This window comes from Megalobrama amblycephala, linkage group LG19, assembly GCF_018812025.1.
Source record: "Megalobrama amblycephala isolate DHTTF-2021 linkage group LG19, ASM1881202v1, whole genome shotgun sequence".
NCBI lineage: Eukaryota > Metazoa > Chordata > Actinopteri > Cypriniformes > Xenocyprididae > Megalobrama > Megalobrama amblycephala.
This window is the reverse complement of record NC_063062.1, coordinates 10,477,326-10,765,683: the sequence shown is the minus strand read 5'-3', so window position 1 is coordinate 10,765,683 and position 288,358 is coordinate 10,477,326. Positions and strand designations below refer to the sequence as shown.

Here is a 288,358-nt window from a genome sequence, read left to right as displayed (position 1 = left end):
TGACCATTAGTGATGAACACCTGCTGTTAACAAGCAGAATCACTAAAGGACAGAGAAATAACAAGAACATAAAAAGAGAAACACAAGAACTACAACTGACTTCCAGCCACAGCCATGGATGAAGGAAAAAATAAGAAAAAAGAAGACATTTAATCTCTCAAGATCTCAGCAGAGGATGATTAAACAACTCCACAAACCACATTACCAGCTTCGCTTATTGCAAACCAGCTTGACTTTATTTCTGTCATACGTTTACAGAAGTTCTTATTGAGAATTAACAGAGGTTTAGATGTTTTGATGAGTTTTGAACACTTTTGATCAGTACATAGTCTTTGGGTTACTTTATGATGACGTCACCATAAAATATAGCCAACAATACCTGATCACCTTGCAACAAATAATGTGTTTTTCTTAAACACACAGTTACAGCAGCCAGAGAAAATAAATGTTATAAAGTCAAGGGTCAAAAGCCCAACAAAAGCAAACACTGATTACCGTGATGGAATGTCAAACAAAACATTTTCAATAAAACATCATCTAAACCTCTGTTAATTCTCAATAAGAAATTTTGCAGACATATGACAGAAATAATGAGGTTTTTACCTCATTTTTACCCAAGACTTCCTACTTCATTCTTCAAATGTAAAATTTTACAATGTATGAGAGGTTGTCCTAGTTGGTTAATGAAAGTAGCAGCAGTATGAGCAGGAGAACATTTGACAAATCAGAAAAGGATGCTAAACTAGAGCAGACAGACACAAGTCCCTGGTGACTGGAGATGTTATGTTGTGTTCACTCAATATTGCACTTAAGTGGACATTAACTGATCATGAGTGTTGGTGTTAAGAGCTACCTTTTGGTGAGTGCTTTGTGCTGTGCATTATTTAGTGACTAAATTAATGTGCTTTGACATGATGCGTTCTTGTGTTTGAAATGTAAGCTTGAGTTAAACCTGGATCAGACAACCCAATAGACACAAATCTGCCTTCTGTCATTTGAAGAAAATACTTTGTTTGTCCAGAGCTTTATACAGAGCAGGTTTGAATCTCAAATGATGGAGCAATTAGAGGCACAGAGTTGCTATATTTGTCGGATCACAGAGCCCTAATCTCACATCCGAAGAATAGGTGATTGCTAATCATAAATATGGCTAAACTTTGCCCTCAGAGTTCATGGATATACAAACTAATAAGGATAAACAGAATATGCAAAATTCTTGTCAAATTAGGGCTGTTCCTATAGCCAATAAGCATGTATATCTGGTGTGAGACTTTGACAGTGCTGGCCTTTTCTGCTTAAATGCACAGCTCTTTCAAACCTAAGATTTTTACATGTATTCATTTAGCAGATGCTTTTATAGACAGCAATAAATGAAAAAAAAAAAAAAAACACAAGCCGTCCTTGCAAATTGTATTTCATTTGCTGTTTTTCTCAAATTTTATCAGGCTAATTTTATTTTTATCTATCATATTCCAATGGTTTTTTATGCCACTAAAAATTATGATCACCTTTCATGAGAACCCTTCTTCAAATATAAAAGGCAGTTATGAATAAAAACCCAATTTATACTGTTTTTTTAAAGTATTAAGAAAATAGTTTTTATTTATTTATTCCTTAGACTATTTGATTACACTTAAAGGATTAGTTCACTTTTAAATAAACTTTTGCTAATAATTTACTCACCCCCATGTCATCCAATGATGACATGGGGGTGAATAAATTATGCTTCGCGTCTGGTGTGCGACCCCCTTTAAAGGTGTTTTTGTTCTGATGGAGAAGGGTATGACAGTCTGATGGCACTGACAATACAGGATGGAAGAACCTGTAGTGAATGTGACAGACATAATTCACCTTTGTTATTAAGTGTAGTTCTGTACACCTTGTTTCAGCAAAGTTTGTGTGGCACAGCCTCAAGAAGGACGTTAGGGACTGGGCTAACACCTGTGTTGAGTGCCAACGGGACAAAGTACACTGCCACACTAAAGCCCCGTTAGAACCGTTCCCGGTTCCTGAGAGGCGTTTTGACCACGTAGACGTGGACCTGGTTGATCCTCTGCCCTCCTCTCAAGGTTTCACATATCTGTTAACCATGGTTGACAGGACCACTCGCTGGCCTGAGGCTGTGCCACTGACATCGGCGGCGTCTGTCGAGATGACACGGGCATTTATTGGCACCTGGATTGCCCGTTTCGGCACCCCTTCGGACAGTTCCTCTGACCGAGGTGTGCAGTTCACGTCTGAGCTTTGGGACGCTGTCGCACAGAGACTCGGATTGAGACTCCACCGCACGACTGCATATCACCCGCAGGCTAATGGACTCTGTGAACGTTTTCATAGATCGATGAAGGCTGCCCTGTGTGCCAGCCTCAAAGACAGCAACTGGGTCGACAAGCTCCCGTGGGTGATGCTGGGTATCAGGACTGCACCAAAGGAGGACCTTCAGTCCTCGTCCACGGAGCTTGTTTACAGACAGCCGCTGCGAGTACCAGGGGATTTTGTCCCTACCACCACGATTCCCTGGTCTGCTACTCTCCAGCGGTCTACTCTACTGGATAATGCGAGGCTTTTTGCACCTGTCCCTACTTCCTGTCATGGCCTCCCTCAGTCGCACATCCCCGCTGGACTTCAAACAGCCGACTATGTTTTCATTCGCCACGATGCCCACAGGGGACCGCTACGGCCGCCCTACGAAGGCCCATTCTGGGTTCTGGAGACAGGGGACAAACACTTTGTGGTGGACAGGGGTGGTAAACCGGAGCGACTCTCCATTGACCGCCTAAACCGGCTCATTTGGACGTGGCCAGGCCCATTGACGCGGGCGGCCTCCTGCTCTGCCCCCATCCGTGCTCTCATCCCACCCAAGCCTCCCACACCCCATGCCCCTCACCCGTGTATGACGGTACACCGGCTCAGTGGGTCTCCTCGACCTCCGTACAGCGCAGTCACTGTGGCTGGTTGATACGCCCACCTCCCCATTGACTGTTGGGTTTTTCTGATATGGTGAATTCTGGGGGGACGTGTGTAGTGAATGTGACAGACATAATTCACCTTTGTTATTAAGTGTAGTTCTGTACACATGTTTCTGCAAACTGTCATCGCGGCCCTTTAAATTTTCGGACGTGATGACTAAAACGCTGAACTGTTTGTTTTTCCTTGTGCCCATTGAAGTCCATTATAATTTCCACAAACCATTAGGAGAAAAATTCTGGAATGTTTTCATCAAAAACCTTAACAGAGCAAGGCGAGCATTTCTTTTCTTTTTTATTATTTTTTTAAAATGACTGAAGAAAGAAAGACATGGACATCTTGGATGACATGGGGGTGAGTAAATGATCAGCAAAAGTTTATTTAAAAGTGAACTAATCCTTTAAGTAAACAGAGAGGCTTTTTGAGGTAATTGATACAGAGTTCTGCACTGCTAATTTGCTATAATGTATGTATAATATATGCAGATTTGCCTGTTCCTTCCAAAACCTATGACGGATGGCCGGATGATTTTTGAAAGGTTAACTAATTATTCACACTTCTTATTCTTTTCCTTCATGAATATCATTAGTGATTAATTATTGCACATAAATTGTCATGGCAGCAGCTCCAGTGAGAGCTAGCAGAGTGACTGTTATTGACAGATGTCTGTAAAGGCTGAAAAAACTGTCTTTCATTGCATTTTCTAAAAAATATTGTTAAACAAATTGTTTAAATGTGTTTATAATGTTGTAGAAGGAAGAAAAACATGTTTAAAGCAATTAGAGTAGTGTTGGTTGTTAAATGTCTCCATAGAAACGTGGGAAAATGAGGGACAAGATAGAAAAAACTCTGAACTATTGTTATAGCCTGAGCCAAATCGGGTTGAGAGCTACAGTAGATGATTTACTTTGAACTGCTTGATTGGAAAATTATCAGCCTTAAGCAAGACCCACTGAGTTCCCTGGGCTCTGAAGACCTCGGGGTCTTCACGTTACATGAGAGCGTCTTTCAGCGAGGAAGTCTCTTCTTCAGAGTGAGAAGCAGGGTCAAATGTGAACTCACAGGCTGGAGAGACTCTGACAGTGTTGCCACTTAAATACTGGCTGTGACTGAAAATGAACGATCAATTAACTCACATGAACAATGCAATTAACTCTCTTTTATCTTATATTCTTGCTTTATATTACATCTGCTGATGATGCTTTATTCAGTAACAGATTAGTTAAAAGGATGATTATGATTACAGTCTTTGAATTCTTTGTTCAGTCTTCACTTAGAAATGCAAATGATCTATCTATCTGTCCGTCTGTCTGTCTTAAGCATTTAAAACCCTGATTCAGGATTCTTTGATGGAAGAACATAATTGATTTGAATTAGATTTTTGTTACAATTTAACATTCCTGTATGGTAAGAATAAACCGTGCCTGCTATGTAAAAAATGTAAATGTTAATGCTAAAACTGAAGCATTCTAAGATATTCCAAACTATGTGCATAAACGAACAGATGCCCACTTTTCAGAGAACACTATTTATTTGGAGGACTTTCAAAAAGTGCTTTAGCCATATTACTGGAGTTTGATATGATCATTTAATTTATTTCAACGTGAATTCAGCTCTCATGTACGTTCCCAGACAGCCGTGACTCATAATCATGGGTTGTCTCATTGTGTGTACAGCTATAAACCATCACTCCTACACAGGGCACCTGCAGTTATTACCTGGTTTGTGTGTTTTCATTAACCAGTACCTGTTTTAATCTCTTCACTGCTGAAATTGATGAAATCATCAGCGGTAATGTCAGTAAGTTGCCCTTTTCTCATACAGACCCCCCCCCCATCTCTCTCTTTCCTATGTGGTTGCCATGGCAGTGAGTCACACCAGCACTGTAAAAAATGGCCAAATTCTGACAGTAACATACTCTTTTACAAAACTACAGTTAATGTACTGTAGAAAAAAGTGCATTTTAGGCAATAATTTGTATTATATTAACTTCTGTTAGTATTATATTAACTGCTGTTAATTTATAGCCCATTTTCAACACTTATCAACTGTATTTATGTATTATTTTGTACTGTAGTACGCAATGCATTGTGGGCATTTGAAGCAATAGCACTATTGTGCTGAACAGGTGTTTTACACAATCTGAGCGGGTTGCACAAATCGTCTGGCTTGAGTACAAGTAAGTCTTTGCCTATCCGTGTTCGTGGCCCTCATAACAATATGTGCAGTGTTGCCAAGTCTGTGGGTTTCCTGCGGAATTGGGCTACTTTAAAGCTGCTGTAGGGAGTTTTTAGAAAACATTGACTTAGCCTGAAAATTTGAACAAGCACAACTCACAGGTCACTCCCCCTTGCTCTATGCTGCGCTACAGCCCTCCCTCCACAGCTCCTCCCCCATCACAACGAAGCCTGCCGTGAACACGCAGGCTAGTAAGGCGGATAAACACAGTTATAGCACATTCACTGGTACAGACGAAACATCAACAATATGATTTACACTGACTATGGCCTGCCCATACTTTGACTACAAACTTGGTCCTCAAAACATTACGAATTTTGCAATACATGTAATGTAAATATATGACGTTGCACTATTTATATAAGTAATAAATAGCTAGTATGATAATATAACGGTAACTAACGTTACAGTATGCAAATAATTATTCTATCGATATGTAATGCTAAATAAGGTTTGCTAGTACATTATTTCAGCAACATGACAAGCCAGTGAATTAGTAGGTTTCAATAGTTGCTTTGCACAGTGCGTGACATTTTATCTGTATGTTATGCGGCTAACGTAGAGTTTTGACACCGAGTCAATGGGCTCTGACGAGGAATTCACACCCACAGCGACTTCGAGGAGTCAACGGGCGGGGAGAAGAGGAAGCATCAGGCAGGGGACGGGCAGGCCTGTTTTGAAATGATCTTAGTTGTGTAGTTCTTAAAAAATGAAACAAATCAAGCAGGGATACTTACTTGTCAAGCAGAAATGTGGCTAACTCTGCATCGGTTTTTAATCCTTTCAGGACACGTAGCTCCCTCCACCTCGGAAAAGCCGCTCCGATATTTACCCTCGTTTTATTTCAGGCTCTATCTAATTCTTTCTTTCTGGCTTTTTTATCATCGTCATCTGTCTTTTTCCGTTTACCCGTCGTTATTTTATGAGCAGGTGCCACTCGAGGAATTGGCAGTTTGGATTGTTTGTCCGCCCTAAGCAAAGCTGCGGCACACCGGTAATCTTGAATTTGACGCCTGTACGCGCTGGCGCTGTGCATGAGAGGAGTGTGATCAGCGCGCACGCGAGCTTGATTGACACTGCTAAGACACTCCTCCTGGCTCTGATTGGTTGTTTCTTACCGGGAGCGGTGTATTTCTGCAAATGGCAATAGGACCACTTGGAGGAGCCAGAGGAGTTAGATTTTTTCACAGATTATCTGTCTCATATTTTACTGTCAGGACATAATGACAGGTTTAACAAATATGTAAAAAATACATTTTTACAAAAGTTACCTACTGCAGCTTTAACACTGTTGCTGCAAGTTGTTTTATATGTCTGCAGGATGAAGCAACCCCAAATAACATAATATTTAGCCCCTGGAATGCGAATTTTACCAGGGGAACCCCACCAAAAACGCTGATTTCACCGGGGGACCCGCCCTGAAACGCAGTTGGTCTAGTTTTGGGCCAGTTTTGAGTAGCAATTGGGCAGGTTTTGTTGTGAAAATCTGGCAACCCTGAATATGTGTGGAAAATAGAAGAAAATTAATCGAAGCGTTATAACTATTCTTCTAACTATTGCTAGCTGTGGATGATATGAATTTACAGAAACCAAACCAATGCAGTTTTTTTACCATGCTGTCACACCAGTCAAATCCATCAGATTAAACCAGTGACCTTTGATTTAGGTCAAAGTCCCTTTCAAGGAATGTTTGTTCACTCTGCGGCCATATTTGCAATGACTCTGGGCAGCTATTTTGGGCATCCAAGACCAAGTCCTATCCATTTGAATGAGGGAATCCTGAAATCTCAAAAACTGCTTACCAAACTCTCAATTAAAGGTGCCCAAGAACGTTCTTTCACAAGATGTAATATAAGTCTAAGGTGTCTCCTGAATGTGTCTGTGAAGTTTCAGCTCAAAATACCCCATAGATTTTTTTAAATGCCAATTTTGGGGCATCATTAACAATTTACACTCGGCGCCGCCCCCTTAAATCGCGTGCTCCCTGCCACACCAGCTGTCGACTATATTACAGCGCATTTACAAAGTTCACACAGCTAATATAACCCTCAAATGGATCTTTACAAGATGTTTGTCATGCATGCTGCATGCATGCTTCGAATTATGTGAGTAAAGTATTTATTTGGATGTTAAAGTTTTATTCTGAGTGAATTTGAGGCTGTCCTCTGTGGCTAACGGCTATTGCTACACTGTTGGAGAAATTTATAAAGAATGAAGTTGTGTTTATGCATTATACAGACTGTAAGTGTTTAAAAAATGAAAATAGCGACGGCTCTTGTCTCCGTGAATACAGTAAGATACGATGGTAACTTTAACCTCATTTAACAGTACATTAGCAACATGCTAACGAAACTTTTAGAAAGACAATTTACAAATATCAGTAAAAATATCATGCTATCATAGATTATGTCAGTTATTATTGCTCCATCTGCCATTTTTCGCTGTTGTTCTTGCTTACGTAGTCTGATGATTCGGCTGTGTGCAGCTGCAGCTCCTGGCTGCCCTTGTCTAATGCCTTTTATAAGGTTGGGAACATGGGCTGGCATATGCAAATATTGGGGCGTACACCCCGACTGTTACGTAACAGTCGGTGTTATGTTGAGATTCGCCTGTTCTTCGGAGGTCGTTTAAACAAATGAGATTTATATAAGAAGGAGGAAACAATGGAGTTTGAGAATCACTGTATGTCTTTTCCATGTACTGAACTCTTGTTATTTAACTATGCCAAGGTAAATTAAATTTTTGAATCAAGGGCACCTTTAAATAACAGATTTCAAATCAGCAACAAAATCTGACATAAACTACCCAATAAATGTTGTTTCTTATGCTCAAATAGCGTTAAAAAAGCACATATTTTCCAGCTAAACCAGCCAATGCACATGTGCAGTCCTAAGCGCAAGTCTCAGGTTTCTATAACTAGAGCCTCTAACAGTAGCTGCAGTGAAGCAATGACTTTACCAATCAGTGATTGGCTCTTTTACTTAGAAGGCGGGATTTATTCAGCCACATTGCGTGTTGCAGTTTCTCCCCTTCATACAGTGTTGCCACTTGGCACTTGCCAATAACACTGTTGCCACGGGTTGTTTTTCATGTCCGCGGGTTTAAGCGACCCCAAATAACATATTATTTAGCCCCTGGAATGTGAATTTTACCATGCAGGGGAACCCCACCAAAATGCTGATTTCACACCCTGGAACGGGATTTTTATCGGAGGACCCACGGGTTTTGTTTTGAAAATCTGGCAACCCTTCATTCACAAGTAATAGGAGTGAACTGTCTTTCTATGTCTCTAGTCTTTGTTTAGGTGAAATTATTTTCCATATATCCACTTAACTATGTTTTTATGATTCAGGCATGAAGTGGGCTACCTAAAACAAAGTCTTTTAAGATTTCTAAATGGCCATTGCCCTTTTTGGGCATCAAAACACTATAAAACTCTCATCCACTTGCTGACTCGATTTTGCCCGCTTTATTCTGGATCTAAATTATGTGCACCAGTTGAAAAATGCTGAATGCAATGTGAATTTGACATAAATCACTACTAAATTTTACCATGAGGGCTCTTACTGCCTGGAATTGGCTTAAAGAGATGAGAGTAGATGTGTGAAGATTGATTGAGGGGAGATGAGTCAGCCATGAACCACAAATATGAGAATCATCAGCACTTCAACTGTAGATTCAGCTGAAGGTAAACTGCATTGGCCTTCAAGGATGATGACGCTATAAAACGATGTGCTTTCACTTCTAGGCGAGTGAGCAATTCAACAGGAATCCTGAGAACTCAGTTTTGAATTAAAAGAAATTCTTGGCTAAAGACATGACAGATGCTTCCTCTCTCTTTCTTGCATGCTTTCTTTCATTTCCCCCTCCTCCCTATCACTCTCTCTCGCCCCCTCCAAGTTATATTTGTTCAGAGACCCGAGGTCACATGCAGAAGCTGTATGCTGGCAGGCATGTTTTCAACATGCTGTTCCTTGGCTCTGTTTGTATGATAGAGAACAGATCAGTTGTAGTAGCTGTGACAGATACAAAATAAATAGATTATGAGTATTTGTAATTGTACAGCAATACTGCTAAATATTGTACTCAATCACTACATTTTTTCATCTACAATTTTCAGTTCCACTCTTTGAATCTGAATCCTGTCTGTCCATTAGTGCTGGGATTTTTTTAGTCACTCTTTCTGTAGGCTACATTGGTAGCCAGTTGGTGGCAGCAAGTGACTGTCTTTATGAGCGAGTCATTGAATCATTCATTCAACTGATTCCTTCCAAAACACTGAATAGCTGTCTCATTTTGAAGACTATACACCGTCATCTGCACACGTCATTGAGGATGTCTCGTTTCAGAAAAGACCATTATGAAATTGTGAGGTGTGAATTACTTTACATTTCTGTCTTACTTTGAAAAGTAATGGTTACTTTTCTGAAATGAGACAACCTCAATGATGTATGCGTCCGACAAATGCGAACTCTGGAGGACGCATCCCTTCGAAATGAGACGTAACATGTCATGAATGATACAAGTGACAGTCTGTGACAGACAGTTGAGTCATTCACTCAAATGATTTGTTTAAATATATTATTTTACATAAATTGAACACATTATTAATCTATACACATATATTATTTTGTTACATTATATGCTACCATTCAAAAGTTTGAATCAGTTTTTGAAAGAAGTCTCTTACAGTGCTTGAAATGGGCCAGGTACACACCAGTATACAGTACCAGCACTTCTCTATTTTTCCTTTATAGCATACCGCCAGTTTTCCTTGCATACCAGAACTTCCAACATGTTGCATGTATGGAAGCCTGCTGCATCGTCCCTTCTTCAGGAACGCGTTTTGAACTGAGCATCAGGAGTACAGGTGCGGTGCCGAATTTGATTTTTGAACTCGATTGGTTGATTTTTGATTGACTTTATCACATCTCATAGCCAAGTCATGTCGCTGGAATCTTATCGCATTGTGTCTGGTTAGGACTCAACAAGCCTGCATTTATTAGGTCAAAAGTACAGTAAAACCAGTAATACTGTGAAATATTATTACAATTTTAAATGTAAAATGATTTCTATTTGAATATATTTTAAAATGTAAATTTATCCCTGATTGCAAAGTATATATTATTTTTTTTTGCATTTTTTTCAGGATTCTTGGATGAATAGAAAGTTTAAAAGAACAGCATTTATTTATTTATTTATTAGGAATTTATTAATTAGAAATTCTTTGTAAAATTATAAATGTCTTTACTGTCACTTTTGGTCAGTTTAAACTAAAGCATCATGTAAAACAATATTATGTATTGAATAATGTTAACAAAATACACTGTATGTGTATACATTACATTATATTAACGTGTATATATTAATAATGTATTGAAATGTAGGCTATATAAAATATGCAGTGCAAATAATGCTTTTCTTACTTAGATTTTTTGTCTTGTTTCTAGTCCAAATATCTTTAAAAAAAAAAATGTCTGAAATCAAGAAGCATTTCTAGATTATTAAAAATTATTGTCTTGTTTTCAGAAAAAAATTTAAAAATTAAAAAAAAAGTTTTTTCTTTAAAACAAGCAAAATAATCTGCCAATGGGGTAAGCACAACAATCTTATTTCAAACCGAAAACAAGATTATTTTGCTTGTTTTACGGAAAAACTTGAAAAGACAGTAATTCTTCTTGATTTAAGAATTTTTAGATATTTGGAACTAGAAACAAGACAAAACTCTAAGTAAGAAATGCATTTTTTGCAGTGTGTATATTCCAAAATAATATACTTTATTTTAAAATACAGAATTTATTACTCACTGACAACCCAGCAGGTCAGATAATACATTTTATCAGTGGCTGTGATTTTCACTGAAAGACTCATATCATAATTAATGTTTTTCTGTCTAATTCTGCAGCCTTACAGTTGCGATATATTGAGTCACAATCATGACCAATATCTCGCCAGCATGTTACGCGGGGCGTTAGGAATGACATCTCTGCAGTCTGTCGGTGGAATATCTAATTAACAACATAAAGGAGAAAAGAAAAAAGAGGCCATGACGACAAGGCTCTTACAGATAAAAACTCATTTTCATTAGGCGCAGAGTGACACGCAATCTGGGAACGGCCTTGTGTGAAAAGTTCACTGATAGTCGCTTCGTTTCATCCCTGTTTCAATCTCTGGAATTTCTCCATCAGTTTTCTGCCCATTTGCAGCTCATCAACGGTCCCTCACGAGACATTATTAAAGACGATTTGAGAATATCACACAGGTTATTATCTGGCTAGTAATTACGGAAGCCCGCTCCTCAAAGGCTCAAAAGATTCGCCACAACATTCTCCTGATTTCTCTTGATAAAAAATAATTTAGACCAAATAAAGTCTGTGCATTTTGTGTATACTTCCTTTTATTGAAATTACTTGTCTCTCTCCGTGGACCTGCTTGTCCATCAGTGAGCCTTTGCCTGCCTCTGTTTTGCCTTTGTATTCTTGATCTGTGTGTTTAGTTGTCATCTGGACACGTGTCAGATTCTGTTATTATATTTTGAAATGATATTTTCCATCCGCTATTTCCCCAGCGACTCAGCATGTGGTAACGGCTCAATGGCCCTGCAGGCAGCTGCCTCTGACTGGTCATTTTGTCTGTCACACTTCACTACCTCTGCAACCACTATCTGAACTCTAAAGGTCACTATAAGTTTATGTGTTATACATGTAGTCAGGCATTTGTAAGTGTCTTTTTTCTGACTGTCAGTCTAAAAGTGTGTGCATGAATCTAAAGGGACCAAAGGCACTCAGATCTTGTCATCCTCAGACAACTGAGCAGTTATGAATGTATTTTTGCTGGTCTCTTGCTGTTGCTGATAGGAGGCTTAAAGGGATAGTTCACCCAAAAATGAAAATTCTGTCATCATTTACTCTCCCTCAAGTTGTACCAAAACTGTATGAATTTCTTTCTTCTGCTGAACACAGAAGATATTTTGAAGAATGTTGGTAACCAAACAATTGATGGACCCTGCTGACTTCCATAGTATTTTTTTTCCATACTATGGAAGGCAGTGGGGCCCATCAACTGTTCAAAATATTATATTCTTCAAAATATATTCTTTTGTGTTCAGTAGAAGAAAGAAATGTTTGGAACAACATGAGGGTGAATGAATTTTCATTTTTGGGTGATGGACCAAAATGGCCAAAAAATATCTTGCCACACAGTGGTCAACATTTTTAAATTTGGGGGCCATTTAAAGGCTTTTCAGACTCCCAACAGGCCAATGTGTTGGAAACTATTGCCCATTCATGTGCTCCACAGTGAATCCATTGTCTGATTCTATTAAATTTCTTCTGCTGTTTCCTTTTTCTCCTCAAATATGTTTCCAAATGCCTTATACAACATCAGTGCAATCAAAAATGTAAATTCTATCATTTACCTTCATGTTGACTCAAATTAGTATGATTTTCAAACAAAATCAGATGTTCATTTGGATTTTGATGCTACTCTTTTACATTCAGTGAAAGTCAATCAGGGTAGCGTTTCCCAAAAGCATCGTAAGCCTAAGTTGATCGTAGCTCCATTTGTTTCAATGGAGCTACGATCAACTTAAGCTTACAATGCTTTTGGGAAACGCTGCCCAGAGCCTGCGAATCTAAAAAATGACAAATAGACAACATGAAAGTATGCTATATTCATATATGGTGTACTGTGATCAATTACAGGACAAACTTAATTTGGATCAGAATTATCTACATTTGGAAATCCATTGTTTTGCTATCCAGGACCAGGTAATCCATTTTTTGTACAGGTTTTTCAAAGCAAAATAGCATTAGATCACCCTGATCCAGATACACACTTTTTCATTTTACCAAATCTGGATTACCAGTGCTCCAAATGGGGTTTACATTTCACAATGTAGGCTAAAGGACAACAGAAGGGGAGTCAATGTGTAAAAAGAAAACAACATAAACAAACAAACATCCCCTTCCATTTTTAATTTTCTTTAAACAATCAGACCCCTACAGAGGTAGGGACATGGTGATAAAAGAAAAAAATAAATGGGAGAAAAATATATATTTGAATGCTTTTGCATTCTCTCGCAAAAGTTTTGTGTTCCATCAAGAAATTTGCGTTCATTTGCAAAGAACTAGAAAGTTTTGTGAATACAGTTTCTCAGGGGAAGGCAAAACTTTTGCAAGAGACCACAAAAGTATTAAAATTAATTTTTCTTCCCATTGCCGTGTCCCTTTAAGGGCTCTGTAACCCTCATGTGACTCAGAACAAAAACAAATTCAATAAAACATTCAATAAAGGATGCTGTTGTTAGAAACTACTTCCGACTGGCTCATCTCTGATGATTGTGCCAATGTAGTTGATAAAAAAACACATACATTTTTTGTTTAAATAATTTTTGTTTAATATTGACCGCTATACTGAAAGGCTTAATTGGTAGCCTCTACTTCTAATTTATTACTTTAACAGTTAAACTATACAAGAGCAAAATAAAAATATAAATGTGTGTATATATTACACGATTTTAATTTTGTATTTTTTTGACCAGTTTTAGAGTATGACATTTTTGTTTCTGAAATCTACCCTTCTGCTGGGACCTGGATAATCCTGATTTTTTTTTTTTTTTTTTTTTTTTTTGTATCCCAATCTTACCAAAGGATTGGATTTTGTGATCTAATCTGATATCAGAATCTTATTTTTTCTTTTGAACAACACATTTTCAAGATTTGATACAATCCAGTAGTTGAAATCTGATCATATTACTTTTGAACAACTGGGCTCTGCATGGTCACTATTCAGTTTTATTGTATGGAAAAGAGTCAGCTGGTTGGAAAAGAGTCAGCTGCTTTGGTATGAATGAGAGAGAAACTTGTAACAAAACCCATGTCAGTGAATTCATATAAATGACAATAAATGTATTGGTACAGCATTTCACATCCTGAAAGTGACAGTGAAAGAGGAGGGTTCAGATTTTCAGAAGTGGATAAGTATTAATAGACGTTTTTTTTTTTCTGCAATACTTTGTGCAAAGCGCCAGAGAGGTCAAGGATTTCCTCTTGGAGCGAGCTCTTCAAGTTTGCTTGTGTTCGCTCTGACATTTTCAAGTTTCAAGAACATCCTTAATATACCGAGTTTGACTTCTGATCCCTTGGGAGTCTTGGCCCCGTTATTCTGTCAGTGAGGATTTTTCAGGGAGTCTTTATATCTGCAGGGATGATGTTGTACTAATTCATGCTAGCAAAGTGTTAAAACATGCTAGCAACAGGCTAATTAATGCTATCAAAATGTTAAAACATGCTAATTCATGCTTGCAATGTGCTAAATCATGTTAGCAACATGCTAATCCATACTACCAACCTGCTAAATCATTCTAGCAACATGTTAATTCATGCTAGCAATGTGTTAAAACATGCTAGCAACATGCTAATTAATGCTATCAAAATGTTAAAACATGCTAATTCATGCTTGCAATGTGCTAAATCATGTTAGCAACATGCTAATCCATACCAACCTGCTGAATCATTCTAGCAACAAGTTAATTCATGCTAGCAATGTGTTAAAACATGTTAGCAACATGTTAATTCATGCTAGTAACATGTTAAGCATGTTAACAATCTGCTAATTCATGATTTTTTTAAATTATTCTGAGTAAAACCTTGAAACTTCAAGCTGTGCAAAGTTCAGAAAAGGCTTTGTCAAGCCAACATCAAAGTTTGTCATCAAACTTAAACTCATCTAGTTCAGCTTTACTCTAACCTGTATATAGCTGAGCTAAGGAAACACATCAGATGTAAATACTGTTATGCCGTATTTACGTACTGTATATTACCATTCAAAAGTTTAGGGGCAGAAAGATTTCTTAAAGAAATTAATAATTGATCAAAAGGCGACAGTGGAAAGGAACCCAAACTCCATCAGTTGACAGAAATGGAGAAATAAAAATCTTGGGAGAAAGTAGGCTCAGTCGGGGAGCCATTTCTCCATGGCTAGATGAATGAACATGGTGTGGTTATGATTACAGGCTGCATCACAAGTCAGATTGTGGATCAATATCATTCAGAATATTTCATCCAATTACTTCTGCTTGAAGATTGGGATGCATTATGCCAGTATTTGGTGGGAGGAGGAGTTAAAGATGGCCATAGGGTCTGTGCCGAGGACTTGTCTGGTTCCTGCGGTCTTTGCTGAGGGTCTGTGCCGATGGCTGTCTAGTCAATGAGGTCTTTACAGGCGGTCTGTCTCTAGGGCTCGTCTAGTTGTCATGTTCTCCGCTGACATTCAGGGCTGCTGTGGTCGTCTCTAGGTGCAGGTTCACCATCTGGTCTGGATCTGGACCAGATCCAGATAGACTAATATCAGCATATAGATGCCATTCCTAATTTGATGTAACAAGTACATTGGATGTCATGGGAAGTGTTCCCGGTTATGGTTGACCTAATTTATGCAGCCTAACAATCCTTTAAGGGGGTTTAAATTATTGAAATGTGATAGTGTATTTTGTGTATGCCAAGTTAAAGAAATGGGTGTTAAATCTAGATTTAAACTGACAGAGTGTATCTGCCTTCTGAACAAAGCCTTACTGACAGTAAAGGTTTTTACACTGTAACAAAATAAAATCTATTTCAAATAAATGCTTAATTTTAATTTGCATGTTAGACTGATTTCTGAAAATTCAGCAATTTGCCATCACAGGAGTAAATTGCATTTTAAAATATATTAAAATAGAAATGATTCCGAATTTTAATAATATTTCACAATAGTACAGTTTTTTACTGTATTTTTCAAACAAATGCAGCCTTGGTGAGCATAAGAGAGTTCTTTCAAGAACATTGAAAAAAATCTTACTCAACCTCACACTTTTGAACAGTAGTGTATTTTAAGACATTCACTATGCAGACTGCAGAGTACAAGCTGACTAGAGCTCTGAGTTATTGTTGAGAATATTTAATGTCACCCTGTTAGAGAGTAAATTTCAGTAGGCAAGTTTGGGAATGCAGCAATGAAAAACATGAGACATTGCAGATTGACATTGTGTGTTGTGGACTTCTGCCATGTGTGTACTGGTAAATCCAAGCATTCCTGCCTGGCGTACCAATATGAGCTGCTTTTTTTTTCCATTTATGGAGTCATATCAGAAAAATTTCCTAGTTGCACAAAAATTTTGTTGTCAAATATTGTTTATCTGATGGTGTAGATAGTCAAATGCCAGAACAGGGAGGGATAATCTGGCCAATCACAACATGATCAGTTTACTTTACGTAATTCAACAATTTTTTTCAGCCTGTCTCCTCCACCCAAACTACGGGAAAGCGGGGCACAAAGTAACACTTTTGGACTTTCTCAGTTTGTGTAAATTCACTTGGGGTTCAGAGTATTTATTTTGTCCCACATTAATTTCACACCTGTCCAGTACAATTATGTGGTTTTGATTCATTAATACAGTGTATACTTTTTTCTTGATTTACCCCGAAAGAATGGAAGTGAAATGTGACAACATGCCCCATAGGTGGGGTACATTGTAACATGTGAGGGGCACATTATAACATGACCATACAACAGCTTAAAATGTTATCTGATCTAATAAAAAATATATATATACAAGACAAACTAATATATTTTGTCAATAAAATACAATTATTAACTTTTAATTAAGAAATAAACTATTTTTTTGTGTTTGACAACAAACACGGCAAAACACAGCTATACAGCATAGTTCATAACATAATAATAATTAATAATTTCTGAACATTGACTCTCAGTCTTTATTCACCTTTTTCTCATGGTTTCTCAATAGATTTCATAAAAGTATAGAATAGAATAGCATAGTTCTAATAGGGGCACATTGTAACGCAGTGTTACGATGTGCCCCACCGCCGTAAATGGGACTTAAACCCGGCTTGTGTCTTCTGCTGGTTAGATCAGCATTAAAGAACTATCTCAACTGTTAAATAACAGATATAAGATTAAAATAATATCAGATTTGTCTCATTTTAAATAAACACAAAAAATAGAGATGAAAAATTAACTTTTGCAATGGTTAAATAAATGTCCGGTGATATCTTCCAAAGATTTTTTAATTTTGGCGCAATTTTTTTCTCGATATAGTGTTGATATGGCAACAAGTAAATACACTAAGTTTCGTCATGCTGGCATGTGTGGAAAGTTTTAAACTATGTGTGTTACAACTAACCCCACGTTACTTTGTGCCCCGCGCTCCCCTACCCCATTGTCTCTTATTACGGACAGAAATGTCACAACTTTTTACCTTTTTGCATCTTTTGTGTGCATGATATGGACATATGAAAGATCAGGTTTTGTCAAATTGTGCTAGCAGTGTGCTAAAACATGGTAGCAACATGCTAATTCATGTTAACAATGTGGTAAAACATGATAATTCATGTTAGCAAATGTGCTAAAACATGCTAGCAACTTGTTAAATCATGCTAGCAACCTGCTAAATCATTCGCAACATGTTAATTCATGCTAGCAATGTGTTAAAACATGTTGACAACATGTTAATTGATGCTAGTAACATGTTAATCATGCTAACAACCTGTTAATTCATGCTAGCAACATGCTAACATGTTAGTAACATTTTTTTTACTTTCTCTGAGTAAAACCTTCAAACTTCAAGCTGTTCAAAATTATTTAAACTTTCAGACCAGGCTTTGTCAAGCCAACATCAAAGTTTGTCATCAAACTTAAACTTTATCTAGTTCAGCTTTACTCTAACCTGTATATAGCTGAGCTAAGGAAACACATCAGATGTAAATACTGTTATGCTGTATTTATGTACTGTATATTACCATTCAAAAGTTTGGGGTCAGAGCATTTTTTAAAAGAAATTAATAATTGATCAAAAGGCGGCAGTGGAAAGGAACCCAAACTCCATCAGTTGACAGAAATGGAGAAATAAAAACCTTGGGAGAAACTAGGCTCAGTCGGGGAGCCATTTCTCCATGGCTAGATGAATGAACATGGTGTGGTTATGATTACAGGCTGCATCACAAGTCAGATTGTGGATCGATATCATTCAGAATATTTTATGCAGTTCCTTGCTTGAAGATTGGGATACATTAAAGTCACAGAAAAGTCACAACTTTTTACCTTTTCGCATCTTTTGTGTGTGCGATATGAACATGTGAAAGGTCTTGTTTTGTCTTCATTCTAAACTGAAAATGAGAAGCACATTTGAAACATGTGATCATCAGTTACAGTAGTAAAATATGTGATATACAATGTGGTCTAAATGCTGAAGTGAAAATGCTTCTATTTAGCATTTTTGTAATTTAATGAACCTTTTCATTATATATGATGATGAAAAAGTGTCTTAACGCTGCCTTCACTTGCTCCCTGAACTATCGTAAATACGAGTTTGCTAGGTAAAAAATTGCACATGAACACCCTCCCGTAATCACGACTTCAGAAGTGGGAATTATCAAATTTCCGATAGCACGTGTTGTGAAGGCAGCATAATATACACTACCATTCAAAGGTTTAGGGACATTATGTTTTTATAAAGAATCGAATATTATATATATATATATATATATATGCAGTATATATATATATATATATATATATATACAGTATATATATATATATATATATATTCCAAATAAATGCTGTTCTTTTGAACTTTCTATTCATCAAAGAATCCTGAAAAAATGATCACGTTTTCCACAAAGACATGCAGCACAACTTTTTTCAACATTGATAACAATAATAAATGTTTCTCGATCACCAAATCAGCATATTAAATTGATTTCTGAAGGATCAGAAAAAAATTCAGCTTTGCCATCACAGGATATTAAATTATTAAAACAAAAAATAATATATTTATAATTCAAATAACATATTACATATATTATATTAATAATATATTAAAATATGAAAACAGCTCATTTAAATTTTATAACACTTTCTATTTGTATATTTCTCCTTTTCCCTCTTTAATCAGCTCCACCCGATGCTCGTGTTCTCAGAATGGTTCACAAATGATCCAAAGAGCATCATGTGTTTCAGACAGTGGAAGCGAGCACACACTTTTGTACAAAGTAGCTCGATGTTTCAAATTGCTTAGACTAGTGACCTAAAAATAGAGTAGAATATTAAACATTTCTCATTCACTTTCCATCACAATGTTTCTTTGTATAAAATTGCTTAAAATCCTAAAATTGTGTTTATTTTGACATTTAAATTAGATTTGGAACCCCAGATTTTCAGCGTGGATTTCACTGTATATTTCTACAAAGCTCTAAAAACAGCAATTTTCTCAGAGTATAAGCTGCAGTCTTTATGTCAGGCAGACTTTGGCAGACATGTCAAACGAATGAAAATTGAGACATGTTCTCAAGTGCTAACAGCTATGTTTTCTGTCTATAATAGTGCTATGAGAAAGTCTTTTCCAATATATGGAGAAAGGGGAACAGTTCTTAGTGTTGGAGGTCCCAATGAGGCTTATTTCTCAGGAATGATTTGGTTTATATTGCCTCTTTCACCTCACCATTCTAGGCGACAGTACGTGTGCATTTGTGCAGTTATTTTTTAAATCCACCATGACCCTGACACACATACAGTAACTAAAGAATGGCACCCCTTCTACCTGCTGTTTTCCCCCGAATCACAGGCACTTACTCTCTCTGTCTCTTTTTCTTTCTTTCTCCCATCCATCGATCAGCATGCTGTCTCTGTCCCCAATTTCCCTCCATCTTTTCAGTTACTCATAGTCAATGCACATGCTTTGTCTCTCCTCTTTTCAGTTGAAGCAGCTCAATCCCCAAATCAATGTCCTCTCCATTCTTTCAAATGCAGGGAATTTGTTTTTCATGCATCTCTTTGAGCCATTTGATGGAGCCAGAAAGGGGTGTTGGATGTTGAGGGCAGAAAACGAAAACCGAGTGAGAGAGTCATCTTCTGTGGAGAGCGAAAAACATAATTGGAGTCCAATTCAAAAATAGAGCACTCAGAAAACTGCTGGTTTTATCACTCTTATTGCTGTTTTCTTGTCTGCGCTATTTGAGAGAGTGGTGTGACACACGTTTTAAACTCTGAATAGTGGCCTATCGTGCTACAAAGGAAGATATTGCATGGACATAAATGTAGATAAATCAGAAGTTATTTCGTACAGATCAGAAAGCATAAAGCCATTATGAACAAATGCAACAGTGCACACAAACAAGAGTTCTGAAAGCACGATATCACAGGAAATGGGAATGTTGTGTTGTGGTTCCTTCCGTATGCTGTGTTGAAAACCAACACCTTTGATGTTCCCGGTCAATGAGGCCTACAGGTCAGTCAGTTTCAAAAATAAATACAAAGCCTGTCCTAACTGAAAGAAAACAAGTTGGCAAAAAGATTGAATCCATCCAATATTTGGCGATAATATAGCATAACGAGAGATTTATAAGCTATTTTATTGTAGGCCGGTCATTTTTGTCCAGGAACACCACAAGTGTGACTTTGTGCCATTTTGTACAAAATAAAAGCATTTCAAAACAAACTTCCTGGTTAAACATTAAAGCACACTAGTGTGATAAACAGTGCATTTCTTTCATATTTTATTGAATATTGACAACATTTTCCACAAATACTGCTTTTTCACTCAAGAAGCGGAGGTGCATAAGCTCAGATCAATAAGGCCTATGATCAATCAGTTCCAAAAAGAAATACAAAACCTTTCTTAATTGAAAGAAAACAAGTTTGAATCCAGTATTTGGTGATAATATAGCATAACAAGATATTTATAAGCTAATTTTTTATTCCAGTCATTTATGACTGGGAACACCATGTCACCATTATGTTCAGTTTAGTTTTGTTCATAGACTTTTAGTTTGCATTTCTTCAGTTCCTGTGTTCCTTTGTTTAGGCAGGAACACACCAAGCTGATGCTGACGAACTAGTGGCGACGAAAGCAGACTGTGGGGTTGGCTCACGTCGGCAGCGTCTGGGTCCAAAGTTGGCCTGACACACCAAACCGATGCTCGACAGCTGACGGCCAAGTAGCACGTCCATTCTGCGCCTGCGCAAGATGAAATGCCTTTCCGTACCAGCAGGTGGCAGTAGCTGAACAGCCAATCAGAATGATCAGATGGCCTGATGAGCTCTGACACTGATTCAACATGTCGAATCGGCCGAAAAAAAGCCGATGAGGACCAACTTCAGCCAACGGTGCGGAACACACTGAGAAAACTTAGTCGGCCGATGAACAAAAACTGCCGATGGCCAAACTGTTGGCTTGGTGTGTTCCTGCCTTTTGATTTTCCCACCTCTCATCTGTTACCATGGACACTAACTATCATCACAGCTGTTCATCATTTAGTTCCTCCCCATTGTGTACTTAAGTTCCTCCTGTTCACTTAGTGTTTGTCTGGTCTTGTTTATGTTATGGTGTGTTTCTTTGCCTTTGTTGGATTACTTTGCATGTTTGGATTAAACTTCATATTGGATTTTTTTTTTTATCCGTCTGACTCTTCGTCTGTTTGTTTGCTATACACACACATGAAAATGTGACATCACAAGTATAAGAAGGGGAAAAAATCCCCAAAAGTACAAAAATTATCAATAAAATGTTGGTAAGTATTAGTTAAGTATGTGAGCTATGTGTGAGCGAAGTCATTAAGGCCACATTCAGCAGCAGAATACGGTTGTCAGTCCTGTATTTGAGTTCTTAAAAGAACACTCCACTTTTTTTGAAAATAGGCTCATTTTCCAACTTTCCTAGAGTTAAACAGTTGAGTTTTTCCGTTTTCGAATCCATTCAGCCAATCTCTGGGTCTGGCGGTACCACTTTTAGCATAGCTTAACATAGTTCATTGAATCTGATTAGACCGTAAGCATCTCGTTAAAAAATGACCAAAGAGTTTCGATATTTTTCGTATTTAAAACTTGACTCTTCTGTAGTTACATCGTGTACTAAGACCGACGGAAAATGAAAACTTGCTATTTTCTAGACCCGATGTGGCTAGGGACTATACATATATATGCGTAATATCATTGCGCCTGCTGCACCCATGGTATGGCAGCAAAGTTCCTTGCTTATTATGCCGGAATGAGAGTATAGTTCCTAGCCATATCAGCCTAGAAAATCGCAACTTTTCATTTTCCGTCGGTCTTAGTACACAATGTAACTACAGAAGAGTCAAGTTTTAAATAGGAAAAATATCAAAACTGTTTGGTCCTTTTTGAGAGAGATGCTATTGGTCTTATCAGATTCAATGAACTATGCTAAGCTATGCTAAAAATGGTACCGCAAGACCCGGAGATCGGCTGAATGGATTCGAAAACGGTAAAACTCAACTGTTTAACTCTAGGGGAGTTCCTGTAATACGGTTACGTTCACAGTATGGTTATTTACGGGAGTGACAACTGCATTCTATAACCGAACTCTCACCCGTAAATTGTCAGGACTCACAACCGCATTCTCGAAATATTTGCGCTGTGTGAACGAAACCGTACTGGACAACTAGTTGTCTGTCACGTCATTCAGTGCGAGAGAGCCGATCTGCTAAGGTGTTTTGTGTGTGGTTTCGCTTTCGATAACTTACAGCGACAGAGATATGAGCTTAAGGTGTTAGATCCAGTCACTGTTCTCCACCGGAGCGGCTTCCCTCAGTTTTGTTTTTCTTTTCCAAATTCAAATGCCGTGCCGTGCGCTAGACGTCGCAAAGGACGTGAAATGCGTGTGCAGCGGTTAAAGACTCCGGCTAGTGCGTGTTTACATGCTGCTGTTGTTTAATGAAGTTTTGATGGATGAACTCGCGGTTCAATTAGTCTCTTGTCATGTCAAAAGTGATAATACTTGTCAGTTCTATGGACCTCGCCATCTTTAATATTATGTTGGTCACTGTCATTATGTTAGCTGCATGTTCATACAGGCAGTGTTCCAGACGCTACTGTAAGCTGCTGTGTGAACGGGACATTTCAAGACTCACACCTGTAAGTAAATGTGGTTGTCAGTCCCAAAAACTGACAGTGTGAACATGGCCTAAGTTTTATTCCAATGCTATAACATTAAAGGGTTAGTTCACCAAAAAATGAAAATAATGTCATTTATTACTCACCCTAATGCCGTTCCACACCCTTCGTTAATCTTCGGAACGCAAATTAAGATATTTTTTGTTGAAATCCTATGGCTCAGTGAGGCCTGCATAACCAGCAATGACATTTCCTCTCTCAAGATCCATAAAGGTACTAAAAACATATTTAAATTAGTTCATGTGAGTACAGTGGTTCAATATTAATATTATAAAGTGACAAGAATATTTTTTGTGCACCAAAAAAAACAACAAAATAACGACTTATATTGTGATGGCCATTTTCAAAACAGAGCGTTATGAATCTTTTGTGTAAAATCAGCAGTTCGGAGCGCCAAAGTCACATGATTTCAGCAGTTTTGCGGTTTGACGTGATCCGAATCAAGATTCGACACAAAAGATTCATAACACTCCGAAGCTTAATGAAGCAGTGTTTTGAAATCAGCCATCAGTATATAAGTCATTATTTTGTTGTTTTTTGGCACACCAAAAAAATATTCTCTGAGCATTTTTGGGAAAAAGAAAATGACACAAACACAACATAAGTGTAGAGGTCTACGAGAGAGACCCTTCTGGAACAGAAATCTGATGGCAAAGGTCACTTTAACAGCCATTTCTGTTCCCCAGGCAGGAGCACAGATGCAACAAGAACCAAGTTCTTTCAGAAACCTCAGGAGTGCAATCGTGAACTAACATGCAGTGATGCATATGTGCATCACACACTTCATCTGTAACAGTTTTGTTGCTCACAATGGTGAACACTATAGGACACTACTTAAAACAATGTAATAAACTGCTTATACGTACCATGTATAATTTCTGCACCAAAGGCATCTGTAAAAATAACTGGATTTTTATACTTTTGGATAAAACCATGTTAGGGTGTTGCAGTGGTGTTCTGGGTGGTTACTAGAGCATTGATAGGGGTTTGCTAGGGTGTACTGAGTCATTGTTATGTGGTTGCTTTCTAGTCCACCCCCGAGTTTACATAATATTTCCTAGATATGGCTCTTAAAGGGATAGTTCACCCAAAAATGAAAATTCTGTCATCAATTACTGACCCTCATGTTGTTCCAAACCCATAAGACCTTCATTCATCTTCAAAACATAAATGAAGATATTTTTAATAAAATTTTTAATAAAATTTTAATAAATCCATTTACAGCTGCACAACTACCATGTTGATGCTTCAAAAAAGTTCATAAAGAGATCCTAAAACGAATCCATATGAATCAAGTGGTTTAGTCCAAATTTTCTGAAGAGACACGATCACTTTATATGACGAACAGATTGAATTTAGGCTTTTATTCACATATAAACATTGATCAGCGAACATAAACAGAAGCTCAACCAATGCATGAGAACAAACCTTTTGGGAAGAATGAACCTCATTGGTTCTCACACGTCAAGCAAACATGCTTGAGCTTCCGTTTACCACAACTGATGTGTGTGTTGATGAATGTTTACATGTAAATAAAAGCCTAAATTAAAATTGGTTCAGCATATAAAGTGATTGTGTCACTTCAGAAAATTTGGACTAAACCGTGCAATTCATATATGGATTAGTTTTATGATCTCTTTATGAACTTTTTGAAGCTTCAAAGTGGTAGCTGTCAATGGAGGGACAGAAATCACTCAGATTTCAGTACAAATATCTTAATTTGCGTTCCGAAGATGAATAAAAGTCTTACAGGTTTGGAACGACATGAGGGTGAGTAATTGATGACAGAATTTTAATTTTTAGGTGAACCATCCCTTTAAGGTAACAAACTGTAAAAAATTTATATCTGTACCATATATTTGATATATTTATACGCTCTTTCTCTTTCTTCCAGCCATGTCTTACTATTTTATTCATTGCCCCACTTTAACCCAGGCTGGTTGAGTCCATAAAAAGCAGGTGTTGTAGACACAGGACATCCTGCTCACGTGGAAGGGGTTGTCATCATATTCCTTCACACTCGAGTGCTCAGTGGAGCCAATTGCACACAGCAAAAGAGATGAGGAAAATTGCACATGACCCAGATAATCTGGGTAGACTCTCTGACAGGGCTTAATTTAATTACAGGGCAATTAAAGATCAGTATTAAGCAGCGAGAGGTTGGCCCCACCACAGAGTTGATGATCTCCCACAAGGCATCTACCTGCTGGCATGACAACCACTCACAGGCACGATGCATTACACGCTGCTAGGGGGAGAGTTAACTCGAGAAGTAGTTGATGTTTTGAGGTTACATGGCAGGCAATTTAGCATTTTTGTATAATGCCATTACATTTTCATTTTCAAATTGTTGAATACATGATATGTTATGTTTAAAGTCATAGAGGCAAACGAAAAATGAATGTTAGCTCCCTATACACATTAAGCAGGGAGGGTAGAGACGTGTCTCTAAATGTTCAAACGAAACCTGCACCACCAGATTGACCTCTCGATACACACATAAAAACAACCAGAGCGCATAAACGATGGTAATAACATCAGACTCTAGCACTGAGCCATCATTTTATCACACCAGCTCCTGGTACACACAAATAAAATGCAACAGAGCCCAGCAGATGTGTTTTCTGCCCCTCACAACTGTCAGCAGATGTTAACAACTTAATTTATGGCAACTTAGTAGTTTTCCATTTCTGAGACATTTCTGACACTTCCATCTGCTTGGCCCTCCAGGTTTTTATTATTATTTTCCTAACTAAACAGAGGCAGAGAAAAGCCCCGAATTAGGCTTACTGACAGTAGGTGTCATTGATCTACGATTACTTATAGTTGAATTGAGGTGGCCTGAGCTAGCCCCAACAGCCGTCAATCACTCCTCTCACCTCAGCATCTCCTGGGGGCCAGAAGGAGTATTTCCTCCAGAGCAGAGCTGAACCGTGAGATTAAGTGTGACAATTTCCCTGCCGCCACAGCGCAAGGGCTAATCCATTTCCCATCAGGAATCGCCGGGAGTGTGCAACATTTGTTTCAGAAGAACGCAAAACTACTGTACACCTGTGCTACCCACAGATGTGAGTCATATAGATCTTATAGATGAATTTATTTTGATTCACAACAGTGAGTCATACCTCATATCTCTCTCTCTTTTCTGTGTATATGTGTTTCAAAAGTGCTCCCTACTCAAAAACTGCCAGGCGCAGGTTTTAGTGTCTCAGGAGAAAGCATGACGCAAACAAATGTTTTGAAAGTCAAGCCAGGCGAACAGTATCACAACAACACATCTTTAGAAGTAAAAGTTAGTGGAGATTAAAAAGCATTTTGAGTCTTTGCCACAGTGCACTGCATGTCAACGATTCTTTATCACTTTGTGCAGATGTACAGTAAGATTATCAAGTAACTTGGATTATCACAATATAATCTATACAGTGCTCAGTGTAAATGAGTACACCCCCTTTGAAAAGTAACATTTTAAACAATATCTTAATGAACACAAAAACAATTTCCAAAATGTTGACAAGACTAAGTTTTATATAAAATCTGTTTAACTGAAAGTAAGGTTAATAATATAAACTATAATGTATATATTAAAAATGTAAACTTAGAGAACAAAATTTTCAGTTTTATTCAAATTAGGGTGATGCAAAAATGAGTACACCCCACAACAAAAACTACTACATCTAGTACTTTGTATGGCCTCCATGATTTTTAATGACAGCACCAAGTCTTCTAGGCATGGAATGAACAAGTTGGCGACATTTTGCATCTATCATTTTCCATTTTTCAAGAATGACCTCTTTTAGAGAATGAATGCTGGATGGAGAATGATGCTCAACTTGTCTCTTCAGAATTCCCCAAAGGTGTTCGACTGGGTTCAGATCAGGAGACATACTTAGCCACTGAATCACTTTCACCCTGTTGTTCTTCAGAAATCCAACAGTGAACTTAGATGTGTGTTTAGGATCATTGTCATGTTGGAAAAGTGCACGACGACCAAGGGCACAGAGTGATGGTAGCATCTTCTCTTTCAGTAGAGAGCAGTACATCTGTGAATTCATGATGCCATCAATGAAATGCAGCTCCCTGACACCAGCAGCACTCATGCAGCCCCACATAAAGACACTGCCAACACCATGTTTCACTGTAGGCACCATGCATTTTTGCATTTTTACCTTTGCGACACCATACAGTTTTGAAGTCATCAGTTCCAAAAACATTTATCTTGGTCTCATCACTCCAGAGTATAGACTCCCAGTTTTCATCTTTGTCAGGATGGGCCCTGGCAAAGTCAAGGAGGGCTTTTTTGTGCCTGGGCTTTAGGAGAGGCTTCTTTCATGGACGGAACCCATGCATGCCATTCTTCTGCAGTGTACGCCGTATTGTGTCATGGGAAATAGTCACCCCAGTTTGGCTTTCTACTTCTTTAGATAACTGCAGTGAACTTGCATGCTGATTTTCTTCAACCCTTCTCATCAGAAGATGCTCCTGTCGAGGTGTTAACTTCCATGGATGACCTGGACGTCTATGTGAGATGGTTGCAGTTCCATCTTTTTAAAATTTTTGTATCACTTTTGCTACAGTATTCTGACTGATAAGTAAAGCTTTGCTGATCTTCTTGTAGCCTTCACCTTTCTGGTGTAAAGAAATTATTTTCTTTCTCAGGTCTTGTGCCATTTCTCTTCCATGTGGTGCCATTGCTGACAGCATGAAATGGGAAGGGGTTTTAACACCCTTTTATAGTCAACTGTCTGCTGGACACCTGTGTAATGAATAATTAGACTCACCTGTGGTTAGGGTGTAGCCTGACTACTCGCTTCCTACTTCCGCTCATTTCTTTCGTTCTGTACTCAGTCTGATACAGCGTCAGAGCTTTGTGTTTGCCACCGGTTGGAAACAGCCGGGCCAATCAACGAACAGAGGGCGGGCTGAGAGCCGGACGTAGATGCTAAGCGCCGAGTTTTACATTGTAGGTTAGAGAAATCGAAAACCGAAACGACCGCGGAAATGGGAAACGAGACACGGGATGCAAACTTCGGGATGCATTAACTTCGCATAATCTGCAAAAGTCGTTTACAGCCATGTTCACTCCGGTATTTCGCTCACATCATCATGTGTTTACAACGGGTTTACAGTGGAAGTTCAATCATAGATTTGAGTTCGATGCATGATGTCTGTGCTTCGATGCGGCTGTACAGGCGGATAACATACGTCATAACTAAACGTATCTGATTGGCTTACGGGTAACCAATGATTTTAAACTTCAGACAAGCGTCCCCTAGCGAGAGAGAAAACACTTCTCTATTATGCCATTCCAGACTCTGTCTACGAAGCAAAGTTAAGTAGCAGAGTCTGGTATTACCAGGCTAGTTAGGGTGAGCACCTGGCTATTGAGCTGTTGCGGGACAGTAGTTTTGATTTTGCGGGACAATGCGGGACACGTGTGAGACAGATACATTTACAACTATTACGCTATGTAAATATTGATTTACATTTGTTGGCAAACTTGTTTCTGGCGCTAAAAAAAAAAAAAAAAAAATGAAATGTTGCGCTTCTGGCAACATTAAATCCTGGTAAGGAGACAATTCTAGATTCATGGCTGCACATGTAGGAGAACAACGCACATGTAATATCTGAGCAAGAGCGCGCGCGCGTCCAGTTTTGTGTGAGAAGGTAATCCGTCTGTGAGCGGAGAGATTCCTGCTCGCTCATTTGATGTGCTCGTGTTACAATAATGCGCTTTCGACATTTTTCATTATAACAACGCTATAGAACCCGCAGTAAATTAACTATTAACGTGAGAAGAAAGTCGTGTCTGAAAGACGCAATAAATTTTTTATTGGTTAAAACAAATGGAGAATATCTAATGTTTTTCCGTAGGTGCTCGACCATTTCCCTGGGTGGCGGTTTGAGCATCCACGGGATCGGCGCATGTTCGTTGGAAATATTTAACATCAGGATGGATGATTACATGTTTTAAATCATCAGTTTGGGCAGCTATGAGCAGCTTTGAGGTTCTTATCCAGTATGTGAGATGAAATTCCTACTGGTGAGCTGTGTTTACCGACTTTGATGAGGCCCGCACTTAGCTATTCCTTTGCGCTGTCCACTCAGTTGACATCGGCGGGAAAACCTCTCTCTATGATTAAAATCAATTGAGAACAAACATATATTTAAGTTGATAAGAGTGGTTGCTAAGACTGACGCTGCAACATACACACTTAAGTGGTGCATCATCGACATACCTATGTGGTCAGCTGTATGTTTTCAGGAATTTTACAACGGCTTCGAAATGCGGCTCAACCAATCAGAATCCGGAACTATCCATTTTATAATGACCAATCAATGTCAAGTATTCCAGAAAGCCACATAACAAATCACCATATAAAATTATCTATTTAAAAAATTTACTCGTCATATCAAATAAAATATTTTTTAAAAGTAATCGACTGACATACGTAATTATAAAAAATAAACATAATTGATCATGTTTGTAGTTTGAGTATTGAAAATTATATTTTATAATAGTAAGTATTATATCATTATGATTTATTTTTCTATAGGCTAATTCTCAATAGAATTGTAGCTAGCTACACCTTAATAGATTCGGTCAGAAGGAAAATGCTCAACAGGAGCTGCTAATGTGCTGTCATGAAGCCTTCCTGCAATCTTCCATCCTCTGATGGATGTTTTTCTCCGTCTGGCTCTGCTAAAGGGCTCTGGAGGTCATTCTCCTACTCAAGACGTGGTTATCACCACTCCACGGGCATGCAGCTGTCTTTGTGCCAGTGTTTCTGCCATGTTTAATTCATAGAGCCAGTCTGGCATGTGACTGCCTTTGAATAGTTACACACAACGCTAAACCCTGAAGCTCTCCAGCAAGCCTCCACAATACACCACTACTCTCACTCGACTTGTTTTGATATTTTCATCATCTCTCACAGGGGTGCCCTCATTCACTAAACCCTTTTTTTTCCCACAATGCTTCGCAAGATTCATTTTCTTTGCTGATTAAAAATTAATTGTGGCATATGAATATATTAGCCTAAGTATGAATATTATAATAAGTGCATTGTTTTTTATAATTTAATAATTAACAGTAGTAATGATTTAAGTGAGTGATTTTATTTACTCATCTTTCATTTATCACACAGACACACACACACACACACACACACAAAAATACTTCTCTTGAAAAGGAATTTGAATGATTTCCTTTCGTCAGGCGCAGCAAAATGTTCCAATTTAAAAATATAAAATGTGAAAAGCTATACGCAAGCGGAAATAGGGTTAGACTTGTTTCCATGGCTACTTGTTCATTACTTTTCACAAGGTCCCATGCACTATGCAGGTTCAACAGTTTAGTGTATGTGTATTTTTCACTTCTGATCTGTTGGTAGTGGCTGAAATTGTTTATTTTTTATCACTCAAATATCTTCAGAATAGAATGTCTCACAGGATCAATTCACTAGAAGTCTTCTTACACCTGCTGTCATTCACAAAACGCAATTCCCTCTTACAGTACGTCTGACATTCAAGTCACTCCATGTAGGAGAATGTAACATGGGGAATTTCTTAACCTGCACACAATCCGTGACTAAAGTAACCTTGTCTATCGCCATGACGATAAACACCCCCACAACCTGTCCGCCCCTTGCATTCGTCAACTTGTGGCTAAACCAGTGTGGAACAGAAGGTCGACAGAAATCACATCCAACTTACTTTGACAAAAACAAGCTAATGAATAAATCATGCAGCTTTCCACACAATAGCTCAGTGCTGTTTAGAAAATGACCGGTTTATAATTTTTTTTTTTTTTTTTTACATTATGAATATGACTTTTTTCATATTACTTTCAAATAACTACAAATTATTTTATCATTTGTGTGCAAATCACTTGGTTGGTTTGTTTGAAGCATTGATTTTCCTGCTTGTTTGTCTGTCAGCAGTTTAATATTTAATGACACTTCCTTGTTTTTTAGTTTACGAGAGTTGATCTCATATTTTAAATATTTATCTGCTACACGCAGTCTTCTAAGTTTTATTCCTTCTAGAAGGCCTATTCAAATTCATCCAGATTTTTTTCTCCTTCATTTTGCTCTAATAGTATTTCTGTGAAGCTGAAAGGCAGCATATTTTTAACCTTTAAAGCTTTTGCTATATTACATGGGCTCTCAGTACGTCTGCTGGAGATAGGTATATACTTCATTGTTATTTAATTGCTATATACTTAATAATTCCTTTCAATCCCTTACATTTTTTGTATCGCAAATGTACCAAGAACATGTCTGTAATCAGACAGTATGAGATCATACGACTGATGTGAGCATGTGAAGTGCTCTTTTTGTTTGTCTGTACTGGATTTGTGTGTGTACGCCTTCCCTAAAGCGCAGCACCCATATGTTTGAAGTGCCATCCTCTGTCTGTTGTCTAACAAAGCACATGTATCCCCCAAGCTTGTGTCCTCCACATTTAAAAACACAGGCTCTCAGCTCACCCTCATAGTCCTTTATTCTTCCTACACTTTATTTAAAATAACCATACAACTCATTGTCTTGCCATCAACATTGTTATTGTGATCCATGCAGCATAATCAGCATGGTAATCCAAAACAGATCATTCAAGTGTGGACATCAAAAGAGTGGACCTTGAGCTCAAGAACAGTTGAGCAGCTTTAACAATTGCTATTTCATTACTGTTACTGCCTTGTGAGAGACGAGCAAGTGCACTTGTGTTTGCCATGAAAGGAGAGGTCATGTTATTATTCTGATCTCTGTACAAGTGCACAAGACAAGTACACACGGTACAAGACGTTCACCACTTTGAAATTTGGTTTCTTTTTTCTAAAAATGGCCATGGGAGCAGCTGTGATTTGGCTGTGGCCTTATAGCGGAGCATCCAACTAAACAGACTAAGCTTTGAAACACTGTTGTTCAAAAGTTTGGGGTCAGTGAGAAAGAAGAGTAATACTTTTATTCAGCATGGATACATTAAAAGATAGTTCATCCAAAAATAAAGATTCTGTCAGCATTTTCTCACCCTCAAGTTGTTCCAAACCTGTATATATTTATTTGTTCTGCAGCACATAATGGAAGATATTTGCAAGAATGTTTGTAACCAAGCAGATCTCGTAGGTTTCTCACCTGAGGGTGAGTAAATGAAGACAAAATTTTCATTTTTGGGTGAACTATCCCTTTAAAGGTGTAGTGGAAGACCTTTTTTTTTTTTTTTTTTGCAGTGGAAGACCTGGGAAATGCTAACATTAGCCTGCTAGCATTGAAAGCATACGATCCCACCCTCCCTGCAAATCGCCGTCCAAAGCCACGCCTACTCAAAAAAACATAAACGTGCACCGCACACACACAGCTGCTCTCTGCAAAGCTTCATGAGACACAGCATTAAACTACCTCATGTCTCAAAGCACATAACATTACAATAAAAATGAACGTAAACAACTTACTTGTACCTGACTGCTGCAGATTAATTTCGGTGTTGATACTGTTGACATGGAAACGCATAATTCCGAGTCTGAAGACACGAACTGCTCCGGTTAGAACGCCACGGGTTGCCATCTCTTAATTACGGTATGGCACGAACGTAAGCTCGTTGTTTTGATTCGGTAGGAACTGTAAAAGGTGACTGCTGTTTGTTTGCAGTGCTCCATGACTGAGGTCTGTCTGTATAAACTCTGCATAGCATGAAACGCTCATTTTGGACCGAATATAATAATTGGATGAGCGTTTTATGGTCCTGTGCCTTCCACAGACGATATTTATTTATAAAAATACATTTAGGCACAATATGTAGGATTTTTGGATTAAAATATCCAAAAACCATAACAGTGTTGTATATTTTGTTGACTGGTGTATGTACATTATCCCAAATGTTTCCAAGAATGTTTAAATCCACAGAAATAAGCAAATTTTTACCAGGACATGGACGTGTCCGACGATCCGTGCGTTGTCTATCAATGACGTCATACCCGCATTACCCTCGATTTCCGATTTTATTTTGTAGAAACCATGGAAACACCAAAGACGCTTTAATATTTTACATGTTTTATTATTGTCTGGCTATCACCAGATCAAGCTCAATTTAAAATTGAACATTGGTCTGGGGAGTTTGCTATGTATTTTCTACTGCACAAGAGGCATGATCAACGAGCATTATTCACGCAATTGGATAGTCCTTCAACCAATCAGATCAACGATCCGGGTGACGTACTTTGCAGAGCGACGCGAAAACTCCAGACAGGTTTAGTTTGTATTGGTTTGTAGCATTGATCAGCGGTTTGCAGAAGCAGCAATGGCATCGAGCGATTTTTGCAGGTTGTGCAAAAAAACATGAAAGTGAGTATTTACACCCACTCGAGTGATTTGTTTGCTAAACTAAAGAAGTCATTCAGCATTGTCGAGAGGTTAAAAGGAATTGGATTGACGGTCGTGCTTGCCGTCACTGCTCTGTCGTCATCGTGTTATACCCGCCAATAGCGAGCAAGGTGGATAAAGCCAGTCTGTGATTGGTTCCCGCAAAAGTGTAACAGAAGCAGTAGAAATGAATGTACTGGTTTCCAGACTGAGTTGCCGGGCGAAATCAAATCGCCGGCAGATCAGGCTGGGTTTACCCAGTCTAGTTTTATTAGACAAGGGAACAACTGTTTGGTTATATTTATAGACAGAAAATGAATTATTGTTATATAGCTGAACATGTTTAGTCTTACTGTTTAAATCTAGTTTTAAATCTTGATTTTCTGCGAGTACCATGCTTAAACCATGCCTCAGGAAAAAATAAACACTATTTTGTTAAGTAGCTAACATAGCATAAACAGATACAGCTAATACAGCATTTTCTCCATCATACAATACGTTTGTATTTAATCTAATATGATAAAACAGTGCTGCGTTACCTCATACGCTTGACCGGAAGAAGCGGCGCTGGCGACTGTGGCATAATAAAAGCTGTGTCGAGCCATGTGTCGCACTCGTCTCTCATTAGCAATCGCTCCAGCAGCCGCGTTCAGCTCCCACAGCACTCGGCACCCGCTTTGCTTCATACTACAGTAATGTTAATAATCTCATCCATGAACAATCATCCCGCTTCTTTTCCACCAGCTGTGAGGTGAAGACGACATATCCCAAGATTCCACACTCAAACTCACTGTCATCAACCTCTAGCGGCGAAAAATCTACATACTGTGCCTTTAAAGCAGAACTAAGTAACTTTTTTTACCTTCATAAATTGTTTTCTAAATCCTTAATTGACTTGTTAATTGACTTGTAGTGGTGTGTTTGAGGCATGCACTAACCCCCTCTGGCACGTCTACGCCAAAAAACAGCACTTGCAAGTTGAGCTTCACCGACCCGACACAATCTCGCCTCATGTTCATGTTCACGCAAGAGTGACAAAATGCTTTGTGGTAATTCAAAAACATGTATATATTATGACTTTAGAAGACAATTTCGAAAATTACACACCTCCATCGAGATTTCTTGTACTGTATTTGCAAAACTACTGCGCTGGTGAGCATTGTAGTCGTTGTAGTCCAGAACTGCGCTTGGAGTATTTACGACAGTGTGATTCACTGAAGGAACCTGTAGAGGGAGCTTCGCAAATCTTACTGAGTTCCACTTTAACATAGTGATTGCTATTAGGATATGAGGAGACTTTCAACCATAGGACCTATAGCCTAACAAAAAATGTTTCTGTAGAGAATCACCTTTTGCACCTTTAAATTGATTGAAACATTAGATAGTAGATACATTTACATTGTTAAGAATATACTGTTCTTTTGAACTTTCTATTTATAAAAGAATTCTGAAAAACGTATCACAGGTTACACAAAAATATTAAGCAGCACAGCTGTTTTCAACATTGACAATAATAAGAAATGTTTCTTCAACGCTAAATCATATTAAAACGATTTCTGAAGGATCATGTGACACTGAAGACTGGAGTAATGATGCTAAAAATTCAGCTTTGCCATCACAGGAATAAATTACATTATAAAATATATTAAAATAGAAAACAATTGTTTTAAACTGTAATAATACTTCACAATATTATATATTATATGCGATTACAGAATATTTGCAGCCTTGGTGAGCAAAAATCTTTCTGACCCCAAACTTTTGAACGGTCGAGTGTAGTCTGTTATTTGGGAATCTGAATGTCATAAACAATTCCAAGGCCATTTTCCTCTTTGCAGTAAAGATTGTATTGTTTCTGCGGCTTTACATTCAACACGGAAAGGTCCTACTTAGAAAAGTGCAATCGAACGGCAACCTGTGAAATCCACATGTCCGATTTCAAGAGATGCGGGGGTTTGATATCACACAAGCACTGTGGCACCCAGGGAGATAATTATAATGATGCACAACTAATGATACACAGCTAACGATAAACATTCACTTTCTTTGCGAATGAAATGCATCAATTAGCCAAAGTTTCCACATAAGAAAATCTGTAAATACTGTAAAAGAGCTTTTTTCTTTGAGAATTGTATGCAAAATGTGAATACTGCTGTTAGCATTACTTACCCTCTGCAATCTGAGGGGGCGTCTTTATTAACAATGAACAATTCCTAAGCAAATGCTAGCACTGCAATTTGTTTCTTTGAATGTATGAATCATTTTGAGCCTTAGGGAATGGAACACCTTTATGGTCAGAAGTTAGATAAAGTACTTGTGTCCACATGCTAAAAAGGCAAGCTTTACCCCCTGACCAGGCCATAATTGTAACTGATCAATATTACTGATTAGACAAGATTGACCAGCACTTCTTTTATTAAATTAGTTTCGCCCTGCCTCGAGGACTAAACAACAGGAGAGGTAATCACCCTCCACATTCACTGTCGAACATCACACATCACGCCAAACTCCTCGGCTGGGTTAAATTATCAATGTCTAAAAGGTCGTAGACGTTTTCTCGCAGAAGAAGGAACATATGTTTAAACACAACAACACACCCACACGCCTCCACACACACCGGATATAGAGGAAACACAGGCACTGTGTGATCGGTGTAGTATCATGGCCAAGCAGCTCTGGCTTTCGGCACCCTGCGGAGGCTGGAAAAGACAAATTAAGCAGCGGCGTGTAGAGCCTGTTCACACTGACATACATGAAACACAGTGTTAACGGAGGGCAGGAATGCCTTCGGAGCTAATGAGAACAGTGGGAGAAATATTCACAACATAAAGCTCCTTAGAATCCTACAGACATCATCACTGCTGTAATTGGTATAAGAATCTCACATATATGGGGTCCAAAATGAAAAGGGGGGATTTTTTTCCAAGTTTAACCTGGACATAAAAGTTTTAGGATTTTGAAATATAAAAACAAACAATAAATGGTATTTTTCTGTACAATAAGGTCCCATTAGTTAACTAACAATTTGGAAATATTAAAACAGAGAAAAAATGGTAACGCTTTACAATAAGGTCCAATTAATGTAAGTGAATGCATTAACTTACAACGAACTATATATTTGTTATACACTGTAAAAATTAATTGTTGGTTTAACTTAAAAAAAAAAAGTTACCTGGTTGACTTAAAATTTTGAGTTCATTGAAATTAAAAATTTGAGTTAATACAATGAAGACGACTGTATGGAAGCCCGTTTCCGCCACTAAAAAAAAAAAAAAAACCCTCAACTAAAAAAAAAAAAAAAAAAAAAGATGAATTGCGACTTTTTATCTCAGAATTCTGACTTTTTAACTCGCAATTGCGAGTTATAAAGTCAGAATTCTGAGATATAAAGTCGCAATTGCGTGATAAAAAGTCAGAATTCTGAGATATAAAGTCGCAATTGCGAGTTATAAAGTCAGAATTCTGAGATAAAAACTCGCAATTACGTGATAAAAAGTCAGAATTCTGAGATATAAAGTCTCAATTGCGAGTTATAAAGTCAGAATTCTGAGATAAAAACTCGCAATTACGTGATAAAAAGTCAGAATTCTGAGATATAAAGTCGCAATTGCGAGTTATAAAGTCAGAATTCTGAGATATAAAGTCGCAATTGCGAGTTATAAAGTCAGAATTCTGAGATATAAAGTCGCAATTGCGTGATATAAAGTCAGAATTGCGAGATATAAAGTCGCAATTGCGAGTTATAAAGTCAGAATTCTGAGATATAAAGTCGCAATTGCGAGTTAAAAAGTCAGAATTCTGAGATAAAAAGTCGCAATTCATCTTTTTTTTTTTTTTAGTGGCTTTTTTTTTTTTTTTTTTTTGGGGTTTTTTTTTTTTTTTTAGTGGCCTTTTTTTTTTTTTTTTTTTTTTTAGTGGCGGAAACGGGCTTCCATACGACTGCTTTAATCAACAGAAACTTGAAATATTATGTTATCTGAACCACATTAATTGTCCAAGTTGACAAAAGAAAAAATGTTGTGATAACAAATCATGAAAATATTTTTACGGTGTAGTATTTATTCATATTTGTTAAAATTAGTTAATAAAAATACTACTATTCACTGTTAGTTAGCTTCTTCACTATATCATATTGGTATATTCAGTATAAGTTCATGAAATAATAATAACAGATACAACTTTTGATTGTAATATGTATTGGTAAATATTGAAGTGAACAATAAGTAAGATTGAAAAAAAGCTTTAGAAGTTTTTTTCATTGTTCATGTTGATGCAGTTAACTAATATTAACAATTTGAAACGTATTGTTAAGTGTTACTGCAAAAATTATATAAAAATGAACATTAAACAATTAAGAATATTTAAGGCACTCTGAAAAATGACAAGCATTTTCACTATAGGACAAAGACAACTTGTGACATAAAATGAATAAGAAATATTTAAGAATATTTAAATCAAAACTTTTTTTCTAAGTATATATATATATATATATATATATATATATATATATATATATATATTTTTTTTTTTTTTTTTTTTTTTTTCATTTGCTATGAATTAGTAAATTGGTAAAATTCTAAATAGAAGCAGTGGTCCTATACTTTTGAACTCTACTTATTAATATTAATTGAATACAGTATGTTTCTGAAAGGAAAATGTTAATTATAAAGTACTCAAACTGTAATGACAACATGATTTTTTTCTGAGCTCGAAGTTGAACAGTGGCTTTCAGATGTTTAAATCACTGGACATTTGGAAGGTAAAAAGAAAGTAAAGGTTATGTTTGCCATTTGTTAGATGAAGTCACGACAGTTCATCGTAGTAATTGAACCTTTTTAGACTGAGATCGAATTCTTTTATTGCGTGATGTCTCTGTGTGTGACACTTTTAGCTCAACAATTCTCAGAGCTACTGTGTCTCTTTCACTCCTTTATCCCTTTGCTAAGATTTGATCATTTCATCTGTGTCATGGTTAGCAGAGAGCTTATCCTCACAGTCTGATCTTCCACCAAATCCTGAGCTTTTCTACCGAAAGATACGAGCAATCTGACAGGGCAAAGACTTTAGTGAGAGCAAGAACATGTGATACTCCAGTCTGCAGATATGGTTTCTTTGAAAGAGCACCATCAAAACAAAATCATAGACTTCATTTTCTTGGGTTCTTTCCTTATGTTTATGACTGTTAGACAAAAAAAAAATATATATATATATATATAGGTTATCAGTCTTGCTGTGATGTAAAACTGTGAGTCATTTTTGAAAAGGGCAGCAATTATTCATACTTTAGAAAAGGGCTGCAAATGTCACTTTTATTTCTCATGAATATATAAATCTCTTTTAGTTCTGATCAGTCTAATGTCTTGTTATGATTCTTCGGAGAGTATCATAACAATGCGTATTAGATTTTATACAACAGTTAATGCTGTTCGGTTAGCATTGTTAATCGGTCTATGTAATAGTGGTGAACCGATTAATTCAAAAACACTGATTCAAGGACGACATATTGTGACTTTGTTTGGATCTACTTTTATTGGTTTGGTAGAAATTGACAACATAGTGCTAAAGGATTAGTTCACAAGGATTAGGACTCACCCCCATGTCATTCAAGATGTCTTTCTTTCTTCAGTCGAAAAGAAATTAAGGTTTTTGAGGAAAACATTCCAGGATTTTTCTCCATATAGTGGACTTTAAAGTCCTGGTAGTGGGTATACTTCGTTTTTTTACGCGCATACTAGTGTAAGTGCACAGTCGAAAGCACAGCCTTGTAAAGTATACTTCAATTGACTTGTATGCGTACACAGGCGTTCGACGCATGCACAGTTTTGAACAATCACTCGCCACGAGTTACAACCCATGTAAACATCTTTGTATGCTTTCATGCTAGAGTTGTATAAATGAAGGTACAAACCCGATTCCAAAAAAAGTTGGGACACTGTACAAATTGTGAATAAAAACAGAATGCAATAATGTGGAAGTTTCAAATTTCAATATTTTATTCAGAATACAACATAGATGACATATCAAATGTTTAAACTGAGAAAATGTATAATTTTAAGGGAAAAATAAGTTGATTTTAAATTTCACGGCATCAACACATTTAAAAAAAAGTTGGGACAAGGCCGTGTTTACCACTGTGTGGCATCCGCTCTTCTTTTTATAACAGTCTGCAAACGTCTGGGGACTGAGGAGACAAGTTGCTCAAGTTTAGGAATAGGAATGTTGTCCCATTCTTATCTAATACAGGCTTCTAGTTGCTCAACTGTCTTAGGTCTTCTTTGTTGTATCTTCCTCTTTATGATGCGCCAAATGTTTTCTATGGGTGAAAGATCTGGACTGCAGGCTGGCCATTTCAGTACCCGGATCCTTCTTCTACTCAGCCATGATGTTGTAATTGATGCAGTATGTGGTCTGGCATTGTCATGTTGGAAAATGCAAGGTCTTTCCTGAAAGAGACGACGTCTGGATGGGAGCATATGTTGTTCTAGAGTTTGGATATACCTTTCAGCATTGATGGTGCCTTTCCAGATGTGTAAGCCGCCCATGCCATACACACTCATGCAATCCCATACCATCAGAGAAGCAGGCTTCTGAACTGAGGGCTGATAACAACTTGGGTTGTCCTTGTCTGGTTTTCCAGTATGGTTTTCCGGCCTTGACCCTTACGCACAGAGATTGTTCCAGATTCTCTGAATCTTTGGATGATATTATGCACTGTAGATGATGATAACTTCAAACTCTTTGCAATTTTTCTCTGAGAAACTCCTTTCTGATATTGCTCCACTATTTTTCACCACAGCATTGAGGGAATTGGTGATCCTCTGCCCATCTTGACTTCTGAAAGACACTGACACTCTGAGAGGCTCTTTTTATACCCAATCATGTTGCCAATTGACCTAATAAGGTACAAATTGGTCCTCCAGCTGTTCCTTATATGTACATTTAACTTTTCCGGCCTCTTATTGCTACCTGTCCCAACTTTTTTGGAATGTGTAGCTCTCATGAAATCCAAAATGAGCCAATATTTGGCATTACATTTCAAAATGTCTCACTTTCAACATTTGATATGTTATCTATATTCTATTGTGAATAAAATATAAGTTTGAGATTTGTAAATTATTGCATTCCTTTTTTTATTCACAATTTGTACAGTGTCCCAATTTTTTTGGAATCGGGTTTGTACTTTCTAACCTCTTTGCACAATCTTTTGTCTTTGCAGGCTTCCCTCGTCGCTGTAGCTTGCATGTGTTCCGGTCTGTTCTGTTTATGCATGTTTTTCTTTGACTACCATGTGAATCGACGCCCCCAGGACATGGTTGCCACCTTGTGGATAAACTAATTACTGCAAAAAAAATTAAATGCGCATGTGCAACCTGCACGTACAAGTATGCGCAGTTACAAAAATCAGGCAGTGCATGACACGTACGCGCGTACTCTTCTGATGACAAAATTCGCATCACGTGTATGTGTAAAAAGTGAACTATACTTTGGGCTTAACAGGGTTCAATGGGTAGAAGGTCCAAATTGCAGCTTCAAAGGACTCTACAAGATCCCTACAAGATCCCAGCCGAGGAATAAGGGTCTTATCTAGCGAAACGATCAGTCATGTTCTTAAAAAAATATATATATATATATACATAAATATACTTTTTAACCACAAATGCTCATCTTGCACTAGCTCTGCGATGCACATCCACAACTTCATGCATTATATGTAGAGCCCTTTGAAACTTCAACCCACTGGTCCCCACTGAAGTCCACTATATGGAGAAAAATCCTGGAATGTTTCTCAAAAACCTTAATTACTTTTCCACTGAAGAAAGAAAGACCAACATCTTGGATGAGACACAGGTAAAATTTACGATGTTTATTGAGACAACTAGAGCGGAGTGCAGGTGAGTAAAAGCAGACGAAGTTTCCAGACAGATTATATATCAAGACAGTAATACTTGACTTGATCTTCACACCAGGTTTAATGAAGGCTGAGAGACGCCAGCAGACGAGGATTCCAGGCAGCGCAGATATCAAGACAGGAATACTTGACTTGATCTTCACACCAGATTCGATGAGAACTGAGAGACATGGAGCAGGAGCAACACAGAGACACTCACAGAGGACTGGAGAACACAGAGGATCTAGGAGACAGGTAAGTAGTCCAAAAGGTAAGCATTCAGGTTAGTATGCATTAACAAGACCAGACAATGACTGAGTGACTGTGAGTGTCTTTTATAGTGCTGCTGATTGGGCTGGTGATGAGTGTCAGGTGCGTGTGATCAGTACTCTGGTGAGAGAGTGTGACGTGATTGGCTGGGTACAGAGCCTGGCATGTCTGTGACAATGGGAGTGAGTAAATTATCAGGATATTTTAATTCTGGAGTTAACTAATCCTTTAACTTCTTGTTTATTGAACTATACTGTATAAAAGCAAGCACACTATCATTAGGCCACTATAAGACATTACTTTCACGTTCCTCGTTATATAATGATATTTCAGCACAGTGGGCAGCCCAAATTATCATATTTAATTATTTAAAAGACACGATTATTAAAAAACATGATTCATCTGTATTAGACTGGCAGTGAATATCAAGTTCTTAATTTGCAGTAAGTAAGTGATAAGTGTTTTGCAAGATGAGAAGGTTTTTCATGTAGGTAGGTGTCCTTTAAGATTGTGAAAATTGTTTTAATTAAAAATATTTATAGAATATGACTCTACTGTGCTGCTTTAAAAGTCAGTCCAAAAAAATTCTTTTTTGTAATTATTATATATTTTTTTAAATGACAGGCTTTTTTCCTCACCTCCTTAGTACAATTGAACAGACAAATGGTCCATTTCAAACTGACTGCCTTTCAGTATTGTCTTACTGAAAAAAACTTTCCACTTACCACTTTAAAGCTTTTCTTATCTTTTTAGTTTATCTTTTCTTTAAAATAACACATTTTTGTATTAAAATATAACAACATGTAGTAAGAATTAATGGTATAGACTGAACTCAGTCATATATATTTTCTGATGCGTAGTTCACAAAAACTGAACAGGCTATACTTTGATATGACTATTTTATCTTGAAAGCAATATAACACTCTCTAACAAGACTCAAAAACAAAAATGTAATATAATGGGCAGTGGGCAGTCAAGATCATAGCCTTCTCCTCTTCCAAGAGAAAGTGTTTGTCTTCAACGGTGGCTTTCAGTGATGAAAGGATTCGTTCACGGGCGTCTGACATCATCAGCTGGATCTGTGAACTAATGCCATCGGAGAGAGAGAGAAAAGAAGAGAGCTGAAATGAGAGGAAGATGGTGATAAGCAAATCTGATGAAGTGTTTCTGCTTCCCGTTCTGAGGAACTCATCTAATTTTATCTGTCCATCTTCTCCGTCAAGGCACAACACTTCGGCTCGCCTGCCCGCCACTCTCTCTTAGAGAGAAAATCTGTTTTCAGCTCTCTATGGAAATGACTTTTGACAGTTACTCATAAGTGGGTGATTCACGCACCGAATGAACAAAAGATGGCACAAAAAAAGAAAAAACGATTTAGATCTAACCCTCATAATGGATATGTGTTATTAACTTTTTAATATTGAGCATTTGGAAGGCCAAGGGCACATGGTGGAAACGCGAGGGCCGCTGATGAACACGACTCTGTCTGCAGCCTCATCTTGTTGAATGACACCTCAGTTTTGAAAAGATGGCTTATCAACACCAGGATTGGCACCACTGCACCTGGCCGGAAATCCATTCTCAGGGGCGTCTTATCTTCCCCGGCTACAATCCTCCAATCTAATCAGGCAAAAGTGAAGTGAAAAAGAATGTAACCTTAGCAACCAGCTGCCAAGCTACCTGCAATGCTTTCCATGTTGAGCCAAACATTATCATAAGGTTGTTATTTTTACCTTCTAGAAATGTTAGAATATGTGCCTCTTTTGCATATCGATTGGACAAAGAAGAGTGTGAAGCATTTCGAGAGCATGTGTGGCTATGCATGCTGACCTTTAAGAGGAAACTCACATCCCGCAAGGATAAACACCACGCTTAAAGTGCACCAATTGCTGTGCAATCCACTGACAGAGAATACAAGAAAACTTTACAAATGTTTTGTAATAAATAATAAAAAAATGTCTCTGTGGTTCTATATGGGTCAGTCATAATATTTTGTTCAAAAAGACATAAAAATTCATACAAAAATGCACCTATCGAATGATGAACGTGTTTTGAATATCCTTTTCAACTTCAATTTCAAAAACGTCTTGGTGACGTAAGCCTGAAATACTTAAAAACAAAAAATTTGGCTTTTCTTTGAAATGCCATTTATATCTGAAAATCTTGTAGATTGTAGTATAGTGTTATTTTGTGATAAATATAAAATTAACCATAAAATTAGACTCCTGAGTTTCAAGGTCATTACGCTTTTTTTCTTCAAAATATCACAGATTTTTACTATTTTATGAAAAGAAACATTTTGATATTTTCATCAAGTAATGAAGTTAAAAAATTTAGTAAATGTTTTTTTTTTTAGTTTTTTTCAGATATTTCTCAATATTAATTTCTCATTTTAATCATCAATATTTGTCATTGACCAATATGTAAATTATTACACCTATAAGCTGATTTTATTGGCTCATTTCCTTCATAGTGCAGTGCTGCTATTGACTGCTCAAGATCTCATGCAATGTGAAATTATCATTACTCGACTTTCTGCAGCCAGTAATTTTTTTCCCTTCAGGACATGTGGCAGCATCAACAGGAATAAATCAACAACTCATTAAAATTCTGCACTTGTAGCCAGCTTTAATTTTCACATATATGCCAAATGAAACCAGAAAGGAGTAGGATTTCATATGTACTGTATGTTTTTTAAATAAGCAGAAAACTGAACATGCTCACAGATCACTTGCACATTACTCTGATATTAACTCGCAGTCACAGTCTGAGCAAACACAGAAATCAAAAGCAAATAGAAGCTTCATATCACAATACTAACACAATATCAACCATGGGTTTCAAAATAGATTATTTATAAATAGAAGCTAGCCTAATAATAAGCTTTATAGGCTCACAAAATGTAAATAACTTCTTCGGCAACACCAAGCGAAGCATCAAGGTGCGTTCACGCCATGTCGTAATTACTGTAATATATTCTGACTTGTAAAAAGCATTCACATGATTGTAGAACTCGTAATTACAATTTTAGACTTGTCTGAGAGCTACGACTTGTACCACGCAACCAATGCAGATTTATGTTGGAGTTAGTAGTGCAAGAGAAACATGTAAGTCCGAATCCGAGGACATGAACCACATGAACAGCTCCAAGTACAGTGTCGCGTGTTGTCATCTCTTATTTACGGTAATTACGACATGGCGTGAACGCAGCATCAGTCTGCAGAGGAAATCCACTCCTGGCACAGAAACAAGACTGCAGCAATCAACAATTGCGAAACATTATGGGAAAGAGACAAGAGTAGCCAAAAAACTCAGAGGCTAAGCATTATACGTTTGTTCTTTCAAATGTCTATTTACACTGATGATATAAAGAAATGCAAACCCCATAACATACGCAGAATATGTAGTCTGCACGGCTCATATTCATGGTCCAAAAATGTCATATTCAAATGATATTGAAAACGGCGCTTCAGTGAGGAGCTGCATTCTTCTCCAGAGCAACAACAAAACACATAAGAGAGCAGTAGGACTTAATGGCGTACTAAAATAACAGCACATTTCAACTAAAATGACTTACAAAGTCATGACAGAGTCAGAAAATTATGAATTATAACAGATAATCACACCAATGTTGAGTATTAAATGTCTCCGCATAAATATGAGGCATAAAATAGCGCTTGCTAAACAACAAAGTGCTTTGAGAAAACACTTCAGCTCCACGGCTCTCCAACAGGAAGGATGTGTTCTGTTTATAGATGATTTATGGTTACAAATGTCTGCTTGCTTCAACAGAAAACATCGGCTCTGTTCTGTGTGAAAGGTGTTCCTTGCGCTCCACATAAAAAAATGAATAACTGCACCTGACAAATGGATGTCTGACTCTGCTCGTCTTCCACGAGGTTGTAAATGGGGTCTAAAAAGCTCAGACGTACCGCTGGGCACACAAATCCGTCTCTGTTTACTTGGGCTGGAACAAATGTTGAGGCATTACATCTCCACATACTATGGAATTCATCCAGCGATGGCAAATGTCTTGTGTTAGCTGTGGGAAAACACAAATGTGTCATCATGCTTTGGGCCTTATTGTTGGACGAAAGCATTTTAAATGGATCTTATGCCCCATAGCATCCTGATTTTTTTTATGGGAAAACTTAGTCTATTTGCTTTAAAAGCAGGATGGGGTTTGTTTGTTTCTAATTCTGCTGTGCTTGAAGACATAAAAGTGGGAAAAAAAGTTTTGTGTTGAGAGAAGACACATCCTAGAGCTAAGACTGCACAATTAATTAAATTCAAGTCGAAATTGCGATTATGGCCTTGTGCGATTATTAAAAGGCTGCGATTTAATTAAATGTGTAGTTTAGTTTCAAAGTGAAGGAGCCTCAATGTTTTGTGTGCATTTTTTTTTTACTCAGTTCACTTTTGGGTCAACTGAAAGAATTTGGTTCTTTTAAAGAGGACTCAAGTGTGAACACCGAAGTAGTGACATTTCATTTCTTCCGTATTGTGACATACATCCAAGTTAAACAGATTATCGAAAAAGAGAAAAATGTTGGTTGTTGATTGGATGAAGGCAGATCTGAATGCGATCTTGCAGTCAATTGTAAGAAAGGGGTGGGGTTTAAGCAGATTAAATGATTGGAGAAGTCTGGTGTTGTGCCGAATTTCGACCCCCTGCCAGATCATTACCCCCCTAGTATTGGTAGGTTAGGGCCAAGCAATAATAAAAAAATAAAACCATCTTGAGATTAAAGGTGCCCTCGATTAAAAAATTGAATTTACCTTGGCATAGTTAAATAACAAGAGTTCAGTACATGGAAAAGACATACAGTGAGTCTCAAACCCCATTGTTTCCTCCTTCTTATATAAATCTCATTTGTTTAAACGACCTCCGAAGAACAGGCGAATCTCAACATAACACCGACTGTTACGTAACAGTCGGGGTGTACGCCTCAATATTTGCATAATGCCAGCCCATGATGTTCCCAACATTATAAAAGGCATTACACAAGGGCAGCCAGTAAACGTCTGGAGCTGCACACAGCCGAATCATCAGACTAGGTAAGCAAGAACAACAGTGAAAATGGCAGATGGAGCAATAATAACTGACATAATCCATGATAGCATGATATTTTTAGTGATATTTGTAAATTGTCTTTCTAAATGTTTCGTTAGCATGTTGCTAATGTACTGTTAAATGAGGTTAAAGTTACCATCGTTTCTTACTACATTCACGGAGACAAGAGCCGTCGCTATTTTCATTTTTTAAACACTTGCAGTCTGTATAATGCATAAACACAACTTCATTCTTTATAAATCTCTCCAACAGTGTAGCAATAGCCGTTAGCCACGGGAGGACAGCCTCAAATTCACTCAGAATAAAACTTTAACATCCAAATAAATACTTTACTCACATAATTCAAAGCATGCATACAGCATGCATGACGAACATCTTGTAAAGATCCATTTGAGGGTTATATTAGCTGTGTGAACTTTGTAAATGCGCTGTAATATAGTCGACAGCTGGTGTGGCAGGGAGCACGCGATTTAAGGGGGCGGCGCCGAGTGTAAATCAGTGCATTGTTAATGATGCCCCAAAATAGGCAGTTAAAAAAATTAATTAAAAAAAATCTATGGGGTATTTTGAGCTGAAACTTCACAGACACATTCAGGAGACACCTTAGACTTATATTACATCTTGTGAAAGAACGTTCTTGGGCACCTTTAAAGTTGTTAAATTACAAGAAAAAACTCGTTAAATTTCGAGAAACAGGTCGAGATAAAATGCTGAGAATAAACTCATTAAATTACGAGAAAAAAACTCGTTAAATTTCGAGAAAAAAGTCGAGATAAAATGTTGAGAATAAAGTCATTAAATTACGAGAAAAAAGTCGTTAAGTTACGAGAACAAATTCGTTAAATTATGAGAAAAATGTCGTTAAATTTCGAGAAAAAGGTCGAGATAAAATGTTGAGAATGAAGTCATTAAATTATGAGAAAAAAGTCGTTAAATTACGAGAACAAATTCGTTATTCGTTTCTCGGAATTTAACGACTTTTTTCTCATAATTTAATGAGTTTATTCTCAACATTTTATCTCGACTTTTTTCTCATAATTTAACGACTTTTTTCTCAATTTAATGAGTTTATTCTCAACATTTTATCCTGACTTTTTTCTCGAAATTTAACGACTTTTTTCTCATAATTTAACGAATTTGTTCTCATAATCTAACGAGTTTTTTCTCGTAATTTAATGACTTTACTCTCAACATTTTATCTCAACTTTTTTCGCGAAATTTAACGAGTTTTTTCTCGTAATTTAACGAGTTTATTCTCAACATTTTATCTCAACTTTTTTCTTGAAATTTAACAATTTTTTTCTCGTAATTTAATGAGTTTATTCTCAACATTTTATTTCGACTTTTTTCTCGAAATTTAATGTGTTTTTTCTCGAAATTTAACAACTTTAATCTCGAGATGGTTTTATTTTTTTATTATTGCTTGGCCCTAATCCTCTTCCGTATTCATTGTATGAACTAAAACTGAATAAAACATTCTTCAAAATATCTTCTTTTGTGTTCCACAGAAGAAAGAACATGGTTTGGAACAACATGCGGGTGAGTAAATAATTTTCATTATTGAGTAAACTATCCCTTTAATCAAAATTCCCAATTTTAATTTGCATTTTACTGCTTTCTAGGAGCAACAGTTCAATTCTGGAATACACTACACAACTTTTGCCCATATTTTTTGCTCTGATTTGCAGTCTGGCAGAGTTAAAACTTGCTGAAAGTCATAGCCAGTCTGCAGAAAATTGGGCAGTTTGATATCCCAGATTTCACATAAAATCACTTAGTATATGATAGACTCAGGCTCTGATTTTTTTTAGCTTCAGATTATGATTCTATCCAGTCCATTGGAAGATAAAGCACATTTTGTTTTCATCTGTCACGTGTCTCCTAGCAATGAGTAGCAATGAGTGCATGAGTGAGTGCATGTTTCCACAAGTCTGGTAGTGTGTGATCCTCAGTTGTTTAGTGTTTGACGGTCAGGTTTTCCACTGTAACCATTTACAAAGACGGCAAGTGTATAATGCATAATGTTTAAAAATCTGTTCAGATTTTAAAAGTCGTGTAGCACATTCCAGCCTTTTATTTTTGATGAGTGCTGTTTCTATGTAATTCTATATCTACATTTCTAAGAAGCAGCAATATGAGATCAAAATAAGTTAAATGTTTTGTCAAAATAATCACAATATGATTTTTTTTATATATCAAGTAGCCCTAGCTGGAGCTTTAGCAGTAGGAGGCATGTGATGCTGGTGCTGACAGCCAAATGTTTTCACTTGTAAATTATGAGGAGTGAGTGGCTACAGTCTTGCCACCTCCACTGGAGAGAGAGAATGACGCCTGTTAGTACATACAATCAAGGTCCCAATTTGAAGATATAGTTTTATATATAGTATACTGATCTATACAATGCTGTGATTTAGCTCTGTGTCATTCTGTCTAGCTTCCCCCAGAGTGGATTTGAATTCACCGCAGGCTAGCTGTGTCTGCTCTGTGTTGCTCATGTCAGCGATAATATCCTGAGTAGTATTAGCGCTTTCCTCCATTATTTTCCCATTATCATTAATCTTGCTCATGTCCACGTTCTCTACTGTAGGCATCTCCTTGTCTACTGAGGTTTTCAATTCCTCTATGTTGCAGTTTTCAACTGCATTTTTGTTGATGCTTGGATCAATCTCATTTTTTACGCCATCGCTAATCAGCTTGTCCATATTTATCTTGTTCTCCACGCCTTTGTTTTGTTTCTGCTCAGGAGTGACTGAACCGATTTTCTTAGGTGTGTCTCTGGTGCCGTTGGTGTTGCTGCAAATTCGGGGGTCTCTTCCTAGGCTGTATCCGCTCTGGAGCATGGAGAGTGTCCGCTGGTGCAAGTCTTCCCTATGGCAGCGGTACAGCCCACGGAAGGCCGAGCGAAACTTCTGGGACATCAGGTTGTAAACGACGGGGTTGATTGCACTGTTGGCGTAAATGCAGGTCCTGCAGAAGAGCAGGAACCAGGCGTCCAGGTATGGCGTGCTCACAAAGGAGTTAATGAGAACCAGGGTCCTGTATGGCATCCACAGCAGGGCGAAGAGCACAACCACCACTGCCAGCATCTTAGTGACCTGCAGAGGCAAGAAATGATAAAAGTGGTTCTTTGAAGTTTCTATATATTATCGCATATACAGCAAATGTAATAAAGTTCAAATGTGAGCTCAAAGCTTATGAATTCAGAAGACTCCCTTTCCAGTATTTCTAACAATAATGGCAAACATGTTCCTCATGGTCACATATTGCACTATTTTTTAACAAGCTGTTTCTCATGCCATTGACAGGAAGATGTTAATAGTGTGAACAGATGTTCATGTGCTAATTTAACCTTACTCTTTTGAATAGTTTATTTTAATGATATGAATCTTGAATATTTTTTTTTGTAGCAAGTTACAGTGTTTGTATAACAAGATAAAAATCCTGACATTTGACTTTTTAAACTGCGACGGACAAAATGCAGAAAGAGAAGGATGAATAGCAATGTTTCAGCCATTTCTATTCTGTTCTGTTTACTTTTATTCAATTATTTTACACTACTGTTTTGAAAATAATAATAAATGTTTCTTGAGCACCAAATCAGCATATTAGAATGATTTCTGAAGGATCACCTGACACTGAATACTGACTAAAATTTCATTACATTTAAAATATATATTTCACATCATTACTGTTTTCCTTTATTTAATCAAATAAATGCTGATTTAGAAGCATAAGAGACTTTAAAATACAACGTATAACATAAAGATACTATTTATTTTAGCAACATTTTTTTTTGTTTAATAAATGTTAAGATTTTAAGACAGAAAAACAAGGTACAACAAATAGTTAAGCTTAAATTAGCTGATTTATAATCATATCTACTGGAAAAAAGAGGCCTACTGTAATCTATTAATAAATTTCAACTCTTTAACAGGGACCTATTATGCCCCTTTTTACAAGATGTAATGTAAGTCTCAGGTGTCCCCAGAATGTGTCTGTGAAGTTTCAGCTCAAAATATCACACAGATAATTTATTATACCATGTTGTAAATGCTTATTTTTGAGTGCTAGCAAAAACATGCTGTTTTCGTGCATGTGTCTTTAAATACAAATGAGCTGCTGCTCCCCACCCCCTATCCAGAATTGTGCTTCCTTCAATCACAGCTCCCGCATGCATGCATCGGATACTCTGTCAAATACTAACAAGACATCTGCTTGGTTTTGATTATCATCTCTATCATGATCACGCTCAGGGACACTGCAGTTCTTCTTCATCATGAAAGTTTATTATCTGCATGCATTTTGAAGCTATATCAGTTTAAACTTCAAATGTATGGTTTTCTGAGCGCACATATCTGAAGCACACGCACAGAAAGCTGGCTGTCAGACGGTGCATCTCGTGAGTATTAACTAACTTCTCTTTTATTGTGCTTAAACTGCAAAATACACACAATCAGTTATGTCTGTGAGTGTAAACAGCAGGGACAGAAATCGCATGCATATATTAGATCCGTGGTACATTCCCTTTAAAAATAAAACTACTCCAGGCTTAGATGTCAGGAGTAAATGAAGACTATGTTCATTTTTACATCCAACAACAAAACACCTCAATCGCTTTCTTGTCGCTACAGCTGAGACACAATGGCAGACTGTGTACAACTTGCTCAGGGCGGGGTCTATGCTAATATGGCAGTGTCTGTCAACAGTCATGGGCGGGGCCTGTACAAAGTGACATCACTTTGTACAGAATCTGCAAGTGGCTTGTTCTGAGAAATTATGAATTATAGGGATTTTAAAAAAGGAGTGGATGGATTTTTATCATTATAGGGTGGTTGTGTACACACACTGCCACACACATTTATGTTCAAACACCATGTAAAAGTGAATTTTGCATAATAGGTCCCCTTTAAAACTTATACGCCCTAAACTGTCATAAGTCATGTTCACAATTTCTACAACATATCAATGTTAACTAGCTAGATAATGTTACCATGGTAACCCAGGTGAAAAAAAGGACATTTCTATAATGTACTTAAAGTGCTCCATTTTCACAGTTTTTAATTTTGTACTTAATATACTAAAAATTCTTCTTTAGTACTTCTTAAGATAATCTTAAGAACATCTAAACTGTGCTATTTTGAGACACCATGAAATATGAACTAAAATGTGTTTTTAATATTCTATCTCTGTATTAAAAATGTATTAAAATTTATTTAGATATCACTTATAGTACATTTGAACCCATAGTGTACTATGGGTACTACCACTTGTAGTACACTATGGGTTCAAATGTACTATAAGTGATATCTAAATACATTTTTCATACATTTTTAATACAGAGATAGTATATTAGAAGCACATTTTAGTTCATATTTCATGGTGTCTCAAAATAGCACAGTTGAGTACACTTAGATGTTCTTAAGATTATTTTAAGTTGTACTAAAGAAATTTTTTTAGTATATTGAGTACAAAATTAGTGCGCAAACATTTTTTCACCTGGGAATGTTATAACAGAATTCACAGCAACAATGTTCAATAGATCAAAAGAAAACATATATTTGCGCTTTCAAGGTAGGAAAAGACATGTACATGATCGATGAAAATAACGCAATTTTCCATGTCTTCTTGTTAGTGTGTACAGTATATATTTAGAGGTATTTTTAACAGAAAATGTACAAACAGGCTTAGACAAAGTGCTTTGAGTTACATTAAAAAAATAATTCATCCTTATCTAGATCTCAAAAAGACACAATTACATATTACATTTTTGTTCATGGCATGAAAACTGTGGGATTGGTAGAGAGAATGAGAGAGAGAGAGACAACAAGATGGAGACGCACAGTCAAACATCAGTTAAACATCATCTTTGTGTCGGTGATGGTTAACAGGCAAACTGTTGAACCCCTGTGTGAAGGGATATAAGGAATATATCCACACCAAGTTTTGACTGTCAAAGAAGGAATATATTTTGAAGGAATATATCCACACCATGTTTTGACTGTCAAAGAAGGAATATATTTTGAAGGAATATATCCACACCATGTTTTGACTGTCAAAGAAAACAAAGAAGTCCTCCCTAATGTCTCCTCACTTAGTTCAAGCGACAAATAAATGCAAAAATTCCTCCCATTAACATTCACAGGGACTCCTCTGGGGTTTGAGCGCACTCATTGTCTCACGCTGGAGATAGACAACCGGTGACGGAGACCTTCAATAATAATGACAAAATTGTCTGCACAACAAAGCATCTAATTGAAGCTGTGTGGGGCTGGGAGGAGCTCCTTTAATTAACAAAGCAGGAGATAATGACTGCATGACTGGCAGTGACAATTTGAATATATATTTGGAATATCTGGTTATTGTGATTGCTTATCAATGGAAAACAAGGTCTTAACACAGCACAAACAAAGCCGGCTGCTACTCATGATTAGGTTAAATAAAGGGGAGCCTCTACTGTAGTGATGACTTTATCAGATTCCTAGGAGAGATAACTTCACTCAACCACTGCGGTGGCACAGGCATCTTGAATCGTATTGAACTTTATGAAATTTGCAGATGAAGTGATCAAAGCGCTGGAGGTGCGGCGTAACCGAGGTACAAAAGCGAAAGAAAGTGAGCCGCTCTTTTAACCTCAAAGAGCATAATCTCTAGGAGTATTAAGCATACTTGAGTGAACATCACAAATCATATTATGCAAATGTTCCGCTCAAGTGGGGCCCTCTTGAATCTTCAAGATTTTGATCTGAGACTCACAAGAGTCTCCACATAAGTGCACATTTGAGGTAAACACAGTTGCAGGTACATGTGCGCGTAGGTCACCGCATGGTCTGAATTTCATGACATTATCTGTAGTTGTGGTTAGAATGGTTGGCACCCTTGGTAAATATGAACAAAGAAGCCTGTAAAAAACAGATCTGCATTGTTAATTCTTTTGATCTTTTATTATAAAATTCACAAAAAAAATCTAACCTTTCATTGAAGTAAAAGAATTGAAAATGTGGGAAAATCTCTTTAGGAAATAAATGACTTTCTCCAAAAGACGTTGGCATCATTGGCACCCTTTTATTCAATACTTTTTTCAACCTCCTTTTGCCAAGATAATGGCTCTAAGTCTTCACCTATAATGACTAATGAGTTTGGAGAACACCTGAGAAGAGATCAGACACCTTTCCTTCATACAGAATCTCTCCAGATCCTTCAGATTCCCGGCTCCATGTGTTACATGTATAGTCGGTGTCTCCCTCTTTCATTGTGTTTTTGGTTTAGTCCGTGACCTAGTTTCTCCCCAGTCTGTCTAATCAGTAATGTCATTCACCTGTGCCGTGTTAATCACTCCTCACGTGTTCTAGTATCTCCCTCTGTCTTTCAGTTCTTTGTCCAATCTCGTCAATGTATACGTGTGTTATGGTGTTTGTTAAGAATTTCCTGAGATTCGTCATTAAAGATCCTGTTTCCTGTTATTCCTCATCTTTGTGAGCTTCATTATATACGTTACAGTGACAGAAGATCGGACCAAACCGAAGACGGTATGAACACACCTGCTGTTTTACTGCTATACCTGGAGCAGGAGCAGAAAAGCCTCGAGGCCCACACCGGTGTGTTTCTCTATCTGGCGGGCCTTACGGACTTTCCCGATTATTCCCTGTGCGCATTCTACCTGGCCAGCTTGAACGAAACGCACAAAGGCTCGCCTGCCCAGTGTGGGTCCTCGGGGATCTTTCGCCGAGTTCGTTGAGTGGGTGCTGGTGAGCAACATGTCATCGTTCACCGTCTGCTCCGCCGAAGGATGAACTCACCAGCCCTGCTCCGACTCCAGCTCCACCAGAGACCAGTCAACCACCACCAGTGAGTGAACTGAACGAAGATGTTTTATGAGCCCACTGCAGACCGAGGAGGCATGCCCGCCACGATGGATGAGCCAGGACCGAGGACAAGGTCAGATGGTAACATTGCCCCGGAGCCCATTCCATCGCAAGGTTCTGACCATATGCGTGAGCCGGTAACGTCATTCATCAACGAGGGAGTGCTCATGGAGCTTGAGGGCTGGGAGGAAAGCCCCACCCACAACTCCACCACGGTGGATAAGACTTGTTTTTATGGCAAATATTATGAGGATTTAAAGGACATTTTTGATGAGGACCTTATTGATTTTTGTGGAGAGGTTTTTCCTAGTCCCCAGGTGTCTCCAGCGTCTTCTTATTCTCCAGTGTCCCAAGTATCTCCAGAATTCCCTCCCAGCCTCCCTCTCCCACCACCTCAGTCAGCCAGTTCCTCAGCCCCATCACCGCTGATGTCTTTCAGCCCCTCAACATCTCCTACATGGCATGTAGAGCTTCCTAGTGTCTTAAGGTCATCATCTCCATCTTGCACAGAGAATCCCCTGTCTCTGCCTCCAGCCTCTGTGCCCCCTGCTCCGCCACAGCCTGGAGACATATCAGATCCACCTTGGCTCCTCCCTCCCTCGGCTCCACCGGAATCCATTGGTCATCCGGGCACCCTCGTCTTTCCGGCTCCACCTTGGTCAGCCGTCGACCTGCCTGCACCTTCGTCTCCATCTAGCTCTGCCTTCCCCCCCGCTCCGCCTCCGTCCTTAGTCCCACCGGCTCAGCCTCTGCCCTCTGGACTTCCGCCTCCACCTCGGATGCTCGTTGCCATGGCTCCTCCTCGGTCTCCTGGACCAACAGCTACGCATGGGCTCATTGGCTTCATCTGGGTCTCCATCTTCGGCTGCATCTCCGTTGGTCATCCCCAGAGTGTCGTCTTCCATCAAGTCGACTCCACCAAGGCTCCTCCCACCTTAGACTCCGCCCTGGGGCCTCGTCCTGGCTGGTCTCTGAACCACCTCCTGGCTTCTCCTGCTCCTGGCTCCTCTTTGGCTTCTCCCACCTTCCACACCACCATGGACATTTTCTTATTCCCTGGACTCTGTTTTATTTTCTTTTGTCTCATGCCCTCCTCCAGAACCCCCACCCTCCCTCCTCAGTCGGACTTGGAAGAAGCTTCATTTTGTGCTCAGTGAGCATTCTTGTGTATTTTATGTTTGTTTTGAAACATTGTCCTGATGGATGATCCAACCATGGCCCATTATAAGATTTCTAGCATAGGCAGTCAGGTTTTGACTTTTTATCTGTTATTTGATAGAATCCATGATGCCATGTATATAAAAAAGATGTCCAGGACCTCCAGCAGAAAAATAGGCCCACAACATTAAAGATCCAGCATGTATTTAACAGTGCGCATGGGGTACTTTTTATCCCTGTGTGCACCAAACCCATCTGGTGGGTTTGCTGCCAAAAAACTATTTTTTTAGTTTCATGTGACCATAGAAGCCAGTCTCAGTCTGATATGCTGGAGATTGTTTATGGATGAGCGAGAAGGATTATTCTTGAAACACTTACCGAACAACCTGCGGTGATGAAGGTGCAGTTTGATATTTTTTTAAAAGGATAGTTCACACAAAAATGAAAATTATCACATGATTTACTCACCCTCACGGCATCCTGGGTGTATAAGACTATCTTCTTTTCAGATGAACCCAATAGGAGATATATTTAAAAATATCCTTAGTCCTCCAAGGTTTATAATGGTTGTGAATGGGGAGCCACGTTTTAAAACAACAACAAAAAAATGCATCTTTCCATAATCAAAGTAATCCATATGGCTCCAGAGGGTTAATAAAAGGCCTTTTGAAGTGAAGGGATGTGTTTTTGTAAGAAAATTCAAATAACTAGCTTCCGGCGGATGACCGTACACATACTGCGCAAGTCAATTTTTCATTTTAGGGTGAACTATCCCTTTAAGGCTTTTCTGACCCAGAGACTTCAGATTCTGCAGCTGTGATCCTTGGAGAGTCTTTGGCCACTCAAACTCTCATCCTCACCGTGCAATAGGACAATTTATACACATCCTCTTCCAGGCAGATTTGTAACATCTTTAGTTGATTGGAAATTATAGAGATACAAGCCAGGTTTCTGACAATATTTTCATTAACTGTGTAGCTTTTATTTTATTTATTTATTTTTTGGCATTTGGTAATTATCCACAGAACATTTGACAACCTGTCATGGGAACACTAGTGCTTTTGTACGTTTGACTTATCTGTACTTCCTACTGTCATTTATAATAGCTATTGTTGTTTTTTTTTTGTTTTTTTTTTTTTTTTTTGATGTTCAATAAATAGTGCGTAATATGGATTGAGTTAAAGTTCCATTAAAACGTCATTAGATGAAGGCAAAACTTTACGAGTGAATGAGACTCATTCAAGTCAGTCGCAAGAGACTTTTAAAGGTGCCCAAGAACGTTCTTTCACAAGATGTAATATAAGTCTAAGGTGTCTCCTGAATGTGTCTGTGAAGTTTCAGCTCAAAATACCCCATAGATTTTTTTAAATTAATTTTTTTAACTGCCTATTTTGGGGCATCATTAACAATGCACTGATTTACACTCGGCGCCGGCCCCTTAAATCGCATGCTCCCTGCCACACCAGCTGTCGACTATATTACAGCGCATTTACAAAGTTCACACAGCTAATATAACCCTCAAATGGATCTTTACAAGATGTTCGTCATGCATGCTGCATGCATGCTTCGAATTATGTGAGTAAAGTATTTATTTTGATGTTTACGTTTGATTCTGTATGAGTTTGAGGCTATATGCTCTGTGGCTAACGGCTAATGCTACACTGTTGGAGAGATTTATAAAGAATGAAGTTGTGTTTATGCATTATACAGACTGCAAGTGTTTAAAAAATGAAAATAGCGACGGCTCTTGTCTCTGTGAATACAGTAAGAAACGATGGTAACTTTAACCTCATTTAACAGTACATTAGCAACATGCTAACGAAACTTTTAGAAAGACAATTTACAAATATCAGTAAAAATATCATGCTATCATGGATTATGTCAGTTATTATTGCTCCATCTGCCATTTTTCGCTGTTGTTCTTGCTTACCTAGTCTGATGATTCGGCTGTGTGCAGCTCCAGACATTAACTGGCTGCCCTTGTCTAATGCCTTTTATAATGCTGGGAACATCATGGGCTGGCATTATGCAAATATTGGGGCGTACACCCCGACTGTTACGTAACAGTCGGTGTTATGTTGAGATTCGCCTGTTCTTCGGAGGTCGTTTAAACAAATGAGATTTATATAAGAAGGAGGAAACGATGGGGTTTGAGACTCACTGTATGTCTTTGCCATGTACTGAACTCTTGTTATTTAACTATGCCAAGGTAAATTCAATTTTTGAATCAAGGGCACCTTTAAATTGAAAGGAACTTTTGCAAAGGAAGTTGTTTGCTGTATGCTATGGAAAATTCTCTTAGCTGTAAAAAGGACAAATAAGTTAAAAAGATTGCTTTTCTCAGCGGACATTCAAACAGACTTTTATAATGGATATAATATTATGGACATCAACCTAAAGAATGAATGTTATTTCAGACACAGGTAATGCTGCATACTGGACAAAATACAATGAGTTTCAATGGAGGGACTCAACTTGGTCCAACTGTCAACTTTTTTTTTTACTTTTTTTTTTTTTTTTTTTTAACAGGGGCAATGCACATTAATAAGCATAACTGTAAATATGCCAGAATTACCCCAAAAGGATATTTTTCATCTGTAGACCCTTGACAGAATGTTAAAAAGTCACCCTAAAACAAAGACAGAGTATCATTACCCATATACACATAAAAAAAAAAAAAAACACACACACACAAATGCACAGTAAAAAGCGCTACTACAATACAAAATATAAGTAAATTATCTAGACAAAATAAAAATATAAGGGAAGGAAGAGAAAGAGATTGAATGAGAGAGAGAGAGAGAGAGAGAGAGAGAGAGAGAGAGAGATGGCAACAGGAGAAGGCAACATAGCCAAGAGCAATTTGTACAATTTGTAAGTCTATTTTGTCAAGAATACAATACTAATGTTGACAATGCTGAGTTGTCAGTAACCATTAAATTACTGTCAGTAACTTGAGATTTGAAGGGCGGAAGTAGTGTTGCACAAAAGAGGGTTTTAAAGACACTCTGTTGTTATTTCTTATTTATTTACACACTCGTGCCGTCGAACTGTTGTATAAACGCAATATCACACTTGTAGCTGTGCGATATGGCTGTATATCAGCACGCTGTGATTACTTATGGCCGAATCACAACCGTGCTGATATACAGCCATATCACATGGCTACGAGTGTGATATTGCACACATACACATATATATATATATATATATATATATATATATATATATATATTAGTTTCATATTTAGTTTATATATATATATATATATATATATATATATATATATACACACATATATATAAACACAGGGACACGTACACGTAAGGTCATAGAATGCCCTGAATTTCACGATAATATCCGTTCTCCCCTGTTTGACACTCCAATGAAGTCTAAACTGAGCAGCAGATCATTAAAATCTCAGGACTACAATAAGTATATCTGTATATCTTTATTTTAAATTGTAATAATATTTCACAATATTACTGGTATTTTTAATTAAATAAATGTAGCCTTGGTGAGCAGACGAAACTTATAGTGAAACCATTAAAAAAAAACATTTTCATTACTTGAAATTAAATAAAAGTTAACTGAAGTAAAATAAAATCTAAAACACTTAAAAAAAAAAAAAAACTTATATTATTTTAGCCAGTGCAACATCTCATTTTCATTTAGTTTAACCTGATGTAATAAAAAACTAAAATAAACTGAATTAAAAAACGGAATAAAAACTGTAGAGGCATATTTAAAAAAAAAATTTAATTGTGTAAGTTCATCTTCATTCAGAGCCTTTAAACAATAAATACATCGAAGATCTTCTGAAATTCTTGGCCTTTGCATGTCTTTCATGGTCTCACTGCATGCATAGATCATATCTCTAATATCTATGATCTATCACAGAGCCCATCATTCCAGTGTCACAACATAGCTGTGGCTGATGCAGTGATGGTAATCTAGACCCAGACTGTACCCTGATGGCCCCTAATGCCTCTCTTCTGATGAGATAGATCCTAATGATCTGCTTTATGATGATATTCGGCCATTATGTACCCTTTCACACAATAAAAAAAAGAGCTCAGATGTTTGGTCTGCATCCATATATGACTTTCTTTGCACAAAGTAGGTGTGCAAATATATTATTGTGCTGTATACAGCATTTCAGACAACAAAAAAACATTTAGCATAAATTCCACTTTGATGCTATCAGTAAAATGTGTTGGCAATGGTTCCATACATAATAGTATCAACCAAACAGACCTTTTCTTACACTCAGTTCACATGTACAATTGGACCTTATTCACTGCACCTTAAAATATGCATTGTCATTTAAACAACAAGTCAATAAATAGACTGGTGTAAGTCTTGTAAAGAATATACATCACTGGTTCATGAAAAATGACTCAGTTGTGAACTCAATAACGGCTCCTAAAGATTCACTGAATCTGGTTCAAACCTCTGATTCGTGAGTGAATTCGAAGCTGTGAATTATTTTGAATGAATCATCACAAATAATTGGTACCTAGGAATCATTTGTTTGTGACACAAAGGCTCACGCTGTGTTTGTTGTTGGGTGCAGGAAACACTGCCGTGCACTTTATGTGATGATATTTTAAATTTAAAACAGCCACCAGTGGCAACTAGGTTTTAAATGATTGTCTCTTTTTTATTATCACGCCAAATTAGGCACTTAGCTTGTACGAATTAAAATGCAATCAAATAAAAAAATTGAAATCTCGACTTGATTATCTAAATTTTGCCAATTAAATTTGTTACTTTTAAACACTATTTTAAACTGCATCAGGAAAATATCAACACACTCTTCTTCTCACAAATTGACATTTAGTAGAGTGAAACATTCTTCTCAGAAAAAAGAACTGACCTTTCAAAAAACAAATATGAGATAATAATCATAAGGCACGGTACAGGAGAGGAGAACTGCCCCTCGTTTGCCCTGTATTGCAATCTCAGTGGATATCAAAATGCAGAATTGTCTAAAAACAAACTTATGCAGAAACACACATACACACACCTACCTGTTTCCGGGAAGAAAGCGCGCTCTTTGGCCGTCCCTGGCGACCTCCTTTTCCAGCGTCCGCCGGTTCTTTGCAGCTCCTCCTGAGAGTGGGGGCGGTTATGGTGCCCGAGTCTGGTGGGTGGGGCAGAGGATTCAGGTAAAGGATTCGGGCGATGAGACCGTAAAGAGCAATGGCCAGAAGCAGCGGGATAACGTAGAAGATGGCGAAGTCGATAAGGTAAATGGGCAGATAGAGGTCTCGAGAGACACGGTAGCCACACTGAACACGACCGTCAGGGTTCACCTGGATGTCCACCAGGAAAAGCCAGAGCATACAGTAGACACAGGTGAAAACCCACACCCCGGCAATGATGCGTTTGGCTCGGGAAACCGTACAGACGGTTTGTGCCCTCATTGGGTGACATATCGCGATGTATCTGTGGAACAAAGAGATATTAGTAATGAGTATTATTTAATTAAAAATATTTAACCCTCTGGTAAGCCTATTCCTCTTTTAGGGTTCACACTTGTGATCCTCTTTGGTCAAAAAAACAAACAAAACATAAGACCAGCAGCCATACCACACTGTAACCATATCACCAGCAGCCATATCACTCTGTAGCCCAAGACTGGTTGCCCACTGAAGCTAAGCAGGGCTGAGCCTGGTTAGTACCTGGATGGGAGGCCTCCTGGGAACACTAGGTTGCTGCTGGAAGAGGTGTTAGTGAGGCCAGCAGGGGGTGCTCACCCTGTGGTCTGTGTGGGTCCTAACGCCCCAGTATAGTGATGGGGACACTATACTGTCAAAAAGCACCATCCTTCGGATGAGATGTTAAACCGAGGTCCTGACTCTCTGTGGTCGTTAAAAATCCCAGGATGTCCTTCGAAAACAGTAGGGGTGTAACCCCGACATCTTGGACAAAATTTGCCCATTGGCCTCCATCCATCATGGCCTTCTAATCATCCCCATACACTGATTGGCTTCATCACTCTGTCTCCTCTCCACCAATAAGCTGTTTTGTGGTGGCCGTTCTGGCGCAATATGGCTGCCGTCGCATCATCCAGGTGGATGCTGCACATTGGTGGTGGCTGAGCAGATTCCCCCTTCCATATGTAAAGCGCTTTGAGTACCCAGAAAAGTGCTATATAAATAACGAATAATAATAATAATAGAAGACAATAAGTAATGTACTATATTTTGATTCAGTAATACTTATTCTTTAATATTTTGTATTTGATGGGGTTTAATGGTACTAGATAATATTGACCTCTAAATTATGCATTATTTACTGATAGAATTACATACTATTTTCAATTAACAGTGTTTAAGTTTAAAATGGAGCAAGGATATTTAAAATCCAATGTATAGATTAGAAGGTATGGAGGTAAGGTATCTGATGGAAAAAACAAAGAAAATAATTTGTAATACCATAGTCTAACCACTAGATGCCTGTATATATAAAGAGGTTGTGTATTCCTTAGTTGCTATGTGTATTTTCAGACATTTTTTTTTTTTTTTAGGTTTTACATTTGGATTTATATTTAGAGACATAATCAAAGACTACTTAATTGTGGCTGATTGTAGATTGTACCTAATAAAAAAGCTTTGTGTTTTTCCTCTGTAATTTCCCATTAATTTCCTATGGTGGTCAAAGATCACAAGTGTGACTTTTATATAAGATTTATTTAGCTTTTTTGTAATCTTTTGTAATCTAATCGTTTTCTAATTTTTTTGTGTTTATATAACAATTGCCGCAAAAGTCACCAAGTTTCATACAATTTTGATGAAGTAAAAAAAAAATTGTAAAAAAACATGACTGAAGACCACCAGAAGGTTAAATATTGATATTTAAAATGCTGAAATCCTTCATGGCAAAAAGACAAAAGAAATTAACTTGTCAGTTTGTTTGTATACCCAACGCATAAGTAATAAGCCACAAAGTCTATCAATATTCATTAGACTTCTTGGGGCATTTCATATTATCTTCATATTATTTCACTTATTTTGACTTAAAGGATTAGTTCACTTCAGAATCAAAATTTCCTGATAATTTACTCACCCCCATGTCATCCAAGATGTTTATGTCTTTCTTTCTTCAGTGGAAAAGAAATTAAGGTTTTTGAGGAAAACATTCCAGGATTTTTCTCCATATAGTGGACTTCACTGGGTACAAAGGGTTGAAGGTCCAAATTGACGTTTCATTGCAGCTTCAAAAAGCTCTACATGATCCCAGCTGAGGAATAAGGGTCTTATCTAGCGAAACATTTTCTAAAATATGTGTGTGTATATATATATATACAGTACAGTCCAAAAGTTTGGAACCACTAAGATTTTTAATGTTTTTAAAAGAAGTTTCGTCTGCTCACCAAGGCTACATTTATTTAATTAAAAATACAGTAAAAACAGTAATATTGTGAAATATTATTACAATTTAAAATAACTGTGTACTATTTAAATATATTTGACAAAGTAATTTATTCCTGTGATGCAAAGCTGAATTTTCAGCATCGTTACTCCAGTCTTCAGTGTCACATGATCCTTCAGAAATCATTCTAATATGCTGATCTGCTGCTCAAGAAACATTTATGATTATTTTCAATGTTGAAAACAGTTGTGTACTTTTTTTTTCAGGATTCCTTGATGAATAGAAAGTTCAAAAGAACAGCATTTATCTGAAATACAAAGCTTCTGTAGCATTATACACTACCGTTCAAAAGTTTGGGGTTAGTAAGAATTTTTATTTTTATTTTTTTTGAAAAGAAATTAAAGAAATGAATACTTTTATTCAGCAAGGATGCATTAAATCAATCAAAAGTGGCAGTAAAGACATTTATAATGTTACAAAAGATTAGATTTCAGATAAACACTGTTCTTTTGAACTTTCTATTCATCAAATAATCCTGAAAAAAAATATTGTACACAAATATTTTGTACAGTTGTACACATTAAATGTTTCTTGAGCAGCAGATCAGCATATTAGAATGATTTCTGAAGGATCATGTGACACTGAAGACTGGAGTAACGATGCTGAAAATTCAGCTTTGCCATCACAGGAATAAATTACTTTGTGAAATATATTCAAATAGAAAACAGTTATTTTAAATTGTAATAATATTTCACAATATTACTGTTTTTACTGTATTTTTAATTAAATAAATGTAGCCTTGGTGAGCAGACGAAACTTCTTTTAAAAACATTAAAAATCTTAGTGGTTCCAAACTTTTGGACTGTACTGTATATATACTTTTTAACGACAAATGCTTGTCTTGCACTGCTCTGCGGTGCGTCATGCATTACGTAATTACGTTGGAAAGGTCAAGTGTGACGTAGGCGGAAGTACCGCGGCAGGGTGAAAAACTCCATCTCATTTTCTCCTCCAACTTCAAAATCGTCCAACATTGTTGTTTTACCTTTTTTTATAAGGTCTTTTTTTTTTTACCTCTTTTTTTTTTTTACTTAGTCTTTGCACGTTCACTTTGCAGACACTGGATCGGTACTTCCGCCTACGTCACACGTGACTTTTCCAACGTTATTATGTAATGCGTGGTGCATCGCAGAGCTACTGCAAAACGAACATTTGTGGTTAAAAAATATATACTTTTTTTGTTTTTAGATAATGACCAATCGTTTCGCTAGTTAAGACTCTTATTCTTCAGCTGGAATCGTGTAGAGCCTTTTGAAGCTGCACTGAAACTGCAATTTGGACCTTCAACATGTTGGTCCCCATTGAAGTCCACTATATGGAGAAAAATCCTGGAATGTTTTCCTCAAACCTTAATTTCTTTTCGACTGAAGAAAGAAAGACAAACATCTTGGATGACATGGGCATGAGTAAATTATCAGGACATTTTAATTCTGAAGTGAACTAATCCTTTAATTACATTCAGTTTTATGTTACTTCCTAACAAGTCTTACCTCTCCACAGTAAAAGCTGTGATTGAACAGGAGGACGCGTTAATGCCAAGGTACTGGAAGTAGGTGATGCCCAGGCACCCAGCATGCCCATACACCCAGGTGGCCATCAGGCTCTCAGAGATGTTCGGCAGACCCGCAGCCACCAGAACCATCAGGTCCGCCACTGCCAGGCTCACCAGATAGCAGTTGGTGGGTGTACGCATGTGGCGTGTGGTAAGAACCACCAGCACGACCATGATGTTTCCCACTATTCCCACGCCACACACCAGCAGCACAAGGAACACAGATACGGTCTTATACTCCAGGGACTCGGACACAGCGTCCCCAGGTCCCACCAGGGAGATGTTAGTGGGAGTGTCCATTCTGGAGCTCACATTTTCTGGCATGATTAGTCCTCTTGATGTAAATACATATAAGATGTGAAGGAACAGGCAGAAATCAAATTGGTGGAGGATAAAGAAAGCAGAATAAAATCTGTTTAATGTTCAAAACATTAAAGAAGGCATAAAACTATCTATTCAGTTCCAGCTTTTATTGATGGTCTTTTCTCTTATTAAGTATCTATCTATCTAATTTTCTTGGCTTCAACCGCATAATGATGTTCCTCTGCTGACTGCAACCCATTATTTCTTCAGTGTTAATCTGTAACAGTATCCTTCCATTAAAAGTGGAATCCAGAGTCAATTTTTTTCTCACGTTAATGCAATCGTTCATCCAATTGATCAACCTGGAATAAAGTCAGCAGGGGAAAAAGCAAGTCTCAATCACTGTTAAAAGGATTTCATAGCCGTCCGTTAATTGCTAAATAACAGTCCATTTCATCTGGCACAAAATGATAAGCCTGAATGCATAAGTACTAGAGTTGGGAGCATCACATATTAAAATAACATGATGCAGACTAACATAGACTTCCTATTTGTTCTCTTTACAAATATTCCCATAACACTTGCTCTAGTAAGGATTTTAGGAGACTTCCTCTGAACATTATTGAGACAGGATGAGAAGCTTTTAATTATTCAAATGAGACATTTTAAGTGGTGCACGGCGATAAGTAGGGAAAATCACAGAAAGACTTAAAGCCACGCAGCTGCTGTGGCAAATGGCATGTTTAATAACCAAGAATCTTTAAATCAAATCCAACCTCTGTAATGTTTTTATTCTGCGCATTGAATGATCTTACAAATTGAATGATCTTCATTCAAATGACCTCAGTAGCTGTTTTTCAGTGTGTATAATGCATAAAAGACTGAAAATCTCTGCTGTATGTTCATCATAATGCAAGAACACAATGTTTACCAAAAATACTCTTTTGATAACATATTTGAACATTAATTCTAGTCTGAAAATAGTGTTTTGAAATTCATTAAAGCCACTAAATGGGGCCAAAACGTGCTACACAGAAGCTTGAAAAATCCAGACATCTGTTGCTCTTTTCAGCTGTCTCTTTGCCTTGTAAATAAGACTGCACTGCCTCTCGGGGCTTCCCTAATAAATTGAGGTGGACACGATGTGAAAAGTAATTTAACTCAATCCCGACTTCCCAACCCTGCTCGGACTTCACCTTACTCTATTTCATATTCCATTATTACTGCTCTGGCAATGCAAATATGGACAAGAGCTCTGCGGTTTCCAATCGTGTAAACTGAAGAGGGAAACAAATGTGTGTGTCCCTAGTATGCCGTCTTTGCATGAATTTAAAAAATTGCATTATTTTCATATGAGGGTCATGTTTCAAAAGAAATCTTAAGATTATTAAGTTAAATGCAATTAATAATTATATGTAAATAATAAAGTTTTTCAATAGAAGCACTATAATATCCTACTGTCACATAGGCTATATAAAGGAGAGCTCTTCCTTCTTCTTTTTTTCTTCTCTGAGCTTGATTCAGAGATTTCCATTAATGGTGAAAGTCAGCGTGCTGCTATGAAATGGGCTGTCATTCACATTTGTTTAGCTCTCCTAATTGACTGTATCACTACCAGAATCATAAATCAGTAGAATGCGCTCTAAGGAAAACAGCACGGCTGTGTCTTACAACCTAATGAGCTAGACAGCATTTTGGGGCGCCACAGGTTTTTCCAGACACGCTGTCTAGGTAGGGAGCTCACTATTTAGGTAGACAGCCTAGTGTTGTTGTAAAGAATCACCGTCTTTCTTATATTTGTGCCTGAACAGGAAAGCAGATGTTTCATTAATACTCTGGAAATAATTATAGTTCTCGACTGACCACCTAAAAACGAATAATTCAGAGTTTTGCACATTTTTAAAGTAGTAACATTAATTTTGCAAAACAGTTTGGAGGCTCGAAGAGTATGTGAACTTGAGAATTATTTTCAAAAATATGTATGCTCTGCTTGTAATGTTTATATCGCAATATATGAAAGATTCAGTTGTATATTTGATCTAATTTTATAAACATTAGTAATCATTAGCACCGAGGTGTTCTATCTGAAGCGTTGGCTATTACACAGACTTGAACGAAACAAAAATTCAGTATTGTAAAACATCTCATGAGCCATTTGTCTTAGAAAATGCTTACAATATAAGCTAAAAGCTCATATTATATAAATACACATTTGTCTTTAAAAATACTTTTAGGAACGGAGTTATGCAAAAGAAGAAAATCGATTAAATTTTCGTATTATGGAGACTGACATCGATAACTTCTCAAGATAGAGAATAAAGCGTCTCTTACCAGACATCATTCTTGTATGTGTGGAACCAAAACAGCTCTCATGCAGTGTCGGCTGTAAACCCCTGATGAAAAAACAAAATGCACTGATATGAAGTATTTGACATGACGAGCAAATAATCTGATCTTGTACAGAAGCGCTAGTAAATGCACTCTTTTAACTGTAAGTCTTCTGAACTGTAGATACCGTCATTACAATAGCGTCCCCTAGTGGAAGAGCTCGCTGGTAATTCGTGTCTCTTGAGTTATTTGAGGCACACTGAAGTAGGCAATAATTAAAGATGCACACAAAGTTCTACGCCTAAAGAAATGCATGGTACTTTTGAAAAATGTACACTCACATGATAACTTTGTTGTGACTTATTTTCTACTTTGTCCAAGGCCTATTATTATTATGAAATGGAAGTTGTGATAGTCTTTTTTTCCTATCCGCTTGATGTAAGGAATCCGGATTCAAGCCTTCACTCATTTCAAGTGAAAATACTATGTCAGCAGCCATTTATGAGCCTATTTAGTATTTATGTTACACATTTATGGTAAGCTTAAAGAGTTAGTTCACCCAAAAATGAAAATTCTGTCATGAATTACTCAACCTCATGTCGTTCCAAACCTGTAAGACTTTCGTTCATCTTCAGAACACAAATGAAGATATTTTTAATGAAATCTGAGCGATTTCTGTCCCTCCACTGACAGCTATGCAACTACTTTGACGCTTCAAAACGTTCATAAAGAGATCATAAAACTAATCGGTTTAGTCCAAATTTTCTGAAGAGACACTATTGCTTTAGAGGCTGAACAGATTTAAAGGGTTCACCCAAAAATGAAAATAATGTCATTTATTACTTACCCTCATGGCATTCCACACCCGTAAGACCTTCGTTCATCTTCGTAACACAAATTAAGATATTTTTGTTGAAATCCGATGGCTCAGTGAGGCCTCCATAGCCAGCAATGGCATTTCCTCTCTCAAGATCCATAAATGTACTAAAAACATATTTAAATCAGTTAATGTGAGTACAGTGGTTCAATATTAATATTATAAAGAACAAAAAAACAAAATAACGACTTATATAGTGATGGCAGATTTCAAAACACTGCTTCAGGAAGATTCGGAGCGTTATTAATGTCTGCTTTAATTAATCATTAGCTAATGATTTGCAAATGCATCATTATGTTATGACTTTACTTGTTGAGGCACATGACTGTTAACTAATTGTTAAGTAGTATGTCATTATGGTTTTGACATCTACACTAAGCCATGGAATTAACTACAACTGTGATTCCATTATACCAGATGAACTGCTGCATCCAGAACTTTGTTGTTCATGGCACAGGAATATGTCAGGTTAAGTTTGAGGTCTAGGATTCAAAGGCAGAACACTGAGAACATACGGCCAGGTACTGCTATTTCATAACACTGTGTCAAGACGGACAAAGAGAGTAGAACCCATTATAATCAGTGATAGTGATACTACATTGGATGCAGCATGATTTGTAATGGTCGGTCATGTCCAGTGTAAACAGCTGTTGCGGCATGACTCGATAATGGTCGCATCCAGTTTTGACACAGTGCATCATCAAACTGTAGTTCAGATTCTGGTGTGCTGATATTTGTGTGCAGCCCAACTTACCCATCCTTCAAACACATTCTCTGACATTGCACTCACTGCATGTGCAACTGTCAAAACCCATTACATATTACTTAACAATTAGTTAATAGTCATGTGCCTCAGAAAGCAAAGTCATAACATAATGATACATTTTCAAATCATTAGTTGATGATTAATTAAAGCAGACATCTGGAAGTTGAAGTACATGGCTTCAACCCATAGTGGTAATTAACACATTAACTTACACTATTAGTTAATAAAATATGTTATTAAGGAATTAATACATTATGACACATTTAATTAATAACAATTCATATATTACTTAATCTATTAATCATATAGAAACTTTATTAGTTGCTGATGCAGTAAAAATTAATTAATGGTTTAGTTCTTCATGAGTCATACATTAAAACATGATTATCTGTGCATTAGTTAACCATGAATTAATGCATATTAGTGCACCAGTATTGTAAAGTGTTACCGATAAATGTTAGGATCATGATTTTTCAGTAGTTTTACAGCACACCATGACTGTACATTACTACCATTTGTTGTTTGCTTTTGGCATCTGATAGAGCATTTGGACCCAGAAACAGTGACGTCAGACTTAAAGGTGATAGAGAGGATTTTTTCGTCGACTGAGAATCCAAAGACTGTTAGTGAGTTTTTGAAATGAGCGCATGCGTAAGAACAGCCCCCCTCCTTCACAGCTCACTTCAAAGGAACTCCTCGAGTTCACGAGTTTTGGAACACGAGTGTTTACCACCGGCATTCGCTGTGTCGTGTTTTTTGGATTCATTATGTCGGACTCACCGCAGGTAACTCATAATCTGCAGTTGTTATTCCTGTCTCTGACAAAAACATTGCATGCAGGCACCTGTGGAGTGTGGAAAGTTACTGGAGCAGCGCAGCCACGCTCGTCTCTCACAAGGAACGTCACGGCAGTGATTGACAAGCCAGAGGGCCAATCGTTTACGCGATGATCGCGTAAACGATTGGCTGATGTTTTTAAGGCCCTACCTTGTGCACAGATGATGTATATTAATATTATTACTTTCAGTGCACCTAATAAATAGTCTTTTATCAGTTAGTAAAGACAGTTTCAAGTAATATTGCAAAAATGTATAAAACAAAACATCCTCTTTAGCACCTTTAATGAGCTGATTCTCAAACAAGGAAAAATGTAGTTGTGCCTGTAAACACGTCATCAGAGAAGAGAAAAGATGATGCTGCATGTGAGAAGGAAAGTTATTTTGATTAAAGACTACAAGGGCATATCATTAAAAACAAACAAAACAATATGGATAAATCATTTGTAGCTAGTAAATACTGCAATATCTCATAAAAATAAGAATAGTAAATTTTGCTTTCATGGTGACTTTAAATATGAATTGTTTGTGAAAAAAATAATGATGTAAATTAATTAACAATTTACAGTAAATAATGCAATATTCCATAAAAAATAAGAATTGTCAATTTTGATTTCATGGTGATTTTAAACCTCATTTTCTGTTTTTATATAATTTATTTTATAACTTTTTATGTAACTTTTGTTCATGTGTGTGTGATATTATGCCTCAGTATATTTATTTATGTATTGTATACTTTATATGGTTCTTTTTTTATTGTTTCCTAGAAATAATTTCATAATATCTTCCTTTCTGTTACTTGTTTGCGAATAGTGTTATATTCAATGAAGGGGAAAAAAAGAAAAAAGAAAACACATTTTGTCGAGCTTTGATGACGTCTGTGTAATGGCCGCTCTCACTGTGTCGTGCAGGGTTTATGAATTTCTCCGTTAGAGAAAAATAAGAACCCCAGACAGATCGTTCACTGTTTGAACACAGTCACCCCAAGGAAAGAGACCGGGTGACTCCCTACACTGAGACCCTGTCTCTCGAGACTCTGTGGTTTGAAAGGTGACCGAATGTGTTTTAATACGCGATGTCCGTGTGTTGTGCAGGAGGGAACGCTTTATTGTTGCATGAGATTTTAGCCAGTGTGCATCGAAGAAACATCGTGCAACGCCGTAACTCGCGAATTTAGATTTAGAAAGTAACGTATGTGTTATTTAAACGTTTAGGCGGCGCGGTGGTTCGGAAAATGTCGGAAATGGTGTCGTTTTCTAGTGTGCGGGCAGGATTCGGGCCTGTTAGCCGCATCGCCATCAACGAGCTCTCCCGTTAAAGATAAAGCGGCTAGTAACACATGTGTCGGTCTCCCTCTCACGAATCCATTGCCTTAAATCTGAGAAGGTAAACAAGTTCCAGATGATTCAATGATTGGCCTTTGTGTGGTATGGAAAGTTGGTTTTTAAAGTTTGAATGCGGTTAAGCTATTTTACGTTAGCAGGCTAATATGGAGATGTTATTATGGAAGAACTAGTAAGGTAATTTATTCGTTTAATAAGAGCTATATTTATGCAGAACTACCCTTATAAAAAATTATCATGGTAACTATGTTTTTCACCTAAATAACACTGATATTAAAGTGATTGTTACTGTTGTGTTAGCCACTACTGTCATTCAAAAATATTCATACGTTAGTGACAAAAGTATTGTAAGCCAGTTTAGTATATAAGATATCTACCGCAGTAACGCTTTTTATTTTACAAATAATAGCTCGTTTTTAAAAAAAATACCTTTAAGTTTCTTGATATGTTGACAATAGAAATATTTATAATGGTTTCATTTAGTATAAAGTCAACCGTCAGATAGCCAAAACATTAACACTGACGTTATTTTAGTTTGTTTGTAGGTTGTTTTAGAAGCTTTTTTTAGTTAATTTAAGAGTTGTTTTCAATAAATATATTTATTTTTAAATATAATGGTGATATTTATTTAAAAGTAGATGCCAGATATGTATTTACTAAATTTGTAATAAGTGTTTTCAGTTGTGTCAGTAAGCAGAGCCCCTTTTGTGTTCTTGTCAAAACTGTTTCTGTGTGTTTTGTTTAGATTTTACCTGTATATACCCACAAATGTGTTATTATGGTATTATTTTAGCAAGTGTTGTAATTCTGCTGTGGAGGGTTTTTTAGGGTTGAAGGTAAATCATCTGTTAACATAGGAAGACTTGTTTTGAATGTGTCTGATATTGTTGAATTGACTCTTTGGCTTCCACTGAATTTCTGCTTCAGAGTTCTTGCTCATGGATACACCTGAGAGCCCCACCCAGTCCCCACAATCTCCTGAGGAGGAGGAGAAGGGTCTCTCCGACAACGAGCTGCTGGAGTCGCCTGAGTCCCCAGCAGAAGCAGACAAGGGAGTGTCAGACAGTGAGCTCTTGAATGATGATGAAAATGAAGCACAGGAGGGAGGAGGAGACTCAGATTTTGAGGATGGAGACAGGGTAGTAGCTGGCGGAGAAGATCCAGAGGAGGTTTCAGACCTGGAAGACTTCAAGATGGACAGGGAGGAGAGAGAAGACATCCACCAACAAGACCTTGGTTTGACTGTCCGAGGAAGCAGGCAGAATGCTAGCCAGGAAGAGGAGGAGGAGGAGGAGGAGGAGAGAAATCCTTGAGACGCCGAGATCACCGGATCCTGACTCACCGGGCCCAGAGCACGAGCGACCTTTTACCCCAGCGGAGGAGGAACGAGACGAGGAGGATGAGGCAAGCACTAAGCCTGGCCTTGGCTGTGCTGAGCTTGAGGAAGAGGAAGATGAGGAAGAAGAGAGGAGGAGGCGGCGGTTGAGGGCCGCTGCGGTGGTAGTGAGTGATTTGAAGGACGAATCTTCTGTGTCCAGAGATCTGGATGAGCATGAGCTGGATTATGATGAGGAGGTTCCAGAAGAGATGAGCGCTGCTGCTCCTGAGGAGGACGATGCAGAGAAGGGTCCCGCTGGAGAGGATGGAGAAGATGAGGAAGAGGAGGATGAAGAGGAGGAGAAGAGACGAAAGAGAAAGGAAAGAAAACCAATTCTGCCTCCAGATAGAGACACACCGCTGAGAAAATCTGATGACTCAAGGGAAGGAGGCAGGAGAGATTCATTCCGTGATAAAAAGAAAGAGGAAGATGATGGAGAGATTGATGAGGGAGAAATAGATGTAAGTATTTTGAAATCATTTGTTGATTAACATATGATTATAGGAGCTGTTCAGTTTACCACTGCAGAGTCAGTTATGACAGTTTTAATGTTTCTGATGATGAATCTTTTGTATTCTTTCTTAGTGACGTTTTTTAGTTTTTATGCAACATTTGTGAAAATTTGTTTTGCATAATGCACAGATTTTTTTTTGTCTGTTGTTTGACCAGGGCATAACAGTAGAGGGAGCCATTGAATGCAAGATTTTTTTTTTTTTCTAGAATCAAAAGAAATGACATGCTTCTGCTAAAGCAGATAATGCTTAAACTCTCAATATGAAGTGATCACATAATAGACTAATTATATAATATGTAATTAAAATATATTTACTCTACCATTCAAAAATTTGGGGCAGTCATTTTAAAAAAAGTCTCCAAGGCTCTGTTCATTTATTATACATTCAAAACATCAATACTGTGAACTATTATTTTAATTTAAAATAACTTTCTATTTTAATATATTTTAAAATGTAATTTATTCCTGTTATGGCAAAGCTGAATTAGCTTAACCATCTTCAGTGTCACATGATCCTTCAGAAATCACTCTAATATGTTGACTTGTCACTCAAGAAACATTTCTAATTATTGATCAATGTTGTAACAGTTGTGCTGCTTAATACATTTTTGAAAATCTTTTGTAACTTTTTAAACTCTTTACTGTCACTTTTGATCAATTTAATGCTTCCTTGCTGAAGTAATAATTTCTCATTAAAACATCTTAATGACCCCAAACTTTTGAATGGAAGAGTAAATCACTTGCCCTTGATTTGGATTAAAACAAAAACATCAATAACCTGTCATTAAAAATTGCTACTGTAAGAGGTGTTTTTTCCTGTTCATTTCAGGATGATGACCTTGAAGAAGGGGAGGTAAAGGACCCCATGGACAGAAAGATCAGACCCAGACCAATCTGCAGATTTTTCATGAAAGGTAGTACTTCATTCTTGTGATTTCCTGAATGGTAATAAATCTGCTGATACTGTGTTTCTAAATGTCATGCTTCAGCTGATATCAGAGCTAACTCTGATGTACTTTCTTGTTTTGTTTTTATGTAGCCTGAGGAAATAATAGAAATCCTGTTATCATCAAGTAAAGTTGTTCAAATTTCATATGCATGTCATTTGCTTTTATTTTGTTGTTCTGTGTATGCCCAAACTACAACAGTAGGGGGAGCAATTGAATACAGTATCTTTCCCATGAGTAAATTTATCTTCAGAGCAAATCCGGCAAAACAGCAGATGGTTTTGATGTTAATGCGTTAAATTATTTTAATTATTTAAAATGTATAAAACTATATAGATACACACATTCTTACTCACTGGCCACTTTATTAGCTACACCTTGCTAGTACTTGGCTGGACCCTCTTTTGCTTTCAGAACTACCTTAATTCTTTGTGGAATCGATTTTAAAAGTTGCCGGAAACATTCCTCAGACATTTGGCTCCAGATTTGTCTGCTGCACATGATACGAATCTCTGAACCATCGATACAAGGCAGGATGGATCCATGCTATCATGTTGTTTGTCAAATTCTGACCCTAGCATCTGAATGTTGCAGCAGAAATTGAGCCTCGTAAAACCAGGCAACATTTTTCCAATCTTCTATTGTTCAATTTTGTGGAGCCAGTGCAAATTGTAGCCTCTGTTTCCTGTTCTTAGCTGACAAGAGTGGCATTCGGTATGGGCTCCTGCTGTTGTAGCCCATTTGCTTCAAGGTTTGACGTGTTGTGCGTTCAGAGATGCTCTTCTGCAGACCTCAGTTGTAACGAGTGGTTATTTGAGTTACTGTTGCGCCTCTATCAGCTCAAACCATTCTGGCCATTCTCCTCTGACCTCTGGCATCAACAAGGTATTTTCGCCCACAGAACTGCCGCTCACTGGATATTCTCTGTTTTAGCCCATTCTCTGTAAACCCTAGAGGTGGCTTGTGTAATCCCAGTAGATCAACAGTTTCTAAAATATTAAGACCAGCCTGTCTGGCACCAACAACCATGCCAGTTTCAAAGTCACTTAAACCACCTTTCTTCCCTATTCTTCAGCAGATCGTCTTGACCATGTCTAAATGCATAAACGCATTGAGTTTCTGCCATGTGATTAGTTAATTAGATATTTGCATTCATTTTGTATTAGGGCTGTCCAATAGATTAAAAAAATATTTAATCAAGATTAATCACACCAATTTGTAGGATTAATCACATACTTGTCGTGAAATTAAGCATACATCATTTATCTTGTTCATTCTGTAATCATTTTTGCTATATCCAGCAAAGTAAACTATCAGATTGAAGAACGATTCTCACAAAAGTGTATTTTCTGCAAGCTGTCCAAGAAAGGACACCAAATAACCATATGATAGGAGTAAATATAATTCATACATTTATGCACATCAATGCATACACGAAAAAGTGTTTCAGTGTACAGTATGTGTACAGTGCAACAGCAAAAAGCTTGTTTACGTTTTAGACCTGTCAAGTTGCAATACTGAAGAGGACCACATGGAGAGAAAAAGACCCTAATCCAAACGCCTTAACCTGACTGCATTATATGCCTACTACAGTACACGGATCACTTCAGATTTACTAAAACAGTGTAAATGTACTGAAATGTGTCTGTGCATAAATACAATGTGCGATCAGTGTGTCGAGAGCGCACAGACACAGTTTGTTTGCACATCATTAAAATTGACTCACCCGTGCTTACTGTACAACTCCTGTACGTCACTGCAATTGTCTTTACCTTGATTACAATCCGCATCCATCAACTTTACTAGCGAGACTCTAGTTTACTTTTTTTCCAGCTGAGAAACCTAGTTTGCATAAAATCTGGCCATACAGTGGTGGGATGTTTGATGTTTCGTTGTCTGTATTTCATACAGCGTGATGCGTGAGGTCTCGCGCTATTCAGAAACAAATACAGAATATGAGAGAGCTCGTTTTTAAAACCTAAACAGACACTGGAATGAGTCACTGCAAGTCACTGTTCTCTCTGCCATCTCTGGTTTTCTTTACATTAGCGCTGTATTGGACTGATTGTTTGAATGCATTTGCTTACTGGATAATTGGACTGAAAACTTTCCTGGAGTTTAGTGGCTTAAAATGATCAGGTTGCAAACAGAGTAGCGAAATCTGGTTAAAAGGTTAGAAGTAATTTCAGCCTACCAGGGTTACAGGTGCTTGCGCCATTATAGAAGCTCGGTTTGATGAACTCCCGACTCCCAAGATCATCTAACTGTGCTGGGTAGTAACTGATTACATGTAATCTGGATTACATGATCAGATTCCAAAAATTGTTATTGTAATTAGATTATATAACATTTTAAAAGACTCTTAATCAGACTAGTTACTTTTTTATTGATTACATGATTACATGTTATTCTCACAATGGAAGTAAATTATTCATAAATCATTGATTCTCCCTACTACATTTTTATATTTAAATTTTTTTTTTAAAAGCCTACTGCTTACAGTATATATGTACAGAAGGTCTTTTCTAGGTTTGTGGAATTGCACACACAGAGATCAGACATTAGTTATCTGCCTGTCACTTAAAAAAAGTGACCAACAGCATTTCATCACTGGATTTACAGAAATAATTTCACTTTTAGGAAGTGTTCTCAACATTGCAACATATCTAGTAAGCACCTGACACATTAAATATGATTTGATCACTCAGTGAGTCATTTAACTAATTTTTTTTTTCGTCTTTCAAACACTTTAAAATGTACAAATTTACATTATATCATATTTACATGCAATGCTGGGATTCCCCAACTTTTTTGTCAGCTAAACCTCTATGACCTAATATATTAACATAAAGTAGTCCCTAAGATTTTAAGTTTAAGTTAGGTTAATAATAAAATTATCAATAATAATAACAATAATAAATAATAGAATTGAGTTCATGGTTCTCTGATGTAGGTTAATAGTTAAATGACATCCAGGTAAACAACATTTTACTTTTTTTAGTAAGTGTTTTATTTTGATTTTAAAATTATTTTAATTTTATTTTTTAAAGGGATAGTTCACCCAAAAATGAAAATTCTATCATCATTTACTCACCCTCAGGTTGATCCAAACCTGTATGAATTTCTTTGTTTTGTTGAACACAAAGGAAGATATTTTGAAGAATGTGAGGAACTGAACAGTTTTGGGGCACCATTGACTTCCATAGTATTTTTTTTTTTCCCTACTATGGAAGTCAATGGTGCCCCAAAGTGGCCTGGTTACAAACTTTCTTCAAAATATCTTCCTTTGTGTTCAACAGAACATAGAAATTCATACATGTGAATTTGACTTGAGGGTTAGTAAATGATGACAGAATTTTAATTTTTGGGTGAACTATCCCTTTAATGTTTTCATTAAACTCGCAAACCCCTGCATTTCCATCATGAACACCAGTCTGGGAAACCCTAACCCATTTTCTTACTCTTTGTAATTTTATATCCTAGTACAAGATTATCCTATTCAAATCGATGTAAAAAAAGTTAGTTCCAAAGTAATCAAAAAGTAGTCCGATTATATTATCTTAAATGTGTAATGTACTGGATTACGTACTATTTTTGTCATGTAATTTGGAATCGGTAATGACTACAATTTGTAAGTAGTCATACAGGTTTGAAACTATATGAGGGTGAGTAAATGTAAATAAAATTTTCAATCACGCAGCGAGTTGTTTCCCTGCTTCAGGTTTGTCACCAATCAACGAGTCCACTTTTTTTGTACAATTTAGTTTTTGCTCAATATATTTAAATATCATAATTTCTTCTTTCTGGTCTTTGACAGGTAATTGCACATGGGGCATGATCTGTAGGTTCATCCATCCAGGAGTCAATGATAAAGGCAATTATTCCCTCATCTCCAAGCCAGATCCCTTCTCTCCTAATGGAGCTCCTCCTGGGGGAGGAGGACCTCACCCCCTCATGCCTGCTAACCCCTGGGTATACATCCTTTTTAACTAATTTTCTACTATTTTGTTTCTTCCTGAATTAAATTTAAGTTTAAATTTCAACTCAACATTTGAATCTTCTTTTCTTTCAGGGAACCCCTGCCGTAGAAGAGCTGCCTCCCCCTCCACCTCCTCTAGATCCTCCGGTGGAGAGCGCCTGGGAAAGAGGCCTTAGACATGCCAAAGAGGTACAGTCTTCACCACCTTACTTTTTTTCCCCAACAATTTCTAGGTAATTACTAGTAATATTATACTGGCTTTGTTTTCGGGGCAGAACTCCTCCATTCAAATGAGTCTTTACTGTATTCTGCAGTGGTTTTGTGATCACAATGTGTCAGCTTTATAACTGAGATAGCATATAATATATGTATTTTGATACTCGGGCTGTGCTAAGTATGATACTTTCATCAAGTATGATGAACATGTTAAGTTTCCAGTTGGATCAAACTGTTCCAACTCATAAAACTCTGTTTTCCCTTTAGGTGTTGAAGAAAGCCACCATCCGTAAAGAGCAGGAACCAGATTTCGAGGAAAAACGATTTACCGTAACCATAGGTGAAGATGATCGAGACTTTGACAAAGAAAACGACTTCTTCAGGGAACGTGGTTATCGTATAACCAGAGAGATCCGAGATGCTGGGTAAGAAGCCATAACTTAGAGTGTGATCCATTTGTTATCTTTGGTCATTGATAGGTTTCTGCTGGTTCATTAAAGAGTTGGTTCACCCAAAAATTACAATTCTGTCATCATTTAATCACCTTGTGTCATTCTCGCATACCAAGTACGATTGAGCTTCTGTATATGTTCACTGATCAATTCCCTGAAAATTCTAGTTGATTTAAAAAAAAAAGCTCATGGACATGTACTGTATTTACCCATACTCTAATTTTGACCCCTTTTCTCTCTCTGCATTGCAGTGATATTGAGTTCAGAGATCCAGGTTATGGGTAAGTACTATAAATGTAATGCTTCCCTTCAATACAAAGTGTAACTGACTAATATGTATATATATAACTTGTACCCCCATACTATTCGTTAAAATCCCAATTTATCACTATTCCCAACTGTATATTTAACAACTGTTTCTGTTGTAGTGATCCATATGGTGACCCATACTATGATTATGAGATGGAAGCTTTTTGGCGAGGAGGCCAGTATGAGAATTTCCGAGTGCAGTACACAGAGACCCCACTGCCGTACTACCCTGTAAGTACATACTGATGTAGCGTTAATCCGTTGTCCTTGTTTATTGTTATTTCTTCCAAAGGGCTTTTAGCATAAAACTAAAATGCAAAGTTACAAAGTAAATATGTACTATAAATATGCACTAAAATATGTGTATTATACAAAAATGTGTTTGTATTACTGAACAACTGAGAATTTTTTTTCTTTTGTGCATCAGGACCGAGAGCGGGATCCACGCGAGCGCCACCGTGAGAGGGAACGAGAGCACGAAAGAGACCACCGTGAGAGGGAGCGCAGGCAGAGAGAGCGGGAAAGGGAGAGAGAGCGGGAAAGGGAGAAAGAGAGCCGGCGAAGGAAGGACGAATGGGAGAGGGATCGTCTGAAACGTGACGAAAAGGAGGGAAGGCCGAGAGAGCGGCCTCCCAGAGAGCCGCGGGAGAAAAAGGATGAGAAGGAGAAGCCACTCAAACCACGTTCGCCCACAAACATGCCACCCAGGTCAGTTTCAAACTTCCTACAGTCTTAGATGGAACAAAGTCTTATAAAGAAGAGGTCACAAACGGTCCAATGCATATAGTGCAAAACTGATAAAATCTGCCCATTCCAGTTTGATTGCCTGGATCCCGCTTTTGGGGATACAGGTTTTTAGTCGTTTTTGAAGTCTGTTGCAATGAGTGCACCTGAATTAGTAGTAATAGCTGTATTTTGTAAAAGTGTGAAACGTTTAAGTTCATGTGGTACTTCTTTTTGGATGGATGGAAATTCTGGCCACAAGTTCTACATGCATTTCTGCTTATTTCTTTGGTGTTTTCTATAGAATCATTCACAGAAACTGCTGCATTTTAAATTCAGGGAGCGTCCCCTTTTTGTATATTGATCTGTTATTGTGGTATCAAATTCAGATTTAATTGTGACAAACTGTGGTTATTGTTTTGCATGTTGGTCATACTGCCTCTTCTCTTTCTTAGTGAGAAGTTTCTTTTCAGATAAGCTACAATGTGTACTAGACTCCATGTTGATAGGGTTGTCAAAAGTACTGGTACTTTGATACCAAATTGATACTTAAACTTTAAAATCATAACTGTTCCAGCTTTTCTGCAATACCGGTAGTACCGAGTACCTGGCCAATCCGTACCTGCTGATAGCTGGCTGCTTTCAAATGCTCCCATGCGTAAGCATCAAAGGTTTTTATTTACACTATGTTTTTGCAGTGTTGAACTTTGTAGACAATTACAGAGATGTTTGTTGAGCATGTGACAATATAAAGACAATGTAAATAAGAGATTCATTGTATATAGACAAACGGGAGTTTTCACTGAGTCAGTGAGCTTCCGCTGCGGCTGAACTGAAGTGACATGAGCTTCATTAGCTATGTTTCCATCCACCTATTTTGGGATATTGCATTAAAAAATTGCTGGATGGAAACGCCAAGATGCTTATATAAAAATATGTGCTCAATTGAGGTGGATACTTTTTTTTTTTTTTTTTTTTTTTTTTTTTTTTTAATACGATAAGTTTAATTTACTGAAATTCCTTGATGCACATCAAGTCATGTGACTTTGCATGATGGGAGGACATAACTTGACTAACCAGCGGACCAATCCCATTGCACAGCATCTGAAATGTTGTTTTGGTCATTCTGAAATGCCTTAGCCAAAGTTTGTCTGTATAATTGTACAAAGTGGTTCGGTATAATTACCTTTCAAAAATACTAATTATAGTATTTATTTAAAAAGTGAAAGGTATGGATGGTATGCGCGGAGGTATGGAAATACATATGTTGACAGGAAGGTAGAACATCATGTTATTGCATTCAGACTGAACATTTTTTGGTCCTGGGACTTCCACAGAAGGTATATGTACATGTTTTAATATTTAGACACTTCTATTATTGATTGCTATCAGGATGTGAAGAGAGTTTCAACCAGTATAACAAAAAAGTGTTTATAAAACAAATTGACTATCCTACCTTTTAATGAACTTAAAATTGATTAAAAACACAGCTTTGGCCAGCTTTGGCCTGAATTCACTTTTATGTTAATTATTTTAACTCCTTGTGGAAAGCCCTGCAGGGTGACTTTTCTTAGATCACTTGCACTGTAAGTTGCAATTGTAAGTTGAACACGCATTCTAGGTCTTCTGGCATTCTGGTAATTCCTGACATTATCACAATAGTCTTTTCAAGTTGGGTTTATTTCCCCTCACTGTAATTTCTTTATCACTATATTCACTTAACCACAGATCAGATTGCATATTTGATTATGGTCACTCTATGGGAAATTTCCTGGCCACACCAGTGCTGCTCTTTGGCCCTCTACGTCATGTCAGCTCTCATTTTTCCTGGATAAAAAAAAAAAGAGAGATTCATATTTCATTAATTAAGTCAAGATCCCACACAACAAATTTCCGTCTCACTTGAGTAAATCACTTGGGTTCTCAGAATTCTGCAAAGGGAGCCTGTGAAATGCATGAATCTGTCCCATGATAGTTGCACAAGTCATTTACCGGGCAGGTTAGGGAGAAATTCACACCTAGTTTGTCTGACTTCAAAGAATGCTGTTGTCTCAAATTTCTAAACTTCATGTAACTGATGTAACTCTTCCCATTTCGTGTGAATTTAACAATTTGGTCAGCTTGAAAAATGAGCGATCATACTTTCTGCCCCATGTCTTTGATCTATAAACATGGAGTTTCAGTTCTACTGAGCTTATTTGATGTAGAGTGACAGTAAAGTGGCTGATGTTTCATTGTCAGTGTTGGCTATTGAATACAGTATTTTCATTTGTGTAGGAAATAAGGCTGCTTATGGACAACAAAACTGCCTATTGTTCATTAAACTGATATTATGCAGCGCCTCTCACAATTGTCTCCATGGTTGCAAGGCACGCTCCCCATGCAAACGGGTTCACAGGCGCTGCGTAATATCATTGCGCCTGCTGCACCCATGGTACGGCAGCAAAGTTCCTTGATTATTACGCCTAAATGAGAGTATAGTTCCTAGCCATATCGGCCTAGAAAATTGCAACTTTTAATTTTCCGTCGGTCTTAGTACACGACGTAACTACAGAAGAGTCAAGTTTTAAATAGGAAAAATATTGAAACTCTTTGGTCATTTTTGAGCGAAATGCTAACGGTCTTATCAGACGAAAAAGTAATAACACTACAATACAAATGTTTTTGTGAATTAAAAAGGGGGGGGTGGGGGCAATATTGATTCGGAGAGGAGGGGGCCTTGGTGTAAAAAAAGGTTGGTAACCACTGCTGTAAACTATACAGGGAACCCTGTCATTTGGTACATTACTATAATATTTGGGGTGGGAATCTTTAATAGGCATCGCACGATCCGATTCCAAAATGATTCTTGATATACTTTTCTTTCTTATTAATTAGTTTACCGACTTCAAATCTTAAAATGGTGGTGACGCAACTGGAGAAAGAGAGAACATGCGTTTGCCTTTTGATAAAACTAGTAGTGAATATAGCACTGAAATGTCATTACCACAAACGATCCTGTGTGCTTGTAATCATGCCGTGATTAAGATATTTTTTTTTTTGCGGATGGGTTGCGGGGGCTGGGGGAGGTGGGGAATCACGTTGCTGGCTCAACATCTCGATGGACAATGACATTGTCTATCGGCCCAGCCCTAGTGTGTGTGTGGAGGACTGTGTTTGTCCACCATGACCAAAGGCCATTTTTGACCCAGGAAAAAACCCCAGGGGAAGTGTACAGAAAACCTGTTTGAAAAATCATTATTTTTGCAGTTTATCTTCAGTGGCACCGATTAGCAGTTATTTCATGTGTGTAATTGTGCAACATTTGCTCTATATGATGCAAGTCTTTCAAGGTAGGATTTTTTCATTTAATATCCTCATGAAACTTGCCAATGCAGTGTGTAAATGAAGCCTCTGCAACTAGCAAATGTTGCATGAATTTGGAATTACTACATAGCTTGGTACTACCTGCAACACAGGTGAAAGTTTGATCTGTTACGTCTTAAAAGGAGCTGACGTAAAATGAATGACATAAACATTCATTATAGTAGCAAGCACGTGATCATGAAACAAGGGAATTTTTGGCTTGGCAAATGAATGAAGGAAGGAAATCATTAAACCTGGATGTTCACCGTGTGAACCATTTCCCAGGCGTGGTGAAGACAGGAGTGTGTTCTTAGATATTGCCTATGTTTGCTCGCAAAAAGCAACTCCCTGTGACGTTGAAAGGTGTGCATGATCACCATTTCAGGCTTTACCTGAATGAGTCAAGCCAAGGGGTTTTTTTTTTTTTTTTTTTTTTTTTTTGTGCGTGTGTGTGTCTTCATAATGTTGGGTCATCGGTACTCAATGTTTTGAGGTTTAAGGTACAGACTGATTTGTTTAAGGAAATTGACACTTAAAATGGCAATAATGGAAATGCAATGCCATTTCATAACTGATACTGTACCTCAATACTGCATTTGATTAACTGATGATGGTGACTATGATCAAAATATCACAGTATGAAAAACTTTAATGATATAGATCATGATATTTATTTTTTGTTAAATAAGAATAACAATAGGACAAATACAATAAAGCAAAAAGATACAAATATACAATACAAAACATTTTCAGGTTGGTGTCTAACAGAAGAAATATTATTGAAATTGAACAATCAAATATGTATTAAATATGCGTTTCAGTCAAATATGTTATTCAGTCAAAATTTCTCTTGTTATATATTGGGCTCAGGTATATTAGGCTTCTGTCACTTTAAGACCGAATGCATGGATACAATATGTTGACGCACTTCACTTTCTCCATTTTGTTTACATTAATTTAAAACGTATCAACTGTTTATATGAATACAAGCTAGGGCTGCACGATTATGACAAAAATCATAATTGTCGATTATTCCCTTGAAATTGTAATTGCGATTATTAATGACGATTATCACAATTTACATTGAATGATGTTTTGAATAGCTTTATATCATTGTTTGAAAGAATAATCATGTTTTGCTTGGTCTGTTCAAAGTCGCGCTGGATTTTCTCCTCAGCGTAAGGTTGAGGTGTCCATCTATCACTCTTTTCCATGTTTGTAGAGTTCGTTTGTGGAGTAAATATATATGCTGGTGTTGTCACGATACTGGAATTATTATTTTTATTTATTATTAGTCAAAAATTTATTTTGAAGAGATCACTTTATATGATAAAGCTTTTAAGCTTTTCTCATATAAACGTTGATCAGTTACCATTACAATTATCTCACAAATATTTGCTAACTCAATGTATTTGTTTTTACAATGGGGTAATTTTGTTGCAATATATTACACACAGCACAAGGAAGCTTGGTAATGGTAAATTGAATTTAAAAAAGACAAGTAAACAGTGATAAAATAGGAACAAATGAACAAATTATAGCACAAATACAATAGAATAAAGACAGAAATTAAATAGACTGCTTTCTATTTTCAGGTAGGTCTAACTGTAGTAATCAGGTAAGAAACTGAATTTAAAAAAGTAGGCTAATCAAATGTAAAATAACATTGGATAATCTTCATTATAGGGCTCGGCGATATATCGCATGCGATTCTCACGCGCATTTCGTCAGTAAAGCCGGTTCCCTGATTACCGTTAAATCGCTATCACCTGCTTTCAAATGGAGCACCATTTAACAGACAGAGCCGTAGTTCACTGATAAGCCACGCAATATCACGTTCATATCGCAGATGAATCGCCTTCGATAATGAACGCGATATTTGCGTGGCAATATATCGCCCAGCCCTACTTCATTATAAAAATTAAATACAGATTAATCAATTAAAGTTACAGAAATTAATCAGTCAAGAGCAGTAAGTGATTTTCTCTTTGTCTGTTGATTAACAAAACAACATAGAGAGCGGCACGTTTATTCGGCTACTGTCCCTTTAAGACCTGACGAACGCACGGACACATCCTTCCTGAACTGTTTTACATTAATACTCACCAAGATGGGCATTTTGATATTGCTTCTGAGTGTATTTGACCATTAATAAACCGCGAAAAGGTGGTTATTTTGGCACTTGCATGTCAAAGGCGGCTTCATTATGTGTCTGCAGTATCGGTGTATATCGGTGTATCGATATTGCAGAAAGGAGTATTGGTATCGTTTCAGATATTTCAGTATCGATACATATCGAAATATCAATATTTTTGACAACACTAGGCTGTGTACACGCTTTTTAAAAATGGCGGGTCCTGGTGTTTCCCATCAGCGTACACCTACGTCACTGGTAGCTTCTTTTATGCTGGGTTAACTTAGACCTTTTACATTCTGAAGTAGTCGTGATTCGCCTCTCACAACGTAACATGTTCAAAACACGCAGAATAATGTAAGTGGATATTTTTTTTCTTGTAATCACGCCTTTGAACGATTACGAAATCGTTAACGAAATCGCGATTAGAAATTCGATTAATTGTGCAGCCCAAATACAAGCCACAATATGCATTTTTGACACAATTATAAGTGTATTTGAGCATTCAAGTGCAATAGACTGGGGAAAAAAGAACTCTATTCTCTACTCTGCTTTCTGTGCATGTTTCTGTCTGTCTGTAAGTGCGAATACACATTGTTTTTTTCCTTCCAAAAATGGTTGCACTTAGAAACACTTTAACATCAATCATATTCTGCACTTTTTCTCATTCATGCATGTGTCTTTACCAATGTGCCAATAACTTTAAGTACTATGGTGGGCAATTATTAGGGCTGCATGATATATTATGGCTGGACGATTATGGCCTAAAATCAAAACCTCGATTAATTGAACATTTTACCATGATTACGATTAATGAACGATTATTTTGTTTCAGTTTTGTTTTTGTTTTTTTGCCCTCATAGTTCACTTAAAATGTTTGTACTGTAAATATGCTTGACTATTAAAGGTGGGATATTTTTTCCTATTGAAAAAGTGATTGACATAACGGCGCAGTTATTTATCTATGGTTCGTAATATTTCTTACAGATTTCTGCTCGTTGTAAATCATATAAAGATAAATTAGCACAGTAGCATTACGTAATGAGAGCGATTGCATGTGTGAATTAGTCAAAACCATCTCTCTGTTAAATGAGAAGCTGTGGGTTGTAAATAGATACTTCAAAAGTAGAAAAATATATGCTATAATAAGTTTTGAGTTTCTAAGCTACTTTACTGATAAATCACAGGACAACGCTGACAAATAGTTTCTGCGTTCCTCTCTATGCGCACAATCTTCACGTTTTGTGCAGCTACTGTCTGTATGAGTGCTCGCGCCACAATGCATCTTCGCAAGCACGGTAGCTCAATAGAATAATACACATTTGATCGCTTGAATGTCCAAACTGGCAAACCATAAAACACATACAACTCCAGTGAAGGAGCAAGGCTCACCGCTCGCGCGCCATCTCTGTATTGACTCGGCGTTCACCTGCGTATTGACTGGACTGGGCGGAGTCACGTTGCTACACATGTGGTAATATGTTTTTAAGGGGGAAGTATTAACAGGATTAAAAAACCGAAATAACCAAGATGGGAAAATTACGCTCTGAATTTCGGTTTCGATTACTTTTCGATTAATCGTCCAGCCCTATGATATATTGTTTCAGCGTCGCAATGTGTGCATCCACGATAGCCACATCACAGGATGTGTGATGTCAAGTAGTGATCAAGTAGGGACCTGTGAACCATACAGACCTGGCCCGCATGTGATTTGCAGATTAATTGAAAGTTGAAAGTGAAATAAAAGTGAAAGTTTATCGTTCGCATATGATTTAAGTCCTGTCAGTTTAAACATTCAAGTGAGTTTAAAGCATGTGCTTGAATGGACGCATACATGCAAATTTGTCAAAATGCCTGTATCCTCGTAAAGTCACTTAATGTTTTAAGTGAACATAAATAATTGAAAAAGAAAACGGATGCGTATCATTATCGTATCTGTACATTTGGTCTTAAAGTGACAACAGCCTAATATACCTGCTGCCTTCTGTGTCATTAATTTTATTCAAACAACAAGACAAAATCACTTTTGTAGCTTTAACAAAGATTAATTAGATTTATTTTTTACTGTGAAGACTTTGCAGTGTTATTTTACATTCAGGGTCCCCGCGGATCCTTAAAAAGTCTTAAAAAGTCTTAAATACAAATTTCAGTTTTTAAGGCCTAAAAAAGTCTTAAATTGTATGGAATGTCTTGAATTTTCGCAAGGGAGGTATTAAATTCCGTATGGGACCGAGCGAGTGAAATGTCTCCGTCCGGTTTCGTGTATTTTTTAGACGCAATTTTATAACTGACAAGCGTACCTTGGGGTCTTAAATATTTTTCATTGCATTACCGCAAAACTTTCTATAGTCTGACAGACCCAATGACTGACTGATGATTGGACGGAAGATTTTTTTTTTCTTTCGTGGTAGTTATTGCGTCATCAGAGAGAATTGAGGTAGCAGCCTTATTGGGTAAGCGCAAATGTAATGATTTATGGCTCGAGAAAGATGAATTCTCTTGGTGGTTAAGGCCGTTGCCGGTAAATGTCTACGAGGCAAACTGCGCCGTTTGTAGAAAATGTTTTAAACTGGGTACAATGGGCATTAAAGCGGTACGCACACGCCGAGCATCTGAATGGATCTTTTGCGGTAATGCGACGGAATATATCCAGAATTCCGTTTTTTAGGTCTAAAATCATGACGCATGTGAATCATGCAGATCAGTAAGATGTATGTTATGTTTTATGTTTTCTAATATGTCAACGACGGAATGGTCCAGCGCCTCGCGGCGCCATCTGCAGGGTCAGCAAAGATGTAGGAATATCTGATCAGAGCTGTACACGGATACACATTTTTAAATAAATCTGCTGTGGCAAAGCTACTGCAAGTGATTTTCGGTGCTGGAAATCCATATAGCCTATATTAAAAAAATAATACTTTAATTCGTCATACTTTAAAGTGATAAAGTGAGTGAAGAGTGAAGACATTAAAAATGTTACAGAATATTTGTATTTAATAAATGCTTTAATAAATAATATATTTGATAAATACATGTAGTAATTTCAAATAAATGCTGTTCATTGAACTTTCTATTTTCCAAAGAAAACAAATATCACAATTTCCACAAAAATATGAAGCAGCACAACTGTTTTTAACATTGATAATAATTAGAAATGTTTCTTGAGCATCAAATCAAATTGTAATGATTTCTGAAGGATCATGTGAAACTGAAGACTGGAGTGATGATGCTGAAAATGATCACAGGAATAAATTGCATTTTATAAAATATTTTTTTATATAAAATAAACTTTTTTTCATTTGTAAGAATATTTCACAATGTTGCTGTTTGTACTGTATTTTTGATCAAATAAATGCAGCCTTGGTGAGCAGAAGGGACTTTTTGATTTTAAAATTTTTGATTTTAAAATCAATAATTGTTTCCAAACTTTTCGCAGGTACTTTAATAATAACATTTTTATTAATACATTTAATACATTATATTATATTAATTATTATCATGATTATTAAATGCTGCTTTTTAATTTTACAGAACAATAATATGCATTATTACAATATATGACATATCTTTTAATGTGATAAATATATATTATTTAGAAAAAAAGGTGCCGGGGCATGGGTTGGGTGCAGGGTCAGACTTTCCTGCTTTTTTTATCTCTAGCTGATCACATGCCTGATATATTTGTGTGTGTGTGTCCATCGCAGGTTTGGTCTTAAATTTCATGTAAAGTGGTATTAAAAAGGTCTTAAGTCTTAAATTTAACTTGTTCATATCTGCAGATACCCTGTACATTTGATTATTCAATTTCTGTACCTGAATACTGTTAGACTTACTTAAAAAAACAAAAAGCACTGTTTAATTCCTTTATCTTTTTTGCCATTGTATTTATTTATACTTGTAATTTGTTTAGTATTTTCTATGCAGATGCACTCCATTACAAGTTCATTCTCTAATGATTATTTCCAAATTGAGCCAAGTCATTTGGTGAAATTGTTTCCATATCGTAATATATATCGCAGAAAAACAAAATGTAATTTTTTTTTCTAATATAATGTATCCATAGCAGTTATATTTACATATCATGTTGTATGCAATATAGTAGAATCTCTATCGATAGACATTTCATATCGTCATACCACCCAGCCCTAACAGATTCTGTATTAAATATGTAAATATTTGTGGATTTATTTAACAAGCGTTTTTAAAATCATTTAAAACAATTTTTATTACATGAAATGCAATGTAAACCAATATTTGCCAACAAACCCCCCAAATGAAGATAATTTAAAGACATTGTTTTTGCATTCAATAGACGTTAGCAGGGCTTAAAGTTTTCCGGCACCGTGCCGGATCTCTGGCGTGCGGCATTTGACTGCGGGAAAAAAATATAGTCCTACATTTGTCTTGACTTGCTATCGCTCTTCATTTCATTCATACAGTTTTCACTCATTCATTTATCATATTGTACAATATTTTAAACATTTAAGTAGACATCAAATAGTAGAAAGTGTGTATTATGTAGTGTTTTAGTTGATAGCAGCCTACTTTTGACAAAGCTGATTTCTGAGAGACGCAAGAGAAACGCGGCTATTTGATTTATGAACACTCTGCTCATTAAAGTTTTCACCCATTTGTGGTTCATATCGTCTATCATCTCACAAATTAAACATTTAAATACATATCAAATAGTAGAAAATGTTTGCAGTATTTTATTGATGTATTAGAATCATTTTGACAAAGCTGATTTCTGAGAAACACAAACAGCATGGCTATTTGATTTGCACTGTGCTCAGTTTACACTCATTTACTTCACACACATTAGCCTATTGCGTAATAATTTTAGAGATGTATGTAATTTTGTGCTATTCCCCCGGCTCACCTATTATTCATCAAACACGAGGAGTGTCTGACTACTTTCCCATACACTGGAGTGAGGCCATGGACGTCTCTCTCGAGCTGTCGCGATCTTTCTTGGTGCTCTGTGGAGTGACGGATCCTATTTGTGCCCTCAACCTGGCATCCTACAACCAAGCTGTTGTTATCTGCGCAGTCGACGCGAGAAGTTGAATCAAGGAACGAAAATCATTTTCAAATAATTTTTTTATATTTAGCTTACTAATCGATTAATTTGAACCTTTTAATAATATAATGTACCAACTGTTGCTCCCGTTTACAGCATTAGTTGATATTTTTTTTCTTTGAGGAAATTTGCCATTTACTTGACCTTATAGACCCCAAATAATCAAATCAAAATCAAATGTTCTCATAAGGGAGGATGCCCCCATTCCCCCACAATTTAGTTTGTACGCATCACCTTTTTAACCTCTTTTGAGTTTGCAGGTAGGCCTATGTTTGAAGGAAAATAATTTTTAAATAATGTTATTGTTTTTTTTGCTTTAACCCCTGTATTAGAAAAATGGCATTAGAAGTTTGTTTTTCCATGTCATTCAACACTGGCCTACAGTTTATAGCAATCCATTTTGCAATTAAAAAAAGTGTTAAATGCTTTTAAATTGACTTTTAAAGTCATAATCAAAATATATGTTGTTGTTTTTGTTTTTTCAAATGGAAATGTATTTTTATGGAATCAGGATTGTCCAAAGATGTGGAGAGGCCAGAAGAGGAATTGATCCTGGTTCTCTTTTCCATTGTGTTTCTGTCTGGTATATTCCTCTGTGTCGCCCCCTTCATTGTTATGTATAGATCTTTTGTTCTGCTTCTCCTTAATTTGTATCATTTGGCTGTATGTGATATTCCAGACTTCATCATAATGTCAGGGCATTTTGAAATACTAATTGAACTGTTGAATGGTGTGCCCTGAGTGTGATCGTTGACTTAACAAGTTACTCTGTGGTTTTCACCACTTTACACGTAGATGTACTCTACGCTGTCTTTCACTGTCACGTTTTCTTGTGTACTTAAACATGTTTCACCGGTGGAGAAAAAAAGAGAAATGCGAAAGGAACTGGAACTGCCAAGTCAAGAATAAAATAAATGGAGGTGAAAAATCAAAACAAAACCTTTTTTGTTGTCCTATTTATAGCACAGAATGGTTAAGTATGCAACAAAACGGGTTATATTGTTTGCCTGTTTTTGCTAGACAGCTCTTGCAATACTGGAATTGTGCTTCTTGTGCGTCATTTTTCATGTTGCTATTGTAGGTTTCATCATTGTACGTCACAATGGTGATAAATCGGTGATGAAATGTTATTTTCATTCAGATTTGTTCTTTGTAAACATGAGTAATGTCACAGAGTTTGTATGTAGAACTTGTCGATGCAGTTAGTTCACTGTCCAATTTTATACACGTGGATGGAACTTTTGTTGTTTACGTTTTTCATATTCCAAAATATCCTGTTCACCTTCTTAATGTATGTTCCCCACCTCATTAGGAACCATTTATCTGTGCCATAAATGAGGCAGAATGAATCAGTGTAAAATTAATAAGAATGTACTCTCATTATGTGCATGCACATAATGTCCAGATTAAGCCACAGGCTACTGCAAGTACCCAAAAACTGGTTTCTCTACTAGCATTCAAAATTTTGGTGTCACTAAGTTTTTAATCTAAAAATACTTTTGTTTTGTGAGGGTTGCATTAAATTGATCAAAGTGACAGACAGTAAAGACTTTAATATTTATATAAATAAAATCTATTTAAAATAAATGCTTTTCTTTGAACTTTGAGGTTTCAGAACTTTCTATTCATTAAAGAATTCTGAAAAAATACATTTTGGTTTTTATAAAAATATTAAGCAGCACAACTGTTTACAAATTTAATAATAAAAGTTTTTTTTTTTTTTTTTTTTTCAAATCAACATATTAGAATGATATCTGGAGTATCATGTGAGAGTGCAGTAATGACTGCTGAAACTTCCCCTTTAAAGTGACTATTTTAAATTGTAATATATTTCACAATATTTCTGTTTTTACTGTTTTTCAATGTTAAATTGGTAGTGTATATTGTAGTTGGAATAGTAGGTTATTTATTCACATAAGTTTTTTTTTTTGTAGCTTCAGTAGTAATCAACACCGCATATTCAAAGCTTCGGAGGGAGGGGCTGAACATATTCTTCTCTAATAAAGGCAGAGTAACGAGTAGAAATGTGGTATGGCCCCTTTTTAGAACTGGGCACTCCCAGTTGAACTGTCTGCATTGTATGTGCAACCCGAGCACCGCGTGCATGCAGGTTATTTTTGTTTTTCTTTTGCTCATTTAAAGTTATTTTAAGTAATGATGTGGACGGCATAATATTTGCGACGGACAGTTACATGAGTTTCATAGGGAATAAACCACAACTTGTGAAATGTCAATCGCCTCCGTGAAGTCTGTCTGGTATTAATTAACTCAGGCTAAGTGAGCTATCCCTATTTGCTCCATACACAACGCGTTACAGCAGGAATCTCTGTGTGTCTTTTTGTTTGCATTTTGATTGTCGAGAACTATTCATCCAGTCGACTTCACACACAGTGGGTGTGTTGCTGCGGACCCAAGGGAGTGCAGTGTCGCATTTGGTGCAATATGGACACGCGACACGTTCAGAATGAATAAACTTTTAATAAACTGCAGAACGGCGAAATAAACTAGCTAAAAGTGGCGTGCCTTACACGGGCAGGGCTTATATGCTCCGAGAACGGACACTGCGCTAGTGATATAAAACACACAGGTCAGTTAACAGCAATACTTTTAATAAGGTAGCCTAACATTTTTCTGACAAACAAATCACTCCCAAATCAGAAATTAGCAGCACAGCAATTACTGACACAGTAACGGGTAACTTAGGCTATTTAAATGAACTAAAAATAAATGAATGAACTGTAATAAATAAAGACCACGTCGTCCCGGTAAAATCTCATGTTTGAGTTTTAATAAGCTATATTTCGCAGTAGATTCATTTAGATTGATAATGACGGGTAAAAATGCTAATACATTTTGTTTCTATTATTCTATTTTCCACAATGTCAAAGAAACGCAGCTTAACCCAAAATACAAGCTCATGCAGTTGTGCGCTTCAGACAGAGAATACTCCAGTTGCAGGGAACACATTAGTAGGCTAAGAAGAAGCAAATGTATTCAAATATAACAAGGTTGGGTTCCTTCAACTGTCCATCCTATTAAAAACGGCTAGACTATATGAGATAATTGTAAAAAAGATTATTGTATATCAAAATTGAAAATCGAATACCAACCCACCAAACGAATATTCAAATAATCGAATATTCTGGTTCTGCCCTAGTTACAGCCTGTTTTTAATTAAGGCTTTCTTCCTGTGAGTCTTATTTTAGTACAGCACACCTTTATAACTTGCTCAAAGAGGCGTGACTGTGAAAGTTTCATCATCTGCTGAAGATTGTTTTGCCTTGTTTTTAGAGCAAATTGGTTCCTGTGATAAGGAAAACAATGCAGTGACTTCATTTAACAAATTCTCAACTGTTTACTGCAGGGATCAATTTCATGAGGGTCTAATTTTGTCTTCACGCATGAGGCAATACATCAAAATATTTTTCCAGAATAGCACAAGTGCGTGGGGTGGGGAAGTATATGTTTTAGGTGCAGTTGATCTGCCTGATCAGAGGAATGCAATACCAAAAACTTTTTTTTTTTTTCTCATTTTTTTCTCATGATTAAATATTTTAACTGATTGACAAGCCTACAAAAATAAAAAAATGTAAATAAATGCTGTTCTTTGAACTTTGAAGTTTCAGAACTTTCTATTCATCAAAGAATTCAGAAAAAATACATATCTTGGTTTTCATAAAAAATATTAATCAGCACAACGGTTTACAACTTTAATAATGAAAGGTGTTTTTTTTTTTTTTTTTTTTTTTTTTTTTGAGCACCAAATCATCATTAGAATGTTATCTGGATGATCATGTGAGACTGCAGTAATGACTACTGAAAATTCCCCTTTAAAGTGACTATTTTAAATTGTAATAATATTTCACAGTATTTCCATTTTTACTGTATTTTCAATAAATTAAATTGTAGTGTAGTGTATATTGTAGTTGGAATTGCCGAGCTGCATTGTTACAGCCTGTTTTTCCTTAAGGCGTTCTTCCTGTGAGTCTGATTTTAGTACAGCACACCTTTATAACTTTAATCTCCTGAAGATTGTTCATATTCCAAAATATCCTTTTCACCTTCTTAATGTATGTTCCCCGCCTTATTAGGAACCATTTTTCTGTGCCAATAATGATGCAGAATTAATCAGAATGTATTCTACCTCCTTTTTGTCTATGCACGCACATAATATCCATAATAAACCACAAGCTACTAGCATTCAAAAGTTTGGTGTCACTAAGTTAATTTTTTGTTGAGAGAAATTAATATTTCTGAGAGGGTTGACATTTTTAAATTGATCAAAGGGACAGTAAAGACTTTACACTACAAAATCTTACCAACCCGACTTTTGATTGGTAGTGTATATTGTAGTTGGAATTGTAGGTTATTTTATTTACATAAGCCATGTGTGATCTGCTGAGCTGCATTGTTACAGCCTGTTTTTCCTTAAGGTGTTCTTCCTGTGAGTCTGATTTTAGTACAGCACACCTTTATAACTTTCTCAAAGAGGCGTGACTGAAAGTTTCATCATCTGCAGAAGATTGTGTTACACCTTGTTTTTAGAGCAAGTTGGTTCCTGTGATAAGGAAAACAATGCAATGACTTCAGTCCTAAACATTTAACACATTGTACACTGTTCTCTGCAGGGATCAATTTCATGGGGGTTTTATTTTGTCTGCAAGCAATACATCAAAATATTTTTTCCAGAATAGCTCAAGTGTGTGGGGGGGAGAAAAAGTAGTATATTTTTAGGTGCCTGATCAGATGAATGCAATACCAAAAAACTTTCTTCTTCTTCTTTTTTTTTATACAAAGGAAGTGAATGTACATCTGTGGAAAAACATCTTGGATTAATCATGATTTAAATATTTTAACTGATTGACAAGCCTACAAAAATAACGTATTTTTCTGCAATGATGTGCAAAACTACCTTAGCTGCTTTTTGAGCTTTATGCATGCATTTTGCCAGGCCTATGACATCAAGAACAATACTATCACAAGAACAAGGTTAGAAGTCAGGTATCACCCTGTTGACAGCATGCTGGTTTTGATGAGATAAACACACCTGGGGCCATTTGACATATGCCCTCATGGAGAGGTGACGAAATATTGTGGAAATCCTTATACATGTGCTCACGTTTGGAAACATTCCAGATAATATTTTGGAGATGTCATTGTTCTCCTCATAATGCATTGACAAAATGTATTGTTTGTGCTTGTGTAGTAGTAATAAATTAATAATAGTTTAAAATGAGAGAAACTAAACTATTGTTCAAAACTTTGGAATCGTTAAGATGCTTCTTTTTTTTTTCGTGTGCAGTCATTTAACACATTGCTATATAAACCTTGTCATTTGAATTATAAATGCATGTTTTTCCTTATTGTCAGTTGGAAGTCTTCATGAATAGCATTCACTGTCCATTTTACTTCAGACTTATTACAAAGTGAAAAAGGATATTCAAAAAATTATGACTTTGAACTATTAAATTAATATATATATTTGTATATATTAATATATTATTTTGTTACTTAATTGGACTTTTTGAATTGGGGAATTGCCATGTTACTGCACTGCAATGAAATATTTCTTCACGGAACGATGTTCTTCCTTTTTTCCGTACAAACAGGAAATTAAAGGTGAGCTCGGATTCCACATCTAAAAATAGCTCAGGATGTCTGTTCTATTTTTAGGTACACTGCAATACTTGGTCTACTTCAGGTTTGTTTAATTTGACGTCACCCAGAAGAACATTCCAGGTCCTAGGCTGAATCTTGTTAGTCATTTTAAGACATACTTTTGAGTGCACATGATGTGGAATGCCCTTAGTTTAACTAATGCTGTAATGTAATGATCTATAATTAACCAGAGAATTAATGAGCAACTTTTTCAAAAATTCCCATTCTTAAACTTTTGCCCGAACTGCTCTCGTGAAAATAAAACAGGAATATTCAGAGAAATGAAACTTGTATATGGGATTACTGGAGGGCCAGCTGGTCAGGCGATATGACCGCTAAGGTCTACTTGCTGCATTTTATGGACTGAAACTCAGTGAACTTTTCTGACTGAGTCTGATTTAGCACAGCTCAAAATTGAACATCCACATGGGATTATTGGAGAGCCAACAATAACCAAAAATATAAAGGCATAATTTAGAAATATTGTTAATGGTTCTCATTTCTTTCAGCCGAGGCACAGGGGAAATCTTGGGCTCTTCTGCAGGAAGTAAAGACACTTGAGATTGTAAACTAGATATCAAGTTAGCAGAAAAAAAATGTTTACTTGGTGTGTTGAGCAGGAAATGTGTAGGAAATATGAGGTAGTATCTCTATTTCATTGATGTCATCTCCATTTTCTGGTATGGCGTTTGAATGGTAGCCAAGCAAAACTCAGGCATGTTACACCTTGCTTCAGTATTATCCATAGAAATGAATGGTGCTCTTATTGGTCAATAATAGCTTTATATAGTTTGATTGGTGATCGCTATAAAGGCCGATCAGATGACGCAAAACTTGCAAACTTAGCGCAGCTAAAATTGCTTCACTACATTAACTGGAGTTCTGTCGATTTGTCCTACTTTGTCAGATTTTGCTACCTCCCATTAAAACAATAGGTAGCACAATTTGACAATTCAACAGAGAAAAATGCTACCGTATGCTTTTGTTCCTCCCTGAAAGCTAAAACTTAATGTCCAAATCAGCTAGATCAGTGAGTGATTGTCATAAAATGGTCAACTAGGGCTGGGTAAAAAAATATTGATTTCTCAACTTTGGGAGTAGAAACATGATTGTCATTCTAAACTTTGTATTATATAAAAAAATAAAAAAAAAACATAATTGAGTGTAATTTAAGTGTTTGTATACAAGTTAATTTTAACCTTTAATACTATAGTAATGTAGTACCAACTACAGATTTTTTTTTTTTTCCCCCCTAGAAAATTTGCCATGTACTGTATCTGATATACTTCATCCAAAATAATCTATATCGAATCGGAATCAAATCGCAAGCATGTGAATGGAAATCGAATCATGAAAATTGTGTCAGTGCCCAGCCCTACAGTCTACTGTTGCTAAACGTACAGGATGTTATTAAAACTGCATTAAGTGCACACTTTGGAAACATGGACAAGCAAAGTGAACTTTGGGCTTTGGGTTTGTAAATACACACAGAAATATGTCAAAATGCCTGGTTTGAGTATTCGCTTAAACACAGTGGGTTATGTCTTAACTGAACATAAACATTTGGGAAATAAATTGCATCTGTAAGAGTATATTGGATCCGTGCATTAGGTCTTAAAGTGACAGCAGCCCAATAAATCATTCAGCTCTTTTTGTAGATTTAGTAGGATTCATCTATATTTAATTGATAGTGTGAAGACATCAATGATGCTACATTATAGAGCTGATACATTTTTGAATAGCAGCTGACTAAATTAGGTTTTTAAGTCCAATTTGTGGGAATGAAGGGGAAAGTCTTGCATGTACTTTTGATTACAAAGACTTATATAAACCAATACAAATGAAGAGACATTTGACACTTCTGAGAAGTGTGTTGGCAGCTCTAGCTTCCTGATGATCACTTGGGTGGCTTCCAAAGTCAGTGAAGAGAATATAGTCTGCTGCATTCTTGTAAAATTACTTTGATAAACTGTCATTTGATAAACTTTCACGACGGTTTAGAGTCGTTTTACAATATATAATTCAATGTGAAAATGTCTTATCACTGTTGCAACTCCACCTCGCTGTGAAGTCACTGCGAATTTGCATATGCCATCTGATTATATCATTACTTAATATTGTTTCCATAATGGTATTATTTGATGATAACAATTGGCATTCATATTTTTGGGGGGTTTTATAATGTTTTTCAGGAAATGAACAGATACTTACTTAAGGAAGAGTTTCAGTGAGTTGATGACAAATCTGTGCCTACTTTATCATGTCAATGACAGCTTCATTCTTTGACAGAGAATGTGGAAATTCAGCCTTGTTTTCATTAAGATAATTGCAAGTGTTTGTTAAAACTCATTGAGATGTATGTCAAGATAAAGAAACTATAGGAGTATTCTATCTAAATTCACTTTTTCTGCTATTTTTTTCAGGGGGCCATTGGAGCCACCAACTAAGAAGGAGATGGTCCCTCTGCCCAAGAGGCCAGATGAATGGAAGGACCCCTGGCGTAGGTCTAAATCCCCTAGGAGAAGACCAGGTCTCATGGGCTCCCCTCCGCGTGGCCGTAGGCGACACAGGCCCTCTGGATCTTCAGTTTCTCTCTCTAATTCATCTAGGTAAGATAATGAGCTGCTAACTAAAGGGATAGTTTGCCAAAAAAAAAAAAATTATTTACATTTACCCTCATGTCATTCCAAACCTTCTGGCTTTCTTTCTTTTGGAACATAGAAGATGATATTTAGAGAGATATTTGGGAGATATTTGGACCCCAAAGACTCTTTGGGGTCCAAAGTTGTTTTAGACCCCACTGACTTTTATTTTATGGATTATTTGTGTTCCACAAAACAAAATAAGTCATACAGATTTGGAAAAACGAGAGTGAGTAAATAAATGAATTTTCACCTACCCCTTTAAGCTATGGGGAGGTGCTTTTATTCATCCATTTCTCCAATTTTCCAGGTCTTCATCCCGGTCCTCCTCATTCACGGGTTCTGGTTCTTCCCGTTCCCGATCTCGTTCACGGTCGTCTTCAATGAGTTCCTACTCGAGTCACTCCTCTCAGCATAGCTCTTTCAGCGGAAGCCGCTCTAGGCAAGATATAATTTTCCATGCTAATTTAGTATAATGACTTTCAGAACATTCAGTATACCACATTTATAAATGGCTGGTTTTGACTGTGAATATTTGCTTTTATTAATCACTTTATTTTCCATTGTCTAGATCGCGGTCCTTCTCTTCCTCACCCTCACCAACCCCCTCTGCACAAAGAAACACTAATAAAAACAAACCTGAGCAGCCTCCTGTTGCAGTGAAAGGGTAAATGCACACACTCATGCTCTCAAAACCCATTTGGTATATACACTCATTCAAAAGTTTAGGGTTAGTAAGATTTTTTTCTTTATGTAAGAAATGAATACTTTGAGTCAGCATGGATGCATTAATTTGATCAAATGTGACCGTAAAGACTGTGTTACAAAAGATTTATATTTTACATACGTGCTGTACTTTTGAACTTTCTATTCATCAAAGAATCCTGAGAAAATGTATCATGGTTCCCAGAAAAATATAAAACAGCACAACTGTTTCTTGAGCACCAAATCAGCATATTAGAATGATTTCTGAAAATCAGCTTTGCATCACAGAAATAAATTACATTTTAAATTATATTAAAATAGAAAACAGTTATTTTAAATTGTAATAATATGTCACAATATTACAATATGATTTGTTAAAAAAAAAAACTTAAATAAATTGAGCCTTGGTGAGTGTAAGAGACATCTTTCAGAAACTTAAAAAAATAAAAAAAAAAAAATCCCCAAACTTTTGAACAGCAGTGTATTTCTAGTCTATATCAACACAGCCAGTTAAATCGATAACACTGAGGCTTAGCGTTTTGGCTGTTTCTAGCTATAATTGTCAGAACTAGTCCTCTTGTTCACTCATTGCATGCACGTGAAAATACATATTTTCATTCAGCCACCCGTTGAAGCCTGGTGCACTGCCCCCTCCTCGCAGGGAGAAAGGACCTCCCAAAATGATGCCCAGCCCCTCATTGCCTGAACAGCCGGGGAAACCACCTAAGCCAATCACAGAGGCGGGAAAGCCCCCCAACCCCCGTCCAGCTGGAAGACCACCTGGACCCAGAGAACCGAGAGAACCCCCCAACGTGAGAGAAGGGCGTAAGAAAGAACGTCAACAGCACAACCCACCTCGCAGGTACAGCACACATTTCTACAGCTCTTTGCAAAGTTGCAAGGAACGTTCACCCAAAAATGAAAATTCTGTAATTATTGTTCCAAACTTTTACTCAATTCCTTCTTTTGTTAAACACAAAAGGTGACACACATGAGGTGATGAGGACTGGGATTGTCAAGTTCCAAAATAACAAAAAAAGCACCATAAAATTAAGTGGTTATTTTGACCAAGTGTTTTTGATGCCCGTTTAAAATAATTTACATATTATTATTTATTATTATTATTATTATTATTTTCATTTTGGAACTTTCTGCAAGACCCTAATCACGTTTATTAATAATTTATTTGTTTGGTTTTTATTTTATTTCAATTTACATGACGGTTAGTAATAATATATAGTGGAATTTTTTCTTTAAGGTTCTTTAAAGATTGCATCATCATAAGAGCTGGAGATTTTGTTTCTATCCTGATAGTGTGCTTGTGGTTTTGTTTTGTTTTTTGACATTTGTCTTTTGAGTGTATTTGCATATGAACCGTTACCCAATGACCAGTGTTCTAGCCTGAACACGGCATGTCTTGTTTCTTTTGTGTGTGTGTGAGCGAGCGAGACGCGAGTATCTAGAAAGGGCGCTTTTCAGTATAGGGAAGCAGCATGTGACAGTTTTGTGATCTGTAGCAGTGAGAGTGAAGTTTCACTGTGGATGTGGAATACCCTGTGTGGGTGTTCAGGAAAATCTCCTGTCCCGCTTGTTCTAATGCCTCGGCACAAAGAAGCTTTTGTGGACATGTCATAATCATCAAAACTGTCATTATGTCATTGGCATTTGGCCAGATGCAGTTGGCATTTTGGACACAATTGATACATATATCGTGCTTGCCCATGCAAAACTTGTAGGTTCTTACTCTGCATTTGGGTATTGTGAGTGGTTGTTTAATCGTTTAATCGACCATGTGTACAATATATTTTTTTCTTATTTTGCTTATTCTCCACCACACTAAAATAGTGAAAAAATTATTGCTCACAAAAGAAATAGCACACCTCTTCCTAAACAATCTGCACTATTATGAAGTATCATACATGTCTGTTAGGGAAATGTTATGTTGTGAAATTACTTGCTACCTCACTGAATTATTGTGTACATTTACAGGTTGCACATCAGTGAAAACAACAATAGCACTCATTATGTTTATTATTAAAGGGTTAGTTCACCCAAAAATGAAATTTCTGTCATTAAGTACTCACCCTTATGGTGTTCCAAACCCATAAGACCTTCTTCAGAACACAAATTAAGATATTTTTGATGAAATCTGAGGTTGTTTTTTTCTATCTCCCATAGAAAGCAACGAAATAACTAGGGCTGTCAAACGATTAATCACGATTAATCGCATACAAAATAAAAGTTTGAGTTTGCCTAATATATGTGGGTGTACTGTATGTAATTATTATGTATATATAAATACAAACACATCCATGTATATATTTGAGAAATATTTACAAGTATATGTATTTATTTATATTTTTATATAATTTATATTATATATAAATAAATTTTTTGTACATAAATAACATATTTCTCTTAAATATATACATTAATTTGTGTGTATTTATATATACATATTATTTACACACATTACTCGCACATATTATGCAAACTCAAACTTTTATTTTGTATGCGATTAATCGCGATTAATCGTTTGACACCCCTAGAAATAACCACATTCAGGGTCCAGAACGGTAGTAAAAGAAATGGTCAACATGACTACAGGTTCAACCTTAATGCTATGAATCGACGAGAATACGTTTTGTGCGCAAAAACAAAACGCAAATAACAACTTTATTTAACAATTTGAACTGTTGTCATTCGCAGTTGATGCAGTGAACTCAGTATTGGCCAAGGCTGTTCATGTGAGCAGCGCGACACATGCGTGTGATGCTGATTCAGGAGCCGTCCAATACTGAGTTATAGGACATGAGGACATAGAACTCGGAAGCCTGCACTGCGTTCACTATGTCAACTGTGTATGACAGCTCAAATCGTAAAATAAAGTCGTTACTTTTGGGGTTTTTTTGCCCACAAGAAGTATTATCGCTTCATAACATTAAGGTTGAACCACTGTAGTCACATTGACTATATTTTTTTTTTATGATGTCTTTACTACATCTCTTGGCCTGTGAATGTGAATATTTCATTGCCTTATATGGGAAATAAAAAAACTTCTCTGATTTAATCAAAAATATCTTAATTTGTGTTCCAAAAATGAACTAAGGTCTTGCGGGTTTGGAACGACGAGGGTGAGTAATTAATAACAGAATTTTTTACGCATCTACGTCATCAGTTTCTGAGCTTTTCTCAGCATTGTTCATAAGAATGAATTCTTAATCCAATTGCTGCTCTGTATTATGCATGAGATCGCATTACGTTGGAGAAATCAAATGTCACAAATTATCGCTTCAGCGCTGTTCAATCTCCTGCCTGTTCAGATTTGCGTTCGGACAAACATGTCATAAGTTTGTGTTTCCTCAATACAGTAACAGAAGAGGTGTTTGCATTTTCCTCACGATGCAGTCAGAGCTGGAGTTTAACTACAACACATGGAAAATATGACTGTAACTATTTAAAGGGGACCTATTATGCAAAATTCACTTTTATAAGGTGTTTGAACACAGATGTGTTTCCACAGTGTGTGTAAATAATCAGCCTATAATGGTGTAAATCCACCCACTGCTTTTTAAATAATCCCCATAAATCATAAACACCCTCTCCAAATGGTAATTTGAATTTATTGTTAGGATAGCCCCTTGAGATGTAACATCTACCCTTTTAGCTTAGCTCCTCCCCTATGTGAGCTGTACACAGTCCACCATGTTTATCTACTCGCCAGAGCATTTAACAGCAGCATTCAAGTAAGAAATGTGTTGTTGTTAAAGCAACTAAAGTTGTTTTTCTTTTGGTTTATTTTAACAGCATATACAGCAGTAGGTACTCTATATTATGCTGCTTTCAATTTATTACACAGATTTCATACTCTAGTTCTCCCAACATGAATAAGCACATATTTCATCATGTCTTCAGATGATATACATGTGCAAATAAAGACACTGATACAGCGGTAGGTCTGATCATGAACACGATGACACTATGAATTATTCTGATAGACAGAAGACAATGATGTAGCCTGAAAATTCAAAGCTGGACAAAAAGTTACTATGCCTTTATTCTTTATTTAAACTGATGGGTGTCAGTTGTAGTGCTCGTAAATGTGATAAATATTATATCTTTTAAATGTTCTATCTCATTTTTATATAGATCAATAGCTCTGAAAAGTTATAATGCTATATTTCTAAGAATAATTTATTAAAATGTATTTGATTTGTTCATGATAGTTGTTAGCAGTCCCTAATGATAAGATTTTTGTGAGTTTGTTGTCATAGGGATACATTTTAAAATACATCAAGTTGCCCCCAACTCTTTTTGATTTAATGTGAGCTGAAATGGTGTTTTATTTTAAGGAAGTCTGTAGTGTCTGTTACCACTTTGTTGCCATACCCATTTTAATTATGAGAACTGGCTTCCATTTTTAAAAAAATTGTACTATCCATAGTTATTGTCAAAGAGGAACATTCTCGGGTGTCACGCAGCAGAACGTCAAATGTGACACGGATGCTTTGTGTGTTCTTCCCTTTGCTTTGGATTTTTCACCTGCAGATCTGTAATGACTACGGAAATGCTCTGTGGTCTGAATGAACCTTAACCTTTACTGTCACCACCCTTTTTGAGAATAGATCGGAACTTGAATGGTTGTAATTCATGAATCCTTTGGAATACAGACCGAGGCTTTTTAAAAACAAGACACTCAGCAGTTTCTTGCAGAAGTGAAAGTCAAAAAAATGAAAGTGTAAAAAGTTTGTTTACTGTAAAGCAGAGCTAAAAATTTATTTTATACAAAATGTGTATTTTACAAAATAATTTGGATTTCAAAGTCATATCTAACCAAGTTGTTCTCACACAAATTGAACCTGCTAAAAGGTTTTAAAGTACTGTTTCCATGGTAAAGTAATATCCAAATTCAATTTGTTTTTTTGAGTGTTTAAGCTTTTGAATTATATATAATTTAAGTTGATTACTAAAATATGTCAAAAAAATAAAAAAAAGCATGACAAATGTCCCTCTGCCGGGACACTGACCAGTAACAGACATATAATATAAGTCATGTACAGTATATAAGAGCTCTTAAATCATTTTGAAGCTTCATTATCAGATAGTTTGTAGTTTCAGTAACTTTTCTGACAGATTCAGAAATTAATCATCATTCATTAAACTGAACCAGATCTGTAACCTGTGATAACCTGTTCATTCCAACATTTCATTGTGTCTCCGTCTCTCGCTTCCTGTCTGTTTCACCCGCAGGCGAACAGTGAGCGGCAGTATAAGTGGCAGCAGTTATTCTGGCTCCAGCTCAAAATCCCGTTCCTCCTCCGCCTCACTCTCCCGGTCCCGTTCCGGATCCCACAAGTCTAGGTATGTGGTGCACAGAGACAGTTGAGTCCCCCCCCCCCCCCCCCACCCGAAAAAAAAAAATCTCTTCATTGAAAAGGGCAAATGTAAATATTATGGTATCACAGAATTCCTGTGCTGTTTCGCAGGTCTCTGTCGGTCAGTAGCGTGTCATCTGTCTCCTCCGCCTCCTCCAGCAGTAGCTCGGTCAGGAGCGCTGACTCGGATGACATGTACGCTGACCTGGCCAGCCCTGTGTCCTCTGCCAGCTCCCGATCACCCACTCCAGGCCATGCTCGCAAGGAAAGGGGCCCTCCACGGGACAGGGGCCCCAACAAAGAGAGAGGTACTGTGGCTCAGTGACTATCGTACGACTCCAACAGGCCATAAATATAATTTTATTGTAAATTAAAACCCTTTTTTCATTAGTTGAATTAAAGCTTAAATAAAACATTAGATTAAAAATTAAAAAATGTTGCCTTGACAACTAACTGAATTAAAATCGGTTTTAAGTTGAAGTACTGGCAACACTTTACAATGAGGTTTTATTTGTTAACATTAGTTAGCTACATTAGTTAGCATGCGCAATGAACAATATTTCTACAGCATTTCAGTTAATGCACTGTGAATTAACATGAACAATGAACAACTCTTTTTAACTAATATTAACAAAGGTTAATAAATGCTGTTAAAATGGTTATTTCGTGTTAACTAATGAATTAACTAATGAAAACTTATTGTAAAGTGTTACTGAAGTACTAAAACGACTAAAACTGAAATAAAAATGAAGTAGAAATATTAAAAACTAATAGAAATGAGACAAGCACATTAAAACAAACGTACAATGAAAACTGAAAATATAAAAATAATTATTTAAAATAGTAATAACTGCTATAATAGTATATAAATAATACTAAATTAACACTGGTGTTTTGTGTGGTGTCCTTTCAAGGAAAACCACCAAAGAAAGACGAGCCTTTCAAAGATGAGCGAAAACGAGTGGACCCCTCTGGTCTCCCCCCTAAAACCAGCTCCAGCATGCCTAGATCTGGGAACAGAGGTCACCCCATGCACCCGCCGCCTATGGGTCCTCCAGGAGGATACGGCTCTCACAAGGACATTAAACTTACCCTGCTCAACAAGGTAAATGTGGAAGGCACTTTCACGGTCAGGCAGCTATGTAGAAGTGCATGATGGATGAACGACTTCTTTATTCCTCTTTGGCCAGCAGCAAACTGACAGGGGCAATAGGAAAAGGTACTTTCCTGCCGATAAAGAGCGACCCCCTTCGCCTCTCAGCAAGAGGATAGCAATGTCACCTGACAGAGGTAAACAACACAACACAACACAGCACCTTTACTGTCCACTAGAAAACCCCTCCAGAAATCTGATATCAGAGCAGATACAGTTGTTCTTAAGCTCTTTGTTCAAAGAATGTCCAGAAATCTCATTGCAATCTGCTCTCTCGGTTCCTCAAGCATCACACTCTGATCTCTTCATAGGTCGAGACAGGAGAATGCCCGGGCGACCCCCGCTGTCTCCCAGAATGGATCGGCCCAAAGGCCAGGGTCCTCGGCCCATGCCACCACAAGGAGAAAGGTAACCACTGCCACTTTTTTTTTTTTCAGTCACATTCTTCTGAATATCCCTTCAGATATGTGGTGATTTCCATCAATAAAGTTCTTGTCAAGTATTTGCATATATATATACATATGATTTGTTTGATAAATACGATTGCCTTTTGATATGGTCTGTTTGTATAGATAACATGCATAAGTCTCATATTTCTTCCGTTGAGCAGTGACTTTGAGTTATTATTTTAGTTTTTATAAAAATAAAAAAAAATCCCCATGTTTGGTCAGGTTTAGTTCCCTTTTTATGTGCATGTGGATCAAGGTATTTTATAAACAAAAGCTTTATCATTGAGTGACTAAGACTAAAGATTTAAAAATATCCCATATTCATGATTCTTAGTCAATTCTCTTTTTATTTCCCCTCTCTAGGAAGCGTCCTCTATCTCCTCCACCCAAGTCTTCTGGGAAAGGCCCTGCTGCAGTGTCTGCAGGTAAACCTCCTGCGCCCGGAGCTGGATCCGGTTCCGGCTCCGCTTCTAGTTCTGGCTCGGGCAAGCCGAGCAGCACCCTTTCTCGCCGCGAGGAGCTGCTAAAACAGCTAAAGGCTGTCGAGGACGCCATAGCCCGCAAAAGGGCAAAAATCCCTGGGAAGTAATCGACCTGGCGTCATCCAGCTTCTGGGACATCCAGTTTTGCCCAGTGTTTGCCAGAAACGGGGAAATGCTTGCCGTTCTGAACTCCAAGGATGTCTCACATAAATGTCCTCTGGAAAAGAGACCGCAGTTACATTTCTGCTTGTTTTGCCCTCAGAGAGAGGTTGTCTAGATTTTATATCAATGTGATAAAGTTGAGAAGTGGCGCTGTTCACTTGTTTTCGCAGGATGGAATCTTTACTGTAGTGTCTCAAAGATTAAAAAAACTGTACATTCAGTGCACATTTTTGCTCTTCATCCTGCCACAATCCCTTCTCTCATATATTCTAGTTGCTTTTTCCTCACTCCTGTTATTTGATGGGGCGAGTTACGGTGGACAGTGTTTGGACCATCCTGGACGCATCTGCGCATTCAACGTCGGTCCTGCTCAAAGAATCTAGAACTGCCTTTTCCACCTTAACCAATGAATCTGTCTATCCGCCGCCATGTGTTTAGCCATTACTGTTTTTCACCATGTACAACTACAAAGCCAGATGACACAATACCTGTTGCTTAAAGTGTATGATTCTAGAGAACCAATGACAGTGATGTGAAGTATTGTTTTTTAAGATTCTGCATTGTTCCCCCCTCCCCTAGCTTTTCAAGTGAAAACCTGCATTTTATTTGTCCCTCATTTTTAGTTGAAAGTGTGAGAGGCTGCGATGGGGACACCTGAAAATAAGGAATAATTCCGTCTTGCTTTTTGTGACAGAAAAAAGCTTCTAAATAAACTATTTTGATAAAGAGAATAAACCTGAAATGATTCCTCTTTTATGGATCTAATGGAAGACTTTCCCCGTCTGTGCACACTGATTGCCCTGCTTTGTTTCTGCAGAGCATGTACACATCTCCATCATCGGTTTGTGTGGTTTTTTATTTGATTACTTGGCTCTGTTTGTTGTTCCACTGTCCTCCTTCTGAGCTTGAGTATCAACACCTAAAGCAAATTAGTGAGATCATTTATTGACAGGGTTGGAACATTATTCATCTTCCTGTTTGTACATTTTTACATCACAAGTTGTAAGAGTTAAATAATCTTTAATACTCCTGTGATGCACCCACATTCTTTCATTAGTCATTTCAAATGATTACAGCTTTGTGCAATTACGGTGGTGCATTTAGTGTCATTGCAGCTGAATACAATATAAAATGCTGTTGGGAGCTTGAAAATTGCCCAAATCTACCTTCAGACATCAAACCTATTATAAATGCTTCTTATATCCTCAAAAAAAATAAAAAAAATGGCAAGCTGAATGACTTGATGAAAAACTTTACAAAATCAATCATGTGGTTGGTGGACAACATTATCTACACTCCAGGCCAATCTAAACCAATACGTTTTTTTAATGGGTGAAGATCCTCCTTTATGACCCTCTTGCTTGAGTCCTTTTATTGCTGAAGCATATTTTGATGGATTGTGATATAGGATATGTGATATAGATTTTTAATTGTGAAACCAGATTTAGAATTTTTATCAAAGATAAGCTTTCTTATAAAAGTTTCTTACCTTTTTATTTTTATTAAATAAATATATATTACGTTTTTATTTTTTACTTTTTATATCTTTCACTTTTTTCTTGCCATGAATGTAGGTGTGGCGTTAAATTAAAAACAAAACGTCATTGTATAAATCGGAAGCAGTAAAAAGTTTACGATAAAAACATTTAAAAATAATTGGTTAATAAATATTCGAATATTTAATACATATTAGACAGTGTAAATGTGCAATCTGAGTCCTACAGGTATTTCAAACTAATTTTCTAAATGTTGATGTCAAATTAAAGGTCACAGTGTGATTGAATGGTCAGTTTCACATTCTCCTTAGAATGTATATAATTTATGCATGAAGCTTAGGGGACTCCTGGGGAGATGTTTTTCTGAGCGGCTGATAATGATGATGTTGGGAAATTCACTTGGTCTTGTCCCGTGATGGCAACCCCACAGAGTCAAAACTGCTATCAATGCTCATTTTAGTTAATGAATGACCTGTTATTGAGGGCTCTTTTGTCATGTCCAAAACATCCAGGGGGCTCCCACAATTTATCTCCACATTCACTGTTCCAAGGATTTGAAAAGGTCACAAAATGCTCAGAAAAAGGGAAATTTTCTCCATCTGAATATTTGGTGATACCTCTCCATGTTGAAGTTAGATTTCATTAAAAATGCAGGGTAAGTTTGGAAAATGTTTTATGTGACATGTCTTGGGCTTGTCTTGCAACACTTCTTTTTAATAATATTAATGGGTCTAATAATTACAGGGTGTTTTAATAAAAGTTATAAGACTTACATCTACCTTTTCCCATCAAAGAACATAGAATGAACAACTATTAATGCCTGAAGTACTGCGTTTAATGAGGGAAATCGTTTTCTTATCACTTCAGGATCTGGAAAAAATACTGGTGATATGAGAGCAGAAACACTCCCACTTTCTCTCATATTATTCATATTTAAAAGTTCAAAAAGCGAAGGCTTTTGAGTTCATAACTGAAATCATTTTACAGCATAATTGCTAATGAATAGGCTTTAAAAAGTGAAGGTCTGAAGGATTTTTCTTTTTCTTTTTTTTCAAGATGCTTGTGTACATGCGCTTCATATGAAAGAGGAAGCACGGAAGTAAATATTTATTACTATTTCCTCATAGACTCGGATTTTCCCTGGTGATGGACAACAGGTGAGTAGTATTTAAAAGCGTAAGCACGGCAGGAAAGCTAAGTACAGTCCTGAGGCCAACCTGAGCATTGAACTCATTGAGCATCACTCTGAGTTTTGATAAAGTCTAAACAAATTATGTTGGTAAGTAGAAAAATTTTTTAAGTAGATCTATATTTTACAAAGTAATACATTTCATATTGAATATATTATTTTTCTTCATTAATAAATTGACGTTGCACCTGCTTATTTTATTTATTTATTCTTTACCTTGCAGTTTCCACTGTTTTTTGGAATATTTTTCTTCTTGCTGTCGGAGCACATCGTGGAAGGAAAGCATGTGGGATGTTTCAAAGATTCTGAACATGCCTTCGGCAAGACACACAAAAAGCTACTTCAGGCTTTTCTTACACCCGCCAGACACCCGCATCCACGGCCTGCCCGTCATTCGGCGGACTCCTGTGATGATTTCGTTCGGTCTTCGTCAGACCTCAGTAAACGCTCACTGTCCCCCTGGCGGACGAAGGTAAATATAGCTCTCCTATTTGATATTACCAGAGAAATCAGAACCCTGTTCAGCAGTGAAGCATTGCTAATGACATAATCGAACCAGACTCCCATAATGTCATTATTTCTTTCATGTTTGACTATTTTGACGTAAAAAAGAGAATATATATGCATACTTTAATATTTCATGCTTATAAATAGTTTGACACATTAGCAGTGTCGTTTTTATTCAATGATGTCATTTGCAATGCCTCATGCGCTGCATAGTTGCCTCAGTTGAATAGTTTTTTTCACTCATTCTCAAAACCTTTTAACAAAGTTTGTAATTTTGCTATTAATTAACCCCGAAGCTATGTGGTTCTGTTCATGGCTTATTTATTTGTTTGTTTAATCCCTATAACGAAAGTTAGGAGTTGTTATGAGGCCTATTTTGTAGTGTTCAAAGAACAACATAAAATCATGAAGTAAAACAGCTGTATTTATGTAATATCTATTGAATTTAACCAAATTTTGTGACCTGCTACAAAACTCATGCCATTGTGTCTGTTGTATTTTCAGAACTGTGCAAAAGCCAGATATGTACCCCTCATCATATGAGGAAGCAGAGTGTTTGTGTGATGGATGCATCATTAACGGGGTTGAAAATATGACCTACAACTCTGTGCCTGTGTCGAGATCCCATTTATTCCTGAAGAAGGTCCCTTGCCCGTCTGACTCCAGCAAATACGCTTTAGAGTATGAATTTGTGTCAGTAACTGTGGCCTGTACCTGTGCCGTCCCTGACCAGACGACAATATAGACCAAACCCGTAGAGACGTGTCTCATGTACCATGTCGTGTTTGTTTTAAAATACAATTTTTGATAAGGTACTTAAATTGTTTGATATGCTTATATGAATAAGCTAAAAGGTTGCATGTGTCACATGTTTTTGTTTTTAATTTATTATAAACCAACATAGTCTTTCTTGAAAGGAAGATATATTTGTATTATTTAAAACACTACATTATTTAGGCATTATTTATTTACATATTCATAACTTATTTAATATTTATTTAACTTTTATGTAACTTATGGAAATATGCGAACTTTTGATTTTGTGCTAAGCTGTCCTTTAATAACTCTGTCAATGACAGGAAGAGTTATATTACCTTTGTTTCAGTGATAACAATAAAATGTATTGGAATGTTTTGTTTTCTTGAACCTTGTAATTTGTTAAAATGGTATTATGTTGAATAAAATCTATGCTGATCTTCACTCATTCGTTGTTTCTTCATATTTCACCCCAAATATATTAAAAGAAAACAGTTTTGTTACTATAGTAGATAGATTAAAGTATATATAAATTATTGTACCATTTGTTTTAGTGCCTTTACTCAGAGGTAAATAGACAGATGTTTACTTTACAGTACAAACCATTCACCATTAAGATTATGAAAATGTAAAATGTAGATTATTGTCATAATAAATGATTTTCATTGCAATATTTTGCCTTTCTTTTTTGGGTTTCGTGCGAGTCTAGTCTAGCTTTTATTTTGTGGTACTAAGTGTGACTTTTATTTTGAAAATCTTTCTCATCAGTTTCAACAACAGTTACGTTAAAGCTTTGCGACAAAGTTCTGTAGACACATTGCAGTGTGGCGAAAAATGACCACAGCATTAATAAAGTCTCTTAGTATATTAACGAAACCTATTCGAGGTAAGGAAATATATATACTCAGGGTCATAAAGGGATGTTTTATTACATTAGTATTAATAATCATCATTTACACACCCTTATGTTCTTCTAAAACTGCATGACTTTCTTTGTTTATTTCGTGAAACACAAAATATTTTTGGTACTAACAGCCTTGACTTACACTTTTAGTGTATCCATACAATAGTTTCCATACAATAAAAAGTGAATATTGACTGTCATTCTGTCAAACATCACAGGATAAAAAGTCATGCAGTTTTGAGTATTGTTTATTATTTGCAAATTTGTTAAAGAGTGATGGACGCACACTCTTTTTCCAGAGGCTCAGTTGAGCGATGGGCAAAGCCCACAAACAGCACTTGTGTCGGCTCTCCAGAGGAACCTGTCAGAGCTTCGGGAGCGCATGTCTGGAGACGAAGAGATGGAGGAAGCCCGACATCTTCTGGAGGAGGTCAGGAGAGACATCACATGGTTTTGCAGTGATACTAACGACCTAACCTGGAGCTTTGTCCAGGAATGTCTTCTCTTACTTCTCTGCCTGGCGCGTCACTTCAACCGCCTCCTAGAAGCCTTTAACCAGATTCCTGCTGCACCAAATCCTGCGACCCCCGAAGCAGCTCCACCACTTCCCCCAGATGTTCTGAGTGTGGCCCAACAGAAGACACTGGGCACTGTGCTGCAGTTTGTGGTCACACTGGGTCTCTGCCCATATTTAGCTCCTGGTGTAGGGGTGGCACTGGGGCTGAGGTCAGTCTTTGGGGCAGCAGTGGAGGGGGCAGTCCGACACGATGTGGCCCCTGTAGGGGAACGCCGTCTACTTATCACCACTAATGTGCTCCTGGAGGTGTCTGCACTGTCATCACTAGCAACTCCTGTGTTTACACGCCACCTGGGGGACATCATGGCAGCTCTGTGTCAGTTAGCTTATCGACCCCAGAGGCCTGAAGGAGATGGTACAAAGGGCAAGGTAAAAATACACTAATATCAAAGCAATATTTAAAGGGTTATTTCAACCAAAAATGAAAATTCTGTCATTAATTACTCACCCTCATGTCGTTCCAAACCCGTAAGACCTTTGTTCATCTTCAGGACACAAATTTTTTTGATGAAATCCGATGGCTCAGTGAGGCCTCCATTGCCAGCAAGATAATTAACACTTGCAATGCCCAGAAAGGCACTAAAGACATATATAAATCAGTTCATGTGACTACAGTGGTTCAACCTTAATATTATGACGTGACAAGAATATTTTTTGTGCACCAAAAAGAACAAAATAACAACTTTATTCAACAATATCTAGTAATGGGCGATTTCAAAACACTGCTTCATGAAGCTTTGAAGCTTTACGAATCTTTTGTTTGGAATCAGTGGTTCGGAGCACGTATGAAACTGCCAAAGTCATGTGAACCGTTGAAATTTCGAAACAAATATGACGTAACGAAGCCTCATTTACTGAAATCATGTGACTTTGGCAGTTTGATACGTGCTCCGAACCACTGAATCGAAACAAAAGATTCATAAAGCATTGAAGCTTCATGAAGCAGTGTTTTTGAAATCGCCCATCAGTGGTTCGGAGCGTGTATCAAACTAACAGCTTTGAACCATTGCACATGCACCTTTGGAACAGTCCTTAGGACAGTAGACAGGTGCTAGTAGACAATTAAGGTCACAGTTTTAATAACTAATAATATATATAATTAATTTAATTAATCAATCATTATTTATATATATATATATATATATATATATATATATATATATATATATATATATAAATATTCTCATCTACCACAGGGACTGACGGTAGAAGAGCGCAAGACCTGCAAAGAAGCACTCCACAGTCTTCTTGGGAAAGTGTATCAGCCAATCGTCATCAAAGAGCTGCTTGTTCTGCAGGGGGGTCCGAAACAGGTGTGTGTTGCCCACTATCTTTCTGAATACCTCTCTGATGTGTTAGTATTTGTGTGACTCCTCAGAGACATGTCCTGTGTATTTTATGTGCTCTGTCACGCTGCTGTAGGCATCTTCAGGTTCCAGAGGCGGATGTGCTGGAGGGGGAGGTAAGGCTCTAGCCCAAGCTCCCCCATGGCTGAGGCGCCTGTGTGGACAGTTACTGTCTGACAGGTTAATCCAACCACAAGGAGTCCAGGCAGTGGTGAGGGCCATCTTAGAGGGCACCGGAGGTAAGGCTGAATTTAGCAAAGAGTAAAGGAGCTGGTTACATAAATCACTAAGACTAGTCTTACAAGTTAGTCATCAAATTGTTTTCTTTAAGACTGTTCATAAATTTTTTTTAAGTCAGTTACATAAAACGTAGATTGTCCTAATTTGATACTAAATAGTAAGATTGAATGCCCCTTGACTAACTGCTAGTGGGTCATACTAGATCTTAAAGGGATAGTTCACCCAAAAATTAAAGTTCTGTTATTTATTCCCCCTCAAGCTGTTCCAAACCTGTATACATTTCTTTGTTCTGCTGTACACAAAGAAAGATATTTGGAAGAATTTTTGTAATCAAGCACATTTCGCCCCCATGGACTACCATTGTAGGAAAAAAAAGTATTCTCGTCACTTCATAACGTTTAAGGTTGAACCACTGTAGTCACATTGACTATTCCAACTTTTAACTTAGTACCTTTCTGGACCTCAAAATGTACAATGACGTTGTTGCCTATTTGTGCTTCAGAAACCCTCGGATTTCATCAAAAATATCTTTCATTTTTTAGTTATATTTAGGCTTTTTGTGCCTTTATTTGGAGAGGACAGTAGAGAGCAGACAGGAAAGCATTGGGCAGAGAGAGGGGGGCAGGATTGGCAAAAGACCTCGAGACCCATGAACGGATTTGCGCCATATGTCGGCGCACCAACCACTAGGCTTTCGGCACCAACATCAAAAATATCTTAATTTGTGTTCTGAAGATGAACAAAGGTTATAAAGGTGCAATATGTAAGTAAAATATCCAAAAACCACTAGGCCAGTGTTATATATTTTGTTCACTTGAGTACTTACAATATCACAAATGTTTGCAACTATTTGTAAATCGTGAGAAAATTGCAATTTTAACCAAGGCTCCGGGACGTGTGAGGAGTCGTCTGTCAATTGCGTCATACTCACGATACCCTTGGTTTCCTGTTTTATTTTGTAGAAACCATGGAAACACCAAAGACGCTTTAATATAGTACGTGTTTTAATAGGCAAGGGAACAACTGATTTGTACCATGCTTTTACCATGCCTCAGAGAAAAACACTTTTTTGTGAAGTAGCTAACATAGCATAATCAGATGCAGCTTTATTTTTAGTAACAGTAATACAGCATTTTCTGAATCATACAATACGTTTTAAAATGAATTGCATGCCATTTATCAACACAAGCCATCCAGCATTTAATATGATATTCTAAAATCGATCTAGCTTTCTGCAGTGTGTAACAAGTGTCTCACAGCAGCCGCCGAGCGAACGCACAGAGTAACGTTATCACATCATTTTCAACACGCTCAAATGTATCTAATATGATAAACAGAGCTGCGTTACCTCATACTCATGACCGGAAAAGCGGAAGTGGCGCTGGCGACTGTGTCATAATAAAAGTTCCACTGCTCGTGAATCGTGTGTTGCTCAATCGCTCCAGCGGCCTCGTTCAGCTCCCACAACTCTCAATCCTGCTCTGCTTCATACTACAGTAACGTTAATAATCGCATCCATGAACATGATTTCTTCCCGAGTCCTATCTCGATTATTTTCCACAGGCTGTGAGGTGAAGACCACATGTCCCAAGATTCTGCGCTTAAACTTGGCGTCATCAAGCTACCCCTTTGTTTTAAATAGGCCTCTAGCGACCTCTAGCGGACAGAAAATCTTACATACTGCACCTTTAAGGGTTTGAGACGACATGAGTGTGAGTACTCAATGACAGAAATTTCATTTTTGGGTGAACTAACCCTTTAATATTATACAAATGAGCATTATACCAAAATATATTCATTTTGTTACTAACCTCAAAACCTATTTTAAAATTCTTTCAGTAATGCAACCCTAAACTAGTATATTTACTAGTAAACAGGTTAAAAGAATACATTTTTAAAACATTTCAAATTTATGCAATTCTTTTGTCATTTCTCACTGATACTTTATGCACCATTTTTTTAGTATGTGGATACAAATACATGTATAAATACATTGCAACCTGTGTTCATGCTTTTGTTTTGTTTTGTTTTGTTGTCCACAAACTTATAAATTAAATGCAACATCCTGGAACTGTGTGCTATTGCCTGGAACATTACAATTAATTAACCCCAAAAAGCTGCAGACTGTGAAGGAGACAAACATGTTACGTCTCGGTTAAAACGGCTAGATGAAAACTGATAAATATTGGACTGATGGATATGTCAATGAGTGGGAAGTTTTGCATTTTCTATAAACAGCACATTGTCAGTGGGTTTGGCCAAGTTATATAATCTTCATTTTTTGAATGGTGGTGGGAAAAATGTGTATTTTCATCCAGTACATAACAATTCCAATAGGTTTATCATTCCATGGGAAGTCATTCTCATTTTTTTATTTTTTTTTATGATGGCTATGAATGTTTAGCATGTGCTTTCAGTTATGTTTACCTGTGTTTCACATTTCTGACCAGCAGGTGGCGACTCTGACTGGAGGAAATGTGATGCTGTGGCAAAGATTCTTGCTGCCTGTCCTCAGCAGTCCCTTTCTGCTGAGAGCTATTACAGTCAAGTGTGTCCACAGGTGAAGTAATGTTGTTTCATTACAGTCAAAATAGTGAGATTATCGCTGTAATTGTTATTTAGAGTTTTATTTGGTTTGCAAAAGATAACGGTTGTCATATAAAAACAAAAGTAAGAGTTCATTGCCATCTGTTTCCTAAAAACCTATACAGAATGTTTAAAATTTACTGTAATCATAGAATGTAATATCACTGGATTTAGGTTCTGGAGCTTCTGCATTTCAAAGACAAGCTGACTGCACAGCAGTTCCAGAGAGTGGCCACCAGGGCGGCGCTCATCATGGTGCAAGATCGGCCTGAGTTTGCACGGCAGTTCCTGCTCTTTCCTCTTCTCTCCCCACTTCGCCGCTGTGCACAGGGAACTGGTTAGTATTTGTTAGGTGACCGCAGTTTAGCATTTTTATAGTGGCTGATTTAATTTAGGTTGTGTGATAAAGCTGCATCAAGTTGCATGCTAATGTTTGTCCCAAGATGCAAAGGATATATTCTTTTGAGCATTACAAAATTAACTGATAAGCTTTTGTAGGAGATGATCTATCCCAGGATGCAGTGGAGGAGTGGGAGCTGACCCGCTGTATTGAGGATGTATATAAAGTAAGCCAAGCATTCTTTATTGTTTAATGCTCCATATCATCAATTATATGAAACTACTATATAATCATTTACATAAGAATGCTATTTTATTCTATTTAGATTTGTGTGGTGGGTAATAATCCATCAGAAGTGCTGCTGAAAGCTCTAGCAGATGTCATCTCAGCACTGTTCAATCTCTTTTGCTTCACCAAACAGAATGTCTCTCATTTACGGTCAGTCTGCATTTCCAATATGGAGCATTTGTAATAGATGTTTGGAAAAGACTAAAAGTGGTTGTTTCCAACAGTACATCCTGTCAGGAGATCCTGATATGGTGCCTGTCTCACTCAGAGCGCTCAGTAGCTCTTTTGCTGCTGAAACGCTTGTGTGGACTGCTGGGAGAAGTGAGTGGAGTCAGACACGGCTTTCAGTTCTCACCTGGCAGTGAAGGAGGGGCCAGACTTACTGTGAGGGAGCTTATCAGGTATTAATAAATGAGAACCATACAATAATTATACAGTGTTTTGTGGAAAGTAGTGATATATTAGGCAGTATGATTTACCAGCCAGTATTTTGCCAATTTGAGCTTATAGGTTCATGGTCTAATTGGCAAAATAGCAGAATTTTAAAATAAACCGAGAACCTTAAAATGGACAATGCATGTTTTTAAGTGTTTAGTGATGAATTTAAAAGTTGATATTGTGTAAAATATAGATTTTTATTGATTAATTTTGTGTGCATCTTATTTGCTTTTATGAAATTAAGCATTACTTATATTTACATTATTTGTATTTATATTTATAATGACATTTATAATGCTACAAAAGATATCTATTTTAAATATATTTCTATTCATCAGTGAATCCTGAAAAAAAATTCACAGTTTCCACAAAAAAAAAAAAAATAATTAAGCCGCACAACTGTTCAAAAATTTATTTTGTTTTGCATATGTTGTTTTGTGGTTTTCGTAGCTCCAAAAAAAAAAAAAATAAATTTACTAATAAATATTGTTAACATTAGTTAATGCACTGTGAAATAACATGAACAAACAATGAACAAATGTATTTTCTTTAACTAACATTAACAAAGATTAGTAAATACAGTAACAAGTGTATTGTTCATGGTTAGTTCATGTTAGTTAATACATTAACTAATGTTTAACTAATAAACCTTATTGTAAAGTGTTACCGACTTTTGAATGGTATAGTTATGTTGCAAAGCATACAGAATAATTAACTGCCTTTTTTTTCTGTGTTTTAACAGTGATGAAGATGATGCTCTGTATGAGAAGGTCTCAGGTGAGCAGTGGAGAGTCCAGTGTCTGGTGGAGTTATTAGGAGAGATGAAGGACAGTGACCTGCCTGGAGAGTATTTCCTACTGCTGCTGCAGGTGCTGACCTCTGCCAGTTCTGTTTGAGCCTGACCGTTTCTAATGTAGCTCAACAATGTCTAAACTACAGCACATAAGATAAACGAATGCCCATAAGTTGTTTTTAAGACTCTAAAGCAAGGATTGAAGACCCAAGAATGCTTCAGAATGTAGAGTAAAGGATTAAAAAGAACAATCTTAAAGGGTTAGTTCACACAAAAATGAAATTTCTGTCAAGTGCTGACCCTTGTGTCATTCCAAACCTGTAAGACCTTCTTTCATTTTCGGAACACAAATGAAGATATTTTTGATGAAATCCAAGGGTTTTTTTTTATCCCCCATAGAACGCAATGTAATTACCATCATTCAAGGTCCAGAAAGGTATTAAAGACATTGTTAAAAAAGACATCATCCATGTGACTACAGTGGTTCAACCTTAATTTTATGAAGCAAGGAGAATACCTTTTGTGAACAGTGTCGGCCAATACTGAGCCAGCATTTGGACATAAACACAGAAATGTTGCACTGCGTCAACTGCGTAGGAGAAAGACAGAGTATAGAAGTCGTAATTTTTGGGGGGGTTTTGCGCACAAAAAGTATTCTTGTCACTTCATAAAATTAAGGTTAAACAACTGTAGTCACGTTGACTATTTTAATGATGTCTTTCCTACTTTTCTGGATCTTGAATGATGGTAATTACATTGCATTCTATGGGGGATAAAAAAAAAACATTGGATTTCATCAAAAATATCTTCATTTGTGTTCCGAAAATGAAAGAAGGTCTTACGGGTTTGAAACAACATGAGGGTGTGTACTTAATGACAGAAATTTAATTTTTGGGTGAACTAACCATTTAAAGATTTGGAAATTTCTTTCCCAGAATTCCCTAGTAAATTGACTTTCGAATACTGTGAAAGTGGCATGAAATTGAAAGTAGATGCTGAGATCACCAGATTTTCTTTTATTTTTCATTGTGTGTCTGTTTTGTGTTGTTTCCAGGATTTAACAGCTGTGGCTGCTGAGCAGGACGAGGTTGAGCAGGAAGTGGACACCTCATCTATGACCCTGCTGGAGTTAGAGCAGCACCTGCTGGGGTGTGCAGGTGGACACGGACAGAGACTTGCTCTGCTGCAGGCACTGGCCATCATGTGTGAGGGTCTTCCACACACTCTGTTGCTCTCCAAGCCCACTCAGGTGTGATATAGAAGAAGTCATTCACTTGACATTACTTAAACATATTAAGTGGTTCTCTCTTTTCCTGAGTGAATTGTTACATTTGAGTTTTAATTTTAAACTATTTTAAACTTTCTTATCATTTTTTCTTTTCTGCTTTCATTCAACTGAGGTTTTAATAAGAGAAACATGGGCCATCTAAAAATAGAGCACATCATCCCCTGGCCAGATCTGTTCCATTTAACTCGCAACAAAGAATACCTTTACTCTGACTGTTATTTAGGGCACATGTATGAGCCTCTTATGGCTGATTTAGCACAGTTGTGTTATATCAGCAGTTGTACTACTTTATGTCGTGATAAGGTAAGAAGGTGTGATCTCTCAAGCCATTTACATAAGAGCAATACATCTCTCTCTCTCTCCTCTCTGTGTGCAGGTGGTTGGGTTCATAGCGTCCATGCTGCAGAGAGCATGTGTTAGTCTGGAGCGTGGCACTGACAGCCCAGTGGAGAGTCAGACTCTCAGTATGGGAATGGGGCTTGTGGCCACTCTACTCTCTGGAGCTGCTGAGGTAGTGTATTATTATACATTTTGCTGCTGTCCTTTGCTCACTCTAAGAGGAATTGCTCACTGTAAGAATTCTCCTAGTGAAAAGCTGTTTGCCGTGTTTATGAGTAGTTACAATATATTTAATACATAATAATACACAGTATTATTTAAAAGAACTGCATAGAAGTTGTCCCCACTTACAACACACAAAATATGCACTAATATACATTTATTGTTGGTGTGATATTAATTAAAACAATGCAAAAAGGGCAAAATAATAAAATAAGTAAATTGAGTTTTAATATATATTTTTTGTGTGTAATATATTCATTTTGGGAAGTTCTTAGCAATATTGATATGCAATTAATTGTTATTGATTAATTAGCATATTATGTAATTAGTATGATTAAAAGTTTTAATCAATTGACAGCCATCATTTATAGACAAAGTCTGACCTAAAATCTTGATGTTAGGAAAAAATGTTCATGGACATATTATTTATGTACCTATGTATACCTTCTTTTAGCTCACTGCAGATGATTATTCATCGATGGCTGCACTGCTGCCCCACCTGGAACAGATTTCCCAGCAGCACCAAGAGCCAGTCATCCAGGAGCTGGCGTCCGATCTGAGGGCCACTATTGCCACACATGGGGCATATTGCCCTACAACTGTCCCCAGAACAGCCACCCAGCACAGTACTGCCCACAGTCCTGCTCAACCTGCAGGCCACAGTTCAAACTCCCTCCCAGCCAGAGCCCAGGTCCCCTCACAATCAGTCACACATCCCAAACGTACAACAGATCCTAGTGTAACACCCAAAGTTAAAGACTTTCAGACAGCTGGAAGAATACCCAATCCTGGGATTTCTGAGGCCTCATCCAGTAAAGCTTTCTCTGAGTGCCTGCTGGAAGCCTGTGACCCAGATGTGCCCACACGAGCCGTAGCACTGCGTTCACTGACCCGCTCTGTTAGAGATGGAGACAAGGAGGCATTGCAGAACAAGGAGAAACTACTAACAGTGAGTGTATTGATGTGTATCTATCTATATATGCAAGTTAAAACAGATAAAACTGGCCTGGCATGAATTTTAAAATTTTTATTATGTATGATATGAAAGTGGTCACATTTATGATTGCTCTGTGGAAATTTGCAGGTGGAATTTAGTAATTTTACTAGAAATCTGCATAATCGGGAGATTTTGCTTGTGTTCATGTTGGTCATGCAAATTTTGCTGTTTTGACTAACAGAAAGCTGCTTGGTTTTTAATGAAGTTTGTGATTTATGCATCACGACACTATTGACAATGGATGATCTTTATAATGTGAACACATCTTCCCATAGATATATAATATTTCCAGGGAACACATAAATATGCACTTTTAATAATTAGAAAAGCATCTGCCAAATGCATTGTAAATATAAATACAGTAAATATTATAATTATAAAATATTTTTATTATTGTTAAAGGCAAAATATTTTAACAATTTTTTGTATAATTAATTATTATTTTTATATCATATTTTTGTATCACACTAATTTCTGCGTATTATTTCCAGTTAAATTATTACTGTTTATTCTTAATGGCTGATTTAGGATATGTTTACATGACAACGATGTACTAAAAATTTTCACGAACACACAACAACGTTGTCAAAACAATCCCTGTCGCATTTACAGTTCTAGAATTGCGCTTTGATGCAGGCGATCATTATATTATCTGATAAACACTTATTCTCCCAGTATTCATTATTCTCTCTGATGCTAAAAGTCTAGTGTCACGTACACGTCTCTCCTGGGAACTGCGTAGACTCTTCTTCCCTGGGTGACATTGTTTATATGGGCCAGTGACTTTCAGTGTTCCTCTTTCTCCTGTGTGCTAGTGTTGAAGGGTGGGTGAGGGTCTAGACCATGTTTTATAAATGAGGAGGGATGTTTGGTGTGTAAAACCTCTTGCTTGAGGGCGTCTGAAGACTCTTGTGGGATCTAGTTATGATGAGTGGCTTTCTTCTATGTCTCATCTAATATTCTCTGTAATAAGAGCCTCTTCTGTGTCCGACGCTTCATAAATACAACTAATTCACACATAAACACAGACACAGAGCATCACGCTAACAGTGACATAACACCCAGTAATCCATTAGCATATATGAATCTCAAAAAAGTGACTTTTTTTTTTCCTTTTGATTCACTCAGTATGTTTTAAATATTTATTTGTGTCAGTGTCTGTCAGAGTTCTTAATACACATAAACGTCTTATCTGTTGTATTAATTTTTGCTTACTCTTTCATTCTCTCTCAAAGTCATACCACTTCACCTCATGTGAACTCATTTAAATCTTTTAAAACCGCAGGCCATAGACATGTTTTAATTTGCATTACTGTAAACTCGCTGAGAACTGAAAAACTGTCAGCGATAATTAGACTAAGGAATTAATTAACTCTGCCCTAATTCTTTGCTCAGCTTTCAGTGAATTATTTCAATGTGTTACAGCTCTTTCTGGAAAACCTGGAACATGAAGACTCCTTTGTGTATCTGTCTGCCATTCAAGGTAATTCCTTCATTAGTTTGAAAAAAGAAAACAGCCTAAACTCCTTAGAAATACAACAAAATATGACAATCACACCTGCTTTTGATTCATTTCTTTTTTTTTTTTAAAGACTATTGAAGGATTTAAGAAATGAATATCAAATTTTGATTTATTTGTAGTTGTAATGATACATAATAGAACTATTTGTTTTTGACCAGTTGAATGACTTTGTTTTGTTGTAAATACAAAGCACAGACATTGCATTGACCTGATTTACTTTGCCAGCAGAACTCACTGTCAGCTTTACCTCAAGGCATTACAATATGTGTTCAGCCCCCATGTTACTCATTCTTAAAGAATACAGACGTTTGATTAAACCTTTCATTTGTTAAATGACCAGGCTTTGCTGTAATGAATAGACAAACCATCTGATTCCTGTGCTCATTAAAGTAGTCAATATTAAAGGGATAGTTCACCCAAAAATGAAAAGTTGATGTTTATCTGCTTACCCCCAGTGCATCCAAGATGTAGGTGACTTTGTTTCTTCAGTAGAACACAGATGATGATTTTTAACTCCAACCGTTGCCGTCTGTCAGTCAAATAATGCTAGTGGATGGGAACTTCTACTATAAGAGTAAATAAAACTTGCATAGACAAGTCCATATTAAACCCATTGATGTCCTAAACGATCGGTTTGTGCGAGAAACCGAACACACCACTATGTCCAACTGCGTTCAGCATTCGCTTAGTGAGGTCTGATTGCGCTCTGACAACGGCAGTAATGTCTCGCGCATATACTTCAATGAGTGCTAGACATCACTTCCGCTGTCAGAGCGAGATCAGACCTCACTAAGCGAATGCTGAACGCAGTTGGACATAGTGGTGTATTAGAGTTAAAAAATGATATAAATAATGTTCGGTTTCTCGCACAAACCGATCGTTTAGTGTCTTGGGACATCAATGTGTCGTCACGAGCAGGCAGGGTTTAATTTGGACTTGTCTATGCAAGTTTTATTTACTGTTATTGTAGAAGTTCCCATCCACTAGCATTATTTGACTGACAGACGGCAACGGTTGTAGTTAAAAATCATCATTTGTGTTCTACTGAAGGAACAAAGTCACCTATATCTTGGATGCCCTGGGGGTAAGCAGATAAACATCAAATTTTCATTTTTGGGTGAACTATCCCTTTAAACAGCACAACTGTTTTCAACATTGATAATAATAATAAATGTTTCTTGAACACCAAATCAGCAAATTAGAATGATTTCTGAAGGATCATGTGACACTAAAGACTGGATTTATCATGCTGAAAATTAATCTTTGCCATCACAGGAATAAATTACATTTTAAAATATATTAAAATAGAAAAAAAAATTTTTTAAATTGTTAAAATATTTCACAATATTACTGTTTTTAATATATTTTTGATCAGATAAATGCAGCCTTTCAAAAAACATTTAAAAAAAAAAAAATCTTCCCAACCCCAAACTTTTGAACGTTGGGGTATATTATGGAAGCTGGTTTCTGCCATTAAATGAAAACAATAAAAAAGGTACTTAAAGGGTTAGTTCACCCAAAAATGAAAATTCTGTCATTACTCACCCTCATGCTGTTCCACACCCGTAAGACCTTCGTTAATCTTCAGAACACAAATTAAGATATTTTAGTTGAAATTCGATGGCTCCGTGAGGCCTCCATAGGGAGTAATGGACACTTCCTCTCTCAACATCCATAAAGGTACTAAAAACATATTTAAATCGGTTCATGTGAGTACAGTGGTTTAATATTAACTAACCCTTTAAGACTTTTTCTCACAATTCTGACTTTTTGTCTTGCAATTGTGAGTTTTTGCAGAATTCGCAATTGTGTGATATAAAGTCAGAATTGCGTTATATAAACTCGCAATTGCCTGATATAAAGTCAGAATTGCATGTTATAAAGTCAGAATTGCGTTATATAAACTCGCAATTGCGTGATATAAAGTCAGAATTGCATGTTATAAAGTCAGAATTGTGAGATTTAAACTTGCAATTGCAAGTAATAAAGTCAGAATTACATGATATAAAGCCTGAATTGCATGTTATAAAGTCAGAATACAAATTGTGATTTATATCTGGCAACTCTGACTTTATAATGCACAACTGCGAGTTTATATCTCACAATTCTGAGAAAAAAAGTCTGAATTGCGATGAAAAAAAGTCAGAATTGGGAGATATAAAGTCTCAATTGCGTGTTATAATGTCGAACTGATATTTTTTCTCAGAATTGTGAGTTTATATCTCACAGTTCTGACTTCATAACTTGCAATTCTGACTTTATAACTCACAATTGTGAGTTTATATCTTGCAATTCTGAGAAAAAAGTCAGAATTGTGAGAATTAAACTCACAATTGCAAGAAAAAAAGATAAAAAGTCGGAATTAACTTTTTTAATTTTTTTATTTCATGGCGGAAACAAGCTTCCATAGGATATTGATCGTCAGTTGTGGAGGATTTTCTTTTGTATATGTGTGTCTGGTTATTTTAAGAACAGCTTTGGGATCTACAAGGACGCTGTTTCTGGGCCAATAAACAGATTTGGGGTGATCTATTTTAGGTTGATTAGCTAAACCAGCTCTATTTGCAACCAATGTTATCTCACCTTTTGTCCATAAATGGTCAAAACCATCTCAACCATCCCTTTTTTGCCCTATTGAGGAATAGCTAAGTTAAGATTTTAATGCTCTGGCAGCCTGCTGTGCTTTTTATTCATCCTGTCTTAAAGAGGGTCTGTCAGAGTTTTAGTCTTTATTCAAAGCTGCTGTTTCTTTTTTTTTTTGTTTCAGGGTTGGCTGTGTTGGCTGACTCTTTTCCTGAGCAGATTCTGCAGAGACTGCTGGGAGAGTATCAGACCGGGGCAACTGTCTGTCCCCCCAAAAGAGAGCGCTCCCTAGAGACACGCCTCAAAGTGGGCGAGGTTTTAATGAGAGCCTGCAGGGCCATGGGTGAGCACAGTCACTTGTCTGTAGTCTTTTTCATATTTCTTTCTGTATTTCTTTCCTTCCTTTAAAATACTTTCTTTTAATAAACATGCTCCATTTCAGGACCTGTTTGTCAGATCTGTGCAGTGTCGTATCCCCAGCACAAGTGTGCGGTTATTCATTGTGTCTCGAGATCATTCAGTCTGAGTCTGAAGGCATGTCCTCTTGGCCCGGCTCCTTAACGCTAACAGACCGAGCTCTGAAAAAGCCCAACAGCTGCTACAGTCCGCTGAAACCGCACAATGAGTCTCACAGCTCTCTGTCACATTCATAGCGCCTTCACACACAGCAGGGGGCATCACACACTTCACCCGCACACTTGAGCTCAATTTACATTTTCAATCCTTGAGTATTATCTAATGAGACACTTATTTCAATCCTTAAATCCTTGATTTTGTAATAAATAACTAAACGTCTAACCACAACATGCTGTAATCCGATGCGTAATTAAATAAATCCTATTCCTGCATAAGTGTGCCACTGGTTTCCAATTAATAAGGTGCTTGGACAGATGGCCACAGTTAACAAGAACCATGGCATCAAAGAAGTGTTACACTTTTTCTTGCCCCTTTCTTTTTTCCTCCCATCAGACACCCATTTTTTTCTCGTAGATCTAGTCAACAATAGCCGTTAAAGCTCTTTTGATCCTTCTGAAGGATTGGTCAGCTGAACAAGTGGACATTGATGTCTGAATAGGTCCCGGCACATTGATTCTTGAAGGTTTTATACAGTTTGAATAATATTTCAAACAGGGCCTGAAAAAAAAAAAATCAGCTGTGGGCAGCAAGTCCCTCCAGACCCACCTGGCAGCCATTTTAATTGCTTTTGTCTAGTTTTATCCTTATTTATTTCCTATAAAGAATGTAAATTCCTCTTACACTAATACCTAGTCCTCATGAGCCAAAAAATCCCAGTTTAGTGACTTTGCTCATGCTTTAGGTACGTGCTTTGGACTTTCTCAGACTTTCACACTGAGATGGAGAGATTGGAAGAGGAGTGGCGACTTGAGCTTTGTGTGTGTGTGTGTGTGTGTGTGTGTGTGTGTGTGTGTGTGTGTGTGTGTGTGTGTGTTTTCATAAGAAAATGATATTAAATAAACTTGGATTGTTTTTGTGAATCCAAGTTTATTTTTATTATTTTAAGTCTGTATATCTATTTATACACTACAGGTCAAAAGTTTGGAATATTGAGAGAAGTCTCTTATTCTCACCAAAGGTTATATTTATTTGATCAAAAATACAGTAAAATATTAATATTGTGAAATAATATTACAATTTAAAAGAACTGTTTTTCTATTTTAATATGTTTTATAATGTAGTTTATTCCTGTGATGGCAAAGCTGAATTTACAAGTTACCATTACTTCAGTCTTCAGTGTCACATGATCCTTCAGAAATCATTCTAATATGCTGATTTTGGTGTATTATTACCAATATTGAAAACATTTGTGCTGCTTAGTATTTTTGTGGAGTCAGTAATACACTACCATTCAAAAGTTTGGGGTGAATTAAGAAAAAAGAAAGTACTACTTTTATTCAGCAAGGATGTATTAAATTGAACAAAAGTGACAGTAAAGTCATTAATAATAAATCTCAAATAAATGCTGTTCTTCTGAATTTTCTATTCTTCAGAGAATCCTAAAAAACTTATATCCACAAAAATATTACGCAGCAAATACTATTTTCAACATTGATAATATAAGAACCATTACTAGTAATTGAGTACCAATAGTAATTTAGCACCAAATCAGCATATTAGAATGATTCTGAAGGATCATGTGACACTGACACAAAATTCAAAACAAAACAAAATTGCCATCACAAGAATAAATTACACTTTAAAATATATTAAAATAGGAAACAGTTATTTTGAATTGTAATGTTTCACAATATTACTGTTTTTTTTTCTGTATTTTTAATCAAATAAATGGAGCCTTGGAAAGCATAAGATACTTGCTTGAAAAATGTAAAAAAAAAAAAAAAAAAAAAAAAAACGTAATAATTCCAAACTTTTGAACGATATTGTATGTGTCTTAAAAAAAACATCTAAATATCTGTACAAATAAAAACAAATCTTGGACATTCTGTCTTTTAGGTGACCTTGCTCCACACTATGGTCGCCCTCTGATTGGTGTGTTCCTGAGCGGTACACGAGATGAGGACAGTAGTGTGCGTGCCAGCAGCCTCTCTAATTTGGGTGAACTCTGCCAACGTCTCAACTTTTCCCTCGGACCACTGGCACAAGAGGTAGTACTACTCTAGTATTCAAAACCTTCAAGTCAAGAAAACCAGACAAGCTGATGAAAAGCCGAATCTGTGCGTCGTTTAGTCTGTAATTAGTTCTTTTTAAGTAGATCCCCGAGGCTGATGTCATCGTTCTCTTTACTCGGCACAGCTGTGTATGTGTGTACACAATGCACATCTCTCTACACAAGATCACTACTAGTAGTGCTGAGATCAGGGTTTCTGCTAGTGCAGATGGGTGATAGATGAATGAACCTGAACTGCATCAATTTCATTGATTTGCTCATTAAAATCAGCCAATGTCTTGACCACAAATCTTTATGTAGCAGTTGATTGTGTATGTTAAAATTTATTTAAATGCTAGTAAAATAGATCTGTAAATGAAAATGTTCCATTTTAGAATGTTAGCAGATGCTGGTAACACCATAAGATTTGCATACTGAATTGCTTTTGTTTTTTTTTCTTGATTCAATTTGTGTATTGAATGCATATTGTGATTAGCCTATTTTGTAGTACCAAAGACTATAGAATAACACAAGACGTGTCACTCGTATTGTTTTGAATGGGAGAAAGTGAAACGCGCAATATGGCGGAATAAGTCCCGCCTTCTAAATAAGAGCCAATCGCCGACTGGTAAAGTCATCGCGTCATTGCAGCCGTTAGTAGCACCGGTTTCTATATAAATAGAGACGCGCATTTAGGTCTGCGCATGCGCTTTAGCTTGATCCAGCCTGAAAAATACAGTTTTTTTTTTTTTTTTTTTTTTTGTCTTGATTCGAGCGTTTGGAAAAAAATTATATGACAGTTGTCAGATTTCATTGGTGATTACAAATATGAAATTTAATCGAAAGCTTGGCAAACAGCTTTGGAGAATTTGATGTTTCCCCATTCAAAGTGATAGGAGCTGCATGATGCCCAGGATGCCCAAGAGGCGTTTCAAAGATGGCCGCCGAGTGAAATGACTTTGGTAGTACTTACTTAACAATTTATAGCTACCTGTGAAAGTGGCATAGAATACGTTGGTTTTGCGTTATGTTGATTCTCGAGGGTATGCACGTCACGTCACCGTCAACCATTATGACTACGGCTACGCCCACTGAGTGGCAAAACACTTAGTGGCAGCATTGGTTTTCAGCGTGAATGCCACGAAAAACACACAAAACACTTCAAAAATGGGAAAGAGCTTTGCGATTGACTGTACAAATAGCTTTGATGCAAAATCTGAGGTATAGTTTTACAGACTGCCAAAAGCTACAGAAAAAAGAAGCAAATGGATCGCTACAATTCACAGAAACGGCTAGAAACGTGGATTTGCAGTTATCATTTTGTGTCGAAATCATACTTTATATATTGTATTGTTATATATTATGTTGACAACTCATCAATTAAATATTTACCATCTTATATTCTGCATAATTCGGTGTTTTTAAATAAACACTGACAAAAACTATACAAGTTTTAGGGCTGGGCAATATGACGATATATATAACATTGATATAAGTGATTATTCGGATTTAGACCTACCTATATTGTAGTTATATAAAGCATTCACAGGCAGATTTGCTTTATGTATTTCCCCGGCGTCGAAATCAGGCACATATAAATGTCAGGAAACGCGATTCCTGGCTGCATGCCAGTATCCATGGATTAGGTTTCTTTGGCATGTTATAAGGAACACTTTCGAGCCCAACCTTTAAGTGTAATCGTTTGTTTTACTCGCATTTTCGCAGTTTCCCCTATTAAATCCAGTCATTCAGCAGGCTCTTTTGCCACTCAGTCCAGCTGAGGGAGCGTGTTCTGGCAGGGAAGTGACGTCAATGCATACCCTCTATAGAAAACAAGAAGTGTCCTAAGGGTTGGGGAAAGTATTGCTTTTTGTTCAGTTGAGCACTCCCCATATTAATTCTTAAAATCCTGAGATCAGTCTTTTACTCTAAGCCTAATTTCAGTGACTAATGCAAGTGTATTTGTACAGCCCAATTTACAATACAAATGACTTTTGTGAGCTGGTTATTTTATTGATTAGTTCTTTTTTTCCATATGTAAGTGAAATGGACATTCATAACTAAAATATACCCAGATGAATCATAATTAAATCAAATCGATTTTAGAGCCTGTGCCTCAGAATCACATCAATCATCAAGTCATGTCAACAGAATTTTATGCAGAATCAAAGCCTAAAACCTTATGAGACTTTAGCATTATACTTTTGCTGCCTTGCAAGCATTGATGTTTCCTTCAGGAAATACAAATCTAGTATTCTTTGATACTTGTGCCAATATGTGAAATGTGTGACGCCTTGCAGTTGGAAAGCAGTTTGTTTATTTTTCAGCGCTTGTGCATACGGTCGTTGAGAATATCTACTGTAAGTGGCTGAACTGCGGCAGTGGTCTAGAGATCTTCATGAATAAGCATCTCTGTCAGTGTGACTAACTGGGCTGCTTATTCATGAAAGAGCCTTCTGCAACAGGCTGTTCTAGACCATCTTGACCATCAGCCTACTGCAAACCCTTGTGCATGTGTTTAGACATCAATCGACCCACTACATTGACATAAAGATCAACTAGTGCAGCATTGCAGATCTCTGCAGCCTGCGTGCGTCCTTTGTATTTGACCTCTGTTTGTATGGTCCCTGCAGCTGAGCACGTGTCTCACCGCCCTGATAAAGACGGACAGAGAAGCAGAGGTTCGAAGGGCTGCGGTCCATGTCATTGCCCTCGTTCTTAGGGGCCTCAGTGATAAAACAACTCAGGTGAGTATTTTTAAATGTGTGTTCAATTAAACATGATACTTGTGATTATGCAGTAGCTGGTATTAGGCCCTGTTTACACCTGGTATCTGATCACAAGTAGATGATGGTGTTTTATTCTGTCTCTTTTGTCCATTTTCAACCACTTCTGACCTGATGTCTTCGAGGGGAGGGTGGGTAAGTGTGTGGGATTTTTCAAATATTGCAATTTTCATATGAACGTGATAGGAGACGATGGAAAAATATACAGAGAGCAGCAGCTTTCGTTTCTGATCTGATAGCCGCAAGACCACACTGAACACTGTGAATCAGGAATGGTGAGAGAACATTGTGCTTGGTACATTTTTCATCTTCAAACCAAACTTGGGTCTTTAGCCGACAAAGTTTAAATCCCATCTGGCTAGTGCACTTCCCATAATGTTTACGCATTAAGTCAGTAGGCGAAGAGTAGGTGGTCTTTTGTGGCTGTTCGAACACATTCGACCACATGAGCATTTATACTACGAAAGCAATCCGGTCATTTTTCGATGCGACTACCTCTGGAAATGGTCGAAAGTGGACAAGCTCAAAGCATTTTAGACACTGTTTACACATGTATTTAGCATCATCCACTTGTGATCCGATCGACCTAAACACATCTTATGTGAACAGGCCCTTAAATTAATATGAAAAGCTTTTTTAAAGGACTTAAATGTTTTTTTTTTAATTAGTCAGTATTTTAATTTAATCTTTAAAGGTGCCCTAGATTCAAAATTTGAATTTACCTTGGCATAGTTGAATAACAAGAGTTCAGTACATGGAAAAGACATACATTGAGTTTCAAACTCCATTGCTTTCTCTTTCTTATGTAAATCTCATTTGTTTAAAAGACTTCCGGAAAACACGTGGATCTCAACATAACACCGACTGTTACGTAACAGTCGGGGTGTACGCCCCAATATTTGCATATGCCAGCCCATGTTCCCAACATTATGAAAGGCATTAGACAAGGGCAGCCAGTAACGTCTGGATCTGCACAGGTGAATCAACAGGCTAGGTAAGCAAGAACAACAGCGAAAATGGCAGATGGAGCAATAATAACTGACATGATCCATGATAGCATGATATTTTTAGTGATATTTGTAAATTGTCTATCTAAATGTTTCGTTAGCATGTTGCTAATGTACTGTTAAATGTGGTTAAAGTTACCATCGTTTCTTACTGAATTAACGGAGACAAGAGCCGTCGCTATTTTCATTTTTAAACACTTGCAGTCTGTATAATTCATAAACACAACTTCATTCTTTATAAATCTCTCCAACAGTGTAGCATTAGCCGTTAGCCACGGAGCACAGCCTTAAACTCATAAAGAATCAAATATAAACATCAAAATAAATACTTTACTCACATAATTCGAAGCATGCATACAGCATGCATGACGAACATCTTGTAAAGATCCATTTGAGGGTTATATTAGCTGTGTGAACTTTGTAAATGTGCTGTAATATAATCGAGAGCTCGTGTGGCAGGGAGCACGCGAATTAAAGGGGCGGCGCGCTGAAAAAATCAGTGCATAGTTAATGATGCCCCAAAATAGGCAGTTAAACAAATTTATTTAAAAAAATCTATGGGGTATTTTGAGCTGAAACTTCACAGACACATTCAGGGGACACCTTATATCAACTTATATTACATCTTGTGAAAAAGCATTCTTGGGCACCTTTAAATTAAATTATTTTATATTTCTATTTTATTAAATTTTAAAATGTAATATTTTCCTGTAATGGCAAAGCTGAATTTTCAGCATCATTACTCCAGAGTCACATGATTCATCAGAAATCATTCTAATATGCTGATTTGGTGCTCAAGTGACACTTCTTTTTATTATCCCTGTTGAAAACGGCTCTTCCGCTTAATATTTTTGTGTAAACCGTGATGCATATTTTCAGGATTCTTTGATGAATAGAAAGTTCAAAAGAACAGCATTTATTTGAAATAGAAATCTTTTGTAATATTATAAATGTCTTTACGGTTACTTTCATTGGTCAGTTGATCAGTTTTTAAAAAACAAAACAAAATTGTGATATTCAACAGCATGCCACAGATGCTATCCATTTACAGCATGTTTTTAACACAAAATCATCACTGAGTTTATTCATTTGAAAAGGCATCCACTTTAAGTTTTTTTTTTTTTTGGGTAAATTCTGAAAACAGAAGGACATTCTCTGAGGTTATGTCTGTGTTTTGTGTGTGAGTATAATGAAGTAGGTTGTTAGGTCTTCCGATCTGGTGTCTTCAGATCAACGCACATGTTTAGTGGGAGGAATTCTTCCAGCATCTGGACTGATGAGCAGCAGCTGTAATTTTCTGCTCTCTTATTTAGAGGTCATCTGCAGTGTAAGATAACCAATGCTCTGTCTAATCATCACTCTCAGCAGACACTCTTGTTCCCACGGCTCTCATCACTTTCCCAGCAATTCCTTTAATTTCCGATATAGCTCCTACAGGTCATTTGGTGCTTGATGGATAAAATTAATAGATCTAAATCATACGATAACCTTTTTTCATATTTTCAGAAGAAAAGTTAGTCCTTGCTCATGCAAAAATTGTCCCTGCAGTGTTATAGTGTTGTAAGGTGTTGCCAAGAAAAGTACTATGGTACTTTTTTACCTGGTAAAAAAAAAAAAAAAAAAAAGTCCATCAAGTCAAATTAATAATCATTGATGTCCATAACGTGTGCAGGCTGAGTTAATAAAGTTTAATGTCTAGGGTTAGGTGTTTTTTGAGAAACTCTATGTAGTTTTATGCATCACAAGTTTAGAGTTATAGCTGTAATTACATTAACCAATCAGAGGTGTGTAACAGCTTGGATAGATGTAAGAACATTGAGTCTCTGATCCACCAGACTATTGGCATCCAAATTCATATTCAACAGATGTTTACCCTGTTGTGAGGTCATATGAACCACACCACTGACCACATTTGTACATTTTATTGATTAAATTTTTTTTTTTTTTATGTTGTCAGCAAACTGGCAGCCGTTTGACATTCCAGCCTCACAGACTTCAGATCTGTTCCCCTATATTGCAGTGTGATGATAATATTCCAGTTAAATATAATAGGGAATGAATCACAAGACTGTCTCACATTCCATGAAAACGAGATACTTGATCACTGTTACCGCTTATTTCCTTCATCAAAAGTATTTCTTCAATGTAATAATCTTTAAACCTTGATAATGTCTTCATCTTATTTGCCAGATTTGCCAGTGTGATTATAGTTAGTATAATTTTCTATAGAAAATAAAAAATAAATGAGCCTAAATAAATATAATCAAATAACAAATATTTTTAAATAATTAAAACAATAATAAAATTTAAATTTAAAAATTACTTTTCTTCAAAATATTTTATTTACATTAGTTTAATATTTGCACAATATTTTTTTTGTAATAAGATGATATATTTAATTTTGCAGAGAGGTTGACAAAATGTCAGGATGCTAAATCTTCTGCTTTGTCCTTTTACTACTTCACTTTGCAACACTTGGAATTTTTTGGAGTTTGTCCTCATACAACACATCTTAAATTCCCTCCATAAACGCACATGAACTGATCCCATGACCTCAGAGCAGACTGAACTGGCCACTGCTGCTGCAATTGACCTTTTATACTTTTGACCCTCTGATTTACAGCACCAGTGTCCACCCTAGTCAGTACCCTGATCTTTGAAATATTTGCACATGCACTTTATAGGACAGGTTTTACTAGACTCCGCTTCAGACAGTGCTGTTTCTGGCCTGCGCTTTGGCATTGGCCCGGGTGCGAAGTCATGTCTGTCACCGCCGTCTGTTGAGTTTCCCAGGATGGAGCTTGACAGAGGTCCTTCTGTTATGAAGAACGGTTGTTACTCTGTACAGCTGTTGCAGTGAGTAATGAGATGGCTCGTTCAGGTAAACCATAAGTCTCAGTGCCTGGTGTCCTCTTAGTGTGAGCCTAAAACAGCTGACTGCTTACAAAAGCACTCTCCTGCTGTAAGGGAGAAGGTCAAGAGACCGTCTGCCTCAAGAGACATATACTGTACTCATTATTTTCTCCTCCTTGTTTGTCCTTTTTCTCGCTTTAAGTTGTACAGTGAAACATCTGCTCACTAAGTGCTTTCTGTCTCCCCTTCTGCTTTTTCAGGTTCTTGGGGATGTTTTGTTGGAGCTGTATCGGGCTTTGAAGTGGGTGGTGCGGTCGGACCCAGATGACGTGGCTGTACTCCATGCTCAGCTCGCTCTGGAGGAGCTGGATGATGTTATGAGGAGGTTCATCTTCCCTCAGCAAAAACTTGAGAAAAAGATTGTGGTACTTCCTTGAAAAGCGCTCCAGGAGTTACATAACATTTTTGTAGACAGAGGATTACCATCTGTAATTTATAAAAAAAAAAATTCTGACCCATATTTTCATTCTCAAACCAACAAAAACCTGTCTTTCCATTGATAAACTAGCATTGTACCTTTTGTTATCTGGTACACTGAGGTTAGAGGGCACCAGAAGCACAATATATATTTGTGTAAAGAGCCCTGCAATAGCTGGTTTCCACTCTGTTCTGCACTGGTGATAAAATGCCTGTTTGCTTTTTATCGAATGTTTGTGGTACATATAAAGACGGCTAGGTCATGACATCATTGTAAGATACGACAGGGCAATTAGTCATTCTCTTAAAATTCCTCCCACTGCACAATACTAAAACTTCCCATTCATGTTAACCGTCTCTATGGCATCCTGACCTCTCGGGTCTGCCCTGAAGCAGAGCTGGTTAAATACCATATAAATACAAATGTTAGCATTCATGCTAACTCATAAAATGGTAGTGTCTCTAAAATAAAATAAAGAGAGCTTATTTTTCCAAAGCTGGTCTAATGTGTTTATATTATGCTGTTGTTAACAGTTTCTTTTTCCCTTTGCTAGGACTGTTTTAAAGACAATGTAAGTGTAAGCACATGTCTGAACATCTGGGTTAGTTTGCAGTGCCACAAGTTGCTGTCTGCCTCATGTGCTGTAAGGTAATGGAGGTGAACCAAATAATAATCTGGTAAAAACAATTCACATTGTATAACACACAAGCATTTGTGTGGGTTTAGTATTTATATAGATATATAGAAGATATTTTGAGAAATGTCTTGTTTTTTGTACAAATGGAAGTCAGTGGTTACCAAAACTGTTTGGTTACCAACATTCTTCAAAATATCTTCACTGACAAAGAAATTCGGCACAGATTTGGAAGGGGTGGGGTGAGAAAATGTTTTGGGTAAACTGCCCTTTTAAGTATTTCTGAGTAAAGCAGAAAAAATGTAGGACAGGAATTGGGGGCATTTAATACCAGATTGGAGCCAGACTGAATGAGACTTTGCTAAAATAATATTTAAATTGTGCCCAAATGTACTTAAACTGTGTAAATGTAATTACACTTTGATTAAAGATTACAAAGACAGACAGGTTTTACTTTGGAATAACATGCACAAATGAAACATTCTCAATAAGATCAGTAGAAAAATAAGTGAATATGACCAATTTAGATTTCATATTGACCACATTTTCATCTCAACAATGCATTTTCTGTGTTCAGAAACTTTGAGAAAAGAGAAACCAGGATAAATATAATTTCTATAACTCTTGAATAACAAACAAGAAGACAAAAAATCTGAAATAGTTTGTTAAACTTTGTGCTGTTTTTTTTTTTTTTTTTTTTTTACTGTTTAGCACCAACAACTTTTTAACATTTTAGTGTGGATTATGGTGATTCACACTTAAACATCAGTTTATGTCGGCACCGATAGCCTAGTGGTTAGTGCGCCGACATGTGATGCAAATGTCTCGAGGTCCGATGCCGATCCTGCCCCCCTCTATCTGCCCAATGCTCTCTACTGTCCTCTCAGAATAAAGGCACAAAAAGCCCATAAATACTTTTTAAAAAAATCTGTTTATTACGTTTTTATTGATCACAAATGTGAAAAAGACAAACGTTTCAGCTCTCAAACTTCAGTGTGAATTCCATTATTTTGTGATACTGTCAAAGACTTTGCAAAGAGATTATTACTGATGGATGGAGCAGTTACTCTGTATATTAGTATCAGTATTACACCTGACAGAAAACGTCCAGCCATGTGCAAAACAGCGATGCTTATTTTAACTGAAATTTTTAATGCTTGTGTAGTAGCCTTAAAGGGAAACTTCACCCAAAAATAAATGTTGTCATTTACTCACCCTCAAGTTGTTCCAAACCTATATTAATTTCTTTCTTCTGCTGAACACAAACGAAGATATTTTGAAGAATATGATTAAACAGTTAATGAATCCTATGGCTTTCCATAGTATTGAAAAAAAAAATACTATGGAAGTCAATGGTGTCCATCAACTGTTTGGTACGGAAGAGGATTAGGGCCAAGCAATAATAAAAAAATAAAATCCATCTCGAGATTAAAGTTGTTAAATTTCAAGAAAAAAGTCGAGATAAAATGTTGAGAATAAACTCGTTAAAATTACGAGAAAAAACTCATTAAATTTCGAGAAAAAAGTCGAGATAAAATGTTGAGAATAAAGTCATTAAATTACGAGAAAAAGTCATTAAATTACGAGAAAAAAAGTTCGTTAAATTATGAGAACAAATTCGTAATTTAACGACTTTTTTCTCATAACTTAATGACTTTATTCTCAACATTTTATCTCGACTTTTTTCTCATAATTTAACGACTTTTTTCTCAATTTAATGAGTTTATTCTCAACATTTTATCTCGACTTTTTTCTCGAAATTTAACGACATTTTTCTTATAATTTAACAAATTTTTCTCGTAATTTAACAACTTTTTTCTCGTAATTTAATGACTTTATTCTCAACATTTTATCTCGACTTTTTTCTCGAAATTTAACGACTTTTTTCTCGTAATTTAATGACTTTATTCACAACATTTTATCTCGACTTTTTTCTCAAAATTTAATGAGTTTATTCTCAACATCTTATCTCGACTTTTCTCGAAATTTAACAACTTTTTTGTCGTAATTTAATGACTTTATTCACAACATTTTATTTCAACTTTTTTCTCGAAATTTAACGACTTTTTTCTCGTAATTTAATGACTTTATTCTCAACATTTTATCTCGACTTTTTTCTCGAAATTTAACGACTTTTTTCTCGTAATTTAATGACTTTATTCACAACATTTTATCTCGACTTTTTTCTCAAAATTTAATGAGTTTATTCTCAACATCTTATCTCGACTTTTTCTCGAAATTTAACGACTTTTTTCTCGTAATTTAATGACTTTATTCACAACATTTTATCTCAACTTTTTTCTCGAAATTTAACGACTTTTTTCTCGAAATTTAACAACTTTAATCTCGAGATGGTTTTATTTTTTTATTATTGCTTGGCCCTAATCCTCTTCCGTAAGTTTGGTTTCAGACATTCTTCCAAATATCTTCTTTTGTGTCCAGCGGAAGAAAGAAATTCATACAGGTTTGGAACAACTTGAGGGTGAGTAAATGACAACATTTATTTTTGGGTGAACTATCCCTTTAAAGGCACACAATGTTTAAGTCTAAGAGTCAGAGAGAGAATAGATTTTGACATCCATGTTTTGAAAAGTCAGCTATTGTTCATTGCACCTGTATTTAAACCCATATTCAGGAAGTGTAATACAACTAATACAACTGCCATGTAGTGGCCAGCTGCCCGGTTGGAAGTCATAAACTTTGTGTCAGTGTTTCTGCAGAGGAACCTCACAAGGCTCTTGAGGTGTCTCTGATAATTGCTTCTCTGGTTAAGATCCAAGGACGTTCCCACAGTAAGGGGTAAATCAGTGACACCACTGCACAGCACTGAAGCCAGGCCGATGGAGCTATCTAGTGGAGAGTCACACTTTCGCCTTCCTTCCCCGCAAACCCTATAATGACCTTCCCACGTCTGCTACTCAGCCATGAAAGAGCCATTACGCTAATTACTCTTCCTGCCATGCAGCAGAGTTGGAAAGAGAAAGGGCGTAAGCGTGTTTTACCTGGCTGGTGAATTTCGGAAGGGTCGTTCCGAAAACAGTTCAAGTTTTCATTGGGTGCTGCGGGAAGATGAAACTGAGATCGGAATGTTTGGAGATGCCGTGGATATTGATTAAGTCCGAGCCTGCTGCAGTCGATCTTTCTCTTCCTTCTCTCGCAGATCTCTTCATCAGCCGGTGTTGGACCTGCAGGCTGCCAGCAGGAGGGGTGCAGGGAGGGGTGATAGATAAATAAATAACCCAATAAAGGATGCATTGAGAGGGTGTGTGTGTAGCCAAGAGGAGAGGGTGCCTGCTCAAACAGTCCAGAGTCTTGTTGAAGGCTGGCTGCACTGCAGAGCAGGGGGAAAAGCTCAGAGAAGGGACCTTGAAGGATTTCGGCTGCACTGCAGAACGATGCCACTGCAGTACAGGACTGACACAGAGGCATGAGGTCCACCGGCGGACCCCCGTCCTCCTCCTCGCGCCAGGTGAGAACTTAATTCAGAGCTGATATCGGAGGTCTTCATGCCTCGGGACTCTCTGATAGGAGAGGGAGGGAAGAGACACAAAAAGAAGGGGAGGGAAGCAGAGGAGGAGGAGGGTGATGGTGCTGTATTTTTGGATAAGGGATCTCCTGAATTAAGTGTGGCTGGAATAAAGATGTAGTGTGAGCTGGAGGCTGAACAAGGACGGTGCTGTGCTCCACTGTGGTGGAGAGGAGCGGAGCAGACGCCTGGCAGACACACACTCGCACACACTGACTCCACCAGAGAAGAGAGAGAGAGAGAGAGAGACCACCGTCACAGCTGCGGGGCTGGGAAGGTAAGAGACATTTATTTCAACTTGAGTTTTGTCTTTTGTCAGTGTTTATTGTGGGAAGTGGATGAAATATGAAAGCATGCTGCATAAGAACTCTGTCATATGTTCATTGTGTGGTTATTTGTGTGTGTGATACAAAATTGAGAGAGAGAGAGTCAAAGCATGGAATTTTAGGTTGGGTAGGTGTTTTTTGCACAAATAGGCTACTGTAAGCTTGTGTTTGTGCAAGGCTTTAAACTCCTGCATTTAGCAACTTAAAAAAAAATATATTTGTAGAAATTGAGGGAATCTGTGAATTGATAAGACTTTTAAGATTCTCATATGTGTGTTTTTAGTTATTACAATATTAGTCCTAGTGGACTAAGATTGGCCTCGGTTTCTTGGCACCCTTGCTAGTGCCCTGAGGCTGAGTAACTAAGTGGGCAGCAGGACGGAATAAAACGGGAAGGTTTCAGAATGGCTCGATTAAGGAAAATGACGTCTGTTTAGCTTTCCATTTCATCATACATTGACAACACAAGGGTCGAGTGAAAGTTTCAAAAGTGTTTGTACAGTTTGCTAGAGACCAAAATAGTATTCAACCCAACACAGGACTCTAGCCTGCAGCAAGTACTGTGTGTGTGTTTTCTTCTTTTCCCTTTATTTCTACAAATCTAATGCGTTTTATTAAGTTTCTTTAACAGGATTAAGATTCAGGTTATTATTTTGAATATAATCCTAGTGCCTTTACTATTGTTAAATCAGTTCTATATAAATGAATGTGAGCATTTAATTATTAAAAAACATAAGAAATACCTGGTTTTGGGCCATTTGAATTTACAAATTCACAATTTTAATTTACAAATTCACAAATTCTTGGAATTAATGTAATCTTTGTGTTGGTTGATATTCATTTAATGTGACAAAACTTAACAAATATCAATAATATTTTAAATGAAATATTTTACTGTTTTACCTTATAAATATTACCTGTAATGATATTTTAAAATTAAATAAAATATTTTATTAGTTTTGTTAATATTTTGCAGTATTTTCCAAGAATATCAGCATTTTTATTTTATTTTATTTTATTTTATTTTATTTTCCATAAAGTTACTCTACCTAGACATTTTTGATTTTAAATTCAGAAACTGACAAGATGTATTTAAGTTATTTACATTTTTGTATAAATTTAATTTTTAATGTATTTTTGAAACACTTGAGATCCAGACCAAAAAAAATAAATTATCACATCATTGGCCCATTAACAATGTAAAAAAACAGTGCATAAACCAGGACTTTTAGTTGAAGAGCTGTGACCAATCACATCTATGGAGAGTGCGGTTTATAAGTTTAAAAGTGATTTATATCTGGGAGTCTCAATTGATCATTACTTCAGTTGATCATTATATTTATAATGCATATTAGTATAGTGTACTAGTGTACATTCTTAATTCACCCAAACTCATCATGCTCTGCCTTCCAGCCATTCATCTCACTTCCTCTCACCTGCTGCCCTCCCTCTTCAGTCCTGGTGATTCCCAGCCCCCCTTCATTCCTCTCCCACATCCTCCCTTTGTCAGTGTCCTGCCTTGCATCCAAAGTCCTCATTCTATCTGGTCCACACCTGAGAATACACTGGGCAAGAGGCTTTAGCTGGACACCCCCCTACCAACCCGCAACGCACCTGTGACTTCATACAGCATTTTTGGATCCTGTCTACTTCTGTTTCATCTGAGACCACCTGCTTCTGTCTAGGCTGAGAATGCATGATTACCCATGATCATCCCTACCATCAATCACAAGAGAATCAGACCTGAGAACAATGTCCTCTGTTAATCACTGGGAAACTTATGGAATAGAATTATTAAAAGCAAACTAAGGATCTGAGATTATTGAGCTCTCATGGATTGATCTCCACCCGGGCTGTGAATATCTCATCATGACAACAGTGAGTAACTATTGAACTCTGACCTCTTTTATTTGTGGAAAGTTGAAATAGTACTCATCTTCAGTCATTAGGTTAGATACTGACATATACTCGGACATACACAGCATGCAGATATTAACATTCTGATGTTTTATTGTCCTAAATAGTTAATTTAAAGGTTAAATGTCTTATAGATCTCCTTGTGTGACACCTCAATAAATGCATTTGCCACTATTCAGGAATATGCATCTTGAGTTGACTTAACAATCCTACCAAGTGATCAAAGGCTGCAGTGTGAACACCTTTCATCACACATATGGTAGTGGGTTTGTTTGTGATGGTTGGTGTCTTGTTGAGTATGACATGGGGCCCTTCTTCATGTCCGTCCCTTTGAGCTAACAAGCCCCCGGAGGAAGATTCCCTCTAATTAGGGTCAAACATAACACTCAGTATCTGCCTGCTGTCTCTATCTCACCCTCAGGGTCTATGTTGTCTTTGTTCACATCACAAGGTGTGTAGGATAACGCAAGAAAGGGAAACATCCATTATAGTGTACAAGCAATATGTAGGATTTATGGCAGTTCTAACTTCAGATACATTGCTTGTTGCATGTAACGTGAAACCCAAATTGCTAATATGAAAGGTACAGTTATGTAATTCTTGGAATTATAAGATGTAAAACAGTTGAGTACTGGTCTGGCACAACTGTAAGTAACTGTGGGAACAGTCAGTTACTGTGATAGAAAAATAAACAACCACTTCAGTGGAAGTCAGCGTTATTTCTGCCTCTCTTCTCCGTTGCGGTGGCTGTTATGATATAAGGCCACTGAGTGAAGCGGTTCTTTCTTCCACGAGAGGGGGAGCAGGAGGCAATTGAATGAATGAAAGGGGGGGATTGTTCACTAGTCTGGGTGCCACTGATTACCTGCCAAACTCGGCCTAGCCTTTAATTAAAGTCATTAACCTGAGAGAATGAGGAAAAAAGTGAGAAAGACAAAGAGAGAGTGACTGAGAGAGAGTTTCACATGAGGTTTATAGTGTTCTAATATTGTCACAGTGTCAGTTGTTGCCATGTGTTTGTAATGAATTCAAAATTTTGAATCATTCTTGGTTTGACCCCTTCTCTTAATGGGGGAATCTCACAAAGCATGTCAAAATAAAAAAATAATACAATTAAATGATACCTTTATATCAAGAAAATGAAGCCCAAGATAGGATTTTTTTTTTTTTTTTTGCATTAATCTTTTTTTTTTTCTTCTTTTCCCCCAGTTCTTATTACTCTAATGTGAAACAATTCCCATTCTCATTACCATAATGTAAACATATTAGGCAATATTATATTATTTAAAAAGTAGGCACTGTATACATCATGGTAGTATTTGTAGTAATTCTGCCTATACAAAATTATTGTTATTAAATAGAATATAATAAGAATAATAAATGGGGATAATTACATTGGGGATTACAAACAAACTCAAAAGTAAAATATGTGGATAAAATACATTAATGAGAATTTGGAAGTAAATGTGTAATTGCCAAAAATCTTTATCGTCCTAAAAATCAATCATTTTATTTAGTCAAAATATAATTTCTTTTCTTTTTTATTTCTATTCATTTCTGTTATGTTATTTTATGTTAATTTCTTTCTCTTTTTTTCTTTTGATTTTTAGGTGAATTATGACCAGTTGATGAGACACTTTAATTTGAGTTCAAATAAAATTCTTATTACTAAAGTACATTAGATCTCTGTCTTTCACTATCTACTAGGATATTTGCTATTTTTGGATTTGTGCTTTTTCAAAACTGTTCCACTATACACTCTAAAAAAGTGTTAAAAACAACCCAAGTTGTGTTGAAAATGGACAAACCCAGCGATTGGGTTGTTTTAGACCAGCGGTTTGGTTAAATGTTTGCCCAACCTGCTGGGTAGTTTTATTTATTTAATTTTTAAACTATTGTTTGCTTGCTGCTTGCAAAACTATTGTATTGTTTGCTTAAAATGAACCCAAAGTATGTTGGAAATTAACATTTATTAATATGTAGAATAAATGAACATTTATCAATAGATTTAATGATTAATAAATAAACAATAAACATTTATTAAATTGCTTATTAATAAATGTTCACCTTTTGATTATTATTGTTGCCTCTAGTAATTGTGTCTGATTTTTAATTTCCAACCTATTTTGGGTTCATTTTAAGCCAGCTATATAGTCATTTTTAATCAATAGTTGGGTTAAATAAAACTGCCCAGATACTCAACAACATTTGGGTTAAAATAACCCAATCGCTGGGTTTGTCCATTTTCAACCCAACTTGGGTTTTTTTTAACCCAGCATTTTTTAGAGTGTAGAGAAGTAGTTACTGGTGGGAGGGGAGAAAAGAGAAAATGGTCAAATAAGGAGGGAGAAGAAGAAAAGGTAAAGATGTTTCACTCTACCCTTAGTTATGATATCTCTTCTTCTCCCTCTTCAGATGCCCTCTCGATTTGGCACTGCGGTGCGGATCTTCATCACCACCCTATTCGCAGCAGTGGTGCTTTTTGCTATCCTACTGGCCTATGTGACCGGTTACCAGTTCATTCACACTGAGCAGCACCACCTGTCCTTTGGCCTGTACGGTGCCTTTCTGTCCCTCCACCTCCTCCTGCAGAGCCTCTTCGCCTTTCTGGAGCACCGACAAATGCGTGGCCCCTCCAGACCTCAGCACCTGCGGCGAACTGTTGCCCTCTGCATCGCAGCCTATCAGGAAGATCCAGACTACCTTCGCAAGTGTCTACGGAGCATTCGCCACATTTCTTTTCCCGGGCTTAAAGTGGTGCTGGTGGTGGATGGGAATCGGCAGGAAGATTCCTACATGATGGACATCTTCCAGGAGGTGATGGGGGGAGTGGAGCAGACAGGCTGTGTGGTGTGGAAGGGAATTACCATTGCGACGGGGATGGAGGAGGAGGGAAAGGCTTGTTGCATGCCGAGGAAGCTGCACGCGTGGCCAGGGTGGTGCGGAGCTGCCGTTACTCCTGCATCATGCAGGAGTGGGGCGGAAAGAGAGAGGTGATGTATACAGCCTTCAAAGCACTGGGAGATACTGTGGATTACATACAAGTAAGTCTAGACACCATTAACAACCTAAAAATTCAATAAAACAGAAAAAGTAATGCTTGAATAAATGTTTACACAATAACAAGACAAGTACCCCTACAAGACTTGTTTACTTTTTGCTCTTGGATGGGCCAAATAGCTTTGACTTTAAAAAACATTAGATTTCGTAATTATTGAGCCTACAATTTACTGTCACTCTTCAAAGTCTGCCATCACCTCAGAGTTCAATCAATGTCACTGTAATATGAATCCAGGCAGCATTGAGGTCAAAGGTTATTACTTACCTTCAGCTGTAGTCCTGAGCACACCTGTGCGCTGTCATCAACTTTTCATTGTTTCAGCATAGGATTGATATCTTCAGAAAGATGACCTTGAAACATCTGTGAGCCAGTGTCTATGATGCAACTAGTTCCTTTGCAACAGTCCTTGCATTGTTCACAGTCATTGTCAACATAAGCCCCAAATAACTGAAAAGGAGTAAATAGTTACAGAAGTGTTCTAAATCATAGTGTATACATCTCTTGGTTTTGCAGGTATGTGATTCAGACACTGTACTTGATCCAGCATGCACCATTGAGATGCTGAAGGTTCTAGAGGAGGATCCGGAAGTGGGTGGGGTGGGAGGAGATGTTCAGGTGAGAAATTTGCCTATTTTAGTATTGGCTATCCAAAGAGTTTTAAAAATCCAAAATAAAAAACAAGTTTTCCAGTTGGTTTCTTCTTCATAGATTACCCACATCCATTGTCTCTTTCAGATTCTGAACAAGTACGACTCCTGGATCTCCTTCCTGAGCAGTGTCCGGTATTGGATGGCGTTCAACATAGAGCGGGCTTGCCAGTCTTACTTTGGGTGTGTGCAGTGCATCAGTGGACCTCTGGGAATGTACCGCAACTCTCTCCTCCAACAGTTCCTGGAGCCCTGGTACCACCAGACCTTCCTAGGAAGCAAGTGCAGCTTCGGTGATGATCGGCACCTCACCAACCGCGTCCTCAGCTTCGGCTACAAAACCAAGTTCACGGCACGCTCGCAATGCCAAACCGAGACCCCCACGCAATACCTGCGCTGGCTCAACCAGCAGACCCGCTGGAGCAAGTCTTACTTTCGAGAGTGGCTCTACAATGCGCTTTGGTTCCACAAGCACAGCCTCTGGATGACTTATGAATCTGTGGTCACTGGGTTCTTCCCCTTCTTTCTGGTGGCTACAGTCATCCATCTGTTCTACCGAGGTCGGTTGTGGAACATCCTGCTCTTCTTGCTGACGGTCCAGCTGGTGGGCATGGTGAAGGCCACCTATGCCTGCTTCCTGCGGGGAAGCCTTGTCATGATCTTCATGTCACTGTACTCTCTACTCTACATGTCAAGCTTGCTGCCTGCCAAGATCTTTGCCCTGTTGACTATTAACAAAGCAGGTTGGGGCACATCAGGTAGGAAAAAGATAGTGGTAAACCTTATTGGAGCTGTGCCCGTGACCGTGTGGGCGGCCATACTGCTCGGTGGTGTGGTTTACACGATTTACTGCGAGGTGCAAGAGCCCTTCACTGAGACTGAGAAGGCTCTTCTTATTGCGGGCACCATCCTCTATGCCTGTTACTGGCTCATACTTTTGGTGCTCTATTTGGCCATAGTGGCCAAGCGCTGTAACAAAAGAGAGGAACAGTACCACCTATCCTATGCCGAAGCCTAGCATCCAGTCTCTCCAAAAGATCTCTACATGCTGTCAGGGCTCATATGAAATGGCCTTGTCTTTACCTGGTGCTGCAATCCTGGTTATAATTATGGATCATGTGTAAGTCCAAGACTGTCAGTTGTTAGTTATTTTATAACTATGTTAGCTACATGGTTAGCTATGGCTACATGAGAGCTTTTGGACACAATCAAGGGTTTTTGAGTTAAAATCAGGAATGGTGCTTTTCGTGATTATAAAGCACACATTAAGGAGGCGCCAGCCAAGGTGGGCACAAAAAGTAGAGCCAAAGGTTAGTGTAAGAGTTAATGTAGTTAAGCTGACATGGTCATATTCAGTTAAAGTGTTATATTGGTGCTTGAACATTTAATTATACAAAGTGTATACTGTCAAGGTTAGAGAGGTGTGTGCCAACACTTAAAGAAACCTGCATAAGACACTAACCTGGTCTTACTCGCCAAACCCTGTCAGTATTTAAATGTCTTTAATCTGACAATCCAGCATAATTCTATATTTCACCATTCGAAATAGTGGTGCTTCTGATACGTTTGTGATGTAACATGATAGAACATTGAAGAAAAAGCAAACAGCATTTAAGTGAGAGTTTTATGATATTCCACAAAGATTTACTATACTGTAGGCTTCATGTTTACAGTTCAAGATTTTAAGTAACATCCGGTTCCAGTGAATAAATAGTGTCAGGCAACCAAAGAGGATTTTCTCTAGCATCTAGAATGTTGTGTTGCAGCATGTTTGGGTAGAAAAATGAGCCAAGTATTCTTCTTTTTACCTACTTGGCAAACTTGGTTCCCCCAATCCTGAAAATATTGACTTACTGTAAGAACGTTCTGTGAATTTCAAAGCATAAAAAGAGGGTTATATGAAAATGAATATCCAGTTATGCTGCCTGAACCTTTTTTTTTTAATGGTCATTAAAAAAGAAGAAGATAATTTATGAAAAGTACATAGGGGTGAATTCAGGTTGATTGGGACACTTTTTCTAAGTCATCTCAAAGGCAAAAAGTGTCCCAATCAGCCTGAATTCATCGGAATCTGGTCACCCTGACAAGACCCTTTCTTTTAACTTACAAACGTATGATTCCTAATAATTTAAATAAAATGATCGGTTAGCAAGAGAAATAAATATGAATCACATGAACTGAAGTAACTTTTTTTTTTTGTGGTATGCAAATTTAGGTGGTTTTAAAGATTACCTTGTATGGAGCACCACCCTCAGCCCTCCTAATGCAACAATTAGTGGATTTACTTTGGTAGCAGTTCTCCATGAATACAAACGCTAACTTTTTCTGCTCCCTACCCCCCAAAACACACATTAAACTCTGGCAGAGGTATAAACACTGAGGCTAGTGTTAGAGAAGAGCTTTAAGTTTATGAAACATTTGCGCACTTGACTTTTACTTGTACGTTACATGTGCTATAACTGTGTCTTAACAGTGAACTGCTGTGGACTCCTTTAAGGCTGCAACATTACGTTGATAACTTTGAAACCTGAATTATCATTTGTTTACAGTCAACCTTGCAATCTCATTGTTCACATTTGTGTGTTTTAAGATTTTATGCAATTCATTTGTAGACTGGGTGCCAAAATTTTGATCTTTGATATGCTCCTCAGGAATAGAAATCCCTGATTGCGGGGCTTAAAAATTAATAATAATTATACAAATTGGGTTTGAGCAATATACAAGAGGTTGAAACAGCCACATTTACAGTGAAAAAAAAGCTGTGCTTTTTGCTGTGCTGTCTGCCAAACACAGTATCAGTACATTCATTTTTAGATGGTAAAGCTTATTTAACCCATGAAAACAACTAGGTTTATATCAGTCATTATATTGTAAAGTAATATATATTTTTGTAAAGTAAAATTCAAAGATATTTTAGACATGCAAAAATACTGACACATATCAGTGTCTGCATTTCCTAGGAAACTTTATTTTATGGAAGACGTTAAATTATTTTCATAACACTGTACAGATTAGGGAATTATAAATTACAGTATTCATAATCCATAATGGGAGAGGTTACATGTTTTTAACAAAAATGCAGTTGTTTTACAGATTGCCACTGGCAGCTTATGTCTACTACTCAAGTGTTGATGAAACGGCAGCATTTAGTCTGGGTGTCACAGCTAACCTGTACTTCTACATGTGGACAATACCTAGAAATAGATATCATGGTCTTTTAACCTCACATGAATTTTACACATTTGTTTTATGTAATTATGTACATTCTGCTGTATGTAAGAAGGGATTCTTTTAAAGTTTGACATTTCCCTTATAATTGTTTTTGCAAACAATTGTAACTGATGTTTTGATACAATAAACTTCAATTCAAAAGAGCATTTTTTGAGCAGTATTTTTTTTCTAATTTCAAATTCGCCTATTACATACAATTTCATACTTACAATATTCATATTTGTATACTATTACTGTCAAAAACACACAATAATACAACAATGTATGTAAACAATAAAAGCACTAAGATACTAATCCACATACTGTTACAAATCTAGAATCCTGTGCTGATCAATCAGTCTCTGATATCAGGACATAAATTATACTTTTTTCGGCACATTAGTGATGATAGGTTTGGGTCGGGTTTTAAAGATGAGCTTCTTTTTGATGAGGGCGGAGACAGTGTAAGATGTTGGTTTCTCTTGGTTGGTTTCCATGGTTTCCTCTGCATCCTGAGGAAGTCCAGAGTGTTTCATCAGAACAGCAAAGGGCTTTTCCAGTTTGACCTGTTTTCCATAGAGGATGTGATGTCCAACAATAAGGACTGGTACTCCCTTGAAGAGAGGACAAATCAAGAATTTACCGTAGGTAAATAGGTATATAAGTGGTTTTATAATTTTGCCTCTTTCCATATTAAATCCATATTTAGTATTTTAAGTAGTACAGAATTTTCTTTTGATTTTGGGCTGAAATTTGCCCAATTATTAGAGAAAGACAAACCTCTTTAGTGTAGTGCAGGTCCCCCATCAGATTTCCTGCTAGTCCAGTATTCTGTCTGGACACCATCTCTCCCTGCAGCTCCACCAGCAGCCATTCAGCTGGACCTTCACCAGCATTACTGCAGAACACATCGAAAAGCATTTTCAACGAGAACTTTTAGATCATGATCTGTAAAAACTTAGCTTTCACACCAACCTCGAGATGACTATTTGAACCATTCTTTATCTGACCCCTCTGTCAGGATTCACAAATCACTATTCTTCCTGTTCTGTAGACTTTCTCATCTGAAACATTGTCAAAACAGATCAAATATTACACCAACAAATGACTGTCTACATGAATGTACAGATATATACTACATGCGTAAGTACACTCACTTGTCAGGTCCTTAGTTTCCCGCCAGTTGGAAGTACATTTCATTTCAAAATAAAAGCCCTATTCTAGTGTAAACCATTAGAGGGCAACCGAGGATCGTCTGCATTGCTCAAGCTTCTCTTCTTGGCACTGCTTAGGTCTGACTTTCTTCACTTGTATTAATTAATGCTTTTCTCCCTGCCAAAACGAACTCACATTTAATTGTACCAAGTATAGAAAAACGAAAAACAACAAATTAAATTAAAAAAATAATAATAATAGTAAAATAAAAACCAAAAGCCAGAGACAATCAAATCAAAGATTTTTTTTTTTTTTTTCATAGATTGTTATAGTGGTTTATTGCAGACTGACAATATTTTTAAAAAATTATCATTAAAATTATTACTCTGGAAACTTTGGAAAACATTACCTACATAAAATGAAATGTCAATTGCACCCAGTAATAGATTATATATATTCCTTATATTCCTTATTTTCTTTAAAGATTAACAAAAACAGTTTTTTTTGTTTTGTTTTGTTTTTTGTAAGATGTAAGACTCGAGAGGTATAATTTGATTAGTATGCATATGGAAGTATACATTTTGTAACCATTTTTCCTTATAATTAAAATTCAATAAAAATGTCTGACTTAGGTAAACAAGAGAAAAGATAAAGTGGCATTAAAGGGATAGTTCACCCAAAAACGAAAATTCTGTCATCATTTACTCACCCTCAAGTTGTTCAAAATCTGTATGATTTTCTTTGTTCTGTTGAACACAAAAGAAGATATGTTGAAGAATGTGTTAAACTGAACAGTTTTGGGGCACCATTGACTTCCATAGTAGTTTTTTTTTCCTACTATGGAAGTCAATGGTGCCCCAAAGTGGCCTGGTTACAAACTTTCTTCAAAATATCTTCCTTTGTGTTCAACAGAACAAAGAAAATTATACAGATTTGGAACAACTTGAGGGTGAGTAAATGATGATAGAATTTTCATTTTTGGGTGAACTATCCCTTTAAGGATTCATGAGGGAAAAAACGCCATATTTAACCGATATTTTCAGGAGGAACACAGTGGTAATTATTATTATTATTATTATTATTTATGTTGTTGTTGTTGTTGTTGTTAGTGGTGGTGTTGTTTGTGTTAATATTATAAATAATAAAGTCGCGTTTGTTAAACATGTCAGAGCGCATGCGCGGCGTTGGCCATGCGGAAAATGACTCGTCAGTGTTGTTGTGGATCGCTGACAGGCACGTGAGCGGTGCTACGTCGTCTATTTAGCAGTCGACATGGCGGCCACAACTCCTCCCAAGGTACTGAGCATGCTGCTTTTTAAGTCAATACACGGTCAAAACGACAAATAGCTCCATTTTACCAATGTTTTTCCGTGGGTTGTGGTGTAGATATTCAGTTTGACTAGCTTTTTGAACTGTCGGTGCTGGGAAATAGACGATACACTGGTCTGGTGAACTGCTGTGTTTAGCAACAGTTAGCCTGGCTGCTAGCAGCCCAACACACTGACATACAGCTGGTCAAACTGCAGAAAACACGGACGTCGCAAATAGTTTCCGCTGCCAATAGCACCACGACTGAAATATCGATCGTATTTGGGGCGTCTGGACACTAAAGCAAACAATCAAGAGTTGTGTCTGTGCTTTAACTAATGTTGAGTCATGAGCTGGCTGGCAGGTTTAGGAAGATCATAATATAGATCATAAACATGTTTTGAGATAGATGACTGACTGTTTATCCACCGATTCAGTCCATAAGGAAACTAGCTTTTAAAATAAATGTACAAACTATTTATTCGCACAACAAAATCTCATTTTCCCGTGTCTGTTACACATGCATGATGAACAAGTACTTTGGCCACCATTATGTTTTAATGGTTGAGCGGCAATAAATACACTTACAGCTTCCTACCACTAACACACAAATTCAGTATGAGAATATGGGAGAGATGGGCATTGCACACATTTTTTTTTTCTTTTTTCAATGATCAATGTAATTTATTATAGGAGAGTCTGCAAGAACATTGTTTGTGTCAGTATGACAGGAGCTGTCACTTCAGTAGGGTTAAGCCTCAGGCTGCAGACTAACTTGTCTTTAATGGCACAGGGAGAGGAGTACCAAAACAGGATCTTGAAATGTTTGCTTTTAATGACCTATTTAGAGAGAATAAAGTGTTTGGATTAGAGTAATGAAACTGTAATGTTTTGTTAATAGCGTTTCTTTGTGTTTGTAGGTGGTGTTTGAACACGAGGGAGTCTTCATTCACTCATCTCCAGATGAATCTGAGGATCAGGATTTAATATCAGGGTTCCTCAGGATTGTTGATAAGGTATGGTGGTTGTCAGTCAAAATGTTATTTATATTATTGTTATATTTTTTATAAATGTGTGTTTTTCAGGATTGTTATAAAGTTTACCTGAACTGGGTTAACGTGACACACATAAGATGTATAACCACATTCTTGTGTCATAGTTGGGACAGTTCAAATAGCTTGTGGTAATTCTTTTTTTTTTGTTATTTTTGAAAGAAGATACTTATGCTTACCAAGGCTGCATTTATTTAAAAATAACAGCATTTATTTAAAAATGGAAATCTTTTATAACATTAATACATATCTTTACAGTCACTTTTGATCAGTTTAGATAGATCATTTAAAGGGTTAGTTCACCCAGAAATGAAAATTCTGTCATTAATTACTTACCCTGATGTCGTTCCACACCCGTAAGACTTTTGTTCATCTTCGGAATACAAATTAAGATATTTTTGATGAAATCTGAGAGTTTTTTTCATCTCCCATAGAAAACAATGTAATTAACATCAATCAAGTTCCAGAAAATGAGTAAAAACATAGTTAAAATAGTCAGCGTGACTACAGTGGTTCAACCTTAATGTTAGGAAGTGACGAGAATACTTTTTGTGAACAAAAACAAAACAAAAATAACGACTTTTTTCAACGATATCTTCTCTTCCCTGTCATTCTGCAATGCTGTTTACGTCCAGTGCTTCCGGGAACGCCGGCTCATTACTGGCCCGCTCCTGCATCAGCATCACACGCATGCGTCGTGCTGCTCACGCTCTGACCAATACTGAGTCGGAGTTAACAGCTTAGCAGTAAGACAGGGGAGAGAAGATATTTTTGAACAAAGTTGTTATTTCTGTTTTGTTTTTGCTCACAAAAAGTATTCTCGTCACTTCATAACATTAAGGTTGAACCACTGTAGTCACGTTGACTATTTTAACTATGTTTTTACTCATTTTCTGGACCTCTCGGTCTTCATCAAAAATATCTTAATTTGTGTTCTGAAGTTGAGCAAAGGTCTTACTGGTTTGGAACGACATGCGGGTGAGTAATTAATGGCAGAAATTTAATTTTTGGGTGAACTAACCCTTTAATGAATCCTTACAGAATAAAAGTATTATTTTTCTTTCAAACAAAATCATACTTACTCCTATTTTTCAATGGTTTTATATATATTTGAGAATATATATATATTTTAGAACTACCTGCTTTTGAAATGTCTGTTAAAATCACAGCTATCTAACAATCTCCAAATTTCAATTTTTTTCTTCTTTAACTATAGGATGGTGAAACCCTTGTGGAATATAAACCCCTGGAGGATGCAGATCCCTCAAACATACTGTGTGCCTGCAAGGTTTGTTACCTGTTTTATCTGTGAGAGTTTGCAAATAATTGTTAAAATCCTTCCATCAGTTCTTCTGTGCTCTGCACTAGTATTTTATGACTTTGGATAGTTTTCCGAATTAGGATGGATAACCTGATTGTATGATTGTATGGTTGTGTAAAGGACTCCAGCTCAGTGGTGGAATGGACTCAGAGCTCAGAAGACAACCCTCGTCGTCCTGTCGATCATCAGCTGAGCTATGAAACCGAGTGGGACATGATCAATGCTGTCTCATTCCGGAGAAAAGCCCACACACATGGAGATGGTAATACAATTAAGTCAAATGTGGCTGAAATCCTTTTTTAAGAAAAAGCATCTTTTGTATCAAATTGCTTTCACTGTGCAGTTTACCCACAGAAGATGTCAGCAAGCTAACTTGTGCATCAGCCAGTGAATTTTGGTCCTTTTTTTCCAAAACCAGAAGATGGAAATCTGTAACAGTAACCAAGCGTATTATTTATTGTCATATCGTCACAGGTGGATCAAACCACGCAAATGACCGGAACAAGTGGGCCTTCTCTTTTAATGTGTGTGACCTCAGGTCTATCACAGTCAAATGTGAGGGCTGGTCATACGTCATTTTCCGCTTGAAGGATGGCACAGCACTGCCAGCTATTCATTTCCACCAGGGAGGGAGCACAGCATTCCTGGATAGCCTAAGGAAATCAGTTCAGATCAACGAGTAAGTGGAGTATCAGGGGTTGATTTTATCTAAATGGGTCAAGCCAAATATTGTGCAATATCTTATTGTAATATCATTATGTTTATGCAAGATCTAAAAGATTTTGCAATGTTTTTTTAATTACGGCATTAGACCAGTAGAGTGTAGTCATGAGTTACAGATTTTTTTTTATAAATGGTTTTGAATTCATTATATAAGCAGTGCTGCACTCTTAGGCCCTGTTTACACCTGGTATTAAGATGCGTTTTGGTCGATCGAATCACAAGTAGACGAGAGAGGAACATTCCTGTTTACACCTGGTGTTTTAATCTGTCTCTTTTGTCTACTTTCGACCACTTATGTCCTGATTTCTTCGAGGGGAGGGTCTATGGATGGGTAAATCTGTGGATCCTTCGATCTAATGGACAAAATAAGCTCATGCAATTTACATATGAACGTGTCCGGAAATTATGGAAAAACATACTGAGAGCAGCAGCTTTCTATTCTGCTCTGATAGCCACAAGACCATGACGAATGCTGTGAGTGCGTGTTAGAGATCAGGAATGGTGGGAGAACATTGTGCTTGTACATTTTTTTTTTTTGTCTTCAAACCAAACTCAGATCTTCCGCTGCCAAAGTTTAAATCACATCTGGCAGTGTGCTTCCTGTAAAGCCCGGAACACACCAAGCAGTTTTTGCATGTCGGCCGACTAAGTTTTCTCGACGACTGAAGTTGGTCCTCATCATTTTTTTTCTGGCCGATTCGACATGTTGAATCAGCGTCGGAGCTCGTCAGTCAGTCAGGCCATCTGATCATTCTGGGGTGAGTTTCCCGAAAGCATCGTTGGTGAACCATGGTCGTAAGTCCCATTGAACTCTATTGGTAACGACGGAACTTGCGACCATAGTTCACTTTGGGAAACGCACCCCTGATTGGCTGTTCAACTACTGCCACCTGCTTGTACAGAAAGGCATGTTGGGTGTTGTGCATCGGTTTGGTGTGTCGGGGCAACTTTGGACCCTGACGCTGCCGACGTGAGCCAACCCTGCAGTCTGTTTTTGTCGCCACTAGTTCGTTGAAGTCGGCTTGGTGTGTTCCGGGCTTAACGTTTACGCATTAGTCAGTAGGCGGAGAGTAGTCTTTTGTGGCTGTTCGAACACATTCGACCACATGAGTGTTTCCACTACGAAAGCAATTCGGTCAAAAGCGTTTTCGACTACCTCTGGAAGTAGTCAAAAGTGGACAAGCTCAAAACGTTTTAGACCCCGTTTACACCTGTATTTTGCGTTGTACACTTTTGATCCAATCATCCAAAATGCATCTTAATACCAGGTGTTAACAGGGCCTAAATCATTTTTCTGCATGTATTTTCTTGTGGGGGAAGATCCATGGAATGATTTTAATTATGGTAAAATCCATTAAACAGGTAGCACTACACATTATAGCTGGAAATGTGATCAAATATATTTTAATAAATGTTCTATTATTATAAATATAATATTTGATTGATTAAAAAATATCTTAGAGTTGTTTTTAATACTTAATGGTAAATTTCTTCTGGTGAAGCTAGACATACTATGACATACTATATGCTATGTACTCAACTGTCTAGTGTATGAATTTTATAAGGTTCAACATTATTCATATGTGATTCAACATTAGAGTCAGATATTTGATGATGCAGCAATAAACTAGCTAGTTTAATGCATGCGTTTTTGAACTTTGCTAATTTAAAACATGATCTAAACACTAATCTATTGTAATGACTAAAGTTCAAATAAGAGAGCACTTGACAAATATCGGTTTTGGAATCAGACAATATTTGTTTGTTGAAACTGGTATCGACCACAAAAAAAAAACACAAAAAAAAAATCCCATCGGTGCATCCCTAATTTATACAAAAAAAGGCTTAGAATAATGCACAAGTATGCAAATTGGGCTGCAGCTTATGTTTTCCTTTGTTTTTGAAAGCATTAATTAGCATATTGGCTTTTACATAACTATGTGTAGCGTCAGATGTCTTTCTCTGAATGAATATGGCTTAATATTCTCATTCTTCTTATTCTTATCTTAAAAGTGAACTCTCACCTTTTAATTCACTAAATACCACAGGCATTTCACAATCAGTATTATTCATCCACAGACTTCCTCCTTTAAAACAGAACACATCAAAATGTAACCCAATCTGCATGCAAACGAGAACCTTTGAGGAAGTCAGGCATGTGTTCTGTGGCATAGGCCGTGAGCGTGATTCATGTAAGGTCGAACAGCAGCTGTTCTTTTAGAGTTAAGGCTTTATGAAAGGGACAGGAAGACACTCCTCTCCCCTGCGTTAAATATCACACCAGATTAAATCCACCCGTAAGCATGCTGAATTCAGCGCTGCCGTGGAAAAGATAGCTGTTATTAAAGTTCTTATCTTAGACTCCATAATGAAACATAGGCCTGGCTTTGTTGGCTCGGCTTCTCCCGTCATTCAAAGCACAGAGCGATATGGCCAGTGATGTCATATGTTTACAAGTCGAATACTTGTTCTGTGTACTCTTAAAATTATTGATGGTATTACTTTATTAAGACTATACTATTGTTGTGTCTGTCTTTCAAAGGAGTCCCAATGATGAAAGTATCTTGATTGTCAGCACTTACAGCAAAGCCTTCTCACAGTCCTTTGAGAATCTTCTGGATGATACAAATTATGGCTTTGTTCAGGTATGTGGTTTATACTGTGAATCGTACTAGTAGCCTTTGATATAAAAATATTCATGTATTTGATAGATGTGATAGATAATGTATATTTTCACAATCGCACCCTTCAAACAGAAATTCAAGAAAGATCCTTATACAACAACGCTGGGTGGCTTCTCCAAAGTCACTAACTACCTCTTTGACGCATTTCGGGCGCCTGAATTAGAGTGTCAGCAGCGGCCTGCTGAGGAGGTGGCTGATCTGTTGGGAGAACTCATTCCCGGACTAGAGATTAACCAGCAGGAAGAGCCTGGATTTGAAGTCATCACCAGAGTGAGTGCAGATCTAATTCCAACTTTGACTTAGTTGAGTCTATACACAGACAGCTAACATGAAGTATCCTGTGCAAAAGTATTGTTATGGAAAATTGATTTGAGGTGTTTGTGTGTGTGTGTTCCAGCCTGATCTGGGACCGAGGCCCGAGGTGCAAAGGAAGGGGCCGGTAACAATGGAAGAATGGGAAAAGTACCAGGACTCTGAGGGAAGAATGACCAATGTACCTCACATAAAGGATGCCATATTTAAAGGGGTAAGATGTTGCTTTGAATATAGGGGCTTTTGCATTAGGTAGTTCTAGGAACTTAGTTCTTGGAAATAGCCATCAGGGTGGTTCCCTGAGAACTAATAGTTCCCCTGTTGCTGTTTTCCTGGTTGCATTTGCACCACCAGTAGGAACTATGAAGTGATGTAAACTGCGCTTATTGATGTGACTTTTATTTTGACGGCGCTGAGAAAACCAGAGCTCTCTCCTTTTAACAGCCTGTCTAATATGTTATTAGATAGAACTGTTATAAAAAAGAAAGAAGACAGTATATGAAAAAGTATTAGCGTTTGCCGTGTGGTTGATGTCCAATGTCACTAGCTGAGCAGAAATACATAATCGTGTTTCGCTTGGTCCAATTGTTTTCCAAATTGGTAGAGTTAGTTTGTTGAGTAAATATATAGGCTATAACCAGAGATAAAAACTCGAGTCGCACTTAAGTCGCAAAATAAACGACTTGCGACTTGACTTGGACTCGTGAACTACTAACTCAAGACTTGACTTGGACTTGAAGACAGAGACTTGTGAAAAATACAAGTCTTTTGGCATAACATTCCCGATTACGTTTACTATTTGCTACCCCACATGATGGCACGAAACACCACATTTTACTATCCATTCATTCCCGAATATGTGCTGCATATTCAGAGAATATCACAAATCATCTCTAAACACACCAAGCCATCAAGCGCGTGACGCATCTGAAGGCACGCAAATCCATCACCTATTAGAAAACTTGTTAATTTAGCAACAAATAATAACAATATAGCCAAGCCTTACCTTGCGATTTTTACCCAAGTATTTGATAATGCATATAATATCCAGATTTACAATGTTAAATTGTATTTGGATTGGACGAACACTTACATACGCATTTTATGACCCTGTCCGTCAGATTCATTTCCACAGATCGGTTTGTTAAGTCGCAGTGCATTATTATATCACCTTATCACAAATGAGACACACAGATGGAAATGTTGTTCATTTGTTGACTTCGCTTGGACCTCTAAAGACTTGAGACTTGACTTGGACTTGGACCTCAAAGACTTGAGACTTGACCGCAGGGACTTGTGAATATGTCTGGCTATAACATGTGTTTGTACACTGCTTTTAAAAAAAAATGGCTGGTGCAGGTTTTTCGCATGCATTCAGCCAATCAACGTACAGTTACGTCACTGGTAGTTCCTATAGTGCTAGTTTAGACCCTACTCTGAAGTAGGAGCTAATTTAGTTCCTCCAAAAGGAGTTCCTGGAACTAAAATTGTTCCTAGTTCCTGCGGTGAGGTTGCGAAAGCCCCTTATCTTACTGTAGCTTATTTATGTACCTAATTTCTGATCCACAGGATATCCTATGTCTGTCACCTGTTTCTTCAGTAGTCTTTTTTTTTTTTGCTTGTGGTTTTATCGCCTTCTCTTTACTCTTGTGTGGTTTTATCATCTCTTTACTCTTGTTAACCTTTGTGTGGTAGATTGCAGACATTTAGGTCATGAGTTACCGAAGTTTTACCCATTTGTTTTTGTGCTGCATCATAAAGGAAGTCAATTAGACTTCTGTTTTAGAAAGTTTGGGGTCTGTTAGATTTTTAAAATATTTTTTAAAAAAAGTCTCTTATGCTCACCAAGGCTGCATTTATTTGATGAAAATTACAGTAAAAAAGAAATATTATTTTGTGAAATATTGTTACAATTTAAAATAAATTTCAATTTCAATATATTTTTAAAAAGTTTTTTTTTTTCCCCCTGTAATGGCAAAGCTAAATTTACTCCAGTTTTCAGTCACATGATCCTTCAGAAATCATTCTAAACTGCTGATTTGGTGCTCAAGAAACATTTCTTCTTATTATCAATGTCGAATCGTATCATGGTTTTCACAAAAATATTAAGTAGCACATTTTTCCAGGATTCTTTGATAAATAGAAAGTTCAAAAGAGCAAAACAGCATTTATGTAAAAAATGTCTTCAGTCTTTACTTTCACGTTTGATTAATTTAATGCAGCCTTGCTAAATAAAAGTATTCATTTCTTTTCAAAAAATCGTTATTGTTTATATTTTACATCAAAAACAATGTAAGGATTGATAAGCTTGATAATAACATCCATCATAAACATATTCCACACGGCTCCGGCGGGTTAATAAAAGTCTTCCATATTTAAAATTCCATATTTAACAAGTTATGAAGTAAAATATTTAGCTTCCACCAGACCGCCTTCCATATTCAAGTTACGAAGAAAATGTCACGTCAGTTACACTTTTTCCATAAGTTGAATAGGGAAGGCGTAGGATGTAACATAAGCTTTTTGAACTGCAGGAGTTTTACACTTTCTTTGTACATTGAATACGGAAGACGGCCTGGCAGAAGCTAGATATTTTACTTCATAAATTGTTAAATATGGATTTTTCTTAGACAAACGCATCACTTCACTTCAGAGTAAAGCTTGGGCTTAATTTTTGTTTGAAAGTGAACTAATCCTTTAAACACAAACTTTTATGTTCGATTTCACCAACTTGATTTGGAAATGAATTGAGTCTGAGACAAGCTGTTGCAGTGTCTCATTTTTCCTGCCACCTCTTGTCCAAATCCTTTCACTTAGACAAGACCTGTTTAGGTTTGTTTATAGAACTGTTTATAAATGTTTTCGAAGTTTTGTTTTATCTGCTGTTTTGATCTCAACAGGGTCTTTGTTACGCAGTGAGGAAAGAGGCTTGGAAGTTTTTGCTTGGCTATTTTCCATGGAACAGCACTCATGAAGAAAGGAAGCTCCTGCAAAAGAGTAAAACGTACGCATGTTTCCCTCAGAGAATCAACAGCATTTGATTAAAGCTCTCTTTCGTTAGATTAAGCATACATAAGATCATGTGTTCTCTCAACAGTGATGAATACTTCAGAATGAAGCTCCAGTGGAAGTCAGTAAGTGAGGAGCAGGAAAGGAGAAACTCAAGGTTACGAGATTACAGGAGCCTGATTGGTGTGTCTTTAATTACATTGCAAGTTTTATTCTTTAGTTGTTTTTAAAGGTGCCATCGAACGTTTTTTTACAAGATGTAATATAAGTCTAAGGTGTCCCCTGAATGTGTCTGTGAAGTTTCAGCTCAAAATACCCCATAGATTTTTTTTAATTAATTTTTTTAACTGCCTATTTTGGGGCATCATTAAATATGAGCCGGTTTATGCTGTGCGGCCCCTTTAAATGCTCACGCTCCCCGCCCACGGAGCTCGCGCTTGCCTTAAACAGTGCCTAAACAAAGTTTACACAGCTAATATAACCCTCAAATGGATCTTTAAGTCAAGTCAAGTCAAATTTATTTATATAGCGCTTTTTCCAATTGGTAATTGTTTCAAAGCAGCTTTACATATTAGAAGCACAGAAAAAAGAGAAGTGGTTAAAAATAAACTGTACAAGCAAGCGTGGTAATATGTAACATATACAAGATGGTGCTACATTAAGCCAATGTCGGCTGACTCCCAGGGGTGGAAAAAACCCCCTAGGAGAAAAACCCAGCATGCTAACACTGGGAAAAAAGTCCTAGGAGGGAAAAAAACCCCTTGGAAGATATATATAATATATGTAAATGGATATGGAGATCAAAATCTGAATTATAAATTTTTATTATAGAGATTAAAAATAGATATATGTAAGCGGATACAGAGATTAAAAATCAGAATTATAGATGCAGCCAGAACTGGATCTGTAGGCCCATTGTCTCCTGGGCTACGTTGTAGTCAGGTCCAGACACAGGTTCTCCATCTGATCTGGATACGGCCTGGATCCAGCACCCGGCAAACCTCAGGATAAGCAGAGAGACTGATATTAGCGTAGATGCCATTCTTATTCTGATGTACAGGTATATCTAGTGTTATAGGAAATGTTCTCGGTTTTTACAAAGTGTTCGTTATGCATGTGTCGGATTATGTGAGTATTGTATACTGTTATATTGTTTACATTTGTTTCTGAATGAATCTGAGGCTGTGCTCCGTGGCTAACAGCTAATGCTACACTGTTGGAGAGATTTATAAAGAATGAAGTTGTGTTTATGAATTATACAGACTGCAAGTGTTTAAAAATGAAAATAGTGACGGCTCTTGTCTCCGTGAATACAGTAAGAAACTAATGGTAACTTTAACCACATTTAACAGTACATTAGCAACATGCTAATGAAACATTTAGAAAGACAATTTACAAATATCACTAAAAATATCATGTTATCATGGATCATGTCAGTTATTATTGCTCCATCTGCCATTTTTCGCTATTGTTCTTGCTTGCTTACCTAGTCTGTTGATTCAGCTGTGCAGATCCAGACGTTAATACTGGCTGCCCTTGTGTAATGCCTTTCATAATGTTGGGAACATGGGCTGGCATATGCAAATATTGGGGCGTACACCCCGACTGTTACGTAACAGTCCGTGTTATGTTGAGATTCGCCTGTTTTTCTGGAGGTCTTTTAAACAAATGAGATTTATATAAGAAGGAGGAAACAATGGAGTTTGAGACTCACTGTATGTCTTTTCCATGTACTGAACTCTTGTTATTTAACTATGCCGAAGATAAATTCAATTTTTCAATTCGAGGGCACCTTTAAAATATATTCCTATATACCATTTCTCTACTTGGGTGAAGCTCAGTTTGTGGTTGTTTAATCTTTTTAGAAAAAGATGTGAACCGAACTGACCGCAATAACAAGTTTTACGAAGGCCTGGACAACCCTGGCTTGATTTTACTACATGACATCCTGATGACGTACTGCATGTACGACTTCGACTTGGGCAAGTGATTATATGTATTTGAATCATTGTTCAGTGCAAGTTCTCTTAATAAAAATATCAACTACTGTTATGTATATACTCCCATGCTGATTCCTTGTTTTTTTTTACAAATCGGCTAAATCCTTTGGTTTATGTCAATGTGATTTAATTTCACACTCAATTATTTAGATTATGTATAATCTTAAGTGCTTTGCAATGGAGCATTGCTTATATTTACCCAGTTTCCTGTTCCTGTGCAGGGTACGTGCAGGGCATGAGTGACCTGCTCTCTCCCATCCTCTTTGTGATGGAGAATGAAGTGGATGCCTTCTGGTGCTTCGTTTCCTTCATGGATGAAATGGTAATGCTTTGTGTTCATTACAGCACATCTCTCTTTAGCACTCTTGGGTTTGCTGTGTATGAGAAGATTTGGCTGCATCAATAAAACATGATTCTGTCCTCACGCTATTGCTTTTGTGGGCAAGCGATTTAAATGCACTAAATTAGTCAACCAAAAATTGTTTACTTGTAGTTGTCTCTGCAAATTAAGCCAATATAGGCAAACTTTTTAAAAGGGGACCTATTATGTCCTTTTTTTAAATATTGATTATGTTTTTAGGAGACTGCTAGAATAGGTTTTTATGCTTGAATGTTCAAAAAAATACATTATTTTTCCTCATACTGTTGCAAACCTCTCTTACCAGTCTGTCAGTAATGCTTTGTGTGTTTCCCGTACAACAATGTAACTCATTGATTAACTACCACAGTACGATGCATCCTTGGAGAAACTAACCAACTAGTCACCATTTCCCGAAACTGTAGTAACATGGTCGCACATCCATCATTTGAACCACATTGGTTCAACAATATAGGACTATTAGTAATGAAGTCACATGCAGGTGGAGGAGTAATAATTCCTCTTACGTCATACTTCGGGGTTCCCTTGGTCATTTTACTCTCATGCGCACTCTTCAAAACGGAGCTGATTATTGACCTGCTAAAATACATAGATTAAAATGTATATACAGTGCTTAACAAATTTATTAGACCACCAGCCAATATAAGGTTTGTCCCTAAACTAGCAGTATTGGTGATTACCAAATTAATTTTTATGTTGGTTATTAAGTGTGAATAAAGACTTTAGTTGTTTCAGTTTGTGTTCTGCCTAGTAAATGACAATAACATTTTTTTGTTTTAAACAAGTTTTTGACAGATTCCTAAAATACTTGTTTTCTCTTTATTATGGCAGGTGGTCTGATAAATTGGTTAAAGGTGCCCTAGAACTTCTTTTTAAAAGATGTAATATAAGTCTAAGGTGTCCCCTGAATGTGTCTGTGAAGTTTCAGCTCAAAATACCCCATAGATTTTTTTTAATTCATTTTTTTAACTGCCTATTTTGGGGCATCATTAACTATGCACCGATATATAGGTTGCGGCCCCTTTAAATCTCCCGCTCCCCCTCCCCCGGAGCTCGCGCTTGCCTTGAACAGCCATAAACACAGTTTACACAGCTAATATAACCCTTAAAATGGATCTTTACAAGATGTTCTTCATGCATGCTGCATGCATACATCGGATTATGTAAGCATAGTATTTAATTTGGATGTATTACATTTGATTCTGAATGAGTTTGAGGCTATGCTGCGTGGCTAAAGCTAACATTACACACTGTTGGAGAGATTTATAAAGAATGAAGTTGTGTTTATGCAATTATACAGACTGCAAGTGTTTAAAAATGAAAATAGCGACGGCTCTCTTGTCTCCGTGAATACAGTAATAAACGATGGTAACTTTAACCACATTTAACAGTACATTAGCAACATGCTAACAAAACATTTAGAAAGACATTTCACAAATATCACTAAAAATATCATGTAATCATGGATCATGTCAGTTATTATTGCTCCATCTGCCATTTTTCGCTGTTGTTCTTGCTTGCTCACCTAGTCTGATGATTCAGCTGTGTGCATCCAGATGTTCTGCCCTTGTCTAATGGCTTGATCATGGGCTGGCATATGCAAATATTGGGGGCGTACACCCCGACTGTTACGTAACAGTCGGTGTTATGTTGAGATTCGCCTGTTCTTCTGAGGTCTTTTAAACAAATGAGATTTATATAAGAAGGAGGAAACAATGGAGTTTGAAACTCAGTGTATGTCATTTCCATGTACTAAACTCTTGTTATTCAACTATGCCAATATAAATTCAATATTAAATTCTAGGGCACCTTTAAGCACTGTATGTTTAAATAGAATGAAAGATAGAATGCACTGAATGTTTACTTCCTTATTGTGCACAAGAGCATGATCTGTTTAAGTCCACGTCATTTAGCAAGAAGCTATGCTTCTAACCACAACTCGAGAGCTGTGGTTCCAACCTTGTGAGGTTGCAAAGCTATTTAAGGGTGTTTGTTAGAACCACGGTTTCGAGAAAAGCCAAATCGCTAATCTGTGCTGGTAATGACGGAATTTGCTAATGATACTTTCGGGAAATGCACACCTGTTTAGTTTTTTTTTTGTGTGTGTGTGTGTGTGTGTGTGTGCCTTGGGCGGAAATTATTTAATTGAGAGATATTGTGATGTGTTCATTCCTGGAAGAAAAGTCAAGACTACAATCGAGGCATTTCAGGGAGTTCAGAAACAGTTCTCTAACTCTCTTTGGACTTTGCGCTTTGTAACTTTGCAGTCCTTTTTTATGCTTAAACAGCAACACTACACACTAAAGAAAATTGAAAATGTAAAAAAGCATAATAGGATCCCTTTAAGTTATTTTTAAAATCACTCATGTTTGTTGCAGCATGAAAATTTTGAAGAGCAGATGCAAGGGATGAAGACCCAACTAATTCAGCTCAGCACTTTGCTTCGGCTGCTAGATCTGGCCTTCTGGAACTATTTAGGTAAGATACCCAGAGGAAGGCTTCTTAGAAATAGTCTTTTTCACACTTTTGTGACCATCAGTAGGCGTTGTGTTGACTTCTGTGTTTGTGTTTTTCACAGAGGCACAGGATTCTGGGTACTTATATTTCTGTTTTCGCTGGTTATTGATCCGATTCAAGAGAGAGCTACATTTTCAGGACGTCCTTCGCCTTTGGGAGGTGTGTAATAACTGTCCAATTTAATTTTTTTCTTGGCCATCAGTCCATTTCTTTGTTTCTCAGTACACTGCAGCTACTATCTGTTAGAATTTTGATTATACTTATGTGTTATGTTGGCATTTTATTTAATATTTTCTTCAATTGATATTTTCCCATTCAGGTTATGTGGACCAGACTGCCTTGCCAAAACTTTCACCTTCTGGTGTGCTGTGCCATTTTAGACTCAGAGAAACAAAAAATTATGGACAGAAAATATGGATTCAATGAAATCCTGAAGGTTAGCCTTAACTATATCTCGTACCATTTTAAAGTTTAGGGTCAGTAAGATTTATTTCTTTGAAAATTAATTACTAATTAATACTTAAATTAATACTTTTATTCAGCAAGGATGCATTAAATTGATCAAAAGTGACAATAAAGACATTTATAATGTTACAAAAAACATGCTGTAAATGCTTTTAAACTTTCGATTCATCAAAAAAATCTTGAGAAAATATATCATGGTTTCCTCTAAAATTTTAAGCAGAACAACGGGTTTCAACATTGATAATAATAAGAAATGTTTCTTGAGCACCTTTTAAGTTTTGAATAGTAGTATATGTATCTGCATCTTGCAATGTACATAAATTAGATTGTGAGAAAAATGGTTCACCTATTGCTATATTTTCTTTACAGCATATAAATGAACTCTCCATGAAACTGGACATCGAAGAAATCCTTAGCAAATCCGAATCTATCTGTATGCAGATAAAGAATTGTAAGGTATGTCCTATGCATGATTGCAGATAGTGGAGTATTTGTTGTAAAATAAAAAATAATCTCAATAATATGATTATTTTGTCTCAGTAATACGAGTTTTAAATCTCTTCTGATTCCCTCTCAGGACTTGCCCCATTCAGTGAGTGAGATTCTGGGTCTCAACACAGTCACCGAACCCTCTGCAGCATTAGAAACCAGTGAATATGGAATACTCGAGTCACCTCAAACCTCACCAAGATCCTCACACAGACAAGATCACGTCGTCTCCAACGGCCACAGCCATCTAAAAGAAGCAACACACAACGGCTGCAAAGTAGCCTTCATTTCGTAGTGTACAGCACTACATGATGTATAGTACAGATTTTATAGCCCCTGTAAGCAAGATGAACAGTGTTGGGTGTCATGTAGATATTTGCTACCAAATGCCACATTGTAAAAAAAAAAAAAAAAAAAAATCCCAGAGAAAATATATGAATGTAAAACTAGGATCCAAAAGGATCCTAAAGCATTATTTTTGTAATATCTTGTACCATAATGTCTTTCATTGAAATAATCATTCCTTCTCACTGTATAGAGAGAGTTTTCATATTGTTTCAGAGGTGGGGTATCCATTGTTGAATATTATATATATTTTTTGTTCTTATCAGTTTGCCCTTTTCCTAAATAATTCAGATTCAAATTAAAATCTGTCTTCCTTCCATTAGTCTTTGAGTTATATTTAAGCTGTTTAAGTCTTCTTTTTAAGTAACACTTAACCCAAAATGTATCATATATGTTCATTACACTTGTCTTTGTCCAATGAAGAGAGCCATTTTGGGTTATGTAACATTACATTAGTTAATGTGTTACATAACTCGAGATTTACTTAGGTAAGAGTACTTTGTAATTAGTTAATCACCTAAGAGAAAATTTGCAAACACACACAAAAACAAAACAATTTAACTGTCTTAGTGGTAGTAAAGAAGAAAATTTGCTTGGCTACACAAGTCAATAGTTTCAACTGGTAAATTTGGTTTGAGATTATTCAAAGTCAGTAGCCTTGGTTCAGTCTGTCCGCTATGACATTTGCAGATGAGATGGAGAGAGTGTGAAAATACTGATTGAGGATGAAATGTCTTATATCCACTCATAACCCCAGCCCACAACAAAGACGCACAGAATCAACTTCCATCTCTTTCATTTCCTGTTCCACAGGAAATTGCCTCAGAGGAAGCTGATAGCTCACTGCTCATCCCAGTAATGTTATCTCTCTTCTAGCTCCCTTTCATTAAAAACAGCAGCATTTTGTGCACTGACAAACATGTGCTTATTCACCAAAACCCATAAACAATATGCATCTGTCCTCAAAGGAGGTCAAAAGGCAGTTTCTGATGTTTACATAAATAATGCTGACATTTAGGTGCATATGAATGCTCTAACCTCATTAAAGCTCTTATTTTCCTTGCTTTCTATATTGAACATGTTTCTAAATCCTGCCTCTGAAGGGTACACTGCACAAAGGTAATCATATCTTACAAAAATGATGGGTGATGTCCTCCCCCTCTTCACCTTCCAGCTGTAAAATGAAGCCGCGTTTATTGAAATCTTGAAATCTGAATGACTTTGCTCTAGATTCGTTTCTCCTAGAGGGTGAGATGAGCTTATCCACTTCAATCAGGTCTTGGACGAGTCAACATTTCCTAATGGAAGAGCCATCCCCTCAAAAGCCAATATGAGTGATAGCCTACCCCGTATGAGAGTGGCCCTTCTCAACGTCATTCGTCACAGTATATAATCCCAGCTCTCATACTGACGGGGGAGGAGTGTCAGGTGCTGTGGCACATGCAAAGAGCTCCCTGTGATCTCCAAGAGACGGCTTAAAGAAAATTCGTCTGAGACAACGGTACCTTCGCTATATGAAATGCAGGGAAAGAAGACATCTCAAGAGACAGTAACTATGTCCTCTGAACTACAAACTAATGCGAAGGGGCCACAGACAGCCCCTAAATCACCTGTTGGGCTACTTAGGAAGAGGGGTCAAGAAGCAATTCCGAAGATGCAACCTGCTATGATGATGTTCTCCAGCAAATACTGGGCTCGGCGAGGACTATCTTTGGATTCTGCAATGTATGACCAACAACATCCTTGCAACCTCAATGGTAAGCACTGAACAGTTTAATAGACCCCTTTTTGGGCGCCACATTCCATATAGTCAAGTGAATAAATATTCAATAATTTTTTTTTTTTTTTTAAATATTAAATGACTGTAGTCTTACTAGTTACTTGCATAAATCATTGATCTACACTGGAAAACTTAATTAGTGCCTGTTGGTGATTCTGGATGCAGATGCAAATCCAAGTAAATGTTTTATTACAAAATTCATAAATATACTAACTGAGAGCTTTGGCAGCTGGAAATGATGCAATACAATTTTTGACTAAAAAATAGAAGTCGGTTAAAGACGGATAAGGTCAAATTGTAAATTGTTAATTACCACTCGTGTGCTTAACACTTGTAATTTAAACTACTTAAATTACTTTTAAAAAATAAGCTTTTATCTTAACCCATTTCTGCTTCTTAAGAGTTTTGTATTCACTAAACAACACCTCCAAGCAGCTCCGCAGGACATCCTTTAATCGGATAGATGAAAGACCTGACAAAGAGGAACAGAAATCCACCCATGACCTTGAGAAATTAGCAGTGATTTTCTCACTGAAGAATGAAGTGGGCTGTCTGGTGAAAGCGCTAAGACTCTTTCAGGTTAGTGAACATCTCATCCTTTGGTGGGGCAGATTAATTGGGGATACTTTAATAAGGGGATCTAATGCATAGTAGCCTACTTGTTTGATAATGTTTTCATTAAGACAGTGAAAATGAAACCAAAGTGATGTTCTGTTTGCTGTTTGTTTCAAGGAGAAACATGTGAATTTGGCCCACATTGAGTCTCGCAGATCCAAGAGAGTCACCAATGAGGTGGAGATATATGCAGAGTGCAACTGCACAAAAAAAGAGTTCAATGAGCTGGTGCAGCATCTGAAAGACCATGTCAACATTGTCTCATATAACACACCTCAACAAGTGTGGTCTGCAGAGACCGGTAAGTTCTCTGTGGAAGAATCGCCAGTGTATTTGGGATTTTGATTGTGATATTGTTACTGATTCATCTGGCTGTTTATTCTAGACTGTTTGGACTGTGTGTGCGTTTTGGGAGGATTGCCAGATGGGGAAGGAATACCATGGTTTCCCCAAAAGATCTCAGAGCTGGACCAATGTTCTCATAGAGTGCTAATGTATGGCTCAGAACTGGATGCTGATCATCCAGTAAGTAAATCTGCTAAATGTTAAGTAGCCCAATGGTACCTGGTCCCAATGACAAGAAATTTACTCATGATTTTGTAGAATTTTACAATAAGGTTCTATAGTTAATGCCTAAGCTAACAAAAATATTGATCAACAATATTTTTATGGCATTAATTAATGATGGTTAATGTGAATTTCTAGATAGACTAATACTTTAACATTTAAATTTATTATGGTTAATGAATAGTAGTATATTTTTGGAAAATTGCTGTGTTTATTATAAATTATTCATCTGTGTACATAATTTTTTTTTATCCATGTGCCGTCGTGATCTTTAATCAAACAATAGCTCTTCTTTGATGACACGTTTTTTGGCGGGAGGGCGGGACAACCTGCCACTCCCATGAAATCACAGTGACAATGATCCAATCAAAGTCCGATGGACAAAATCAAGTCCTGCCCTAAAGTTTTTTGTTTGAGAAGCAGATTCTATGGCAGTGTCTATAATTTTTTAATCTCACAATTCTGAGAAAAGAAGTCAGAATTGAGAAATAAGTTCACAATTGTAAAAAAAATAGAATTGTAAAAATTCAGAATTGTAAGATAAAAAAGTCAGAATTGCGAGTTTATATGACATTATAGCTCGCAATTACGAGTTTATAGGCTATCTTGCAATTGTGAGGAAAAAAAGTCGCAATTATCTTTTAATTTTTTTATATTCTGTGGGAGAAACAAGCTTCCACAAGGATATACATCACACAATAGGGAAGAAAAGACTATCGCAACTTCCGTTTCATGCCAACTTTAACTAATGTTACCAAATTGAACCATATAATAAAGTGTTTCTCTGTTCTCTGTTGCAGGGTTTCAAAGACAAAGTGTATAGGCAGAGGAGGAAGTACTTTGTGGAGGTTGCAATGAACTATAAATTGTTAGTATAGATTATAATAGTTTACATTCTTGTGTATTTGCTTTTTTATTGGGTTCTTGCAGCTATATTGTTAGCGCATGGCACTAACAACACTAAAAATGAATGAAAAATACAATTACATAAATGGAAATGACATGCAGTTAGAGTGCATGACTTTTTAAATTTTTTTTTTCCATTTCTCGCTTAAACTGAATCAGAATATCTTTTGTGTAACAGTGGGCAGCCCATCCCACGAATAGAGTACACACAGGAAGAAGTGAAGACATGGGGAGTCGTTTTCAGAGAACTTACAAAACTCTATCCAACTCATGCCTGCCGCGAGTACTTGAAAAACCTCCCTCTTCTCACAAAGCATTGTGGGTACAGAGAGGACAACATCCCACAGCTGGAAGATGTGTCTCTGTTCTTACGAGGTAAAAGAAGAAAGTGTGAAAATCACATCCACGCAACTGCTTTCTATTAATCGTACTCAATCTATGACAAAGAAATTCAACACTCTTTAATGTGGAGGTCTGGGTTGTGACCTTTGCAGAGAGGTCTGGGTTTACCGTACGACCTGTGGCTGGATATCTGTCACCGCGAGACTTCCTGGCCGGTCTGGCTTATCGAGTGTTTAATTGCACTCAGTATATACGTCACAGCACAGACCCTCTCTACACGCCAGAACCGTGAGTAAAGTTTTCTGTAGAAAACTTCATTTTTCTCATCACTTCTAACATGTAAACTGTTTTCATGTCCTCAGAGACACCTGTCATGAACTGCTGGGTCATGTGCCACTCCTGGCCGATCCCAAGTTTGCTCAGTTTTCTCAGGAGATTGGCCTTGCATCTCTAGGCGCTTCAGATGAGGATGTGCAGAAGCTGGCAACTGTAAGTGTCACAGCAGCTTATTGAATTCTTAAATGTCATCTCGAACTTGACTGGCAGGTTTTTTTACTAGATACAGAAATAAAAAGGTCACTGAATTTTTTTTTAAGTTTGATCCATGGTGTTGAGTCACATGCATTTGCATTGAAATCAGATCAGTGGCTCTGTACGGCGAACTTTATTGAGACACAATCAGATCTGGGTATAAAATTTTTGCTAGTCTCAATATGAGCAAGTCCATCTCATAAGGGCTTTCAAACCTTTGAAATATCAATAACAACATGTTTATTGTTTTTCCAGTGCTATTTCTTCACAATTGAGTTTGGGCTGTGCAAACAGGATGGTCAGTTAAGGGCATATGGAGCAGGTCTACTGTCTTCTATTGGAGAGTTAAGGGTATGAAGGTCTTTGTTAAAGGATTAGTTCACTTTCAAATTAAAATTTACTGAGAATTCACTCACCCCCATGTCATCCAAGATGTTCATGTCTTTCTTTCTTCAGTCGAAAAGAAATGAAGGTTTTTGATGAAAACATTCCAGGATTTTCTCCATATAGTGGACTTCAATGGAGCCCAAACGGTTGAAGGTCAAAATTACAGTTTCATTGCAGCTTCAAAGCATTCTACACGATCCCAGACAAGAAATAAGGGTCTTATCTAGAGAAACCATCGCTCATTTTCTTAAAAAGAAATTACAATTTTATACATTTTAACCATAAATGCTCACCTTGAACTTGTTTTCATTACTGCCCTCCACAGGTCAAATTTTGAACTAAATTGTCATATACAATATGCTAGTGCAAGTAAAAATTAGTTCAAACTTTAACCTGTGGAGGGCAGTAATACACTTACAAGCATCTAAATTGCTGGAATTATAATAGAGAAGAAGAGAGCTAGTTCAAGATGAGCATTTATGGTTAAAATGTATACATTTTTAATTTTTTTTAGAGAATGAGCGATGGTTTCTCTAGATAAGACCCTTATTTCTCATCTGGGAATGCTTTGAAGCTGCAATGAAACTGTAATTTTGACCTTCAACTATTTGGAGGCCATTGAAGGAGAAAAAATCTATATGGAGAAAAATCCTGGAATGTTTTCATAAACTTTAATTTCTTTTCAACTGAAGAAAGAAGGACATGGACATCTTGGATGACATGGTGGTGAGTAAATTATCAGGAAATTTTAATTTGAAAGTGAACTAATCCTTTAACCACACATAAACACCTCAAGCATTCAGATGTTAAGTTAATAGTTAACTGAATGTGTAATCCTCTATTATGCAGCATGCGCTTTCTGACAAAGCAAAGGTGAAGATGTTCGATCCCAAAACCACATGCAACCAGGAGTGCCTCATTACAACATTTCAAGATGTTTATTTTGTCTCTGAGAGTTTTGAAGAGGCAAAAGAGAAAATGAGGTAGATATATATCCACTCAGTCATGAAAAAATGACATTGAAGCCAAAAATCCAAAACTCTAATAACATAACAGACACATTTGGTCTGTAAATGTTTAAATAAACGTATGTCATACATACATGTCAATGTAATATGTTTTTCCTTCTAAACAGGGAATTTGCTAAAACAATAAAGAGGCCTTTTTCGGTCTACTACAACCCGTACACCCAGAGCATCGATTTATTGAAGGACACAAGGACCATCGAGAACGTGGTTCAAGATCTACGCAGCGACCTGACCACTGTCTGTGATGCCCTGGGAAAAATGAACACATACCTCGGGATCTAGAAAAACACCAGTTCTTCATTGTAGAATACAAATACAACAGTTTTACATGATTGAATTCAAATTACATTAATACTGTAACATTTGCAGTGATGTTGATTATCTAGGCTAAACATCCATTAGTCTTGCCTTGTCATAAGGATGTATGTCACATAAATTAAGGTGTGAAATAGTGCAACCATAGTCATCATATGGCAATCAAAACCAATCAATCAATGTATTAAGACACTAAAGGAACAAAAAAAAGGAAAAGAACAGATTTAGCATTTATCTAGTCTTTGCCTCTTTGTGCCTAATTTCATGCTTAAGACAGAAACAGAACAGATTTATGTGTTCATTTCAACTTCATATTGCTGTATACAGCAAGTGAATAAAGTTAATATGTACATATAATGAAAAGAAAGAAAAAAAAAAATCTAAATAACTAAGCACTGTTCTGATTCCAATGCCATACTGTATTTGTAAAGCGTAAGTTTGTGGTGCTTGCTTTATTTGTTGCTGACAAAGCCAACTCCTCAATCAATAAAGCATTATATTTTAGCATTAGATTTTGGTTTGTTTTTGCAGCAATGTGTTAAAAACACATTTCATTCACTAACACAATTTTATTTGACAATACAAGCAAGTATTCAATACTGTGAATGTACACTTCAATATCACCAAAAAAAAATCATCTTGTATCAAATCAGATCACTAATAACCATCCATTTCACAGTAAATCTTGTCAATGGACCTCCTCATCATCGTCGTCAAAGGCTTTCTCCTATAGTGAATCAGATGTGACATATTTAGTGTATTGCACATTATTGTAATTATTTTATTTAGTAAGCTGCGTTCATTTCTAGTAAACTGGTACTTTTCAGCAGTATTTATCAAGCTTTGTGGAAGTTGTGATTAAATGTGATTGGTGTATAAACGCTCACCCATCCACCGTGCTGTTTAACCCAGGGAGCAAAGTACTTTTGCAGGTACTGAGCTCCGAATCCCATGACCCTGTTCATGGGGTGAAGGTCCAAGGTTTGGAGCCTGCTGGTGACTTCAAAGGTCAGGGCGATCTGCTCATGTTTGCTCCTGCTCTGAAGATATTCTGGTACCACACTTTTGATGAAGGCTGTGGTCAGTTTGTCAAAGAAGTCGTAGGACAAAGTACGCTGCAGGTATCCTACAAGCTCATGGTTCTTCTGAATCTGAGAAGGCAGAGACGACATTTAAGAGCAGGACAAGATTTTAGGACTACAAACTGATAATGATGATTACCTTCTCATTTAATTCATCCCCTGATTTCTTCAGTAATTCAACAAGCTTCTCTATATCATCTGTGTTAACTTTTATAAAAAATAAAGGACAGAGCACAATTACAATCTTGAGAATCAATAGTGTTATACAAGATTATATTTTAATGACTTATATTTAGGTGTTAGTATCTGGTGAATGTGTAGGCAATATCAGTACACTTTACCAGAATCTGCCTCTATTCCATCATCAACAAGAAGTCCGCTGTCTACAATCCGGGTCAGTTTTTCGGCCACATCACCAAATATCTCAGCTGTTTTTAAACAGACAATGTCATTAAGATGTCAATAAATGTTATAATTATCTCAGAAAGAGAGTCAAAGTTCTCAAGTACAGTATCTGACCTGATTGTGCGTAGAACACACAGGCACTTGTTTTGGTGCTTGACTTTCTCCTCTTCAGGCAGTATGTTTGAAGCAGTCGATATTCATCGCTACATGTTATTGAAGGTGAATCACCTTCCATCATGTAAAACAACCACTGTTCAGGTAAAAGACATTTTAATTGTGCTCGTCACATCTTATACGTAAAACACTTAAATCAAAATAAATAATGTGAACTTAACATTTAATGTCTAAAAAGACTTTAACCGCACTGTTTCAGCTCGTGAACTGTTTCAAAGCTATAAATGAAACTTTAAACGACGTCAAGTAATCATATCTAATTTCTCTAACATCAAATCTCAAAGCAAAATGGACATAACTTTAATATAATTCTACATATAATCTGTCGAATGAATGTCAAAGCAATGTGGTCTTAATCATATCTTAACAGAAAATACAAAACAAAACTTACCGGGAAACTTCAGTCCTGCGTTGTGTTGGAGGAGTCGTACGAAGAACGTCAGATATGACGCAACTAACGCGGAAGTTTGCTGCTTTCATTTTTATGCAGTTGTCTCCACCCCATTCCAACATTCATTCTGTTCATTTATTAGGAATCACTTCATTCACAGCTTTCAACTGTGCTTTAAAAATATTTTGTTCGATTTTAATTACACGTCTGAATATTATTTAATTCTATTAGATACATTTATCATAAATGTAAATAAGGGAGAAATAAGTTTGTTTTAATTTTAAAGGTAGAAGTTCGACAATACCTAAAACAATTTTAAGTTTGAAAAATAAGAAAGCAGTAAAATGTGTTAATATTTGTCAACATGTTCATGTTTTTAATTGAACCTTTGTGCTTTATGCCCCCTATTACCCCTGGCGGTAGACTGGGGTAAAAGAGGTGACTGCAAAATTATTTTAGAGCATGTAATATATATATATATATATATATATATATATATATATATATATATATCACATATATAACTTATTATACCCATTAAGCCTATATTATCTGAAAACCATAGAAAGAATACATTTATTTATTAAAATCTTTATATTTTGTTTACCTCCATTCATTAAAAATGTTATATCATTATTTGTCATAAATACACAGTCATAAATCGTTACAATTCAAGTCTAATTTATTTGTTGAAACCTGGAAGTCATAGAGAGAAAAATCACTTTTTTATTTTCAGTAAACAACAATATAATCCAATATTTATAATAAAATAATTAATTTTCTCTTTATTCATTAAAACGCATTATATCAGCATCACCATGGAAGTCATAGTCATTACAAGTTTTATTAAAATTGGTAAAAAAAATGAAAGCCAAAGAAAGAAAACATCGATATTGTTTATTTTCTTTAGACAATATACAATATCACTCAGTATTACACAACGCCTATTATTGAATACTACTACACATTTGCTGGTGGTGGTAATGCCGTAAATGAGTCCTAATACCTCCTAACACTGCGGTATGCAAGGAAGGAGACCAGAGGTCTTTTTTTTTGAATGGATGTCAATGGAGGAGAGGCTTAAAAAGTGACAGCAGCCTATTCCTGTCATTAATGTTAATCAAACAACAAAAGACAAAGAGAAAATCACTCACTGCTCTTGACTGAATAACTTTCGTAGCTTTAACAAAGATTAATCTATATTTAATTATTCAGTGAAGACTATGCAGTGTTACTTTACATTTGATTATTCAATTTCTGTACCTGAATACTACTAGACCTACCTGAAAATCTTAAAGCACTGTTTATTCAATTTTTTTCTACTGTATTGATTTGTACTATTGCTTTTATTATTTTATGTTCTTACGTAGCCTACTGTTCACTTGTCTTTAATAATGTTTGAACTTTATAGTTAGTAGCTGTTGTTTTGTTGTGGTATCGAAATTGGGTTTAAATTTCATAGGTATCTAAAAACATTTTCTAACAATTAAAAAAAAAATATTATCATCAATTTATTTATTGATTATGGGGGGGGGGATCTTGCATAACCCACAGCAAATATGCAGTTGCGCCCCTGATATACTATTTAGCATATTATGTATAATATTTATAGTTTTTAATATTTATAAATGTATTACACTGTAAAACATTTCAGCTGGTTAAACTTAGAAATGAAAGTTCACCTGCTGCCTTAAAAATGTGAGTTAATTCAACTTGAAAATAATCTTTGTTTCAACTCACGAATAGTCAAGACAATGTATTACTTTAAGTGTAATTTTTAACTTAAAATAAAGTTAAAAATTACACTTAAAGTAATACATTGTCTTGACTATTTGTGAGTTGAAACAAAGATTATCTTCAAGTTGAGTTAACTTATGTTTAGTTGAGTTAACTCAACTAAAGTTAACTCGCATCTTTCATTTCTAAGTTTAACCAGCTGAAAATACTATATTTTTATAGGTTAAAATAAAACAGCATTTACTAACACACTTACTACTAACACAAAGGATAAAGTAGCCTAGACTAATTGATTGCAAAAAGGTTTCTTTGAGGTTTATATGAAAAAAATACAGTAAAAACTTATATTGTCACCAAATAACAATTTTCTGAATATTATTGACTAATAATTATTTATGTTTATACTTCTTTTTATATCAGTAAAAACTAAAAGCCACAAGCAATATTTAAAGATTAAAGAAAGTTTAAGTTTTTTACGTCATCATGTCATATATCAGATGAAGAAGCCATAATGGAAACTTCACTTGGGATGCTGTAGCTCTTGCATAGTTGTTTTTTCAGTATTCTTCTTGCAGCAGTGCAGTTGTTTTGCACGGGACATGTAAAACACAGGCCCGATACAGGCCCCAAGACTGGGAAAGGTATGGAACAGATTCAAAATCATACATTGTGAGTCACTAGCTTCATCTCCAACCTTAAGCGTGAGAATGTAAGGGGCTATAGCCAGGAGAGGTGCGTAGATTACAGCTGTCGGGATTAGAATCAATAAAGCGTTCTTTAGTGCTCTGTTTTTTATGGGTGACCCACCTCTTCCACCTGTTTGCCCTTCACCTGGACCTTTTTTGCGGAGGACACGCACAATGCCAATTAGACATGCCAGCATTATCAGTAAGAAACCATCAAGGGTGATTGATATGTACAGAGTTAATTTAGGCAGCCTTTCTTGGTAGGTAATCACTGCAATGCCTAAAGTTAAGATCCAGATTAGACCCGACCAGACAACACGATACTCCCATCTACTCCCTAGTTTCATGTAGAGGACTGCATGTGTTGCGGCCAAGTAGCGCTCCACACACATACTGGTCAAGAGAAGAGGACAGCCGATCACATTGAGGATAGAGATGGCCTCAGAAACTGGGAGAAGCGTTCCAGTGCGTCTACTCAGAGAAATGTACACATCAAGAGGAAGACTGACACAATAGAGTATGTTCAGCACGGCAAGATTGAGCCCCAAAACTTCAGAAGGTGACAAAGCTTTCTCGCCCCTCACCAGCAGCCATAGTAAAGCCACATTAGTTGGGAGGCCCAGCACGAGAGTTAAAGAATTCCAGTGGCAAGCGAACATAGGAATAGTCTTTTTCATTGCACTTATCCACAATGATAAGAAAAAACATGTGAATATTGTTTGCATGACTGCTGATATTACTGTAGATTGTATGGGTTTCATTTGATGTGCTGTTTGCCATGTTGATGGAGCACTGTAAACAAAGAAAATTGTATTTAGTACAAAATCAAGGCAAATATACTGCAAAATTCTCATCTAAAAACAGTAATATTGTGAAACATTGTTACAATTTAAATTTTTCTATTTATTTTGATCAATTTAATGCATCCTTGCTGAATAAAACAATCTTTCATAAAAAAAATTCTTACTGACCCCAAACTTTTGAATGTCTATAGACAACAAACAAATTATATATATATAAATATATACATAAATGTCTAAACAAGATAAAATAAAGTTGTGAAAATGTTACTGAAAACTTTGAGACTGACCTTTTCTGGCTATGAGATGAATTTTATTGTTCGCTGTCCTTTTTCTTCTCTCTTCTTGACAGATCTTAAATATATCAGTTCTTGTTCTGTTTTGTCGATGTAAATTAAGTAAAAGTATTTGAATTTCTCTGCTGGTTCATTGAACGCATGGTGTCCACCACCCAATGAAAATGAGATTTTTTTTTTCTCCACATCCGTTCTGGTTTCGAAAAAAGACATATAGCAAATTTTACCCAAATCGATAAGGGCATCTGGACTCAATGAATAGCACAAGGAAAACAGATCAACCCAACAATTTATTACAAATGAATCAGTGCATTTAAAGTGCAAATTTTACAGTTACAGATTTTAAGTTAACAAACGGATCATTCTAACAAAGAGTACATACCGCTGTTTTACAACACATTATGAATATAATATAATGAAAATGGGTGGTAGTTGGCCACCTCAAGCAAATTCCTATGTGCAAAACAAAAAGATTTTGGTCTTATTTTCTTACAATATAATCAAAACGGCTATTTACAGTTTGGTTAAATTAGGTATCTTTAGTGCTATCAGTTAAAGATCTGACAAAAATAACCAGGTTCAGGTATATTTACAGTATAGCAAATATTAAAAGATATCATCAACATTAAAAATATCAAAGTGCTTCGACCAGTTAAATCTGTCCGCCACAGCTGTGCAGTGTTGTTTTGTATTGTCTTGGCCACATTCGGTGCTGCTGATGAGAAATTTGACTAATGGTTGGTCTGTGGGTGAGTGACAGAAGGAGCGTGTGGGGTCTTGTTTTTGGGAGGTGTAGAAATCTGTACGTAAACTGGGGTGGTTGAAGAGGTGGAGGGGTTTGGCTCAGTTTGAACCCTCTGGAATACAAGGGCTGGGTAGATTTGACTGTTGGCATGATATGTAGGGTATGTGGTATGGGGGCTTCTCAGCAGACTCTCTTGACTTCTGTGTAGAAAGAATGAGAATTTAGAAACTGAATCACTTCTTATATGTCCTGTGGCTTTACACTTCCTCCCACATATTACATAATAGTATGTGGTATGTTTGTAGCGAGTGGGCTAGTGTTGTGGGTTCCAATACAAGTCAGAGGCATATTATGCCATAAATACAGGCAAAAGGGAAGTTCACTTTGAGTCTCTGTGGGAAGAAAATCAGTTAAATAAACATATGTTATACAACAGCTAAATATATTTTACAATGACTTTCCTTACCTCTCATACCCTCTGTTCTCATAGGCTCTGATGACCTCAGAATAAACAGGACTACCAGGAGGCAGCGGTCGGTCAAGACGCTGGGACAGGCTGAAAAGTTTAGGTGGGGGGAATGCCTCCCAATCTAGCTGCTCTCTCTCCAACCAGGATGGGCTCCTCCGAGACCTAGAGCTCCGTGTTTCTCTTCTCCTGAAGGTGAACGACAGTACCATCACATTATTATGATTGTTTACATTTTTATAGTGCACTTTAAAACACAGTATATTTACTAAGCCTATGTATTAATCAAGGAAATGTAACAAGTCAGGTATTTGGAGACTTTGTTTAACACATAAACCACACATAAAAATGTATGAATTTAATTGCATTAGATTCAGAACCTCCAAGTGGAATCTGTGGTGGGAAAAATTATGGTAGACCTTTTCTCAGAACAAACCATTTGTTTTTAATTCACTTAACCAAGTATTCAAGGTCATTTTAATGGATGAATTAGTTTCTTAATGTTTGACAACCAGAAAGTGTCCAGATATTTAGTCTTAAAGGGTTAGTTCACCCAAAAATGAAAAATTCTGTCATTTATTACTCACCCTCATGTCGTTCCACACCCGTAACACCTTAGTTCATCTTCGCAACACAAATTAAGATATTTTTGATGAAATCCATGATGTTATGAAGCGATAAGAATACTTTTTGTCCGCAAAAAAAGAGATGAAAAATACGAAATGAAAAAACAAAAATAATGACTTTATTCAACAATTTCTTTTCTTCCCTGTCAGTCTCGCTATTGACATAGTAAACACAGTGCAGCACTTCCTGGTTCTACGTCAGAATGACGATTCATTATTGGCCGGCTTCTGCATCAGCATCACACGCTTGCGTCGTGCTGCTCACATGAACAGCACTGGCCAATACTGAGCCGGCGTTCTGACGTAGAACCAGGAAGTGCTGCACTGTGTTTACTATGTCAATAGCGAGATTGCCAGGGAAAAAGAAGAAATTGTTGAATAAAGTTATTTTCTTTTTGTGCACAAAAAGTATTTTTGTCATTTCATAACATTAGTCACCCTAGTCACGTTGACTATTTTAACAATGTCTTTACAACTTTTCTGGGACTTGAAAATGGTAATTACAGTCTATCGGATGTCAGATACCTCTCGGATTTCATCAAAAATATCTTCATTTGTGTTCTGAAGATGAACGAAGGACTTACAGGTTTGGAACAACATGAGGGTGAGTAATTAATGACAGAATTTTCATTTTTGCGTGAACTAACCCTTTAATTTAAAAGCTAACAAACACATTTTTGTAAAATACATATTTAAGATGTTTTTCTTTATTTAAAATAAATGCCACTTGATTTGATAATCTGCTATGTAATGCAATTAGATTTATACATTCATCGTGCAGCTAAAGTGTACATATACTTTATGGGGCAAATTTATATTTGTTTATTTTATTTTATTGAAAGACACCACACTTTTTTAATGATTTTGATGAATTTTAATAATCAAAAAATGTAATCTTTAAGGTTATTTTAATTATTAAAGTGACTAACCTGCTTCTGCCTGTCCTTTGCTTTTCCTTCTTTTTGCTCATGCGCTCTTGACAGCAGCAGACGATGAAGCACACAGTCATGACGAGGATGACCACCCCGCTCACCACAGACACCAGTAAAGCAATGCGAAGTCCCTGGTCATTTGGCCGAGGGATACCTGGGGAAAAAATAGGATTGGTTTGACCAGACTGATGGCCAGTTATATTAAAACTGAGAGAAAAACTGTAAATATCCTTGAGATATTTTATACCTAAACACAATCTTACAGATTTTAAATTCAGATATTTGCTTAAACAAATTTGGCTATGAAAATAATAACTAGGCTTTTTTATTATAAGGATAAATGTCTTTCCAAAAAAAAGTAATTAAATGGCTACCCTACTCTCACAGACTGGCAGGTAGCTGCTCCATCGAGGGATGCCTGCATGCAGGATGCATGTGATTTTCTCATGGCCAACCAGCTGGTAGCCCTCCTTACACCAGAACACAAGCATAGAGCCCACAGACACCCCTGTGCCATGCTCCACGTAGTATGATCCCCTTCGTGGTGGAAGCACCGAAATACATGCAAGCCCTGTAGGAACACATGAACAGACAGACGTGTAGATAAGATCAGAGCAAAGACTTTGAATATTTTGTGATGTGTTAAAGGGATAGTTCACCCAAAAATGAAACTTCTGTCATCATTTCCTTACTCTCATGTTGTTCCAAACCTGTTTGAGTTTCTTTCTTCTGTTGAACACAAAAGATATTTTAAAGAATATTGGTAGCCAGACAGTTGACAGTAGCCATTGACTTTCATAGTAGGAGAAAAAATACTATGGAAGTCAATGGCTATCATCATCTTTGATTACTGACATTTTTAAAATATCTTCTTTTGTGTTCAACAGAAGAAAGAAACTTACAGGTTTGGAACAACATTACAGAATTTTAATTTCTGGGTGAACTATCCCTATAAACTGTGTAAACTGAATCATGATACATGCCTGAAACCCTTTCATCATCATTAAACCTTCTATGGAGAATGATTGTATCATTTAAGTTGTTTTGCATATGTTATAGATTTTTTTCTGCCTCATGCATCTTGCTGCAGACATGTGTTTCCTTTGCAGTGAGACATCTCACACATATCCTGTGGTGAACCACAGTGAATTTTCATCAATGTGTAAATGTCTGTCTTCTATTTGCATGGTGTTCAGTGAGTATATGTTGCTTTGTATCAGTGCCAGCATATCAGTGACTGTCTTCCCTATCCAGCTTCTTGTCCCATCCCAGCTCACTATCAAGTACTCCTCCTCCCTCCAGTTCCCCCCTGTTTCTGGAGTAGCAACTGATTAAATAAAGATAAGGCCCTTTATCAAATATTGATTAGTTCCACACAGTTTTCCTATTATCAAAAACCTTTGAAAGTGCACTTAGGCTATCCGTTGACAAGTCAGACTTTTTTATGGGAGAGGAGAAATTGTGTGTATATGAAGTGCTAAAATCTGCCTATCTATCTATCTATCTATCTATCTATCTATCTAGTCTGTCTGTCTGTAATTGTTCTCACCTGTATTGCTGGGTGGATTAGTAGAGTCGTTCTGATGTTTTGGAGTGGTTGATTGTGCTGCATTACTTGCATCAGAGGTAGTATTAGCATAATAGAGCTCACTGAGGCTGAGTGTGAAAAAAACAAAAAGATATATAATATTAAAAATGTATATATCATGTATATAAATTTGCTTTAATTAGCCAAATGGGAACCCATAACACATTATATAATTACCTGATAGTTAATTCTCAGAGTTTAAAAGTTTAATGTTTTCATCAGTATAACATATCTGCAGTTTTTCTCACCTGTTTCATTACTGCTGAATAGATCCGTAGATTGAGTCTGATGTTCTGGATTGATTGATTGCTCGTCAGTGGTTGGATCAGAGGTTGTCATGAGCAGATTGGGTCTCACTGAGGCTGCATGAATGTGGGGTGACCACACAATCAATCCACACACAATCCCACACACCATGTAATGTAGTGGAGCAATTTATACTTGTCACATCTATCTATCTAGAAATTTTACGTTTCCAGAACATTCTCAGAACGTCCCCACTGGTAAGGACGTTGCCTAGTAACATTCCCAGAACATTCAGAGACGGTCATGATGTGGAGTTCTTTGGGGACATTATTTGGCGGACCTTCACAGAACATTCCAGATGTTCTCTGAACGTTTAGGGAACCATATTTTATTTGGAAATGTTATCAGAACGTCCCTGCTGCCCTTGAATTGAAAATTAGAGCTAAACTGACTAACAAAAGTGGCTGTTCAAACAAAAACTAATCTTACAAAAAAAAAATAAGCTCTTTACAGGTAATTCCTGGATTAATATTATGAAACCTTTTCTTTAAAATGCAAACATCTTGCAGTAAGTCATTAGCTGACAAGAGCACATGCATGAGCTAATGTAACTACTGTATCACTGCATCAGCAACTACACAGTTACTGTCTTTAAATGAAACAACATGAAGCAGAACATCAGTGTTTCTGGATCATCATTGACTGAAGCGCAGGATCTACTCTCCAGCACAATGGTAACCTCACAAAACTCAGATAACAGAAACAGAACATGAGACACTAACAGATCTCTCTAGAGCTCTGCATCTTCACTTATTACAAACCACTCTGACTTTATTTCTTTCATTCAAATCTTCTTAATGAGGTGTTGTTTTATCAAAATTGATAAATGTCACCGTTACGGAGGTAAGCGCTTGCTTTAGATGGGCTCCTGATCCTTGACATTTTAACTTTACTTTTTTTCTCCAATTGTTGTAACTGTGAATTTCTAAAACACGTTTGTTAAAAAAATTTGGTTGCTCATTATTGATGATTTCATCATCGTACAGTGGCTTTGCTCACTGAATATCATGTTTTTTTTTATTACTATCTATCTTGACAATACATAAAATCCTGTCCTGCTCTGATATTTCGAAAGTTTTTATCATTGTGCAGAAATTATTCAGACAGTGTCATGCTGATTCACACAGACATCAAGATTCTGCATATGAACCTCGACAATGGTGACAAAATTTTCAGATAGATCAGTTCTGAGAATCACAAAACAAGCTACTAAAGTCACAAAAAAGATTTTTGTTTATTGTCACCATTGTTGAGGTTCAAACACTGTGTGAGTCTAAAAGACTCAAAACTCTATCAGTATACCGAATTTAAAAAAATTAGCCATTAATTAACACAAAGCTAACAGTTAATACACTCAAAGTTCAGTCTCTGGAGAAGATCAGTGAATCAGGACACTCCATGATGATTGAATCATCATCACTAAATATCCAAATTCACCTAATCAGAATTTCTCTCGCAATTTCTGCTATAATAAGCATTTTTTGAAAGAAAAAATCTAATTCTAAAATGTCAAGAATCAAGAGCCCATCTAAAGCAAATGCTCACCACCATAACGATGACTTCAAACTTTATTATTTTCTATAAAATAACCTGTCACCTAGTAACGTTCCCAGAACTAACTAACTATCTATCTATCTATGCTACAGTTTGTCTGTCTATCTATATATCTATCTCACACAGTCTGTCTGTCTGTCAAATGTTCTTACCTGTGTAGTTGCTGGGTTGATCCGTAGGTTGAGTCTGATGTTCTGGATTGATTGATTGCTCATCAGTGGTTGGATAAGAGGTGGTCATGAGCATATTGGGTCTCATTGAGGCTGCGTGAATATGAGGAAACCACACAATCAGTCCACACACAACCCACAAGTTTTTGTAGCCACACACCATGTAATGTAGTAGGACAATTTATATTTGTCACATAATGTCTCTCTGTCTATGTATCCCACACTGTCTGTCTGTCAAATGTTCTTACCTGTGTTGTGGCTGGGTGGATCTGTAGGTTCAGTCTGATATTCTGGATTGATTGATTGCTCGTCAGTGGTTGGATCAGAGGTTGTCATGAACAGAATGTGGCTCACAGAGGCTGCGTGAGTGTGGGGTAACCACACCGTCAGTCCACACACAACCCACAACAAATGCCACACTGATGTCATGATCAAAGGCCCCCAGGGGCCACAGCCTAAAAATCAAAACAGCAGATTATGTCCTCAGGTGATCACAATACTCCGCGTAGCAAGCTATACATCACTGATTATAATCCATTCATAGTGCCACGTGAAGGAATATCACAAATAGCTTCTTTTCCTAGAGGTGTCTGTGAATATCCAAGCTCATCCAAGCTTAGTTCATCCAAGCTTATGCCCATAGCTCCTAAAAATGGCAGCTCCTTCTCTGTTTCTCCTGCTGTATTAAGCGTAGGCTTCCTTGTGTGTGTACACAGCATCTGCTCTGCCTGTCCGCTCACCGCCGCTGTTATCCTACAGCATACAGTGAGGCAGTCAAGGCTCTTACATAACATGAAGTGCACGTGTGGATGTAATTTTGTGCACTCTTAAATCCCCGATCTCATCTCTCCAGTAACTCGTGCACGCTCTCTCACTCCATCTCTCTCTCTGGGGACAGTCGAGGGTGAATCAGGGCATGTGGCTATGTGCATGTGAGCCTCTGTCCCATATCTGCAGAGAGAGTGAAAAGAGAGCCACAATCTGCAGGCACACGGCACATTATATATTTATATACCCAAATCAACATGTTGACTTATAATGCGTCACAATTTCTTGTGCACCCGAAAGCTCAATAAACGTGTGTGAATAAACAGAGCGTGTTACAGCAGATGGTGTTTATAGATGGCACGTGGACCCAACACCAGCATGGCTGAATGAATACTGTTCACTTAGATGAGCACAGTGGGATTCAATCTCAGTGCAGAGAGCCTGTTAGACTGCGTGGGAAGTGTCAGAAGGATGCTATTGGGAGGTTTCCTCACTGCGTAACACTGAAACCGTGGCAACAGTGTCACGATTTATATATATATATATCAGTATTTATGGATATGATAAGATGCATTCAATGCTAGCAGTACCCTTTTCTTTTCTTTTTTTCCATCTATGGTCTGTCTTCCTGTAGAATGCTTTATGAATGTTTGATAAATCACAGAGCACCCAGAGGATGGATGTGTTCCCAGAGACACAATCAAATAACAGCTTCCCTTGTGTTCAACTGCATTCAGTGAGTTTGTTGCATATTTTAAATTTTTTTAAGTACTGGAACACTAATTCTTTACTTGATGCAGTATGCTGCGTTGCTCACATGTCCTGATGGAACACTAGTTAATCTACAACTGGCCATGGATGTCAAATAATTACTAAGCATCTGCCATAGTAATCCTTTAAGCTTTAAGATGCTTCCATGCATTAAAATGTTTGGTGAAATATGAATAAAATCTTGTAAAGATGATTCTCTGGCTTTTAAGAGGTACTTTTATGTTTTTCTGATATCCAGGCACTATGAGAAAAATTAACTAAAAGAATCACATATCAAGGATTAATTAATTTTAACAATCGCAATTGCTCAACACTTAAAGGGAAAGTTCACCCAAAAATGAAAATAGTGTCATAATTTACAAATTTCTTTGTTCTGCTGTACACAAAGGAAGATATTTGAAAGAGCAGAATCACTAAAGATAAAGAGAACAGAAAAACAGAAACACAAGAACTACAACTGACTTCAGCCACAGCCTTAAAAGAAATCAAATGAAGATAAAAAAAAAAGACATTAGATCTCAGCAGAGGAGGATTAAACAACTCCACAAACAGCATTACAGCTTCACATATTACTAACCAGATTGACTTTATTTCTGTCATTCATCTACAGAAGTTTAACGCTCATGATTGTTTCATTTGAAGTCACCACAATGGTGATTGGCGTTTCCATTAGTTGGACTCTTAACTCTTATAGCACATTTGTCTTTGCCGGCTGTTGTGACAGTGTGTTTATCAACCACATTTGCAGTAGCAAAAAAAAAAAGGTGAATTGAGATCAGATGAAAATTGTTAACTATTGGTGACTTAATATGTCAAATGATGACATTTGAATGCAATAATTGTGTTCTGCCATTAACTAATTAAAAATACAATCCCTGTTTCAGTGCTCTGCAATTGGGCTCTAAATGAGTTTGGTGATGTAGGTCAAATAATAATGTGAAAACATAACCAAAACCACCTGATCATCTTTTGTCTTTGATTGTCTGGCTGTTACAGTAGCAACTCAGTTACAGCAGCCAAACAAAATCGAATATTTAAAAAAGTCAAGGGTCAAGAGCCCAACAAATGCAAACCCTGATCTACATGATGGTGACTTAAAAGCATTCTTTTCCCCTTTTGTGATTCTGCATGTTAACATCAGGTGTCTTCAATAATGGTCAGTTAATCACTTAATTATCTCATTAACTTTAACACTGCTTCATTGTTAATTTAACACTCTTATTTTAACACTTTAAATTCTTGAGAATGGTCTCACATATACTCAGAGGAGGGTTAATTTAACACTGGAGTTTTTGCTGTGCATGAACTCAGCCAGCTGATTTCACTAATTAGTTCTACCTCCTGGCTGAAAAACTGTGCTAATTAGCAAATCCAGGTGACTGGAACAAAATACTGAGGAGGACTTTTACATTCTGAACCTGGACTTTACATCTCTGGTTTTGTTCCTTTATGCAATTACAATGACGGCCTGTTTTATTCCTTGACAACATTTCAATAAAGATCAGTTTTGTTTTATTACAAGATTTTAATGTTGGTCAGTTTACAGTGTCAGTCGGTTTCATTTTGTTACAAGACTTCAAAGACGGTCATTTTTGTTTTTGTTACGAGAGTTCACTGATGGTTGGTTTTATTTTATTACGAGATCTCAATGATGGCAGGTTTTGTCCCTGTGTTCCTTTACGAGATTTCAAAGATGGTCGGTTTTGTTTCTTTAAGAAATTTTAATGATGGTTGATTTTGGTCCTTTAGATCTCAATGACAGTCAGTTTTGCTCCTTTACGAGATCTCAATGGTTGACTGTTTTGTTTTGTTATGAGATTTCAATAATGGTTGGTTCTGTTCAATTGCGAGATCTCAATGATAGTCAGTTTTATTCTATTAGATTTTAATGAAGATTTCAGTTGTTTTTGTTTTTTATGAGATTTCAAAGACAGTCTGTTTTGTTTCATTATGAGATTTCAATGATGGTTGGTTTTGTTCCTTTACAAGATCTCAATGACTGTCAGATTTCAGTGAGGGCTGATTTATTCCATTTAGACATATTAATAATGTCCGGTTTCGTTTCATTACGAGATTTCAGTGACTGTCAGTTTTGTTATTTTACGAGATTTCAAAGGTGGGCCTTTTTGTTCTATTACGATATTTCAATGACAATTGTTTTTGTTCCAATATGAAATCTCGACAATTTTTTTTATCCATTACAAGATTCCAAAGACAAAAGTCAATTTTGTTTTGTTACAAGGGTTCAATGATGGACAGGTGATTTTCTTTACGAGATCTTAATGACAGTAGGTTTTGTTGCTTTACAAGATTTTAGTGACAGTTGGTTTTCTTCTGTGACGAGATTTCAAAGACAGTCTTGTTTCGTTTCGAGTTTTATTCCGTTATGAGATTTCAGTGACAGTCGAGTTTGAACCTATTCAAATGGTTGGTTTTGTTTTGTGACAAGATTTCAATGATGGTCAGTTTTCAATGTAATTTTTGTTACATTACAAGATTTCAATGACTGTCTGTTTTGTTTCGCTGTTCTTTTTACAAGATTTTAAAGACAGTCGGTTTTGTTTCGTTATGAGATTTCAATGATTTCAACAGCAGTCAGTTTCAATCTTTTATAAGATCCCAATGATTGTTAGTTTTGTTTCATTACAAGATTTTTTGGTCCATTACAAGATTCCAAAGACAAAAGTCAGTTTTGTTTTGTTCTGAGAGTTCAGTGATGGACAGTTTATTTTCTTTATGAGATCTCAATGACGGTAGGTTTTGTTAATTTATTCCTTTACGAAATTTCAAAGATGGACGGTTTTGTTTCATTGCAAAATTTCAATGATGGTTGGTTTTGTTCCTTTACTAGGTCTCAATGACAGTCAGTTTTGTTCCTTTATGAGATCTCAATGGTTGACAGTTTTGTTATGAGATTTCAATCACAGTTGGTTCTTTTCTGCTTTGAGGTTATAATGACAATCAGATTTGTTTTTTGAGATTTTAATGATGGTTGAGTTTTGTTCAATCTCGCAAAGGAACAAAACCATCAACCATTTCTATGATGGTCAGTTTTGTTCCTTTATAAGATTTCAATGATGGTCGGTTTTGTTCGGTTACAGGATCTTGGTCAGTTTTGTTTGGTTACGAGATCTCAATGACAGTCACTTTGGTTTCGTTACGAGATTTCAATGATGGTCAGTTTTGTTCAATTAAGAGATCTCAATGATGGTCAGTTTTATTCCGTTATGAGATTTCAATGACAGTCAAGTTCAGAACAATTCAAACTATTGGTTTTGTTTAATGATGAGATTTCAATTACGGTTTTCAGTGTCAGTTTTGTTCCATTACGAGATTTCAAAGACAGTCGTTTTTTTTTTTTTTTTTTAAATGAGATTTCAATGATGGTTGGTTTTGTTCCTTTAGGAAATCTCAATAGCAGTGGAGTTTTGTTTCCTTTACGAGTTCTCAATGACTGTCAGTTTTTTTAATTACAAGATTTCAGTGACGGTGGGTTTTGTTCATTTGCGAGTTCTCAATGACAGTTGGTTTTGTTCCTTTACAAGATCTTAATGACGGTCAGTTTTGTTCAGTTATGAGATTTCAGTGAATGTCAGTTTTCAATGACTGTCCAGATTTCAAAGACAATTTTGTTTCTTTACCAAATTTCAGTCAATTCAGCTTTGCATCACAGAAATAAATAATACTTTAAAATATATTAAAATAGATATCCACTATTTTAAATTGTAACAATATTTCACAATATTACTGTTTTTCTGTATTTTTGATCAAATAAATGCAGGCTTGATGAGCATATGAGACTTCTTTCAAAAACATTTAAAATAGTTATGAAAAAAATAGATTGCTTCAATTTAAGTTATAAGAACTAAATAATGTACTATATCATTTGTGATGCGAAACCAACTACCTGCATGGTATGTAGGGATTATTTTTGCCCTAGGGTTACACCCCTTATTTTCTGGGGTTTATTTTAACCCTTTATTCAGTACAGTTTATGGCTACTGTACTGGGGCATTGGGCAATATGTGATACATGGACTATTTTACACCAGGGTGACACCCTTTATACAGTACAGCTTATTGCGACTATACTGGGGCGTTAGGTCCCACTCAAACCACAGTTTGATCAGACCCACTGGCTTCTCGAACACCTCTTCCTGCAGCTACCCAGTCTACCATCCAGATATAGACTGGGCTCAACCCTGCTTAGCTTCAGTGGGTGTGCAAGTGATAGCTTTAGGTTGACTGCTGCAAGGCTTCTCAAGCATTTTCCAACTAAAGACCCTCTTATGTAGAAGTATAAATCTCAACAATGGTGACATGCTTCATGCCACAATGCATTCTACCACATTTTCCCTTGCTATTTTTGCACAATTTCAGCACCAAGAGAAAAACTAACACTATGTTTACATGACAACGATGAACGGAAACTAAAAAGTTTTTTCTTTGTACAGATGACATTGTTATCAAAAATCCCATTCTCACGGGTCTGCGCAAATGACTAAAACTGCTGTATCACACGTGCCAAACAAGTAGTTGACAATGTTACTTTGGCTGCGTTCCACCCCACTTTTAGACACCCTTCCTTAACCGCTTCTTCTCGGGGAACTCCCCGAGCGCTTCTTTTTGATATTTTTTTCTTTTGATTTGAATCTCAACAATGGTGACAATCAAAACTGTCATGCCGCAATGCATGCAGGGAACAATGGTACAAAACTCCCAGCATGCATCACAGCATGAATAAATTATGCAGCTGAATTGTCCTATTATTTTCTTTAACTCTAACTCTTATTTTTTCTGTGGTTTTTGTTCTGCCTTTTAATAGCTTTTTGTGATGTCCAAAGTAGATCTGATTGTCTGAATATTTTGTTGTCACCATTGTTGAGATACATACGCTGACTGCTCATAATGTGTTTGTCGTTGTAGCTGGTAATTTTTTGCTCATGGCTTTATCTTCAATTTTCAAATTGATTTCTGAACTACAAGTGTTGTCTCATCCTGCATTAAATCCAGGATTGTGTTTTAAATGTATTAAAGGCAAAACACAATTAAGCGAAACCATTTCATCATTTTTCTACTGCAAATGTGATAAACACACTGTCACTGCAGTCAACAAAAATGAGACGAACATTAGCGTTACACTTCTGTTAATTCTCAATAAGAACGTCTGTAGATGAATGACTGAATGAAATAAAGTCAGTCTGGTTAGTAATATGTGAAGCTGCAATGCTGTTTGTGGATATGTTTAATCTGGAGATTAAACATGGGCAGCCTGCCCAAGTGCCATCATGTGGCCAAGATCCTCATACCACATGTGGCAGATGTGGGCCGGCACAAAGTTGCTATCTGGCTAACTAAATCACTTAACTAAATAGCACTATTAACTAATAGTTTGTTTGCTATAACTGATGATGGTTCTGATGATGTGTGAAATTCAAGTGGAGGGCAGGAAGTGAAAATTAGAATTAGAGATTAAGAAAAGTCCATACTGTGCTGGTTTAGAAAGGTATAAACGGAAAATCAAAACATATCTTGGACATGATCCTTATGTTATGCAGAGTGATTTTTCTACTGAATTGAAAGACTTGCCTGTCATCGAGGCGGTATAGAGAATGTGAAGCTGCCGTCATGCTGTGTTGAGTTCTAGTCTGGTTTGTTTATATTGCGCTGCTTTCTGCTAGTGAGTTTAGGGCAGTTTTTTGATTTTCTGTCGTTATTTTATAAAAATGTCACCATTGTAGGTCATTTATGCTGAATCGAGAATTGTAATAGGAAATCACATTATTGTTCAGGGAAAAAAAACTGGAAGGTGTAATACAATTTTCGCCTTTTCTATGTGTAAAAACACTAAGGCCGTGTGTCCACCTAAGCGTTTTTTCCAGCTGCTAGCGTACTTTTTCAATTGTTTTCAATGGGAACGCCGCGTTTTTTTAAACGCCAGGAGCGTAACGAGGCGCTGAGCGTCTTTTTCACGCTCAAGAGCTGAGAGCTCTGCGTTTTTTACTGGTCGCCTCGAGTTAAAGAATGTTCAACTTTGAGTAAAACGCTGCGCTCGTCACTGTCACTTTTTAGCCAGCCATCCAATCAGAATGGAGGAGGGGCGGGAGAAATACAACACCGACCAACTGTCACAACATTCTTGCTGTACAGCGACATCAACAAACAGAGAAAGAAACAAAATGGATGAGAAATTAATATTGCTGGTCTCCGAACATACACAGCAAGTAATTCTACTTTGTGTCAACATTTTAAGTCTGAAACAAATTACCTGCAAAATCAGTTCTAAGTAACAGTGCCGCGGATATTCCGTATCATAGCAACAAAGCGTCTCAACGGAAAAAAACGCTGCGCTGCAGAAGCGCTCTCAAGCGCTCACAGATAGCCGTTTTAAGCAGAGCGCCTAGCGTTTTCAGCTGGCTAAAAACGCTTTGGTGGACACACGGCCTAAGCGAAGCAGGTTGATAAGGTGATGAGGAGAAGTCGTATAGCAAATCTATCCCCGCTAGAAATTTTACGTCCCCACTGGTGTTAAGGACATTGCCTAGTAACGCTCCCTCTATGTTCAGAGACGGTCACGATGTGATTTGCGACCATGGTTCACCAACGATGCTTTCGGGAAACTCACCCCAGAGCCGTTGAAAAACGGCATATTTAACGGCTCTGGGGTGCGTTTCCCGAAAGCATCGTTGGTGAACCATGGTCGTAAGTCCCATTGAACTCTATTGGTAACGACGGAACTTGCGACCATAGTTCGCTTTGGGAAACGCACCCCTGGTCTCATTATCTCTGGGCGGTCCTGTGGGCGGTCCCTATTTCACGTGCTATGCCATCACACAGCAGACAGATGGCGCTGTCCCCATTTATTCATCAATTTAACACTTTTACACACCGTTACACATGCATAGCTATCACGCTGAATAAGACAAGTAAAGAAAACGCGGTAGGCTACTTATTAAAAGAATCACGCTTTATATGAACACAGAAAATCGCTGTTAACAGGTTAATATAACATTTCCTATTCCATGACTAGTAAAATAATCGCAGTAAATAATAAAATAATATTGGTGGGTAAAAAGGTTGGTGGTGTTGCCACCCTTCGCACTGACTGTAGCTAGGCAAATCCTGCGGATTTGGCTGTCTAAGGAGCCGAAAAACTCCCATTCTGTCGAGCTTACTTTTCTTTTTTCGGGTGTGGACAGTTTCACTCTCCCGTTCGGACGACATTCATAGCTGCGCGCGCTGCGTCTTCTTCTTCTTTGACAGGCGTCAGCGTTAAGATGCAATACTGCCACCTGAGAGATCAGACAGGTACTGGCGCTGGAGTATTTACATGTCATGAATTTAAAGGTGCCCTAGAACCAGCTCTTAAAAGATGTAATATAAGTCTAAAGTGTCCCCTGAATGTGTCTGTGAAGTTTCAGCTCAAAATACCCCATAGATTTTTTTAAATTAAGTTTTTTAACTGCCTATTTTGGGGCATCATTAAAGGCTCTGGTATACTTCAAACAAACTTCTTTTTCGTTCTTCGTTTAGGGGTAAAACAAAGTTCGAAATGCGTGACCAGCGATATACTGTAAACGAACATCTGACGCCGCCCACACTGCTGAGAGCGACGGTTATATGAATATGTAAATATGTGCCACGCACATTCTTCTCAGTAACAAAATAAACACAACAAAAATGAGAAAACAGTAAGCATTTATTATAGAAAGCATAAGAAAAGCGTCTGATCATAACATCATGGGAATGTTAGCACGAGCTCTGCAAATTAGTACTCCAGTCATGTCACGTCTTCATATAGCAATCAAGCAGCTTTACAGTATCAAACATGAAAAACAGTGTTAGTGCCTCATTTTTTTACAAGCACAACTTCATTTTGTACTATAAAGCAGCTATCCAGTGTGTTCATGTTTTCACCCGTGGAGATCTTACCTCAACGAAATCTACAGATCAAATGAGCCAGAGACACGTTCCACGCGAGTGAAGGCGGAGCCTCAGCGCACATCTCCTGTTACTTTATCGTCACTGACCAATGGTAGTACAAAGGTGTTTTGGTGCTGGAACGAACTTTTCCTGAAAGTTCACTTTGGCAAGCTGTTTCGAACTTCCAAAAAGAACACAAAACGAACTTCGTTTTGGCCTGATTTTGTTTGAAATTACGTCACATCAGTTTCGTTCTTTGATTTCGTTTGAAGTATACCGGGGCCTTAACTATGCACCGATTCAGTGCATGGCCCCTTTAAATCGCGCGCTCCCTGCCTCCCCGAGCTCTCGACGATAATACAGTGCATTTACAAAGTTCACACAGCTAATATAACCCTCAAATGGATCTTTACAAGATGTTCGTCATGCATACTGCATGCATGCGTCGGATCATGTGAGTATAGTATTTATTTGGATGTTTACATTTGATTCTGAATGAGTTTGATGGTGCTCCGTGGCTAAAGCTAACATTACACACTGTTGGAGAGATTTATAAAGAATGAAGTTGTGTTTGTGCATTATACAGACTGCAAGTGTTTAAAAATGAAAATAGTGATGGCTCTTGTCTCCGTGAATACAGTAAGAAACGATGGTAACTTTAACCTCATTTAACAGTACATTAGCAACATGCTAAAAAGACATTTATAAAGACAATTCACAAATATCACTAAAAATATCATGATATCATGGATCATGTCAGTTATTATTGCTCCATTTGCCATTTTTCGCTGTTGTTCTTGCTTGCTTACCTAGTCTGATGATTCAGCTGTGCACATCCAGACGTTAATACTGAACCCTTGTGTAATGCCTTGAACATGGACTGGCATATGCAAATATTGGGGGCGTACATATTAATGATCCCGACTGTTACAGTAGGTGTTATGTTGAGATTCGCCTGTTTTCCGGAGGTCTTTTAAACAAATGAGATTTACATAAGAAGGAGGAAACAATGGAGTTTGAAACCCAATGTATGTCTTTTCCATGTACTGAACTCTTGTTATTCAACTATGCCAAGGTAAATTCAATTTTTGATTCTAGGGCACCTTTAAATATTGTGGTTATCGCCAATACCGGTATATTGTCACTCCCTAAATTAACACAATATCAATATTTCATGCTTTGAATATCACGGTTATTGTCAATACCGGTATAATGCGACACCCCTAATTGGAAACACAGTTAAAGCAGACAGAGAAAATCTAATGTTAAAATGTCAAGAATCAAGAGTCCATCTAAAGCAAATGCTCACCTCCATAACGATGACTTTAAACTTTATTATTTTATATAAAACACCCACGTAGAAGGCGACGTTCTCGTGACCTTCGGAATTTTCGTCACCTTTAGAGAACTTTTAGGGAATGTTGCGCAAGGTCCTGAGAACATCGCTTTATAATATTAATATTGAACCACTGTAATCACATGAACAGATTTAAATATGTTTTTAGTACATTAATGGATCTTGAGAGAGGAAATGTCATTGCTGGCTATGGAAGGCCTCACTGAGCCATCGGATTTCAACAAAAATATCTTAATTTGTGTTCTGAAGATTAACGAAGGTCTTATGGGTGTGGAACGGCATGAGGGTGAGTAATAAATGACAGAATTTTCATTTTTGGGTAAACATGATTTGGAGTTGACATGATTAGCGTATTAAAACGGCTTAAATGAAGACAAAACGTACATAATGTATCCTTTTTTTTTTTTTTTTTTAAATGTAGATTATAGTTTAAAAAAGGAAATGAATGTAATATTGTATTCTTGTTTGTGTCGCGTTTAAACCACGGGCAAAAGACTCCATTTCCCAGCAACGCGTGGGAGAGGAGGAAATGCATTTGAACTTTCACTTTAGCGACACACACCCATCACTAACATACAGCGGCAAAAGTCAGAGAATTATTGGTCTAAATGCGGTGAAGAGTTTAATAGAGTTAAGCGAACAAACAGCTAACATTTTGGGCGCTATTTGAACGTAAGTTTTGCATTTAAATGCAGATAAATTTGTATGTTCATGTTTGCCGTGCGCTTAAAATTTTGTAGAAAAATGAAATGCAAAACAAAAAATTCTGACTTCCGCTTCTAAATAGTAGCACAGTTTTCATGAATGCACATACGTCCAAAATCAGAATTTTTGCTCTGCTGTAAATAGTTTTTCGTATTATGACGTAATTGTTGTGAGAATCATTTTGTTTATATGAGATGCAATAATGGTCATATGCAATTCCAGTGCACTCGAGGACGCTTGTGTACATGGCCAGTGAATCCTGGCTGGAGTCTTCCCTGCGCCGTTCATCTAAACTCGGGCAGGAGGTGTTGGAAAAGGCAAAAAGACGGTCTGTTAGCTTCTCAAGTGCAAGACCAAGACCTTCACCCATGTTCAGTCACCATGAGAGGAACTCAGAAGTGAGTAGACTCAATTCCCATTAGCTTAGGTCACTTAATAAATAACGTCCATGACACGAATTCTTTTTGTCCTGTGTTACAGAGAGACGTTTCCCATTCAAACTTGGACCATGCTTTTGCTACAATAGTGGAGTACATGTCTGAAACTACAAGACAGTGCCAGGTGGAAAAATGCTTTATTCGTTCATTTACTTTAACTATGTTGAGATGTGAATTAGAAGAAACAGCTTGTGTTTATTTAACAGAAGTTTTATAAGACTGTGCACCTGGCTCAGCCCAGTGAGCGAGAACACATCTGTCGCTACCATTCACAGAAGATGTTGAGGACTGCAGACCAGAAACAGAATGCTACTGCAGCAATCAAACCAGACATTGTAAGTATTGACCTTTTTTTTTGTCATATTGTGTATGAATTTGAACTGTGAAGGCAGAGTACAACAGTTGATTTTGAAGCAGATAATAGGGATCATATTTTAAACCAAGCCACAATTACTAAATCAAAGTGGTTCATCTACATATTTTATTGAAGGGTTCATCAGAACCAGAGGATTTTCTTATTGAAGTGTCTCCAGGGACTTATTCCATCACAGCAGCAATGCAGGACACAAGACCAGAGACGAAAACTGTCCACATCGACGCAGGAGAAAGCATAAGCCTTACATTCAACCTCTGAACTTGAACCTGTATATTATATGAGTGAAATTCAATGCCTTAATTGAGGACTTGCACTGAAATATTAAATGCACTGACTTTTCTTGATTTATTTTTGTGTGTTCATAAGTGTTATTGTTTAATACTCAGGAATATTTATTTTGGCTATTCATTTTTATAGTAATCATGACTTTATAATGAGGCATAAAAGCCATAATGAGATTTTACAGCAAGACAAATATGTACATGTAATTTCACTTTATTTATACCTCTTACATTTTAAATAAAGTTTTGCATGATTTTACATAGTATTTTGTATTCACTTTGTACACCAGCAATAAGATATTTGAATTACAAACAAACATCATCCCTGAAAATATCAGCTAAAGCTGACTAGCAATTCTCATAACACTTTGAACTTTGGCTGTGGAACTAGTATCGCTTTATTTGGCCTTGTGCTGATTGCTACAGATAGTGGTGATGGTGATGACTTTGATTCAGTTGATCCAAATATGTCCCTCATATTGACTCCTCGTTTTGGTGATTCACGAACCAGTTTAAATAAAGAGCTGTGATTGGTCATCATAGAGTTATCTGTAGAGCTCCCAGAATTCCCAGTGTCTCTTGGCCAAGAATGGGTTACATTTGGAGACCTGACTGCACTTCCTGAAATACCAAGAACACTCAGTCAGTACAAATTAAATCTTTTTTGAAAGACCATGTGGTTCGAAATGGCATTAGTTTGTCTGCACACGTTTCTGCCATATATATACTACTACCATTAAAATGGGGTCGGTAAAAATTATTAAAATGCTTTTGAAAGAAGTATCTTATGCTCACCAAGTCTGGATTTATTTGCTCAAAAATACAGTTAAAAACTGTAATATTGTGAACTATTATTACAATTTAAAATAACATGTATTCCTGTGATGGCAAAGCTGAATTTTCAGCATCATTACTCCAGTCGTTAGTGTCACATGATCCTTCAGAAATCATTCTAATATGCTGATTGAGTGCTCAAGAAACATTTCTTATCATTATCAATGTTGAAAACAGTTGTGTTGCTTAAGTGCAAACCATGATATAATTTTTTTTTCAGGACTGAATAGAAAGTTCAGAAATTTTTAAAAATTATTTGAAATAGAAATCTTTTGTAAGATTATAAATGTCTTTACTGTAACTGTTGATAAATTTAACAAAACAACAAAAACAAAACATTATTGACCCCAAACTTTTGAATGGTAGAGTATATGCTCAAATATAATATGTCAGATCATGATCAGTATTTTTATTGTATTTGTCCATTTGACAGCTACAGTTAAACCAAAATGTATTCAGACACCTTGGCTCAGTGAGGCCTCCATAGCCACCTTGTATTCATTAATACAGTTTATTCACTATAGTTGGTAATAAAATATGACAAGATCTAAGAGTTAAACTGTGTTAGAAAAAATTAATCTTAATTATGTCAGATAACACTTAAGCAAAACATGGTCAGTTCAAAGTGTCTGAATAATTTTGGTTCCAAATTTTTATCAATTTTACTGGTAGTCCACTGTATGAAGAATTTTTGGGTATAATATGTCACAGTTTATTTTGCTATCATCACTTACATAAATGAAGTATAGTGTCCTGCACCCACTAGTAAAAATATATAAAAAATGTCTAAATAATTTTTGGTTTGACTGTATATCGTAGATAATTAAAGGTACCCTAGAATTAAAAATTGAATTTATATTGGCATAGTTAAATAACAAGAGTTCAGTACATGGAAATGACATACAGTGAGTCTCAAACTCCATTGTTTCCTCCTTCTTATATAAATCTCATTTGTTTAAAAGACCTCCGAAGAACAGGCGAATCTCAACATAACACCGACTGGTACATAACAGTCGGGATCATTAATATGTACGCCCCCAATATTTGCATATGCCAGCCCATGATCGAGGCATTACACAAGGGCAGCCAGTATTATTGTCTGGATGTGCAGAGCTGAATCATCAGACTAGGTAAGCAAGCAAGAACAACAGCGAAAAATGGCAGATGGAGCAATAATAACTGACATGATCCATGATATCATGATATTTTAGTGATATTTGTAAATTGTCTTTCTAAATGTTTCATTAGCATGTTGCCAATGTACTGTTAAATGTGGTTAAAGTTACCATTGTTTCTTACTGTGTTCATGGAGACAAGAGCCGTTGCTATTTTCATTTTTAAACACTTTCAGTCTGTATAATTCATAAACACAACTTCATTCTTTATAAATCTCTCCAACAGTGTGTAATGTTAGCATTAGCCATGGAGCAAAACCTCAAACTCATTCAGAATCAAATGTAAACATCCAAATAAATACAATACCTGGTTGCTTGTGCTGTGGTTCTGCAGAACCGCTTTTCCAGTATCTCCAGGCTGGTTTGGACTCAGGTTGAGTGTATGGCTTTCTCAGGCAGGAAATCTCTGTGTTTACTGAGCGACTCACCAGTTCTGACTTTCTGTGTTTTTCAGCTGCAGTATCCTCCTCATTGTCATCCGTGTCAGAGGTTGATGATGAGGAAGATGAAGGCACTTGTGTCTGTTGAGAGCTCTGTAATTCTTTCAGCTTGGAGATCAACTTTCCTTTCCAGCTCATCTCTTCTCTGGTTGTTCAGTAGTGGAGGTGACATGAACATTGGCCAGCATCTCTTGACTGAACAGTGGAGCAGGGGAATGGAGGACAGACTGTGGTGGTTGCAATGATGACATGGCAACTCAAAACAGTTCATGGTGCCGCAGCAGTGGGAAACCCTGTAGCTACATGGCCTGGATGAATAATGCTGGAGGTCTTTGATAATTTGCTCATGATGAGAGGCTGGAATCCGTACTGCAAGGTCTTTGGGGACATGAATTGTCATCCCGTTCCAGAAGAGAACCTGGAGTCCCAAAAGACCTTCATCACCTTTAATGAGACAATAGATCTGAGCAAATAAACCTGGGTTTATTCAGTTATACGGATCACTCTTATGTTTTAGTATTGATTTAAAAATTGTAACTAAAACTTACTTTTTAGTGGATATCTTAGCTCCATTCCGGAGACGACTCTTCCAGGCCCATATCTTCTCAGATCTGGCTCCCATGGTGCTAGAACCGTGTCCCCTGGTACTATACTGTGCCCATGTGCAATGGCTAGATTAACTATATCGGGCTGACAGGTTGGCTGAACTGTATTTAATGTTTCCTTAAATGTATTTCCTTTAGGTCCAAACTTATCAAACTCCACCATATAAAGATTTCCTCTGCCCTAAAGACCAAAAGAAATGATTAAATATTTAACATACTGATCATAAATATAGATTTGAACTAAATTTTCAATTGAATTTGAATTGAAGAGTTGACTATATTTAAATGATTAGTTCACTTTCAAATGAAAATTACCCCAAGCTTTACTCACCCTCAAGCCATTCTAGGTGTATATGACTTCTTTCTGATGAACACAGTTGGAGAAATATTAATAAATATCCTGACGCATCCAAGCTTTATAATGGCAGATGGCAGGATCAACAAGTATGAGCTGAAGAAAGTGTCTCCATCCACATCTATTCAAATTACGAAAAAAACGGAACTGGCGTCGCGTCATTTTATGCCTTTTCTGTAAGTTGAATAGGGAAGGCGTAGGACGTAGTGTAAGCTTTCTGAACTGCGAGAGTTTTACACTTTCTTCGTAACTTGAATACGGAAGGCGGTCTGGCGGAAGCTAGATATTTTACTTCATAACTTGTTAAATATGGATTTTTTTTTTTTTACACAAACGCATCACTTTGCTTCAGAAGGTCTATATTAACCTCCCGGAGCCATGTGGAGTACACCCTTATGATGGATGGATGTGGATGGAGGCACTTTCTTCAGCTCATACTCGTTGATCCTGCCATCTGCCATTATAAAGCTTGGATGCGTCAGGATATTTATTAAAAGGTTAGTTCACCCAAAAATGAAAATTCTGTCATTTATTACTCACCCTCATTCCGTTCCACATCTGTAAGACCTTTGTTCATCTTCAGAACACAAATTAAGATATTTTAGTTGAAATCCGATGGCTCCGTGAGGCCTGAATAGCCAGCAATGACACTTCCTCTCTCAAGATCCATAAAGGTACTAAAAACATATTTAAATTGGTTCATGTGAGTACAGTGGTTCAATATTAATATTATAAAGCGACGAGAATATTTTTGGAGTGGCAAAAAAACAAAATAACGACTTGTTTAGTGATGGCCGATTTCAAAACACTGCTTCAGGAAGCATCGGAGCTCAAATGAATCAGTGTATCGAATCTGCTGTTCAGAGCGCCAAAGTCACGTGATTTCAGCCATTGGCAGTTTGACACGGGATCTGAATCATGATTCAATACACTGATTCATTATGCTCCGATGCTTCCTGAAGCAGTGTTTTGAAATCGGCCATCACTGAATAAGTAGTTATTTTGTTTTTTTGGCACTCCAAAAATATTCTTGTCACTTTATAATATTAATATTCAACCACTGTACTCACATGAACTCATTTAGGTGTGTTTTTAGTACATTAATGGATCTTGAGAGAGGAAATGTCATTGCTCCCTATGGAGGCCTCACGGAGCTATCGGATTTCAACAAAAATATCTTAATTTGTGTTCCGAAGATTACGGTCTTATGGGTGTGGAAGTGAGTAATAAATGACAGAATTTTCATTTTTGGGTGAACTAACCCTTTAATATATCTCAGATTGTGTTCATCAGAAAGAAGTCATATACACCTAGGATGGCTTGAGGGTGAGTAAAGCTTGGGGTAACTTTAATTTTAAAGTGAACTAATCCTTCAAAGACACACTACCTTTAAAAAAAATTGGGGTCAGTTGGATTTTTTTCTAAAGAAATTAATCAAAAGTGACAGTAAAGATTTTCATAATGTTACAAAAGATTTCTATTTCAAATAAATGTTGTTTTTTTTAAACTTTCTATTCATCAAAATTCTGAAAGAAAAAGAAAATCACGTTTTTCATTGATATATTAACCATAAATAACCATGACAAAATGTTTCTTGAGCAAATCAGCATATCAGAATGATTTCTGAAGGATCATGTGACACTGAAGCCTGGAGTAATCATGCTGAAAATTCAGCTGTGCCATCACATGAATAAATTACATTTTAAAATAGAAAACAGTTATTTTAAATTGAATATTTTTTTTAAATAATAAAAATTGCAGCCTTGCTAAACATAAGAGACTTCTTTCAGAAACATAAAAAAATCATACAGACTCAAAAACTATTGACTAGTAGAGCATGTTAATGATGATATTCTGTTTTTTTTCCCCCTCAGTACCTGATGTATGATTGTCCCCAGGTAGTAAAAGCCGTCTATCTCTTTCCTGGCTAACACACGACAGCCGCAAAAAAGCTCAGCACCTCGCATTACCCTTCCAGATACACATGATACTGCACTAAAAGGATTCACAGGGGAACACCTGTAAAGATACACATTTACCACAATATAATTATTTATTGTTTTTCTTTCTTTCAGTCTTTGCAGTTAAAATAGAAAGCATACCAGTATGGTGTAGAACAGACACAGCTTGTGCAGTTGTAGTATGGGGTCTGATAGAAGTCCACTGAATGCCTTGGATCTTCCGAGTATGATGGATTTTGAATCAAGTCATTCGTTGAATGCAACAAACTGAGCTGTTATATTATAAAACATTAAATGGTGAAAAATATCCGATTAACTAATAAAGGCTGGCTAGTATAAGTGGTGGTCAGTCACCATACAAACTTCTTACCTGATCCACAGCGCCAGCTGAGTTGAGAGACATGACATAACAGCTTCCTCTAGTGGTGGAGGTGATGCACTGCAAGAAGTCTGATATGTCAGTGTTCATGGGAGTCTTGTCAGATATGTAAAATGTATGCACAGGGCGTGGCACCAGGGTTGATAATGAACCCAAGCATTGTGTGGGGTTGTCTGGGAGACCGCTGGTCACCAAATGGACAGACTGACAAGCAGGGTCAGAGAATGCTAAGGCCAGTGCTGTGTGGAGGTCTCTGCCAGGACTCGTCTGTAATGTGTGGATCCAACTCAAGGCTTCATAGACTACATCAGGAGTGCAGGGCATCATGTGAGAAGACCATGGTGTTGCCTAGTGAAGGGAAAAAATAAATAAAATAAAAAATAAAAATATTATATATATATATATATATATATATATATATATATATATATATATATATATATATACACAGTACAGTCCAAAAGTTTGGAACCACTAAGATTTTTAATGTTTTTAAAAGAAGTTTCGTCTGCTCACCAAGGCTACATTTATTTAATTAAAAATACAGTAAAAACAGTAATATTGTGAAATATTATTACAATTTAAAATAAATGTTTTCTATTTGAATATATTTCACAAAGTAATTTATTCCTGTGATGGCAAAGCTGAATTTTCAGCATCATTACTCCAGTCTTCAGTGTCACATGATCCTTCAGAAATCATTGTAATATGCTGATCTGCTGCTCAAGAAACATTTAATGTGTACAATTGTACAAAATATTTGTGTACAATATTTTTTTTTTCAGGATTATTTGATGAATAGAAAGTTCAAAAGAACAGTGTTTATCTGAAATCTAATCTTTTGTAACATTATAAATGTCTTTACTGCCACTTTTGATTGATTTAATGCATCCTTGCTGAATAAAAGTATTCATTTCTTTAATTTCTTTTCAAAAAAATAAAAATAAAAATTCTTACTGACCCCAAACTTTTGAACGGTAGTGTATAATGCTACAGAAGCTTTGTATTTCAGATAAATGCTGTTCTTTTGAACTTTCTATTCATCAAGGAATCCTGAAAAAAAAAGTACACAACTGTTTTCAACATTGAAAATAATCATAAATGTTTATTGAGCAGCAAATCAGCATATTAGAATGATTTCTGAAGGATCATGTGACACTGAAGACTGGAGTAACGATGCTGAAAATTCAGCTTGCATCACATGAATAAATTACTTTCTCAAATATATTTAAATAGTACACAGTTATTTGAAATTGTAATAATATTTCACAATATTACTGTTTTTTACTGTATTTTTAATTAAATAAATGTAGCCTTGGTGAGCAGACAAAACTTCTTTTAAAAACATTAAAAATCTTAGTGGTTCCAAACTTTTGGACTGTACTGTATATATATATATATATATATATATATATATATATATCATTAGCCTAGCCTAGCTCTGTGGTGGACTGGCCATCCATCCATGGTGTCCATCCAAGGCAAGCAGTTTGAAAAATGGATGGATGAATAACAGCTTGAGTATTCCTATTTAGTTTAATATACCTTTGAATTTAAAGTCACCATGAAATTAAAATTGACTATTCTTATTTTTGTGAAATATTGCATTATTTTAATTCATTTGCACTTGTAATCTTTAATCAAAATAACATACCCACCCTCTTGCAGCGAAATCTCTTCTCTGATGACGTGTTTAAGGGAAAACCTGTCACTCACATGAGACTGACCAATAGCAAACCACAACAATCCAACCATCCAATCAATTCCTTACGGACAAAATCATGTCCTGCCTTACATTTTTATTTTTTGTTCGAGATGCCATTTCTCTTGGATAAACGTCACAAAAGGGAAAAAATGACAGTCGCTGCCTCTGTTTCATGCCGACTTAAATAAACTCAACCGTTTAAAGGTGCTCTAAGCGATGTCACGCGTTTTTAGGCCAAAACATTTTTTGTCACATACAGCAAACATCTCCTCACTATCCGCTAGCTGCCTGTCCCCTGAACACACTGTAAAAAAACGCGGTCTCTGTAGTCGCCACAAGCTCCAAAAACGGCAATAAAAACAAACTGGTGCAGCCTGGACCACGAATCATAATAAACATGCTCCAGCCAATAACCGACAAGAATGATTTTAAATGCGCGTTCATGACTGTTTCAGGAAGCATGGAGGGGAGGGGGAGGAGGAGGAGGAGGGAGGGTCTAGCTAGCCTCTGTTTTGTTTGACAACACTTCGAACGTCAACAGGTAACAAGTTACTCCACCCAGGATCGCTTAGAGCACCTTTAAGATAAAAATAATGATTAAATTGTATTTAAAGGGATAGTTCCCCCAAAAATGAAAGTTCTGTCATTTACTCACCCTCAAGTTGTTCCAAACCTGTATGTTGATGGGCCTATGGACTTACATAGAATTTTTTTCCCTACTATGAAAGTCAGTGGGGCCCGTCAACTGTTTGGTTACCCATATTCTTCAAAATATCTCCTTTTGTGTTCAGCAGAAGAAAGAAACTTACCTTGTATGAAAAGCTGATAATGTTGAAGAGTGAGTCTCTGAGTGAAGCTTTAGTAATTAAGGTTTGGATGATAAGATTCTTCACTGGTCCCAAAAAGCCATTCATTTCCACAGATGAGTCCAGAATAAAAGTGATATTTCTGCTTTTACCCATGAACAAGGGAAGGACACTTTGGCTGTGAGATACCTGAGATGACATTCTCGCATCGAATAATCTGCAACACAATTGAATTTGCTGTTAGTAGACTTAAAGACCCATCTGACTAGCTTCTGTTAACACAAACAACTCTTTTTCAACTTTTTGTTAGTAAGCAATAGAATTAGAATGAAAATACATATAAAAACAATTCAAAGTTATTCATACCTTTCCCGACTCCAAGAACAGTCTTGCAAACTGTAGCAAGTTTTGTTCTATCCCTAGTAATAATCCATTTGATCTGTGTCCACTGTGTACTGAGGTTGCCATAGTGAGCCAGCCTTAGAATGTCATTACATCCATCTAGTGGTGAGACACATACAAGACACAGGCCAAGAAGTGCCGAGTAACACTGAACAGGATACATACATAAGTTTTTTGCCTTTTGTTTCATAACAAATTTGATTTATATTTTAAAGTGTTACATAAACGGACAGGTGACAGGTACTATCTATACAATATACATGGATGTAAAATGTAAAAACTTAAATATCTTGGAAACAGTAGCCAATCATTTGTTTTAATTGTCATATCTGAATTCAGCACATCAAAATGCATAATAAATAGCACATTTTACGAAACTGCACCAGTTGTAAAGAGAAGGGCTGAAACTGTTAAAGATGTGTATGATGGCTTTGAGAGAAATGCATTTGAGATTGTGCACCAGAAAGAGACACCTGAACCTGATTTCAGAGCTATGACGTCCATCCCAAAGAAAGACTCTCAGTACAAAAATAGATTATGTGCTGTCATCCTCTCTTCCACAGAAGCTGAAATGTGAAGAGGACACAGAGGTGAGAAAAGCTGATGAAAAATACATGATGTTTTGGAAAAAGCACCCAACTTTGACAGACATTAAAAAGTAGAAATGTTGCAAACGTAGAAAAGTAGCCCTTCGAACATCCAAGAGAAAACTCATTCCTTCATTTGCATGTGTCAATCAAAAATAGACTTGATATACATTGTTATGGAATACATACATATTTTTTTATGGTATTAAACTTACACTATTGGTCAAAAGTTTTTTTTTAAGATTTGAAATAAGTATCTTATATGAAAAACAGTAATACTGTGAAAATATTAAACTGATAACAACATTTATAAAATTATAGATAATAATTAAGCACCAAAGCATAGAATGATTTCTGAAGGATCATGTTCAGCTTTGCCATTACAGTGATAAATTACATTTTAAAAGATATTCAAATAGTTTAAAACAGTTATTATAAATTGTAATATTGTATTATTAAATATAAATAATATTACTGTTTATTGTATTTGTCATCAAATAAATGCAGACTTGGTGAGCATAAATGACTTCTGACTTCTGAGCAGCAATAGACTTTTGTCTTCTGTAGTGGACATTATATTTTAGTGATTTTCTCTGACATCATACATGTCAGTTTTAAGTCTGAATGTCCTGTAAAGAGCACATTCAGGGCTTTGCAGAGATACCAAATTTTTAGAGGTTTCGCCATGAAAACAACAACTTCTTGGTTTTTAAATATGACTGAAAATCAAAATGAGCACTCTTATGGAAATATGATAATATTTTGTAATTATCATTTAAATTGGATTCATTTTCAAATTGTTCGTTATAAATCAACATCTCAGGAAAATGTTATGGGGTTTCTAATCAAAACATGACTTTCTGTTACGAAACAGGACATTGATTTCATACATGACCTCTGTAGAGGACTTAAATCATGTTTATCAGGCATTTTAGGAGACACAACAAGTGAATAGGGAATAAAATTATGTATCAATATCCCTATTAATTATTAGATATCATTATGAAAATGTTGCCAATTATTGCTCCCATTATTACAGTTCTTTTTTCATTGCATGTTGCTCCTTAATATGCAATAATACACATTAATATGCAAATTAGATACAGTGTATAGATACATTGTATTGAATGGGAAAATCCATGTATGGCCATTTTACCCACATATTGCATAAAGTAAAATGGTATATCAATTAATTCCATTATATCTTTCTTAACATAGCTGAGAATCATCTTTATACAAAGTTTGGTTAAAAACAATCCTGAAGCCTAAAAATTGATTGGTGCTTAAAAAAAAATTCCATTGTTTTTGCCTATACATGTCATTTCATGCCATTTTATTTTTTAAACAACTTAGTTCTGGTGTCCACCACAGAGGACATAGCATAACATATAGATAAAGTATAATTTTTCAAAAATGCTTTTTTTTGTTTGTTCGGTTCTTACGCTCTAAACAATATAGGCTAATGACCTGAAAAAATACTAAATTAAAAAAACTTTTTTTTTTCTGGGTCTCAGGAGGATATAATATCTTAAGGCATCAAAAATGCATAACAAACTGAAACTAACACAACATAAAAATTAAGCATGGTGTAAGAATGTATGTCATTCTGATACAAAACTTCATTTCAAACAGGGTACTCCACGTTATTCATCAGACAGACAGAAACAGTGACGCCGTTCTACTGCACTGCATTGCCCATGCATCCTCACTTCGGCCATGACATAATGCTATTCAAAATGGCGACCAAGCCTTCTGTGACACACTGTATAAATGTGCTGTTATAAAACCAATAAAACCACTGGTCAAGTTATGGCGTTCAAATAAATGTACACAAAACCCACGGCATCTATCCGCCCAATGAATATCTCATGCCCAGACGCTGCAGTGCTAGATTTGCTTATTCACGCTTGAACAATACACCCAACAGACCCGAATGGCGTCCCTAAGGTGCCCCTGAACATGAATTTCTGGCAACACGAATTCGCATAGACTGGCGTTCAGCCAATGGGAGCGCGTCTGCAGCCTCCTTCAGCCAATCGCATATGCGTATTACCGATCAGTTGGAGGAATTCTACCGTTATTCATGTTCTGGGGTTGTATTTTCTGCATAGCGTTTCCTGCCCTGGTGCATGGTGGTCGAACGAAGGGATTGTTGGAAAATTTTCGGAGGTTAGTATATAAATGTGTTTTTACCCAGTGTGCCTTATTTCCTCAGACGCCGCTTAGCCGGAGAGTGTGTCGGTGGAAGTGTGGTGGAAGTTGAAGTGGGATTCAAAACGAAATAAAATAGTGGAAATGCATCGGAAGCAGTGTTTTATTTATTAAAGGCAGTTGGACGCAGGGTTGTAATCGGTTGCAACATTGTAACGTTCCGATTGTGATTGTTACCGCAGCAACCAACTCAATATGGGCTAACGGTTGTTGTTTTGTTTAAACGCCTTTATACGGGACTAAATAACTTTGCGTTAGTTTGGGACATGGTATAGTTATATAAATCTCAACGGCTATTATATTGTGTAAACATTAGGAAACGGCCAAAGTAAAACGCGAGCATTTTGGTAGCATATTTGCTAACATGTGAGGATGAGTTAGCATGACAGATGTCCTGTCAACTAATAAAACTAAAAACTCGTTAGCAACTCTAGCCGGGTTGTCTTTGCATTCCTGCCGTTTTTCGTAATTTACTAATTTTTGTACTCCTAGTGTTATTATTTGCAAAGTTGTTTCGTAGCTATTTGGCTAAAATGGACATTAGTATTGAAATGCCCGCGTTAGCACATACTTGAATTCGATACACGTGCCGAATCTCAACATTTATTATTATTGCACAATTTTAAATAATATTTTCGCAGAATGCTAAGCAATATTCTACGGCAAGCCGTTTTAACCTAACATTTACTCCATAGCATAACTATTGTCTATTTTGTTATGTTAATAGTACTTTTATAAAATAAATAAATAAATCAAAAATATAATTCTAATCGTGTCAAGTAATATTCCATTGTTACTGGTGGCAAATTACACATTTTTTGCCATTGATTCCTTTGGGGATCTATCTTTGACCTATTCACTTCTGACTAGTGTGTACACTAGTTGTTGCTGGTATCCCAGTACTAATTGAATATGTAATTAGTCTTTTATTCAAGTAACCACTGCTGCAAGTTACATGTTTAATATTGCTTGAAAGAGTTTTAATTGAGCTATAACACATGGCCCACAGTCACTAGTTACTAGTACTTATAATACATTAATATAATGATTAAATAAAGTATATTTAAAATGTAAACAGTACTAGGACAAAAATAGATACTAGGTTTAGGAAATGCATATTAAAATGGTTTCTATAGAATGCGACTTGAGCAACTACACGAACGGTTCTGAACAATATAGTACTGTAGGGGTAATGTTCACTCTGACTTAATTTAAATATGTGTAAATCTTTAAAAAATTAGGTCATACAGAAAGAGTACACAAGCACAAAACCATGATCATAATTAAAACCTATAAAAAAAATATCCTGCAATTTTTGTGAATGTGTGTTTGCAGTTTGTAAACTGAATATTGCTAAAATATTTGTATAATAAATTTAGGGACAAAAAAAGTAGTTCATGCACTGTCTAAATTTTGTAAAATGGCTTCAAAACCCACCATGACAATAAACCATCACAGGCCTTTGATTGCCTCTGAGTGTTAACACAAAATCATTGATGGTTGTTGGTTTGTACAGGCAGATCATGCTCTTAGCCCAGGTGAATCGAGACACCCAGGGCATGGAGTTTCAAAGTGTGGACGGGGACCCGCAGCAGGTCACCCTTTGTCTGACAGAGGCAGTAACGGTTGGAGGTGAGATGGATATGGATAGTATTTCTGCAGTAGTATTATATTTTGTGCATAGTGCAATGTAGATGCATAACAGCCAACTGTTACCACACAGATGACAACATGGAGGGAATGGACACGGTGAGCTTGCAGGCGGTGACTTTAGTGGATGGCTCCACAGCATACATCCAACATAGCCCTAAAGGTACACATAAGGACTACTTTTTGCAATGCATAAGCTAATAATCTGGTTCTTCTGCTTAAAAAAAATTCTAAGACATTTTATTTACTGATTTGAAGATGTTCAGTATTTCATTCAGCTTACAACAAATATTGTGCAAAAATGTTCTTGCTTAGTCTACATTCAAATCTTACAGCATATAATAGTTTCTCTCACAGAAAACAAAATAATGGAAGGACAAGTGATTCAACTGGAGGATGGATCTGCTGCTTATGTCCAGCACCTACCAATGTCTAAAACAGGTATATTTATATGGATTCTTTTTTATTTTTGATAAGACAGACTTTTCTGTATTGTAAAGACCATACATTTGCCTTTATGCTTTCAAATGTATTTCTTAGGTGGAGAAGGATTGAGACTAGAAGATGGGCAAGCTGTGCAACTGGAGGATGGAACGACTGCTTACATTCATGCACCCAAAGGTCTGTCTCTGAAAAACGATCTACTACTGTGTATTGTGATTATGCATGTCACTCTTCAGACATTCTAATTCCAATTCAACGTGTTCAATCGGCAAAGACAAGCTCCAACAGGGGTAACACACTGATCCAACAAAACCCGATGAAGTATCTGTTGCCATCTGTTGGTGTGGTGTGACCTTTACAGACACAAGATTCAGCTTAAATGTTAGATTCATTCTGATGAAATCAAGTGAGCAAATCTCCATGTGTTCACTTATTTTTTTAGAAACCTATGATCAGGGCGGTTTACAGGCTGTTCAGCTGGAGGATGGCACCACTGCATATATTCAGCATATGCCTCAATCCAACACCATCTTGGCCATCCAGGCAGATGGTACTGTAGCAGACTTACAGACAGAGGGCACAATTGATGCTGAGACCATCAGTGTGCTGGAGCAGTACTCTACTAAGGTTAAGATCACTGCCCTGCCACTTATTCTGCATTCTTATTATTTATTCTTTTTATATGGTTTAATTCAACCACTCTAACAGAAACAAACGTGTATTTGAATGCTAAACCAATTTAAACTTGTATATATACTTTTTTGTGTACTGTATGTTATATGCCTTGTTTCTCTTTAATTGTTAATTTAAAGAAAGTGTTTTATGTTTATGTAATATAACCACATACCTAATTTAAAATGTGTGCCTTTTTGTAGATGGAGGCCACAGAATGTAGTACTGGGTTACTTGGTCGAGGAGACTCTGATGGCAGTGTGCATATGCAGGTACTGTCTTTACTGATACTATTTTCTGCATAAAATGAATGCTTTGCATGTTAATGAAGTTGTGACCCACTTTGTGTACTCAGATTGTACTGCAGGGTCAAGACAGTCGGTCACCTAGAGTCCAGCATGTTGGGGAAAAGGCCTTCCGATGTGATCATGAGGGATGTGGAAAACTCTACACTACTGCTCACCATCTGAAGGTGAAATCATGCAAGAGAGAAGATTTCTGTTCAGATGTGCCCTTAGTCTCTGTATTACTTTATTAATTTCTTGACTGTGTGGTTTTCTAAATATTTTTAGGTGCATGAAAGATCGCACACTGGGGATAAACCATACATTTGTGAACATATGGGTTGTGGGAAAAAGTTTGCAACAGGTAAAGTGTTTTTTTTTTTTGTTTTTGTTTTTTTTCCAAAAGCACATTTCTGTTGTTTTCCAATTTTTTTTTGTACATGCAGAATTTTATTTTTCTTTCCGCTGTCTTCAGGGTATGGTCTCAAGAGTCACGTCCGAACACACACTGGAGAGAAACCGTATCACTGTCAGGAACTTAACTGCCTCAAGTCTTTCAAAACCTCTGGAGACTTACAAAAACACACAAGAACACATACAGGTGGTTTTCATATTTACCTGGGTTTCATCTGGCTTATAAAATAACTTTGTCTTAAAAAGATGAATTTAAGTTTTTGGTCTGTTTAAATTTGTTGTTTAAATTGCGCACCTGTTCATTTTCTAGGCGAAAAACCATTTAAATGTCCATTTGAAGGCTGTGGGAGATCTTTCACCACTTCCAACATTCGTAAAGTCCACATCCGTACTCACACAGGCGAGAGGCCGTACTACTGCTCCGAACCTAGCTGTGGAAGAGCCTTTGCAAGTGCCACCAATTACAAAAATCACATGAGGATCCACACAGGTACTTGTGTTGTCCTCTATAACTGCTTAACTCAAAATCTTATAAAGTATCATTATAATGAAACCAGAAACTTCGAGTTTGCAAGCATTTATTTATAATTTCAGACAATAAGTTTAAAAGTGTGTCTCATCTTCAGGTGAGAAGCCTTACGTCTGCACTGTTCCTGGCTGTGACAAGCGTTTCACGGAGTACTCCAGCTTGTACAAGCACCATGTGGTTCATACGCCCTGCAAACCCTACAACTGTAACCACTGCGGAAAGACGTATAAGCAGATTTCTACATTAGCCATGCATAAACGCACAGCACACAATGACACCGAGCCCATAGAAGAGGAACAAGAAGCTTATTTTGAGCCCCCTGCAGGTCTGTTTACTTAAATCTCCAGTCACAAACAATGACTACATTTACATGTGAGCCAATAATATGATTATTCCAATAATCATGATTATTACTTACTTAATCGCAGTAAGATGTGTAAATAATACGAGCAAACCTCTTCACTCCTGTTTTACATGCAATTTTCATTATTCTGATTATTCGCTAAGAATTGTGGTCATTTTTACCACTGTTATTCACACACCCCAATGCACAGCACAAATGCTGAACTCGCATACAGTGGGTATGTTACTGGCCGCTGTTTTAATCTACTTACGTCAAATGTAAAACATCTCTAAGGATGTCTATTGGATCTATTTTTATTGGATTTTTTTCAGTGACACAGTTTTCAACCATCAATATACTGCATTATATTAATGTTGGGCAACATTGCCAATGTGAACATTAATCTGCGCATGACAGCGTCATCCATGTACGTCACAAGCACATGCACACTTAGGTTAGAGTGAATAGATGCGATTAAAATGTCTGTTTATTGCGATTAAAATCTGCATACATCACATATTTTACTACAATTATGGTTACTGCGATAATGTGCTTCACATCAATTTGATTATAAGTATTGTGTTTACATGTTTACAAGTTAAATCACAATAATGCCTAAACTTACTGTAATCACATTATTACACTGCATGTAAATGTAGTCAAAAACCATATAATATTTATTAACTAAAAATCTGAATTTCAAAATTGCACCTTTTTCAGAGGCCATTGATGAACCTGGGTTAATGTACACTCCAACAGTGGTGGAAGATGACTCTGGGTCTGAGCAGATGTCAGGATCAGAGATCATGGGACAACAGCACGTGGCTCTCATATCTCAGGATGGCACACAACAGGTCAGTGAGGATTTACTCTGTCTGCACCAAACGCGACCAGACGTCACACCGCAACAGCTATAAGCTGTCCACAATGGGTGCGACTAAACGACCATTGCAAATCCATTTGTCCTTCATGTCAGAAATAGCGGAGGCACTTGGAGTATGTAAGAAATTGAACGGGGCATCAGTTTACTGGAATAATTTATCTTGTTTTCTCTCACCGCACCACATCCAGTGTAGACAGTAGCATCACTGATTATAATTTTGTCATGTCACGCCACTTGCATCCGGTGTAGACACGGTGTTGTATAAATGTCCAGCAATGCTCTTTTGATCACACACAATATCATCTGGATCTATTTTATTTAACTTTTGCCTCATATTTGAGGGTTTGCAATATGAAATATCAAAAAAATCACAGTGGAAAAGTAAAACACATGTTGGTGTAGTAAAACCTATGTCAGGGTGGTGGATATGCAGTTATCTTCCAGGTAAATACTTATTGTCTTTTCCCTCTCAGGTTCTGTCTCAAGCAGATATGCAGGCTATGGGAGGCACAATTACCATGGTAACGCAAGAAGGAACCACCATAACCATCCCAGCACATGAAGCAATGCTTTCCTCAGGGGGAGCACATTCTGTTACTATGGTGTCTGCAGACGGTACAGAGGGACAGGTAGCTGGTGTTACTAGCTGGTTTCCTACCTAGGGACTCCATTACTTTGCTAAATACACAAATAAATTGAGCTAATTTTGTGAACTGTATTTGCGTTTTAGGTGGCTATTGTGACGCCAGATCTCTCTGCATACCAGACAGAAGAAGGGGAGCTCGTGCAGGATCAGGAACAGCATGTGATTTCCACAAGACCACACCCAGTCACACTGCTGGCTACCTCTAACGGCACACACATAGCTGTGCAGGTATAGAATATATACACACGCCGGCACGCGTTATGGAATTTTACTCTCAAAAACAGAGATACATTAACACACACAGCTAGGAGCGGTCACAAAGCTTAAATCATGTGTTTACTTTGCCTGAGAGTAAATAATAAGAATTGCAGTTAATGCTGTAAACCTTTAAGCCCCTTTTAGGGTGGGAACATGCAATTATTTCCAAAAGACTGTTTGTTGGTAGTTGGTAGTATTTTTTTAGGATGTGTTAAAGATGTAGGTCTCAACTGAATTAGTATTGTAGACTGTTCTGTAGGTCTAACGATTTCAAGCATTTGAAATGAAATGCACTACTCTCTCAGTATGATATAAATCATTTTAAGCTAAGCCATATAAATATATTTGATACAATATCCCCTGGTTTCACAGACAAGCTTGAGCTAGTCCTAAACTAAAATGCAAGTTTGAGCTGTTTTAACTGAAAGTAACTTGCCCTGACATATCTTAAAATATGTCAGTGCCATTGTTTTATCTCAAGATGCACCCCAGTAATGTTGTTTTTTTTTCTAGGGCACATTTATAAAAGCTACTTAGATGCCCTAATTGAACAAAGGCCTAATCCTGGCTTAGTCGAAGCCTTGTCTGTGAAACCAGGCCTATGTTTAAAAATCTTTACACCAAAGCTAGGATCATTTTTTGATGACTTAAGTGCATAAATGTGATTAAAAATACAGATTTTGTGGATACCTGAGAGAAAATTAATGCAAAATGGGTGCAACATAAACTTAAAATTAAAGTGTGCAAAAACAGTCACCAGTTTTATACTCATGCCCCTGGTTTCAAAGACAAGGCTTGAAGCTAGTCCTAGACTAAAATGCATGTTTGAGCTGTTTTAACTGAAAGTAACTTCTACTGACAGATCTTAAAATATGTCAGTGCCATTGTTTTGTCTCAAGATGCACCCCAGTAATGTTTTTTTCTAGGGTATGTTTATAAAATCTACTTAAAAGTCCTAATTGAACTAAGGTCTAATCCTGACTTCGCCTAAGCCCTGTCTATGAAACTGGGCCTTATTAATCTTTTTAAAAATCCTGGCTTCCAAATAATACTATTTAATTAAGCATTGATTTCAGCTCTTGTGTGTAATAATAGTTGAAATCAGTAGCAGATAATGATCTAATAATTATGATTAGTGATTGTATCACTTGCTTTTTTTGCACTAATGGAGAACTAACTGAGCAACCTAGTCCAATCAACCTTGTTGACTGGTTTGCCATTCAGTCCTGATTAATGAGCCCTTATGCCAACAAAGGGGCAATGTGTCATTCTCTAGAAGAGTGACTCTCTGCTTGGTGGGTGGTGCCATTGAGCATTGCAAGATGGACAATTTTTAAATTATTTGTTATACTGCAACTGCAAACATTTAGGTTTATTAAATTGAATTTCTGCTTTTTTCCCCCCTCTCAGCTCAGTGATCAGCCCTCCCTAGAAGAAGCCATCAGAATAGCATCAAGAATACAGCAAGGAGAAACTCCCGGCATGGATGATTAACTCACATTGTATAACAGTGAACTAAACGTCTCAAGGGGTGTGTGTGTGTGTGTGTGTGTGTGTGTGTCTGCGTGTATGTGTGTATGTAAGTCTGGGTATTGAAAAGCATCATAGTTTTTTCTAATGCTGACATCATGAATGCAATATATCAAGATATTTTTGTGTGGATATGTACATAACTGTTTTAAAAGTAGAGTTTTTCTGTATATATTTGATTATGCTATTTTTTGCAAACTGTTAAGAAAAGGCCTACAAATATATTTAAAAAGAATGATTTCATTGTATTGTGTTCTTTGACTTGACTTAGCAAAATGTGCAATTTACAAACTAGAGTCTTTTTAGTTTAAAAATTTTTTATTTAATATTTACCATATATATCCAAGGGACTTTCCAAACATGGCTTCTAATTTCAATACTGTGATTGTGGGTTTTATGAATTGCCCAATACAATACTGGAAAGTCCCATTAATATGGTGTACAAAACATCATTAGTGAAAAGCTTTTTAACAGGCTTTTAGTGAATGCTATTGTTAACTGATAGCCGGTCAATTCCACTGGAGAAGCTCTGCCATCAAAACAAAACCATGTGGCTAATTTACACCACCATAAAAACACTACCAAAATGATTAATCTTATCAAATATAATGCCATGTAATTAATGTAACATTTTCCAGTCTGCCATAATGAACGCAATTTTCACAAAAACATTCATCTGATCATCTCAATGATCAAACGAGACCATTTCGTAGATGAAAGGAGCATTCGCGCCAAATTGAAGTCACAGTCTGTGGACATTTCAGGGGAGGGGCTTACTGACGTACTACTTAAGTCCCTCCTATCTTTTAAACTTTGGAAGTCGGCGCTCATTGGTGTATATCACGTCACATGACCAACGGTCGCGGGAAGACTTTGACCACGCTTGTTAGTGGGAGGAGTAGCTCGCCATTCAAACTAGTTTTGTAAACATTATTGTCTTAAACGATACTATTTTGGATGTCTTGACATGTTTTGAGAAGTTTACCTTTTAGTTCGGCGTTATATATGTCGCGTTATTACTATTAGGAGTTTATTTTTTTCTAGTTCTTTCAAAATCAGTTGGAAGTTTGGGGAGCAGCCATTTTTTCACCCGAAACGTCTCCGTGGACGCTTGTTTTATACGATTTCGACGTCGTTATCCGCTTCTATATGCGTCTAAACTGAACTTGTTTGGACTTGTCACGGAGATATCAGTCAGCGGGAGGAGAAGATATTTTTCGGACAATCTGTAGCAGTTTTCCTCCTGGAACAAGTTTGGAATCACATCGCTGTTTTCGGGACTGTTTATCAGCGCTCCGGTTGTTGAATCGTATGAGCAGTATTAGATATGTTTATCTAAATTACATAATCTCTGCCTGATTTCCCAGCCGTTTGGGCTGGTATTTATACCTTAACACAACTTGGTTGTGTTTTTTTATAAGTTTTATCCTTTTACATAACCTGAACTTTTGTCTGGAAAGATGAGTTTCGGCCCACGGAGGCACGGCAAGTCTCCAAATCTGAAACCCGTTCGCCAGAAGTTGCAGTTTTCGGCAAGTGATGGTGAAGAGGACAGCATCGAGGATGCGAACAACAGCACCGGGGCCGAATCAGGCTTCACGGAGCTGGATTCCCCGTTGTCCGTGCGGCGCAGCAACGATAAGAGGCCGGAGGACCTGGGCAGCAGCAGCCCGCTTAGCCGAACCAGAGACGACGACGAGTCCTGGGATGAGGAGGGATTTGGCTCGCCGTCTCGCGCGAAACAAACTTTTTACATGAAAAGCTCTCCATCGCCAAGGAAAAGTCCCCAGGCTTACGACAGTTCGCCCGAAAGGAGTTACATTCACGATGACATGGAAGGATCCAGCTCCCCTATCCCAGACTGTCCTGATACACCACCCCATAAAACCTTCAGAAAACTCCGTCTCTTCGATACCCCTCATACTCCAAAGGTTTGTACTCACACAGTTAACTTAATAACGAACCAAAACAAAATGTTTTTATATTTTAACATCGGTTCCTCTCAAATGCTGAACGTGAGAGTATATTTGTTGTTTACATTTGTATAATTAATTCTCCTTACGTTTTTGTTTAATATTCAAAAAAAATCAAGTAGTTATGATTTGAAAAAACAGTCCAGCCTTTACCAGGTGGATGAGCTCACCCTAGTGACCCAGATACTGGACCTGCTGTACAAAGTTGCGTAACAGCTTTAGTGAATCAGTCTATTGATACTAGCACATCATTACATCATTTAAAATGCGCAATGTTCAGTTTTTCCCCTGTTTATGTTTTGACCCTGTCTTTTTATTTTACGTTTTCCTGTACTGTTCTTTTGCTTTAGGAGTGTGTTTTAAATGATTTTTAAAATGACTATTAATTATGCATCTACAGAGCTTGTTGTCGAGGGCCAGGACGATGGGATCGACGAACCGGAGAGTCGCCCTGTTTAAGAATGTGGATTCCACGAGCAAAGCCTGTCTGGACGGAAGACGAAACCAGACACCTCTAGTAAACATCAACCCCTTCACCCCGGACTCCATTCTGGTGCAGTCGTCGACACTACAAAGAAACAACAGGAAACGATCACACTGGAATGAGTATGTTGACCACAGTCTTTTCTAACTTTTCCTCGTTTTTTTTAATATTTTTTATATTAGTTAACCTCCAGGAGGTTACTGAAGTAGTTGTAATAGAATGACAGACAACTATGCCGATTCTGGACAGGTGTGGCACAGGTTGCAGAACCGTTCGTTAAATCCGTTTACTAATACTATTACAAGACAAAAAGTTGGCGAGGAACCAGCCCCTCGTGTTCGCTCCATCTACACGCCATGTGCTTAGTCAGGCCTCTCTGCTGCCCCCTAGCGTTTGATGTGAGTCCGTTCTAATGATGTCTTTTCATTCTGTAGCTCATGTGGGGAGGACATGGATGCAAGTGACGCTGAGATAGAGGAGGAGCTGATTCCGCCCTCAAAGGTAAATTTGAATTAATTATAGCTGTGAGTTATTAAAAGTTATGCACTTAAATACTACTTTTTAACCAATGAAGTACTGAAATAAATTTAGACAGAAAAAGAAATGAACTGAAACTTTTAAGTCAAACCTAGGACTTTCCCCCCGGTTTCACAGACAAGGCTTGAGCTAGTCCTAGACTAAAATGCATGTTTGAGCTGTTTTAACTGAAAGAAACTTGTACTGACACATCTTAAAATATGTCAGTGGCATTGTTTTGTCTTAAGATGCACAGCAGTAATGTTTTTTTCTAGGGTATATATATAAAAAATAAAAATGAAAAATATAAAAAATATTTTGGTTCCAAATTTTTATCAATTTTACTGGTAATCCACTTAATGAAGAATTTTTGGATATAATGTCACAGTTTACTTTATTTTGCTATCCTCACTTACATAAATGAACTATAGTATCCTGCACCCACTAGTAAACATAAAAAAATATCAAAAATAATTTTTGGTTTGACTGTATTTCCATGACTGTCTAGTTGGTTAAGTACCACTGTATTTGTTTTCTGTCTAATAAACTGATTTTCTCACAGAGGATCACAATGATGGAGAATAACATGATGTCCAGATATGCATCTGAATTCCATGAGCTGGAGAAGATTGGCTCTGGAGAGTTTGGTTCTGTTTTTAAATGCGTCAAGAGGTTGGACGGGTGTATCTATGCCATCAAACGTTCGAAAAAACCCCTGGCAGGCTCTGTGGATGAGTAAGTGAACACAACATCTTTTATAAATGTGGTTTCTATTACTCTAACTATATTGAATGGAGGTTTTTATTATTTTCTAATTATTCCTGTGAATTCTCTCCCTATAGGCAAAATGCACTTCGTGAGGTATATGCACATGCGGTTCTTGGACAGCACCCCCATGTTGTGAGGTATTATTCTGCTTGGGCAGAAGATGACCACATGCTGATCCAGAATGAGTACTGCAATGGTGGAACCCTGTCTGATGTCATTGCTGAGAATAACAGACGCATGCACTTCCTGTCTGAGATGGAGCTGAAGGATCTGCTGCTGCAAGTCTCTCGTGGACTCAAGTACATTCACTCTACGGCACTTGTTCACATGGATATCAAGCCAAGTATGTATTTGCTTGTTACAGCCTTTAAAATATTATGTTAAATTGCAATTTTATTTTTATGCCTTAATTTGGGGATTTTTTTTTTTTTTTTCAGGCAATATATTCATTTCACGCAAACCTGCTCCAAGTGTAGAGGAATTTGAAGATGAAGAAGATGGGCCCACCACAAGTGTGGTGTACAAAATAGGTAAGATACTCAAATTACATGCCCAGATGATTGTATAATACAGACATGGCTTAATGAAGTGGACAAGATTTTGACAATCTCTTCTGTATCAGGTGATCTAGGTCATGTTACGACGGTTACCAATCCACAAGTTGAAGAAGGTGACAGCAGATACCTGGCAAATGAAGTTCTTCAGGAGGTAAACACTTGTTTTCATTCTGGATTTAAGAAATTGCTGGCAGGTCACAATCTTCCATGAAATATATCATGTACTAATTTAGCTGTTCTTGCCCACAGGACTACAGTAACCTGAAAAAGGCAGACATATTTGCCCTTGCTCTGACTGTAGTCAGTGCCTCTGGAGCAGAGCCCCTTCCCACCAATGGAGAAAAGTGGCACAAAATCCGACAGGGCATTCTGCCCCATATCCCACAAGTGCTTTCTCAGGAATTTTTAAGCTTGTTGAAGGTGAGGTTTCTTCTATAAAGTAGTCCTAAATATAAGTAATTCACTTTAGTGCTTTCTATTTCTGCCAGAACTGTTGAATGGGCTCTTGAATGTTAGATTAAAATGCATATATCCTCCTGACAGCTTATGATCCATCCCGACCAAACACGGCGACCCTCAACCTCTGACCTTGTCAGGCATCCCGTTCTTCTGACTGCTTCCAGAATGAGTGCTGACCAGCTGCGTGTAGAGCTCAACGCTGAGAAATTCAAGAACGCTCTTCTGCAGAAGTATGTGATATATTCTTTCATTTACAAAGGCAAATTCTAGGTCTTTTAGTTGTTATAAACATGCTAAATGCTAATGGTGGAAACTCTACTTCTTTGGATTTAATTAACTCTGGTTTTTGTTTCTCAGGGAGCTAAAGAAAGCTCAGATGGCAAAGGCTGCAGCAGAAGAGAGGGTTCTGTCCACAGACCGCGTTCTCACACGTTCCACAGTCCAGTCCAGCTCCAGAGCTTCTCGACTCATCGGGAAGAAGATGAACCGCTCTGTTAGCCTCACCATTTACTGAACTGAACTCCAGACAAATGAGATGACCAATCCTGTGTAGGAACTACAGTGGTGCTTATGAAAGATTGTGCACACAGACAGTTTTGTCTGTAGCCAGAAGGATGACACAGACTGTCATGTGACTTATAGTGCTTATACTGTTTGACACAAGTACCATGGCCTTTACTGAAGCTTGGGTCCTTCTGCCTTGTTTTGGCAATAGCCTCTGAGTACGTAATGCAGATCTGCCTTACCAATTAGGTTTGCCTTTTAAAAATCTCTGACAGAATTGCCTTATGATGGACACATTTTTAGTATAGATCTGTCTTCCTAATCCTTGCTTTAAGTTCCATAGGTAAGAGTCAAAATGGTCTCCCTGCACTTGCTTTCTCAAAGGTGCAGTGTTGCTCTTTACCAAATTGGAGGTGTGTGCCCCTATTGAGCCCTGATATGTGAATGTACCAGATCGAAGATTTGTGCACCTTACTGCCTGTGAAAAATGCCTGTTGGGCCACAGAACTTGGGGATTGAGTTAGATTGCCATTAAAATGAGCACTTTGGAGGCAATGGTGAGCTTGTCACAGAAAGCCTGCTGCTATTCATGTTCGTCTGTATCCAGTTAGGGTTGGAAGATTTTTTTTTTTTTTTTTTTAAATACCTTTTAAATCATTTTATCCATTCTAACAAGCAATATTTCATAATATCATCATCATCATCATAAAAGTGTTTGTGCTCCAGTAACTTTCTTGCAGATTACATCCACTGATTTTTTTTTTTTTTTTTTTTTGCTTTTTTTTTTTGCTTTGTTCAATCTTGTCAAATCTTGAAATAACCATGTGACAAATGCATGCTTAAAACTGGAAACAAATGATTTAAGTGTACATATGCCATTCAAATCTCCAACCCTATTTTTGTAGCATTAAAACAATCTTTGTCCAGTTCATCTTATGTCCTTAGTTGATAATGTATAGTTTTGACTTGTGCTCCATAAACTACATTGATAGGGTACTGTTTAGATTCTTTGGCTTTGTTAATCCTCAACTTCATTTTGTCTGTAAATATGTTCATTTTAATAAACTGTTTTCACCTAAATGCACCTAGTTTGTTTTATTTGAACTTTAACAGTTAGCTTGCATTTGAAATGATATTTGAAATTAAATCTACATTAAGGTGAAAAATGCATTAATTTTCTGAGTGTACCATTACATTAATGTTTCTATGGTTACCCTCCGGTGAACGCAAATTCCTTTGAGTCTAACGCATTTTGCGGGTACTAAAATGTTTGGAAACGTCGTCGAAACATATGTTAAAAAAAAAAAAAAGTGAGGTTCATAATTCTCACCCTGGCAAATGCCTATTGATGTCACACATTCCTTCCACGTCCTTCAACAGCACGCGCTCATCGCTGAGTGGTGCTCGAACTGCGAGTTCTGTGGTTCTAGTTCTAAGGTCATGTGACCGCTCTATTGTAAAACCTCATGAGAAAACAGTTCACATCAAGAGCGACGCCACACAGTAGTCGGGAGACACTACCTCTGAAAATGGGACTAAGGGACGAACTCCTCAAGGCAATATGGCATGCATTCACAGCCCTGGATGTGGATAAAAGTGGGAAAGTGTCTAAGTCACAGTTGAAGGTTTGTTTTTGCCGTTGAATTAACTGTCTTGTTCTTTTAAGATTGGGCACTGGAGTGTAAACGTTGTTTCAGTGGCTCAGTGCAGGAAATTCTCAGAGTTTAAGGACGCGTGAATCATAGTAGCCGCACTGACTGTAAATGTAACAATGTTTCATGTGACGATTAGAATTTCAAACTCTAATTTGTTTCACAACTTTATGAAGTACTCTTGGACAGAGAGTGCTGCTTCTAGTATCTGAACTTATTGTTGTGCGTTACGGATGAGGTATTTGATAATATATAACTGCAGCCTGGCTATTTACACACTTTTAGTTATTTTCTAATCGTTCCCAAACCATTGAATTTGTTACAGACCTCTAAAAATGTATCCATATTTAAATACTTTCAGATGAAATGGAAGAGTTATGCAAATTATTTAAGGTAATTATATCAATATTTTGTCTAACATATGAATGACAAAAAATATATACAGGTTTTCCCCAAAAATACTACAATGAAAAAAATCAATACTTCCTAAGTGTTTAAGCACTGATTTAGATAACAATTATTGAATATGAATATCCATTATTGAGTTAGAATTGGATGTTTTGGTGTTAATCTCAGTGTTTCCTTGCAGGTGCTCTCCCATAACCTCTGCACAGTGATGAAGATCCCTCATGATCCTGTAGCTCTGGAGGAACACTTTAGAGATGATGATGAAGGTCCGGTTTCCAATCAGGGATACATGCCCTACCTGAATAGGTTCATTCTGGACAAGGTGAGCGCTTTTTTCATTGTCCAAAGTTTTGAGGATTGTGGGCCATCGCTGAGTGGAAAAATGACCTTGAGACAAACATGTCTGGATTTCTCCACATGTGGACCTTTTTAGATCTTAGTTTTTCTCTAGATAAAATGTATCTAGACTGTACTGATAAATGTTTTTGAGTGCCATTCTTATTACAACCAGCATGCAGTTTTACATGCTAAATTCTTTTATGGATGTTCATTTTCTTATGTGAAAGTTTTTCATGGTATGTGGTACTCTTTCATGATTTCATGGTACACTTACCTCAATTTGACTAAAACAACTAGTGCATTTAGATCTCTTTAAAGTAAATGTTAGATAAAGTAATGAAAGGCTTCCATGCATGAGAATTTGTTTCGTTTTGCAAGAGAAATGATGTTGAAAGTAACATGGAAGAATTGCTTTCTTTGTAATTTCTCATTTTCTTGTGCAAAAAGGAAACAGAAGGAGGGAAGAGATTTCACAATATACCACAAAGCAGTTAAATTCTGGTGTTTAGGAAAAAATGTGTTGTTAAAAGGTATCATAAGCAACATTGAATTTTAATGGCTAAAATTCCTATAGTGGAAAGGCAAATTATATGCTTTGGCTATTTTATGTTTGTCTGCGGTCTCATGTTTAACACACTTTGGGGCATTTACATGACTAGCCACATATTGTCAGCTTTCTCTGGTCACAATTTTGCCTCTGATTGTATAGTTGTATGACTGACCAAATACTTACTCCACCCTGCTGCAAAGAGACCCGCCTTTCCCCTTTCTCTGCATTCAATTTTGATTTTGAGCCAAGTAATTTAACTTGCGGTCAGTGGGAGAAAACAAGTTACAGTGCTTAGTTTTACACTCATACATTCACATACAAACACACACAGTCATCGCATTCTGTCTGAGACAGTACACAACAGCTTAGTCACAGTCATACATCTTAATTCTCATTGCAATACTATGTATGATTGTGTCATTTTGGGGGAAATTATTCCCCACATCTTTCTTACCCTTTCAGCTCTTTTGATTCCAGAAATGCATTGTCTGTAAAATGCTCTGATGTCAAATGAGGAACAAAAGAGCGCATACTTCACAAACACAAGACCAAAATAGAGTGACGCTATATCAAAATGTGCTAGTGCTGTGTGACCCACTTCTTCTGAAATGTAGTGTGGTTATGCTCTGGTATAACATGCTGTGGCCACAATATGATCAGAGTTCAAAATGCATTTGTTTCTCAGCTATGTTTAACTTGAGATGATAGTTTTTAGTAATATTAATTATTAAAAATGAATACTTTTATTCAGCAATAATAATTTTAATTGATTTAAAAAAGTGACAGGCAAAATTGTTACAAAAATTTATTTTGAACTTTCTTATTCATCAAAGAATCCTTAAAAAAAAAAAAATATGTTTACACAAAAAATATTAAGCAGAACAACTGTTTTCAGCAATGAAAATAATAGGAAATGTTTCTTGACCAGCAAATCTTCATATTAGAGTAATTACTGAAGGATCATGTGACACTGAAGACTGGATGAATGGCTGCTGAAAATTCAACTTTGCCATCAATAAATTATTTTTTAAATATTAAAATAGACTGCAGACATTTTAAATCATATTTTACAACATTACTTTTTTACTGTATTTATAATTAAATAAATGCCGCCTTAGAGACTTAAAAACATTCAGACAAAAGCATTAAAAAAAGTAATGGCTGCTGAAAGTTCAGCTTTTGCCATCACAGGAATAAATCAAATTTTAAATATTAAAATAGACCACAGTCATTTTAAATTATAAATTTAAAAACTTTCAGACAAAAACATTAAAAAGACTTATCAACCCCAAACGTCTGAACAGTATTGTACATAATTTAATATGTGTGTCATAGTGACGTATTCTAGAGTTTACTTCTTAATGGTTAATCGCAGCATTCTTCAGTTAAGTATGTTTAAAAAATGACCACTAAAGTGTATAATTGACCATTGTCCCAGGCAGTTGATTTTCTACATGTGCTAGTTTAATGTATTTTATATTACTTATATTACTTTCACCTCACATAATAAAATACTTTGAAGTAAAATGAATACTTTATGTCCATTCCAGTTTTTAAAGTTGTTGACACTAGCTGTTGAAGTTAGTTGACACTGTTATGTGATCATCTAGCTCACAATATTCAGGTATTTACTGATTGCTTTGACTAGCTGTCAGAATCCATGCAGTCTTGCTCATCCCAAACACTTCATACCATAAAACTTAAGACTTTCTCGCCCTCGCAACCCCACACAGTCAGAGAAACCATAAAGCAGTTATTCACAGGCGTGATAAAGTCTATTTATGAATGTGATGGAGCCCAAGCTCCACTGAATACAAATGAACAGCTTCATCTGGAGAAGAACAGAGGCTCCACTGGCCACTCAGGTCTCCACAAGGCCCCTATTGTGAGGCTCCCGGAGAAAGCAGGGGCGCGATGGGAGGTGCGTCTGTAAGCGAGGGATAAAATCTGGCACATATACTAGTAAAGAGGAGCTGCCATTTCAAAACAAACAGACTTACACCACTGCAACTGAGACGGCGTTTGAGTTGGTGGATTACAGTGACACACTGTTTAATGGGAGTTGTCTGGTCTCTTTTGTTGCAAACATTACTCCACCAGGACTATAAATAGTGTAGTGCTATAATAGGTCAGCAGTTTAGCTTCTTCCTGTGGTTTGGTTTTAATGTGCGAGTTCATAATTAGATCTTAATTAAAAAAAAATTATAGGAAGTTCAGCATTTCTCTGTGAACTTGTAGTCTAAATTTGTGTAATTTGCATATTTTCTGTTTTTATTTTTTTGGTTTTATTTTTTCTTTAATCCATTAGGGATTGAAATGTGATTTTGTTTTTTCCCTTTTGGAGCTAAAAGGATAATCAATTTACACAAAAAATTTAAAAAACGAACATGCAACATTTGCTAATAACAGCTGTTAAAATGTTGCAGATGTTTGTTGAGCTGTTATTGTGCTGCTGAGCTAGGGTGCGTTTCCCAAAGCCAGCTATGGTTGCAAGTTCCATCATTACCAATAGAGTTCAATGGAATTTGCAACTAAAGTTGGCTAATGATGCTTTTGGGAAACGCACCCCTGGTTATTTCTTTTTAATTATTAGTATTTTATCTTGTTTCTTATTCTTTGTCAATAATGTATAGAGAGAGGCCTTATAAATGTGTTGTAGGTTTATTTTGAATAATGACTATGTTCCAGAGTAGACTAACTTTCATTAGTTTTCATCAGACTTATTGTGTTCAACACAAATTTAGTACTTTATAATTACAAATTTTGCCCTATCATTTAAAGGCATAACTAAATTTGTAGGATTGTCAATGATTGACAACGATGAACTAAAAACTAAAAATGTTTTCCTTTGCGTTTTCCACGTACAGACCGTTCACATGGATCTGCGAAAATGACTAAAAATGCTGTATTATGCATGCCAGGCCAGTAGTTGGCGATGTCACTTTGTAAAGAAAAACTAAGTGCCTATACACTATATTGCCAAAAGTATTGGGACACCCCTCCAAATCACTGAATTCCAATCACTTCCATGGCCACAGGTGTATAAAATCAAGCACCTAGGCATGCAGACTGCTTCTACAAACATTTTTGAAAGAATGGGTTGCTCTCAGGAGCTCAGTGAATTTAAGCGTAGTACCGTGATAGGTTGCCACCTGTGCAATAAGTCCATTTGTGAAATTTCCTCACTACTAAAATTTATTCCACGGTCAACTGTTAGTGGTATTAATAACAAAGTGGAAGCAATTGGGAACAACAGCAACTCAGCCACGGAGTGGCAGGCCACATAAAATCACAGAGCGGGGTCAGCGCATGCTGAGGCGCACAGTGCGCAGAAGTCGTCAACTTTCTGCAGAGTCAATAGCTACAGACCTCCAAACTTCGTGTGCCTTTAAGATTAGCTCAAGAACAGTGCGTAGAGAGCTTCATGGAATGGGTTTCCATGGCAGAGGAGCTGCATCCAAGCCTTACATCACCAAGCGTCAGATGCAGTGGTGTAAAGCACTGGACGCTTCTCTATCTGGCAATCCGATGGACGAGTCTGGGTTTGGCGGTTGCCAGGAGAACAGCACATGCCTCAGTGTAAAGTTTGGTGGAGGGGGGATTATGGTGTGGGGTTGTTTTTCAGGGGTTGGGCTTGGCCCCTTAGTTCCAGTGAAAGGAACTCTTAATGCTTCAGCATACCAAGACATTTTGGACAATTTCGTGCTCCCAACTTTGTGGGAACAGTTTGGGGATGGCCCCTACCTGTTCCCACATGACTGCTCACCAGTGCACAAAGCAAGGTCCATAAAGACATGGATGAGCGAGTTTGGTGTGGAGGAACTTGACTGGCCTGCACAGAGTCCTGAGCTCAACCCGATAGAACACCTTTGGGATGAATTAGAGCGGAGACTGCGAGCCAGGCCTTCTCGCCAACATCACTGCCTGACCTCACAAATGCGTTTCTAGAAGAATTGTCAAAAATTCCCATAAACACACTCCTAAACCTTGTGGAAAGCCTTCCCAGAAGAGTTGAAGCTGTAATAGCTGCAAAGGGTGGGCCAACTCCATATTAAACTCTACAGATTAAGAATGGGATGTCATTAAAGTTCATGTGCACGTAAAGGCAGATGTCCCAAAACTTTTGGCAATATAGTGTAGACTGAACAAGTTATACGGAAGCACATGACGTCACCGTTTTCACAAATTCCTGTTTTTATAGTTTACACATCACGGAGACAATAGTGGTGGTGCAGGTATGACGTCAGAACATGGAAGCCTAATTGGCAGCTGGTTCCTTCTGGATTTTCCAATGGGGTTTTATAATGGGGTTTTTTAATTTATGTGTGAAGTAAAGCCTGTAGTAAACATAACTTGACTATACTTTGACATTTTGTTGTACAACATAAATAACAACACACCTAACACACACCCATAGCGAAAACACAATTTTTGAAGCAGTTTTGTTCATTTTTTGAAAAGTGTGTGCAGTGTACGTTGGTAGAACAAAACGTCAAAGTATAGTCAAGTTATGTTTACCACAGGCTTTATTTTACTCAGAAATTGAAAAACTTCATTATAAAACCTTTATAGGAAAATTTCAAAGGGAACCAGTGGCAAATTAGACTTCCGGGTTCTGACATCATACCTGCACTACTTTATAATGGTATAATTTTCAAACAGTTTGAAACTCGTTTTTCAAAAGTTTGCATTTTCAGGCCCCCAAAACGTTGTTGTTGTGTAAATGAATGGCCAAAACGCATAAAATTTTTAGTTTTTTTGTCGTGTAAACGGCCCCAAAGCTTGCTTTGCTAAAATGTTTTGCAGTTTTCCCAACAGAATATTCAGCACTAGTCAGATGGGCACTGGTTGCAAAACTGTGCCCAGAATGCTCGAAAAGTATCCATGGGAACTCTAGTTAAGTACTGAGGGAAAAACATGTCTTATTTGCAGTGTTGTGTGTGCCTTGAATAGGTTTCAGGACTTCTTTGCGCTTGTAAACCAGATTCAGGACATTTTGTTCATTCTGATCTGTACATCAAATCTACTTAGAGTTGAACCTATCTAACACTTTATTTCATTCTGTTGTTTTTGGCATATGTCCATTACTTTTGCATTTCTCAGTTCCATAAGATCTCATGAGGACATTTCTTTTTTTCCTGCAGGTCCAGGACAACTTTGACCGAATAGATTTTAACAGGATGTGCTGGACTCTGTGTGCCAGAAAAAACCTAAACAGAAACCACCTTCTTATCTCAGATGATGATGCATTTAAGATTTGGTGCATTTTCAACTTCCTGTCTGAGGATAAATATCCACTTGGTCATGGTCTTCAGAGGAGGTGAGAAGGATAAATTTTTTTGCTAAATTCTGAAAGAAAATAATACAAGAAGGAACCTGACAGCCTGGTAGAATCATTTGCAAAGTCATGCAAACTTACATGCAAGATGAAAAAGGTGCTGCTACATCTCCATGTGATTTCTATTCAGTAAATGTAGATGCAGAAATCTGCATACTGAAAATAGACATACATGTACCGAAAAATTTTTTTGTCTAAAAACAGGGTTTCTACACCTTTTAAGCAATTATTTTTATGACTTTTCGAGTCATTTGTGATTAAGAAAGATTTTTATAAATAATTATTTAATTCCACACAAAATATTTTGGAACTTAACAACAAATTTCTGTTTAAAAAATGTTTTATTAACACCTTTCCAGGCCTGCAAATAAAAATTCCTCAATATTTCCATATGATTTTGGAAACCATGTAAGAAAGAGAACAGCCTTTTTCAAACCTTTTTTCATGATTAAGAGAGTAGTTCCTATTTCTAATCACGCATGATATTTTATTGTTAAAAAAATTCTCTGGTACTTCTGTTCTGTTTTACAGAACTTCTGTTAGGTTCTCTCATTCCAGTTGTGATCACACTGTAACAAGGAAGTTGCCAGCTTGATGTTTTATGTCACTGTGATATCTATTATTTTATCACACTATGATATCTGTGATTATCTTAATAGAGAGGGAACTGTATCAGTATCATTATACTTTTCTTAGTGGTATCAATCTTAGTGATAATGATACATATCGATTACTGAATGTGCCAAAGAAAACTCAGAAAAATCACATTCATAATTAGCAGAACATCTATGTTGTTGCACATGCAAAAAACTAAAAAATGTGCATTTGTTTTAGGCCCATGATAATACCTACCCATTTCCACATAAAGTATCATAAATGATTGATATAATTATGTGTTTGTTCTCTCCCTCAGATAGAGTACTTCCTTCGTAAGCTAACAGAAGCCATGGGTGGTAGCTGGATCGAAGAAAAATTTGAAGAGTACAAGATGCAGCTGAGCAGCAAGCACCAGTGTCTGATTGTGTGGGAGCTGATCGAGTTGGTGGGTATGGGTCACTTCAGTAAGGGCATGGACCGCCAGACCCTCTCCATGGGCATTAATGAAGTGTTCCAGGAACTTATTCTGGATGTGCTCAAACAGGTAAGAGGAGTATGGCTTCGGTATAATATAGAGTACCTCAGAGATGACGTGTTTTTGTAGGCCAACCCGGAAGTTAGCGGCGCACGGGTTCCCTCGATCGAAAGCCTATGCATTTTTCCCATAGACATTTGGAAAATCGCAAAAAATAAGCTCTGTGTTTAACAATGGATATCAAGATAATCTTTACAAGTTAACACAACATTTATACATTTTGAAGCCTAAATGAAGTCGTCAGATAAAAAAAGCTAACAGCAGGCTATAAACGGATTACAGCACACCATGGTCGCGGATCAACGTCACCACCACCAAGCTTCCTCAAACTTTATTTAACTTTATTTCAAAACATGTTCGCTGATTATGATCTGCGCTGTGTATGAATACTTATCCACTTTTTTTATGAGAAATGCTGTCCAAATGTCCTGTTTGTCATGATGACGTCAGAAGTCCCCGGCAAAGGAAGTAGTCCCTTTTAGCAACTTGTTAGCAACCGCCGTTTTTAAGACACAATAAAGGTTTAAAAAAAATCACAAGCGGGTTATAACTGGTGTGTTTTATGTCATAGATCAAAATGTGAAAATTTTTAGAGGCTTTGTTAACCACAGACCTTATTTCAGGCGATTTAGCAAAAACCCATTCAAAAAACCCATAGACTTTAGGGCGATGGAATTGGAAGTCCTAAAATGATAACTCGCTTCTGGGTTTTGCATACAAAGACACATCATCTCTGAGGTTCCCTATTGAATACAGTATACACACACATACAGGGTCCAAAATGTATCTTTTGCCATGCCTTCCAATGGCGTTAGAAATGAAAAAAACCACTGGCCATAAATATTTCTAATCGGCTATCAAACTATGTTTGTACCTATGAAAATGGTATTACTTAGCTTTTGACAAAAATGTTATGTCACCTGCATCATATGAGATGAGCCAGGGAACTGGCACCTGTCACAAACATTTTATTTTCTCATAGAATATTCCGCACAAGTGTTGCCACATGAAGTTATGAAGAAAAACATTTTAAAGGTGCCCTAGAATTAAAAATTGAATTTATATTGGCATAGTTGAATAACAAGAGTTCAGTACATGGAAAAGACATACAGTGAGTTTCAACCTCCATTGTTTCCTCCTTCTTATATAAATCTCATTTGTTTAAAAGACCTCCGGAAAACAGGCGAATCTCAACATAACACTGACTGTTACATAACAGTCGGGATCATTAATATGTACGCCCCCAATATTTGCATATGCCAGCCCATGATTGAGGCATTACACAAGGGCAGAACGTCTGGATGTGCACTGCTGAATAATCAGACTAGGTAAGCAAGCAAGGAAAACAGCGAAAAATGGCAGATGGAGCAATAATAACTGACATGATCCATGATAACATGATATTTTTAGTGATATTTGTGAATTGTCTTTCTAAATGTTTCGTTAGCATGTTGCTAATGTACTGTTAAATGTGGTTAAAGTTACCATCGTTTATTACTGTATTCACGGAGACAAGAGCCGTCGCTTATTTTCATTTTTAAACACTTCCAGTCTGTATAATTCATAAACACAACTTCATTCTTTATAAATCTCTCCAGCAGTGTATAATGTTAGCCGTTAGCCACAGAGCATAGCCTCAAACTCATTCAATATCAAATGTAAACACCCAAATAAATACAATACTCACATAATCCGACGCATGCATTCAGTATGCATGACGAACACTTTGTAAAGATCCATTTTGAGGGTTATATTAGCTGTGTAAACTTTATGCTGTGATAGAGTCGAGAGCTCGGGAGGGGGCGGAGAGCGTGAGCAATTAAAGGGGCTGCAACCTGAAATCGTCTCATTTCTAATTATGCCCCAAAATAGGCAGTTATTAATAAATAATAAATTAATTTTAAAAAATCTATGGGGTATTTTGAGCTGAAACTTCACAGACACATTCAGGGGACACCTTGGACTTATATTACATCTTTTAAAAAAAAAGTTCTAGGGCACCTTTAAATAAAATTTTCACTGAGGTAAAAATTGTTAGGAGACAAGCTTCTTTAGTGAATGGTTGTTTTGCATCATGCCATCATGTATTATATATTTTGATTTGATATATATCATGTCACCTTTCCTAATAAACTTACTAGTCAATTTGGCAAGGGTTAATTTTGGACCATAAATACATTGTTATTAAATTTATAGACAGTTGTGCTCATACCCTTTGCAGGATCTGTTTGATTTAAAGATTAAAAACAGTAATGTTGTGAAATATTATTACCTGTGATAGCAAAGCTGAAATTTCAGCAGCCATTACTCCAGTCGTTAGCATCACATGATCTGCTGATTTGGTGCTAAAGAAGCATTTCTTATTATCATCACTGTTGAAAACAGTTGTGCTGCTTTATATTTTTGTCGAAACCGTGATATATTTTTTCCAGGAATATAAAGTTCAGAATAATTTATTACAATTTTTTTTTTTACTGTCACTTCTGATCAATTTAATGCATAATTTTGACTATATTTTTTAAATAAAGTCAACATCTTGCTCAGAAAGTAAACTATGAGCAGTATGCGAATTTGCTGTGCAAAAATGTACAGTTCTGCTCATAAAGTCATTTTGAATGAATATGGAAAATCCGGTTTGATTTAATCAGTGTTTCACTGTGTCAGTTGTAGCCAAACCTGTTACAATTCAGTTTCCTCATGCTTAAGAAAGTAGGTCATACCTGTATGTTAATTTCTTGACAGTACCCATGCAATATGAGTGTTAATTATGACCATTAGTAGACTGACTTCTATTAGCCTTGATATCAGCTGCATGTGTTTTGATATCTGTATATTTAGTAGATCTAGGAAAATGTGAACAAAGCACACTTGCATCAGTGTTGTTTTCTGCTTTGACTGTGAATGAGAGAGAGAGAGAGAGATTGGTGCCAAGGCCAGCTGTGCAGCCACAGCCAGGAACAGATACAGATTAACTAAGTCATAGGAAACTGCTGCTTAAACAGGATGCATGGCGTGAAATGCGCATTTAGTGTTAAAGACGCCTTAGAAAAAAACGAGCATGTGAGTCAGCATGGAGGATCCAGACTTTTTGGTCCATTTAGTACTTGTAGCAGTGATACAGAATGACTCATAGATAATTTGAGGAGCAGGACTCACTGTTGTTTCCACTTGTTGGCTCCACCAGAAGGGGACTGTCAATGTGACCTGTTCCTTTGACTTCTTACAGGGTTACATGATGAAAAAGGGCCACAAAAGGAAGAACTGGACCGAGCGGTGGTTCCTGTTGAAGCCCAGCGTAATTTCATATTATGCCAGTGAAGATCTTACAGAGAAGAAAGGAGACATACTACTAGATGGAAACTGTTGTGTTGAGGCAAGAATGATTTTCCACACTGATTTATTGTTAACATGATTTCAGTTTACTTTTAGTAACGCTTAATGTGTCTGCAATTCTTACGGTGACATCATTCTCATGAACGCATTTCCTTTTCCTCTTCTTGTGATGACCTCATGCATTCCTCTGCAGTCCTTACCCGATAAGGAGGGCAAAAAGTGCCTTTTCTACGTTAAGTGCTCTGACAAAAGCTTTGAAATCAGTGCCTCCGATAAGAAGAAAAAACAAGAGTGGATTCAAGGTGAGATATGAGATATTTATACACAATGAATTTACGTTTATTCACTTTGATTGAATTTGTTTTGATTTAAATGCGTATGAATAATGGTTTAGAAATATAAGTTATGCCAGCCTATGAATTTTCTATACAAAATTAAATTTTGTTTAAAAATAATTTTGATATTAAGAAGATTGGGCTGGAAGGAAAACAGGAAACAAGAGTCCAGCACACATTCAGTGATTCAATCCCAGGATGCACCTCATGTAGTTGGATCAGAGAATGTCTAGAGTGTGCAGAACTGTGATCTAATCAAATGGCAACTTTAAAGAAGCTCAAATATAACACATTTTAAGTCACTACATTAGTAAAATAACATTTCTCTGGTTTTATGGTTTATCTGTATATCTGTGATGGCAAAGCTGAATTTTCAGCATCATTACTCCAGTCTTCAGTGTCATATGATCCTTCAGAAATCAATCTGATATGCTGATTTGCTGCTCAAGAAACATTTGTTATCATTATCAATGTTGAAAACAGTTGTGCTGCTTAATATTTTTGTGGAAACATACTTTTTCAGGATTCTTTGAATAGAAAGTTTAAAAGAACAGCATTTATTTGAAACAGAAATCTTTTATAACAGTAAAAAAATTGTTACTGTCACTTTTGAGCAATTTTATGCATCCTTGTGGTAGTGTAGTGGTACTTTACTATTATTCTAAAATGTGGTAAATACTCTAATAAAGAATGCCCAGGTGAAAAAAAAGTACATTGCTATAATATACTTAAAGTGCTCTATTTTCATGCACTAATTTTGTACTTAATATACTAAAAATTCTTCTTTAATACTTGTGTGTAATAAATGTGCTTTTAATATACTATCTCTGTATTTAAAAATATATATTTAGTTACCACTTGTAGTACACTATGGGTTCAAATGTACTATAAGTGGTATCTAAATACATTTTTTAAATACAGAGGTAGTATATTAAAAGCAAATTTAAGTTCATATTTCATGCTGTCTCAAAATAGCACAGTTGAGTACACTTAGATGTTCTTAAGATGATCTGAAGAATTTTCAGTATATTAAGTACAAAATTAGTGCACGAAAATAGAGCACTTTAAGTATATTATAGAGGTGTACTTTTTTGGTCTGTGAAAGTTTATTAGAATGCATACTGTTTATATTCTTCTTTATTGCTATTCACCATTATCAGGTTAGAATATTATTATTACATTTTACTGAGAGTTATCTTGTATATAATATAGTACAGAAGAATATATATAGAAGTATATAATTTCTGTGCTTTGTGCCCACTCAGCTATTCAGACTTGTATCACACTCCTGAAGGTCGGACGTCCGGCTCCACACCATGAGGCACGGCAGAAACGACGAGAGTTACGGCAGAAACAACAGGCTGAGCAGGAAGAACTGGAGCTGAGGATGAGTGAGCTGCAAACGGCCAATGAGAACAAACAGAGAGAGCTGGAGGCCATGAGGAAGGTCTGCAATGTTCTATAACAACAGCTGTTGAGCTTCCTAGCAACTCGCACAAACAAATGTCTCTCTCAGCCCTTTTACTGGAAATCGCATGTTTTGTTCATTCTACATTTTAAATTTAATTTATATTTGATTTTGTTACTCTGTGAAAAAAAACAAAAAACAAAACGACAATCCTCGCAAGACTTCACCGTGTCTGGAAAATTTGACTACAACTATGGGGCTTGTAGAAAGACCTGTATTTAGTCATACATATGGAATGGCAACACAGCATTTTGCATTTTTGAAATGAAAAGATAAAGTGCTGTAGGTGTCGTGAACAAAACTACAAACTTACCCCCTGCACTGCAGTTTAATGTGTCAAACAGGAACTTTGTCTGTTGCCACACGGACCATTCATGAAACAATGTTTCCCTAGGAACTCAAGGTGGCTCTTTGTAATCTCTCTCTCTCTGCTATTCATGAATTTTGATTTCACTGAAACCCTCTTCTTTGATTTCAAGTATTTCAAGTAGCACCTTCCCTATTTACGCCCTCCACAGAAACTTTCAGCAGAAGTCGTTTCATCCTAAACAGCCTGTACTGAAAGCTGAAATCAGATTAGCTTGAGTGTGTAGTTTCACACCCAATAGAGAGATGTGGATTGAGCAAAGAAGTGAGTGTAGAATGTATGTGAGAGAGTTGGGGGTTGGGAGTTTGGAGGAATGGTGGTTTCTCATTTAACCCCTCCTAACCTTCTTTCATCTCATTTCTCATTATCCTAATTATCTTTTCCAGTTGAGTGATTTAATATTGTTAAATCAGAGTTTAGCCAGACTTATCCCCAATGAGTTTTGTCACCAGCAAGTGGATTTAAATCTGTAAGATAATCATGACCATGAACAGATTTAGCACATTGGCTTACCAACCAAGACTGAGATTTTAATGGTTGTAAAGGGTTTTGTTGCTCGTTCAAATACAAACCAATAATTAAGACTTGATTCTTTGACTATCTATCTGTTTAAAGCAATATGCAACAATGACCACAATAAACAAGTTAAAATCATTCAAAAATATACTCTTTTTTTTCATTATCTTATAATTAAATTTTTTTTTTAAATATATAAAACGCATTATAAATTGGACTTATTGGAATTATATATAAATTGGACTGAATCGTAGGAAATCGGGAAAAAAGCATACAAAAAGAGGCAAAAACGTGTTCTTCAAAATTGTTTAAATGCATAAAAACTAAATTATTGGCATAAAAATGTAAAACTAAAATTAAGAGATTTGAATCTGACTAATAATAATAATTCAAAATCCTTTAAAAAATAAACTTACTGCAACATCTTAACAGCTGATTACAGTAAATTACAAACAACACAATATTCTCTGATAGAAAACCAGTCTGACACAGTAAATACAGTGTTAACTGGGAACAATCATTTAATTTACGGTGATGACAAGTTCTCATTGTCTGATCCAATTGTGTCTGAACTGTTGTCTGAATGGAGAACAGTCCAGCATTGATGTGTCAGTGCCTCTCCCCCTGTCCTCTAATACATAGCAGGACAATAGGGGCCTGGGGAGAGAGCTAGAGAGGGCCGTTCCAAACCCTGAGGAGTTCATACTGGAACAATACCTGCCCTGTCACTCAGCACGGCCACCTGGGATCTTACACTGACCTGCCATCTGACCACAACCATATAGACTGTGATTGAGGGGTGAGAATGTGGTCAGCTGTGTAAATGGAGGAAATTGTTGTAAATGGAGGAAATTGTTGCTGTTCATTAAAATCTGTTGTGTTAAAAGCAAAAAAAAAGTATTGTGAATGGACAAAGTGTGATTTTTTTTTTTTTTTTTTTTTTTTTTTTGGCACAATGTGTAAAGAGTTATGGTGGGTGTGATGAATGTGTCAGTTTTAGTGGTTCTGTGGTTTATTTGTGTTTGGTTTGCTGAAAGACAGTGCTGTGCTGAAGTTTGCATATGATACACATTCACTGGCCCTAATCCAGATGGTACTGCCCATCTCTGACCACTTGCATTCTGGGTAGTGGTATTACAAGCCAATGAGGAGAAGTTGATGTTTCCTCCTATAATAACTAACTCTTAAAATCCAGTTCAACATGATGTGTATCTGTTTTATTTACAAATTAAGAAAGTCTTTGTGTTGCACAGAAACTGGAGGAGGCCGCAGCCAATGCAGCAGAAGAGGAACACAGACGTCTGCAGACCCAGAACGAACTGCAGGATCTCTACAGGGTGGAAATGGAGAAAGAGAAAATGGTACTTGTTTGCTCTTTAAACGTAATTGGTGACTGTTTGGCTTGCATACTATTGACAATGCACTGACTCTTCTATGGTTTTGACATCATATACCTAGAGAGGTTATTCTGACCAATGGTAGTTCATTCATTACTTTAGCTCCACAGGTCCATATTTGATTATTACAGGAAGTACGCTGCAGCATATGTTCTGCTTTCTACTATTATAACTAGAAATGTGGAAGCACAAAATTTGCACACAGTCACACATAAAAACGTCAGTCTCTTTCTCTCTGCACTGATAATTTTGATTTTATGGCATTTTTTTAAAGGGATAGTTCACTTTAAAACTACGTTTGTCATCATTTGGTCATCCTCAGGTTGTTCCAAACCTGAAAGACTTTACTTCCTTCTGTGGAGACAAACGATGATATTTTGAAAAATGTTTTTGCCCAATGAAAGTCAATGGGGTCCAATGTTGTTTCAATAATTAAAACATTCTTTGAAATATCTTCTTTTGTGTTCCACAGAATAAAGTTTTTTTTAAAAATTAATTTAGAAGTTTTGTGTGTTTTAGGTGCGGCTGCAAATGGAGGAACAGGTGGCTCAAAAGTCCAGCGAGTTAGAGCAGTATCTGCAGCGCGTACGTGAGCTGGAGAGCATGTACCACCGCTTAGAAGAAGCACTAGAGGAAGAAAGACAGGCCAGACAGGATGAGGAAACTGTCAGAAAACTACAGGCCAGGTAAATGTGTATATCATCAGGGCCGTTTCTGACCATTTTGGTGCCCTATTTCAGCAATATAGTTTAAGACATACATATAAAATAACATAAGATTGATTAGCATATTCAAAATATTTTATAGGAGACAGAGATCTAATACTGAGAATTTCACATATGAACAGAATGCTTTGTTTTCGGGGCATTTTTTAAAAATGTCGCAGCAAAACTTACACTGCCCTCCAAAAGTTTTGAAACGCCCTAGAAAAGTGGGGTTTTGGACAATATTGGCATGAATCCTTTTTAATTTGTGATAATTTTGCACTGATAAGGGACAACACAAACTACGAAAACATATTATATAAACAGTTTATATTAAAAATTTAATTTTCGATGCATCAAAATATCCACCATTAGCAGCTATCTGACCTAAACTGGGTTCTAATTGGTTCATTGTATTATAAACTTAATTGGCAATCAATTGTTGAAGCTATTAAGGTGTGCTGACCCAAAAATCTTTTACAAACCTGGGCCAAGTTTAAACCAGTAACCAGGTATCACAGCTGGCAAAGGGGCATGTCTGACTTTGACATGTATATATTGCTATTATTATGTAATCAAAATGAAAATTATTATTGCTGGTCTTCAATGATAATGTCAAGTTACTGTAATGTATTTGCACCAAAAAATAAGGATTTAAGCTGATATCGTCCAAAACCACACTTTGCCAGGGGTGTTTCCAAACTTTTGGAGGGCAGTTTAAGTCATGGTAATGGTAATGATCACCCAACAATTGTGTCCGTCATTTATTTTTAATTTTTTTTTTTATAGTTTTAAAGGGTTAGTTCACCCAAAAATTCTGTCATTAATTACTCGCCCTCATGTCGTTTCACAGCCGTAAGACCTTCATTCATTTTCGGAACACAAATTAAGATAAATCATACGCATGATTTATAAATCGAGGGAACGAATTAGTAAATCGTGCACATGATTTAGCCTACTATTTTTTTCCTGCATGTAATGTCCGGGGCTCCGTAAAAAAGACAAATCAAGCATAGTGTTAGTTCTGGCAGGTCACGTTAGTTAAATTCGCATCAGCTGACTCTAAGCTGATCCACGTCTACCTATAGGAACACGATGCCTATCACAGCATCCTCGGTGTGTTTGCCCCAAGGGCACTACGGAGTGAAAATAATCATGGCCGCCATATTGATGGGTCCCTTCATCCCTACACCCTTCATTCCTTCGAAGCTCTCACTCTGGAGGGTAAACCCTTTGAAGGAATTAGGGCATAGGGATCAGGCCTTCCAAATGGAACGCAGGGCCTGAGACAAGTAGACAAGTTGATTGCTGATTGCTGACTGCTTGGATTAACTTGGATTAGTTTAGATCATTTGAACATGTTCCTCCCAAACTTTGTTAATAAAATATAATTTCTTACCCAGAACAGAACCCAATACTGCCAATCCAAACTCTATGCTAACTGCCAATCATTTTGACGATGATGGTACTGACAGAAGTGTTCTAATATTTAGTCGCTTAAATGTACTTCACATATTAATTATTAAAATGCATTGTTATTATGTTAACATGTTAACAGGGGCAATGCTCCACCAAAATTGGCCCTATATTTAGTGGATCAAGGTTCTTTACACAAAGACAAGATGCAATTTTTCTGACAACAAGCCATGGACTGCAAAGTGCTGCATCACAGAAGTTCATGCAGCTTCTAATACAATGGACAAGCCTCAGTCTGTTTCTTCCAAGCTTATTTGTTCCTCACTGTACACTGTGTGCAGAATTATTAGGCAAGCTAACTTTCTGATCATATTTTTTTTCCAAACACATTTTACCAATTTCAATCCACATCAATCTTAATAAATACTATTAATAATGTTTTTAATCATTTATAAGTGATATATAATTGTTCATGAAGGCTGGAAATGAAAAATGCCTTATATTCAGGAGTGCAGAATTATTAGGCAGGTTTGCTTTTACAGGCAAAATGAGCCAAAAAAGAGATTTAACTTAGACTGAAAAGTCAAAAATGATTAAATACTCACGAGAAGGACGCAATACTAATGCAATACTAGAAATTGCAAAGTTAAAGCATGACCAATGGACAGCAAAATGCTCATTGGGTCAGCGGGGTCATACAAAAACAGGTGGAAAAGAAAAGACACATGTTAACTGCAAAAGAGTTAAGAATTAAGGTGAAGAGTTAAGTGTGAAACCATCAGGAACCTTTTAGTCTCCAGCGCCACCATTTTCCAGAACTGCAACCTACCTGGAGTCTCCAGAAGTGCAAGGTGTCAGGATCTCAGAGACTTAGTTAGGTTAGCTAAAGAATCCTAAAAAATGACCCGCTCTTAATAAGAATCACAAGCTGAAGTGTTATAAAATACACGAAGACTGGGTTTTTATAGGCCTTATAGACAGACAGATTGAGAGTGACTCCTGAAGGACCAGCACCACATCCTTCTTTTACCACTGTTTGAAGAATTTATCTTCCAGAATCTGGCAGTAAGTTTTGGAAGATCATTTTTAGTCCATCTCTGCAAGACGGACATTTCAGGATAAGAGAGGGACTAAAAGTGAACTCCCACACCTTACTGCCAGATTTTGGAAGATAAATTCTTCAAACAGTGGTACAAGAGGATGTGGTGCTGGTCCTTCAGGAGTCACTCTCAAGCTGTCTGTCTATAAAGCCTATAAAAACCCAGTCTTCATGTATTTCACAACATTTCAGCTTGTGATTATTATTAAGAGCGGGTCATTTTTTAGGATTCTTTAGCTAACCTAAGTCTCTGAGATCCTGACACCTTGCACTTCTGGAGACTCCAGGTAGGTTGCAGTTCTGGAAAATGGTGGCGCTGGAGACTAAAGGGTTCCTGATGGTTTCACACTTAATTCTTCACCTTAATTCTTCAATCTTTTGCAGTTAACATGTGTCTTTTCTTTTCCACCTGATTTTGTATGACCCCGCTGACCCCATGAGCATTTTGCTTTCCCTTGGTCATGCTTTCACTTTGCAAATTCTAGTATTGCATTAGTATTGCGTCCTTCTCGTGAGTATTTAATAATTTTGACTTTTCAGTCTGAGTTAAATCTCTTTTTTTGGCTCATTTTGCCTGTAAAAGCAAACCTGCCTAATAATTCTGCACACCTGAATATAAGGCATTTTTCATTTCCAGCCTTCATGAACAATTATATATCACTTATAAATGATTAAAAACAATATTAATAGTAGTTATTAAGATTGATGTGGATTGGAATTGGTAAAATGTGCTTGGAAAAAAAATATGATCAGAAAATCAGCTTGCCTAATAATTCTGCACACAGTGTATTGTGGACCCGGTAGTTCCAAATAACATATTACTAAACCATAGACACACGGTTAAGGCATGAAGGTCATGTGGCACCTGGAACGGGGCATCCTACAAAGGGCCATCAATTTCCTTGTAAGGTGGGAAGTTGCAGTAGCGTCACAAACACATGATGTCTGTACAAGTCTGCAGTTCCTGTTCCCTGTCTCACCCCATGAAACCCATCTTTCTTCCTGTGTTTGTGCTGACCCATTGCAAGCTCATCACTTTACCCAAACTGACACAATCTAGTAGACCCGTGTGTGAATTCCCCTCATTTATATGGTCCCATACTGTTTATATGATCTTGTACTTGGCTCGCAAAGGCCATTTAGTTTAAAACGTATACAATTTTATATGTAATAATAAAAAAAAAACATATACAATTTTATGTGTACATGCTTGCTTTATATAGTCTATTTTAGGTCACATGTGAGTTTATATACCGTAAAAAAAGAAGTATTTTTTAAAAACATTTTCTTTTTTACATTTTACATTTGTAACATTATGTCAGTGTTTGACAGGGTTGTGAGCCATACAGAATTGAACTGTGAATGTTTTTTAAATTCCAAAACAATTCCTGTATTTGAATTTAATTTGAATTGAGGGAGCAAATGGAATGTAGAATTGTATGGAAGGAAGTAGAATTAAAATGAACACCTCTGCACCTCATTTCTCTCAACATGGGGACAGGGGAGGTCAATAAATGGGAAGACAAACTAACGGGAGTTACTTGTTTGAAAAAGTAACTTAAAAGTAAAAAACTTAAAACTTAAAAAAATTTAAAAGTAATGCGTTATTTTACTAGTTACTTGGAAAAGTCTGAAATGTAATCTGATTACATAACTTGTGCTACCCCAGCATTGTTCAAATTCACTCTTATACTGGTAATGGCAGTGTTATCGCAATACACTATGACAAATTATTTAGAAATATATACTTTTTTGTGGCACAGCAGTTACGCAAGGGTTTACGACAAGGATTTCCCATTTCCACCCACCCCTTTTCGGTTCGTCTCTCTACCGGTAGAGGTAAAAAGTAAAGTATAGTAGCATTTGAAGAAGTTTTTAAAATGTGAGCATGTGCATCTCTGTCTGCTGCAGGCTGTTGGAGGAGGAGGTATCCAAGCGTGCAGAGCTGGAGCAGATACACCTGTATCAACAGCAGACCATTTCTCAGACAGAAGCAGAGAAGCAGGAGCTGGAACGAGAACGGCTTGGTAAAGGAAAGCGCTCTGGATTCTGCCATGCAGCAGCTGCAGCAGCTGGAGGCGGACAGACAAGGGGCACTGGAGCAATATGAGGTAACTAGAATAATATAGCTGCAGGCTAATTATACTGAAGCTGTGATAGTTCTTGCTCTCAAAAATGTTCCTGTATAGATTGCCATCTAGTGGCTGAATGGGGCAATGTAACCACTCTTTTATATTGCTACTTCTCATGGTGAGTTTGCATGTTTTTTTCTGAACAGGAGGTGATGAAGAAACTAGCAGATGCTGCTAATAATACAAAGAGCTGGAAAGACAAGGTGACACAGCACGAGGGACTCATACGGCTCATTCAGCCAGGTGACCTTTTTTCTGTACTCTTTAAGTATTTTAAAAAATTCAAGATTTTTTTTTAATTTAAGCACTTTTATTTAACATTTATTTACTAGCACCTGATCTTTTCACATATGACTCATTCATTTTTAGGTTAAGCCTTATTCACATTAGGACTTAAAGATTAGTTCACTTTCAAATGAAAATTACCCCAAGCTTTACTCACCCTCAAGCCATCCTAGGTGTATATGACTTTCTTCTTTCTGATGAACATAATCTGAGAAATATTAATAAATATCCTGAGCTTAATAATGGCAGTAAGCATTACCAAATGAGTATGAGCTGAAGAAAGTGTCTCCATCCACATCCATCCATCCATCATAAACATATTCCACACGGCTCCAGGGGGTTGATAAAGGCCTTCCTAAGCGAAGTGATGCGTTTGTGTAAACAAAAAAAAAATCCATATTTAACAAGTTATGAAGTAAAATATCTAGCTTCCACCAGACCACCTTCCGTATTCAAATTACGAAGAAAGTGTAAAACTCTCGCAGTTCAAAATGCTTACGCTACGCCCTACGCCTTCCCTATTCAACTTAATAAACGACGCTACGCCAGTTTACACTTTCTTCGTAACTTGAATACAGAAGGCGGTCTGGCGGAAGCTAGATATTTTACACAAACGCATTGTTTCGCTTCAGAAGGTCTTTATCAACCCCCTGGAGCTGTGTGGAATATGTTTATGATGGATGGATGTGGATGGAGACACTTTCTTCAGCTCATACTCGTTTGGTAATGCTTACTACCATTATAAAGCTCAGATGTGTCAGGATATCTATTAAAGGTCCCGTTCTTCGTGATCCCATGTTTCAAACTTTAGTTAGTGTGTAATGTTGTTGTTAGAGTATAAATAAAATCTGTAAAATTTTAAAGCTCAAAGTTCAATGCCAAGCAAGATATTTTATTTAACAGAAGTCACCTACATCGAACGGCCAGTTTGGACTACATCCCTCTACTTCCTTCTTTAATGATGTCACTAAAACAGTTTTTTGACTAACCTCCGCCCACAGGAATACACAAGAGTTGCGTTTGTAGAGTGTGTTTGTCGCCATGTCGTCGAAACGCTGTTATTTTCATCCCGCAGTCCAATCACCGGGTCTGATTCCGGCTCAAATTGATAGGGTAAAATTAAAGACATGTTTACAATAACACTGAGCGCGTGCATCTCCACGTTATGGTAAGAGGCGTGACCTTTCCGGGCAAGGTTCGCTAAGCTGCTGTCGAATCACAACACAGGAACCGCTGGCACAATCAGAACTCGTTACGTATTTCTGAAGGAGGGACTTCATAGAACAAGGAAGTCATCAGCCCGTTTTTATGACAGTGGAAACAGCGGTATACAGACAAGTAAATTATGTGGAAAATACTGTGTTTTTTTACACGCGAAACATGAACACATGTTATATTGCACACTATAAACACAATCAAAGCTTCAAAAAAACACGAAAAACGGGACCTTTAATACATCTCCGATTGTGTTCATCAGAAAGAAGAAAGTCAGGTAACACTTTACTTGAAGGGGTTTGCATAAGACTGACATGACACCTTCATAATCTTGACATGACACGTGTCATGAATATGAAGGAGGTTTTATGCATGTTTATGACAACTGTCATTAAGTGTCATTCGCTCAATTATGTCATTTTTAATGCAAAGATGACATTGTTTGAGATGTCTTTGTTACGACAACTTGACATAAACCAACACATCATAACCTGTCAGTGTCTTTGTCATGACAACTTGACATTAGCAAAACATCATAACCTGTCATAAACATGACATAGCCGATTAATTATCAAACTTAAAAAAACTACTTAGCTTTATGGGTTAACATTACATTACATTATTTTGGTAACATTTCAGTATAGGGAACACATATATAAACGATTAACTATGACTTTTCCCTCAATAAACTCTTAATTTACTGCTTATTATAGTTAATTGTTAGGTTTAGGTATTGGGTAGGATTAAGAATGTAGAATAAGATCATGCAGAATAAGGCATTAATATGTGCTTATTAATTACTAATAAATAGCCAATATTTTAGCCATATGAATGCTAATAGTAATAAGCAACTAGTTAAAAGACCCTAAAATAAAGTGTTACCATTATTTTATAACAGTGTCATCTTTTTTACGAAATTTGAAATTGTCTATTATCTGACCTTCTGTTGGAGGAAACTAAAAAAAAAAAAAAAAAACATGAAATGAAAAATAGTCATGACGCTGTTATAAAATTATTTGTCAGAGTATTGTCACTTAATGACATTTTAATGACAAGTTCAATTTGTACTACTGTACTTGAGCTCAAGATACATATTTATGACACTATTATAATGGCCTCATGACAGCCAATGTCAAAACCAACGACATGACAGTTTAATGTAATGTTAACCCATAAAGCTAAATGATGTCAAGTTGTCATGACAAAGACACTGACAGGTTATGATGTATTGGTTTATGTCAAGTTGTCATAACTCGGACATCTCAAACAATGTCATCTTTGCATTAAAAATGACATAATTGAGCGAATGACACTTAATGACAGTTGTCATAAACATTCATAAAACCTCCTTCATATTCATGACACGTGTCATGTCATGATTATGAAGGTGTCATGTCAGTCTTATGCACACCCCTTCAAGTAAAGTGTTACCGAAAGGCATATACACCTAGGATGGCTTGAGGGTGAGTAAAGCTTGGAGCAATTTTCATTTGAAAGTGAACTAAGCCTTTAAGACACATTTTTGACAACAACAGATAATAAATTGAAACAATGCATCTCTATTAACCCATTCACATCAATTCTGTAATATCATTCTGTAATGTTAATATTATTATTAATAATAACAATAAATTCACTATTATTATTATTATTAGTAGTAGTAGTAGTAGTTTTTCATTGTTATAATTAATAATAATAATAATAATAAACAACAATAATAACAGTTTATTATTATCATTATTAATATTAACTATTATTATTATTTATTGATAATCTAGTGCCATTAAAAATACAGCTGACTGAATTAATTTCTTATGCTCATATTATTCTAATTTGTGAGTTAGGGTTAAATTAGATAAAAATGTCTGCTGGATTAATTAATTATCATATCTTATTCATCGTATTGTATGTTTTGTCTTTTCAGGTCCTAAGCACCCTCAGAAAATCACAAACTGGGGACCTGCAGCATTCACAGAGACAGAGCTGAGTCTGAGAGAGAAGGACTGGCAGGATAAGAAAAACAGGCCTGCTACACCACAGTAGTGCCCTCTAAAGTGTTCCTAGTTATACTGTGCTGTTAATACACCGTTACTGTAGATAAAGTCACTAGTGAAGTATGTATACTGCCTCTGTGGGGTTAGTCTCTGACCACACTAAAACTGTAGGCCACTTGACTTTACATAAGGTAAAGTTTAGCCTGGTCTCATCTGAAGAATCGTGTCTCACCATTCCAATCTATACTGTAACATTCCAGTGTCATTTTGCCCTCTGCTTTGAAGTGATTTTATACATTTTTGTATGATGTTCTACATCTTGTGAATGTGTTAATTTTGGTGCATTTCCACCAAAGTATTGGCAGATGTTTCTTCCCTGTAGTTGGTGAGTTTTAAACCTTTTTTTAATTTTTATAAATGTAAAAAAAAAATAATGAAGTAAAAAAAACCTCACTGACCAAGTAACTTTTTACAAAGTGCACTTATGCATACATTGCAGTCATCTCTAATTTAGTATCAAAAATGTCTATTTTAGATTTTAAATAGTAATACATCATGCAAAATGGACTAACATTTTGATAATTTATTCATAATACTTTTGCTAGAACAGTTCACTTAGCAGTTGTTCCCATACTCATTCAAGGAGACGTGATTGCAGTATTAACTAATTATTAACAAAACATTTTACCACAATTTATCTGTTTTTGGGATTATTCAGTCAGTTACAATGACATACCAAACTGCTGTATTTGCCTCAAACTAACGCTCAGATTTAAGTGCCGAGACTGTATTGTTTATCATTCAATAAAAAAAGCATTATTTAATAGATGTATTATTTATAGTATTGTTTACAAATTATTTCCAAAGGTTGCGGAGTAATTTTGTTCAGTGCATGGAAGGTGATGGTGGCTTTAATAGTAACCGTCCACAAGGGGTCGATAGATTACTGTATTTGCAACTGCTGCTTGTAGAAATTATTGGATATTGGATGTGAAGGAGACTTAAATTGGGTTGAAAAGAGACATGGCTATTTGTTAAAATGTATCTCTAAATATGTTATGAATTCCTAATTTATAATCTGACAAATATATAGGCCTATCATCTGTTTTAAATATTACTAAATTCTATCAAGATGCATTACATGGGTCAAACAATGGAAATATGATGGATCTTGAAAGGAAAATTGTGAATGGGAGGGCAGGAGACCGTACAATGTGGTCTTTGAACTGGCGTGTGCATAAATGTGTTCCTGATCAAGCGTGACACAAGGCTATTAAAAAGGTTGGCCACCTTTCAGGCCACCGTCATTCTCCAAGGACATGATAATTGGATTCCTGATACACTCACAGTTTCCATAAACTGTTCCTGTCTATAAGTGATTGAAAATCGCTCATAGTCTAAACAACCAACGCACAAATTTAGCGTTGACTTGGAGCAAAGATGTATCGTCGGCTTAATTTCTCAATGGGGAGCCATGTATTCAGATAACAGGGAGGAAATTGAATTTCTTATTTAGCATACTTGCTCGTGTACAGCATGGAAATGATTAAAATGAGATAGGAATTGTGATTATTTTAAGCTGTATAATTGACTTTGACCAGAGGTTAATGCTTGTCTTACCTAAGAGGCTGACATATCAACACTTGTACACACTAAATTTGTATCACTGCCATTCTTGTTCGGAAGTGTCCGATTTGTGTTATTAGGCACAAGGGTCCATTTGTTTTCCATGAACTCATCCTGTGAAATTATCACAAAAATTCACGAGTTATCTTGCCAGATATTAATTTCTAGTTAGTTTACACGATGTGCTTCTTTCGAGTGCTGCGTGCCATGTATTAAAAATAGGAAAACAAAAGGAAAGCATGATTACATTGTCAATATCGGTGCTTAAACATTTTTAAATAAAATGTATGTGATCATTATATTTACATATGAAAATGAATAAAACTATACATTAATATATGCCTATTTATTTAATGTCTACATTAAATTATTATTTAATGTAGGCCTAATGTTAACACAATAAGAACACATTTGTTAACATTAGTTAATGCATTAGCTAATATGAGCTAACAATGAGCAATATATGTTTTATTGCATTTTTTTTTTTTTTAAATCTTGGTTAGTTTTAGTTCACCCAATAATGAAAATTCTGTCATTAATTACTCGCCCTCAATTCGTTCCACACCTGTAAGTTCTTTGTTCATCTTCGGAAAACAAATTAATATATTTTTGATGAAATCCGATGGCTCAGTGAGGCCTGCATTGCCAGCAAGACAATTAGCATTTTCAATGCCCAGAAAGGTACTAAAGACGTATTTAAAACAGTTCATGTGACTACAGTGGTTCAACCTTAATGTTATGAAGCGACGAGAATACTTTTTGTGCTCCAAAAAAAAAACTAAATAACGACTTTATTCAACAATATCTAGTGATGGGCGATTTCAAAACTGCTTCATGAAGCTTTGAAGCTTTACAAATCTTTTGTTTCGAATTAGTGGTTCGGAGCACGTATCAAACTGCCAAAGTCATGTGAACCATTGAAATTTTGAAACTCTTATGACGTAACAAAGCCTCGTTTACTGAAATCATGTGACTTTGGCAGTTTGATACACGCTCCAAATCATTGATTCGAAACAAAAGATTCATAAAGCTTCGAAGCTTCATGAAGCAGTGTTTTGAAATTGCCCATCACTAGATATTGTTGAATGAAGTCAATATTTTGTTTTTTTGGTGCACAAAAATTATTCTCGTCACTTCATAACATTAAGGTTGAACCACTGTAGTCACATGAACTGTTTTAAAGGTGCCCTAGAACTTTTTTTTTTAAATATGTAATATAAGTCTAAGGTGTCCCCTGAATGTGTCTGTGAAGTTTCAGCTCAAAATACCCCATAGATTTTTTTTAATTCATTTTTTTTAACTGCCTATTTTGGGGCATAATTATAAATGAGCCGATTCAGGGCTGCTGGCCCTTTAATTGCTCGTGCTCCACGCCCACGGAGCTCACGCTTGCCTTAAACAACATAAAAAAAGTTCACACAGCTAATATAACCCTCAAAATGGATCTTTATAAAGTGTTCGTCATGCAGCATGTCTAATCGCGTAAGTACAGTGTTTATTTGAATGTTTACATTTGGTTATGAATGAGTTTGATAGTGTTGGAGAGATTTATAAAGAATGAAGTTGTGTTTATGAATTATACAGACTGCAAGGGTTTAAAAATAAAAATAACGACAGTCTTGTCTCTGTGAATACAGTAATAAACGATGGTAACTTTAACCACATTTAACAGTACATTAGCAACATGCTAACGAAACATTTAGAAAGACAATTTACAAATATCACTAAAAATATCATGTTATGTTACGTAACAGTCGGTGTTATGTTGAGATTCGCCTGTTCTTCGGAGGTCTTTTAAACAAATGAGATTTACATAAGAAGGAGGAAACAATGGAGTTTGAGACTCACTGTATGTCATTTCCATGTACAGAACTCTTTGTTATTTAACTATGCCAAGATAAATTCAATTTTTGAATCAAGGGCACCTTTAAATACGTCTTTAGTAGCTTTCTGGGCATTGAAAGTGTTAATTATCTTGCTATCACAGAGGCCTCACTGAGCCATCGGATTTGATCAAAAATATCTTGATTTGTGTTCCGAAGATGAACAAAGGTCTTACAGGTTTCGAATTACATGACGGTGAATAAATCACAGAATTTTCATTTTTGGGTGAACTAACGTTTTAACTTTTTGATTTAAAAGTTTAGATTAATATATCTTTTTAAAATACCTTTTATATTTTATAATTTTTTTTACTTATACTAATACTTGTACTTAAATGTCTACCAGTAGGCAGTCCATTTGAATTGTGCTTGTTTGTGTTTAGAAGTGGGAAATGTGGAATTATGTTTTCCCTGTTCTGGACTGGCAATTAGACAAATTATTGTGTCACTGATGTTTGTGTATGTACTGCAATAGCTATACCACGCAAACACAGAGGGTAAAAGGTGGACCACATTAATATCTTATGTAACACGTACAGCTGTGGTTGTAATAAATGGTGTAACTGACAATACAACTTAAAGCTGTATTTACTGCCGAGACCGACCCCGTGACCCCCAGGCCCGTCCAACAATCTCAAAATTTTGCAGTCAATTTATGCTGAAATATTTTGGCTCATTAAAGTATAACCCGGTCCTCGCGTGTGTTCTCACATGCAATCAGATATTTGATGATAAAAGCAATATTTATTTCAACTACGTCCCCCCTGGCTGATTGATCGGCTCTGGCGAAAGACGTCATTAGTGATGTAAATGGGCGATTCTCTGCATTCCTCCAAATCTATCTGATGTACATCCAGAAAAAAGTGCTGCACTTATTAAAAAATGAGCACAACAACAACAGAATAATTTGCAATATCGCAGCCCATATTTATGCATCCATCATCATTTGTCGTTCCGGCACGGACTTCACGTCTCACCGCTTGACACTTGGAAAAGCCTGAGTTGATGAAATATCTTTTCAATGACCTTCAAAATTATTTATATATTAAAAGAAAAATCTAATGATTGTGCAAATATCAGCATACTACGTGAGTGACGGAGATCAAGAAACAGGCTATGGGTAAATGTGCACTCCAGATGCACGGCGTTCTGGCTGAACTAACTGCCGTCTCTTTACGCAACGAGATGGAGGGTCATTAACAGTGGTGCACATGAGGCGGTGCTCCGGATGCGCCCCGCTCCCCAGCAGCGCCTGTATCCCATCATTCCTCTTTCAAACTTCCTTGAATCCATCAGCTCCGGTTTGGGGCCTTCTGCACTAGCGCAACATTCCAGAGAAATGATGTGAAACAGAAATGCATCAAATTCCTGATCTGGAATACATCGCTGGGTTATGCCTGTCCGTGGCCCCTCAGTAGATACTGTAAAAAGGGGCTCTGGGGTGTCCGCGGAAAGGCATTTTTACATCTGTGCTGTGAGGAGCTGCTAGCACCTCTGGGGAGCCATGTGTTCAGTTTAATTCTTTGAGTCTTTGGAATGTGTGAGTGTTGTAAAAGTCACAGCTATCTATGGAACTGATTAGTGGCTTGTTCTGCATTGATAGTCAGCAGGGGTTTGTCATTCTTTTTCAGAGTTCTAAATAAATTACACTAAAAGGATTCATACATGTTACAGTTCCAATAATATTTAATTTAACTCTGGTTTATAGGATAATAACTATATGAAAACAAAACAAGGATCCGAGCATTTTTCATAATCAAAGCTGTACAAGTAAATGATGATGTCCAGCACTGCACATATAGAGCTGCTGATATTTTCGACATAGATCCAGTCTAAACAAGATGTGACTGGCCCAAACCACCCCTCTACCAACACTGGCTCTCGCTCTGGCCTATAATGGTCTTAAATGCTGTGATAATAAGGTTGGGACAAGGATATGAATATTACGGTTTCAACTCACATTGCTAATATACACTGTCTATATGTTTGAGGGTGAATCTGACGAATTGATAAGGTCAAATATATTAATGTATACATTTTTATACATACTCTACTTTTGACCTTTCTATTAATCAAAGAATCTTGAAAAAACAAATGTAGCAGTTTTATTAAGATATTAAACATCACAACTGTTTTTAACAGTGATAATAATAAGAAATGTTTCTTGAGCATCAAATTAGCATATTAGAATGATTTCTGAAGGATCATGTGACACTGAAGACTGACATAATGGCAGCTTTGCCATCACAAGAATGAAGAATATTATAAAATTTTAAATTGATTTAATATTTTACAATATTCCTGTTTTTTGATTAAATAAATACAAGAAACTTCAGTAACACTTTACAATAAGGTTTCATTAGTCAACTTTAGTTACCTAGTTAGAAATAAAAGGTTAGTTCACCCAAAAATGAAAATTAATATCATTAATTACTCACCCTCATGTCGTTCCAAACCCGTAGACCTTCATTCATCTTCAGAACACAAATTAAGATGTTTTTGATCAAATCCGATGTCTCAGTCAGATCCGAAGCTTTATGAATCGTTTGTTTCTAATCAGTGGTTCGGAGCGCGTATCAAACTGCCAAAGGCACGTGAACCATTGAAATTTCAAAACGTTTCGAAACACGTATGATGTAACGAAGCCTCGTTTACTGAAATCACGTGACTTTGGCAGTTTGAGATCGTTTGATACACGCTCCGAACCACTGATTCGAAACAAAAGATTCGTAAAGCTTCATGAATCAGTGTTTTGAAATCGCCCATCACTAGATATTGTTGAATAAAGTTATTATTTTGATTTTTTTGCACACAAAAAGTATTCTTGTCACTTCATAACATTAAGGTTGAACCACTGTACTCACATGAACTGTTTTAAATATGTCTTTAGTACCTTTCTACCTTTCTATATATATCTGTATTATTTGCTGCAAAATATATTTAATGTGCTGAGCAATGATTTGATACTGTAATCAAAATCATGTGGTCATTTCCTTTGCTTATCATTTTCCCCCATTTCTTGACCTCTTCCTGAAGCAGTGGTAAAGAACGAGCCCCAAATAATTTTTAATACAAACCTGGATCATTTTTACAGGAAACTCAGTGGGATATTGAACCCTTCCCTTCCAATTGTTCTCTCTGGTTATAAATACGCTCAGTGGCCACTTCGACCTTTGTCAAGCAGTTTATATAGAACGAAGACTCACACAACACATAGCCTAAGACACGTTTCATAATGACAGACAAAAAGTCTACACCACAACTCTAATTCATTTCTTTTTTTTTCTCTTTTTCTCCACTCGTGTCCTATGGGAGCATGGCGTGAGTAGGGCAGAGTGGACTTGAGCATCTGTTTGAAATGGTGGATGTGCCAATAGGATTTTTTTATATGCACAGTCCTTCCTCATCCCTGTTCCTCTTCTTCTTCTAACACAGAGGAATGTGCGGAAATGAGCAAATATAAAACATCAGTGCCTCCACAAAAAAATGTGAAGCACCCCCCATGGATCTAACCCCTTTCCCACCAACTCCTCACAATCTGTGTCTCCTTATAATTCCTCTGGCTTAGAGACGTCTGGCCTGGTTCATGAGTCTGGAGTTCAACCAACATATTGTTTGTCATCCTTCTGCAGAAATTTACAGTGAAGTTCTGAAAATAGCATGAATGAAGGAAGTCAGGAAACCAAAAGATCTAAACATTTGTTGTCATTTGAATCATTGGTACTGTTTTAAAGCATTATGAGACAATTATGAGTGAGTCAACATTCCACCACATCCCAAAGGGTCTCTACTGGATTGAGATCTGGTGACTGTGGAAGTTATTTGAGTATAAGGAATTCACTGTCATATTCAAGAAACCAGTTTAAGATGACTTTGTGACATGGCATGTTATCTTGTTGGAAGTAGCTACCAGAAGATGGGTACGCTGTGGTCATAAAGGAATGGACATGGTCAGAAACAATACTCAGGAAGGCTGTGGTGTTTAAACAATGCTCAATTTGTACTAAGGAACGCAAAATGTGCCAAGAAAATATCCCCACACTATAATATGACCACCACCAGCCTGAACCATTGATACAAGGCAGGATGGATCCATGCTTTCATGTAGTTTATTCCTTTCTGACCATAGCAACTGAATGTCACAGCAGAAATCGAGCCTTGTAAGACCAGGCAATGTTTTTCAAATTATCCAATTTTGGTTTGCCTGTGCAAATTGTAGCCTCAGTTTCCTGTTCTTGGCTGACAGGAATGGTACTCGGTGTGGTCTTCTGCTGCTGTAGCCCATCTGCTTCAAGGTTCGAAGTTGTGCATTCAGAGATGCTCTTCTGCAGACTTCGGTTGTAACGAGTGGTTATTTGAGTTACTGTTGCCTTTTTATCAGCTCGAACCAGTCTGGCACCAACAACCATGCCACGTTCAAAGTCACTTAAATCATCTTTCTTCCCCATTCTGATGCTCAGCATTGAACTTCAGAAGATCGTTTTGACCATGTCTACTTGCCTAAATGCATTAAGTTGCTTGATTAGATAATGGTTAGATATTTGCGTTAACAAGCAGTATATATATATATATATATCTCAGGTCTGCCCCGACAAAATTTTTCTTGTCGACTAGTAGTCATTCATTTAAGCCATTAGTCGACAAACTGCACGTTTAAATTAATTTAATTACTTAAATATATACTGGGGGAATATTAAACCATAATGAGCCTTTAATATATAGGCGTAATAAAAGCTATAGCCTATTCCGCGCTCAAGCGCACACATAAAAGCACCGGCAAAATTAATGTTTATGAATGTGTCAGAAAAAAAGCGAGGTGAAATTTTAATTATTTACTAATAAACTAGTGTTTTCTGGAAAGCGCATCCTGTTTGTTTTCTTTATTTTACAAAAGCACGTTCTGTTGTTATTGTGAGTTCACATTTTTGAATGATGTATTACTCTTATCTGTATGACCAAAACAACAAAGTTGTTTCTGCTGTTATCAGGGAAAAGAGAAAAATGCAAGTGATCCCGCCGACGCCTCCATGTCATGCAGTAAGCGTGCTATACTTTAGCTTCCACACTCCGCATAAACACTTGGATATGCACCTAATAATAGTGCACATTTATCTATGTTAACATTAGAGCAAGCAGCCAAGTTACTTACATGTTTGAAATGATAATCCATATTTGAGGTTGACGGGTGATGGGTGAACGTTTGGATTTCCTGCCCGACATACTGTAATTACCACACAGACTCGCTGATCTGTCCCTCATGGACTGTGACTGCCACTCGCTGTGGAGTTTTTTTTTCTGCAACTAACAGACTAATAAAATTTTGGTGGACTAAGCCTCTTCTAGTCGACTTTTAGGTGACACCCCTAATATGTATATGTGTGTAAATAATATTACATATTCAACAAACACTGATAGTGACTCTTAATCAGGTTATTATTGGTTGCACTGATTACTTTTGGCTCTAAAAATAGACTAGGTCAGATTTTGATCAGTGTAAAAGTACTAAGCGCAGTGTGTTATTTTTGGATCAGTCTTAATGACCGGTAGCAGACAGATCCATCCGTCTTGGCTGGAGACTGGAGCTCAGTATCATGACCCAATACCTGGAAAATGTCCGATAGGACAAGTTTGGACAGCATGTCGCCCTTGTAGAGGGACACAGAGAAATGAGAGAAAAACAAACAAACCCCAAACAAATAAGGATTCACTCACTGGCCCATTAAATTAATAAGTGACAGAAGCACAAACAATGAAATGAGGACGTAGGTGGTGACTGGAATATGGTAATACTTCAAAGTGCTTTGCTTGTGATTGTTTAGCCAATTCCACATTGTGCACAAAATATACAATTGATTATGGGCTGAACAAAGGTCTTGTAGAAGTCTTTTTCTTTCTAACAAGAAGACAAGTTGAACCTGACAATATAATCTAGTTTGTCTAAATCAGTGGTTTTCAACCTTTTTGACTCAATGGCCCCCCTATTGTCCACAACAATATTCAAAGGTCCCATGACTTTTCAGATTTTTAGTGATTTACTTTGACAAGGATTAAGGATTTTAAATTTTCATACAATTCTATTAGAACTCGGCATAACTTGAAAAATGTATAATCATGGAGTTATGAGAATGTATTAATTTGCATGACTTTTCCAGATTTTTTTTTCTTTAGAAATTATACTTAAAATTAAGCTACCTCATATATTCAGATTTTTCAAGACAGTGGGAAGCCTGGTTTAAAAAAAAACAAAGAAAAAGAAAAAAGTTGTATAGGGGGTGACTTAAAATATATAGATTTAGATGTTTAGTTAGTTTTGGCTTGTTTTGTCATCTTGAGGCCCCAATAGAAGATTGTTAAGTGTCCATTTGTGAAGATGTTTTCTTGGCACCCAATTGAATAGTTAAGGGATTTTTAATGAATTTTTGAAAAATCTTTTCCATAAAACAACAGCTCCCTTTCGAGGGACACTATGTGTGAAACTAGACCAATCCTGATAGGTGCTATGTTGTGACGTAGCATGTGACGGTGTACACAGAAGCTTACAAAGGCAAGCCGGAACACAACAGCATTGGCTTCTGTTCTTCAGCAAGCGCTCTGCGTGTGAAACTGTCTGTCCTATTTATTGTTGCCTGTCCTTAAAATATATCAATATATGGTGAATGAGAGGAAATTTAAGCAGTGTGTGCCTCCCTGCTTAAGATACATCACGGCTGGGGACACACATGAGATTTGTGTACATTGCCTAAGAGTGGAGCATGCATGGGCAGCTCTCGATGGGGCTGCCTGTGAACACTGTGAGAACGCTCCACTTCCGCCTAGACTTGTTTGATATGGCAGGCCAGGCTTGTGCTCTGGCACCTCAGATCGTGTGGGTCGCAGATGGAGCTGGAAGAGGAGCTTGAGATGGCTTCAGTCCTTCCTCATCCCTCGCTTGCTGGCTCCAGCTCTCCCATTCGGGATACAGAAGCCAGCTCTGCGCCTTTTTCCACGCCGAGCGAGAGCCTGATGTTGGGTTTGTCTAGCTCCGAGGATGTAGACGCTCTCAGCATCGAAGCGGGGGATTTCAAGGATTCACCACCTTTTCCCACCATGTACGAGGAGCTGCTGGAGGTTGTGACTCGTGCTGTGGCTAAGCTTAATATCGACCATCAGAAAAGCAGGAAGCACTTAGGAAAGTAAACTCGATGAGCACTTCCTGCTCAGTCGAGCACAGCCTCCACTTCGAGGCCTTCTTTCCTGATCTCCAATTTGAAATCTCAAGATCATGGAAAAGGCCATTCTCCTCACAGCTTAAGAGCCCAACTGTTCATTATTATTCTTCCATTTTGGGCTATGAGATGATTCCACAGGTTTAAGAGACACTTGCATCTTATCTCTCACCTGACATTGCGTCATCCCTCATCACTCAAATGTGGTGGGCAAGGCTTACATGGCAGTGGGTCAGGCTGTTGCAAGCCTGCACACTGAGGCATACCAAGCCAACCTGCTTAAAGACCTAGTCAAGGACGAGGAGGTTGGTCCCAACGACATTAACGAGCTGCGTTGGGCCGTCTCTCTGCGCCACAAAGGAGATGGACCATGCCATTGGCTGCTCCATGGCAGCATTAGTGGTGGTGGAGAGGCATCTATGGTTGAACCTCTCGGGCAACAAGGAGAGAGACAGAACATTCCTCCTTGATGAGGAACTTCCTCCTGCCTTCTGGCCTCTCATCGGCGATTCAGTTCAGTCATCGAGAGGTTTCAGGAGGCGAAGCACCAGTCAAAGGGTTTGTTTGCCTCTCGAGCACCCCCTCCGAGAGTCTGGGAGGTCGAAGCAGCACTCCCACCTGAAGACTTCTAAGGAGAAAACTGATCTGAGGACTGTTATTTTCTTGAGGAAAGCTTTGGGAAAGAGGTCTTGAAACTATGCTCAAGCTTCTGAGGTCCCCCCTGAGGGGAAGCGACAAAAATTCGATAATCCTTAGTTGGTCATGAGCTGGTTTAAGCTGGATAAGCACTTGAACATCTTAAACCAGCTCATGACCAGCTACCAACTAAGGACCAGCTTAAACCAGCTCAAACCTGCTGCCATGCTTCAAAACATACCTAACCAGCATATGCTGGTTTTTTCAACAGGGTAGTACTATCCCCTCACACCTTCATGAAAGGCATGGATGCAGCACTGGCTCCCTTGAGATTCCAGAGCATTTGTGTTCTCATCTTAGACGACTGGTTCATTCGAGCCCAGTCGCAGGAAATGGCAGTTTAGCATCAAGATGTCATCCTTGGCCATATAAGGTGCTTGGGGTTGAGGCACAATGCCAAGAAAAGCATACTATCTCCTCTGCAGAGAACTACGTTCCTGGGGTTTATATGGGAATCGACTACGATGCGGGCACAACTGTCTCCCACTCGTAACGAGTACATCCTGGCTGCAGTCACCAGGATCAAGCTAGGCCAGGGCATCACTGTAAAACAGTTCCAGATATTGGGATGGAAGAAACCATGGTTCCTGTGCCAAGGTCCAGTGTTGGGGGCACCTTGTCACCAGAAGATAATGACGACAGATGTGTCCCTCACGGGCTAGGGAGCGTTCATGGAGGGTCGCTTCACAAGGGGCCATTTTAAAGAGCATCATCTCTCATGGGACATAAATGTCCATAATACAGGCACACTGTAAAAAACTGCAAATTCCAACAGTAAAATACTGTTATTTCAATAAACAGTTAAACCATGTAAAATGGTCGGTAAATTAAGTACTTGCAGTAAATTTACAGCATTTAACAGTAAAAAGGTTTGTTCCTGAGAAAAACGGTCTCATTCTGTAAAAAGCAGCACATGGGGGCGGAGCATGTTCAACGCGAGTCTTCATTCAGACTCCTGCAGAAAGCAGTGCAGTCAACCAACAGAATTTCTTCATCTGCATATACTAAAGAAGGAAACTGTTCAAGGTAAGATTATTTCTTGGTTGTTATTTCATTATGTTGCACTCAACTTTTAAAATCGCCTTTTTCATGACTCGTGAGATATTTTTTGGCGCGAATCGCGTGTTACTGAAATACAGACAGACAGACAGTTATCAATGGCTGAGGCATTTCACTAGTCAGTGTTCTCCATACTCAGATTTTAATGCTAGGTTTAGGAATAACTGACGACAGGTCGGTGAATTATTAGAAAAATAATGCATAGGCCTATCCGAGATTGTAATGCAGCCACGACTCAAAGCGGCACGTTGTATTCCTCCTTGGTCACCACACCTCCAGACATTGTTCAGATGTTGTATTTCAAGACATTTTTCAGGTTTTTGTCCTTAAAATGATCTTGTGTGTAATTATTTATTACACATCTCATCCCAGTCCTCCGTTGCTAATTCAAATTTTCCTTTTAGAACTTACGTTATTACATCACAACTGAGAAATGTCACAGAGCTTTTTAATTGCAAAATTATTTTATTGATAAAGTTTCAGTGTATGTTTACGTCTTTGTGTGTCTGCACTATAACTGTTATGTGTGTGCATTTGTATGGGATAAAGAGCAGGAGAATGAGAGTATGCATTCCAAAAGCTTGTCATTTTTATCCTCTTGTTTGTTATATTTATTTGCTTGATCAATTTCTTCATGGGGTTTGGTTCTTTTGCGCTTTTAGGCTCTAAGGACCTTTGAGATAACTGAAATTGTTTGGCGAAGTGATATGGAACTGTAATGCGGTCAAATAAATCCTCAAGATGCCTGGAACTACTTGGACCTGCCTTGAACAGCTGTATTATAAAGAGGTAATATTGTAAAAGTGGTTTGATTTTCTTTTATAGGAACCCTTAAATTGATTTACATGTATTTCTGATTTAGTAAGATCAGAGTCATGTACTTTTGCAAACTTTGTGCACACATGTAACACATGCAGTACTATCTGTGCATTTATGAGGCACATGCAAATTCACATGCATGTTTCCAGTAGCATACAGAATACACCCATAGCTTACAGACTCACACTTAATCACTTAATTATTCACTCTTCTGTGGCTAACTGGAAAACACATCATAGAATCACTTCCTTTTACACACCTCTGCTTTTGTTAAAGGATTAGTCCACTTTTAAATACACTTTTCCTGATAAATTTACTCACCCCCATGTCATCCAAGATGTTCATGTCTTTCTTTCGTCAGTCGAAAAGAAATGAAGGTTTTTGAGGAAAACATTCCAGAATTTTTCTCCTTACAGTGGATTTCAATGGCTACCAACAGATTGAAGGTCAAAATTACAGTTTCAGTGCAGCTTCAAGGGCTTTAAACGATACCAGATGAGTAATAAGGGTCTTATCTAGCGAATCGATCAGTCATTTTCGAAAAAAATACAACCGTTTATGCTTTATATACAAAATATCGCCTTGAACGTACTTTCCGCTTCCGCATTCTTCATAACGCTTACGCTGAATGTTCTACGCCTTCCCTATTCTACTTACGGAAAGAACGCGGCGCCAGTTTCGTTTTTTTCCGTAACTTGAATAGGGAAGGCGTAGGACATTCAGTGTAAGCGGAAGCGGAAAGTTACATATTTTGTTTAACTAAACGGTTGTATTTTTTCCGTTCATTTTCTGTTCAATTTAAAAGTGTAATCCTTTAAGATGATATTTTGTCTTGTTTTTTTCTACTGTGACAAACATACACCCTAATAATAATTATGTAAAAAACTATCTTTTTCCATTTAAAAGTGCAATATATATCTTTTTCCATGTGCAATATATAGTCACTAACATTTTCTTAATATGTTTTCTTCTCAGACCCGGGCGTGTTGACCAGTTTCATCAGACCTCTTGCCAGATCTATCCAAAGTTGGGGTAATGTAATCTTTTCTTAAGTTTAATTCACAGTTTCTCTCATTGGACTGTATATTTACACTTTTCTCTTTGACATTGGTTTTTCAGTGTTTTTTTTTTTTTGCAGTTTGGTTTCAATAATGAATATTAAATAAATTCAAGCTTTCTGGGATGCATACAATGCAAGAAAATGGTTTCCACCTTTGTGATTAAAGAAACACATCAACAAGTAAAACATTCTCAACTTTAAACTAGTGCTTCTCACCAGGGCTCTGATACGTCAGAGTGACGTTCAACATGCCAACATACTTGTTACACAGCTAGGCAATGAATTGATGAGCTTTTTTTGTTTAGCTTAATTTGTTCATTTATACACCTATTGTTTTGCTATATAAGACATTAATTGATCAGGCTGTGCATTCATTACATTTGGACTTTCCAAATGATTGCAGTCCTTTATTTTCATGGTATGCATCTACAGATCTAAAACATCCACAGTTCTAAAAATGTTTGTGTTCTGCTGAAGAAAGGCAGTTGTGCACATCTGGGATAGCATCAGGGTAAATGAAAAATGATGCTTAAAAAACTTCATAAAGAGATCGGAAAACTAATCCATATGAATCGAGCGGTTTAGTCCAAATTGTCTGAAGAGACTCGATCGCTTGCCTGTGACTTTCCCCATCCACTCTTAATGTCTATGTGGTGGCTGTAGCTGCCTTCCACCCACCATTAAGTGACGGACCTTTGGGGAGGCACCACTTGATTATACGCTTGAGGATGAGGCCTACGGCTCATGTCAGGGTTCCAACCTGGGACCTGGCTGTGGATCTGGAAGGGTTATCCGTGGCACCCTTCGAACCCATTGAGTCTGTATCGGAGAACTTTTTAACTTTCAAGATGGTTGAAATGGCCTTCTGAAAACCACCCAAAGCTCCAAAAAAAAAACAAAACCCCCCCCCCATAAAATTACTATGTAAAATAATTAGTAGTAAAATTATAAACGTTGACAAGGTCAATATGTGACAAAATAACAGTAAATAATGACAGGGTGAATTGACAGAATGATTTTTTTTTTTTTTTTTTAATTTCTGTCATAAGTATAGTAAAATTTCTTTAAATTAGTGATTATATTATAATTATTGAATTAGTGAAATACCTGGTCTGAATATCTTGTCCATTTCACAATGATTCTATTAATAGAAGTATAAACCAAATCTCACACTCTGAACCCACACAATACTAGAATTATAGCATATATTGTCTGATGTCATGGTCTCTAGTTGCCTGCGGTTGTTGGACGAAGGAAGAGAGACTAATAGAGAAACTCAATAGGGGCACCTCTGACCTCTCTCTGCGTCTGTAGCCAGCTGGCCCAGACAGTCTGCTGCATTTAAGAACTGGTGCTTAAAATATTACAGGGAAGACAGCTCTGAGGGACAGAGCAAATGAGGGCCAGTGCAAAAAAGGTCAAAAAATAAATAAATCCAAGTATTTACTCTGGAATAAATCTATAAACAACACCAACGGGAAGTGCTAGAAACACTTATGCAAATGATTAAGTAGAGTGTTTGTATAGAGAAGCTGCATTTAAACAGTTCAACCAGTGTTTCACAACAGAGAGAAGTTTTTTTGTTTGTGTACTGTAGGCAGAATCTGCCGGTTATGGTTAAATCTGAAGCAATCACTTGTAAACAGAAACTTGCATATATACAATTATGCTACCAATAATTACCAAAACATCAGCCGATCTAAAGCTGTGAACCAAAAGTGATGTCTTAAGCCTAAAGTATACTCTCGCACACGCGCACATTCGAACACACAGCCTTGCAACGTATACTTGATTTGACTTGTACGCATACACAGGCGTTCGACGCATGCACATTTTTGAGCAATCTCTTACCAAGAATTACAACCCATGTAAGTATCTTTGTATTCTTTCATGCTAGAGTTGTACAAATGAGGCTACTTTCTAACCTCTTCGCACAATCTCTCGTCTATGTAACTTAAGCCTCCATTGTCGTTGTAGCTTGCATGTGTTTCCATCTGTTCTGTTTAAGCAGTTTTTCTTCGACTACCTTGTGAATCGACACCCCCAGGACACGGTTGCCACCTCATTGATAAACTAATTACTGCAAAAAAAAAAAAAAAATTAAATGCACATGTGCAACCAATGCAAGGTTACAAAAATCTGGCAGTCCACCACTTCTCTTCTGATGACGAAATTTGCGTCACGCGCACTGTACAGAGAAAATATTTGTGTGTATTTGATCAATTTTCTTGCTGGAATCATTGCAGTGGCTTTAAAAAATAGTTTACATTCTTTCAGTGGGGGAAAACCAAAATGTCCTGGAGTCCAGTTCATATGCAAGTTATGATAATGTCATGATGAATATCAACATTAAAGGTAGGTTTGCAAAGTCCTTTCCAAGCATGTCATGATCCAATAAGTTAAACAGTGCAAATGCTGCCAACACTGAGCAGTGGGGTCCCAATCACAAGACTTATTAAAGAAATTGAAAGGCCACAAAATGTTTTTAGGCATCAAACTGTAAAAAATTTCTAACATCAGTGTTTCATAACCCTGTGACTTTGACTGAGGCAGGACCAGAACACCCTGTGGCTGTGGTCATGTGATCTCAGCATGTGTCAGACATGCACTCTCACCTTCAGCAGATCATTCATCTTCTGCATCCTGATCCCCATGGCCAACCACTAGAAGTCCTCTGTCATCACTTGTGTAACACTGATGACTGTGTTAACTGTGAAACCTACCACAGCACAGCATGTTACATGTGCTTATAAGAGGTCACACAAGATGAAAGGGACTCATGAAATGTCCTCATATTTTATGTTTACGTCGTAATACCAGTGTAATACCCATGTCATTATACAAATTTGTGTCCTCATAAATCACACACACACACACACACACACACACACACACACACACACACACACACACACACACACACACACACAAATCAGGGTGATGAGGGGGTATTCAAGAAAGCAAAGTTTCTTACCAGCACATATATCCTGAACACTCTCTTTTGATTAACCCAAACCTACTCGAGGTATGCAGGTTCCAAAACCACAGTCTGGAGTAAGTTCAGTCAACCGGAGTATAAAACTCAAGAGTTAACGGTGACCACACAAAGACATTCTCAAACAAGTGCAGAATCCAGGAGTCACCACGGAAACAGACTCTTCTTTTTTTATTTAATGGTGATTTACATTCTTAGTGCATACCTCCACCTATGGGGCAGTTGTGCAATCAGTTTTTAATCTTATGTTTTAATCTTCAATCAATATTTATTATACTCTGAACAAGAATTACAAACCCGATTCCAAAAAAGTTGGGACACTGTACAAATTGTGAATAAAAACAGAATGCAATGATGTGGAAGTTTCAATTTTCAATATTTTATTCAGAATACAACATAGATGACATATCAAATGTTTAAACTGAGAAAATGTATCATTTTAAGGGAAAAATAAGTTGATTTTAAATTTCATGGCATCAACACACCTCAAAAAAAGTTGGGACAAGGCCATGTTTACCACTGTGTGGCATCCCCTCTTCTTTTTATAACAGTCTGCAAATGTCTGGGGACTGAGGAGACGACAAGTTGCTCAAGTTTAGGAATAGGAATTTTGTCCCATTCTTGTCTAATACAGGCTTCTAGTTGCTCAACTGTCTTAGGTCTTCTTTGTCGCATCTTCCTCTTTATGATGTGCCAAATGTTTTCTATGGGTGAAAGATCTGGACTGCAGACTGGCCATTTCAGTACCCGGATCCTTCTTCTACGCAGCCATGTTGTTGTAATTGATGCAGTATGTGGTCTGGCATTGTCATGTTGGAAAATGCAAGGTCTTCTCTGAAAGAGACGACGTCTGGATGGGAGCATATGTTGTTCTAGAACTTGGATATACCAAGTTATATATACAGCATTGATGGTGCCTTTCCAGATGTGTAAGCTGCCCGTGCCACACGCACTCATGCAACTCCATACCATCAGAGATGCAGGCTTCTGAACTGAGCGCTCATAACAACTTGGGTTGTCCTTGTCCTTTTTAGTCCGGATGACATGGCGTCCCAGTTTTCCAAAAAGAACTTCAAATTTTGATTCGTCTGACCACAGAACAGTTTTCCACTTTGCCACAGTCCATTTCAAATGAACCTTGGCCGAGATAAAACGCCTGCGCTTCTGGATCATGTTTAGATATGGCTTCTTTTTTGACCTATAGAGTTTTAGCCGGCAACGGCGAATGGCACGGTGGATTGTGTTCACCGACAATGTTTTCTGGGAGTATTCCTGAGCCCATGTTGTGATTTCCATTACAGTAGCATTCCTGTATGTGATGCAGTGCCGTCTAAGGGCCCGAAGATCACGGGCATCCAGTATGGTTTTCCGGCCTTGACCCTTACACACAGAGATTGTTCCAGATTCTCTGAATCTTTGGATGATATTATGCACTGTAGATGATGATAACTTCATGATATTGCTCCACTATTTTTCGCCACAGCATTGGGGGAATTGGTGATCCTCTGCCCATCTTGACTTCTGAGAGACACTGCCACTCTGAGAGGCTCTTTTTATACCCAATCATGTTGCCAATTGACCTAATAAGTTGCAAATTGGTCCTCCAGCTGTTCCTTATATGTACATTTAACTTTTCCGGCCTCTTATTGCTACCTGTCCCAACTTTTTTGGAATGTGTAGCGCTCATGAAATCCAAAATGAGCCAATATTTGGCATGACATTTCAAAATGTCTCACTTTCAACATTTGATATGTTATCTATATTCTATTGTGAATAAAACATAAGTTCATGAGATTTGTAAATTATTGCATTCCTTTTTTTATTCACAATTTGTACAGTGTCCCAACTTTTTTGGAATCGGGTTTGTATAAATTAAAAAAATAAAGATTGATTGAACTAAAACAGTCTGTGTTTGCAAAGATAATATAGCTGTATATGCCTCATCAATAGGGCATGCATGCGCTACCTCTGAAGTAAACTAACTCTGGAACAGAACCATCAACAGCAGGTTCTGTCAGGACCACTATCGTCAAATATGATAGATAATGCATAGAGTTTGTATTGGCGGTATGGTTCTGTTCTGGGCAAGAACTCCCTGCGCCTCCATGCAGCCTAGCATGAATAAGAGCAGGGAGAGCAGCAATAAACCCCCTAGGGTAAACAGAACAGGACCAACATATGCAGATATCATTGAATGTCATAATTTTTTAACGAACACATATTTCGAGAATTAGTCTGATTAGGGAAATAATAAGACCATCCTGACTGAAGAGAGGTGGAGCTGGGGATGGAGGAGGGTAATTTGCTCCTGAGAATGCAATAGCTGCTGATAAACTGAGGAGCTTATATATAGATGCTGTGATAGGCATCGTATTCCTATAGGACGCAAGGCACCTGGGAGTCAGCTGATGCAAGCTTGAGTGACGTGACCTGCCAGAACTGACGCTTACGCTAGATTTCTGTCAGGACCACTATCGTCAAATATGATAGATAATGCATAGAGTTTGTATTGGCGGTATGGTTCTGTTCTGGGCAAGAACTCCCTGCGCCTCCATGCAGCCTAGCATGAATAAGAGCAGGGAGAGCAGCAATAAACCCCCAAAACAAACCATATGCCGAAATCCCCCAACACAAACTGAGTGCGAAAATCTGAATGCATGTTTCTTTAAAATGCAGTTACCTGAATGAGGAATGAGCCTAGGCTAGTGTTGTGTTTTTATTAATAAATGGGGGAAGCTTACACCCATAGCGGCAGCAATCTGATACAACAGGCATGTTGTAGCGCATTTAGTTAGCGATTTTATATATTATATATATGATGGGGGAAGCTTACACCATTATCGGCAGTCTAGTCGGGGAAGCATACACCCATTGCCTAATACATATTTATTTATTATTTATTTTCTTTCTCCTATTGGGGGAAGCTTACACCCCTAGCGGCAGCAAACTGATACAACAAGCATGTTGTAATCACAGACTAGTATTAAACTATGGTAGTCTGGTGGTCGGGGAAGCATACACCCGCAGCAACAGCTCCGAGTTAGATGCAGCATGCAGCTAGGCACGAAATACGGTGCTTCCTCATCATGAACAATTTCTGCTCCAGTCGGGCTGATTCCTTCGGCTGTGGAAGTGAAGATGACGACTCCCATGATTCACACTCCTACGGGATCAAGTTCGATGTTGTTAGGGTTGAATAGAAACCTCACAGTGTGTGCTTATAGTATGCAGCAATGACACTAGAGCTTCTGTAACAAGCAAATTTTTTTTTTTTATTTATATTTTTGCCTTCCATAGCAGCTAGATAGCCTTAAGATTAGCCTTAAATAGCAACTGTAGCTTTAAGAAGGAGCGTTTTCAATAGCAATGTAGCTTTAAGAACGGCTTGTTCCAAAAGCAACTAAACCTTTAAGAACGAGCATTTCCAATGCACTATAGCTTTGAGAAAACCGATGTTTACTATGTGCAGAAAATCCGTTTGCACCATGAATAGTTGTTTTCTGTCTCTACTGCAAAGCTGCTTGAATCTGCGATGTATAGCGCTAAACACATGCGATCCGACCAGCGTGTATGTTGCTATACAAAGGAAAGCGACCCGATAAGCGTGCACAGCGATCGAGCCGGTTGCCACGACAACAGATAAGTAACGCACATCGCCAAATACCATCGCAAAAGCTTTGCAAAACAATTTACTGAGAAGGACTAGAAGCCTAAGCAACACGGATAGCTTTAACAACAGCATGAGTTAGCTTTAAAACAATGAGCATTAAAAGGAACTTAGCTTAGCTTCGTGGAAACATTCAGAGATGAAGTTGAGTGAAATAGCCGAAGTGGATGTTTGATCTTCTCTTGAAACGCTTCTTCATGCGGGGAGTGCAGATCCATCTGAACTGCGAGTCCATGTCTAATTGCAGCGATGCGAGAAGCAATGCTAATGTTAACTCAGTCATTTCCAATCGCGAATTCGCGTGTATGAGAGGTGAAATCCACGAATCCCTCTCGCTAAATTCCCGATTGCACAATTCCTAGTGAGATGATGCTGTTTGCCTGTCAAATTCGCCATATAATTTGCTCCTGAGAATGCAATAGCTGCTGATAAACTGAGGAGCTTATATATAGATGCTGTGATAGGCATCGTATTCCTATAGGACGCAAGTCACCTGGGAGTCAGCTGATGCAAGCTTGACTGACGTGACCTGCCAGAACTGACGCTAACGCTAGATTTATGTTCAGAGAGTAAGCTGATATGGCTACTTACACACCCTGAAAGTTACCTCCAAAAGTTGAGGTTATCCATGTACTTACCCTTAAACTTACCCAGGTATGTTACATAACCTGCTTTCTGAAAAACTCAGGACTTAAATACATAAACTAGCACATTCTAGGAAACTAGGTCAAATGACAGGGCACACATACAGGCAAACAGGAACAGGGAAAACAGAACCAAAATACAATGAAACTAAACCAAAACAGAGCATTATCGACTATATATATATATATATATTTTTTTTTTATTATTTCTCTTTAGCTTTAATTTATTTTTATTTCAGTTTAAGTTTTATTCATTTCAGTACTTTAGTTTAAACATTTTTTCCAGCAACATTTTTAATTTTTGTCAGATTTTTTGTAAGTTTAAGTTTTTCCATCTAATATATATTTTTTGAGCTTTATTTTAATTAATGGAAATAAATTGTTTGAATAAATTAAATCGAAAAAAAAATAATTAAATTATTTTGTGATAATGAACAGTTGCCTGTAAATTACCATGCTTATTACACTACTACTCACCAAAAAATCATTTTCACTACAACGTCCACGATGCAATATAAGAGACATGAAAGTAGAGCTGAGCTTTCTTATATACAGCGTTAACAAGAACAATGGCAAATATTAAAAACTATCAGACCACTAGATGGAACGAATGAGTATTCCAGAGTGTTGTGTATAAATGTTTTTAAAAATAGACCAGTAGATAAAGGATCTAATTTTGCACTAATAAGATAATATACTACAAATCATGTCAAAGTGTTTTGATCTTCATTATGTTATAACGTTCTGCTTTTCAAATGACATTGGCTCTCATGTAAAACAACAGGATAGCAGTTGAGCATTACATATCAGATAACAGGTGATTCAGCTTCTCACCTAAATTTATGTTGAAGGTCTTGAACCAGTGCCTGTGTTATTCTCTGATGTCTATGAAAACATAACTAAAGAGGAATAGCCTACAGCAAATGAGTCATGCTGGAATCGTCCTCAATTACCACAGGGTCACAAAGAGAACACAGAAGAACGCGTAGATCTTAAAAGTTCATAGCACATTCAAGACCACAGTAAAGGTTGTTTTGGGGTGAAATATGACCTCAGACCCTGTTTTTCTGTCTGTATTTGCATTTGCATTTGAAATTAAAATTCCATTTGTGCCAGCAATCAAAATAGCTTTTTATGTTTGCTTTGGGATTTCCATGTCACTCAAAATGCATTAAAGCACAACCGGGTCAAAAAAACAGATTGTGAACATGATGACTTCATTTTTCAGGCCTACAAATCTACCAGGGGATGTGCAGAAAACGAAATGAATTTTAAAGCACTGTTTCAAATATTTTTTACATATTTGTGGCCCTGATATGTACACATATGCGTACAACAATAACCATCTAAAATGTTATATAAATAAAAATATATATACAAAAAAATTTTAGTTTACTATAAAGATACACTACAGATTTCCTAGGACTGCAAATTAATTTTTAAGCATAAAAAAATTAAGTGCCATCAAGTAGTTTTCATTATTTTGGTCCTTAGTGGAGAAGCAAAAGAAAGTCCCAAGAGCCAAATTAACCCCAGTTGACCTCTGGACTGAAACTCAATCTAAAGTGTTCAGCGGGGACACAGAAGGTGTTGAAAAGACAGTCTCCCTTTGCACTGCTGTATTTTTGGAATGTATGCAGTTAGAAATATCTGGCCTATGACAAAAACAGACAGTTCTGAGACGTAGAATCCCAAAACGTGGATTAGGATAGCCTAAATGGATTCAGTGAGCAATTACATTCAAATGGCTTAGGAAGTCATTTAGGATTTTAAAGAGAGTAAATAGACAAACCAACGAACAATTAATAGATCAAGACAGTCCATTGAAAGGTTTCTCTGTGTCTCATCACCTCTCAGTCTGTACTGCCCTAGGGTCATCTGCGGTACGCCTTAACAGCCGTCTTTGTTTAGAAAGAAAACATTTTGATCCTTCCCATCGATCAGCACACTCCAAGCACCATATTTTATTTCAGTTCTGTATAATCTTTCAAGAAAAACAAGTGTAACTCTAAACAGCATTAATGAACTGTGTCAGTATAGGAAGTCATGTGTAAAGCAGATGATGGATATTTTTCACTCGTTGTTTCCAGTGAGGATTTTCACATTTAACTGTTTTGTTTCAAAACAAATGCTTCTGAAAAGAGGTCAAATGCATATCTAAGATTGTTTTAACCTCCTTGGAAAACATGACATTGAGCAATATCTGGGCTTTACGTCTCAGTGAATGAGACTTTTATCTGAAATGTTTTATTTGAGCTTGTACAGTATATACTGTGATGGTTCTATCAGAAAATTCAGAAGGCCAGGAAATGTGCTTTGTGGTGAAAGCAAATCATTTTAATGAGACAGAAGAATTTATATTGCTGAATCGCACAGACTAAATCTAATCACCTATCATTCACTTTATTTATAGACCTCAACATATTTAAAAAAAAAGAAATAAGGAAAAACCTTTGAATGGTGTATTTTTAAACAAATCATGTAAAATCCTTAAAAATCTGTTATTTCATACTAAATAACAAAAAATACAGGTATTGCTCCCTATATCACACCCAACAACCACTTCCATAAACAAATATTAATTAACACCAACGTGATTCATGTACATTCAAACATTAAATATATGAGCATGAATCTTAACATAACATTTGTTTTTTAAGAATCCATTAAACATGATTTAATATAATAATGCTAATTTTCATAACTAAATAATGTGATATATCGTTTCCAACAAAGTTTCATTTGAAATGGTTGGGAAATTGTTCACTTTTGATGGGTTAACACTTCTCTGTCTGTTGTTTTTGTAGGTTGTGAGTAGAGCTGCACGATTAATCATATCGCAATCGCGATGTCAAGCTTGTGCGATTATATGACGCAAAATGCAGCGATTTTATGAAATAAAATAATAATAATAATAAGTTAATAAATAAATTAAATAAATACATGTGTGGACACAACAACCCATTATCTGAGAGCTGTTTGTCCATTTTATACACCGCTAATAAAAAGAAGACCAGTCAGTTTCAGTTTAGGCAGTGGCATGTGTGGCGCGCACGGTCATGTCATGACTTTTTCCAGTGTGCAGCGCAGAGAACGGGTAAAGATGGATGCGGAGCAAACTGTCACTGAACTGGTGGCAAGAAAATATGGCGATATTTTGGCTATAAGATTATAAACCCAGATTAGTAGTGGTTGATCCGTACGGACCAGGGCCCACGTTTCGGGACGCATGTGATTCGCGGATCAATTGAAAGTTTAACCGCAATAGAGTGAAAGGATATCATTTGAACATGTTTTGTCTTGATAGTTTACACATTAAATAGATATAAAACCATTCCAGCGCTAGAAGAGGCAAAAGAGGATTTAATTCGGTATCGCACGCAGCGCTGTTATCGGTGCGCACATGACGCACATACATACAAGGCTCGCGCGCACAGAGAGAGAGAGAGAGAGAGAGAGAGAGAGAGAGAGAGAGAGAGAGAGAGAGAGAGAGAGAGAGAGGCGCGTTATAGCTCGCGAACTCCAAATTGATTTCTCTTTCGCGTCCTCAATGCACTTGGATGGTCACATACACGCATTATGTCAGTCAAAATACCCCTCTCAGCAAGTATTCATGTGAACACATTCAGTTATGTCTTAATTGAACGAGGTGAGAATTCGGACGTGTATCTATCTGATGTGTGCGTGCATGGGGTCTTACTCTTAAAGTGACAGCAACCTATAAATACCTGCTGTTGTCTGTCATGTAAATCAAACAACAAAACACAGCTTTAACAAAGATTAATCTATATTGAATTTATACAATGAACAGTGTCATTTTACATTTAATTATTACATTTCTGTGCATGAAAATTAATACTACAGTTAGACCTTATACTTTATTTGTAACTTTATGTTGTATTTATCTATGCTTGTTGTAATTGGTGTACAGTATTTGTTCTTTTTACAGTCTGTTCACTTGTCTTTAATAATGTATTATTTAGGCTAGTAGTTTATGCTGTGGTATCAGAATAGTTTAAGTGGGCTAAGTAATAAATGCAAAGTTAAGTTACCCCTATACAATTTTTTTTTTTTTTTGTGCTGATCTGAAAAATGATCTGATCCGTGACGTCATAACCGTGATGTGATCCGAACCGTGAGTTTTGTGATCCGTTGAACCACTACAGATTAGTAAAGAAACAAATATCTTAAATGGGATTATAACAAGTTTGCAGTAATACAAAGATAATATTTCATTTCATTTTAATTTGAAAACGCTGTGCATTTGTTTGCTGTTGTTGCTAGTTTGAGTTGAGAAATACACATTTCAGCATTATCAGTAATCTGTGTGTGTATTTTCACTGAGAACCAAGCAAGATGACTCATGATACTATTTGTTTATTATATCGCTATCGCAAATCGCAATCGCAATATTGACCTCAATAATCGCAATATGACATTTTCCCCAAATCGTGCAGCCCTAGTTGTGAGTGACATGTGTGGCGACAAGCATCTCAAAGGTGTCATGTTAAAGATATATTACTTCAACAAGTCAGCATAGAGAACATTCCATGTTTCGAATTTCTAAGAAAAGGTACATTCTTATGTACATCATTATGTAACAGTAATCGCTTCCTTTTGCAAGCCATCTCTGGGCTTGCATGAATCTGCCGAGTTTTGGCACTAGTTCCAACTGAGAAAACCTACGTGCTGTATCACCATCAACAAGTATCCCTGCATTCTTTGAAGAATGACACAAATGTGTTTGAAAAAAATACTAATCCTATTCTCTATGGCTGTAGACACCAAACACCAAACTCCAATTAAACTCTTATGTGGCTAATTTAGGCAGCTTATGAGATTGTGGACATGGTGATGACTCAAGGGAAACCATGTTGTGGGTTATACAACTATTCCTAATTGTGACAGTTGCAATCTAAAAGATTTAGGTCAAGATTAAGTTATTTTTCCTTTCACAAAACCTCAAAAAATGTAAGCAATTTTAATCATTTGATGAATATTTCTTAAACCCATAAAATCCCATGTGAAAATCTAAGTGTACTCAACTGTGCTATTTTGAGACACTATTATAGACATTATTGACCTTATAATGAATGTGCAAGAGTTTAATTAAAGGTAGGGTAGGCAATGTTTTCATAAACACTTTTTGTTATACTGGCTGAAACTCTCTTCACATCCTGACTGCAAACAATAATATAAGTGGCCTAAATATTTTTAAAAAAAAATGTACATATATCTTCTGTGGAAGTCTCAGGTCTAGAAAATGTTCATCCAATCATTGCATTTGGTCCAAATGCAATGATAGGATGTCCTACCTGCCTGCATGTCAACGTATGAATTTCCATACCTCCATGCACCCTGCTTGCACAGACATCACACGTCATCAGCGAGATACGCGAGGCTATGCAGAGTTGTAGACAGACAGTTCATTATTATTTCAATGTTATGTGCTTTGAGATGTGGTAATTTAATGCCATCTCTCGTGATGCTTCGCAGACTCCGCTCTGGCCGTGCGCGCTCATGTGTTTTGGAGGAGGCGTGGCTTTGGAGAGCGCTCTGAAGGGAGGGTGGGATCTTAGCTGCGCCCACCAATGTCTGGTTGTTTAAAAAAAAACATGCGGAATTCAACATCTTCAGTGGCACAGCAGTAGCGAGTGGCTTGCAGACCTGGCTTTTAATGTGATCGAATCCGCCTTTTGCCGAGCTTGCATTTATTTTTGAAAATAATGTTTTGAAAGTGGAAATAAACTGCGAACGAGGTGTTTAATAATATTAAAAGTGTTTATTGGGTAGGGTTAGGGGAAGGTGTAGGGAGGGTTTTTATTCTCCCAATAAGGCTGCATCCATAATAATAATTTTAATAAATATAATCATTTACACTTACATTATTGCATCCTGTTAAGGTACAAAAATACTGAGGTGCAAATAGTATCTGCCAGTATAAAGAACTGATACTTTTACATGTTGTAAATATATTGCTATTTTCACTAAGTGTAAATAGCATCTACATTTATTTGCACTTAGTGTAAATAACATATATCACTAAGAAAATATGCTATTTTTACTAAGTGTAAATAATTTTCAGTAAATTTTCACTTACGTAAATAGCATCTATCACTATTTGCACTTAGTGCAAATAGCCACTGATAATAAATATATGTGAGTGTGAGTATGAGAACCTTCTCTATAAATAACAGATTGCTGGCAATTTAAAGGTCCTGTTTTTCGTGTTTTTTTGAAGCTTTGATTGTGTTTATAGTGTGCAATATAACATGTGTTCATGTTTCGCGTGTAAAAAAACACAGTATTTTTCACATAATTTACTTATCTGTATACCGCTGTTTCCACTGTCATAAAAACGGGCTGATGACTTCCTTGTTCTATGAAGTCCCTCCTTCAGAAATACGTAACGAGTTCTGATTGTGCCAGCGGTTCCTGTGTTGTGATTCGACAGCAGCTTAGCGAACCTTGCCCGGAAAGGTCACGCCTCTTACCATAACATGGAGATGCACGCGCTCAGTGTTATTGTAAACATGTCTTTAATTTTACCCTATCAATTTGAGCCGGAATCAGACCCGGTGATTGGACTGCGGGATGAAAATAACAGCATTTCGACGACATGGCGACAAACACACTCTACAAACGCAACTCTTGTGTATTCCTGTGGGCGGAGGTTAGTCAAAAAACTGTTTTAGTGACGTCATTAAAGAAGAAAGTAGAGGGATGTAGTCCAAACTGGCCGTTCGATGTAGGTGACTTCTGTTAAATAAAATATCTCGCTTGGCATTGAACTTTGAGCTTTAAAATTTTACAGATTTTATTTATACTCTAACAACAACATTACACACTAACTAAAGTTTGAAACATGGGATCACGAAGAACGGGACCTTTAAAGCACATTTGGACACACCAATATTAAATATAGCAAAAGCATTCAGTGCTACATCTAAATGTAGCACATCATTACGTAAAACATCTTGGAAACATTCAAAATTAAATAAAATATTAGGGATAGCCACTGATTAAAATAATTAATTGTGATTAATATAATGTTTTTTTTCTCTTCAACTGAACACAATAAAAAAACATATGACACTCAAATGTCTCAATAATCAATTGTAAAGACAAAGGAAGATTTCTCATCTTATTAATTTAGTAAAAACATGTTTTACTCATGCAAATTGAGCTTTTCAATGATAATTATGCCACCATACAAAGACTACAAATTACTATTTTAAATGACTTATATATATTTTGTTTATAAATCATTTTTTCTTGTTTTTAGCAATGTGATGGATGTGTCTACAAAAGCTACAGAGCAAATGACAAAAGTGTTAAAGAGGTGGATAAGTAAATTAAAGAGGAAAATCAAAGGCTGGGATTTAGTCACAGATGATTTTTTCCTCATGCAATTCACATTAAGAACAGCACATGATCTGCTTTTTCAATTTATCTGCACTTAGAATTATCTTTTTTATGATTCTTCTATATGCTATTATAGACCATGTACAGTCCACTAGTGCACTTATATTATTTTTTACTGTGTTCTCATATATTCTGAGTGAGGCAAACGTACGTGCATTCCGGTTACATAAATCAATAAAAAACTGAACAGACTATAACAGAGACCAGACAGTCTGCTCTGATTTATCTGTGAACAATTAAAGATCTTTTCAACACTAGACACTGAATCTACATCAGTCAGAACCTGCATGCTTCTGAGACACAGAAGGGTTTTGTTTTAAGGATGTTTATCACATCGGCCTGACTATTAATGACCCAAACCTGACGTTCCAGACCCAGAACGCACCAGAATGCTACGCATGATGACTGATGACGGGTGCATTCTCAAACCCCTGCCCGAAATCCATCAGGCTTTCGGTTGCCATGTTTGCGCTCTTCTGCTACGGTACACATGTGTTTCGCCTTAAGCAAGGGTATTTTTAGAAAGCGATTTTTAGAAAGAGGTGGTGGACTCTGAATGGTACACGTGGGGGCAGAGGGTGATGGCTGGGGGCAATTACTAGAATTGTAATTATATGAGAGTGGGTTGAAGTTCAGCTTGATTTATATAAGGAGAATGCGAAGCATTCTTACAATGGAATATGAAGAGGGATGAGCTGATAATTGGTTTAGTCTTTCAAAATGCTGTGTTAGTCTTCCATCTATATCCAGAAAGTGGAGTAAGAGCCTTTGTTACTCACACATACACAAAAAATATATTGGAAACACATGGCCAAGTCCCTGTTTCTGTGTGAAGCGGATAAACATTTCAACGTGCAATGCCGAAAACAACAATGTAAACCAAACGAAAGCTCTGCATTCCTGACTAACATTTACTTATTTACTTTTATTTCTGGTAATTCTGATGCTTGTAAAAGAGAGATGAGATTCTCTGTTGTGGTTTGGTTTGCTGGGGGCATAAAACAGAGTCTAGGAGGATGAATTTTATGAATTATGACATGGAAAAAAGGGAGGGTGGTCAGCATTTAGTCTTTAAGGGGTCATTACATATATATTTCACTGGGACATATTGTCTCTCAGAAACCTAGCTTGTTAAATGTTAATGTTAACATTTAACAAGCATGTTAAAACACCTGTTCCGGTTTCAAATAGGAGGTCAAATCAGATCACAGTTAACCATCATCAAAGAGAACAACAAATATAGAAAAAAAGGACAGAGAACATTAGATTAAATAATTAAGATCTAATACTTGGTTAACAGGAAATGGAATGTTACCTTAACGTCCGCATAAAAAATAAATAAATCAGAAAATAGGCTAACGTTTTCATAACCTAATGGGAACGTTAGCAAATGTTCTTATAACATATATTTGTTAACTGGGCTACAGAGCAATAACACAGTTTGCAAATATGAAATTGCTTCATACAACAGTCCAGTAAACAAGTCGTTAAAAGTGAGTTACTTACGTTTTAGACACAATATTGGCAGTAGCCTACTTACTGTCATTTTTGCTCTGCCAACGAGGACATTTCAAAATAGCCACATCAGAATCAGCCGTCGTGCGTCTTCAGCTGTTTACTTCCTCAATTAACCTGTTTTTTCACCACTGTGGAATTAACGAATCGTTTCTTAGTTAATTAGTAGGCTAGTGTTTTTGAACGCATCGTTTGAGTAAATGATTCAATAAGTTATAAAGACTAGTCAATAGTCGCCACCTAATGGCGTAACGATGTAACCTACAGAAGGAGTGACTTTTTCCATTTAAAATAAATGCTTTTGAACTTTCTATTCATCATACTTCCTGAAAAAAAGTTATAACTGCTTCCACAAAAATATTAAGCAGCACAACTGTTTTCAACATTTATAATAATAAGAAATTTTCTTAAAGACCAAATCAGCATATTTGAATGATTTCTGGATGATCATGTGACACTGAATAATGACTGCTCAAAATTCAGCTTTGCCATAAAAGGAACAAATTACATTTTAAAATATATTGACATAGAAAACAGGTCTTTTAAATTGATATAATATTTCTGGTGAACACTTTATTTTACACATTGTTACACATTACTACATGTACTAACTATAGTATTAACAGTAAATTATGCATAATTACAAGTAACCCAGCCGTATTTCTATAATAAGTAGCCTACATGTAAATACGTCACCTTAAAATAAAATGTAACCATATTTCTTAATTACTGTTAATATTACTGTTTTTACTGTATTTTGCAGCCTTGGGGAACATAAGAGACTTCTTTCAGAAACATTTTTAATAAATCTTACCGAACCCAAACTTTTTAACAGTAGTTACACTAAACTATTATTAGCCTGATATAATGAATGTTTCCAACTGACTGAAAAAAAACTGTGTGTGAGAAATTATTTTTGGTTTGTCTCAATAAAAATAGGCCGAGGGAAACTGAATGCTATTCTCATAATCAGGTGAAGGGACACCTCTTTCTTCTGAACTTCACCTTGACCCTGTCAGCTGTTCACCGCTTCCCCCTCCCCTCTTCACAGAAGCCGCAGAGATCACCACCCACATGCAGGTGCTTCCTCTCATCCTCCCTGAGCCGACTCACACTCTGCTCATCTCGTATTACTGATCTCCAAATTAACCTGTCCTCTCCCACTCTTTGTTCATGTTTTGGCCCTGAGCGATGGCATTTTCCATGAAACTTGTCTTATGAACACACTCTCAGTCGCTCCTAATAAACAGTGAAAAGATCCAGCCCCGTGGCAACAAACAGCATCGGTTAAACACATAACATGTGCTAATTTACAAGATGACAGGAACCAATCCAGCAGTGATCTTAGAGGGGGAAAAAAAACAGGAGCGAATCTTGGTGCAGACAGGTGGTCAACAGGCAGAGACAAAGTTCGTTCAACTTAATTTTGGGGGCATTTAGAAACCTGAAATACAGAACAATGCCTTGGGTAGGTTCAAACACAGATGGTTCTTTTTAAATGCTCTTGAGTATGAACTTTCAGTTTGACTTTTTGTCTCCCCCCCCTTACACACACACTTTCAAGATAGCATTCAGCTGGACATGATCAAACATATCCTTACAACCTCAACCTTAATGTTGTCTTTCAGCACAGCCCAGTGTACGTGCCATCCTTAACGAGTCCTTAAGAACCAGAGTTCAATTATGAGGGCATGTTTGTACAGTATCTCTGACACTCGATTAAACAGTTAACAGATATTGTCAGTTGTAAAGTTGTCCTTTCTTAAAGTGGTTTGGGTTGATCAAAACATTACTGCACTTTAGTGAGTGCCTCGCCTTGATCTATAAGGCAACACGAATAGAGTTTTTATCCAAATACTTTAGGGTAAAAGTAAGCTGTGTCAGTTTTTATTTAAGTTGTCCTCTAGAAAAATGTGATGGAGGTTAAATTAATCTAATTATATTTCAGGATGTCTGCTATTAACTAAATTATATATAAGGTCAAAGAAATATGACATCAAGTGAGACAAAAGGAATGTAATTAAGCAATTTTCCAATTTTTTAATAATATTTCTAATAGTAACAGTATTTGCAAATATATTTCATGCATTTAGAGACAAACCTCAAAAAAAAAAAAAAAAAAAAAAAAAAAAAAGCATTGCATTAACTTTACCCCATCGCTGCCATTTTGGAAAATATGCTCCATATAATAATTCTTGGCTAATCTTTAGCCAAATAATTAAATGGTGAATAAATAAATGTTTTTATATACTGCCAATTCATGATATATATTTTTTTTTAGACTTTGATATAAATGACGTAATCTATGACATAAAAAAGTTTTTACCTGCTATATAGAAAATTACCTGCTATACATATAGACTATTTTATATAAATAATATGCCATATTTGGTATTGAGAACGGGTCTGTCAATATATCAGTGAAAGTTACATTATGATGCCATTAGATGGCGACAAAGACTCTCTTTATGAGTGAGTCAAAACAAGTTGTTTAGCACTGTCGAACTTTTAAAAGGACAAAGAGTTCACGTTCCTCTGTGGACATTCAAACTGATTTTTTTAATAATGGATTTAATATTATGGACATCGACCTGAAGAATAAATGCTATCAGATGCAGGTACTCGTTTAGGCGATCTCTCTCTCATAAGTAAGGAATAATTGACGACGGGCTGTTGAATTCTTAGAAAATAATGTACACCCGAGGTGGTAATGCGGCCACAACGCGAAGCGGAGCATTGTTTTTAAGAATTCATCGGCTCGGAGTCAATTATTCTGCTTATACTACGGTTACCACGCTTCAAGACACTGTACCGATGTTGTATTTCAAGATATCTGTCAGTTTTTTTTCCTCAAAACACTCTTGTGTGTGGGACTATATTCTTACGCATCTCATCCCAAGCCTCCGTTGCTAATTCCAAAACGTCATTTCAGAGCTAGTAAGGTAAGGCTAGAGCCTTGATAGCAGAATAATACCGTTGATACAGTTATTAAGAGAGAGAGAGAATAAGCAGCATATGTGAATTAGCCTTCCTGAGTCTGTGAGTCTATGATGGCAGAGGTGTCTCTACTAACACCGAAACCATACGTCTATCTTGCTCAAGAACCGTACAGTTATTACCTCGGTGATGAGTCATGTATCTTATGCTGGTGAATCATGTATCTTTTGTATTATGTTGCTTACTAGTTCTAAAGTGACGTTTTAGAATTAGTAATGGTAGCTTGGGCTCAACTGTTAAACTGTCAACTTTAAACTTTGAATCCATGGCGGAAAGAAGTAGTTCCTCACAAAAGAGGTTTTTCAAAGACAATACATTGTTGTATTTTATTTCCACACTTGTGCCTTTGAACTGTTGTATAAATGCAATATCACACTTGTAGCCGTGTGATATGGCTGTATAACTGCATGCTGTGATTACTCTAAAAACTGCTGGGTTAAATATGGACAAAACCAGGGATTGGGTTGTTTTTACCCAGCCATTTTTTTCAACCAATTTTGAATTTATTTTTTTAGCCAGCAATATAGTAATATAGTAAAAGGCATGTTTTTGCTCACCCCCAAATAGGGGAAAATTTGGGGGGTATTTGAAGCTGAAACTTGACAAGACCAGAGACTTATATTACATCTTCTGAAAGAGGGCATAATAGGTGCCCTTTAACCCAACCTGCTGGGTTTGTCCATATTTTACCCAGCTTGGGTTGTTTTTAACCCAGCATTTTTTAGAGTGATATATGGCCGAATCACAGCCGTGCTGATATACAGCTATATCGCACGGCTACGAGTGTGAGATATTTATATATATATATATATATATATATATATATATATATATATATATATATATATATATATATATTATAATGTAGCTGTATATGATGGACATTTTCTGAGTCACTTAACCATATTGTCCTCAGAAATGTATATGGAGGCGACACTGACGTATCTTACCCAACTCTTTCCTATATCCGACAGATCTGGCTTGATTTTCTTGTTGTTGAGAACTTACACAATCTTTAACATAAACACCTTTAACATTCTGATGGAATTCTGGATCACCACATATTCTCAGTATAATAAGATACAGAAAGATAACTTACAATACAATTTAGCACCTTGTTGCTAAAGTACAGTGCGTTCCTGCATGTGTTCAATTTCTATTCTATTCTATTCTATTCTATTCTATTCTCTTCTCATGAAAACAATAGAGAATCAGCAAAAATGAAAAAATGCATCCATTGCACCCGTATCATCCTGGGGTGCCAAACAATAATTCAACAACATATGAAAAATCTCCCCTGATACAAAGCGAAGGACTTTCTATGGTGCATTCCACAGCGCACATAATCTTTTCCATCGCTTGCTCTTTACTCTATGTTTATAGCATGTCCTTGTGCCCCATAAACAGTTTGAGCAAACAAGCTGCAACGGTTTAAGATGCTTAACATTTTTTGCCTGGTTCTCTGGTCTATGGGGGGTCATTAACTCAGCATTAATCAAATGAGGAGAAAAAAAGCCTGTGGTCTGATGGGAGGAAATAGCAAGGAACACATAGTTGCAGTCAACACGCAACACTGGCGTGTGCACACTCTTGGAATGGATGCTGTGCCGTGGATGCAGAGAGACTTCGAGAGAGGCTCTAAATAGGAAAAATGTGTCTGCGGCCTCACAGGTTCAAAGAGTTTGGCAATGTGATTTATTCTTTTATTTTCCATGTTGCAATGAAGCTTGGACTGATTTGGGGAAATATCTGCAGGGGTCAGAAGCAGCAAGTGGATGTCCTATGAACTATTGGATGGAGACAGCTGAAAAAGCCCCTAAAACGCATCCTTATTTCCTGTTTACTTTTAATTACTTCCAAGATTTTAGTCATAATGATGCATCATGCTAAAATATTTGGCACACATCGTTCATTCACACTCCACTCAGCCACACACAGCATCTTTGAATCATCAGCGGTGACATCATTGCTGTTCGTGCTGAAACCTGTTTGAATCTGACAGGTTTCAAGGCAACACTTTTTTGTAATTATGGTAATCTCATGGCAACTAGCAGAAATATTGTAAAGCAAAGGAGCTTAGGTAACACAACACTTAAATCTTTATTTATAATCCATTATAAAGGTATTCAGGTGTTGGGGGTAACGAATTACAAGTAACATGAGTTATGTAATCAGATTACCTTTTTCCCATTACTTTTACATTTACATCAAAATATTTGAGCTTACATATTTTTCAAATATGTAATGCAAGTTACTTTATTTTACCATTTATTGACTGACACCTCTCTTGTCCCCGTGTTGAAAGAAATCAGGAGTAAGGTGAAGAGGTGTTGTGTGCGCTGTGTGAACATGATGGTTCTTGTAGTTCTAGCATGCATTTACTCATCTCACTTGCAAAAATACATTCATTATTCCTTAAAATGAATAAAAACAGTGAAATGCAAACTCAGAATATTATGCAATAATCAAATATGTTAAATCATGTCTTTGCTGCTGACCCTCAATGATCCAATTCAACCATACCAATAAGCAAAAATGATCCTTAGTTAAACATCACAATTTTGTTTCATTTTTTTGTTTTTATTGCTGAAGTAAGAATGTTGAGCTTTCTCAGAGATACTATTATTGGGTGATATGAGGGTCCGTGGCTCTAAAATTTGAAGAAAGCATAACGACTAACTTGGATCACGTGTGCCATGATAACCAATCACATTACAGCCTTGATATCACTGGTTTTTGTGTGCGACAGTCAATCACTTTTTGTGGATACCACAGAAATGAATTAGAAGTGCCATAAACTGAATCATAACTGTCGTGCAAGTTGTTTTATAAAACAGCATTTTTTTAGGTGTAAAAATAGATCAATCCAAAATTAATGTTTAAGAGCAAACATGTTGAAGATTAGACGACAGGCTGTCGGTTCATTAAATGATAAGCTATTTTCTCACAAATGCGGTTTATTTAACATGAAGGCTCTCCTCCATTGACATCCATTGAAAAAAAAAAAAAAAAAAAAAAACGGCCTCTTGTCTCCTTCCCGACATACTGCAGCATTAGCTAGTGTTACGCTTTTTTTTCGGCTAAGGTTGAAGGCTTGCCTTTAGTCAGCTTTGGCTTTCTTCTCTTGCGTCCTATTCTTCTGCAATCCAGAATGGCAGCACAGCTGAAAGGTTTGTTAAGCTGCGCCCTCTACTGTACAGGTGTGAATTTGCATTTCCTTCAGCCTTTACATTTGCAAAAAATATATATGTTTTTTGCTACTAAAAACAAACAAACAACCAACCAAGCCTAGTCCAGATGAGCAACGCATTACTTTCTTTAAAAAGTAACTGAGACAATTAGTTACTTTTTTTAGGGAGTGATGCAATATTGTAATGCATTACCTTTAAAAGTAACTTTCCCCAACACTGGTTATAATGCATTATATCATAAATAATTGTTACCAAAGTTAAAATGCATTATAATTTTTGCAGATTCCTTGTTACATCTGAAATTGGTTGTTGGTCATGTGTTTTAATGCATTATACTTTCTAAAGGTGTAACAGTGAATAACAGATAAGCATTATAATGTATTATAACAGTGGTTGCAATTATTTGTGAGACCATACAATGCATTAAAAGGTTTATTACAAGGCAAAATTAATGCATTAAAATGCTTTTTTAATGCTTTAAAGGCTTTAAGTAAAGTGTTATGTTTGATTCATTATATTGTTCAAACGTTCTTCATCAAATAATCCTGAAAAAAATCTATCACAGTTTCCACTATGTTTCTCCAATGTTTCTTGACACCACTTTTTTTTCTTTCTGTATTTTTGATCAAATAAATTCTTTCAAAAACTATATATACAATGCTCAAGCTGCATGAACTCCATAAGTTCATGTAAAACCTGATGATCATGTTCTCCAGCATGATTTGATGCTGGTCCAAAGAGCATCTTGTACTTCAGTTGGAAGCAAGAACATCTGATTTTTCACATCACAGGAGTTCACATCATCAGTGTCACAAATCTGACCTAAAATAGTGCAAAATCATGACTATTTTTCCTTAACTTTATGTCTAAACATCTCTTTTGTTTAAAATTTGTTAACTTTTTGTTTATTTCCCTCTCCAATTATTTTTTGACCCCACTGAGATAGAGTAGAGATAATATGCAAGAAGAAGAACAATTCTCATCTGTTGTCCCCATATTGGCCTCTGTTCTATCAAACATTTACATTCCAACTGAAATACACACACACAAAACATACAGGCACAGCGGTTGTTCTTAGATTCCAGTTTTGTTTTTCATATTCCATTTAAAATGAACGTAAATCAAATGCAATTATCTCGTGGGCCGTGGGGGGTGAAGTAATTATTTTTGAGATTACAGAGGACTGTTGTGAATTAAATTAGCTGGCACTGAGAATGTTTAACAAACATAGAAGGATGACAACCGCTCCATCTTACTAAACATGGCACATGATTGGCACCCATACTAACATAACATTTATCTTTTTCCACCGATAACTCTCCCGTTCCCAAACGTGAACATTACGGTTTCCTCTTAGTGTTTAATGTATCGTCATGAACCTGCTTCTTTTATACGGACAGTTCTAAACTAGTCCGTCATGTGCTCTAAAGCACAGCTCGAAAGCATCTCGTCATGTGACTGCAACTCTTTTGCAATATTTGAATGGCTTTTCAAATGCCAAATGGGAAAAGTCACAACGCATATACCGCATAGCGTGCAGGGTTTATCGCTTTAACTCACATGACTCTTAACTCATCATTGAAAACATTTCAAAATACCCCAGAGTTCTCAGGAAACATCATCTACCTGTTGAAGAAATCCTTCTAAGCTCTTCCTACATATTTACTCAAAATCCAGCCACATAACTATAAAAGAGCACAATTGAAGATGACAGTGTGTTTAATCATTACTACAATATGACGCTTCCAGAGACAGCTCAACAGACAGATAACATTCTCTGGACTATTGCTGGCAAAATATAAATTGTTTTTACGATACCCTTTGGACCCAGTGGAATGAAGGTCTAATTCAAACCAGAGGGTATCCTATTGGGGTGTCAGATGTTCCAACTGTCCCACGACGGTGTGTTGTTGTACACAGCTGTACCCCCATTTACTAGTTGAACTCTATAAAATATGGAACGATTACAGCTGTTATAGGCTATATTTATCACATTTCATTGTATTATTGTGATTCATAAGCAGATGAGCCAGTTAGTGCTGACTGTGTTTGTCAGGATGTTTTTATTGTTGCTGTTGCTACACTGAGAACACACAGATATTTGTATTATGATGCAGCCCAGATCTAGAAATCTCGGGTAATATGATACACACAAATACAGATGACTCCAGTTTTGGGATTAGGGTGTGCAGGTGTTACGGTTACAGCTTGCGTTCCTGTCACTGTTTGCCTGTGCATGTGTTCCATTAGGGTGTAACCATGGAAACAAAGTGGGAGTCCATGAAAATTATATGCAGTTTTTTATTTTTTTTTAAATATATTTACATGACCCCACAATGAGACAGATAATTTGTTCATTTGTTGGCATTAGAATAATACAGCGGTTACTTACAATACAGTCTTATTTTAGTTTACCCAACTTAGAGGTATACTGTTAACACTTTACAATAAAGTTTCATTTGTTAACATTAGTTAACTGCAATAGTTAGTATGAACTAACAATAAACAATACTTCTGCATTTATTAATCTTAATGTAAATTTCTGCATTTACTAATACATTTTTAAAATCAAAAGTTGTTTCTGTTAACATTAGTTAATACACTAACATGAAAAAACAATGAACAATATACTCAGAAAAAAATTTCCAGAACCAATGATGCTGAAAGAATTGGGCAGGCACTGTTGCACTCTATATTGTATTTTTATTAACTAACATTAACAAAGGTTAATAAATGCTATAAAAAATATATTTAATAACTCATATTTAGTTCTAGTTAACTAATGCATTAACTAATGTTAACAAATGAGACCTTATTGTAAAGTGTTACCAGCATGTTTTACCCAAAACTGAAAATTCCAAACTTTCTTTCTTCTGTGGAAGCACAAAAAAAAAAAAAAAGAAATTCTGAAAAATGTTTCAGTGTTTTTTGTTCATACATTGAAATTCAATGTGGTCCAACATTGTTTAGACCCCACACTGTAAAAAAAAATGTTGGTTTAACTTTAAAAAAGTAAGTTATCTGATTGCCTTAAAATTTTGATTTCATGAAAATTAAAAATTTAAGTTAATACAATGAATGTGATTGGTTTAATCAACAGAAACTCAAAATATTATGTTATGTGAACCACATTAATTACTGAAGTTGATTTGACAAAAGAAAAAATGCTGTGATAACAAATCATGAAAATGATGGGTTTTTTTTTTACATTGCATCAAAATGTCTTCTTTTGTGTTCCACAAAAATTCTGTAAATAATGACAGAATAGCCATTCACAGACAGTATATTATATGCCAGGAAATAAGCATTATCCCTCACAAACATATACTCGCAAGCTCGAAAATTTCGGCAAATCTAAATATTATTGTTCTCTAAGCCAAAAATGCACAGATGCTTCAGAGATGATGTAGCGCCATCGCAGTCACAGTTTGTGTGGCTGGAGACATCAGGGCTGAAGCAGTTAAGAGGTCCCCCATCTCCTCGCACTGACTCCAATAAAGCAGTGCTTATCTCTGGCACGGTGTCAGAAAATGGCACGAGCCTACAGAGCTCATAAGGAAACAGTCTCAGTGCTGCAGGCTATAGGCTGCTCCCACTTATGCTCTGCAGATCTACCGCCAACCACACTGATGGATGTCTTGTATTTACAACAACAAAACAGTACAAAATGTTGAGTCAACACAAAGATTTTTTCCACACCGAAAGAGATCACGGTCAGGACTTTTTTATTTAAAACAACAAGTAAAGTATAAAAAAAGCAAGCAAACAAACTATTCATTTATATTTCCATGTTAAAAGTATATGTTCATAGGTTCAATACAAGCTTAGCTCAATTGATAGTTCTTGTGGCATAATTTTGTTTGTCATAAAAAATAAACATGATTTGTTTCTTAAAACAAAGGAGCAAAAAACAAAGACGTGAATGTAACCAAATTTTGGAATATTTAAAAGGTATTTAAAGCTTAGAATTTGATAAAAGCACTTTCATTAAAGTCCCCCTGTGGTGAAAATCACGTTTTTAATGTTGTTTATATATATCTATCTGGTGCTTTAAGACAAACCATGTACAAATTCATAAGTCAACACCATTGTTGAGTATTTTCTCTTTAAAACTGCAGTAAACCAAAGACGGTCTCTGATGCGAATTCTTGAGAAAATGAAGTCCAGGCCGTGATGACGTTGAAGAAAAATTATTTATTCATTTCCAATTAAAATGAACCTCACACGCAAATTCCAATCAATAATGAAAATGTTTAATAAAACCAAAAGGTAAAAATTTAAATCTGAAATCGAACATTTACA

At 36.9% G+C, this 288,358-nt stretch overlaps 16 protein-coding genes across 22 annotated transcripts; 10 read left to right on the top strand and 6 right to left on the bottom strand.

Annotated features, from left to right (window-relative positions):
* Positions 1–48,233: 48,233 nt before the first annotated feature.
* trhr2 (thyrotropin releasing hormone receptor 2) lies at positions 48,234–67,602 on the bottom strand. Of its 2 annotated transcripts, none has more exons than XM_048169490.1 (4): positions 67,412–67,602; positions 64,716–65,442; positions 60,819–61,236; positions 48,234–49,860 (listed from the first exon to the last, which is right to left on the bottom strand). In XM_048169490.1, exons 2-4 carry the CDS (start codon positions 65,099–65,101, stop codon positions 49,159–49,161), a joined length of 1,506 nt encoding a protein of 501 aa, XP_048025447.1. In that variant the 5' UTR covers positions 65,102–65,442; positions 67,412–67,602; the 3' UTR covers positions 48,234–49,158. The 2 variants fall into 2 exon arrangements, with proteins under 2 accessions (XP_048025447.1, XP_048025448.1); XM_048169491.1 differs by having other exon boundaries at positions 64,716–65,111.
* Positions 67,603–70,746: 3,144 nt separating this feature from the next.
* zc3h18 (zinc finger CCCH-type containing 18) lies at positions 70,747–107,664 on the top strand. Its single transcript, XM_048167867.1, is given in 20 exon segments — positions 70,747–70,937; positions 72,158–72,531; positions 72,533–73,069; positions 73,952–74,036; positions 77,887–78,041; positions 78,142–78,237; positions 78,532–78,689; positions 78,968–78,997; positions 79,145–79,256; positions 79,453–79,733; positions 98,389–98,574; positions 98,918–99,049; positions 99,179–99,274; positions 99,935–100,174; positions 104,563–104,673; positions 104,799–104,995; positions 105,602–105,792; positions 105,878–105,977; positions 106,152–106,248; positions 106,653–107,664. Coding segments are annotated over 19 exon segments (3,393 nt in total). The 5' UTR covers positions 70,747–70,937; positions 72,158–72,168; the 3' UTR covers positions 106,879–107,664.
* Positions 107,665–109,553: 1,889 nt separating this feature from the next.
* On the top strand, positions 109,554–111,325 carry il17c (interleukin 17c). 2 transcript variants are annotated; one of them, XM_048167868.1, is made up of 3 exons: positions 109,554–109,708; positions 109,842–110,087; positions 110,628–111,325. In XM_048167868.1, the coding sequence occupies exons 1-3, from the start codon at positions 109,703–109,705 to the stop codon at positions 110,868–110,870; spliced, it is 495 nt and encodes a 164-aa protein (XP_048023825.1). In that variant the 5' UTR covers positions 109,554–109,702; the 3' UTR covers positions 110,871–111,325. The 2 variants fall into 2 exon arrangements, with proteins under 2 accessions (XP_048023825.1, XP_048023826.1); XM_048167869.1 differs by having other exon boundaries at positions 109,842–110,090; positions 110,630–111,325.
* Positions 111,326–111,643: 318 nt separating this feature from the next.
* Positions 111,644–135,589, top strand: tango6 (transport and golgi organization 6 homolog (Drosophila)). 2 transcript variants are annotated; one of them, XM_048168907.1, is made up of 18 exons: positions 111,644–111,767; positions 112,085–112,731; positions 113,559–113,675; positions 113,785–113,947; positions 116,399–116,508; positions 116,709–116,871; positions 117,033–117,100; positions 117,200–117,312; positions 117,387–117,563; positions 118,343–118,469; positions 119,448–119,642; positions 120,058–120,192; positions 120,697–121,191; positions 122,665–122,722; positions 125,529–125,687; positions 127,817–127,968; positions 130,604–130,717; positions 134,877–135,589. In XM_048168907.1, the coding sequence occupies exons 1-18, from the start codon at positions 111,716–111,718 to the stop codon at positions 135,051–135,053; spliced, it is 3,222 nt and encodes a 1,073-aa protein (XP_048024864.1). In that variant the 5' UTR covers positions 111,644–111,715; the 3' UTR covers positions 135,054–135,589. The 2 variants fall into 2 exon arrangements, with proteins under 2 accessions (XP_048024864.1, XP_048024865.1); XM_048168908.1 differs by having other exon boundaries at positions 111,701–111,767; positions 116,402–116,508.
* Positions 135,590–138,143: 2,554 nt separating this feature from the next.
* has3 (hyaluronan synthase 3) lies at positions 138,144–148,246 on the top strand. Its single transcript, XM_048169055.1, is given in 6 exon segments — positions 138,144–139,531; positions 140,994–141,458; positions 143,913–144,351; positions 144,354–144,541; positions 145,072–145,173; positions 145,294–148,246. Coding segments are annotated over 5 exon segments (1,668 nt in total). The 5' UTR covers positions 138,144–139,531; positions 140,994–141,449; the 3' UTR covers positions 146,224–148,246.
* On the bottom strand, positions 148,154–149,689 carry chtf8 (CTF8, chromosome transmission fidelity factor 8 homolog (S. cerevisiae)). The gene is made up of 4 exons (XM_048169056.1): positions 149,573–149,689; positions 149,391–149,479; positions 149,196–149,313; positions 148,154–149,029 (listed from the first exon to the last, which is right to left on the bottom strand). Exons 2-4 carry the CDS (start codon positions 149,411–149,413, stop codon positions 148,796–148,798), a joined length of 375 nt encoding a protein of 124 aa, XP_048025013.1. The 5' UTR covers positions 149,414–149,479; positions 149,573–149,689; the 3' UTR covers positions 148,154–148,795.
* A 1,034-nt stretch (positions 149,690–150,723) lies between these two features.
* tbc1d15 (TBC1 domain family, member 15) lies at positions 150,724–166,491 on the top strand. Its single transcript, XM_048168373.1, has 17 exons — positions 150,724–150,866; positions 151,799–151,894; positions 153,147–153,218; positions 153,372–153,513; positions 153,726–153,930; positions 156,517–156,619; positions 156,731–156,928; positions 157,056–157,184; positions 159,871–159,974; positions 160,068–160,162; positions 161,845–161,961; positions 162,201–162,301; positions 164,737–164,836; positions 164,937–165,034; positions 165,195–165,311; positions 165,710–165,796; positions 165,918–166,491. The coding sequence occupies exons 1-17, from the start codon at positions 150,843–150,845 to the stop codon at positions 166,122–166,124; spliced, it is 1,995 nt and encodes a 664-aa protein (XP_048024330.1). The 5' UTR covers positions 150,724–150,842; the 3' UTR covers positions 166,125–166,491.
* Positions 166,492–166,603: 112 nt separating this feature from the next.
* Positions 166,604–172,612, top strand: tph2 (tryptophan hydroxylase 2 (tryptophan 5-monooxygenase)). The gene is given in 12 exon segments (XM_048168374.1): positions 166,604–167,915; positions 167,917–167,931; positions 168,390–168,533; positions 168,687–168,870; positions 168,955–169,094; positions 169,937–170,004; positions 170,221–170,417; positions 170,537–170,672; positions 170,747–170,873; positions 171,171–171,266; positions 172,152–172,285; positions 172,438–172,612. Coding segments are annotated over 12 exon segments (1,638 nt in total). The 5' UTR covers positions 166,604–167,693.
* A 586-nt stretch (positions 172,613–173,198) lies between these two features.
* On the bottom strand, positions 173,199–174,817 carry si:ch211-218c6.8 (apoptosis facilitator Bcl-2-like protein 14). The gene is made up of 6 exons (XM_048168375.1): positions 174,698–174,817; positions 174,247–174,382; positions 174,069–174,155; positions 173,867–173,934; positions 173,533–173,796; positions 173,199–173,372 (listed from the first exon to the last, which is right to left on the bottom strand). Exons 2-6 carry the CDS (start codon positions 174,368–174,370, stop codon positions 173,334–173,336), a joined length of 582 nt encoding a protein of 193 aa, XP_048024332.1. The 5' UTR covers positions 174,371–174,382; positions 174,698–174,817; the 3' UTR covers positions 173,199–173,333.
* A 1,731-nt stretch (positions 174,818–176,548) lies between these two features.
* Positions 176,549–178,432, bottom strand: LOC125254720 (P2Y purinoceptor 6-like). Its single transcript, XM_048169489.1, has 2 exons — positions 178,211–178,432; positions 176,549–177,912 (listed from the first exon to the last, which is right to left on the bottom strand). The coding sequence occupies exon 2, from the start codon at positions 177,879–177,881 to the stop codon at positions 176,955–176,957; it is 927 nt and encodes a 308-aa protein (XP_048025446.1). The 5' UTR covers positions 177,882–177,912; positions 178,211–178,432; the 3' UTR covers positions 176,549–176,954.
* Positions 178,433–178,487: 55 nt separating this feature from the next.
* Positions 178,488–185,032, bottom strand: si:ch211-242e8.1. The gene is made up of 9 exons (XM_048169498.1): positions 184,852–185,032; positions 184,586–184,696; positions 182,822–182,935; positions 182,751–182,763; positions 182,535–182,641; positions 181,365–181,556; positions 180,983–181,139; positions 179,428–179,616; positions 178,488–179,161 (listed from the first exon to the last, which is right to left on the bottom strand). Exons 1-9 carry the CDS (start codon positions 185,030–185,032, stop codon positions 178,948–178,950), a joined length of 1,278 nt encoding a protein of 425 aa, XP_048025455.1. The 3' UTR covers positions 178,488–178,947.
* Positions 185,033–195,931: 10,899 nt separating this feature from the next.
* akip1 (A kinase (PRKA) interacting protein 1) lies at positions 195,932–197,479 on the top strand. The gene is made up of 5 exons (XM_048169675.1): positions 195,932–196,093; positions 196,349–196,524; positions 196,607–196,687; positions 196,770–196,898; positions 197,054–197,479. The coding sequence occupies exons 2-5, from the start codon at positions 196,372–196,374 to the stop codon at positions 197,195–197,197; spliced, it is 507 nt and encodes a 168-aa protein (XP_048025632.1). The 5' UTR covers positions 195,932–196,093; positions 196,349–196,371; the 3' UTR covers positions 197,198–197,479.
* On the bottom strand, positions 197,419–206,084 carry lg19h11orf16 (linkage group 19 C11orf16 homolog). 2 transcript variants are annotated; one of them, XM_048169673.1, is made up of 8 exons: positions 205,847–206,084; positions 205,484–205,697; positions 202,961–203,317; positions 202,732–202,862; positions 202,507–202,648; positions 200,218–200,455; positions 199,537–200,113; positions 197,419–197,841 (listed from the first exon to the last, which is right to left on the bottom strand). In XM_048169673.1, the coding sequence occupies exons 2-7, from the start codon at positions 205,679–205,681 to the stop codon at positions 199,713–199,715; spliced, it is 1,467 nt and encodes a 488-aa protein (XP_048025630.1). In that variant the 5' UTR covers positions 205,682–205,697; positions 205,847–206,084; the 3' UTR covers positions 197,419–197,841; positions 199,537–199,712. The 2 variants fall into 2 exon arrangements, with proteins under 2 accessions (XP_048025630.1, XP_048025631.1); XM_048169674.1 differs by having other exon boundaries at positions 202,507–202,624.
* A 2,403-nt stretch (positions 206,085–208,487) lies between these two features.
* On the top strand, positions 208,488–216,571 carry znf143b (zinc finger protein 143b). Of its 2 annotated transcripts, none has more exons than XM_048169670.1 (16): positions 208,488–208,638; positions 210,197–210,312; positions 210,404–210,493; positions 210,688–210,771; positions 210,871–210,951; positions 211,217–211,401; positions 211,650–211,718; positions 211,802–211,918; positions 212,019–212,094; positions 212,206–212,331; positions 212,455–212,634; positions 212,771–212,998; positions 213,737–213,870; positions 214,373–214,528; positions 214,630–214,773; positions 216,214–216,571. In XM_048169670.1, the coding sequence occupies exons 1-16, from the start codon at positions 208,553–208,555 to the stop codon at positions 216,295–216,297; spliced, it is 1,956 nt and encodes a 651-aa protein (XP_048025627.1). In that variant the 5' UTR covers positions 208,488–208,552; the 3' UTR covers positions 216,298–216,571. The 2 variants fall into 2 exon arrangements, with proteins under 2 accessions (XP_048025627.1, XP_048025626.1); XM_048169669.1 differs by having other exon boundaries at positions 210,676–210,771.
* Positions 216,572–217,168: 597 nt separating this feature from the next.
* Positions 217,169–222,674, top strand: wee1 (WEE1 G2 checkpoint kinase). 2 transcript variants are annotated; one of them, XM_048169671.1, is made up of 10 exons: positions 217,169–218,264; positions 218,707–218,912; positions 219,225–219,291; positions 219,869–220,041; positions 220,149–220,417; positions 220,512–220,604; positions 220,697–220,782; positions 220,881–221,051; positions 221,175–221,320; positions 221,448–222,674. In XM_048169671.1, the coding sequence occupies exons 1-10, from the start codon at positions 217,794–217,796 to the stop codon at positions 221,602–221,604; spliced, it is 1,839 nt and encodes a 612-aa protein (XP_048025628.1). In that variant the 5' UTR covers positions 217,169–217,793; the 3' UTR covers positions 221,605–222,674. The 2 variants fall into 2 exon arrangements, with proteins under 2 accessions (XP_048025628.1, XP_048025629.1); XM_048169672.1 differs by lacking the exon at positions 217,169–218,264 and adding an exon at positions 218,436–218,510.
* A 382-nt stretch (positions 222,675–223,056) lies between these two features.
* Positions 223,057–248,098, top strand: swap70b (switching B cell complex subunit SWAP70b). The gene is given in 13 exon segments (XM_048169677.1): positions 223,057–223,219; positions 223,836–223,976; positions 229,688–229,842; positions 230,776–231,022; positions 234,240–234,386; positions 234,540–234,648; positions 235,947–236,128; positions 238,286–238,393; positions 238,949–239,115; positions 243,560–243,671; positions 243,673–243,759; positions 243,927–244,023; positions 247,205–248,098. Coding segments are annotated over 13 exon segments (1,830 nt in total). The 5' UTR covers positions 223,057–223,060; the 3' UTR covers positions 247,324–248,098.
* Positions 248,099–288,358: the final 40,260 nt, after the last annotated feature.

Excerpts from the sequence above, each read along its gene's own strand:
- trhr2 (XM_048169490.1), bottom strand. The coding sequence starts at position 65,101 with ATGCCAGAAAATGTGAGCTCCAGAATGGACACTCCCACTAACATCTCC. Across the intron at positions 61,237-64,715 it reads ACAGCTTTTACTGTGGAGAG|ATACATCGCGATATGTCACC; the intron begins GTAAGACTTGTT and ends TTTGTTCCACAG. Across the intron at positions 49,861-60,818 it reads CGCTTTCTTCCCGGAAACAG|GTCACTAAGATGCTGGCAGT; the intron begins GTAGGTGTGTGT and ends TTGCCTCTGCAG.
- il17c (XM_048167868.1), top strand. Across the intron at positions 110,088-110,627 it reads CACTGTCCCCCTGGCGGACG|AGAACTGTGCAAAAGCCAGA; the intron begins AAGGTAAATATA and ends TGTTGTATTTTC.
- tango6 (XM_048168907.1), top strand. The coding sequence starts at position 111,716 with ATGACCACAGCATTAATAAAGTCTCTTAGTATATTAACGAAACCTATT. Across the intron at positions 117,313-117,386 it reads CAGAATGTCTCTCATTTACG|TACATCCTGTCAGGAGATCC; the intron begins GTCAGTCTGCAT and ends TGTTTCCAACAG. Across the intron at positions 121,192-122,664 it reads ACAAGGAGAAACTACTAACA|CTCTTTCTGGAAAACCTGGA; the intron begins GTGAGTGTATTG and ends AATGTGTTACAG.
- chtf8 (XM_048169056.1), bottom strand. The coding sequence starts at position 149,413 with ATGGTTCAAATAGTCATCTCGAG. Across the intron at positions 149,314-149,390 it reads GTTCAAATAGTCATCTCGAG|TAATGCTGGTGAAGGTCCAG; the intron begins GTTGGTGTGAAA and ends TGTGTTCTGCAG. Across the intron at positions 149,030-149,195 it reads ACCTGCACTACACTAAAGAG|GGAGTACCAGTCCTTATTGT; the intron begins GTTTGTCTTTCT and ends CCTCTCTTCAAG.
- tbc1d15 (XM_048168373.1), top strand. The coding sequence starts at position 150,843 with ATGGCGGCCACAACTCCTCCCAAG. Across the intron at positions 161,962-162,200 it reads CATGTACGACTTCGACTTGG|GGTACGTGCAGGGCATGAGT; the intron begins GCAAGTGATTAT and ends GTTCCTGTGCAG. Across the intron at positions 165,312-165,709 it reads GATTCAATGAAATCCTGAAG|CATATAAATGAACTCTCCAT; the intron begins GTTAGCCTTAAC and ends TTTTCTTTACAG.
- si:ch211-218c6.8 (XM_048168375.1), bottom strand. The coding sequence starts at position 174,370 with ATGATGGAAGGTGATTCACCTTCAATAACATGTAGCGATGAATATCGA. Across the intron at positions 174,156-174,246 it reads TGTGTTCTACGCACAATCAG|CTGAGATATTTGGTGATGTG; the intron begins GTCAGATACTGT and ends GTTTAAAAACAG. Across the intron at positions 173,373-173,532 it reads TTAAACAGCACGGTGGATGG|GAGAAAGCCTTTGACGACGA; the intron begins GTGAGCGTTTAT and ends GATTCACTATAG.
- LOC125254720 (XM_048169489.1), bottom strand. The coding sequence starts at position 177,881 with ATGAAACCCATACAATCTACAGTAATATCAGCAGTCATGCAAACAATA.
- si:ch211-242e8.1 (XM_048169498.1), bottom strand. The coding sequence starts at position 185,032 with ATGACATCAGTGTGGCATTTGTTGTGGGTTGTGTGTGGACTGACGGTG. Across the intron at positions 184,697-184,851 it reads TCCACCCAGCCACAACACAG|CCTCAATGAGACCCAATATG; the intron begins GTAAGAACATTT and ends ATATTCACGCAG. Across the intron at positions 179,617-180,982 it reads CAAAGGACAGGCAGAAGCAG|GAGAAGAGAAACACGGAGCT; the intron begins GTTAGTCACTTT and ends GTTCACCTTCAG.
- akip1 (XM_048169675.1), top strand. The coding sequence starts at position 196,372 with ATGGCCAGTGAATCCTGGCTGGAGTCTTCCCTGCGCCGTTCATCTAAA. Across the intron at positions 196,525-196,606 it reads ACCATGAGAGGAACTCAGAA|AGAGACGTTTCCCATTCAAA; the intron begins GTGAGTAGACTC and ends CCTGTGTTACAG. Across the intron at positions 196,688-196,769 it reads AAACTACAAGACAGTGCCAG|AAGTTTTATAAGACTGTGCA; the intron begins GTGGAAAAATGC and ends TTTATTTAACAG.
- lg19h11orf16 (XM_048169673.1), bottom strand. The coding sequence starts at position 205,681 with ATGTCATCTCAGGTATCTCACAGCCAAAGTGTCCTTCCCTTGTTCATG. Across the intron at positions 202,863-202,960 it reads CAGCTGGCGCTGTGGATCAG|CTCAGTTTGTTGCATTCAAC; the intron begins GTAAGAAGTTTG and ends ATAATATAACAG. Across the intron at positions 202,649-202,731 it reads GTCTGTTCTACACCATACTG|GTGTTCCCCTGTGAATCCTT; the intron begins GTATGCTTTCTA and ends GTATCTTTACAG.
- znf143b (XM_048169669.1), top strand. The coding sequence starts at position 208,553 with ATGTTCTGGGGTTGTATTTTCTGCATAGCGTTTCCTGCCCTGGTGCAT. Across the intron at positions 208,639-210,196 it reads TTGTTGGAAAATTTTCGGAG|GCAGATCATGCTCTTAGCCC; the intron begins GTTAGTATATAA and ends TGGTTTGTACAG. Across the intron at positions 211,719-211,801 it reads ATGGCAGTGTGCATATGCAG|ATTGTACTGCAGGGTCAAGA; the intron begins GTACTGTCTTTA and ends TTGTGTACTCAG.
- wee1 (XM_048169671.1), top strand. The coding sequence starts at position 217,794 with ATGAGTTTCGGCCCACGGAGGCACGGCAAGTCTCCAAATCTGAAACCC. Across the intron at positions 221,052-221,174 it reads AATTTTTAAGCTTGTTGAAG|CTTATGATCCATCCCGACCA; the intron begins GTGAGGTTTCTT and ends TCCTCCTGACAG. Across the intron at positions 221,321-221,447 it reads AAGAACGCTCTTCTGCAGAA|GGAGCTAAAGAAAGCTCAGA; the intron begins GTATGTGATATA and ends TTTGTTTCTCAG.